Raw genomic sequence first — 246,921 nt, 5'->3', positions numbered from 1 at the left:
ACCGGATATTCTAACTGAAAATATAATATTTAAGTAAATATTATCTAGTACAGCCTCATAGGACGTTGTGAAGTTGTGTTTATTTTAAACAAACGTGAAATATGAAATCTATATATATCTTTGAATGGAAAGCTTTTCATATAAATGTGACACAAAAGTGTATCCTCTTTTTTATAGAATTGAATAAATTCTATGTTTTTTTATTAGTATGGATAAAATCCAGCCCTAAGCACTTTACAAGTTTTTAGGTCTCTGATTCAAAACTGTTTAATACCTTACTATCTGGTTAAAATAAATACATAAGTACTTTAAAATAGAATGTAATTACACAAATACGACGATTAACTTACTTAATTTAAAAATGATCAGAGGAGCGATATGCGAGGTAAATCTTTAGTACGACACCTGGGGAGGCCTATTTGCCTTTGTAACTTATATTGGTTTACGCTACTGTAGTTTTGTACTTGATTGCGTGATTCAGAAATTGACCTTCGGATCTTAATTGGCATTAACTCCCTTGACAATATATTTGTGATCTATCAACGTTAATAACACAACAATTTACATAAGCTGTTTTAGACAATAATGAAAATGTTACTGTAAAATTCCATCGTCGAATAACTTATTTTGAAATACATTGGTTCTTTAAAAAGAAAATAAGACACGTTTGGATTTTCAATAATTATTATTTTTACATGTATAAGGAGAATATTGTTATTCAATAGGGACTTATGGCAACAGCAATTTCCTATTAACGGTAATCACATCCAATAACAGTAATGGTGTCCAATTTCATTAATGACATTAGAATTTTTGTTTATTGCAATCTATCAGCGTTGCCGCGACTACATCGTTTTGTAATAAATAGTACATGCTCTGTGCTCTGTAGATTTATGGGGAAATACGTTTAGATTTTATTGGTAATAATTCATTACGACCATCATAAGTGCTACTTAACTAACCTTTTAGTTTGATATGTCATATCACGGTTAACTTAAGTTTAAATTCAATGTTTAAACTTAATTTATCTGTTGTGATTTTAATAGTACTGTGTGGTGTACAGAGGACTATACAGAGTTACAAATACCCATCCCTATAACACCTTCTCTCGAGTTTATCAATGAGAATAAAAGAATGGCAGATATTTTAGTAAATATTTTTAATAACTGTTATTATATGCGATGTAAACTATTTTGTACGTATAGTTTTAAATTAGATCTATTCTATTAGGATCACCATCAGCTCACTATATGTCCCCACCGAGGGGCTCAGAGCCTACCCTAAGTTAGGGGTGACTAGGGCATAGTCAGCCACGCTGGCCCAGTGCGGATTGGCTAGGATGCTATGGTGTTATTTATAAACAAATAAAATAAATGTTTATGACAGTGGACCCTCAAGGTTAGATACGAACATTTAACATTTTAGAGTAGTGCTGAGACCACTGTCACCGAACATGCTACGAAGAGTTCTATCAACAGTTCTACGATGTGATATTGATAACACTATGCATAGTGCTACGAAAAATGCCACAATAAGGATTACAAATAGTGCCATGAAAATACATTGTAAAAAAAATTATGCATACAGCCTTCGATCCGTCTCTATCAATAGCCATCTCCTAACGGAGGTCGGCTATCAGCCTACAATAACGTTACATATATTTAAATGGTATCTGTAATGTAAAAGCAAGTGTCCTATGCATATTTACATGTAAATAATAAATCGTTTTAGTATAACTTATTTTAATGGACATAAAAACTGTGTTGAACAGCAAATGGATACGTACAGGCGCTCGCAACGCACTCCCTTTTAAAGCACTTAGGTATCCATTATAAATTATAGCGGTTGCTTTATAAAATGTATTGCTAAGTTTTATTGACGTTTACAAATGTGGCGCCATCTAGGTCTCTAACCTGGTATTATGTATGTGAATGCATATATACTTAAGTTTACGATATATTAACAACATACTTATATAATTAGTGTCATACGGTTTCTAAGTAGATAGTGTATTGATAACTAATCTATATATCTATATATATAAAAGAAAGTCGTGTTAGTTACACTATTTATAACTCAAGATCGGTCGAACTGATTTAGCTGAAAATTGATGGGGAGGTAGCTTAGAATTAGGAGACGGACATAGGAACTTTTTTTTATCTTGTGTGCATTTTTTTATTCCGCGCGGACGAAGTCGCGGGTAAAAGCTAGTGATAAATATTTAATAAGAAGCCAACTCTTCGAATTTATTAACCGCTGCTAACTGATATGTTTATGCTTTAATTTTTATTAATTACTAGCTATCGTCCGCGATTCCGTCCGCACGCTGTTAAAAAAACTTAATAGGGGTATGAAAAATAGATAGTAGCTGATTCTAAGACCCACTGAATTTGCACATAAAATTTCATAAAAATCGGTCAAGCCGTTAACCGCCAACTAACATTGGTATTGTAACACATTGTAACACGAGAATTTTATATATAAGATAAGATTTTATCAAAATAAATAATTGTTCATTTTTTTTACTTTCTAAATGAAGTCAAGCAAGAAGAGAAACAGGATACTTTTTATATACAACATTTTGATGAATCAAAACAATTTGTAATGTGTTAATATTTATTGCGCTATTATTTTTCTTCTTTTGACCAAAAGAATAAAATAAATTCGATGTTCTTTTCATGAGTATATAATATAAAAGGCTATATTTATTTATAACGTTTATAACCCTGCTTTAAAAATCAAGTCATTCGACAGTTTGTGAAATAATGTCGATTAGGTCTTAAAACAGTAATTAAATTTCAAAATTTGAAATTGTAATATGTAAATAGCTGTCCTAATTATAATCCATCCACACGTCAAACATCGTTATAAAATATGTCTAAACGATTTCCGCGGTGTCACAAGATTTTAATGAAAGTTTAGAGTCAAAGACCGCGTGTCAACGAACTGAGCTAGGCAAAGCAATTAGCATAAATGCATTTTCTATTTTTATTAAAGAATATAACTCATATAACATACTCGACTAACAGTCATGTGATCACTTATATCTTATATATGCTAAGGGTATCTATTACGAGTAGTTAGCCCCAGAGAGAGACATTAACGTATACTAATTTAGAAGCTTTAAAATTATGCTAAAATACTTTAAGGTGAGAAAAATGTTATATGGACAATTATAATGTATCGTATCGTAATATATAAATGTACTGTTTCTTACATTTTTACGTAATCGTTTCGAAAACGTAGTAACGTGATATAAGATTCTACTTTATTAATATACTAGCTTGAGCCCCCAAATCCATTTGCGCGGAATTACTAAAAAAATGTAACCTTTGTGTTCTTCCATATTATGTTCTATATCATTGCAAAATTTCATCAAAACCCATTGAGCCGTTCCGGAGATACCTTCAAACAAACATCCATCTAAACCTTCGCATTTATAATTTTAGTAAGATTAACAATATTGTACTGTAATGACGCTTGACTTTTTTGGTGATTTTAATTACACAGACGTATAAAATTTAAATTAGTACAATAAAAAAAATATTCGTAGAAAGTTTTGTTTTGTTTGCTGTAGGGGTAACAGCTCTATTTATTTTAATGTGAAAATTAAATGTACCGAGAAACCGTTATATGTTAATGTTACGATTCATGTTATTTCTTTTTAAATTAACAATGTTTTAATGTATGTTAAAGTTGAGTTGATGAGTAAGTTAAAAATATTTGTGTTTTAGTCTGATTCAGTTATAATATTAAGAAAACATATCCTAACATAGGATCCTATCGGTTTTCGATATGTGGTCTATGAATCTAACTCTTGATTCCTCAAGACTTCCGTCTTAGACATAATCAATAATCACGCTGATTGATCAATTATAATACTAGCTGTCGCCGTAGACTCCGTCTGCGCGGAGTTAAAAAAAACGTAATAAGTAGCCTATATGTTCTTTCAGACTACGTTCTACATCTGAGCCTTTCATCAAGATCCGTTGACCCGTTCCGGACATGCCTTAATAAAAAATCCATCCTTCCATCTAAACTTTCGCATTTATAATATTAGTAAGATCACTCGCTAAAATGTACTAAAAGCTTCTTATCGAGTTGCGTTAAGTAGTGTGCTTAGATATATTTATGGCCTATACACGAAGCGAAATTATATTATCTTCACAAAATGTTGAAATCCTCCGCCGAGAATACCTTCGTGCATGTTATTATTACTCCCTTATTTTCTCAGATTAAGACTAAGAAAAAGAAATTTCTTGATAAAAAAAAATGATAAAGCAGAAGCAGTGCAATAACATCGAATTAATGTATCTGAACACATGATTACTTAAGATGTAATTAACACGACAATATGATTCTATATCTGTCTAGAAATATTCAAAAGTTCACAATACAACATACAATTTTGCTTTTTACTTACAACAAATGTAAAATACAATAATTTTATTATAAATTAACATTCTAAAAAATAAAACATGGCTTTAAATTTTTTCATAGAAAGACTGTTGCACCATTTTTAATTTCATACTGCAATAAAATCTTTTCTTTCCTTTGTTATCTACTACAGTTTCCAGGAAACAATTATTATGTACATTTTCCTTTTTCCAGTAGCGGGGGCTTAGCAGAAAGCAATAATATCGCATTAATTTGTCATTTTTATCTTGGCTGTTTGCTAAAGCATAATCGTTTGCTATCACTCACAAATCATTATTGGGTCATATCAGCTCGTCATGGGAGGGACTGGACATTGAATCGATATCATTTGATTTTTTTCTGGTCAGTAAAAATTGTGCAATAACCAAATTCTATAAACATAGCTTATTTATTATGTCTAATCGATAACTGGCAATGAAGACTTTTTTCTGTTTTGTTGAAATATTAACAGATTTATGTCAACTATTTATCGCCCATTGATCGATATTGGACCATAATTTATAATTAGCGAGTTAATTATTATTTTTGATATCTTTTTTAAATACGGGTATAAAATTTTCGCTTCACGTAATATATAAATGTACTATTTCTTGTACCATTCCAATTAAGTTCTTATGTAGTACTAGAATATAGTTTACGACAATAATTAAATAACAGTGTTCAAACTTTCGACCACGTGATCGGATGATTCGTGCCCCAAAAAACGAAATAAGAAATAAAATTTAAGAACCATTTCCAAGGTAGCCAAAGTTTATTAATGTATCTAATTTTTTTTGTTATTATTGGTTTACTTTAATAATTTACTTTGAATAATATAGGTGATCTCACAGTTAAGATCGTTTGAGAATCAACTTTTGTTAACAAAAATAAGCCATACAAGGTCATACACAGCTTGAACAAGAAATGATGTAAAGTCCTCAGCTGGAAATATAAATTAATGTTACCGATACAATTTTCGATGACTGATACAACAACTGATTGAGCAAATATATTATTTTAATGATTAACAATATGGTTACGAGTAGAATAAAGGTTATAATAACGGTTAAATTTACGTCGATAAGTTACTCTAGCCGAGTCTATTATTGCATATTTTTCATTGAAAACTTTTAATAAGTGACATAAAGAATCCATAACTGTAACTTCAACATCATATTACATCCATCAAAATACTTATTTATAACTTTTTTCTACGCTCAAACAAAAATGAACAATCATCTAGTACATGATTCGTTTACGATTAATTAAACGAACGTCAAGCAGTCTTATAAAATTATGGTTACGTGTGAAATTGAGATGTCATTCTTGAAGATGTACGATAAACAACGTGAAAGATTAATATTTGCATGTATATAGGGACATGTAGTATCGCTCAGATCGTAGCGGCTTCGTAGCTACGCGCTACAGCACCTACGCAGCGAGGACACAGCGACCAAGCCACTATATAACCGCGCGAAACACCCCCTAGCTCTCATTTGCTTTCAAAAACCATCAAGGGGTAACACGGAAGTAAGAGCTCGACTAGTACAGTAGACCGTTACAGTGATTTCACGAAGCTACTTTAAAATACCGCACTTGATTGTCGAAGTGTTTTGTTGAGGTGAGTTTTTTTACTTTTTCTTTTATGTTAATAATTTTTAATTTTTTTATTTTTAAATAAATAAAAATAAAATAATTTATTTTTTATTTTTAACATTATAAATATTTTTTGGAATATGTAACTTAGAAATGACATTTTGCGAATCCGCTTTTAGTTAAATTCGTAAAATTTAAGATCGTTTTTAATTCGATCTGTTGATTGACAAAGTTAAAAGAAGATTTTTTTCTTTTTACTTTTTATTATGAGATTTAAATTTTTCAGATTGTTGCTTTATTATTTAAAAACAGTTTACAATTGTTACTGTAAAATCTTTATTATAGAGCTATATCACTATCCACGATAGAGTACGATTGCAAAAACAGCTTGAACTAAAATTAAACAATAACTATTATAACCCTATGAATACATTAATAAATCAGCAGTCAAAACAATATCACGAGCCGACCGGCGAATCAAAATGTTATTGTAATATGAATTCGATTTGAATAGATTTTAAAAACTTATGTTTTATATACTTGAATCATAATTAAAATTGTCAATTTTGTGTACAAAATTTTAATAAAAACAGAATTGATATGCAACAATACTAAAACCGCTTTGGAAACTTGATACAGCATAAAATAAAGTTTAATATAGCCCGTGTCGCATAAAACGAGTACCTTTATGAGAAAACTTGTTATGATTATGTAAATTTTTCAAAGATTTCCTCTGTCTTTGAAGTTGAAATTACGGATACAGTTTAGTAGTAATACTGAAAATATTAATAAAACAAAATTATTTGTAATTTTCACATATGTAATACTTTCTTGACGACAAAAGCATAGAACCCTCTTATCGTAACGATGTATAAAATCACCAAAAACACATATTACGGATAATTCGTTGAAAGGGAAAATTTAAAAATTGAATTTATTTTTATAAGATTTCTACCAACCGCGCGAAGCCGAAGTGTCTTAATGCCCTTAATGAAAATACTTATTGACGTTATCCTGTTACTGGAGAAAAGAGGAAAAATAAAATATCATGAATATATTTTGTAATCGCTAAGCGATGTGGAAAATGTAAAAAAGAACATACTTATTTTTTCATTTATGTGTTAAATATTTTATGACATGTTCACAATGATAAAGTACATTACTTTCTATTCAAGTTACATAATTCAACATTCTCCGACTTTTAATATTAATTAGCTAATATTGAAATTTATTTTTTTTGCGCATCAATGCGAAAAAACACAATAGTTTGCTGTTGTTCGTTTAATAGTCGAATAAGTTCGTAATTTCAAAGCAAATAAGCTTGAAGCACTTTCGGTAAAGGATTTTATTTACAGCAGTAAAAAAAGATATTCGTGTCATGTATATCTTATATATATATTAAAAAAAATTAAGTTCTTTCTATATAAGAAAGGTTTTTTCTATTAAACCTTTTTTGGTGGACAAATTTTGTGAATGGGATTACGGGATATAAATTCAATTATGTTTACTCTACACTAGCCAACCCTTAAACCACTTCCCTTATGGCAGTTTGAGAGCGCGTCGTTAAAAGCTTACGGATAGGGTTTATGCATCGTGATCGACTTTTAAGTAGGACGAGACGTAAACTCGTTACTTTATGTCATCATTCAACTTAAACGATTAAGCATATTAATAATACGTCGTCTAAGATTTGCCGGTTGAATTAATTCGGGCAAGGTAAAATTAAAGGAAATTATGTATATAGATTTCACTGTGATGTGCTTGTGCTAACAAATTACGAAACACTTTCGTTATAATATTATTGTTGTAATCGACTTTATCATTAAAGTTACAATACTGTGTGCGTTTATTTAGGGTCAAAATATTAATAAATGGCTGCAGAATATTTAAAATTATAAACTAGCAGTTACAATAAGCTATTATCAATATTTTATGTCATCATTTGTTATGAATCCTCGTTTAAAATATGGTGCATTTGTCTGAATTCATCACTATCATAAGGATGGAAGGCATTGGGGAAGGCCTATGTCCAGTATTTTTTTTTACCGTTTCTCCTGCTGCTATTGCTCTTGCAGCATCCTTGTTATCTAACATGATCTATCGTTAAATAGAGTTAATCATAGTTTTTTTTTTTGTTTTTTTTTTCCATTTCAAAATTTTTTAATGAGTGGTGCCAATCAAACGCTAATCGACTATAGTTACGTGAGTGGCCAACAGCACATGGTAAGCCTTTATAACAAAGGACCAGTATTGTGTAGGATCAGGCCTATGTCCAGTAGTGGGCAGACAAGGGCAGATAATGATGATGATGATGATGATGATAATAAGAATGTTATCATGCAGTCAGCAGCATCAAAAGAATAGGGTTAATAATAAATAAAATCTTCCAAACCCAACTATTTGTGAAAATGACATCAAAACTTATAAGGTCCAGTGTGTGCTGCGATATAAATCCCGTGAGTATCGCTACGTTAGATATTTCCTTTTCGTTTATTATATCATCACTTCACAATACATACCTGACTCTGACTTCGCGCAGATAGAAATGTAGTAGATAGTCTGCCACAGGCAAACTAGTTTAATGATAACCAATGGCGCCCTTAGTATACTTTTAGTATGCAAAAAAATTAAGGGCCTGCTTAAGTTTCCTCTGCGTGTAATAGTTAATCTCAAAATACTACAATAACAACAATTTATCACTATATTTGTTGAAAAACCTCTAATTTGGTGGATTTGATGGAGGAGGTGATGTATAAAGAAGGTTAAATATTCTCTTTTTGTGCGTCTCCTCCTTCGTCGATTGAGGGTAGGCAACGCATCTGCAATTGCGAATGTCTATGGGCAGCGGTCGCTTCGCCATTTCGGCGAATTCATGTGGCCGCTTGCTCGTTTGCCACCTTGTAATATAAAAAAAAATATTCCCAAACTAAACAATCCATTTAATTCTTATGACTGAAAAACCGATACAAGACTTTGTTTATACGTACTGTCTAAGAATAAACAATTCCAACATGAATAAACGAATTTAGTCTTTGTAGATTTTCATTATTGCTTTGTTAGTGGTGTACTAATTGCGGTTTATTGGTTTTGTATAGTCGACAAACAATTGAATATTTTAACAAGGTTAAATTTAAACGCGAAGCCATGATTATACAACATATTAATTACACCTTGTGTATTCCTTTATCACAACGTTAAATTGTGATATTTTAAAGTTACGATTTGTTACAGCTTTTAAGATTGTATTAAATTTAATTTAATTTGAATTTCATAAACTCCCTGGATGAGTACCGTTTAAATAAATCATAAATCATTAAAAAATAAAAGTAATAAGTAGTGGTTATATCTAAAATTTAATAACCAAATAAGGGATTTAGATAACTTGGCAGTTATATACAAACTAGAATGATCCCCTAACAAGGGTAGATTTCGCTAAAACTTTTATTAAATTTAAATCCGTACAACTCTACCGATTAAAGTTTCATTTTCAATTAAATGCGTATAATATGTTGGTAATTGGACAAGAAAATTTAAACACAATGTTTAAACAATATTAACCATGTAAATAGAAATAGAAATAAGCCACCTTGATAGGTCCAAATTGTTAACACAAACATGCTTTTGTTTCAATAATAATCATTATAACCTTATTTTACACTACCATCTGACCTCAATCTTCATTCTTACATCCACAATCATTCCCTTCCTTGTAAATTTGTACTTAAAGTTATAGACATAAGGCATAATTACTGTACTGTCTATTGTCCGTTAATAAGATGAGTTGGCTCTTTGTTGTTTTCTATTATAAAAATGTAATTAAAAATATGTCACAAGTGACTTCACCGAGATACAGCAAGTACCTGACACATCGGTTTCGTTCAAAGAGATTAAAATAGAAAAACAAATCATTTATACGTCATTTAATGTCGATCGCAGATGCCTTCCCTTCTGATTAACAATGCTATGTACACGGCTTATTATACGTTCTATTGTAACAAAGCTTTTTGCCGAGTCGACCATTCAACTAATGAGTCCACTGTTAGAAAGCATTGAAAGATTGTCAGGATTTTTTTCTTACTTTTACAGGTTCCCCTTTAAATTATTTTAAAACAAACGTCGTGCTAGCATACGTTATTAAAAACGGTAGTTAAAATCTTTGATCATGCAATACTGGTGAAACGGTTTAAAAACGTCACTGTTCGCAGAACAATATTTTTTTTCTGGAGTCGGTGTCGGCCAACAATAATCAGTAATTAAACTGTATACTGAAAATTTTACTGAATTATTACTAATACCACTGGCGTAATTTCAACTGAGCAGATTGCTCTAAACTATTTTTAAAGTAACTTTATAAATAAATTTAAATAGAAATTATTTAGTTTCTTATATATTACAGAAAACTTTAATAATTAATTAGGATGTGACGGGTTCTAGTTAATTACAACGCTTAAGGCATCACCGTTTGCAGCACGTCGGTTAAATGTCGTTCACGTTTCAGCACAGGAAATTAATAATCACTTTGTATGTTAACCAACTAACAAGCTAACTCTAACTCAAATATTAAAAACTAAAAATTATCTAGAAGCCAAAGATATTACGCAGAAGAATGTTTCTGCTAAACATTAAAAACAAATTCATAAAACCGCAAACCTTGCAATTTTCAAAAACTTACAAATATTTATCATTATCACTTTAACATGGGTTGATAAATATGTCGAAATAGAATAAAAAAAAATATAAGTCCAAAATTATTTTTGTACTTATAAAAATAAATGTAATCCCCATAAACATAGATAAGTTTACGTAAGTAAATATGTATAAAATGTAATTGTAATATGTATGTATGTAGTAGAGGGATTGTCGATTATCAAGTGAAACACTTAAAAATTGTAATAAAACTTTATTCTCGTCGTTAGCGTCCTTATTTCTTACACCTCGTTCGCCGGAAGATCTTCCCCTATCCGTCTCGCTCACACACCCGTTTTGTTCCATTTCACACAAATAATTTAATCATCTTACTTTCCATTCCCACATTCGGCCTTCCTGCACTCATGTCTGTCCTCAGACATGCTCTATTAACAAACCTTATACAAAATTAAATCTTAATTAATACACTCTTATCACATTACGGTAACAAAAAGAAATACTAAACAATACAATCATGAAACTTAAACTATACCTTAAACAATAAATTCTGTAGTAATAAACAAAAACATCTTATCAAACTCTATTCTTAACTTAAAACAAAACCTTTGGCCAACAAAAATAAATTCACCATGACAATCAATGAAGAAAACTGCAACAGAGATTTTAATAATTAAATAATAGAAAAAATACCTTAGTAATATTCTAATTCTCCAATTCCTCTGGACCACTCTGTTCTGGCCATCTCTTCATTTGGTCTGCAGAACTTGATGTCCTTATGGGCCCCTCAGCCGCACTATCTGCCTTCTCCACATGATAACGATCATTGCGGTTACATTTAACTACTTTATATGGACCTAGATATTTGGGTTTGAGTTTAAGACCTGGGCCAAACTGCGTTCGTTTAATAGCGACCAAATCCCCTTCAGCATATTTGATACTTTCCTTCCTATTTTTATTAAAATGTTTTCTATTTTCATCTTGAATTTTTAATATTTGTTCTTTAGCTTGCATCCTTAGGTTCTCTCTGCTTTCATTAAATTCTGATATAATTTCCTCTTGTAATAAACTTAAGATTTCTACATCTTCTCTGTTTCTCATCTTTGTACCCATCAGTAATTCAAAGGGTGTTGTATTTATTCCTCTTTGGAAAGTGCTATTCAATGCTCGCTGCACCCTACTCACATGTTTATACCACACAGATGGGTTTTCGACACATAACTTGGTTAGAATAGGTATAATGATTCTATGGACTCTCTCCACCTGACCATTTCCGCGTGGTACGCCTGTTGTAATTTTCACATGCAAAATATTTTCCTCTTCACAATAACTTTGAAAATCTCTACTTGTAAATGCCGTTCCTCTATCTGTAATGATTCTGCGAGGATTACCAAAAGCTTGTTGATGTATTTGAAGTCTTTTTAATGTTTCACTACTTGATGTTGTCTTCGTGGGAAATAACCATACAAATTTGGTGAATGCGTCTATCACGGTGAGTATATAATTATACTGCTTTTTTGATTCTGTTAATGGTCCAACATGATCTATATGTAATGTATCAAATGGAATACTATCCTTTTCAATAGGATTCAAAAATCCTTCCTGTTTTCCTTCTTTTCTGTGCGCTAACAAACAGGGAATACAACTCAGCATAAATTCATCAATTTTCTTATCTATATCTCTGATATAATAGTCCCTACTTAATAATTCTTTCATCTTTGTTTTACCAAAATGACCATTACTATGCACCCTGTTAATTATTTCTTTTTCCATTGATCTCGGTATAACTAATTGTTTCTGATTTCCCTTGTACAATACTCCATTTTCTATCCAAAAATCATCATATTGTTTTTCATTTAAAATGGTTTTTATAGCCTTCAATCCTTCATCATTTTCTTGCGCCTGTATTATACCATCTTTTAATGATGTAATAACTGCCACTGATCTGCTTAATGCATCTGTATGCTTCATTTTGTAACCCGCCCTGTGTTCAACTTCAAAATCATACTCATTGAGCATCATTACCCATCTAGCAACTTTGGCAGTCAAATCTTTTTTCTTTAAGGTCATTTCAAACGCTTGGCAATCTGTAACTATTTTAAAATGAATTCCATAAAGATAATGTCTAAACTTCTTTATTCCTTCTATTATTGCTAAAGCTTCCAACTCATAACTTGAATACCTGCTTTGAATATCATTAGTCTTTCGGCTCATATAATGGACTGGATGTAATCCTGAATTTGGGTGATACTGCATAAGTATTGCGGCCAATGCTACACTTGATGCATCAGTATGTAGTTCAGTCTTTAACTTTGGATCAAATATTTTTATAACTGGTTTACTAGCCAACTTACTCTTCAATGTTTCAAAAGCTATTCTTTCATTATCTTGAAATAAAAATTCCTTATCCTTTCTCAGCAAATCTGTTAATGGTTTAGCAATTGCAGCATAATTTTCTATGTATTTTCTAAAATATCCGGTTAATCCAATAAAAGTATGCAACTGTTTGAGGTTCCTTGGCTCTGGATATTTCGTCACAGCATCCACTTTCTCCAAGCTAGGTCTCACTTCTCCGTTATTAATCACATGTCCTAAATATTCAATTTCCCGCTGTAGTAAGTTTGCTTTTCTCCAGTTCAGCTCTAATCCATATCGTGAAGCAACTTCCAAAACTTGATTTAGTCTATACAAGGCCTGCTCCTCATCAATAGCTGGAATGATAATATCGTCTATAAAAATCATCAAAATACCTTGAGCCATCAACTCTCTGAAGACTATGCTTACAAATCTCATAAATGTTTTTGGACATATTGACAAACCAAAGGGAGCGCGCATAAATTCATACTGTCCTTGATGTGTTACAAATGATGTGTATTGAATTGACTCCTCGCTGACCTTTAAATGAAAGAATCCATTTTTTAAATCCAAAACACTGAATACTCTGGCATCTTGTAATTTGTCAATGAGATCATCTATCACAGGCAATGGAAATTCATCCTTAACTATTTTCTTATTTAGTAAACGATAATCCACACAAACCCTACTTTCTCCATTCTTCTTTTTGACCAATACTAGAGGACTAGCATATTCTGAAAAACTCACCCGTATGATTCCTGCCTGCAACCATTCTTTAATCTGTTTTTCCACAACCTGCTGTTCCAACAAGGACAATCGTCGAGGCCTTTGTGCAACTGGTATGCTGTCTTTCAATACTATCTTGAGTTTGATAGGTGCTTCTTCAGTTTGTAGTGGTTTGTACTCTCTGACAAGCCGTGCAACTTCATCTTTCACCCTGGAATCCTTAATGTGATCTAAAACAACATCAGAACACCCTACAAAACTATCAATTTTACCTATCCAATCATAGCTTTCTGGCAAAAATGTTACAACACCTTCATTCATTAACATGGTTACTGAGCTTAAGAATTCTTGGCCAATTATTACATCGTAAGGCATAACCTTATTAATTACTACATGGAATACAATATTTTCATAACATCGGCTGTCAATTTTAAGATTTACAAATGTTTTACCTGCCGATCGTACTTGGGATTGACCCAATCCAGATAAAATTAAATTATCATCACAAATTTGCAATTTTAACTTTGTAAACAAAGACATCGATATCAAATTTACATCGCTACCTGAATCTATTAATGCGTTGACACTTATATCGTTTAAATATACAACTTTAATTGGCTTTTTATTACACAAAATACTATTGTTTACAACCGCGTTAACTTCATGGTTCAAGGTCACAATCGAACTGTCAGTGTCACTTTGTTTTGTTGGAATGTCAAATGAATTCGGCACTCCGACGCCTCGGTTGCCATCTTGAAATTCGCCTCGTGCGCTGTCATTGGTCGTCATCGTTCCGAACATAGCCGAAAGTCGATTATTACTGCTTTCGCCCGACGCCGACGCCGAAACCGCCATCTTATCGCCCTGAATTGAACTTGTGTTTGCGCCGTTTTGCATCTTGCAATTCGGTCTAATATGGCCGTATTGGTTACAACCAAAACATTTCAGACCGTTTTTGCATGCACTAGCCACATGATCAATGCTTCCACAATTATAGCACCGCCTTTTCGTCGGAACAAACTGCTGCTGATGACTTACACGATCTTTTCTTACTTCTTTTGACTTGCTTTTAATTTTTTCGTAAATAGTTAAATTTTCTTTTAATGCGCTATATGTTGTCACACCATACAATACACTTTTATTATACTCAAAATCTTCGATTCCGTCCACGATGTACTGTATAGCCACGTAATCCGGAAATTTAGCTCTTTTTCCTAATTCTTTCATTGTTAACATGTAATGATAAAGGGATTCATCTTTGCGTTTCTTTCGGCTAGCCATTATTTCGTGCATTTCTTTAATGTTCACAGTATCAGGAAATTCCTTACATACGGCATTTTTTAAATCTTCAAACGTTTTATAAGTTTTTTCTGACCGTAGCCATAACTCCGCGGTACCTGTTAGAGTTCTGCGAGCGACAATAAGTGTTTGCTGCGGACTCCATCCAAATATTTCAGCATTGTCCTCGATGTCTTGTGCCCATTTGTTAGATGAATAAATTTTGTCATCCCCGCTGAATTTCGAAATGTTGAACGTACCGTCTATCAGGCTGACTGGCGTTCCTGCTCCCTTTTCTTGCATCTTGATGTTTTATTGTTTTTGCAATGGCTGCGCCGCGTCGCGTCGTCTGCGCCAACCGTTGCTCACCGTCGTAAAATATTTTAAAGTTATCGTCGTCCACACGTCGTATTCACTTGATTAATCGAGATCCCGGACGAGCCCCCAAAAATTGTAGTAGAGGGATTGTCGATTATCAAGTGAAACACTTAAAAATTGTAATAAAACTTTATTCTCGTCGTTAGCGTCCTTATTTCTTACACCTCGTTCGCCGGAAGATCTTCCCCTATCCGTCTCGCTCACACACCCGTTTTGTTCCATTTCACACAAATAATTTAATCATCTTACTTTCCATTCCCACATGTATGTAGTAGTTAGTAAATAATATGTAAAGTGACTTTAACGAATGTTCGGTATGTCTGATCACGTTATTGTAATTTACACCGAAGTCATTTTAATAACGATACAAATTAAATTTAAAATATTTCAACGTAACTTTTGATAAATCAATATAAAATATATAAATATATAGTAATATAAAAATTGCGTTAGCGTTCGGTTAAGGGAATATAACCGTGAAAATTCCACTGCCAACTTGTCGTCTCTATTTTTATAAATAGAATAAAACGTATCTTACTATAATATTATAAATGCGAATGTTTAGATGGATGGATGGATGGATGTTTGTTTGAAGGTATCTCCGGAACGGCTCAATGGATCTTGGTGAAATTTGGTACAGATGTAGAACATAGTCTGGAAGAACACATAGGTTACTTTTGCGTTTTTTTTTATTCTGCGCGGAGGCAGTCGCGGGCGACAGCTATTATGTTTTATATATGTGTTTCTATAATGGTAACTGACAGTTATGGAAAAAAATATTATATTCTCAGACAAAAAACTATGAAGTGTTAGTTTTTTTAATAATTTATATTTATTTTTACACGAGATAACATTGCCAACATTTTCTTAATGGAAGTGCAAGCGGTTCTGTTTAATGTTACTACAAGTTCGCTATTTATGTACAATAATAAGCTTGAAGACTTGTACATATGTAGTGATGAATAATCACAATGTAAATTATACACAGACATTTTCTGGAAAACAAATAACTTGCTTGGGTATTAATTTTATGTGTTCAGTCATTTGTAAATGTAGCCTGGAGGGTCTTGTGTATTATCTTTTGAGACGTCAGTTACAGTAGCTGACAGCTTATTTCTAACTATTTAGTTATTGTACCATGTATCAAAGCAATCAAATATATAATGAACGCAGGTGCTAGCGGCTTTACCTTAACCATATCAAATGCTAACAACAATAATACCGATGACTCAAATAACCTACTATAGATTCAATGTAAAAAGAGGCGTGTCGAATTACAATTTCATCATCATAATAAAAGAAAGCAAGAATTAAGGGAGCCAACCGAATATTTGTTTTATAGGGCAGATCTAAGGCATCAACCATGAACTCAGGCGCCATTTACAACACCCTATTCATTCTCCTCGTCAGCTACGCTTTCTTCCTAGCGACTGCGAGCGCCGTGCCACTGGTGAGTTTTGATTTCCATCTAACGCTTTTCTAATAAATATCTCGCCCTATTTACATACATCTGTGCATACAAACTTGTTGGACATGTACGTCTCTATTATCTATTCTATTTGCATTATTCAGGGACGACTCTTTCCATTACTACCATTCACATCTGGACAGGGGTTTTTCATTTATAAGCAAATAAACTACATTTCGGCTTTTGTGTATTAGGGTTACTCTATTAGTTGTTTTGGAAATGGTAAATACGTCACTAAGCTTATTAAATTATTCAAACTTTCGTGAGACATTATCGTTTTTGGTCGTAATTTTATGCTATAGGTATTATAATTCGCAGGAATCCGAGGACGAGCAGTCTGAGAACGCTCTAGTAAGTCGACCGGAAGCGGTGGATGTGGCCGACATGTCCACGCCCTGGGACCCCATCACCGCGGCTGCACTGCGCAAACTGCTAATGCAACTCGACGCTGAAGAAAGGTTGGTCTCGTCAAAATCGGGTCATGCATTTTTGTTACATGTATATTATGATAGACATATTTATTTACTCTACACCCTAAATTATGCCTCAGCTCGATTTATTTAGAAACCTTAATCAAACGACGACGTACGTTGTTCATTATTTTACATACTAATACCCCGCCTGCTATTCAATTTTTTTAAATAAATGAAAACGTAAACTACATATCGTTTCCTTCGCTTATAAAATTTTAATTTACTTTTTTAAGTATTAATTTAATTTAAAGAAGAGAAATCTTAAACTTTGATACTTTGAACTTTGAGAGATAATTTATTCCATGTTCTAAAAGTATTTTAATTTATACAAGCGCGATAGCTCAAAGTCTTCCTGTATTCCTGGAAAATAATAATGATAAACACGACAAGAATAAATAAATAATCCATATAAACCACTAAGGATTAAAAAGGTAATTTTATTAATAAGCTATTAAAATTGAACTTATCAATAAAAATTAACGACCAATCAACGTTGTACGAACCCAACATTCGAAAATAGATACTTAGAAATGTATTTTTTTAGGAACCTATCATTTTGGTTCTTAATTCACTTTTTCTTTGTGGCAGCGCTTAACCATAGATATCTTGAATCCTCTATCCATCGTACCCATTTCACTTATCTATTTTATTTGTACCTTTAGACTAGCTCGGGTGGGACGTTCCTGGCCTCAAAATGAAAGCCGGGGCTGGGGACTGCGCGCTGTGGACGGGCGACTGGCGAGGCAATGGCGCGCCGACAAGAGGCAGGTCCGCTTCCGCCAGTGCTACTTCAATCCAATCTCCTGCTTCCGCAAGTAAACACCGCAAGCTACCCTTCGCCCGCCACTGATTGACTATCGCTATTCATTGTTGTAATTACGATATAAATATAGAAATTGTTCATAGAATCGAAATATTTTCCTCAAAACCCCCATCCCGATTATGTTTTTATATTATTTATCTATCAATTAGTAAAAAAAATCTGCAGTAAATGTGTTTTTATCTCTTAAAATTTTTATGTATTTGTGAGTAATTATTATAAAAACCATTAGCATTAATTGATATGAATAAAATTTAATTATAAATAAATTAAACTAAAAGTTTGTTTAATTTGTCTGTTTAATTATCTCGTTCTAGTAAATGTATATAATTATTTATATTTGAGGCCAGATTAACAGCAAACGTGTTTAAAAAGGTGTTTCAAACTCGACGTGTGTTTCATCTTCCCAAGCATATAACTGTTTAAATAAATATATTGCATTTAATTTATTTTATTTATTTATTTGAGAAGTATTAAAGGTGCAGAACAGCTAGTATCTAAAGATAAAGTGTAAAACGGTTATACACTCAGAACTATTAATTGCAAATATTTCGCGTGTATCTCAACTTTCCCAAATATTTGAATCGGTTTAGAATGTCCGTGTGACAATGATAATGTTGAAATGCAATAAGTAAACTGAAGCATTGTGCTTTGTAATATCAGACTTTGCTATAATGAAACTCAAACATTATAAATTGATCAGCCATCGATCTGATCTAATCAGAGTAAATACTCACTGCAAACAAATACTTTCTCTAAGTGTAAGAAATAAGTTTTAAATTTTTATTTTTACATATAAAAGTTTTGAGTCTGCATCGTAAATAAAAGACGCTTTATTTTATCTCTTTGCTTTCTTTACATATCGTAGTATAAGGCTCAGCGTGTTGCTTTAAAAACAAACACAAGCAAAATTATCAGAGAGTGAAATTCCTTGAACATAACATAAAAGCTAAGCCAAGGTGAGGCCGGACGAGAAAGTTTGAATAAAATTGATAAGTCTAGTGCACTTTTAAAAATATTTGTTACTCTGTAGTGGTATATTAAATTCGTATTTAATATTATCAACTAACATTTAGAGTAACAGTTTTCTAACTTAAATAAGCATAAAATATGCAAGTCCTGTGACATTATAAGAAATATTTAAAATGAAAATTTGATAATTAGAAAATATAATAATATAACGTAAAAAGAAATAGCATACAGTTTAATGTTTAGCCTAGGATCTAATTAAAAAAACTCACTTTACAATTTAAAGGCAATTTAAAAGGAAATTTCCATTAGCGTAAGCTTGGAGCGCCGTTGCAACCTCCACTGCGATAGGCAAATACGACGTACGTTTGCTACGAAACAAATATCCGTTCGCTTGATACATCAATGTAAAGTATTTTCCAATTCCACGTCGAACTGTTCACAGTGTTTATTCACACTAATTAAACTTCAATATGGAGTTAATTAACATCTCTTCACTGTACATTTTGAGTCAATGTTTCTTATCAGCATATTTGAAATCTATATATATAAAAGAAAGTCGTGTTAGTTACAATATTTATAACTCAAGAACGGCTGAATCGATTTGACTGAAAATTGGTGGGCAGGTAGCTTAGAACCAGGAAACGGACATAGGATAATTTTTACCCCGTTTTCTATTTTTCATTCCGCGCGGACGGAGTCGCGGGTAAAAGCTAGTAGGATATAATGGCAATATCTATATTCTTTAGGAATGTCGATTTTGAATCAAAATATACATAAATATGTAATTTGTTCATTTAGTTTGTTACGAGTAGATATCGTAATAGAGCCCTAGGTATGATATAAAAAAACAAACCGTTCTGTATAATGTTACAAAACATAATCAACACAAAATAAAGTATGAGGATGACGTTCAAATGTGAAACATAAATATTATGGAAAAGTTTTGTATATTATGGGCGCCGTTTAAGCTTCGGTTTTAATACTTAACTGGTATATAGAAATCATCCACCCGCGGCGACGGCAATAGAATATTAAACGAATTCACTAAAATACGCATTAGAAGTAACTCGAATCGGGCATTTATTTCATAGATTATACAGGTTTGTGTCTGGTTTGTTTTGTTATTACAGAAATTATAAATTAACCTTAAACAATAACAATCAACCAAACAATCCCCTAATAAATACAATTCTTACCCTTAATTCTATTTTATATTTTTTATTAAAGTTTTAAACTTTCACATTTCAATTTTTATATTTCTAACAATAATAGTAATTATTAGTATAATATGGTATTATCTGTGTACAAAATATACTTTTCTTCTACTTACTAACGATAAATAATATCAAAGCGATTAGATAAAATATTAATATAGATATAGATTAGAATATTATAGAAAAAGGATCGTCTCTGAATGGACTTACTTGAACGAATAAATCACAATTGCTTCCTTGTGTGTGTTCACGTGTATCGTTTTCCTCCCTTTGAACGAGCTAACCTAATTGCTTTGACCGATCCGATAAATAAGTTGTTTATGAACACAGACTTTGACTTTTACGTTATTCGAATATTTTGTGGGATAGAAAAAAAAGTTTCTACATTTAAATTTTATTGTGTACCAGTAACAATAATAATTAAATTTAATTCTGACAGTATCCAAATCCGTTATACGCTTTTTAATAATTAATGATGTTTTTCTCATCATTATCTAGACCTAATTTTATCTTAACATAAATAAATATAAAACGTAAATGTTTGTAATAAATATTGCATGTAATTTCAAAAATTTGACATAAACGACGCACTTAATGTCTGTCAGAAAAAACATGATTCCAAATTTAAAATAACCGTGATATTATTTAATATTTTTCCATCCGGAAAAGGGTCGAAATTTGTTAAACTCATGGGATTAAATACCAGTCAACCTTCACTGATAATTTCATATAAATTTTCCACGCAACCTCCGTCAATTTTTTTTAAAATTTCACACCGGAAAAAATAACAAAACATTTTCTTTAGTTTAATCCTTAACTAGTGTGTTAACACTATCATCTAACTCTTGTCCGAGACTATATTTGCAGATTTATTGAGTAATTACGTAAAACAAAACAGGAAAAACACATCTATCCCACGAAATCTTACATTTTTTCCGCATAGCTAATACGGATTTAGACATTGCATTTATCATTCCTCACAAGCTCGCAATGGAACGGATTCATAATTTATATAAATGCACGTATAAAATTATAATTCCGTCAGTTGAGTAAAAATAAAGCCAAAACGACGTGACACAGCCTTTTATTACCTTTGGCAACGGTAACGGACGACGGCAGTAATATTACTGTCCCAACATAATATTACTTTAACTTAAAACGGACATTAACATTGTGACCTTTAATGGAGTAGGAAGTGAAAATTAAACAAAAGGGGACAGATAATTAATATTTAACATGATAACAATAAGGATTATAATTTAACGACTGACTTCATTTATAAGGAATGAGAAATAAAGAAACCTTGGATGAAGCAACTCTAATATTTTAATTAAAAATAAAATTGCTTCACTACGATCGCTTCAGAAATGTGGTCGAAAAATGGTACGTGCTAACTGACTAAATGCCACACCCAATCAATTTAACTTTTAAAATCCTCTAATCATGAAGTATAAATGTAGCTATCTAAGTAAAAAATGATGATTAATAACTTAAAAAAAAATAAGTTGCCAAAAAGCAGCCAATCTATAACCACTGCCAGAAAACCTTGAAAGGCGTAAACGTAATTTCCGAATACCACTAAAGTTATCAAAGTCGTGACTAAACATTTTATTGTTGTAAACTATTTGCTCTTAACTACAAAACTGTTTTGTTTAGTCAAAAACTCCGTAAAGTCGGGTACGCTTTGGTTTCACAATCACTTGAATATTTTGACGACAATGACTAGGCCAAGATATTTAAGAAGATTTAAGTCACTTGGTTAAAAAGTATTCACTTCAGTAAACTCTCTCAAAATATGTCTATTACTATTAATAATCATTTCTTAAGTTTTAATTCAAATCTTTAAGTTATGAATACCTAATACTGAATGACTTGACAGACCCTAGTGCTTATATGGGGGAGTTGCAGTTTAGTATCATTATCCCTCGTATTAAAAGTAGAGTTCGAAGGTACGCTCTTTCTCAACTATTTTACTGTTAGGCTCTCATTTCGATCGCAAGAATGATTGAATTATCACGTATAATAATCACTCATATTTTAGTGCCTGAAATCGAGCTGATTTCCAATAAAAGATGAAATGACTAAGTTATGATTTGATCTTCTACATAGTAAGGAAAATAGATAAATAATATCGAGCTAGAGAACAAGTCTTTCAATTTATTGGTACATATACAAAGCAATTTGCGCAATCAAGTGATATTCAGATGTTATAAATTCAGTTCTAAATAAAAGAATAAATAAGGGCAATCAAGGTGAACGTGGAATGATAGGTGAAGGTCTTGTTATTTACAATTTACGTATAAAATAAGTGCTGAGCTTTATTGGAATTTTCCTAATAAATTACAGTAATTTGTTTTCATAAAGAATGCCTTGACAAGAATACCTTGAATATAATCATTATCAACCCACTAACAACGTGCCGGTAAAGGGGCAACATTCATTGAAAACATTTTTATAGCCTAATTAAGAATATAAAAATTCTGCCCTAGGGCCACATCAGTCGGCTTCTTTATTACATAAACTTTCTTTATACAACACTTTCCAATGTGTGCAAATCAATTAGTTCCTTTTATCCGCAATATAGGAAGTGTTTTTATATTTCCGTTACACATTTTACCGAATAGTGGTGGGTAGTATGTAATTTTATTATGCGGCGGTGACCGCTTATTTTATTTCACGTTTAGAAACAATTACAATAAACATTAAAAAATGTCTATGTGTGTTCATGGCAAAAATGTATTATAACATGTTTTAAAACCTTTATCAATTTTTACATTACACATGTCACATGTAAGGTCTAGCGTCACTCACGACTTTGTCAGCGCATAAATAAAAATCGGTCTAGCCGTTCCTGAGATTATGCGGAATAAATACGAACTTGCGGAAAGACCGGCTTACAGACAAACATTTTAAAAATTGTCTTAATGTTATCAGCTACGGAAATACATCATGAGTACGAAATGTGATTTTTTTTATACATTCCAATTTTGTCAATATGTATAGATGGAAAAGTTACACACGTGACTGCATTGATTCCTCGTGTTAATTAAAAGTTACATATTCAGTTCCATCGCAATGAAACTCTAAAATAGAATGAAGCCCAGTAATACTTCTAAACGGTTTTATGTTGTCAAAAGTTTTAATGGCCAGTTAAATTCCTCACATATTTTAACAGTGCCATTAATAACATTTTAATAACATTGATATGTGTTCTGATTTCTATGACTTCAAAATATGTGTACTGATCATAATCATGAATAATAATGCAATCAAAGCTAAGAGAAATCTAATTACATAGTGTTTTAAAAAAATAATTTGAACCCTTTTAAAACATTTCGAGTTTTGAAGTGAGTAATGGCAGCACCCGATATTTTTTTACTGTTGCAAACTGGCAAACCCATGCAAACCGGAAGTCGGATTGAATAGAATTAAAATCAAATCAAAGTTGTAGTTGATTTGTTTTGCCGCTCTAAAGAAATGAGAAACTTAAGTTAACATTAATGTGGTATAATTTCGTATAGATTTCTAAAATTGTTCTGCCAAAATGGGAGATGAAATATTGCAAGAAACTGAATGTACCCAAACTCAAACACAGAAATCGCAAGTAGATTGGAGCCAGCCTAACACTCCATCTTTTATACCTGTAATTTGGGGCCGGCTTTATTCAACACGAGTGTCCTTAAATGAAAGAAACTGTTGGAAAGACACCTGTTTAGATAATCCTCCATACTACGGTAAGAATTCTACTTTTTAATAAAAATGATTGCCGTAACAACTTATTAATCTACCTTCAAACTTTATTAACTAACATTTGGAACTAATATTTCATAAAATTTTTCTTTAGATTTAATACAGCCTGAATTTTCCCTTGGACGGTCTTTTACCTGCACGTTTGTTATGAGGAAAGAAATAATTAATGAAAGTATAGTCAAAAGTGTTAGTAAACAACATTTTATCATTAAGAGAAACTTATCGTAAGTATTTTTGTAAAGATAAGTTCATTCTTAAACACCAGGTAATTTACCACTATTTTATTTAATTTTGTATTTAAAGTAGTGGTATATAAATAGCAAAAGTATCTGTAGACATTTTGGTTGTTTTAATTTGATTTCTAATGTTGTACTGAGCTTTATTTTAAACATTACCTAAATGTATAAAATGTTACTCTCAACTTATCTGTTCTTATTGTAAGTATAAAGATAAAATGGTAGGTCAAACTAAAACAAAATATGTTTTCAGGGAGCCATTAAGCCCAGCTATTATAACAGACTTGTCTTTTAATGGTACCTTTATCAATGGTAAAGCTATTGGTAAAGGTTTAAGCAGAGTCCTAGATGACAATGATAGAATATCAGTAACTCATCCTAATGCTAAAAGTATGTATACTTCTGACCAAACATCTAAACATATTCTTAATCTACATTTATTTTAAAACATGACAGATTATATGTAAGAGATTAAACTTATAAAAGGTAATATGTATGTCTTGTATGTTACTACACATACTGCTTTAAGAAACAAATAAAAGTATAATTTGTGGAAGGCATTGGGAAATACCTATGCCCAGCTGTGGGCAGATAAAGGCTGTTGATGATGATAATTTGTACTTAATAAAACTATCAATTAATGTTTGTTGTTATTAACAAAACATAACAATAATTAAATTGAATTTAATTTCAGTATTCATTTATAAAGACTTATTGAAGAATGAACAAGATAAAGTTCCTAAGGAAATATCTAAAAAGTATTATATATCTAGAATATTAGGACAAGGGGCTTGTGGTCTGGTCAAATTAGTGTATGACAAAACAAAATGCACAAAGCATGCAATGAAGATAATTAAAAAATGCAGACTAACAAATGGAGAAGTGAACAATTTGACTGACCCACAGAGAATTATGAATGAGGTTAATATCATGAAAGCTTTAAGGCATGTAAGTATCTCACTAAAAACTAAGACACTACTAAACTTTTTGTACATTTATTCTAGAAGTTGACAGAGTATTAAAAATTATACTACTGTTTGAAGTTATATCTTTTCAGACTATTTCAAGTTTATATATTTTCTTAATTTATACTTCATTCATACTTCACTTATTTTAAGGCCGGCAACACATCTGCACTTCCTCTGGTATTGCAAATGTCCATGGGCGTTGTTGAATAAGTTGGCATTACCAATGCTTGTTTGCCTCCTTATCTTATAAAAAAAAGTTTTATGTATACATGTTTTTCATTGCTAAAGTTTATGTGTAATTTTACAGCCTTGCATTGTATCAACAGAAGAAGTTTTTGACACAAGCGATACTGTATATATTATCTTAGAGCTCATGCAGGGCGGAGAACTGTTTGACCGAATCTCCAAATATGGGCAACTGTCGGAACAGTTAACAAAGTTCTATTTCCGACAAATGGTGGTTGCTGTAAAATACTTACACTCTCAAGGCATCACTCACAGAGACCTTAAAGTAAATATCAAGTTTCTATTAAAATAATAAGAAATCGGAGCACCTTATACCTTAAATATCTCTGCATGCAAAGCTTTTTTTCCTTTATATTTTCTCTTTTCCAAATGTATTAATACAATATTATGTTTCTAATACAGCCTGAGAATGTGCTATTAGAGAGTAAAGATGAAGAAACATTGGTAAAAATAACAGACTTTGGACTCAGCAAATATGTAGGCGAAGATAGCTTTATGAAAACTATGTGTGGAACACCTTTGTATTTGGCACCAGAAGTGTTGCGAGCAAACGGACAGAATTGTTATGGACCTGATGTTGATGTATGGAGCTTGGGAGTTATATTTTTTGTTTGGTAATATATTTTTTAGCATACTCACATAAATTTATGATTTCAAAGTTTGTAGAAAAATGTGAAATAATTATTTGAAAATAGTAGGTTTAGTTTACATACAGTTTGGATATATTTTGTTCGGTATAGGTAACATATTGTTTTATTTCAGTCTTGTTGGTTACTTGCCATTCTCTACTGATTACAAAGAGTTATCATTGATGGATCAGATTTTACGAGGCCAGTACAGATATTCAAACAAACATTGGAGCAAGATAAGTTTGCCGGCCAAACTGCTCATGAAGAGAATGCTGACAGTAAATGTCAAAAATAGAATCACCCTCGACCAAATACTTAACCACACCTGGATGCAGGTAAAAAAAATCCAATGTGTTTTCCATCATTTTCATTTCTAACCTTCTTGTTTTAGTTTAGTTTAAGTTTAACCATAGAAATATTTTTTTATGTTTATATTGTAGTTGAATCCTGACATTGTTAATTACAAATGCATTATTTTATTAGAAACTAGCTTTTACCCGCGACTCCGTCCGCGCGGAATAAAAAAATAGAAAACGGGGTAAAAATTATCCTATGTCCGTTTCCTGGTTCTAAGCTACCTGCCCACCAATTTTCAGTCAAATCGATTCAGCCGTTCAGAGTTATAAATAGTGTAACTAACACGACTTTCTTTTATACATATAAGATAGATATCTAATAACCATGAATCATTAAATCATTTTGCTATTTTATAGGATTCAATTACTCTAATGAAAATAGAAAGGCTCTTAATGCAAGCTGCTCAAGTGAGAGACTTCGATCAATTAACATTATCATCACAGAATTCTGATGAAGAAAATAACAATTCTGACAAAGTGACAGTTCTTAAGGTAGCTGTTGCCGGAAAGAGAGGATTGAGTGACAATTGTACACCGTGTGAACCTATTGCAAAGAGACTAAGAATTGATGCATGTGCTATGACTAGGATTCAAAAAGATGATATAAGCACAACCAACAGTTGTTCTTCAACAGATTAAAAATGACACAGTATTAACGATTGCAGATTATTGTTTAAGTGCTATTTGTAGATTAAGTGATTTTATAAATTACTTTTATCCCACCGTTCTCAGTTTGTGACTAATGTGAAATAAGTGTGTGTTAGTGAATGTGCTCATGATAAATTGGTACGGAGAGATGAAGAAGCAGAACTGTGAGTGCCAATTTTATTATTTTTTTGTCATTTGATAATTGTAAATGTTACCACCGACAATAATTTTTATTACTAAATGTTATGTTTAATTATTTAATTTTTAATAAATTTGAATGACTTAATGTAAGAAACTTGTGCCACCGTTTTTTATGTTGATAAATGTCATTAATGACTGATATTGTTTTATGTGAATGTTGATTAAATATAAATGATTCCTATAAAGAAGACTATTTTAGATTTTATATTTGCTGTTGGTAATTTCGGTCTTTGTGTGCCTTTGATACAAAAAAAAACATTTTTTTAGAATGATAGGTTAATTTATGACCACATATGTGATTTGTTTTACCAGAATTGTTACAATATTAGTGACTATTTCATATAAATCCATGACAAAACTTGCTACATTGTTACATTGGTATAAAAATCTTTGTTTTTTTTTAATTAAACTTCAAAATTGTGTTCAAATTCAATCAATATGATTGTTAGGGATACATACGTTTTTAAATTAGTATTATAGCATTGTATGCTATTTACCTCATTGTACTTTGTGATACATAATGTAGTTTTGCTGTTAAAGTTAAATTAAGCTTTTTTTTCATTAAGTTCAATATGCTTGTTTGAAAAATATAAAACAAGCATTAGTAGAAAACAAAAATTAAACAATAATTTGAAGAAAAAAAAAGTGAATTAAAGTTAGATTTTTTTTTGTTTTGTCTATACATGTGATTTATATTGACTATAGATAATTGACTAAATTCGAGCTGGAACTGTATTTGGTGTCTTCATCATGTGTTTGTTTTGTAAAATTCAATACAGAACATGCTTGTCAGAGAAATAAAACAACTATTTGCAAAATAAATTATATTGTGTATTTTCATTTTCATATCCTTTCTAAATATGATATTATTTACAAAATGAAACGCCCATTGATGATAATTTAAACAATTCAGTCTTTGACAATCAAAAATTGCATTAAAATAAACCTCCTTTACGGACTGATTTATAATTGATTTAAATATATTAAGTCAACGTTACAATAAAAAAAATATTCAATAGAAATGTCTGTATTAATTACATTAAAATCAAAAGTATATTGAAAATTAAAATCGATTAACAAATAAATAAATAGGATATAAAATTTATTTATCAACAAGTGCATGAGGTCTAATATGGGCGATAACAAGAAAAACTTCTAATCTGTACTTAGAAATGACAGTTGCATTATATTTGTTATAGTGTCCGGCATTTAATTTGGCACGTCGGGAACAAGATTACTCTATTGTACGATGTGCCAACTTAAACACTGGCTACCTTGTAATATAAGTGCTAATAATGACCCAGAAATACTATACCAGAAAAAAGAATCTAAAATATAACAGCTTTTGATGTATGAAAGATTAATATTTTGAATAAATTATTTAAGTAGTAGGCACATAGGCATTTATAATCTTTTAATGTTACAGAAAAATCTTAGTTGTATTTGTATTGTACACTATCACTCCGTTGCCTGCACACGGGACCCACTCATTGTCTAAATACATGCTATGCATTAGGAATCAGTCTTTCTATTGCATTTCGCAATCAAATTACTATATAATTGTTACAATAAACCCACATAGTGGTTTGAATTCCTAACAATATTAATTTGACTGAGGAACATATTCGATAGTGAAAGTTAACCTCGCACAAAACTACATAACCTTTAACTAGACTGATGTAAATTTAATGTGATATATTTATTCACCGGCTACATTTTCTTCGTGGGTTTGACTGCTAGAAGCTTCGCTGGTGTGAGCTTCCGCTTCTACAATTAAAAAAAATCATTATGATAATTATACTAAAAAAAAATAGTAATATAAATTCCCCAGTTGTGAGTTTTTAGCCCAATGGTGATGAGTAAGAGCCATGCACTTTAAGCACAAGTTGAAACTCACCGCCTACTACTGACTATACTATTTTTGCTGACACTGAAACAATGTGAAGTTGACATAAAAGGAAATATTACGAGCCGATGACATTTTTAAAACTACAACTAAGGGCCCATACACACACAGACTTATTTTCAACTAAACAACGCTACTACAAGCAATGTAGCGGACGTATCTTAGGAATATCGGTCGCTTAGTGGAAATGGGTTTTAATAACTGGTCAAAACTAAAGTCGTATGAGCCCCAAATTTGTAGTTTTTTTTTTTAAACTATATACATCTTACCTGCAATAGCTCTGTCGACCTTCTGCTTATCTCTGACGATGTACTTGGTTGTGATGAGGAAGAACGCGCCTCCGATGACCTCCACGAAGCATGTGAGGAAGAGCGCGTACTGCAGCGCGCGGAACTGCACGCTCATGCTCGGCGACTCCATGTCTCCAGAACCCAATGATCTTTTCAAACTCTCTGATATCTGAAACAAATATTACACATAACAGTGACACCCTACGGAGATATTGAAATATTAATTTTTTAATTTGTAATATAACCTCTAATTATCTTAAATTTTGGATATGACATACATATTTGATATAGTTTTGATTAATAACAATGTATAAATAATGCTTTTAACAAATACAATAATTTTGTACCCCTATTTACGGTAAAAATAATCTTATAATAATATCTCACTGTACTGTACAGTATATAACTATTCAGTATATATATTTTGCTAACTAATTATAGTTAATGTTGTCTTACCACTCCAATTAAATAGGGACTACCGGCATCCCCCAACATATGTGATATAAGGATTTGGAATGCTTCCGCCGTCGATCGCCGCGGTGGAATAACGATGTACTGTGAATATAAAGAATTATTACATTATTTTCACTCTGGAGGAGCAATATGCCTAATTTGTCATAATATATTTTTTGCTTTTGGATTTTAATTTACTGCAACTAAACGCTAGATAATGTTTGAGTTTATTACTCTCAAAATAGATACTTTTAAAACTAATTTAAAAAAAGCGCCATCTATATCTTATATGTAGCATTAAAACAATAACTAGGATACTAAAATGCTTAAAAATCTTATGTTTTCGTACGCTTATCAACAGATGTCGCTATTTAAAAAAAAAGAAATCAGTCACTGCTTAACACAAATAATTTAAAATTATTCCAACGAGATACGATATCACTACTTCAATTTATAGATAAATATTTTATATCCGATTACTTGAAACGTACTCATGAGTGACTGATTTCGTGATATTTAATGAAAGCGAAACAAGCATGCTATAGAATATGGTAAAGAATAAATAGCGAATATCATGCACTAATAGCTAATGCCACCACATTACCAACAAATACTAGAAATGTAATGCATAGCTTTCAAGTGTTTTAAATTATATCATCAATATCAAAAATAACAATATAATAAAAAAATAAACAACACATTGGACATTTTTACATGAAAGTTATTAAACAAAAGCACAGATCAGTAATGGACCCAGTCTTGTAATTTGAAAAACAGCATTGAAAGTATAAAAATTAAAAAAAACTAAACCATGAATCCCCCTGGATCCACCAACAAGCATAGATATTGAGACATATTTTAAAACACACAGAAAATCTCTCGCGGTTCTTACCAGCGACATATCGGCAACTATAGCCCAGTTGAGATTCAAAGCGACTTCGCCAATGAACATGAAGACGAACGGCGCGTAGAAATAGTACTGCGTGAGGAGCATGCCCAGCGCCATCGCCGGCGCGGACACCAGCAGCCCGCCGCCGCAGATGAACGGGTGAGCGCGCGGGAACCGCTTCAGCAGCGCCGCGCCCAGCCACGCGCCCAGCGGCACTCCCGCCAGACCAGACGCCATCGTGATCCCGCCGAACACCAGCGACACCCTTCACATCCCGCGTGCAACGTGACCCGGTACAGCGCGCGATACTAGCGCCCCCCGCGCGCTCTCACATCCAACTCATCACTCGATAAGTTCTCGAGTTATCAACGTCATCGTGCACGTAACGTGAATGAATCATTGGATGTAAGTTGCGCCCACTTAAATATATACTTATAAATAAACTATCCTAGTTTAGCAATGATCGTAGTTACATGCTACACGTCTAGCATATAGTTCAGGCATGATTATATGATGTGCGAAGCATTCCCCTATCAGTACAATCATGAGTACGGTGGCTCCCATTGGAATAACTTTAGTCCGGTAGGTGGGAGTGGGAGCGCTCACCAGGACGACGTCGGCGACGATGGACCAGGTGAGGTTGAGCGTGAACATGCCGAGGAACATTAGTAGGTATGTGGGGGCGACGTGCGCGGAGACGGCGATGAGCGCCAGGTAGACGAGCGGCGCGGAGGCCAGCAGCGCCAGCCCGCACACGAGCGGGTCGCAGTGCGGCACGCGCGCGCGCAGTCGCTGCGCCAGCGCCGCGCCCGCCGGCACGCCGCACGCGCCCGCCAACATACCCACTATGCCGAACTTGAACGACACGCTGCGCACGCGCACACGCATACAACCGCTCTTTTATTCAAATTATAACAACAACATGCACACTTTTATTGTGTCTTTGAGGGTAGGATTCTTGTTTCATTTTCCTTTAGTTAGGACTGCACCAACATCAACATATTCTCTAACTACGGTATTATCTTTACTATGTTTGTTAGACAAAATATTCAGATTATAATATTGTTTGCGGTAAAATGCTTCGTACTTTCATTTTATCAGGAAAGCAAAAACAATAACTATCTTATTATACCTCAAATAGTTATATTGCAATAACATTTTCTTCGAACATATCAGCGCTTAACTTGAAGTGTATATGGGGAATCGCTGTATGTCTAATTCGGAGCTTAAAACAATCTCATGTGGAATCATTATATCTGTAGTACCCTCTATGTTATGCTACTATTACATTGTGTGTTTCTGCTGGTTTCCACTGCCGAGTCATTCGTATTGTTACCTCTATTTTTTTTCCAAATAGAATCAGAGATATGACAATATTTGTCAATACTAATATTACTGCAGTCGGAAACATCAATTACATTGTGTGTACGTGTGTGAGTACTGACCTCTCCTTGGAGATAGCGACGCCGGGCTGCAGGTTAAGTCCGAGATATATGAAGAGTGGTCCCCACCACGCCAGCGCGCCCGTTACGAACGCCACGCACGTGAACGCAAGCGTCGACAGCATGAACGAAGGACTGAAGATAAAGAGTCAACATTTATTACAAGCTGTGCCCCGGGTTTTATTTGCAAAGCTATTTATCCTTAACGAAACCTCCTTTAATGTTGACCACGTAACATTACGGAACTGTAAAAAAGGGGAAGCTTATTTCCCACATATCACCTTTTTCTAAAGAAATCAATACAGCGAAATGGACAGTTCGTCGCAATTACCGTTTGTTTTCTTAGTGCTCGATTCCATATAAACTTTACGTACTTTTGTGTAATGTTTAATGTCTTCTGATTTTACCTAAGTTACATTATGATGATAGTTGAACCGTTAGAACAGCTATTAAAATGTACCATTTCATGAGGTAATATTGTAAAATATATATCAAAATAAAAAAATATAATAGCATATTGCTTGAGCAAAATCATTTACAATATTAATGTCAATAACATTCCACTACCTCATGAATTGATAGTCTTTGTTAGGGTGCGGTCAGCAAGGGTCGATAGGGGTGAAGTAAAATTCTGCCCCTAACTTATGTTAAATTGCTACATCATGGCAGTAAATTACATTTTGATATAATAAAACGAAAATTTATAACTAAATGTCACTCTTATTGAGGAAGTTTTTCAATGTCAGAATAATAATTCCACGTTTGCGGTAAATTATAAATTAAATGTTATTCCTTATTCACATACTATACCTTATGTATTGTATTGTACATATATACATGTTGTAAATAAATAATTTCCTGTTTATAGTTTTAACTCACCTGCCTTCTTAGGTTAAAACTGAGGATTTTATATAATAAAATTGTAAATTATCAAGTCGTTTAAGCTACATTGTTCATAATCAGACAAAATAAAAGTAGTTCATGTTTCACGTAAACGAATCATCGCGAGCAACGCGAAATACTTTCCAAACGAAAAAGAATCTGTAAACGCCACAAATAAAAATGACGACCTATTGTGCTCTATGGCACTCCTAGCACTGTACAAAATCGATGGGGCCGTTTAGGCTACAGAGGGCCCAGCAAAAACAATGATCCCGTAAGTAGAGTAATGATGCACAATAAATCATACTCACTTCTTAACAAGCGCGCGAAGATCATCACCGTACGACGTCGGTTTCATGGTACTCTCTTCAGCCTGTCCTCTCTCCGGGTCTTGCATCACGAAGGCGACGAGGATCACCGCGACCGCGCCTAGTACTGGTGTCACGCGCAGCCCCCAGCGCCAGTCGCCCGCGATCGCACCCGCCACGGACCCCACTATGTACCCGAAACCACTGGAAATATATACATGTACGTTGTAGAAAAATTCGTCTGACTGTAATGCCTTAAAACTAGTCAAATCGAGGCTAAAGGAAGACACAATTAAACGTATGTTACAAATACCTTTTTCCAAAAGATATTGTCAACAATAGAAACTTTTTGGTTTCCAATTATATGGCAATCTTTATTTGAACTAAGCAAAAAATATTATTTACCTTCCAACAGGAATGGCGAAGTAAAAGAATGCCAGCATCTTGGAGCGCACATTCCCGACGAAGAGGTCGCTGATAATGGTGGGAGCGATGGTGGAGTACGACGCTTCGCCGATGCCCACCAGCCCGCGGAACACGGCGAACCAATAATAGTTCTGGCAGGAAAAAAATAGTTGTCTTTCAGACATCTGTTATAGTTCTCTTGGAAATTAATAAATTATAATAGAAATTTAAGTAAGATTTGTGAAAAAGGTTGCTAGACTTCAAAAAAATAGTTTATGACTGTCCAAATACTGGAAAATCTCCGAAGTTTCTGCTTATGCGTCATTCTAAGACCATTCAGTTATAATAAATCTAATTGCACAATTTACTACATAAGGTAAGTTGTTTAATGTTATCCGAACATGCGTTCTGACGCGCATTATATAGTAATTGCTTTGCTATCAATTTGATAATTGTATCCAAGTTTATGAATTGTATGATAAGTCAAAATATCAAGTATAGTACTAGACGCTGTGACTCATATCATCTAAATACGGATGCGGTTGTATATTTACATTTGATCTCAGAGACCTAAGACGCCATTTACAATGCCAAATATTATCTAAACCAATGCTAGCTAGTGCACTATTATTCGAAGAATACAATAGTGTTTCATTGATATTTTAAGAGTTTCTTAACAGCGTCGACAATTACGCGAAGCAACATAATCAATTTCTCCTTTTTCTGATTTAAATCACTGCACATTCACGCTCTTTGGTGGATTGCCAAGTTTTTACAAAAAAAAAACGCTTCTACTAGTAGAGTTATGGTAATGAAATAAAAAAAAATGCATTTGCCCTGGCTTGTTGCGAAGAACGCTTCTTCCTGACGTGCCAACTCAACCGCATAATACTATATTAACTAGTCTACTTAACTAATTTTATTAAAAACCTTTTATTGCAAACCTTACCGTTACATAAGAACCAGCAAACGTGGTCATTGTCCAAAGCGCGACGCCGGCCGCCATGATCTTCCGCCTCGAGTACCGGTCGCCTAGGTAACCGAACATGGGTGCGAACACCATGTAGGCGATGACGAACACCGTCTGTAGCAGTCCCGCCCAATCATCGCCGATGTTGAACTCGCTCTTAACATCGGCAAGCACACCTGACAAACAAATATAATTCATGAACTTGCATTAGAGTGACGGATCTAGGGGGCTAATGGCTTGCAAGGAGCTCATGCTCAAATAACGGAATGTATTTTTTAAAACTTATTTGACATCATGGATACATCATGGATCATTGCATACTCGCTTAGTATGATACAAAACGTATGTAATAATTATCATTTATAATTCCAGATATCTAGTATACTTAAACGATAAAAGTCAAAAGTCTATGCTGTCCTAAAATTATCCTGCGACCAAAGATTCGATTTACGCGTTGATGATATCTTTAAGTCGTAACATTTCCACAGGATGTTTACCTTCACAGCTTGTATCTGATAAATCCGCTCTTAAAATCGCAATTAATCATTTTAATATCGCAATCAGGAAGTCAGCTACCGATATCACTTTTTTAAAACGTATTTTTGCATATAAAGGTGGCCTCATACCCAATGCGCCTTGCTTTAATTAAAAAAAAGAACCAGACTGATGGATGAAATAGTACCATCTATTGGCTGCATTTCAAAACACAGATTTTAATTTTAATAATTTAAACTAAACTGTAATATAATAAATGCGAATGTGATTGATGGATGGATGAAATGTATCTCGAGAACGGCTCAACGGATCTCGTGTAAATTTGGCATAGATGATAAACATAATCTGGAAAAACACAGGCTACTAATTAAGTTTTTTTTTAATTTGGCGCGGGCGATACTGCGGTCGACAGCCGGTTTGTAATAATTGATATACAACGCGCCTATTGATATCCTAACTCAGATTGGATTCAGAAACGTAAAAACTTGAACCTGAATATAGGAAATGCATAAGGATAAATTAAACTCATTAAATAAGAGTGACGTTAAATATTTTTGCGACAATTTAGGTATAAAATATGCTACAGAAATATTAACGTTGTATTATCTATATATATAAAAGAAAGTTGTGTTAGTTACACCATTTATAACTCAAGAACAGCTGAATCGATTTGACTGAAAATTGGTGGGCAGGTAGCTTAGAACCAGGAATAGGACATAGGATAATTTTTACCCCGTTTTCTTTTTCTTTTTTTTATTCCGCGCAGACGGAGTCGCGGGTAAAAGCTAGTTCAATATATATTATACTTATTAAACAAAAAATAACTACGTGTATTTTTTACAATTCCGGTTTCGATCGCTACTTTTAGCGAACGTCAGACCTTTTTAATGACCTTATAATGACCTTGTGAAGGCTGAATATCTATATCTGAAGTATATTTTCTATTGTTTTAATCAATATCGCGGTTTATACACAAAGCTATATGTAGCATAAAATAATTCAAGGTCCTACTATCTAAATATTCGAGAGACCGAGTGTGTTTTAACAAAACTTTAATTAAATACGTGTCTTAATTAAATCCGGTATAAAATATATATATTTTAAAAACAAAAGAATACACAAGCCTAAAATAACTTCTTAAAACATACAGTTTAAGTGAACTGACCGGTGTCGTAAGTTCCACTAAACACATAATAATAAATAAATAATGATTGTCAGGACATATTAATAGGAGGTATAAAAACGATGCAAAAGGTCAATTTGCAATCAAATCATTTTAATAAAGGAGACGTGTTCGTATCTTAATAATTTATTCAACGAAAATTTAATAAAAATAAAAAAAAATACATGCTAGCTGGTAATTTTTATATAGCAATCATAACGTTTATCTGTTATCAATGTTGATATTCACAGTTACCTTATATATCAGTGTTATTATGTAAATAAGTATTTGCAAACAGAACAAGACGACATGAGGGTGCGGTTCGCACCTACATATGAGGTAGATAAGATTACAGTGTACAAAACTGAAACTTTGCAGATAGTTGTGAAATATTTCGCGAAGCTTTCAACAAGTGCTATGTCTCACTAGTAAAATACTTAACAATAACTAACATATTATCAATTTTAAACTTATGTGAAACGAACCAAAATAATAGTAGTACAAATGTTTATTTCGGCAGTGTTTGGATCAACCGTCGAGATGTTTCTAAAACATCCAAACTTATAGTGGATATTAAATGTTATTGTATAACAATACCACTGCAAAATTATATAGTAATCTACCCTAAGATTATACAAACAGCGACCGTTCATCGTTTACTCTGTTATATTTGTTCATATAACACGGCAGCGTTTTGACAGTAAAATAAATCATTCCTTTATACACGTCCCCTACTGTTTGGCGAGGCATTGTGCCCCACCGGTGCCGTGTCGTGTCGACGTAAATGCTTTTGTTATATTTCGTCTTCAACAAAAAGCTTTGTGTTATAATCAACAAAATCTTATTTATCAAAGACCGTGTTATCTTTAATACATAATTATAATTTTAAGTAGCAAACCTTAGACTTTACCTAGGGGAAATAAAAACAAAGATGGAACAAAATTATATTGAAAATATACAACTATTCCAAATAAGAACTTTGAAAATATCATTGATACTATAACCGAAAATACAGTTATAGAAATTCATAACAGTAAACAGTAACTGTTAGTTGACTAATTTTTTTTATATAAAAGCGTATTGTTGATGCTTGTAGTGAAAGTGAAAATCTATTATGAAGAATATTTGAAGCATTCACCTGTGCGCATGAACACAGTGCAGATAGAAAGCTATACTCAGGAATGAAATACCTGATTAACTTTCTTACGTTCAAGCAACACTACAGAATTCTCACTTGAAAGCAAAGTTTACTGTCCCACTTTATTTACAAATATTAACAAAACCTTATCAAGTAGAGTGTTCTGATATCGAACCGGTTGGAAACTTTCGCAATCTGTGTTATTTGTATAGTATAAGTACATCTCTACTCAACCGTTACTGGTACAGATAAGAAAAATTAACTAGTGATTATTTCAAAAATCAATAATAATGTAACATTACACTTATTAGAAAATATTGAAAACAATAATCATCTTCCTGGCCTTAACCCACTCACGTGGGGTCGGTGCACAAGATTTTATAAGCCTTAAAGATTTGGCTTCAATTTTTTACGGCCTGTCAACAACCCTATTTGGGAATGAAAATAAAAATATTAAAAACAATATGACAGAATATTTTTTTATGAAAAAATATTATTATAGAAACACGTTGTTCCTTAGATTGACTGATGACATTCTCAGACAAAATACTAATCGGATGACGCTTTGCTCTTTAAAATCGGTAAGTTTAGACTACAGGTCACAAATCAATAGAACTGACATAAAATGTACCTAATCGTCCTCTCAGTCGGGTGTCAGTATTATGTAGGTACTGTACTTGCACTGACTGTGTGTATTTTAATGACTTGTAACCAATGTCGATAAAATTAATTAACCATTTTTTATTATTAACAATGTGTTGAACGGAAACGATATGCAAATTTTTAGGGGCACCTGTATAAGGGTCTATTTATAACATACCAGCTTAATAACTTGTGAAAATATCTATAAGATAAACTATTTCTATATTTACATTTTAGTTTCGGGGTTTTATAAAAGTTAAACATGGGTAGGTAAAATTGTTAGATTGAGAAATGTCCGTAAATGATCCACGCTGAAAACTTTAGTTACTGCTCGCGAGTGTATTTAGACGGCAACAGATCCACCGTCATTCAACACATCGAAAAACACACAACTAATCAATATTCCGAGAGATTTCGCAATTATTTTGACTAAAGATAACGGGAGATGATTTCATGTTTAAAATTTAAATAGATAATGTGGGTTTATACGTAGTTCATTTCGATCAGTCTAGTGACCTTCAAAGCACATCATGTGACGTTATCAGGCATCGCGCGTGGCGTGACGCTGGCGCCAGACGCTGCGGCGCTACGTCACACCGCCCTCGCCTTGTCACCGCTGCCCGGATGTTTATTTCGGCTCACGTTATCGAGTCTACTGACTCATTTATTGCTCAATAAACTAAGATTTCATCAGCTCGACACTATTAAGAAAAATACAATGAATTTTAGTGTATATTGTTATTAAATGATAATGATGGTGTAATAGTGGCAAACACCATGAAATAGGAAAGCGGTTAGGAAATGGGTGTGCCGTATGGGGGCAGCACCTTACTACTACGACAGCAAACAACTGACGACAGCACGCCGTAGGTCGTGTTCGCATCACGCCATGCGCGCCGACCAATCAGTGCGCGCGACTCCATGCGGCCGTTGCGCTTGCGCGCCCAGCGGCCCGTGACATAGCGTGCCAACGCGATTTCTTCTTTCTCACGTGTGTAACCCACGAAAAACAATTTATTTTTAAATCTTGCATAACGACAGACTAATTATCGCAAATATTTCAAACCGTTCTACCAGTGTATGCTGATGACACAAACAAAGAATAGATTTGGCGTGCAAGACAGTGACCTAGTCTGCCGAAATATTTGAACTGTTGAAGTCTACGATGTCTTATTGGAGTTAGGTTCTACTTAGTTAAATTGTTCGTTGTGATATTCAGTCCAAATACAGATTTCATTAATGGCTCGTCGCTAAATCTTAATTATGTGGCGTTTTTTACACCACGATATAGATATCTACGTAATATCCTGAAATTAAATTGTTACCCTTTCCATACTAATGTCCCAAGCCGAGAACACGCCGTTCCACACGGAATCTCTGCCACAAAAACAAAATCCGGCTGAGCTTACAATAGTCGATGGTGTGGAAAAAAAACAATACTGTTGCCGCCTAATAGTCGGGTGTCCACGAAAATCGACTAAAAATACGAAATAAGTTCTAATCAAGGTACATGATGGTAAGAACTGACTTTTCTACAAAAACTAGACCCAATCTAATCTGAATCAAGTCAAAATGTATCAAGAAAATTAAAAAAAATAGGAAATTTAAAAGGGATTCTTAAGGGAATTGTAAACAGTAAAACATTAGTGGGGCAAACATCTATTAACCCTCGTAACCGTTTACGAGGCGAAGGAACAAGGGGTCGAAAAGCATTCAACTCGCCGCATGTGGCCTGTAATGGGATTTCCGAAGCGACAGCGCAATTCTTCGATGAAAAATGTTTCATAATACTATCGCCTTTTCATTTCCGATGGGAAGAATTTCATTTTATTGCTAATAGAATTTCGTTGTCAATGCAATACAATAAAAAGCAAATTTGGTACATCACAGCACTGAAATTTTATTAAAAAAGGTAATACGCGCTTTGGCAACAGCAATATTTCCAACTACTTACAAGTTCATGTTTATTATTTTTGGTAAAAATTTTAGCAGACAAAAAGTATAAATAACCAAATAGGAATAACAGTAGGCCCCCATCGTTGCTATCGGTGGGGTTTAAGTCGTGGCCCATAACACAATCAATTAAAAATTAAACCTAAACAATACATAATACAAATAATAGACAATTTGCGGACACCAGATAATGACGCAAGCTCCCATTTTTTATATCTATGACGGAAAACTATTCTTATCACAATATTGTCAGTTTTTTTTAAACGGTTCTACGTGTTATAATATTTAAGATGCGAGTTTTTATATACATAAGTGACAACGTCTTTTTACAAATGTAAATTAGCTTCTTGTCATTTGTAAATTATATATCAACTAAATAAAACTAACTACCGCTTTTTTAATTGATAAAAAATACAATTATTAAACTATGGTACATACATTGAGGGTCTTCAACATTGAAATGTAGCAAAAGAAATTAGTCGTTCTCTAACAACTACCAATTAACATACTAACAATACATTAGCAGTTGTTACTCGCATACGAATGCTTTAGTAATTGTGAAATAAATGATCTAGTGTGAACTATTTGTATTTTACATTAGGCCAAGGTAAGTCTTCGACGTATTGTCGTTTGAAATAACAACGTTGAATAAATCTTACTCGCATGCGACAAAAATGACGCATTTGGGATTCGAATCGATTACCCGAAAAGGAACGATAAGGGTTTTTAAGTTCAAGAGGATAGTGCTACTTATATGAAAACCAATAGCGATCCAACTTTCTATCGTCCTTCAGTCGCCATCCCCTATTATAATTTTTCCTAACATATTTAATATTACTTATTCCACCGTTACAAATTTCGCTTACACAATCGTAGACAGGAAATTAATTAGAACACTAAGACATTATGTAACTGAAAGCTGTAATAAGCGGCTAATACCTGGAACCCGACTCCGCCTGCCTCTACGTATCTGCTTTCAAAGTGTAACAAAACTTCTAGGAAATAGTGTACGTGACAAAGGTGCATAGTTTTATAAAAATACGCGGAATACTTTGATTAAAGTTGAGCGGCAAGAATAAAATTAATACGATTGTAATATTTAGTAGGGTCAAGAAAGAGCAACAGCTTAACCTTGTGAATTAATCGCTGCGTCTTCAAGCTTGCAACATCTGGCATTACCTAGATTTTGTTTTGTTTATCATTCACTATATTTTAATAAAGTTACCTAACTGCGTCTAACTGTGGGTTTTTGAGACCAAAATCCCCGCTTAAAACATTTTGTTATCTCTGTTTTAACCGAAGATAATGACAGGGATGATGATATATTTTATAAAGAGGTTTCAGGAACCAACGGTAAGTGTTTGATAACCATAAATTTCAAATTGCGGAAGTATCAAGAGTTAAGGTAATTCCTGCTGACTGTACGAGACTAGGTTGAGTCCCTAGTGTTAGTTGCAGCGTTTAAAAAGTTGTGATCGATGAATAACTAGGTAAAGTACTAGTTTTGCATAAGGCCATGTGGATCAATGCGGAAGGAAAATATTATTAAAGTAACTTTACTGAGCGGGAAACCTTAAAAAACAAGGAATATATTGTGTAATATGGAGCAAAGTTATAGTCGATGCAACTTTTTTCCTTAGTATGAAAAAAGAGACAGGCATTAACGTTTGCGTGCTAATTGATGCGTAGTTCCTTAGTTCGGATTTCAGCCAAGGTAAAAAGTGTAACAATATACATGTGATAATATGCGATATTCGATATATGGTAGCATCAATAAATGGTGCGTATTCATACTTTTAAAAAGAATAAAAATTAAGAAAAAAAAATAACATAGCTTATAAATTATAATTACATCTTCCGTTTATTTAAAATATCAAACAAATATGTGGCAAGATTTTAAAGCAGATAAGATCTATTCATAGTCTACATATACTTTTAAAATTTAAAAGACACACACAAAATAGTTATCTGTTTTTTGTATCTATTCAAATAAACGTCCGATAAATATAAAAGTAAATACGTTAAAACCCTTTTGAAATCGAATGAAAATAGTTTACGACTGTGAGCAACCAAGTAGAAGCTTACGTTTACGATGCTCTTAAAAAACTGCTTCCGGAGAGGAATATTAAGACGAAATAAAAAATCGGTAACCCGTCGTGCATGGCGTGTGATAACTAGGGAGTGAAAAATAAACATTCCAATGCAAAGGGGCTCCTATTTATTAAGTTCTTTTTTGCTTAATGTAAAATGGGGAATATTTTTATTAATCCTTAAAAATATCTTAAATTGAAGATTAGCACTCACACCGCCTGCAAAATAAAATTAAACCGCGGTAAAGTAATGCCACAAATTTTGTAGCACAACATTTTTGGTTTAATTTTTTTTAAAGTAAATTTTTTTATTGAAAAGCTAGCGCTTGACCACGATCCCTCCCGATGAAGTGATGATGCGGTCTAAAGATGGTACGCGCTAGCTTTTACTCATATTGACCATAAAAATTTGTATGTTTATTTGTAATTGTAATTTAATTCATAGTATATTTTCCAATAAAGTTGCGATTATATTTTAAGCAAAGCAGTAACGATATGATTTGAATATTAAAAAATATCGTTTCTGCTCCACTTGTGCCCAATCATACCACAAAACCAGTGATGCATTTTGCCGCTCTTTGAATATTTTTTGTGGGCCGCTCACTCATCCGTTTACAAAAGAACTGTTGCCTGTCTTGCCAGATAAAGCCCATTTATAATGACGGCAACTTGAATCTATATTTGTATACACAATATGTCAAACTTTCCAACTTAATAAGACCATAACATGTAGAAAAACTGTCACGTCGTTTATCCTATTAGGGTTTAATGATATTAATAATCTCAACCATTTTTCCTAATGACTATCGAGGTCTTCATCATGTCAATCTTACTAATATTGTAATGCGAATGTTTGGATGGATGGATGGATGTTTGTTTGAAGGTAACTCCGAAACGGTTCACCAGATCTTGATGAAATTTGGAATAAATGTAGAGCATAGTCTGGAAGAACACAAAGGCTACTAATAAAGTTATTTTTTTAATTCCGCGCGGACGTAGTCGCGAGCGACAGCTAGTACCAATGTATTTAAGAGCCGGACCATAAAGACTTTTTGTTTACCGGTTTTCAAATTGCAAACTACTAAATTAGTCACGATTCATTTCTGGTTTTAATTAGTTACGATTCAACTGACACCACAATATGGTCTTTGAGGTAGCGGGCCTATTGAAATATGGAAATTAGCATAGACGCGGGCAACTCTTTATTAGTTAACCGCGTTAGCTACATAATATACCATGATATCATAGAGAATGAATTAACGGAACTTTGATAGAAAAAAAATCCGATATATTTGGGCGTGCGTGGTCGGATTGATTAAGGACTGACTTGCAAAAACTCCTATGTGATTAACTGTAATTTTGAGATTAGAATGACATGTAGCGAAGTAAGTGGAAAACGCCCAATGTTCAAAATAATTTTTAAATTAAAAAAAATAGAGTAATTTTGATAGATCTTCAGAGGTAGTTAACATTTATAAACTGTATAAGTTGCATTTCTTAATCTTATTTGCCAATTACATATTATATATCAATTATTTTGAAATGGAAGAAGACAATGAATTCTATCATTGAACCTAGATATCGAGCGCAAAAAATTTAAATATCACAGTCATTATGAACAAATAAACTTAGACAATTTGAATTATTTACCTTGAATCGGATAAAGTGTTTTATATGCTGTTCCGATTTGCTGTTTTTTTGCTAGCTACATGAGATATGTGACAATAAACGAAGCTACTATGAAAAACAAAGTTTTATCTTAAAATGTTAAAAGAGCTATATAAAAACAGAGTTTTAGCATTAAAGTAAAATTAATATTGTCTTGTACTTTTTTATAAGCACAGGTGATAATGAAGCGCTTAAGCGAATTTTTTATTTTATTAAGTATCTGAATGAATTTTCTAAAGCAGTTTTGATTTCAAAGTACAGTCTACAGAAATGCGGATCTAGATTGTATCTTAAAGAATTAAAGAAAAAAATTACCGACCTCGAATTCGATCAGAGTCATACCGTACCTATTATCATTGCCCTCAATTACGATTTTAAAATCGTGTTTTTAAATGTTACATGACGAAATGAGTTACAAAACGAACGTGATCCAAACTTGCAAAGTACTATTTTTTTTTTAATTTGTCAGCAAAGGGAAAATGCATTCTTCGTTGGTTTCTGAGACCAAAATATCAGTATAAAAGTATCAGAAACATTAATGCAGAGAAACAATGAATTTTGTACACATTACCGCTAGGTGTCGTGATCGTGACGTGTAACATCAAAAGCGTGGATTTGAAAAGAAAAATAGAAAGTTGCATAGTCGTCTGAAACCATCCTTTGGTTACGGGTGCATCAACCTCAGTTATGGAACAGTGGCTGCTCAGACAAACATATGTAGGTATAATTAACGTGGATTCACTGCCACTTGAACTGATATGAGTTTATTATTATCAATACTTATGTCCGTATAAACTAAACGACGCGCTTCGCGACTGCAAGTTTCATACAGTGAATTTTACGTAATGTTAAATTCGTTCACAGAAATTTAGGCTATATTATGAAGGTCGTGTTTTAGTTGTTGGTGCATTCTAATTTCATAGATTTTATGCAAACGTAAACATATATTTTGATAAAAAATATATATATGATCAAATATGCAGATAATATATTAATTAATAAAGTTAACATATGTAGTTTTTTGCCTTCAAACTTCCTAGTTTTTTGTATTCAAACTTCCTTTCCTTCCTTACTTTCATTTTAAGGTATAAAATCTTACTTTAAAATGTCGAATATTATATCATATTGTTATAACAGTTTTGAAATCTTATCTATTGTGAAACATGACGCACGAAAGATTACTGTCTTTCAAAACTTTTTAATCTTCAAAGAAATGCATAATTGTAAATAACCAGGAATCCGGTACTGATTATTCTTTTAAAATCATTTATCTCCTACAACAATACGCTAACATACATAATAACAGGAAAAACCATGACGTAAGACTTCAAGAAAAAAACAATGTTTTTATGCTTAAACTCATTACTAGATGCAAGGTTCAGTTCAAAAAAGTTTATAGTATGACTAGGCTAACATTAAAACTTTTACTATTTTACTTTAACAATTTAAAAACATTGTTATTAAATAAAAGTATTAGTAAATGATGGCATGGCTTGTATTTATAAATAAATGAAGACCAAAGAGCGCTAGTTAAGAAGTCAACATGACCTTGTGGAGTTCAAATCTGGTGCATAATGTTGACGTCAACCAAATGATATTGATAGCAACACACTATATTCTGTTACCTCGGGCAATCTCTATCTCTGTTATATAATATGGAAGCATTTAAATGTTATGCCATTTGACATATAGGTACACACGGAATATTTTTACGAAAAGAAACTTTTTAATACACATTTACACACTCCTGTTGTAGATATAACAAATACAAAACCTGTAGCCAAACCTTAGCCGTAAGACTATAAACTATTTCCGACTGCAATCTATCTCTGTTCTTATTTTAATCCAGATCCATTTAGGCGTTCTGGATAACTCCAACGTAATGATAACAACCATCTATCCAAACATCTATACAAAATTTCACATTTATACAATATTAGTAATATGTACGGTAACATCGCTATGATACTACTTGTACAGATTAGCGAATGCTATATAAGGTTGGCTGAGCACCTTTAGTGGTGGAAGTAATCCATTCCGAGTGCAGTCTCGATGGCCACTCGTGTTAGCAGCAACATCGGTTTTACGGCGCAATGCATCGCAGCCGACCATCATATCAAAGAATTTACAGTTCTAAATTAAATACATCATTGAAATCAGCTATCATAAGATTGATCTACAACATGCGCTATGATTGCTTCGAAATACCTTCTCATTTAAATTGGTGAAGTATGTATCTTAACAAAACGCTACGACTTATACACAAACCTACATGTATTGCGGAATCAACAATTATTACAATCAGGTTAGCTCTTCAAAGAATCCCAACAGATTTTTCCTTGATAATCTCTGGTAGCGTTATACTTAGCATTCTACTTAGTTTACCTTTTATATGATTTTGTGTATTATATAATCGTTCAACATCCCTTATAAGTCAGTTACAGACACGAGTAAGGTTGCAATCACTGTATGACATCACCAGGTCAATCGGTATTATAAACATCAGCAGTACCCAGAATCTTATAGTACAAGATCATACCTAAGAAGAGAGCACTTGAATCAATTCATATGAATACTGAGAACCTTTATTGTTATTCTTATAACTAAGTTAAGATTAAATTATTGGGGATAATATTTTGAAAGAGATATACAGTCTGTCTTGTAAACGGTATAAATCATAGCAAAACAAAACTGATATGGACGATTTTTTGATAGCGACAGATAACCTTCGTTTATGTTGATAAGTATGAGTAGTTGATGTAAATAAATGTTAGAAAAGCAAAATAAGATAGTCGAAGCGACGATAGCCTACTTTTTCAAGAACTTGCAGTCGTGGATTTCAAGCCTGACAAGGTTTCCTTAATGAAACTAAGAGAAAACTGAACAACGCAAAAAATAGTATAATCTCATTTTATAATTCTGCACTATAATAATCTCTTAGTTGCTATAAAATAAAGTTGTGGACTTTATAACATGTAGTAAAGTCTTATTAAAGTTCTAAAGTTGACCCTCCTCTTTAATAGTTGACGGGAACTTGATTGCTGTAAATCTTGACATGAAGCATTAATGATATCATAGCCACAAACTATATTATCATACTCGTAACCTTCCGATTGAGTGCAGTTAATAAGGTAAATCAAACTCAATTAACATACGCCTCGGGTTCTCAACTTTCTTAGGTTAACAACTACTGTAGTAAAGTCTACATGGAAAAATAACGATGTATAAGATTATCTGTTGTTAAATAAATAATATAAACAGCTAGATTTATAGCAAAGGTAATTAGGGTATACTAAATAATTTTAATCCGCCTGCTAGAAATAGGTACTTCCTAATTTTTTGTTGCGTTAAAAACGTGGAAGGTAAAAGCTTCGGCTATTAATACACTTCAACCTAATCTTTGCGTACAAAAATAATATCCCATACTTACGCCAGCAAATAAAAATAAACATCGATGCAAAACAACATCAATAACTCGATCTAAATCAACAAAACTTTTAAACAAATCGTCTTTATTTTCGACCACACACATACTTATCTCTAAATTAACAATAACATTTTATCGGTAAGAGAGATTTAAGATCGGTAAGAAAAATTCCTTATCCATACACTTATCAATCACGTGTTACGTAATGACTTTTTGTTTTACTAACGATACACATAAAAGGCACCCATAAGCGAGATATGTGAACGTTCAGTGGAGTCGTGATTACATTGAAAGCAGATAAAAGTGTCTCGTTCAAGTGGTCCGGGAAAGCATTATCGATAAGTGGACATTTTTAGATGCGCACACACAAATAGATAATGTTACACTCTGTCTGGAACATTAATGGTGTTGTTTTTTTAATTATTTTTATAGATGGATAAAACTGCGGACATTTAAGAATTCTCTTTTAATTAAAATTGGATTCGTAATCATTTAGCATTACAAATTATCGGACTTTTTTTTCAGTTGAAATCAAAATTTCTGAACTAAATTTTTATTTTTAAATTAGAAAAGATAATGTAGAGTTTTTGTTAAACGCATAACTCAAATAGTAACTAAGTTAAAATAATATCAATAATATGATTTAAGTATCATGGGTTATGCTTCCCATATTTTATTTATTGTAGGCAATATGCCCGCACCCTTAATAATTCATTTGACAATATGGGGCCAGCGGGAACCCTTTTTATAGTCCCCTATTCGTTTTGTCGTATTCATAGTGACGTAATGGTTTTTTTAATCATTATAAGCGTTAGACCCAGTTGGTGTAGTTGTTTGAATGGTCGCATTTGGCACTGTCAATCAATCATGTTCTAAATTCAAATCCCAAACGGTAAATACGGGGTGTGATCTATTTTACTTAAATATCATGTTTATATTATTTTTTTTTATTTATCTACAAATGTTGGTTCAAAGTTTTTCCGTTATGATTGTTACATCTTTTAGTGTCAAGAATAATCTGTTAACTTCTATTTTATCGTAACGTATACGTAATTAAAGAATCATATTGACATTATTTATTACTTCAATAAAACATTAACCCCGACAAGTATTCTGAAACAAAGACAACTAATAACTGGAGATAACTTGTCACCCGTGACTCCGTCCGCGCGGAATTAAAAAAAAACTAGTAGTCTATGTGTTTTTTCCGACTATGTTCTACATCTATGCCAAATTCCATCGAAAGACGTTGAGCCGATTTAGTAATACCTAATAACAATCATCGATCTAAACTTTCGTATTTATAATATTAGAAGATTTAAATAACTACTTTATCACAAAATTTTATACAATGACCATAGTTTTGACCCGATTTTTCACTAATAAAAATATCTACATAACTTGAAGAATAAATAGGCCGTATGCTTACGTAGACCATTTTAAAAAGTTTCAAGTGCGCACTCAAATATTTTACGTAAGTCACGTACGGGGTACATGACACAGCATTCTGTTGTCCTAAAACCAAGGGTCATTAAACAGTTTGAAATAGTTGCCGCTATACAAATTCTTGTTACGTTTTTATACTAGTCACGTAGTGAGCTCTGCTATTAGACTTTGGATGAAGAAGTTATAATGAATGAGTTTATACAATAAACATTCACATGCTAAATAACATAAGATTTAGATCTATAGAATGGTTTCTCCGACTTGTTTTTTATGTATATTTCTCTTGAGTAGTTTTATATTCCAAAGTTCAGATGTAACGTAAGAGTGAATTGTTCAATGATTTGGATTTTATTTATTGAGTGATATTAATAAGATGGACCTTTGATATCTCGCCAAATTAAAGCATTGCCAAATAAATTCTAATATTGTTGACATTCAATTATTATATAAAAGTGTTCCTTTACGGAACAAGCGATGACCATGTTAAAACAACATTATAAGAAGTTATTTTATGCTATATGTCAACTAAAGGACTCGCTTAATAGGTAACTAACTTACGAGTCCGTTCGGCGTTTAATCTGAAGTGATACAGCGACATCTATATTCGTTCGTTTGCATATCAATGATTCATGCTCCCTGACCTAGGCATACGACAATCACAATGACATGTATGTTAGATGCGATGATAGTGATACTATCACTCCTACGTAATCTTCTTCTTACGAATATAGATACGCCTCGTTACAATTGGTATGAAGTGTACATATATGTCTATAATATGTGTGAAATATATGCAAGAAAGTTGAGTATGCTGCGATTAATTCTGACTATAATTTCTAGAATATTTATATTACAAAATGAGTAATTTCCAAAGATAGCAATAAAATAAGTTCAGAATTAACAATCCATAAAAACTTATATGACAAATGTCTAAACTTACTAATACACTTAGAACCAAAATTATCAGAAGCACTTTGGCAACGATCTCTACTCATTTAAGGCTACGATGAACAAAAACCTGCTTAAGAGCGATAAAAAATACATTCTCAGAATATTCACACACCCAATTCTAAAAGCGTTCCTTAAAAAACTATAAAGGTGTCCCTTATTTGAATATATGTTGCCACTACACAAAAAACATACAGACAAAATGATACTTTTGGAAGCCGGTTAAAAACTGTCGAAAGCTGCAAAACCAACTGGGGTTGTAATCTTAATTTAAACATACGATTATCTCATATGTTTGTTTTGCATGTCGCTTCAGCAGCTGCGTTTGCTTTGAACGTGCAAGATATTAATTAAGATAAGCACAATTTAAGGACACTATACTACCAACCATAATTTGATCGGCCCTCAGGGAAATTTAAAGAACAAATTAAACATGATATTAATGAATTATTACCTTCAGATAAGGGGATGAAATGTGAGATAAAATATTGTTAAGAGCATAGTTTGGCAGGCAATAAAAATGTAATAGTACAAGAATTCCGAATCTTAAAAGTGACGATATTGTAACCGCAATGAACAAATTAAGCTATCAATCTTTTTCGTACGTAAACATAGAGTGGATAAATATAACATAAGCTGTTGCCCGCGAATCCTTCCGCGCAGTATTAAAAAAAAACTTAATAAGTAGCCTATATATTCTTCCAGCCTATGTTCTACATCTGTGCCAATTTCATCAAGATCAGGTGAACCGTTCTGGAGATACCTTCTAACAAACATCCATCCATTCATTGAAACTTTCGCATTTATAATATTAGTAAGATACAAGGAGTAATCCAGATTAGTGTACAAATGGCATCTTATCTTGTAGTTTCTAATGGTTATTGACCAAATCTAGCTGCTACTATTGTGTACCATAAAAACAAGAATATGGCGTAACATTTTTCACAATAAGCAAGGCTATCTGTTAGTAGTTTTTTCTTTTTTATATTAAATTGAACGAATTACAACAAGCATTGCTTTCGTTAAAAGGTTAATTCGATCTTGTAATGAAATGCGTTTCGTTATTCATGAATGTTTCTGCACCAGTGCTATCACAGCAGTTCGCTCGCAATTGAACTGGCTGTAAATATACTTTCACTTCGTTTCATGTCATAAATAAACTGTTTTTTTATTTCGCTTTTCTTTATTACCGGATTGACTCAGGAGGATGGTGCTATTCGCAAGTATGCATGGTTTTCTTTACGTTTGTGGCTTTGTACATCAATTCAATAGTGGCGAACGACGGGTCTTCTAATTTGTATTATTCATCTGAAGGTCAACAAATGATGTTATTTATTGTTGTTTTATTTTGAAGCAAAAGAGTTAGATAAGTTTCATATTTAGTTTGTTTCATCGAAACCACCATTGGAAATATAATTCAATTTATTCACGAAGCGATCACCTCAACACAAAGCATTTACATATTCCAAGGGGCGCAGGCGCATTGTATTTGTGAGAAAGAAGCGAACCCACGCGCGTGAGTTGACACTAGAGATTAGCTCTCTGATTACGTGACATCGACCCTTCCTGGGTGTTCATTCATTACTAGGGATTTATTTAATGTGGATACATTTTTGCCGTGGGTCGTATTGTATGATACTAAGATTCTTAATCGATACAGTAGATGGTATACAAATACGGTACTACTAACCTATAACTTCAATTACCAGTTCGAGGTATCCTGGATTTTTCTTTTTCTTTTAAAAAGACGCGAATTTTATGAATCTAATTAGGGGTATTTTAATTTCAAATACAACTTTTTTTTAAATATAAAACAGCTAGAATAACTTGCTTTCATAATGTTTAAAAGTAATATGAATTTGAATGTAACATAATACATATTCAGTACTTAAATGAAATTTATAAACACATTACAAGAGTGCAAATATGTCCGCTGTGCGTCGAGAGGGTTTTGTGTTATGAAAGCGATTAATTTTACCATACAATTGTTCCCTCGTTGTGTTTGTAATGTAAAGTTTAAAGACTTTAAACTGCACTCCCATTTAAGTAGATTATATTATTTTATAACAATAACAAAGTTATACGACTTATTTTACTACTGTCACTTTTTATAAGATAAGAGGGCAAAGGAGCAATGGAACACCGAGGTGTTCAACAACGGCTATGGGCATCTACAATACCAGAGGAACCGCAGATTCGTTGCGTTGCCGGCCTTTAAATTATAAGGCGCTGCCGGACTTTACCAAACCTTGTTTAAAATCGTAGGTAAGGGTAATTTATAAACATTTTTTCTTGTGTATCGAAATATAAATCTGATATTAAGCATGTAATAAAGGACTATATCATCAATTAAATTTTAATTAATATAGATAGTTGACCATTATCCCATCATAAAAATGATAATTGGTGAAACACAATTCATATTTTTTAATTGATACAAAAATTCCAATCAAACCTTTAGTCATTCCGTATCGGTTATAAACTTACGTTCACACATCTAACATACGTTAATTCTGAAATAAAACTTGATTAAGGCAATAAACTAATTGGTGAAGAGGCGTAGTGTTTATTGGTCACCTGGTGAAACACCATTTGATTCAATTACAGCACCGAGGCGGTCGGAACAAACGATAATGGAAAGGACACGTCTTACCGCCCACTTACTTCGAAGCGACAATTTGAAACGTTTAAACTTTACTACGTTTTTTATTCAGCATTCCATTCTTTATTATACCTCAGCGTGGCGTGAGAGACTCGTGAAGTTAACAGACGTATTACTACGTATTGTAATTGTGTTATACGAACATCATATGTGTATATGAACACACGCAAAAGGTAATGCCGCATTATTTACTTACATAATAAGTTTTGTTACTCTTTAAAATGTAAGCCCACATTAATTTCACTTTATGAATTCTTACTAATATATTTCTCACTTCTAACTAATTGTAGGTACTGCGAAAGTTTGGATTATGGTTATTTGGACGTTTGTTACTATAGTCGTCTAGAAAAGCGCATAGGCTACTAACAGTTAGTTTCTGAGACCAAAATTTCTGTCTAAAACTTATCGTCATCCCTGTCATTATCGAGACAAAAATTTTTGACATAACAGAGAACAATATGTTGAGTTGTTGGTCTCACAAAACCCACGATTAGTCACTTACTTTTTTAATTCTTTTGTTATTATAAGGTAATAAGATAGTTTTATAACATAAAATAAACGAACGCTGCGTTATGATGGCAAGTCAAACACATTGAAAAATCAAATTTTACCCGTATTATATGTACATACAGTCAATATTTTTTCGTAATGCACAATGTAAATTAAGTTAAATAATGCGCGACCTTCAGCCCTCGGCGTTAACCTAACGTAAGTCAACGACATCACTTTGTCAGTTGAGATTTCGAAATGCACTTTTTTATACAACATTATTGCTTTCAAAACTGACGCAACAAAAAGGATACCACGGGTAATCTGATTTAATCCTGATATGTAGTCAGGAAATTACTCAAACTTGACGACACACTTTGCTTTAAGATTATGAGATTTGTAGACATAGGCGTGCGCGACTGTTGCGTAATAACAAATTATGATGCGTGAATGACGTTAAAATAATGTTATCACCGACACTTTTTACGCGTTTAAAGAAGTTAGTCCTTTTATTACAATACCACAGAGATTTCTAATTTAAATACAGTCGTACCTGGTTAAGCGATAGTTCAAGTGATAGCGATATTTTTTTCCCTTGCAAAGGTTTCCCTCCAGTCGAGATTCTCGCTTATGGAGGTCGTCCGTCGCTATCGGACAGACACGCTTATAGAGGATTCTCGGTTTACCAAGTTCAACTGTATATTAATTTTTAGTATTCGCGTTTCGTATGCTTACGCTTTAACGCGCTATGTTTTCGCGTGTATTAAGATAATAAATCAATAGGTATATAATTTCTATTTCTACTCACGCTTAAGAACATGGATAGAATACTTTTTGTGTTAATAATAAGATCTTATATCTTCAACGATTGCATTGAATACCTTTGCCATAAGTTTGCATTATCCTGCATTTACCATTTTGGAAAGTCATGATTTAATTTAAAATAGATCATGCCTATTTTTATAAATTAAATCATGACTTTCCAAAAAATTTTTACATTAGCAGTTGAAAATATTATACAATATTATGCATAATTTGGTTTTTGATAAAAATTAAAAAAAATGATATGGTAAAATTGATGTGCAAATTGCCTTAATTGCCTTGAAACAAATTTGACAAAAGTAATTTATGATGTATTCATTACTGTTGTCCTTCATTTAAAACATAATGCAAAAGTTTCAATATGCATGGATAATGTTAATTATTTCTTTGAACCTTTATAAAAAGTTAAATATAATTAATAACCATAATAGTATGGTGTATTTCAATGTGATTTTTATCCACAATGCATTTAAAGTTAACTTTTGAATGTTCATATTTTTTAATTACATGAAGCAGCAGTCTCATGTAACATATTTGACTGGTTGTTTTTGACTGATGACTATGAAGGTAAATTATTAAAGTTTGTTACTCTATTCTAAAAACATTGGCATCCATCTTATTTTACTTGAAATAACTGAGATAACAATATGTCTTGTATGGGTGTTTTGTCAATAGAAATCTGTGGTTATCATGCATCATTTACTAATACTATGCTTGATGAGTAAAATTTTTAATTTATCATCAGGTGCATATTCAGAATACTGCAGTAATTAATAGCATTTGATTTGTTTTTTAGATAGACATTAATAGGAGTTAAACTTAGCATTCATCTCAATATCAAGATATATCCTAAAATTCTAATAAGAATATTTTAGTTTAATCTACTTAAAATGTCTATGAAATTATAATTTAAAATAATTTTATATTAAATGTGTGATTTACATTCCATTATTGATAATTTGAAGTTATATAGAAACCAAGGTTTACATGTAACTATAACTAAGAAGTACTCACCTGCTATAGTAAATCTGTCCATGTAGTTGATGAGATTGACGAAACATAATATTCCGACAGTCATGTATTCTCTGAATGTGACATCTCCTAGATTTTCTCTCCTTCTTGCTTGCTTCTCTTGCAGCAAAGCTGTCGCAGAATCATTATCACTTCCATTAACCAATTGCTGATTTGATGTGTTTGGGGTTATACCACTCTGGTCCATGATGCAAGCACTTTGACCCAACAATCTTCAAGTTTCCTACTGACGGTTTTTAAGTTCAAAATATTTTGAAACTATTTTATAATTTAGCAATGCCCAAAAAGTGTATATGAACTCACAGAGTGTCAATATTAAAAAAATAAATACATCACAAATCTAAAATAACATGAAATCCGTTTTCTTCCTCACGACTTTGTAAGCGGGCTCATATTCATGCGATACGTTATATTCACTCTAAAAATTCACGGCGAAGTGACAACTCACAACTCAGCTCACCAGTCACTGTCAAAAAACTGTCAAACCGACGAGAACAAGGCACAAGCACAAGGCAAGGTTGTAATGTCAAAGAATATATTTATTTTGAAAAGGCATTTCGACCTAATATTACTGTTATTCTTACAGACTTCTTTTACATAAATTAAAATCAGTATTGAAGTCTAATTATTATAAGTAGTATATATGAATAATTTTATTGTCTAAATTATTTTTACAATTTCAATCATTTTGTCATATTGAATTTGAAATTGATAAGCCGCTTCAGAGCAGACTTTCATTCTGTCAATAATTGCGGTGTTTTGCTTGTGTCCCGTTAATAACTTGGAATTTACATAATTTTATTGTTTCTTTTAATAAATTAGACGTGCGAATCATAAACTTAGAAAATAAAGATTTTCCTTACTATTAAACTAAGATTAAGTCCAAAAATGTCTAAGTTATTTTGTTGCCTTATTTTGATAAGCTTATCTGGTAACTTAGCAAAAAAATTTACAGATGAAGATAAACCATCATGGGCAAAAAAAGATATTCGGGATTTTAGCGATGCAGACATGGAACGGTAAGAGGAAAACTAATTTCGTGGTATGCATTTTTGATGTTTTTTAACACCTCATATTTTTCAGCCTTTTTGATCAATGGGAAGAAGATGAAGAACCTCTTCCAGAGGACGAGTTGCCTGAGCATCTCCGCAAGCCCCCTTCAATAGATCTTACTAAAATGGACATGAGTAATCCTGAATCGGTCCTCCAAGCAACAAAGAAAGGGCAGACTGTAATGATGTTTGTTTCGGTTGCTAACAAACCATCAAAAGCACGAACTGAAGAACTTACAAAAATATGGCAAACAAGCCTTTGGAGCAACCATATACAAGCTGAAAGGTTAGTTTGTTATCATCATACCTTGTCCTTAACCCCTTCTATATGACATTGTCACATCAGCTTGCTACAATTACTATATATTAGGTCCTTACATATGAAATTGGCGTTTTGTATGGGAGGAACAAAAAGTCGAATATTTTTTAATATAATATATTTAATTAATCAAAGTATGAACCATTATTTTCTATGCACTTTTGCCATCTCATAGGTAGTTCATTGATCCCTTTACTAAAAAAACCAGTCGGACGGGAATCAATAAAATCTTTGAAGACGATTTGGACTGCCCCATCGGAGTTGAATTTTTTCCCTTGCAAGAAGTTATCCAAATTTCGAAAAAAATGGTAATCTGTTGGAGCAAGGTCCGGGGAGTACGGAGGATGTCTTAGACTTTCCAATTGAAGCTATTCTAATTTAGTAGCCGTCTGTTTCGCAGTGTGTGGTCTAGCGTTGTCGTGAAGCAGCAGTGGCGTGGAGCGATTGACCAGCCTAGGTTGTTTAGCCGCTAGCTTTTCCATCATGGTTTGCAATTGCTGACAATAGACATCAGCCGTAATAGTCTGGCCAGATTTGAGAAAACTGTAATGAACAATACCGGCACTAGTCCACCAAACGCTTACAAGTAACTTTTTTGGGGTTAATTTTCGCTTGGGGCAGGATTTGGCTGGCTGGCCAGGATCCAACCATTGCGCTGAGCGCTTCCGATTATCGTAAAGAACCCATTTTTCATCACAGGTAATGATTCGGTTTAAAATACCTTCATTATTGTGCCGGTTTAGTAATGTAACGCAACAGTCGACGCGCGTTTGCCGGTTTGCTTCAGTCAATTCGTGAGGTACCCACCTTTCAAGCTTTTTAATCTTCCCAATTTGCTTCAAGTGAATTAAAACAGTTTTATCACTAACATCGCAGCCTGCAGCTAACTCGGACGTGGTTTGCGATGGATCCGCTTCCACAATAGCCTTCAACTCTTCATTATCAACTTGAGTCTCAGGCCGTCCACGGGGCTCGTTCTGCAGATCGAAATTTCCAGAACGAAAACGTTGGAACCAAAAACGAACTGTGTTTTCTTTTGCAACACGACCGCCATACACATCATTCACCCTTCGAGTCGTTTCCGCAGCACTAGTGCCACGGCGGAACTCGTACTCGTAAATAATGCGATATTTTAAGTTTTCCATTTTGTAAAATGAGTGACGCAAACAGAAAAAAACAGAAGAAAAAAAACAAATGAATGACGGTCATCGAACCACAAATACATGAGTCTATAGCTGTACAAATTTGAATTTGGAATTCCTTACCAAAGAGGAGAAATTCGTGATTAAAGTGGCCAGTACGAAAAACGCCAATTTCATATGTAAGGACCTAATATTTTATGGTGATTTAAAATTTAACTAGTTACATGAAATCCTACATTTTGCCTTTACCTTTATTGAAACTTACAGGTGGCATTACCACATACATGGCAAAACTGTTTCTGTAATTAAGGATCAATTTTTCATATTCAAATACTATTTTTTTTTTTCAGATACCTTATTGATGATGACCGAGCCATATTCATGTTTAAAGATGGGTCACAAGCATGGACCGCAAAAGAATACCTGCTGGAACAGGATGAGCTGAAGGAAGTCCAACTAGAAAGTCAGACATATCCTGGGAAAAATCCTGATGTGAGAAATAAAGCTGTCAGAGATGAATTGTAATCTTCTTGGTAAAATTTTTATTACACCTTACACAAATGCTCTTACACATAACATTTTTGTGTATTTTGCATGTTATGAAATAGTCTTGAAACTGGTATAATATAGATAAAAATTGTAAAACTTCAAAATAAAGTATGATTTTAACTGTAAGGTGTCTTTGTGATAACCTTTATAATTGTAAACTTAACTTTATTTATCTGCATATTGTTTGCATTGCATTTAGTCAATACTTTCTTTTAAGGAGTTTGTTATTAGTTTAATAATGGAGAAGGGTTTTAAATTATATGTTTGTATATGTGTTCTATTAATATAAGTTTCTAATTTATATTTTCCAAGATCTGTTAATTTATAGTAATTTAACTAACTATAAAATAAAAATATTTCAAATTTATATCAATAGTTCTTTTGTAAGTGTTTAATAGTCAAGAAATAAACATAATTTTTTGTATGAAATAAATCATCCATAATAAATCAAAATATTTTACTTATACTAATTTTTATACCATATTTATTAAATGTATAAAAGAAAAATAAATGAGTATATTGTGAAAATGAGTTTTATTCAAAATAAACTTTGTTATCTTTAATCATAGTGTGAATATTTAGAGACCCAGTATTAAAAGGCATCAGTGGCACGGAAATGTTCTTCATCAATTGTGGAATAAATGTGACCTTCACCACACATCCATTCCAGAATATTCCTGTAATTTTGGACAAGTGAATTGCTTGCAAACATAAACATAAAAATTACAAGTATTAAAATAACCTAGAGTAAACAAAATTAAGTAAATTTTTAACAAAATTGGTATAGGATTAACTTGGAAGACATATGGATAAATTCTCACAGTGTAACTTACTCAAACTCCATTTGTGACATACAATCTTTCAGTGTGACATACATATCTTGCTTGCTTATTCCCTGCTCTAGAGTTGAGGCTCGGATCAAATTGAACACCATCATTTGTCTTGGATTCAAGCCATTCACTGAAGTGCTGTCAGCCATGCCAACCATGGAATTGGCCGGCATTGCTGCTGATGATGTAGTGTTACCATTTACCTTAATCTATAAATAACAATAGACATTTAGGGCCTTACCATAAAAACTTAGACCATGTTCCAAATACATTTTAGCTTAACAACCCTTTTAAACTGTGACTTGAGCAGCAGGTGTGAATTTTTGATACACCATGGCTATTGAAACATTATTCTGTATAGGCTTGCGAAATGCAATCTTGATCTCTCTCTATAATAATGAAGTACTTTTACCAGAAACATTGTGGTGATAAATATTTATGGTGAAACCATGTTGACATCAATGTATCAAAAAATCAAAGTAGTCATAGAGTTCAAACACATGTTTAACTAAACAGTTTGTAACTATATTCTTTAAGGTAATACTCAGTATTTGCACTATACAAATGATCTAAAGAAATAGAATCTCTTGATTATACACTGCAAATGGAAATATTACCAATACCCTAGTGGAAAAGTCAGCCCAACAAGTAATCCAAGAGGTAAAAGAAAAAGTATAAAAAAAGTTAAAATATAAACTATACCTTCTTTGAATCTGCTTCCATCTTTAGTCTATTATTAATACACTGCAAGTAATGAAATGTGATAGCATTGACATCTGTTATAGGCATTATTTTAAATGCCATCAATACTTTCTTTCCTTTATTTGTTTTAACATTTCCATATATCTGAACATAATCATTTACTTGCACTTTTGGAGTTGATTTATCCTGTAAACAGAACACAATAGGCATAAATTAGAAGAAAACCAGTGTGATAGATACCATGTAACATTTTTATGTCTACAAGCAATCTTATAGAAAACTTTTAAGAAACGGCTTAACTCACGTTTGATCGTCCGGTGACGGCACCGACTAGTTTCGGACCCAACGGGGGTCCATCTTCAGGGCGAGTGTTTAATTCAGTGCGAGACGCGACGCGACCGCGAAGTCTTCGGATTAAACACTTGCCCTGAAGATGGACCCCCGATGGGTCCAAAACTAGTCGGTGCCGTCACCGGACGATCAAACGTGAGTTAAGCCGTTTCTTAATTCATTAATTATGATGTCTCACGAAAGTTTAAACAATTTAACTTTCTCTTGCTTGATTATTAACAATTAGCCACAATAACAACAGCCATTATAAATGGTAAGTCTGTGACACTTGATATGTCACAAGGTGTCTTCCTCCACAGCTTCTTCTTTCTTTCTACTTACATCTTCCTCCATAGCTTCTTGGTCCAGCCAAAATACAGCTCTCATTCTTCCTGTTATATCTTGTATTGTATATGTTATTTTTGTACTCTGCATCCTGATGTTTCTGACTCGAGCAACGATGGACACTATCATAATTTCTGTCCCCCATATTGTAATATCACCGTCACCAGAATGAAGTGCTTGCCTGATAACTATTGGTGCAGTTCTTGATGTTCTTCTACTCTATAAATTACAATGATTACTTGTATTACACTGTGAGAACTTAAAGATACAGTATTTGTCAGTGAATGATGTATATGCATTCCTATGCATAAAGTATTTGTTTAATTGTACATACTGTTTTTTGTGGTTGGTTTGGTGTATTCGCGTTTCCAAATTGATTGGTTGAATTAAAAAATCCACCTCCCACAACAGATTGATCTGTAAAGATAAGTCTATCAAAAACAGGCAATACATTAAGCTACAATTTTTCAGTTATGAAACCTTTTTTGGGTAAAAATGCTAATTGGTAAACTGCTGGGGTACTTTAGAATGTCAAAACCTTTCTCCTCCAAATCGGGTCAGATAAATACATATTTACGACATCGAATAATTTACAAAGAATTTATAGTTACCGTTCCACATATTTTCTTATTAGCAAACAAATAGTGCAAGTTAAACCAATACTGCAAACACTTTTTTAACCTGAAAAGCTAAAAATACCGAAAGTCTTTTAGTTTGTAATTAATAATTTAGGTACACTAGAAAACTTACAAGTTTTAACAAGTCGGTTGCAAATTAAACCAAAAACAACCATCAAATCAAAATATTGAAATGTCAAATTTCGCGGGAAGCATGGTCAAAGATTATTGACGTGTTCCAACAACTTTTTTTTATAAATTTTCCATAATTAGAATGGACTTTGGCTAAAAATATAATTTAATTCTTTTTAATTAAAAGTATCGTATAACAATTTTTTAATTATTTGCTGCTGAAGATTTATAAATAAAACCATAATAAATTGTAAATTGATTTTAAAATGAGTAGATTTTCTTTTGAACCAATAGTGTAATCATTACTAACATCCTATGAAATTATGAAAATGGAATAATGTAGGAATAAAATTGAAAAGAAGTTACAATTACTTACTATTTATTTACAATAAAAAAAAAACTTTAAAATTCATAGTTTTACAAAACACTTCTATGGAAAATATGCGGAAACTGGTGTTGCCCTATATGTTGCACTCGAAGATTTCTTTTCTTTATAAACCACTTTTGGCAATTCTACGTTTTTATTCTCCTTCCCTTTCTGACTTCTTGAAGAGGCTGCGTCAGATCTACCTGTACCTGTACAAAATAAAAATTCATATTAAACTTTCGATAGCAAAGGCTAGTAATATGATGTTAGAAAACAATATTAACTTTTAGATTTTTCTGTTAGTTGATCTTTCGTTGCAGGTTGCAGATATTTCGGATCTAATCCTGATTTTCTAGATCTTTCTTGTGGAATTTCAACTTGAGGACTGTTGTCTAGACTCGAACTGAAAATAGTTAAACATAATTTTGTTAATCAATAATAAAATAAAAATGGAGATAAATATGTCACAAAGATAACTCAAATTCAATCTTCAAACAATTACTCCACTTACAACAATAACTTTGACTTAGCATGAAAAAAAAAAACAGTTTTGTAAGACAAGGAAATAAAAACAAGTAAAGACATACGAAAAGTATTTGTTATCTCTGTTTATCTTAATGGGTCCCAACTTACTTTCTTGATGTTGCATAAAAATTAATTGTCTCATCTGACTCTTGTAATTTATTACTTCCTTGATTGTTTCTTTGTACAAAATATGGAGTTGAACTACTTGATTGAACTACAAAATTTTGCCTGTCAGAGTTTGGTAGTTGATCTTCTATCTTCTTATGCAGCCACTGTATAACTAAAAATATATATATATTATTAAAAAAAATAGGTACTACATCTAGTGTCATTGACTCGCTTGGAGAGTACATTTTTATTCAACAAAATAGTAGTGAAAAATAAATACAATGATTCACAGATTTTGTGAAATATGAGGGTACAAAATACAATTTAAAAATATTTACATACCCATATTGTTATTTTTAATAGTTTCCTCTCTATCTTTCAATGTTTGTGTGGTATTTTCACATTTTTCTTTAAGTTTTTCTAATTCATTTTTCATTTCAGTGATACCATCTTTTGTGCATTCAATTTCCGATTTTAAATCATGAATTTCTTTTGTGTAACTCTCTATAACTTTTTCTTGTTCTAATGCGATTGCTGTCCTACATAAAAGCTATAATAGAATAAATCACTATTAATGTTTTACCTATATTACCATATAAAATACATAATAAATGTTTTTTTAATATGTTTAGTTTAGATGGATCGTTGGATATGTGTTAGAAGATATCTCCAGAACGGCATAATATTAATGAAGTTCGTTACAGATGTAGAACATAGTCTGGTAACACATAGGTTCATACAACACATGGAGTCGGGGGGTGACAAGTAGTTATAAATAAATACATTTTTGAATTAATGCTTATTACCTTTTCTTTTACCTCAATTAGTTCATTATTTTGTTTTGATATAATTTGATTTGCTTTTAAAAGTTGCTCTGCTGTTGAATGCGCAGCATCATTGTTCTTATTTGCCAGAGATTCACTTAATGATAATCTCTTTTCTAAACTTTCCTGTGAAAAATGTTTTATAAATTTGTAGAATATATTGTCTAAAATATTTGTTTTTAAGAAATATTTATTAGTCATGAAAGTCTCATTCTACCCTTGTTTGAATTTATTTCTATTTATTTGTTAGAAATTAGTACTACAATCTTTGTTACTGGTTTTATTTACCTTTTCTTTTTTTGCCATTGCAACAGCATCATTCAACTCCTTTATACTGTCACTACTCTCTTTGTTTACCTTAAAATATTAATAACAAAATATAGTTAAATACTTATAACTTTACTATTACAAGATAATCTCTGGAAGTTAGTTATAATTAACTGCATTTAACACACTGATGTATATAAAAGAAGACAAGCAGATTAAAACACTTAGTCAATATAACAATGGACATTGTTATAAAATGAAATGTGTGTGGCAACACTACCAGATACCTTTTCCAAATAGGAACATTGTGATTGCAACTGATTAATTTGTCTATCTTTTTCATTTATTTCACGCTCCAAAGTAACATTTTTGGCTCTTAGAGTTGCAACTTCTATATGAGTTTTTTGCACTTCATTTTCTATAAAATTGATTCGTTGATTTCTATCACTAAAACGAAAAAAATAAACAGGATAAATTTAGATTTCACATAAATGAAAAATACTATCTCATTACCACTAAATGTCATAGTTGCACTTGGTTAACAACATTACCACAGTTTTTTTTAAACTTCAAAAATAATTTAAAATCTTTATATGCACCTCAATTGGTTTTCTAACTGAATTATAGTATCGCGAAGTTGTTTACAAAGTACATTTAAATCATCAATTTGCTTATCTTTCTTGCTTAAATTTTCTTGAGAATTCGCCAATAGTGTTTTTGTATTGAGATCAGATGTTTTTTGCCATTGTATCTTCTCCTAAAAGAAAAAGTAATTTATTAAATATTATAAGTCACTAGCCCAACATGAGAAACCAAATAAATTAAATGTTAATTGCTAGATTTTTCAGGGTACAAACTATTGTTGGTGTCCTCGGAATATTGTTCTGAAGTTTTATTAAAATGTGTGCAGTAGTTTAGGTATATATTGAGGTGAAACATGTAAACATTAATTTTATATTAATGAGCAAAACTAAATATATCAATAACTATTAATAAAGTTACCTGAGTCAATCTATCTTTCTCTTGTTTCAGAGATTCATAAAACTCAGTCTCTCGTCGTAACTTATCTTCTTCCATCTTTGACACTGTATGTGTTAAGTCATGAATCTTTCCTTCCATTTTAAGTATTTTGTCATTCAAAATTGCTTCCGTACTGGTTGATGAACTTTTAACAGCAGCTAAATTTTTCTAATGAATAATATTTTTATATTATTAACTAAACCCTACAAATTAATTTTGTTTATTCAAATTAAGTAGCATTCATTATTATGCGTATATTCAAGTATAAAAAAAAAATTATACCTTTAAATTAGATATAGTTTCAGCCATATGTTGTTTTATGTCAGAATCAGTTGCTGGCCCAGTACTTAATGATAAATGGACCAATCTTTTGAATTCATTGTGTTCAACGATCTCAAAGTTATATTTGATGGGGTTCAACTGATGAATAATTAAAAACCTAGAAAATACAAATGCAGAATTTAAGAACATGTAAAGAAAATGTTTGTTATAATTGAAAATTATATTTTCATACACTAACATGTTATTGGAAGCACATTGTTGCAATAACCTGACGATTTGAGACGGAAAATTGTCGAAGTCTATCAGAAGGCCTTGCTGTTTTTTCAAGTCTTCATAGTCACATCTTGTTATACAAATTTTGAATAAAAAACACGGATCTTCGTCATCTGATAAAGTCAAAATCTAAAACAAATAAAAAGGTAAACCCGTTATTTTGTTAATTTTAAAACGTTTTGAAATTAAACAAATTCAATAAAACGTACCAAACTATCGTTTTCAAACAACTTGTCAATAGTAATAATAACATCTTTTTTACAATCTTCAAAACCACGCTTGTATGTTACATAGTATTTGCCTTTGTAGAAATTCTTACAAACCATGTTTTTGTTTCACACTTTTATGTAAAAATGTAATGTAAGTAAGAAAATATTTAAGAAATAACAGCTTAATGTATTTTATTTTGACACATAATTCAAAAATTCAAATTGACAGATTGACAATGAATAATGGCCAATCTGGACCAGTGTTGTCAATGAAAATTTTAAGACCGAAGAAACTATTGGACTAAGTTCTGCTTTCTGTAGATTTTAAAACCTATAGAAATTGGATTTAATTTGTTGCTTAAAATCAAACAGACTTTTAAATGAAAAAAATATTATAAAACTTTCTAAAAGACTGTAAACGACCTTTTTGTTATGACAGTAGATAACAAAACGACTTTAACTAAATTTTCTTTGAATGTAATCTATAGTCAGAGGGCCGAAGGGGAAAGGGAATAGGTGAATCTGTTTAGTTGATTTTATGTGAATCATTTCATAGTAAATAATATTTGTAAAAAGATATACATATTTTTTTTTTGGTTTTCCAAACGCTAAGTGAAAATTTTTGTGATAAAATGTTTTCAAAAAAGTTTCTTATTCGCTATTTACGAAACAGACATGAGTAATTGTTTTTAAGAATATAGTTTTCGTGTAGAAGTAGAAGTGTTATTAAAAATGCCATTCAACTTTTTATGTTGTGTGAGGCCCGGAGTTGAAGATGTCGTGGAGTTGGATTACTCTCATCAATCCTTAACAGATGTTCCCAACGACGTGTTTGTATATGAGAGGACATTAGAAACTTTGCTCTGCCAAAGTAATCGTATCACAGAGTTACCGCGCCAGCTTTTTATGTGCCATGGTTTAAAGTATTTAGACCTTAGTGATAATGAGTTACAAGTGATTCCTACAGCAATATCTTCTTTGGTGAATTTACAGCATTTAAACATCAGTAGAAATACCTTGGCCTCAATACCTGATAACATGAAAGCATTGAAATATCTTATGTTCCTCGACCTCAGTGTCAACCCTCTGGAAAAACTTCCTGATGCCATAACAAACCTCATAGCGTTAAAAGAACTGTACCTTAATGATACATATCTCGAATATCTTCCTGGAAATTTTGGAAGATTAGCAAACCTTAATATATTGGAGTTGAGAGACAATTATCTTATGATTTTGCCTAAATCTCTGTCACGTTCTACTGAACTCTTGCGATTGGATATAGGACAAAATGAGTTTCAGCAATTCCCTGAGGTTATTGGAAGATTTATCAAGTTAAGAGAGCTGTGGATTGATAGTAACAGCTTCACAACAATACCATCCATAATTAAGCCATTGGAAAATTTGATTCACTTAGAAGCTAGCAATAATATGATTGAAGAACTTGCACCAGAAATTGGTAACTGTGTACAGTTATTAGATCTAAGTTTATCTATCAACAGTTTGACACAGTTGCCTGACACCATTGGGCAGCTAAGTAATCTGACATCTTTGAAACTTGACAACAATAGGTTGTATTGTTTACCAGATAGTATAGGTCAGTTAAAGAACCTAGAGGAATTAATGCTCATGTGTAATTACTTAGATAAAATACCATCATCAATTGGACTTTTAAGAAAACTGCAATATTTAAATGTTGATGATAATATGTTGAAAGCGATCCCTCCAGAAATTGGGAGTTGTACAAAGCTGTCTGTGTTATCTTTACGAGCAAATAAATTATCAAAAATCCCTCCAGAAATTGGGCATTTGTCCTCTCTAAGAGTATTAAATTTAGTGAGAAATTCTCTAAGCTGTCTTCCCCAGTCCTTATTAAATTGTGATAATTTAGTGGCTCTTTGGCTCTCTGAAAATCAAAGCAAACCTTTAGTGCCTATGCATTCTGAAGTTGATCCTCATACATATGAACAAGTCCTAACTTGTTTCCTATTCCCACAAGTGCCTTTAACACCCATTGAATTAAAGAATGATCATGAAAAACCTGAAAACACAGAGACACAATCAACTGTAAGACATATTAGTTTTGTGGATATGAAGGCTACAGCTAAGGCTCCAGAGAAACCTGGACAGCTGCGAAGGGCACCTACTCCTTATCCTAAAGAATTGCGTGCAATGGCTAAACATGCAAGAAATATACATAAAGATGGAACTCAAGATATAACACCTCCAATGCAAAATGCTGTTCATATAAAAGCGGCAAAGATAACTCCAACTTTACAACAAAGATTTGCATCAGACAACAAAAAGGAGAGCAATAATATCTCAACTATGGAAAATGGTGGAAACATTAAGGAAACTTTTAAAACAGCATCAATATATGATAACCTACCTCCTGAAAATGCTTATGACAGACCATTAGATTTGACATATGAACAAGATAAAACATATAAAAGTGTTGATCATGCACTATATGTTGATAACAATAGTACCACAAATATTGAATATGAAGCTGAAAATGGAGAACCATACACACAAAGACATTACAGTAACAAACATGATAAATATCAACAACAAGAAATTGAAAAACCAAACAATTGTAAGCAATCCAATTCGTATGCAGATCACTTAGAATTAAAAAGTTATCATCAAGCAAATGATTTAAGTTACAGGAATAACATTGATGAAACTCAAAATCATTTTCAAAGGCTAAGTCTTAGTTCTCAAGACAGACATTCAAATGAGGAAACTATTTTGGCACCACATTATAATGAAACTCCTTATAATGCACGAGTTGAGAATGTACCTACTTTTGATCCTTCATATCATAGACAAGAACATGTTATGTGCCACAATATACCAGCAAGCAATTATCATGACAATATCTATGAACATGATGCTTATTCTTGTAGCAAGGAGAAGATATATGGTCAACGAAACTACAATGCCTATGGTTATCATAGCCATGGAGGCCATGACTTACCTCCTGGCCCCAGGGTACATACAGTAAGTCAAGTAGTCAGTTCAACAACAATGCCAAATTTGAGTAACTATAACAATGTGTATGTGCAACCAACAGCTGAAAATCATCATTTCTCTGGACCGTTACATCAATCAACAACTCCAAATGCTAATGTATATGGAATGGCATCAAGTCCTACTTATATTCCATCTCAATCGCCTGAATTGTATTCGCCTACTGGCCACACAAATGCAACAAACCCATACAGAATGACAAATACTCCATTAGTAACGGATGATGGTAGCTTCAGTCACGTCCAATCTCCAACGAGTCAGAATGCATATGAATTATATGATGCAGGACCAGCCACTCATTCTCCGAATGTTGTGAGCCATCGTCATAGCCCAAGTGGAGCATCTGAGAGTATGTATATGAGGGGACAACCTCCTCCGTATCACATTGCTGCACCTTACACTAAACATGCTCAGTACTTTAACGGAACGGGTGGATAGTGATGTCTGCATTTTGCAGAGAACTGCAAACACTGTATGTGTGAACAATGTTTATGTAAATATTGTCTGTGTGAATTAAACTATTACCATCACTAACTATTTATTTATCTATTAAATAGTTCTTGTTTTATATGTTTATAACTGTAACTATTTTCTGGATGTGCAATTTAAATGTGATATGTATTATGTAATAATGTTGAAATAATGTATATTTAAGGTGCTAAGAAGAGGATTATGCAGGAACATTTTTACAGAGGATACCTTTTTGAGAATGGTTAACAAAGAAATAAAAAGGATTATATTTTTAATTGTTTCGTAGGTACTGTAATAGTACAAATGTAACAACTATGTTGTTCCATACTTAATGTTCATGAGTAGTTTCTTGTATGTTAACTTCTTATTACTAATTAGGAATAATCATCTGAATACAATATGTATAAATATAAATGTATATTAAGTAAAAAAAAGATTATTACGCAAAAAATTAATAGCAAAAATATTACATCTGATGGAAAATGTAGTTGTAGTTAATGTTTTTATGGAACAAATTATAATTAAATTGAAAAACAAATACACACTTTAGCTAGTTGTTTGTATCAAATGTAAAAATGTGCACCGTTAAGGCATTCCCTTAACAAATATTAAAATAATTGGCAAACTTATTAATTTAAAAAAAAATATTGAAATAATTTTGATTTAATAATGAATTTTGTAAAATTGTGGTTGATGGTTTAAATTCAAAAATTTGTATAGCTCTCTATTAGATTACATAGACGTAAAACATAGTATGTCAACATACTTTTAATAGTTCATATATAGTTGAATCTATAAACCTTAGGAAATGGCTGGGATAATAAAACAGTTATCTATGTGGCCTACATTTGATTATATAGAAACAAATATAAATAAAAAGTATATAATGATTTAAATTTTTAAACTCAATTGACCTATAATTTTCATGTACCCGTAGTAATGGGAATGGTTTCTATGTTGATCATTTATCTCAAAGGGACTGACAGGACTGTGCCAAATGGAAACTTGTGACTAGTGCACAGTAGTAAATGTGTATGTGTGAAAAACGGTTGGTTATTGTTAAACCAATAGAGTGCTTAACATTATCAAAATGTTAATACATTAAATTTTATTCGTAAGAGTTAACTTTGTTGTCCAACTGTGGGGTAAATTTTTGTAACTGGTTCACCACGAACGAAGATGACTGTGTATATGCGTCAAAATTTATAAGTACCCTGTGGACTAGGACTTAATCTCTTTGTATTATTTTGTATTTTTATATTCTGGCTTTGTCTTCAAGTTCCTCGTTTGTGTGCTATTGTTACTCATATGAGATCATTGTGAAACAATAATATGCAGCTACTTACGTTTTAAATTGGTCTTGTTTCGTATGCGAGTTCGCATCCTCGAAACGTTGACATAAAAACATCTGGTTGTCTCAAATTTTATAGAGGCGAAGAGAGAGAAACGATTATCTTATGTGTATTTTTTTTGGACTATGTGAGCTCGCGGTTAGAAAACATTAACCTTCATATGTATGTAAATTATATTACTATTGGTTAATTCAATGCATTGAATGCAAATGAGAGTAAGAAATAAAATAGTACTTTAATGTAATAATATATTCTCTGTTAATGCAACATTGAAGTGTCCATATGATTCAAATTTGTATTTTTTTAACATTTTTAAACCAATATCATTCCTTTTAGTTATGAAATGATAAATACATTTTTTAAGGATATCTATTCCATATACTATCTTATAGTTTATATATGTTGAAAAATAGTATTAAAACTGAAAAAAAAAACATTAAAAAAATTAACATTGTTAAAAGAAATTTAAATATGTATAAGTATAAAAAGGTATTTGGCATAAAGATGCTATTTAAATGATTTAAGATTTTTTAAAAGAAGAAATAAATGGTATTGTAATTTTATATATTTGCACAAAATGTTTAAACGTTTTTAAAATTGATGTTTATAATCTTTACATTACTAATACTGTATAACACTGCTTTTTTATTGTTTAATTTTTACGCGTATATCTGTGATGCACTTTTAAGGTTTATATAAACCTATGTATGTATTTTTCAATCACTGTCTTACTTAAAAACTGAATTACTAACTTTTATGTATATGTATTTTATTCAACACACTGAAACTTACGCTCAATAACTTTTTTTATGTATAAATAATGCTCGCTTAAAAGTACTTATTAGTTGACGATATCTTTGTATTTTCATTTGTTCTAGTCAAAGATTGACGATGGAAGCCATTTGTAAGCAAGATATTTATTATACAGGGACCATTTCAATCGTAAGCGCTGTAAATTTGCTATAATCATCTGGAGTTGATAGATTCGAATCAGTCACGTCACGTCAAAAGATACATGTTCACTCTAAGAACGTACTGGTTGCTATCAAACTGTCGTGGTTCTGAAGAATTCCATTGATTTTTCTTATATTTTACTTTGTTGACTTATTCCGATGCTACGTCCGTGTTCCGTCATGCTACGTTGACGTGGTTGATCGACGGTGACGTGACTGATGTATGTTATGGACCCCAACCTATGTGAGTTATGATTATATGTCATCGCTCATTAGACCAGTCTGCCACGGCTATGAAGTGGGGCCGAGCCTTACGCCTTCGTCACTACCGTTATGGTGTGGTTCCCTCGTTGACGTCGCGTGGTCGTCGAGTCGAGGTGGTGCTAAGTTGGTCTAATGATTGATGAGCTAATAATTGAAAAGGCCAACGTCACATTATGTATGTGTGGCTAGAACTATTTGTTGAAATTTTGTAAACATTTATCCATTGTAACATAGATGTGAATACAGTTAACCTTATAAATAAGTCGTTTACAACTTGATATGAATCTTCTTTAAAATATTATAAGACGTATATACTGATGAGAAAATTAACTGAATGTAACTCCACAATGTGGATTTGTAAGTAATCTTAGTAACCACAGTAGTTTGTATGTGTATAAAAGTCTCTTTTATTTTTTTAAGATACATTATTTTAAGTAAATTTAAATTTGCCAGAAATTTAAAACATTTCGTTGCTATAAAGTTTAATAATTATATTTATCTCTAATTATAATACAAAAATACCAAAACGCTACATTTAATGAAGACTGACGCCTAATAAAACATATCATTTGAGTATTTTCTTGTCATTAAAGCTTACAAATTTGTGGCGATTTCAAATAATTAACATCTATTTTTATATCGATCTACTTTCTATTTATTTCTTGTATTACATTTGCGGTTTACGCGTTTCGTTTTTAACTAATACTGGTATTTCTGAATCATTACAGGGTCCGCTATCTCAGTAATTAAGTAAATTGATGTAAGATATTTATCAAATGCGTTTGTTTCTCGTTCATTTGTTCTAAACATTTCAATTATCTAATCTTGTTCCGAATTTTAAATATGATGAAAGCAAATACTTACGTTGTAGCCGCAATCTTTGTTAACTGGTGACGAATGACTATTATGTAACTACTCTACAATCCTTGTCGCATTTTAATGCATACCTTTTAAAAACATATTTTCTACTAAATCATTTATTAATCAATCCATATATAAAGGTACATAAACTGTATTGAAACTAAGTATCGTGCCATAATCCTTATTCAAATACATAGGTTTTTTGGGCAAATCATAAAGATTTCGTCTCAATAAACGAGCATCAATAACTTTTTAATATTAATTTAATTTATAATAATAAAATGGCAGCAATTTTTTTATATTTTTTGTATACTAAATTATGTATGAAATGTTTTTTATCTTTGTAATTACAAATAACATGTACATACACAATACGGAGTAGAGATGTAGTAAAATTTATTCACAATAAGGCAGAAGGCCTAAGAATATTGTAGACAGGACCTTACTTTCAGTATTGAATTGTTTTATTGCGTTAAAAAAATTAAGTGAGTAGCGGTTGTTCTACGGAGGGTCTCAAATTATTTCACGTGCGTTCGAATACATTTTGTCAATTTTAAGTTTTTGTAAAGCTTTAACCTTCATGTATACTTTATAACATGTATCTTTCGCATTCTCAATACTTATTTTAAGTAATAACTTAATTATTCCTAATTTAAAAAGCTATTTTTCTTTAGATTAAGTTTATAGCTGTAAATATTATTCGAGAATTATGTGGTCAATTTTATATGTTATGCTTTTAATTTATGTTATTTTAAAATTCGGAAGTTTGATATTAATTGATGTACACTGTGAACATACAATGATCAAGTAGGATTGCAATAAAGTTATTGAAATCCAATTAAATTATTTTTTCACGATTTTGATATCAAATAGACTCATCATCTCTCTGGCCTTATTTCACTCACGAGGGATCAAAAGACCAGGGTTCCAATTCCTTTCTCCTTTTATACCATAATTTCGGTATACCCTACTTAACTTATCGTTTTGTTGCTGGGCTGGAAGAGTAGTAGTGAACACATTGTCACGCATCACGCAGATGATAACCGTTTTCTTCATAAATTTAAGTGAATTAAATAGCAAAGCTTTTACACGAAAATGTTAAAACAGTCGACCAGGGAAAAGTAACAACATTCGATAATTAGAAAATAGTGCGCTGCAATATATAGCAGCTCAAACAACAGCCAATTTCGATAGTTACGTTAGCATGAGGATATAGAGATATCTGTGCAACTGTTTTGAGTTGGAGTGATAATTCTAGTTAACACGATAAGGCATGGTTTTTCTAATAAGTAGCTAAATAGGTCTAATGAATTTGGGTCAGCTACTTAGTCTGAATAAAATATTGACAATGCCTGCCATTTCCAATTATCGCAAGGGTTTCAACATGTGAGAGTGTTCTAAACACAAGAACTCTCTCTCTCTCTTCTCTTCTAATCAACAGAACAAAAAATTATTGTTCAATTTAAATTTAGATCACTCCGTATGAATCGTATTGAAAGTCATAAAGTAGTTATATGATATTCCGCTATACATTTTTTTTAGTTAAGTAGGTCAGGCGTAGCGGAAATTAGTTCACCAGTTTTAGGTCAATACACAACCAATGGCTACCTGTTTTCGCGCAAGCAACAAGTTGAAATCGTCTGCATATTTAAAATGCGTATGCCTATAATGTATACGAATCATTTATCCAGAAATTGAAAAAATATATGTGCCTGTACATAAATATTCGTTGTATTCTAATTACAAAGTGTAATAATAAGTTTTATTACCAACTATTGTCTCGTCAGCGCGGTATTAAAATGTTTACTATTCGTAGGAGCCATCGCTATAAAGAACATTTTAATATTTTGTCTTGATTGACTTAGTTTACTTTAATAACTTAACGTTGTTTCATACACATTCCAGAAACATTTAATTTTTTATCTCTATTATGCATTTCCCACAAACCAAATAATATAATACGCCCGTATAAATAATCGATATATTGCGCGCGCAGATCAGTCGACATCCTATGCCCACTCAGACTTGAAACTGAACAACTGAAAACATCGTCAGCTGGTTAAAATAAAAAGGTACGTAGTAGTTTTAATTTTTTCAATTTCATATTATAAAAAAATATCTGTAATTTTAAATAAGATGTAAAGAATTATAAAGCTTAAAATAACGCAGTCATATAGACCTTTAGAAAATAATCTATTTGGATTCCAAATTTACTTTGACCTTTTAAGATATCAAAAACTATCTAACTCTACGATTTTATCTGGTTTAAATTCAATAAAATTAGATTTTGATGTCCTAGCTTTATGAGTTAATGATAAAAGTGCACATCCATCAGATGACAATGTATTTCCGACCAGCCAACATGAACCAACGATTATATTGTCTGCCTTTGCATTCCTCATACGATATTATATTTTTTTCTAATCTTGTAGAGCTCCTGAACATCTTGTAATACTATTTTAGTTTCCCGAAATCATAATGTACAATGCAAAAATAAATATAACATTTTATTACCCGGTATATATAATCTTGAATTTATAAAATCCCTAAATTTTAAAATTTTCCTTTCAAAAGATCGACCAGTAAAGATATTGAGAGACCTGTGAGCATTTCATGATTAATTAATGTCTAATATGTATTTTATTAAAAATTATTAACAGGTGAACCATTTTGCCTCTACAATAAAGTGTATCAGACAGAATGCCGGGAGCAAGGCACAAAATTTTGGGGCATGTGCTCTCTGGCTTTTGCCATAAAATGAATCGACGTAAATCAATTCATGGAGATTCTTTAGACACGCCGCTGAATCGTTGTCTCACTACTTTTGATATCACTTTGTTAGGTAAGCAAGACAGCTATCTTTAAATATTTCAGTTAAGGAATGTCAGTACAAAATTAACCCAATTGCAATATAAAAAATTCCAGGGGTGGGACACATGGTCGGTGCTGGTATTTATGTGTTAACGGGGACAGTTGCGCGGCACATGGCAGGCCCGGCGACAGCCCTGAGTTTCTTATTCGCTGGCATCACGTCAACCCTCGCGGCTCTGTGCTACGCTGAATTCGGCACTAGAATACCCCGCGCTGGAAGTGCATACGCCTACACTTATGTCAGCATTGGAGAGTTTTGGGCTTTTATAATAGGATGGAACATCGTTCTTGAGTACATGATAGGTAAGATCTTAACTTCTTTAGCTTATCATTTACACTTCATCAGCTTAAGAGTGAGTGTGCTTCTTTTCTCCTTCTTTGAATTTCTTTCGACTTAAAGATCTGAGACACGGTTGTTTGTGATGTCCATCTGCGTAACACACATCTGTTTTATTTTTAAGTTCAAAAATGATTTGAATACCTGTTAATAAATTCTGTTAATTATAAATTAATTATCTTGTTCTAGGTGCTGCTTCGGTAGCGAGGGCATGGTCAGGATATTTGGACGAAATGGTAGGCGGAGCGATTAGCAACGCCACTATTTCAGTAACAGGAGAATTACACGAAACCCTTCTGAGTCGATATCCTGATGTTTTAGCTTTCGTCATTTGTATAGTTGCATCACTTATATTGGCAGTCGGTGTTAAAACCTCTGCATACATAAATAATGGTCTGACAATCTTGAATCTTCTCGTGATAACACTAGTTATATTTCTTGGGTTTTACTATGCCGATATCAGTAACTGGTCTGAGAAAAACGGAGGTTTTATGCCGTACGGCTTTAGTGGCGTACTAGCTGGCGCTGCGACTTGCTTTTATGCATTTGTTGGTTTCGATAGCATTTCTGCGTCCAGTGAAGAGGCAAAGGATCCGTCGCGATCGATTCCGATCGCAACTATTATGTCGATGGGTTTGGTCGCTGTGGGATATATTCTTGTTGCTATAGCTTTGACACTTATGGTACCTTATCAAACTATTAACCCTGACGCTGCTCTACCGGCTGCTTTGGGTGCTGTTCACGCCGAGTGGGCTAAGTATGCGGTGGCAGTTGGAGCGGTGTGTGGGATGACGACTACATTGCTAGGATCGTTGTTTTCTTTGCCCCGCTGCTTGTATGCTATGTCTGTTGACGGCTTGTTGTTTGGTTTCCTCAGCGATATGAGCAACAATAAGTCTCAAATTCCGATATCTAATCTCATTATATCTGGCTTTTCTTCCGCACTAATAGCTTTGTTGTTCGATTTGGAAAAATTGGTCGAGTTTATGTCGATAGGAACTTTGTTAGCGTACACTATTGTAAGTGCCGCTGTGATCATCCTCCGCTACCGGCCGACTCCGACGATAGAAGACAAAAGTTTTTGCGTGCCGCAATTAGACTCGCCGTGTGATCGAGAGGATAGCTCCGCGACGGGTACTCCCGGAACTGATAATGGATCTTCATCTTCTGAGGTCAGCTAATTTCATAAATATTTATCTCCCGCACATTGATAAAAAAAATAGGTGTGATAAATGAGAAATCAATCTCGAGATTCGTATTTTTTTTTTGTTTCATAGAGCACGGTCAGTTGGGTTTATTGTTTGTGTAATAGACTATTTTATGTATTCAGATGTTCGAGGCGCTGACAGTGGGTCGCTTGCGTGCTCAGTACGCGTGGCTGGAGCCGCTGGCGGGAGGGCGCGCACCTGGCAGCGCGGTCACCGCCTGCGTCTACGTCTTTACTATCGCCGCCGCCGCGCTCTGTGTACACAATCATTTCCTAGCCGAGCCCGCAGGGCTGTGGGCGATACTACCCGATGTTGTGCTCAGCTGTATTATTATCGCTTGTAAGTACTTTATAGCGAAGGGGAATTAACATTAATTCTTGGTGAAGATTTCTTCACGATTAATTTAAAGGTTTACCATATACTTACTATGTATTTTTGACAATTGTAGGTCTGGTGGTGATCTGGGCGCACCAGCAGAGCCCCGCGCGGCTGCCGTTCCGTGTGCCCTGGGTGCCGCTGTTGCCCGCCGCCAGCGTTCTGCTTAATGTCGAGCTCATGGTCAACCTCAAGGGTCTCACCTGGGCACGCTTCGCTATTTGGATGACTTTCGGTGAACTATTTATTTGTGTAAAATTTTGTTCTATCATATCTCCAACTTTTTACACTTACAAAATGAAAAAGCAATCGGCAAATGCCCTTGCTTGCTTTCCATTTTTTCTATGGTGTTTCATAGAGTAAATACGTGTGTTGTAGGTCTTCTCCTGTACTTCCTGTACGGCATCCACCACAGCAAGCTGGGTGAGGGCGTGGGGCTGCTGTCTCGGTCGGGCAGCGGGGGCGGCGGCGGCAGCGCACGCGGGTGGGGCGCCGTCGACAAGACCAGTGCCATCGCGCGCCGCGTCGGCCGCCTCGCGCGCGGCTCCAAGGGCGACGACCGTAAGCCCATCATCTGCGACGACGAACTCGCCAGGCGGGATCCGTGATTTTAAATTATATCACCGTTATACGGTCATTTCTACATCAATTCAGTTTGCACATGTTCGGTGTCTGTGACAAAGCTTTCGACAAACCCAATTCTATATCGTAACAACATACTAACGTTAAATTCAATACATAGTGGTCATTCAAGAATTTTACATTAACATTAGGAATGTTGTAATTTCGTGGAATTGTGAAGTAAAAGTTTTTCGGGAAACATTGTAATTTACGAGTTTCAGTTTTAAATGTGCCATTTTATTCAACGACCATTGTTTATAATATTTATTTACAAAAACTGTCGACACACAAAAAGCAAGCGTTCATCGGGTTATGTACAGATTAACATTATTTATTGCGTAATTTGTTAAATGAGGAAAATGCTTATTTGTTATAAAGTTATAATTTATGTCTGATATGTTTATTGATGTTGAATGTTAAAAAATATTTATGAAATTTTTATTTTCTATATAATTGTAGTAGGCGTAATTTTTTGATATTATAATATAGAGTTACTTTGTGGTATCTTTCAAATTACTGCCCATATTATTACAACGGATTTTATTGACATTGTTACGATACCAATGTAAACTGAACGAAAGTTCACTAAACAGTAAATCTGCCAAAAAAAACTGTTTCTATAGCCACTGTAGTTCAATGTTAAAAACGTGTTCAAATAATATATGTATTGTGAAATAAATCGTAAAAAAATATTTAAAAGGCACAAATATTTAACAGCACAAATCTTCGTTGGTGTTATTTTACATAGATTAGCTTTAAACTTTTTCATTGATAGTCTGAACTTACGCGGTAGATGTCACACTGAGCGATAAATCTAATTCTGGGTGGACATAAGTCAAACTATGACAGTTCATTAGCGCCAATCTAGTAAATGTGGGAAATTTTCACAAGATTTTTGTCGTCTGTATCCGTCTTGCATTTTTTCGTTTATGGTATTTTCGATGCCTAAGTAGGTTTTATATATTTTGTGACAGCACTAACCGCGATAGCAGCGCCTCTCTCACCGGGCCAAATATCCTTGTTTGATTACATATTCTGTATATTATACCAAAAATTGCCATGTATGCATCTATTAATAATGCTTTTTTGTATTTAAGGAACAAAAATTATTTATTTATACATTTGTATGTAATATTTAGTAATTAAGTATAGCTTTTTGAAGCTTTAGTATTGTTTTAGTTATGCATAGTAAGGGTGTTTATACAGTGAAAATCCACGTTTATACAAGTAGTTTAAGACTCACCTATATTTCGTATTCCATGACATAGATATTGGTGTTATTTATATAAAAAAATGCCTATTAGGGTTTGCTTTTTTTGTTCTAATTAAATAATTATTTAAAAGAAAAAAACAATTGTTTCTTACCTTTATTTATTTTAATTCCATAAATTACAAGTTTCTATAGCATCTATAAGTTTTTGTTTTTTGTCACAAAATGACAATTTGAAATTCTACATTTAACCTTTACAAGGCTTTAAATTCTTAATTTAAACCAAATAACTATTGTAATGAGAAATACTGATTGATTGTTTACTTTTAGTATGGTTTAACACAACACAAATTCACATAAAACATAACAAATTAAATTAAATAAAATTATTTATTGCTTACTAATTGTGAATGTACACTGCCAAAGTAACTGCTTAAACAAATAATTTTATACAAATTAATGTGCAGTGAAAACGCACCTTAATATTATACATGTATCGCTTACTTATTGTATTAAATAATAAATTAAATTGCAAATTCCCAGATTATATTCTCAATGTTTCCATTTTGTCAAATAAATATAATTGAGCGTTTCTAATTATTCCATATTTATCTTGGAATGTTTAATATAAATTATAACGAAAACCATTATCTATAAATATAGTCTAACCAAGAATATAAAATCCTGGCCTGGGAAGTTTCAATCGGCTTAATTACATCATTTTTCAATGTGCGCAAAGAAATTAGTTCCATATTTTTCCGCAATATGGCCGAGGGTTTTATATTTCTGGTCAAACTATAAATGTTATTACAAACCAGTTATTTTAGTTTATATTTATTAGATGTTAGTGTTGTATATTTAAATGTTGGTGTAAATAAGCAAATATATATAAAAAACCAAAGCATTGTTTATTTCAATTCCTTTTTAATTAAACGTATAAATCCAACAAGTAAACAACAACAGAAGGGATTTTGTACTATTTGTAAAAAAAAAGGTTACATACACACTTTAAGTATATTATTTAATGACAGTAGTCCATATACATATCACAAATTATATAAATTATACTAAAATACGTCAATAATTGTGCTAAATTGATACTAATGTACCGTCAAATCGGTTGTTGTCAAACGCATTCACAACAACATGAGACTTGCGTATGCGTTAAATATAACAGAAAAAAACTATATCCATCAGAAAGTTAGCCTTTGTTTCGAGTAATCTCAGAAACGACTGGACTTATTTTGAGAGGTTTTTTAATGGAAGGTAGCTGATGTTTGCGGAATTAACAGCTATGTGATAATAATTTAGATCATTCTATTCTGATCTTATGTTCATATATATTTTTCAGTGAGATTGTAGCAGCGGATGACGTATTACAACTATTATACTAAAATACAGTGGTTTTCAACCTAGGGGGTCACAAACCCCTTGACGATTAAGAGCCATAAGTAGTATTAAATAATGCAGCCGAGGTTTTTTCGTCATCTACCAAACCATTAAGAAGTCAGTAGACAGATTAGTGAAGTTTTTATTTTTGACCGTTTAGGGGGTCGCGATTTTACCTCGGGGGTCCTGTCATTATTACTGTTATGTTTGATGGACGTATCAGTCTTATCTAACCCTGGAGATCTGCCAGGCGGAGGCCGGCAGCCGCTGCAGGCGGGTGATGGTGGACCTTCCCCACTGCAGCCAGAGGAAGCCGGCTATCAGGCATATCACTGTCTCTATGTAGAACCCGTCAATACTTACAACACATGCACCACCGCTGGCTTTGCATTCCTGGGAATGAACAAATAAATAATTAACAGACATAAACATTGTAAAAATTACATAAAAGGTTGAGTTATCATTTTCTGTCTTTTGTTGATTTTTTGTGCCAATTCTTGCAACTGAATACTCGAATAAAATAGTAAAATTTAGTATAAAATGATATGCAAGCTGAAGCATAGATCCTAAACCGTGTACATTGTAAATTCAATACACTTACATCTACTTCTAAAGCGGATGAACATGTGTTATCACTGAGAGCAGGCGAACATGTCTTGAAGGTCAAATGGTCTATGGCCCATAAAGCGAGGGTGTTGGGCCAGTTGGTGCCCAGGTTGGACACAGTGTTAAGAAGTGTCATGTATGTCCCGCCCACAGCCGGGTCTGACACTTTAGCGAAAAATGCCATCACTGCTACAAACATACAGTACAGGCACGTCTGAAAACAAAGAAAACAATTTTAAATATCTATGATAGACTATTTCAAATACTTCTTACATCTTTAATAATTGAATGTACCGGTGTACTAACCTGGTGGAATATATAAAGACACAATAGTATGAATAGATACGAGTATGAAGGTCCGGAATTGCCCAACAAGCTGGGTGTGATGGCCACCAGTGCGGCTGCCAGTGGACCGACCAGCAAACGCAGTGGGAACGCTCGCAACCACAACGACAATGGCGCCGGACCCGTTGTGTACTTTGATAGAATCTGCAAACCATATCTTTTATGCATAAAGTATTTTGTACTCTGCAAAAGTTATGTATTTTTTTTATATTACAAGGTGGCAAACGAGCAAGCGACCATATGAATTCACCGAAATGGCAAAGCGACCGCTGCCCATAGACATTCGCAATTGCAGATGCGTTGCCTACCCTCAATCTACGAAGGAGGAGACGCACAAAAAGAGAATATTTAACCTTCCTATGCATCTCCTCCTCCATCAAATCCACCTCCCCTTCCCATCCTTTCCTTATAAGAAAAGGGGTGGGAAGGGAAACAGGACTAAAATTAGGCATCAGGCACAACACTCATCAGACGAAACGCGGAATTACTTCCACTTGACGCCTGTGTTCTATATGGTTGTGGTATGTCACCGGGCGAGCCGACCAATTCGTGCAACTGATGTTGTTGCTGGAGTCAATTCAGACATTTTTATTAGAATGAAAAAATGTTTTATATAAATAAAAAGAATACCTTAATTAAATACAATAATATAATTTCATTAAACATTTTTCTTTTTTTTTAATTTCTATCTTAGACTATGGTTTTTTGTCATCAGTTCATACTAAAACTTGTAGCGGGCAAATGCTAATAATAAATAAATAAAATAATCGCATGGTAAAAATAAAAGTGTGTACTTACCACTGGCATAATAATTTGTACTGGGACAAGAGGCACAGCGAGAAGTGCGAGGTCCTCGCGCGGCACACCCGCCTCCACCAGCTTCAGACCTGACACCGCATCACTGGCACAGAAACCCAACTGAAATAGAAATATTAAATTGATGTAATTTGTGTATTGTTTTGTTCAATGTACCTTCAGTATTCAAGTACTTTCAGTGGAATACTGCAAACGGATGTGAATGAACTTTGTCTAATATAAGTTAATTCATTTGAAAATTCACAGTAAGGATTGACTTAATATCTTACTAATATTATCAATGCGAATTTTTGTATGTATGGATGGATGGATGTTTATTAGAAGACCAGAATGGGTGCATGGATCGAAATTTAATATGGAATTGATGTAGAACACAGTCTGGAAAAACATATAGGCTACATATGATCCCTGAAATGTGAACGGTGGCCACAGGATATGTTTGGTTTACTCAATGACTCTGCAATAGTTCAACACATGTTAGTAAAATTTGGCACTTATAGAACATAGTCTCGAGTAAAACGTGAGATACATTTCATCTTTTTTTTTAATTCAGCACAGACGTAAGGAATAAATAAAATACAATATGTTGACAATTTAAATAATTCAAATGATGAGGTTTTAATATAATAGATCAAATAATTGGGTTTGAAATTTAATATTAAAAGATTTAGAAAACATCTTACCTTTGCTGTAAAAAGAACTAAAGCAAGTGTCCTCACTGCTGGTAGTTTTACAATAGTTATCAACTGTTTGTATGCATTTACAATATCTTTTATTCCCTTTACTTGACTCTCTTGAGGGTTATTAATAGTATCATTATTTTCATGTTTAAACAGAGCCACTACCGTTGTAGTTATAATAAATACCCATCCCCAAAATAATAGGAAACTAGATAATGTAACAAGGCCAGTATCTTCAGGGACAGTTCTCAGATATTTGTTGCAAAAATATGGGGATTCAAGTGCCAAGAATAAAACATAACCAAGAAAGAAACCAGCCGTTTGACCGACAGTATTACAAGTTGAAGCGTGTCCAACATTGCATCTGAAAATAAGACATTTGAAAATATATTTATTGCCTATTAGCTATCTTCCAATTAATTTTTCAAGACTCATAGTATGTCTGCAGTTGTTTTAACATAATAAATTTTGAAGTGTGCCAGTGATTACATTAACTTATGTAACTTGTTTGCTTTCTTCTACTTAAAAAAAATTCTACAAAAAATTAATCTAAAAGTGGTGCTAAAAAAACCTGTCTCAAAGTTTGGATTCCGACTTGACACACTGATCACATTTTTTTTTTAAATAAACTTTTTGTAAGGTTTTAAAAATATACCTTTTCAACATAGTAAGTGCCCATCCATCAACTGCAATATCCTGTGTTGCAGCCAAGAAGTTCAGAAATAGGAAAGATATAGTTAGTATCATCATTGATGGAGCTTGCTCTTCAGAGCCCAACCAATCTGAGATACTGCTTGACATTATAATCATGACAATGCCGATTAGATATTGTACTGGCACCAGCCATGTTTTACGTCTTCCAAATTCAGGCCAAAATAATGCATCTACTATTGGAGCCCATAGTAATTTTACACTAAATGGCCAATTGACAAAGCTGAATTCTGCCTGTAAAACATAAATGTTTAGTTACTTTAAGTCCACTAAATATAAATTTTTATAGAAGATAAAAAAAAATTACTTGTTGTGTGTATGTTATTCCTCTATTTTGAAGTAACATAGGAATAGCACCAGCCAATCCTAACGGAATCCCTTGAAGAGTGTAAAGGAATAATAAAACGGCAATATTAATTTCATCGCCTTTTATGTTACTATTTCCCCCGCTAAAATTTACGTCGCCGTTCTCAATTAAATCTTCCTTCTCAACAGAACGCTTGCGTTTGGTTACTGACATAATGAAGGTGTACAGTGCCTGTAAATATTTAAGAAATATTTTAATGTTTCTACGCCAACCTCAATAATACACGTCAGTAAATTATTTCCTATTTAACATTAGTTTTCTCTGCACCTTAATTTTCACTTTTACTGAGTCAACTGCTTTAAGAAATGAATGTCTTTAGACTTATAAAGTTAACTATGTTGTTTGTACGACATTCCTGATTAATAATATTTAATTTTGCTTTATAAATATTTTAAATTCTTATTCAAGAGTTGCGCAAAATTAACAGCACAGCACACGAAGACAGAAACAAATCGTCATTGTCAATGTCAAAATCAAATTGGTAAAGACGTCAGACTTCCCAATAAATTGACTTTTACTTTGCGATCCATCAATAATTAAAAATACAGTCGAATTGATAACCTCCTTCTTTTTGAAGTCGGCTAAAAAGAAGAAGAAGAAGACTTTTACTTGACCTTACTCTTTTACAATGATTGTTACAATGTTTTGGTCATTAGCATTTAAGAAAAAAAAATACTTTTAAATAATTTGTATATATTTTTTAATTTGGAAAAAATATTTTAGTACGTGAATATAAAAATAATTTAAAATGAAAAAATAAAAGTTGTAAATTATAAAATTTATTTGCGTAGTAAATTAAAAGGTGGATTGAAACGATATTCAATGTTGTCACTTTGACTTTGACTTTAATATGACATCTTTCAAAAAATATTATATTGTTTCTTTCGATCTCAGATTAAGAATTAGATCTTATTTCGGCAATTTTATAAAGCTGTGATCCTACTAATAACTTAAAAACTTAAACATAAATATTACAAGTTCTTAGATCTACGTTTTACCTTTCATCTCTAGATTTTCGGTTGCAATTTTTGGATCAATATTGATCATGTTAGAATGACTCGTTTGTGTTTTCTTAAATGTTTACTTGATTCGCATGCGCCTATTAATTTACCTCATAACGTTGAAATACTTGTAGGCCGTAGTAAAATTACAAAAATTAAAGATCAGTCTTGTTCACGTCAACAACGTAAGTGAATTATAGCTATTATATCTGCTGTACCTAGATAAAATGGTTCAATATTTTTTTTAACTAAATATTTTTTAATTTCCAGTAAGCCTCAAAGCTAATTGTGATGACTGTATTGTTGAGGTTAAGCAAATCGGAATAAATCCATCGGGCTTAGATGGCTTTTCATTAAAACAAAATTGCTTGTATAAGGTTGGTCATGAAAGTAGAATTGAAATTTTATTGAATAATTACATACATTCGATAGAATTCCAACCACCACCTGATAATTTTAGTCCAATTAAGAGGAATAAAAGGAAAATAGAAGATGAGGAGATTACAGTTAAAAAGAAAAAGTGTAACAAAACTCCTGACAAAGACAGCGTTTTAAGTATAAAAGAAGCCATGGAAGATTTATGGGAGTCAATTGATGAAGGTGAATTGTACATATATACATCAAAAGGTGTAAAATCTAGTAAGAAAATAGCTGCATTTGATATGGATGGAACTTTGATTAAAACAAAATCTGGAAAAGTGCATCCTGTTGATACCAATGACTGGCAGCTTGCTTTCCCTGTTGTTCCAACAAAATTAAAGGAACAACTGGAGAATGGGTATAAAGTTGTTATATTAAGCAACCAAGCTCCTATAGGAAAAGGCAGAGTAAAAATAGAAGATTTTAAGAAGAAAATTGAAAATTTAGTAGCCAAAATAAATATTCCAATTCAAGTTTATATAGCTACTGGTAAAGGATTTTATAGGAAACCTACACCAGGAATGTGGCAAACTCTCATTGAAAAGGTTTGTTTAGTTTTCTTATTTGATTTAAAACACAAAAATTATTGCTAATTACATATACAATTGAACTTGGTAAAGAGAAAAATTTCTTCAAGTGAGAATCATACTTCGGTCCTAAGAGGCTACTTCCACTGGCGAGAAAAATATTGCAATCCATTGGACTTGTGGTGATGCAGATTAGACTGTATTTTGAATGTAACTGATAAATAAATTCATCTTAATATAAATATAAAGCTATGTATAAATTAGAATTGATCACTTAATAATAACATTAAGTGATTCAATCACTATTCTTATTTCTAACACATAAATATTTATTTACTACTAGCTTTTACCCGCGACTCCGTCCGCGCGGAATAAAAAATAGAAAACGGGGTTAAAATTATCCTATGTCCGTTTCCTGGTTCTAAGCTACCTGCCCACCAATTTTCAGTCAAATCGATTCAGCCGATCTTGAGTTATAAATAGTGTAATAACACAACTTTCTTTTATATATATAGATTTTAGCTGTCAAGTAATCTGAAGAGTCAAAGGAATATGTAACCATAATGAAATGCCAATGTTTTTTATTTTATATTACAGAAAAATGATGGGTTATCAGTAGATATGGATTCCTGTTTTTACTGTGGTGATGCAGCAGGAAGGGTGGCAAATTGGGCGCCGGGTAAAAAGAAAGATCACTCCATGGCGGATAAGTTGTTGGCAGAAAATCTTGGCCTTACATTTTATACTCCGGAGCAATTCTTCCTTGGACATTCTATAGCTAATGTACCTATGGCCAAGCCAGAATTTATACCCACTGAAGTAAAAACGGAACCTTTTAATGATAACCTTATTAGTGACGATAAAGAGGTGAGTTTTTGGTTAACACATTCAATGCTACCATGATTTTTTCTTATGAAATAAACTCATAAGTTTTTGTTCGTTCGTGTCCTTGGCATTGAATATATTAAGAATAATTATCCTAGATATTATTAATTACAGTTGCTTTAGTTTAAAATGTATTTATTATGTTTCAATATAATCGTCCTATGTCTTATTAAAGTTTTTAGCTTGATGAAATAATATTTTGTTGTGACAGTATAAATAGATTTTATCAACTAAAAAGAGCTGTTATAGACTTGAAATTTAAAAGTTATTACAAATTATTTAATTCAATTATGGATTAAAATGTGAATAACAGGATAATTTCTTACAATGTTGTTTAATTACTGAATTTATTTGCAGATTCTTGTTTTAGTAGGATATCCCGGTAGTGGCAAGTCTTTTCTTGCTAAACAAATAGAAAAAAAGTCATCATATAAATATGTAACTGTGTGCAGAGATACACTAGGATCCTGGCAGAAATGTGCCGCTGAAGCGACCAGGTTGTTGCAGGTATATTTATTAAACTTTATTCTTAATACGAGCAGAAGACCTAAATCAAATAAAACCGTACCTTTTTAATTTTAAGAATTTTATATAGGACTAGTTGTCGCCCGCGACTCTGTCCGGGCGGAATTAAAAAAAAAACAAAGTTAAGGAATTTAAAAACAATGTAGTAAGCCTATGTGTTCTTCCAGACTATATTCTACATCTGTGCCAAATTTCCTAAAATACCTTCAAACAAACAAACATCCATCCATCCAAACATTCGCATTTATAATATAAGTAAGATTTAATATCTTCAGGCATATTTACTATCAAAATTGTTTAGTTGAATGAAGAGTAGAGTAAATTGAATAGTATTATATTTATAGTTGATCTTTACATCAGTTGCTACTATTTACATTGTTTTTTTTAATATTCACATTACAGCAAGGTAAAAGTGTTATAGTAGACAGTACTAATCCTGACATAGAATCTAGATCCCGTTGGACTTCACTTGCCAAAGACATGAAAGTGGTCTGCCGATGTGCTAAGATGGCCACTACTAAAGCACATGCGCAGCATAACAACAAGTTCAGAGAGCTTATGAGGATCAATCACTTGCCCGTCAATGATATTGTCTTTAATACATACAAGTAAGTGTTAAAAATATTTAACACCTTCACTGCTACAGACTTTTTTTGCTAGTTCAATTTACAGACAAACCTGGATGCGTGAAAACTCTATAAGTAACTATTGTTTAGACAGAAACCTCTATAAGAAAAAAATCGCTTATTCAAACCTTTTTTACCTTTTTGTTACCTTTTTTGGAACTTAGTTAAATAATAATTGTGGGTGTCTCTCACTTGCATTGTTTTCTTTTGAGCTAAAAATAAATAACTTCACATTTATTTACCCCTTCAATGAGTAAATTATTTGAATTTTGCATACAAATACTTGATTTAAATTGTATTTCCTGTTATAATTATTCAGTATTTCCTTATGTTATCTTTAATCACATTGAGATAGAAAACTGTTATTTTGTTTTTTCAATTTAATTAAAATTGTATTTTATATTTTTTAGAAATAAATATAAAGAGCCAACAACCAACGAAGGATTCAAAGATGTCATCGAAGTTAAATTTAATCCCAGTTTCGACGATGAGAAATCCGAAAGATTATATAAAATGTATCTCCTAGAAAAATAAAATTATGAAATGTATTAAAACATGGAATTGAGTAAAATAAAACAATAATTTATTCAGCAGTATTTTTTATTGCAAACAGACATTTAATGACGTAGACTAATACTACTTTTAGGCCGAACGTAATTCTTAGTAACACAACTTGTCTAACGTGACTTTCCACTGTTGAAAAACATGGACAAAACAAATAGAGAAAATTTGTTTCTGTACATGTTATAAAGCAGTGAAAACCTAGGAAATGACGCGCACAACTAATTGCATAATTAGTTGATTATAAAAACGAGAACAATACTCTACGTCCCGATCATGTGTCGTCTAATTCGCGTTCAATTGACGGTCATCTTACTTCCTATAAGCTAAACGTTAGCATAGTTTCATAGTTCACAATGAGAATCGTCAATGGACTTCACTTATGAAGGATGTATACAAACACATTACCATCTCTCTTCTTCTTTCTAAAAAAAAGTGAGATAAAAATACTTTTGTTTGTTTCGAGTGATAACTCATTGTAACATTGACTGACCTTAAAACCTAAAGCTAAATATCACATAATTGATCAGTTATTTATAAATACAACTTTTGTTTTTATCATATAAAACTTAAGGCAGCTACATTAATGGTTAACTAGTTTTTATTCATCAATTTGTTTTATTGAATTAATTCACGCGTATCCTACGTTACACTCAATAGGTAGCAATATAAAGTACTAGTTGACACCTTATGAATTAGCTTTCAACAACTGTTATCGCCAATACTTAATATAGGAGGCCACGTAAAGTGCTAGATAAATATGCATTAGCTACTTAATTAGTAGTAAACAATACAATACGAGAACTGCTGAAATTATTCAGTGTAAATGTATTCAGTGATAATGTAACTAATATACTAACGCCAAGTGCTCCCTATACACAACGAAAGGACGGATTAATATAAAATATAGTCCGGTCGCGGAGCAGGAAGAATTTCGTACATTGAACTCGCATTACCTGTCTCTGTCGCTCCCGCGTAAATACAATGAGTCTCGCTCGCACAGAAAGAAAGGCCGCCGTCCTCAGGGATTCTAAACCTTTAGTTTGTTTGTTTGCATAATAAAAATTTTATGGGCTCCGTTAGAAGGATTACCGAAAAGGTTAATTATTGGTTAGTTCGAAATGAACAATCGAAACGAATATTTGAAAGACGGAAGTGCAGGCATTCATCTATTTTATTGCCGGCTTTCCGATAATTAATTTTTGGTTTTAAAATATTATGCAAATGAATTCTTCACTTCTCGAAATTGAACAATAGAGCAAAGTAACAGTTACTCCGAAACAGAGGAATCAGATTCTGTTTTTTGATTTTTTATTATTAGATACTTGTCTAGATTTTTATTTTTACTTGTATTATTAAATCTAAATAAATGATTTATATAGTAATAACTATATTTTATAAGTTGGTAAATTTTCTTTCACTTTCAAATAATTCATGTAAACCGCACTTAATACAAAGACGTTTGGAACCTCTGTCAGTAGATAAAGAGGTCATTGTACGAAATTCTTCCTGCTCCGCGACCGGACTATAGCAACCTAAAAGAATAACTTCACAAATATTTGCATGGCTTCAAGCCTCAAATATGTAAAGAATTATAAATTTTATTGTTTTGCTTATTCGATACTGATTATAGCTATGGCAAGCGATATTTCTATTTAAGAATTGTAAAATGTAAGCTTTTAAAGCTTAGAAAATTATTAATCATAAATACATAATATGATATAACTGAAGTCCATTATAAGTTAAATGTATAATGAATTATTATAGTATTCGGAACGGAATAATTTGCAACACTTTTGTACTTAATACGAGTTTTTTACTGATCGTAATTTGAAAAGTTATGAAAATTACCTGAAATTCTTACATTATAAATGGCGCAGAAATATGTTAAGTGCAGCAATAAAAGCATAATAATAACATTTATAGAATTCTTTATGCTCATTTTTATAACATTTGCAAGTACACTCACTCGGAACCCCTTTATCAGATCTTAAGATGCTATTTTAAATACAGATTCTTCAACGATTGTACGTTATATTTTGTAATGTTCGTAATTTAAAAGTACACACCGTCATCCGAAAGCGAAGTAAAAAATAGGGTCGCTCTGCTTTTGCTTTAGTTCAGATACACCTTCGGGGCAGCGTGCTAGAGGCGAAGCTAAGTCATGATGATGTAAGATTACGACTTCCGACTTCATTATTTTTAGACACATTTACTGTATACTTGTAGTGGCTTGTCTTCCATCACAGGGCGTGATGATGACAATAGCTGGCTCCTGGCATTCGGCGTCAGGGTCCAGCTCGTCTTCACCCGCTTCTATCAGATTGTCTAGACTCGTGTCCGAGTCCTCGTCTTGTCATCTGCAATTTTATTTGGAAATAATTTGAAAACCATAAAAGAACTGATGAAAACCAGGGTTATCGGAAAATATTGATATTATGAAAATTTTATTGTATTTCTTTATATAATTTTGATTTTTTTTAAATCACGCCTATTTATAAATACCCTAAATTTTGTACAAAGATCGGCGTCTTCTAATCTAGCTTACGATTCAGTACCTAATCTATTTCTACAATATAATACTTACTCAAAAGAAATTGTGAACAACAGCAGATAATGCCTATAATAATTCAATAATTGTAATCTAAACATGTAAAAGTGAAGTTCTAGCAATATATCATCTGATCATAATGTATCATGAGTTACATTTATCATAAATTGGAGACGATAAAACCTTCAAAGCAAGGATATGGAAACTATTTAAAATTTAACAACACACAGAGATGGATTTGGTGACCGATTTTGTCTACGATTGACAAATGGAATAGTGTCCGCGCAATAACTTAAAAATGCGTAACATTTTTTTGAAAAAGTCTCCCATATAACCTAAAATTATACAAGAACATATTTCGTAAGATATTGTTCGGACACATTAGAGCGAGACTAATGATGTTACCTGGCGATGTATACGGTATCGATGTGTGCGAGAGTACCGGTGAGGGGACGCTTGCGTCGCTCCAGAGTGCTGCGTGCTTGACGCACCGCGAGGTCGCCGCACCAGCGCTCACAACGTGCGTATATTACCACACCTGTTAATATTAACACAAAATGAGACTAAGTTCCTTTATATGTTTTGATTTATAGTTTTGAACCACATAAGAACTATGTAGAATTGGTTCGTAAATTAAGATAAATTGTATAAAAAATGCAGGGCAAAACGAATATTACGTATATCCAAAAATACCTGCTCCAGCGAAAAGAATGATGGCTGGCCAAGAGTCAAGCAGTAATGGTGTGAGGAACAACAACGCCATCGTCATTGTTACTGGACCTTCGAGACCTTGGATCTTCTTTGTACCCAATTTGTGTGATGGCTGCCATATACAAATTAATGTTCCACACAACCACACTGAAAATAAATTATATGATAATTATAAACATTAGTAGAGTTTGAGTCAGTGCTAGATGAAACAGTATCTAACTAATTAGTTCAGCGTAATCGACTCGCCTAGCGAATTCAAGAAAGACTTCTTAAAAGGCGTAGTGGCATGGAACATATTTAAGTAGTGCAGTTAATTAATTATTGGTAGGAATTACTAGGTATTCCAGTGAGGAACATAGGCAGCCTTAGAGCCTCGTTACAAAAGGCAACCGCTAGGAACGCGTTGGCGAGGACCTGCACTACCGCACCCGCCGCCGCCCACCGCGCGCCCTGGACACACGGCGGCGGCGGACTGCTCGCTTCTGGGATCGCTGTTACCACCTGAAAAAGTGTTACAAATTGGTAAAAAAAAAAACACGATTTAAAGAGTCAAGATCATTAGAGTCGAGAAGTTCCGAGAATTGTTAATGTTTACATGGATGGTTGGATGGATGGATGGATGTTTGTTAGAAGATAACTCCGGAAAGGGTCAACAGCTCTTGACGAAATTTGGCACGGGTGTAGAACATAGTCTAGAAGAAGACATATGCTACTATATTAAGTTGTTTTTAAATTCCACGCGGAGGAGTCTATAGAGGAGTAAATGTTAAATCACAGTAAATAGAATGGTCGAAACCACGTTCACCAAGCAGTAGGATTAAGTAATAAGATTAAGGAGGACAAATACTTTTGTGTAAATTAGTGCATTCACCTGTATGGTATCTTTGTATTCTTTAACAACAGCATCAATATCCGTAGAATCATCACCAGACGATATATCCGGTTCGCTCGCTTCCATATCGGATGGACAGTCGATATCTTCTTCAACAGCCATTGGTATTCTACCGTTGTTACCACTCGAAGATTGCTCCAAGTCCTCGGTTGGACAACCTGCGTATTCATCAAGGAGAAGGCACTCTCGTTCTTCAGTCTCTATATACATATAGAACACATTGTCAGCTTTAGTATCTCAGGTATGTTTACTACTATGCTTGTTGCATGCTTTAAAGTCTTTACCTTTTGTAACTTTAGATTTGATACTCTCTAAAGTCTTTGTGTGACGAATAGCCGAGGGGATGAACCAAAGGCCGCGTTTTGACTTCACAGAGGCCGATTTAACGACTCTCGATGACCCTTCAGTCCCGAGTCGTTTGTATTCTATGTCTGAAAATATGTATTTATTACATCGTCTACTGAACAAACCATAGAACATAGAAGTCTGTGCATGTCGTCCTAGGAGGGTGGTACAATCATATGGTTTCTGATTTGTATCTATAATTGTTTCAATATAAATAACACAGTTATTTTTTAATTCTGAAGGGAGATAAACAGCGATAACTACTGAAAATTATTAGGCGACAGTAAAAATATATAATTCTTATTTCAAAACTTACTTCCTGCTTCCATTTGTTCCTTCGTGGGCACGCATCTCATTATCATGAAGTGAAACGCTTGTATTGTAATCCCGAATAAGTGGCTGGCATTCATCAAAGTTATCATGTGTGATAATGGACACGCAAATGCCAGTATTGCCGCCAAACTTCCTGTAATTGTTTTATTAAAATTATTGAATCAGTAAAGATTGAGAAAGCGATAGTTGAGATATTCTAATACCCTTGCCATGAGATTAATACTACTTACCTGCAGTAAACACAGCAAGCACTGGACTTCCAGTCGTAGTACTCTCGTAGGTCATTGACCTGGTGAGAACCTTCCACTCGGGGGACGCGAGCAGCACGAGTAGTGAGAAGAGCAATGGGCAGAGCTCGGTGAGCGCGAGGCACACGCCCGCGACCGTGATACCGGCCAGCACGGGGCACACCCAGCCTGCAGAGCGCGCCTCTAGGAGGGTCGTCACAGGTAATGCCGCGTCTATGCTGTTTCTGAAATGTTTTGTATCTCATTTGTAACCGTGAAATTCCAATGCCTCATCACTACATGATTTAATCTCTGACTGTGGAAACCTACAGTAACTGACAACATGGACCGCGTCTAGGTTATATCTTTTTGCAGTCAATTTACTCACGGATTCTTTCAGCAGCCGTTTCTTTTTTTAACGATGTACTTTTAAAATATTATCATATACAACTAATTACGAAGCTATCATAACCTGATATTTTTTGAATAGTGTTTTTTCCGTGGCAGAAAAAAAATCACTGTTACAAATTGTATTACTTACCCCTTTAGCATATTCGTATACAAAAAGCAAAGGCTGGAAAGTATTATTGTGGGTAGGCCAATAAGAAGAAATAAGTTCTTTTTAAGGACGTTGTTTTGCATCGGTGGCAGACCGACGCTGAATGCATACGATATTGGCGCCCCCGCGGCGAATAACTGAAACGTTCAATATTGATTTTTTAAAACCTTTTTCTTTAACTAACAAAGATGAAATCAGAACTTAGTTGTTTAAATATAAAATGATTACCTCATATATAGTAATTGGTATTGGTATTTTGATGCTTGCTATATCCAAATTGATTAAACCAAAGATCGCGAAACACTGGCTGAATAAATACAGCAGCATAAGCAGCATGAATGTAAACATCATACTCTCCTGAAAACAAAGAAATTAGGGAACTTTTAGAAGACGATATAAAAACATGCGATAGTTTTGAAGTAATAAGTATCAATTATGTGGTCAAGATTTCAGGAGTACGCTGGATGGAGGCGGCAGATTACAGACCGATCATTAGGGCGGTCATTGAGGGAGACCTACGTCAGCAATTGCAGACCTTAGGTTGAAGTAGTAAGAAAGTACGTACCTCAAGGCCACACATGAACATCGCACACACCACCATAACAACAGTGACTCCTATAACATCTGGCCACGGCTCCCCCAGGGCTCTCGTTTCGTAGCCGAATAACCAGCGCCTCGTCCGGCCACCGGTCACATGGTCGGCAGTTGCGCTGAGGATCCTCGCGCAGACCGCCACCGCCACTAAGTGCGATAGGAAGCACATCCACATCGCCATGAAGTCAGCGAACGAACGCATGTTCCTCTCACGACGGCCTCGAGCCGTTTTGGGTGGTGGAAGTATTTCGGCTAGCTTCCGTAAATCCTTACATGTCAATGCTGGAAATAGATTTTATGTGATAGTTAGATTAATCTAATTACTCTGCTAATCGCTGATCATAAGTAGTATAGGTACAGTTGGAAGCTATTTTCTAATGCATCTTAAGATAGGAAGAATGGTCATGCAACTTTTTCAGTTAACAACCGCATATAGTCATCTTGATCACAAGAATAATGAATTCAATTTGAAATTACTTCAATTTGAAGACCACATAAGCTGTAAGAATCTTTGAGGAAAATCAGCACTGAAGTATTATAGAGTGACGATAAATTAAACTCCCTCCTTTCCTAGGTCTTTATTATTTCAGTTAGATTTAATGTCGAATTATTGATACTAACTGGCGAAAGTGGCGAATACGGCCAGTAACATTACAGCGGGTACTGCACAATAACTGCTGTTGGCGGCTGCTAGCGGGGCCAGCAGCAGCGCGGCCAGCGTCCAGCGTGCGCCGCATGCCTCGCTGCCACCCAGCGCACCCAGCACTCTGGTCACACCAGACCGCTTCTCACCTGCTTCGCTCATACTGTTTGCTGCTCACACCTAAACAACATCTAATTACTACTGGATTGGGACATCAATCAGGACAAGTGACAATAGGAGCGGTGCTCCAAAAACCAAGGGATGACAAAATCAAATTATTTCGTCGTCCGTCAACAATCAATTGTTCAAGGGGTTGTAAATTGATAAGAAGTCAAGTGAACTAAGATCTGTCAGTTTTTTTTTCTTTTCGTCGCCCGTCAATCAATTTAGCATTATCAGATAATTAGCAATATAGTATGGTTTTACTTTTTGGCATGAAGGAAATATTTCTCGGTAGCTAAATGATACATTTTGTTTTCTCAATAAAAACAAAAGCATCAGTTAGTCATTAATCTTCTATATGTATGAATATATTTCAAAACTTACCATAACTTTAAGCTTAAAAAAACTTTATTCACATCCACCATTACAATTCACTGACCTTCTTATTATTTTTCATCCATTTTTCAATTTCCTTTTGAAGTTATCCTAAATATTAACTGAATAATCGGAAAATTTGTGGTTCTACTGCGCCCGCCGGTAAATAAGGTCGATTTTCAATGTTTATGCGACAAACCCGAGAAGGATAGAGCTATATTCGTGTTTCTCTCTCGTTTTCATCAAAATCGATACGGATAGTCGTTAGGGTGTCTCCAAATTTTAAAGAATATAAGAAAGAATTATTATTAACCGGTGAAAATGTAATTTTCTATGTTCATATAAATTAAAAAATAAGATCGAATAAGTAGCAGTAAAGTGAAGACTAAGGGATTGCTTTGATTTTGTTTTCTTGATTTTGACTTCAAACATTGTCTTAAGTTCACAACATCAATATAATTTTGATATTCCCGTCAGTTTGGTCACCGTACTATTCTATTTACTATGGCTTCGGAGTTAAAGCGACATTGATCGTCATCACCTTGTATGTCTCAGCACAATCGTTCACTGTAATTTCATACTGTATGCTTAAATGTTTTACTTTTTATACTATTTTAGATATTATTTCATAGCCGATCATATCCCTAACATAGTTGTTTAATATTTTCGCGACACCTACTGATTTAAAATAGCCTGTTAAGTCCGAACAAAAACAATCTTACTAATATTACAATTAAAGATTAAATGTAAGGATGGATGGATTGATGTTTGTTAGAAGATATTTCCAGAACGGTTTAATGGATCTCGCTGAAATTTGGCACAGACGTAGAACATAGTCTGGAACTTACTAGAGTACACCTACTATACTCTTTGGTCTGGAAAAACACATGCGCTACTGATTAAGTTTTTCTTAAATCCACGCGGACTGAGTCGCGGGCTACAGCTAGTTATAGTATATATTATAAGTCATTATAGTTATATAATAAGTTTAGAAAGATATCGTCTATATATATTATGCAAAATCTTTCATTGTAGTTTTTCCTTCTTTGTTTTTATCAAAAAATGGCTAGGAATAATTCGTCATAATTTCGGGATGTTTCGAGAAGTATGCGTAGGGTAAGAGAATTAATACGTGAATACGGAATTGCTCATACTAAATAGTACTGTTAATCTAATTATCATCGTGACTCAATCTTCAAGCAGCAGTTCGCGGAAAGATTGCTCTGACGGCGTAGACTCCTAATATCAAGTTACAGATGTACTCTTCTCTGATTAAATGTCGTCACTACAAACTGGAACATACTTGTAGTTCAAAAACCTTATATGGAGTAATGACTTCATGTTTATTTGTTTTTATGTCCATTTGCCATATTTTAGATTAATTCACGTTTATGATAGATCAACGGATTGGAACAAAATGTTTTTAAAAGTAGAGTGATTAGGCACTTACTAAGCTAATAGTTAGGTAAAAATTATAAGCAAGCATCATTTGAACATTTTAAAAGCGTGATTTTCCCGTCGCATAGCGAAGCGGCGGGCGTTACGTATCTGAATGTGCATTCAAATATAGTGCAAATATAATTTCTATTTGTAAATGTTTATACATTATTCGTAACAAAATTAAAAGCGTTAAAAAGCGGTAGTGAGTGGAAATTCCTTGAACAAACGGAAGAGATAAGCAATTGGTGTTTGTTTACATATTCCGAATGCAAGGAGACTACACTAAAGTCATAGGTTATCATTTAATGTCTTCATAATATTATGCTGTACTCTCGTTTACTGATAAGAGTAAGTAGTCTGTTTGCGTCTGTTTTATGTTTTACTTGAACTAATATTTCTGAGACAGAAGGAATAAAAGATTATTTTATTCTTATGTCTTGAGGTACAATGTAGATAACACCTACACGTTTCTATTAAAGGCGATGTCTTGAAGACAGTTGTAATATTTTATTCTCTTTACATTATTTTGAAACGCTCTACGATGACAAAAGATGTTATCTTCAACTGTCTCGTTGTAGAAACACTATTGTTGCGAATAATGAAATGATAGAAGCGTATATAAAAAGTATAAAACCATGAGTTTTTAGTGTAAAACATATTTTTATCTGTATATTTTTCAAAGAGAATAAGAAGGATGGTAATATGTTATTTACACGTGTTTCGGGAGTAAACGGTAAAAAAAAATTGTTCTAGTTATTTTACTAAAGTATTATTAAAACTTTCAACTGTCCTGAATTCTGCTTATTTCAGACTAGCTTTGGACTTCGTCCTCGTATGTATTCTTCCAGACTATGATCTACATCTATGCCAAATACATTAAGCCATTCTAGACCAATACATCCAAACATTCGCATTTATAATATTGGTAAGATATAATAAGGGTAAGATAAAAAATAAAATAATTTTAAATTAAGAATAAAAAGTAAAGCACTTGAAGGTTACTTGTTCGGGTATTAAAGTTAATTTCCTTTGGAGAACAGTGAGTATAACATGTTTATGGGGTTAAATTGTTTTAATTACGACTGTTAAGAGAGTTTTCCGCTCTGTAATTTAATTAGTACTGGGTAAAACCACCTTTTAAGAGTTATATTTGTTAGGAAAAAAAACCCTAGTAGAAGAAAGCGTGTGGGTGGGTCCTTTATAAGCAGCGGGAACGTTAGAGAATCCAGACATTTGACGGAATCGCTTAGCATAGAGTACACGTCAAAAGAGCGTCTAAAAATTCGCGGGAAAATAAGTGCAAACGAAAATCGTTCGTGATCTGTGAAAATGAAGTTCAATAATTTATGTATACTATTTATTGTGCTTGTTTGTTTGGTTTCTTTTAATTATTCACATCCAGCACCGAGTGAAAGCATTGATTATGTGAGTATTTTTACTTTTTAATTTGCACAATTTTAATCGAATCATACATCGCAAACTCCCGCCATAAGTGCTAAGCTCTGTGAACGATTATTCTAATATCATTAAAGATTATAGAGTATTTATATATACAAAAATTCTGAACTTTAAACTTCTATTATATTTCATTTAAGAAATACAATACTTCACGGACTTTTCATTATTTATAACTGCAATTATCTATTTAATTTTGAGATCCCTACTTGATAAAAATAACTTGGAATATTAACTCAGATTTTGTTTAAAATTACTTGCAGTTATGACCAATATGCATTTAACTAGTCTGGTCGATATATTCTAGTTATTACTAGATGATATATTAACGATACGCGTTGAATTGGGGATGTAGATTTCTATAGTTGGTGCATGATAAACCATTTGTGGGTTCAAAATAAACTACCGAGATAGAAAATCAAACTTATAGCTTGCTACCCTAAAGCTAAACAATGTAACCTAAGTTCAAAAGCTAGAAAAGCTAAATTGGTTCGTTTAACTAATAATTAAGAACCAGATGTTATGAAGACATTTTCATTCCCGGCAAATTCACATTACAAAATAAGGGAAAGAGTACTAGAATTTAGCCACTTTAATAATATGGTATTTGTATTCCAGCTGGAAGCGCTGCGGCGTATGAAACAGGTGCCACAGTGGCACTGCTTGAGGTATCGTCGTTTTGAGCTGCACAGCCCCTGCAGCCGCTGGTGGATCATGAGGCGACACTGACAAAGGCAGCGCTACGTGCACCGACCATGGCGAATGTTGGCTAGGAACTACTGATATTTGCATTATCTATTGTGATATTAAAGATAAATATTAGTTCTTAGTTGTTATATGAAATAATTAAATAAAATATTTTATGCACAAATATAGGATTTCGTCTATTATGTAATAAAGTATTTCGTATTTAAATCATTCTTGTAAAAATGATAAAATTAAAATGTTAATTTGAACTTGTTAATTTTTAGATTAGTGATAAAGTCTAATTAAATGTAATAAGTATCTTGTTATTTCGTATTTCATGTTTTAATAGTTAAATTAGAAGATATTATTTCTTATAATAATAGTAATTTACTATTAAAAGTACAATTTATGTTTTCTAAAATTAAATAAAAACTTAAATATTGCAAAAAATTGTGGTTAATTTTTTAACATTTTACTTTATGGAGGAATAAAATCAAGAATAGAGAATAGAAAATGACACTAGGCTCAAACCTATACGTGAGTCGTTTATAATTAGTTTAGTATGAATTGTCTTAAGAATGAGTAGTGGAGATTCGAAGTTCTCTTCGTCAGGTACTACTAGGAGATCTATTAGACATGCGACATTCTGTAACCGTAATTTGTTAAATCACTACTAGTGTTACAGATAGTTAAGACACATTATCTGGCCAGATTTTTTCCGGTAAGACTATCAAGTAACCTTATTATGACGTTATCAGGAAACATCTTGAAGTCCAGTATGAAAAACTACAGAAAAGATAAGGTATATCCTTTACGCCAAACAAACAAACTTGTGTTGTATTTATTATTGTGTTTTATTGGAAATTCATATTTATTTCTTTAAAAATTACTTAAAAATCGTGGAAAATATTCTTATAACAAAGTAATGCAACAAAAGTTTTATGTTATTAACACACCAAATAATTTCTGCTAAAGTATGCTCAATAGAATTAAAGCGTTACAAATGTACTCAAATGAAAAATAAATTAAAAGTAAGACGCATTTAACTGACGCAGTTACTTATTAATTCAGGAGAAACAACAATTTTGATAAGCTAAATCTTAATATGTGTTTGTTTACATAAAATTCTGTGCTCTGGTCTGTTGAAAAAATGTTTTTTCAAATCTTATCGCTCGCCTGCCAGTTTGTGTCGTCTCCAGACTTTTGCCAGTACTTGTCGCATTCATTTGTTCAATTCCATTTTTGTTTTTATTTTTAACTATCCAAAAATTGCCAGCGAAGCGTACAGTGAAGTAGAATATAAGTTCAACGAAGCTGAGTAGACTTGCACCAACGAATAGTCCCGTTGTGCCTCCAACTGACACTAGGAAATATAAATTTTATGTTATGGTGAGTCCTCACTATCACAATATCTGTAATCTGTATAACAATATTTCCATCCCTTTCATACTCTTTGAAAATGATCGAGAGAACAAAAATGTCTGTTACGACTATTGAAATTGACGGTAAGCTTTATTTTTGTCTCTGTTATTTTGAATTTATTTGGAACAGACGAATAATCAAATATTGTTTCTTTACAATAATGTTGATAACAATTGTATCTCATTTCTTACCCACTAGATCCAGTCGGCTTCTTACCACGTTTCTCTTAAATCTTTCCGTGGGTAAATATGCAAGTACTATCTCGACAAACGCTTTTTTCTCTTTGCTTTTATGGCTGAAAAACACATGAATATAAAATTAATTAAACCAATTAAAAAACAAAATTACAGTTGATAGAATTGGGGGATAATTTAATTAATTTAATTTAAATAATAAAATAATAAAAAATCTCAATATTAAGTTGTTTTGCGATTTTTAATTAAATTTTGTGCCTAACCGTAGACAACCCTCATTGATATGCGCATAAGCCAGCTTTACATTAAAGAAAATAAGTAACGTATTTTATATACTGGACTATAACACCAAACTTGAATAATAATAGCGTATGTCGTATGCAAACTTTGCTTACAAACTCTGTATAATTTTCCATTTTACTTTATGCTTCTCTCAGAGCAAGTAAACAATTTAAGTGCTTTAGAGCGAAGCGACAAAACAGAATGTATTTACTTAGGTGCAGGAACAATATCTTCTGATTTAATACTATTTATAGCAACTATAAGGTACAATTTATGTTGTTTTATGCTAAGGAGTTATTTGAGGTTAAAAGTATTAATTTCATCATTCATCATCATCATCATCATCATCATCAGCTCACTATACGTCCCCACCGAGGGGCTCGGAGCCTACCCCAATTTAGGGGTGATTAGGCCATAGTCAACCACGCTGGCCCAATGCGGATTGGTTTTCATCATTCAACTTTACGATAAATATTGGTGTCAATCCGTTGCAGATTGAACTTCTATCCACAATCGGACGGAATTTTAGTAAATATAGTTTTCGCTAGATTAACAGGAGAGTAATGATATTCACAGATAATGTACTTACTCAAGTCTGTTGTATTGTAACCTCCTGTAGCCTTAATGGCTTGAACGATTTCAAAGATTGAGATGTCATTCATTTCATATTCTTGTTCGGAGTGTCATAGTGGTATTAGTATGGTGGTTACTTAAATTAATTACTAGTTTTTAATTCTGTGACGTACTAGACGTTTATGCAAGACGTCTGTTGACTTAGGTAATCCAACGTGTAATGTTGTAACTTACGAACTAATGACATCTTTGATGATAGTTATCTCAGTTTCGTCGCAAGAAGGCAAACAGTGGCAGGTCATGCCGCGACGGTGTAGCGCCCATTGCGGTTTAAGCGCTGTTAGATCGCCCTCATGTGTATGCAGACACAACATGCCTGTTATGTTGCAATGCTCTGGTACGCCTGCAATATCAGTCATGTTCGAATTTACTATGTACTACTGCCTATATACTGTTCAGATCTCTAGGTTTCCAGATCCTACTCTATGTACGGATAATTTGTAAACCAAATTATTTACTAGTGTCCAGCATGAAGTGATCGTTGCAGTGACAGATGCGCTGCTGCGCGCGCTTGCGGCAAAGAACCGTACAGGCGCTGTACGAATAGTGCGGGTAGAGGCCGTCGTTCTCGGAATGGATGCGGCAAGCGCGCTGCTCCGGATTCGTCTCTACCACCAATGGGTCGTTCTCGATGTTTCTTACTGTCAGTTGACGCCTAGTAAGTTCCAAAATTCTTTGAGTCTATCAATTCATTTGATTTCATAGACAAACGTAGTCATTGGATAATACAAAAATGGAAAAAAGACTACTGGTAAAACAAGGTCAAGGTGGAAAAAGGCAACTGTTTTTTTTCGACTGACTACAGAATTTTTCAAAATGCAATCGCTTGTGATTGCATTTTGAGTGAGATTTTCTTAAAGGAACATAAATGAAACTAAAGAAAACAAAAAAATAAGGATCGATTGCTAAATTCTTACCGATAACCGTGTCCAAGTTTAATTTTCAATGTCGAATATTTTGACGATGTGATGGTGGGTACTTCATCTTCTCCCAAAGTGTATATCTTAAAAAATACTTTTGTAATCTATTTTATGATACACACAATCTAAATATTCGTAAGAAAAACTAATTCTTACCATGGAAGGCAATAAAACATCAAACTTAAGTACTCCGCGTTTTTGTTTCATGTTCACAACCATTTTATATGGATTGGGTTTTCTGAAATGAATCTTTACTTAGTAAACGCGAAAAAGCTACGAGACATTACAATCCAATTATGTTTAATAAATTACTATTTTCAATAAATCAACTTTAGTTTCGTGAATTGCCTCATAGTCTTTAGATGTGCGAAAGTCTCTAGAATGTAGTTTAACTTCTTCCTAAGAAAATATAGTGAACGGTCTTACTTAGTCTGTATTGAATTGATAATATAGCAAGTCCCCATATCCGTGTCTATCGGTTGAAAGTACTGGCAGCAATTGAAGTTCTGGTCATTGTAGGAACAGTTACTCAATGTCTGCCGACATCCACTTCTCACCAGTTTCGCATAGTAACTGTAGTTTGAAGTTTGACAGAAGGGGTCCGGATTGTTATTTTTATAACAGACATCGATTAGTCGGTAACAAGAACCACGGAAGTATGCAACATCTTTCAGCGCATCTTCAAGATCTAAAAGATGGTTAGGCGTCCAGATCCTAAAATAATAAAATTGTGCGAACAATGCGTATTGTATATGAAAGACCGAACTTTCTTAATTTTGTAATGGATGATTATATTTTTTACCAAGTATATTAAAATTCAAACATACTTTTGAAGCTTGGTACGTTTCCTCAAGATCAAATTAACTAATTTGTAATTCATATTTTGGGTTCAATATTAGGTATTGCGTGACAAGGATTTAGCAATTTATTATTGACACAAATTTTGAGGGTAATTACGAATATGTATCACTAACGTGTCAGAAACGTTGTAGATCATAAGTTTGTTATTCGCTTCGCAGATGGCCACTGCTGGCAACTTGGTGTCCCAATCTGTGTACGTTGTCTCCACACCAAAACTGATGGGATTCGTAACGAAGGCATCCCACGCCGCTATTATCAATAACGCTGATCCATACCAGGAAAGGATCACCAGTATCATCCATAGGAACCTGTTATTATTTTTTTATTCTTATGATCAAGCGTGGTTTTAGATCCGAAGTCGTAAAGTTATATGTAATATTACTTGCTTACCTTTCAGACCAATGTCTGGTATTATCAGCTATAAAATGAACCCCTGCAAAAGTGCAACTTGTGCAGTAATCTTTAACGAGGGATTTGCACGAAGTTTTTGTCATATTGACCCAAACAATACGGATACTGAAGGTAAAATGTCATGTTTAATGCATTTTGTAGCATTTAGTTGTTGTGCAAGTTTAAATATTTTATTAGGTGCATTGTGAATATTGTGTAATGTCGTGACCAACTTAAACAAGGTTAGATGGATGATAAAATAATGTACAAAATTATACATTAACACGACATATATTTTTTTTATTATTCTATTTGTACAAAATTTCTACGATATACCTATATTTACAACTAACTTTATATTTATTTTTATTTTAACATTTAATATGTCTGCTAAAACAAATAATAAAATCGTTGCTCAAAATTACTTTAGTACACAAGTATATGTACATTATAATCTAAATTTTTATGATTATTTGGTTACAATTACAATACTTAAATTAATTTATAGATACTGCAATAAATCGGTATTAGATAGAGGTATATCGTAATTTTGTTGACTTGTGATCTGTGGTTGTGATGTTTTGTGGTTACGCTGGCGGTGATAGGTTGGCGGTGGTAAGCCGCGTTGCCGCGGGATAAAGCCGGCGTGCGTCAGGATGTTGTATATCTCTCTACGCGAAACCGTGTCTGCTTCACGTTGGAATACCTATAAAAAAATAAAGTATATATAAATACATATTATACAACAATTTTAATTCTTTCATATTTATAATGTTTATAGAAATAGCATGTAAAACCATAAGGCTACGTCTAGCAGTGGACGGTCACGCTCTGATGATGTCAATGTAAAAAGAGTTCTATGGTTAAATCTTGAAGATTCAAAGCGTGTAAGATAATTTAACACTTCTGTTACTTTGACAAGAAGTGATTTAGGATTCGATGTACAAAAATATTGTAACCCATTATTTCTGTTGTTTTGCCAGTGGAATCTAACATTAATAATTTAGAAGGCGTACATGTAATACCTATAACGCGTATGCGTTTATACCTAAAATGTCCGTCATGGTAATCATTGCAGAACATTACACAATGCATCAATTTGTAAGACCTTCTGAAGAGTGCTGTCGAAATATCTAACATCCACATCTTGTTTTTATTTAATTATATTGCGATAACAACGTTAAATTATTTTCCGATGCCCTTGAATTGGAATTTGAATTTGAATTGAATTGATTGTGGAAGGCATAGAATGCCCAGCAGTGGGCAGATAAAGGCTGTTGATGCCCTTGAATTGTGCACATGTTGACAAATTCTGAAGATATAATTTAAAATATTTTATATTTAAAATTAAATTATTAAATATATATGTGAATTATACTTTGATTAATTGATATTATATATAATAGTATTATAATTAAACTAATGTTTTTCTTAAATAAATAAATAACTAATAAATACTTTCAACTTTAGTTTTTGTAAATTTATTTCATTTTTCTAAAATTATTTCATTGAAATTATACTCTGTAACCCTAACGTTACATGCATTTGCAGTTGATTAGGTACTTACTGGTTTTTCTCCTTCATGCAGTACGCTAGTCAGGGGTAATATCTCCTGAAGGTGTGGATTACGCAGCGCTGGGCTCCGCAGGTCCTCTGGCAGTTGTTCCTCTTCCAGTCGAACCTGGACCACAGCAGGGTGCGGGGGCGGGAAGCAGCTGGCTAGGTACGTGCAGCTTAGCAAAAACGCTATTGCGATCTTCATTTTGATTTCTGATGAAGATGGATTATTATTATTATTTTATAGGAGAAGGGGGCAAACGAGCAGCGGATCGCCTAAAATTTGATCCGGCGCCTATGGGATTTCGCTACGACATAGGAACCGCTGGTGCGTTGCCAGCCTTTAAGGTACATATCGATTTTGATTAATAAAAAGTACTATTGATATTATATGCAGGTATATATACTGGGTTTTTGTATGGTGGTGGAATCTTAAAGATACACTGCTACTTTGGTGGAAAAGGGTTATGTTGTGCTTGAGCTACTAGATCCGCCTCGGTGTTCCTCGGTGTTCCTAGTGCGACATCTAGGTATACTGGGAATATGTGGCAAACGGTTCCCACCAAAAATCGGCGTAATGATATTAGGAACTATGCTTTTGATCACTAATATGGATTAAATTATAGTCTAGGTTATTCGTGAGAAACGCGTTTTCGCGCGAGCTCAATAGCTTATCATAACATAACATAACTAACATACTAATATAACTGAACAAACCAACAAATTCTCCTTCTTTATAATATTCTACTTTATGTATTGAGAAACGTGTAACTTAACCGCAAGGCATCCGACAACTTTAACCGCTAAGCTATGAGGTTAAGTGTATTGTTTACATAAATATTACTATTGTATACTATAAACACATTACAGATAGTTGAAATAGCAAAACCGGTTGCGTTTGATGCTTCAAATTAAGTAAGAAGAAAAATAGTCTCTAAACACCTATTGACCCAGTTTGCGACCGCGGCGGATACGTTCATATTCATTGGACATTTCGATACTATCTCAAAGGCCACACGCAACTACGTAAATTGGTATCATTAGAATCATAAGCCGGTCAAAGTTAGAATTTGGTAGCTTGTTTATTTAATGAAATTGCATCATTGAGATAGACGGAAATACAAATAAAACTGCATCTAGATTCAGTCCTACATTATTTTTCTTCAATGCCTTATATTAAAGTTTAAGAATTAACGAATAAATCGGATAGTTTAACGATGTAAATAACTGGATTTACGTTTATTTCTTAATTTAAATGCCACCGAAGCAGCTGCTTTCGATAAGTTTAGTGCGTACTGTTCATATTAAAGTGCAATGTTTAATCTTCATAAACACAAAAGACCTTAAACATACATAAACGATGACGAAGCAAAAACAAATGCGTACGTTCACCGATATCTCAGTATAATGGCCAAGGTCGCGATGTCCGAGCAAATTTTGCTTTCAAATTCACTATCAAAATATCACCTTCGAGAATATTCTCACAGATGTCGAGATGAGATATTACTGTGTCGGATTTTACGAAACAACGGTCATGTGAACGGCGGTTAACAAAGGTTTAAAGGAATAGAGGCAAATATAACAAAAATTATACGTTTATCCGATCGATGGTTACAAAGGATAAATACACGAGTTTAAAAAAAACCGAGTGACTGTACCTGTAAGCTGTAAGGCACCCTAGGAGAAAATGTAGTTAAAAAAACCTTACGCTACAGGCGTTGGATTTCCAATATATGCAATCCTACATACATAAAAACATATCTGAGAAATACAATATCGTCCTGTCTGTCAGGCGTTGTTACATTGTTTAAATTGCAATTAAAATCTATTTATATTTCAACTCTATCTTTATGTAATACATTTCATTACATTTCCACGGGTGGTTTACTTTCAAACCCGACATGCCAGCAAAGAGATTGCAGGAAGCTTGATATTAACAAATAGATAACTATCAAGAGAGGAAAACAAAATATTATACAAGAATCTAACTAAACGAAACCTAATATAAAAGGAGTTAATAATATAATATAGACTTACAAAGACGTCTGAAAACAAATAATTAAACAACAAAAAGAAAGTATCCACCCTTGTGAAGCGGAAACGCACCGCTAATCTTACTGATAATGTAAATACGAATGTTTGGATGTATGTATGTATGGATGGATGGATGTTTTTATACAAGGTATCTCCAACGAGCGGCTGGATAGATCTCAATGAAATTTAGCATTGATGTAGAACATAGCCAGGAAGAACTCATGGGCTACTAATTAAATTTTGTAAATGTGAATGTGAAATTATTGTACTTGAAATAGATGTTATGACAATAGATATAAGATAGATTTTTACTAGCAAAATATAGGCATTGGAATGGAATAAATAAATTTTATTTTATTCTATTTTAATTATTTATAATGAGTTTAATAATATACTAAATAAACCTAAATAATATTTTGGGTATTTTTATTAATTTAGAAAATTATACGTACCGCATACGCCGTAACATTATGGTACCCTAGATACTACACATCTTAAAAATATTATTAAATATAATTGCAACATTAATCCAACTATGTACTAAACATACGAGTATAATGAATTATGTATAATAAAAAATAACTTAAATGTGACATGAACTGTATTTTGTTATTTAAAACGTACAGAAGTTTAGAGCACTTACTTTATAATATCAAAATAAAACACGACACTTCACTTAGCACTTAAACTTGTTCAAGTTATATAATTAAGTTGAATTTAATCAGTGTGTTGGTTGTGAGCGCGGATGGCTTGTGTCTGAAGGAAAGCGGCGAGAGAACGTGCCTCCACCACTGCTACTTGTTGCAATCCTGAACCTGCAAGCTTTACTCTAAAATAACTTTAATATAGCAAAATTATTCAAATCTGTTTCTAAAGATGATGCATCCGTAATATATTAATCATGATGTTGCAAATATCTCACCCTAAACTGGTAATTTTTGGTCAGGAAACAGAAAGTACGAGTGCATTTGTAAAAAGAAAATATCTTTAGTAAAAAAGTTGATAATGCGTTAATAATGACATATTAAAAAGTTTGAAGTTAATTTCATAAATAGTGCTTTGTGTGAAATAGTTTGTTCGACGTTTAGTCGTAATCATTGGCCATTTCGATGTTTCGTGTCCATGATAGTTTTTCAAGCGTAATTAGACCTAGATTACTGATAAATTCCAACATTAAATTCGTGTTTGGAATAGGTCAAAACATAATCGAAGTTTAATATATCATGTATTAATTTTCGAACAAAGCTACTATTGAAAGCTGGTTGATGATTTTTGAAGTATGATTTATCAAACTGAACGAGCTTTGTTAATTTAAAATTTATTATAATACTACGTTCAAACGAACAAAACCCTAATTGTTGACAAAGAACTAAACAAACGAAGTTCAAAGAAGACAAAAATCTTCTATCTTGCTACTAATTTTGATAGTTGCAGTATCGCTGTTCCATTGATTAGTAAATTCTTATTCCTCAGCAGTGTATTTCTCACGGAGTCTCACTTTTATTATGAACTCACGAGTATTATCGACTGAATTAATTAATAGTATACGATATATTTTACCAAATCGTAAACTCACACGCTAATTTACTAAAGGTCTATTATAAATGCATATTTGTGAAAGAATCATGTGACATTGTTGCATCATAAAATGCCATACATTATTGTCTTCTAATGCAGATGAGTTTGCGTAAAACCACGTGATGCCGCTCTTGAGACGGTAGAGAAAGGAAGCTAGTAATATGCTTGACTACGATAGTATATAGATATATTGTCCGTACATTAATGCATTAATGCAATATTGCATCAAGCAATTTGACTATTTTACAATTTCAGACTAAAACACTACGAAATATACGATGACACGGTTTTCGCACCACAATTATTATACAAATTACTTTATTTTATTGTTTGCTCTAAATGTTTCACAATGAGGTCAAAGTTCAGTGGCTCAATGTTCGACATTAAATCGTACGATTGGAGTTCAATTCTCAGCTTTATTTAAGACTTATTTTTTGATTTTTTGTTTATTGCGTACTTATAATCTTTTTTTCTTTTAATAATAATGTTTTGTGGCGTTTGTAGATACAATTTCCTATCTAGTTGTACCATAAACTATTTTCTTTACTTTATTCTCTTATAGTTGTTATCTATGTACCTAAATAATTATCATTACCAAGGTTTAATAATTAATTGCTTGCATTGCCTTGATATACTTGGAGGCCATTACTGTTGTTACGTGTTTAAGTCGAAAGTGATAATTATGTAATAAAAAGTGATCGTAATTACTGACTCATTATTTAAGTATATAGTAAAGTAAATAATGTTGGAGATATTATTGTAGAAATTGTATGGATAACACATTATTGTTGACTATAGAAATAAGGTTATTTAGAATCAATAAGTCACATCACAAAGTCGATCAATCACAACAATTAACCTCCAATGGAGTGTTGATCTTATCGAGTAATGGAATATTTAAAAACAATCGTTTAAGCACACTTCTAGTTTCAAAATGTAAACGAAACACAACACTAGTTTAATACATTTAGTGCACACATTGGTGAATATCGATAGTAAAATGCAATCGAATTCACATCCCTCGCCGTTCGTATCAACTTACCGCCGAGACAAGAGAAGGCTTGCGAAACAGACCGATCTTGAAATTTTGAAAGAGAGCGTTAAGACGGTAGGCAGAGATTATTGCGCGGAGTCGTCTATCAGTGGTTTGAAACATTTGGTTAACGATAATACATCATTCTTGGAAAGGTATGTGCCGGTTTGAAATTTGAAACCTTTTTATTCAACGCAATCTTGGTACCTGCTCAAGTCCAGTTTGGGTTGCGTATTAGGGTTACATTACACCATCAAAGAATGATTACATAATGTTATGTTTATTTTATTATGTATAAATTTTTTAATAAACATATAATTTATAGCTGAATCATTTAAAAAAATATTTTTTTACAACCCTTCTACAAAAAGACCACATAAAGTTCTGAATAAAACTTCAATGAAACTTTCATAGGGGTAGAGGTGAATATTGTTTTTTTTTAGTTAAATAATGCTTTTGTTTTTTTTATTTTCCACAGAGTAATATGGATAATAACGATGATAAGTGCTTTAATCTGCTCTGTTTCGCTGGTGTACTTAACGTTCAGGAAGTACTACCGCGCGCCGCTGGTGACCACACAGATGCCGGCGGGCGTATCCGTCAGCAAAATCATATTCCCTGCAGTCGGCATCTGTTCTAATAATCGAATTAGTAAACGAGCGATCACCGAACTGGCGCGGAAGCTGTAAGTCAAATGTTATAAAAAAAGATTAAATTCTGTTTGGTGGGTACATGGCCAGGAACATTCATGATTGCTTTTGTGATAACAAAAACAGAAATTGTAGAAATTAACCATAAATGAAATTTTGTTACAAATGATGAAGATGTTCAATAAAATAATTAAAAAGTAATTTTAAATTTTCATATAAAATGTTATTGAAATCATAAATTAGTTGATTTTTTCAATATCTTTTATTAATATTTAATTTAAAACAGTATACTAATATTTTTGTTTTGTGACTCAAAAGTGTTAAAGAAGAACGCAATAAGATGTACGACGAAGAAGGAATGCTGTCGCTACTAGTGGGTCTTGGTATGTTGTACAACATAGACCCTATGGATGATGAAGTGGTCAAGCCTATGCAACTGCACCGCGCGCTCGGCGTCTACGATGTCAATGAACTTATGAGGAACGTAAGTAAAGGTTCACATTCACTGGCTCCGATAATTACATAAGTGGTCCTAGTTAGTGCACCGATGACGTCACGTCTTACGATAGCCCTCGGCTAAGTGTAGATAACTGGAACATCTACAGATACCACAAATTATTTTCCTTAAATAAAATATCTTATTTAACTCTCCTTGTAATTTATTAGTTAAAATTGCTTATTCTGTTTAATTTGGGATAGACGTCTTTTTTGTTTTCGTAAGTCGGCACTTACTTTTACAATAGATGATTTTCATTCATCTTTTGAATGGGAAGACGTCATTTAAAATTGTTGTGTGTTTCAAAATATATCGACGTTATTAAATCTACATCAAATATTCAGAAAATAGGAAATGTATTTCAAGGTTTTCTTGTATCGTATGATGTAAGAATCTTCTAGGCCTGTGACCATTTGCAACTTTATAATGTGACCAACAAACTTTGACCGAGTTAATTCAGATTGTTGTGAACTTAATGTTACATAAACGCAAGTGGAATTTTTCTCAAGTCTTACCGATCCGGTATCGAGAGACTTATGTAGTTGATACTAAAATGTAACATTAAATAATGCTTATTTCGAAAACGTATATTCAGATCGGTTAAATATCAATAAACATATTACATGTTCAAACACTTTGTTAATTCAGTGAATAATAAATATTTATGTTATGTCTTTTATGTGGCTATTTTCGAGACGTTTTTTTTTTCTTAATACTAAGGCTCAAGTTGTATTAGGTAACATATTTAACAAGTTTATTAAAACAAAATCAAGAATTATCAATAATCATATAATTGAACAGAGTTTTAGCGAAGAACTTTTACCAGCATTTTAAAAACCAACATTTTCTACGCTTTAAATAAGTACTTACTTTATAATTGTTAGCATTTTATATTTTATTTCATCCTAGTTAACACCCCGATGCGAAGATCTCCTACTACGCTGTGCGTGGAATGATGAGCCTAAGAATTGCTCCAAGCTGTTCGACTTCCGACTGACAATGAACGGATACTGTTGTACTTTTAATTATTTAAGGAGATCTGACGGCATGTTTAAAGAGTAAGTATATTTTTATACAAATACAAATACAAATACAAATATACTTTATTGTGCACTATCATGGAGTTACAAAAAAGAATGTACAACAGGATTTTCACAAAAGGCGGTCTTATCGCTAAGCAGCGATCTCTGCCAGACAACCTTTGGGTAGAAATTAAGCTAAGTAAACCAAATCGGTAGGGTGCACACGAACAGTGATAAGAAATAAAAATAAAAACAATAGAAATATTAATAAGAGAAAATAAAATAATACAATATTTCAGCAATATATAGCCAAATTAGAGCTGCAGATAGTGATCTTTGACATGTTTTTTAAACGATTCAATACTTTTACTGCATCTAATAGAGAGAGGTAAGGAGTTCCATAGTTTCACAGCGTAAACCGTGAACGATTTTGAGTAGAAAGAAGAGGTGTGTGAAGGAGTAAGAAGAGAAAAGTTTGTACTAGAACGCAAGGTGTGGTCATGAGTGAGATATGTAAACTTAAAACGTTCTTTCAAATAATGTGGAGCAAGTTTATAATGCTGTTACTGGCTGTAAAGACACGAAGAACAGAACATACTTGTGAGCTTAATATCGAAATTCGTACAAAAACATTGTTATTTCGGTTTTTTAGAGTTTAACAGAAATAACAATATGCTTTTATACAAATACTAGCTGTCGCCCGCGACTACGTCGCGCAGAATTAGGAAGAAAATTTATAAGTAACCTATGTATTCTTCCAGACTATGTTCTATATCTGTACCAAATTTCATCAAGATCCGTTCGGCTGTTCCGGAGATACCTTCAAACATCCATCCATGCATCCAGCCATCCATCTAAACATTCGCATTTATAAGATTAGTAAGATTTCGGTAGTGCAAATTGTATAAGCAGTATATACTTTCAGCACAACCGAAATAAGTCGTAGCATTGACATGTATAAATACGGCAACAAATCGAGTTTTGATTTCGATCAAGGATTGAAAATTTTGATGCGACTCAATGGAAGTGATGACTTCTACTACAATCGTCCTTTACAAGGTGCACAAGTATGTATTTTACAACAATATCCCAGAATTTTCACTTCCGAAACACGCGTATACTTACCTGTTTTTTGTTCCAGTTGCAGTTTTCTGATGCATACGATTTCCCAGATGCACCCAGTGGAAGTTTTTCAATGCAAATCATTAGTCCAAATGTGCAGGTTTTTATTATTTTATTATATATATCGTTTACTTTCAATAATTTTTGTAACATTGTACACATTGATTTAAATAAAAAAAAAACATTTTTTTTCCGTAGATGACCGTACTAGTGACTGCAAGCTTCACCGAAGCCTCACGTGACATCCAGCACGTCCCAGTCAAGTTACGTCAATGCCTCTTCTACGATGAATCCCAGTACCTCTCCTTCTACACTCACAGTGACTGTATGCTTAAATGTCGGATGTCCTTTCTACTCGCTAACTGTAATTGCACACCTTTTAATATGCCCAAAATGCTAAACACGAGGACTTGCGATATGAGAGACGTGCCTTGCCTTAGAATTTATAATGGTAAGATGATTGAGAATTAGTGTAATTATTGCCCGACTGATAAGATATTTACACATCATAACTTGATTGAAGTCTTAACAGTAATAAGATGTACTATCCGAATATAAACTTCTGTATTATCCTATGAAAAATGTATATATTTGTGTACTCCACACTGTACTCTAAAAACATTTGGTATTAGTAGAGTATTAATCACTCTGAAGTGTTTAATATAGAAATGTTATTTAATATGTTTAAATGTAAGTAAATTTATTGCAGCACAATCAATCACAGTCCGCCCGAATGTCTATCAAATACCATTCGAGTTGGAAATGAACATCGTCGATGGAGGTATCAATTGCCCGATGTGTTATCCAACTTGTTCTAAAACTGCATACAATTATGACTTTACGAATGTTAGAATTTATCCAGACTACTTGAACAGTGTTCCGGATAATGACAGAGTTGATTGGCTGTAAGTAAAATTTGTTAATTTATTTTAAAGAGGACATTTCCATCTAAAATATTTGAAACGGTGAATAAATTATAGTATTACAATATACAACGTTAATATGATGTTTTTTTAAATAAAATAACTGTCTATATTTATATGGTAAATAAATCAAATACAATTGTAATCACACTACTCAATCAAATTTAGTTTATAAAAAATTATCGACGTATCTCGAAATTCTTAAAAGTGTAGGTAGCAATTGGGCATTCGTTTTTGAAGGCGACTTTTTCAATCTTCGATTTAGGGCTACCGACTTCACGGAGCCATGTCTTCATTTCTCTGGCTGCATTTTTAGGACCTTGTAGTTGTCCGACGACCGTCCCTTGAGCAGTATTCTTCACCCAACCTTTGAGACCTAATCCAGCGGCTTTTCTTTGCGTATGCTTCCTAAAGTATACACCTTGGACCTTACCAAATACTTCATAGTCCACTGAAACTAAACCTTGTTTATCACTGTCATTGGACATTTTGATAAATTATTTTATAAACTATAAAAATTTTGTATTAAAGTCAAATGTTTTTTGACATTATATTAGTGTTTGTTTTAAAAACAAATTTGAAGTGCTTAGCAACCAGTAACTAGGGGGACATAGATCAATGAAAGCAAGTTTATTAGTGTCACTAGCACTTTTCTATACTGTAGTTACTAATAAGCCTTAATAACGTAATTAGTTGAAGATCTCATGTTATTATGAACGGGTTTTACTTCTTTACAATAGATTCGTATGTTATACCTTCAAACTATAGAACTGTTACCGCAGCGTTGGAAGTTAAACAACTAAAGTTTCAATGAATAGTGTTAGAACATGTTCGTTCTGTTCTATAGAGTAAGTTAAACAACGTTTGTTTCAGTCGAGGTGCGAATTTCACCGGAACCTCCATTGTGCACGTGAAATATGGCAGGGAAGTAGCCGACTGCTACGGGCAAAATGTTATTATGAAATGGTTTGACTTGATCAGTACGTATTATATATAAATTACTGTCTGAGAAGTAGAACTGTGTTGAAATCAATACAAAAATAAGTAAAAGATGTGTGGAGTAAGGCTTGTGTGTCTGTCTTTTGTAAGATCGTGGTATTTAAATGATATGTAATACTATGAAATTAAATTTAATATATTTGCTTAGGTAACATCGGCTCAACGTGTGGCTTTGTCACCGGCTTCAGCTTTGTCTCAGCGATGGAGTTTGTATACTTCTTTACTGTCAAATTGTGGCGGGAAATAAAGAAGCGTCGGCGGGAAAAGAACATGGCGGCGTTGGGGTCGTCTCGACACGATACCATAAAGAGATATCCTTCCTTGTATTGGAATGAATTGGTTGGACCATCGAGGTGGAAATACGATAGTAAGATGTTCAGACAATGAAGATTAAAACCAGCAGTGAAAATGAAGAAAAGCGGTGACAGTGTGACAGTTGTAGTATTTTTGCCTTAAATCGTGTTTTAAAGCTTGTTTATTAAAGCAAAGATAAATAATTTTTTAAACGTATTGATGTTAATAATTAATTTATTTTATTTGTTGAGCTAAGTGGAAATGGCTTTAAATTACTTTTATATTATTCTTTAACGTTCAAAAAGTGTAATGATAACGTTATCTTTGTATCATAGATGATAAAAACAAAATAATTGGCACTCAAAAACATATTTAAAGCAACAACAATAGAAACAGATGTACGTTCTCACAAATACAATTATGATTTATTCGATAAACACAAAATTCTAACAAAATTTGTTCATATTTTATTCAGGTATAATTTGCTTTGATTTGAATCATTTTCAATAAATATAAGAAAAAACTATGTTTTTATTTCCATTTACAATTCTCTAGCGTGACTTAATACGTTAAAAAATGTATCGGGAAACGTACAAAAGCTATTTTGAGATTTGGTGGAATGTTATAAAAAGTTTGCCTGAAACTACATCTATACACGGCTTTCGATTCATAGGAGATAATAATAGACATTGGACTGAGAGGTAAAAATAATGCCAAACTTTATTTTTAATTTAAAAATTACACTATCTGTGTTATGTATTTATTTTTTTCTTTACATTGTGACGAATTTTCGTTAAATTATACTTTTAATTTTCTATTCATAAATTTTTAATAGCTTTATCATTATTTACTACAATTTAATAAGGTTAATGTAATCAGGTACAAGGTAGCCGAATATGAAATAAATTTTGTTGAAATAAATGTATTTTTTTAGGATTTTCTGGTTAATATTCGTAACTCTATGTTGGTATGGTTCGTCTCAATTGATAGCGGCGCAGTACAACGCTTACCAGAATTATCCCATATCTTTCGTAGTTGAAACAACGTACAAAGACTGGGATACATATTTCCCTTCGATTGCGATATGCGAAAATGATAATATGAGGCGTATTGAAGCGGTTGCTGACAGGTAACTATTGAAACTTGGCTCTCGGCATTTTATTTTCCTAAAATTGAACGTTGAATCGAATTGCCTAAGTCATCACTTAATTAGAGTTTTTAAAAATATGTCTACTTATTACTTTTTATTTGTTTTTTAATTTTTCAGGTTATTTGGAGAAGATCATGACTTTAATATAGAAGAAGTTATGAAAGAGTTGACGTATTATAAGGGTTTTACGTATTTTGTTTCCGAATTTTGTTCTGAAGAGAATGCTCTACTAGACTGTGACAAATGGAATCTCACTTATTATGCGAACGTGGTATGTTAATAGCTTTTTTATAGTGTTATTGCATTTAATTTTCCTTTTTGCATAATAAGGCGTCTATTAAAAAGTTCTAACGATATTTGAGAACGTTCCATATCTAATATATTTATTGCGCCTTGCAAAATGGTATATGCAGATTTATATTAGCGCAATATTGAGTGAAGATTTTGAATCTTGTTTGAAACACCCTGTGAATCTTTTAGGTCCGAAGTCCTTGCGAAGAAATGCTGAAGAATTGCTCTTGGAATAATGTCCAGTTCCCTTGTTGCGAGGTCTTTAACCCGATAAACACCGAATTTGGAGTTTGTTACATCGCTAACTCAATACAAGTCAGGTCAGCCGATGGAATTTAGCATTTCAAAGCATTATTAGTAGTAATTAAGATTAAACCTTTTTTATTTGGCAAAAGCGACCAAAGTTACATATGGTCATTAAAAACAACAGGTCGAGGAGTTCTCAACTGATGTTATTGTGCCAGCAAAATTGAACGTGACTAGAGAATAGGTGAATCATAAGTACTTATAATTAATAAAATTATTATTTTTTATTTCAGACAAAAGCGACCAAAGGTTTCTATGATCAGTAATAAAACAACAGGCCCAGGAGTTCTCAACTTTAATGTGATGGTGCCAGCTAAATTGTACGTGACTAATGAGGAAGAGGTTCCATCTCTAACTATTATTGGTTTAGATGCATTACAGATTGAACCAGAAACATTTTATAGGTATAAACATCATAAAATAATTGCGTAATTTGCTGCTTAAACGATTAATGATAGGAAAGTAATTTATTTCATTTTCTAAATTCAAAGATTATTAGATAGCGCATTTGATTTCACCATATTATAACTTAAGAATTATTTTTGGTCCTGTACAGTAAAAAATTTACTAAACCCTTTTTTATATTTTATTGCAAAAGCGGAGTATTATTTTAGCAGATCAGAGAAAGTGCTTTTAAGCTTACTACGTTTTCTTTTAGGCGAATTATTTCCATAAGAAATATTGAAAACGACGCCGGCGCTCGTTTCATAGCGCCTGAGAAAAGGAAATGTCGTTATGTGGACGAGAACTTTTTGGATGTCTATCCTTTATACTCATATACTGCGTGTACTGTACAGTGCAGGAAAAATGCACAACTCAAGACTTGTAACTGCACTAGCTTTTACATGCTTAACGTAAAGGAGGAAATGAAATGCGACATAAACGGTCTCATTTGCTTGAATGATCACGCTACTGATCTTTCTGTGAGTATAGTAAGCATTTACTACTTATAAACAGTAGTTAGAATACATTAATAGTAATCATCGAAGTTTATTAATATCTGTCGGACGCGACTTCATACGAAATTAAAAAAAAACGTAGTAAGTAGTCTACGTGTTTTTCTAGACTATGTTTTACATCTGTGTCAAATTTTAAGATCAAGATCCGTTGAGCCGTTCCGGAGATACGTTCAAACAAATAACCGTCCAACTAAATATTCGCATTTGGTAATTAGTAAAATAGGTATTTTACGTAATTATTGTTATATTATTTAATGTACTCACAAAAAATAACATGCTGTCACGTCGTGACTACCTACATCACGTAATATAATACATATAAATGTTGTCTTAACAGGCACTAAAGGCCAAATGGTCCAATCGTCCTGGTCTAGATTGCGACTGCTTGCCGTCTTGTACCGAAGCCGAAATATCTATAGTCAAGGACTTCAAAACTACAACAAGTGACAGCTACGCATCTGTGCAGATCGAATTGGCATCGTTACCAAGCGAGCGCTACAGGAGAAACGTCGTACGCGGCTTTCTTGACTTAGTAGGTATGAGGATTATTTTACTCTACGTTCTTGCTTATAACAATATGGGATATGCAATTTAATAATTTTAATTAATATTACGATGATTATAGGTTGCGGTAGGTATGAAACATCACATTATATTTTTTCTTTCTTAAAAATTATTGTAACAATTCAAATATTTTTTACAGTATCAACTGGTGGGACTGGAGGTTTGTTTCTCGGCGTCAGCATTCTTAGCTTCGTTGAACTATTATATATTTTATTGATTCGTCCATTTTTCGACATTTACACCAGGTTGAACGATGATCCTTGGTACAAAAGATCTGGTACACGACATTTCGGTGATAACAATTTTAAACGCAAACTTTTCAATCGAAAGAAAAGTAGCAAAATAACAAAGAAACGAGAAAATTTATTTCATCACAGACGATTTTAGTGTATTGACGGAAATGAATAGCAATAACTTTCAGAGAATTAAGTAGGTACACTTGGGTAAAGTGTTCACAGAGACCCATTTAAAGTTATTCCGAAATGCCTCTTTCCCTTTTGTAAATGTATGTTTGTGGGTTAATTGATTCGGAATTCAAACCTTTTTAAATTCATTGTATGTTCATACAAAATATTGATACGCCATTAAAACAAAAAAAAAACTTTATTTCACACAATATCTCTCAACTATTTCGTCAAAAACGCTCATAACAGTACCCTTATAATCTTGATTCGTCGCCATCATTTTAATAATAAATGCACCTTTATTTTTTGATAGTATTTGATTGAAATTTTCAGTATCACCGAATGTTTTCGTAGTGAGACTATCATTTAGCCAAAACTGTGGTATGAGACAGGCGCTTACCACTAAACCCCATAACCTTTGTTCCTCTGCAGATGCTAAAAACATTTCTTTCCTCAAAACATCGTTTATTTGTATTCCTTTTTCAAAAAGTATTCGCTTTAATTGTTCATAGTAGTAATTTAAAAAGAAATAAACTTTATTTTCACGATAACTTGGATCTAAATTACAATAAAGAAGAAGCATTACATCTCCCGCAGGTTCTTGATATCTAACAGCTTGGAAATCAACTAAAACGCAATCATCCGGTTCGGAATTAGGTACGTCTTTATAACGGAATAGAATGTTATTGTTCCATAAATCTCTGTGGCAGATTACACATCGCTGATTTGTTGAATCACTAAGTTTTAAAGCCGCCTGCCAAACTTCTCTCCACTGTTTATCAATCTTATCCATCATCTCTTTATCATTGTTGTACTTGGAATATTTTTTAACAGCTTCCAAAGCTCCTGTCATGCATTGATAATACCATGGATCTGATATTTTGTATCCACCTCGATTTAAATAATTTTCAAATTCTTCGTTAATTCGATATTTCCTCATAAGCGATTTGCTTTTTCTTTCTTCGTAAATAATGGAGGAAGCATGAAAACGTGCCAATGTGTTAAGAGCTTGTAATGTATGTTCTTTGTCGAATCTTTCAAATTTATTTTTAGTTTGATATCCTTTTGTATTCAAATCGTCGAACACCATTGCTTCGGGGAGAGCTCTTATTAACGACGCACTCCAAGGTTTCATACCTAAAAGTATAAAAAGTTATTACATCACCGCATAAATTTCATAAGTATTAGGTTACTACTCGTATTAAAAATACAAAATAAAGCGCTTACCTGATATTTCAAGCTGTCGTTTAATAACGTTGTAAAAAAATAATTCTTTATCAAATAATTTCAACTCCTTCACCATATTTGCTTTAGCTTCATTTGTTGTCGATATTGCCTTGATAAAGAAAGAAAGCAATTTTCTCTCTTCCTTAACAAGCAGTTGCACTTTTAATTTCCAATAATCCGATAAAAATCCTAACATTTTATCACTTGCGTTATGAATTACGTAATTTTCTATAATTGCATTTGTATTTAATAAATAACTTTTAACGATTAATTTAACGTCTTTTTCTGTAATAGTTTTTACTGTCGACGATGTTTTTAAAATTTCCGTATCCATTTTATTTTAATTGATAAATATAATTATGATTATTTTAACTATGTCTGTTTAGTTGTCACAGTCTGCACTACACATTTGTTCTTTCCGTTGTGAACATAACACAAAGATTTTAATAACGTTTACTTAATTCAAAGTATGATTAAAATTTTTATCTATATGTAAATACATAGGAGTTGATACTTTATGTTTTGATTGTTCATTCTTCTCAAACATCTATGAATTCAAACATTTGATTCTTGGTTAATTGAAACTACATGGTTTTTGGTTCGATATTTCCCTGGTTTATTTCGAGGGTTTATTTATTTCATGTTCACGGACTAAAAATGGTATGTACAAAAATTTATAGAATTAAGCGTGTGAGTTTTCAGCGTTAAATTTAGTAGGTAAAGAAAAACAAAATGTCGTCCTTCGTTTTTTTAAAAAAACAACAATAATAAAGGCAATGTATCAACTAAGCCGTAAGTAACGTGTTCTTTTGTATATAAGATTACTTAAGTTCGGCATACTTTTCAAATTAATTGTTGTTTGTCATTTTTATTTGCCGTGTTAATTTTATGCAAAATAAGGTCGCAGAAAAGGCAATGTGATTATGCAAAGCGTTTATCTCAATCATAAAACAAGTTGTTGTCGTTGGTTGAAATTTAAACATGACATTTTCCATTGTCTACTACATTGAAAGATAATATGCTATTACACAAAACAAATATTTTATTTGATAACAATGTAAGTAATTAACAATGTTAACTCGTAGAGATATTTTCCACAAACTATTTGTCTAAGAACATGTGATATGACGACTTGTATTTGATCCAAACGGGAAAAGATTTAAATAACAGATCACTGACTATTTATAAATAATACCTAATAAGTTTTTGTGTTTTTTATCTGATCGGTATAAGAAGAAATAGTAAAGATTATTCATTCTCACCAGAGATTATATAATTCAAAGTCTGTAATGAATCTTCTAATTAAAAAATCACATTTAACCTACTGATCCTCGCTAATCGCTATTTCGTTACTCATTTCTAAACGCCAGTGTTTCGTAATTGATTAACATAAAGGAAAAAACCAGTAAAATTTAATTATTATTAACTCATTTTTACACACTGAAAATACCAATTTTTAATGTTACAAATTTAAGTCTAAGCATAACAAAAATAAGTCGTTTTATATAAATATCAAGTAGACAGAAAAATGTATCGATCAGATATTTCATCTAGTAGTTCTATGACTCGGTTACGATATCCTTCGTCTAGTTTAGCCAAATATATGAATTCTTCACTTCTTGACACCACGTTCACTTTCTCACAACTTTCTGGATTCTCAAACGTCATTTCCCTCATTTCATCGCTCATGGCTATGATAGGCACTATCAATGCCGCTTGTGTAATACCAAACACTATACTTTGCTGATACGATTTTACTAAAGTTTTCTTATCAACAATATTCAAAACATCAATACCTTCGAATCGTAATTCATCAGTTAACATAGAATAATATAAATCAATCAATTGATCAGTATGTTGATCCCTAAAACTTCTAGTAGTATTAAAATAAATAAAAGACGACAGATCGAGCATAGGAGAACAGTACAGTACGGTTTGATAGTCAACAATCAATGAATGGATTTCTCCATTGTCGAGTTTCTTAAAGAAAATATTATTCGACCAAAGATCACGATGTATTATTACATTACGGCTCTCAGATCTAGGCTTCATTAAGTTTGTAGCGCAATCGAATAACATCGGTATGACCACTTCTACGTATTTCATATAATCGGTCTGTGCTCTATATTTTGAGTAAGTTTTTAGAAAATCAACGACTGCTCTGGCTCCGGCGTCACGCCAAGACTGACCTTTCTCAGGTTCACTAAGATATTCGCTAAAATCCTCCCAAATACTATATTTTCTATTCAATTCTTTGGATTTCCTTTCTTCGTATATTATTGACTGTGCGTGAAATTTTGCCATCGCGTTTATTACAGATACCAGTTGATCGTAATTCATCGTGCTCCGATGGTACGGCATTTGGTAACCGAACTCGGTTACATCTTCGAACACGAATAAATCATTCCTAATGTACAACAGTTTCGGCCGCCATTTCCTCGATCCTGGAAAATTAAATCAATTAAAATCTTATTACATTGTTGGAAAAAGTAAAAAACTAAAAGTCATAAACTGCTGAATTATCCTACCTTCTCCATCTTTGAAATTATTGAATAGTTTGCTCAGCATAATATATTCCTTTTGAAAAAACATCAACTCTTGGATATATTTAGCTTTCCATTTGTTATGCCTTGGTATACATTTTATAAAAAGTTTCAAATCTTTTTCGATTCCATTTGAATTTAAGGTTATGACCAAACGAAGATGATCTCCGAGATATCCTACTAGTTTGTCTGAATAATCTTCTGTATACCATTTTACAACAGTCGAAGATCCGTTATGTTTGACTATTGATTCTATTTCACTTTGGTTCAGTAGTTCCATGTTTTATGATCGTTCTACTGTCTTGTATATCACCGAGCGAACTCATATTGAGTACTGATAAAATATTACCTGATTTTAAGTTAAATACGAAGTTAAATATTGTAATAGTGATATCCAACGGAGGGATTTATTATTTATATCACTCGTATGTTTATTTATCAATATTTAGTTTAGTGATATCTTAAGTTAACGATACATTATTGTTAAATTATGGTAGGTTTTTTAATCCAATCGCATCATACAAAAAATCGAAACAAAACACTTCTAAATTATAAAGAATCTAAACGTATTTAATAAATATTGACTAGCTTTTTCTTGCGACGTAGCCTGTTTGCTCTTCCGGACTATATACATCTATGCAAATTTTTTCATCCATATCTGTTGAGCCGTTCTGGAGATACCTTCTGACAAACATCTATCCATCCAAACATACGCATTTATATTAGTAATATGAAATATACTTGCTTATGAAAGCCAAGAGAAAAGAAAAGATGATATGAACATAAATCTTAAGTCATTTAACGATAAATAAGGGGCACACTTAGTGACCACAAACAGTATACTATGTGAGTCAGTTTACGTGTTTGCTATTCAACTGAGTTTTTGAAGAAAAATAATAAAATAAAATACAATTTTTTATGTCATTTATTCAAATATAGTTTGTGAGTCATGTAGATCCAGGAAAGGTTCGTTTAATATTTTCTTTAATCTTTTTTCCTTCACTTCTTCGTAATTTGGAGTCCACAGTTCGGCTATTTTTGGAGATGTGGATATGTCTAATTTTTTGTCGATTTCCTCGTCATCGCTGGAGGCAGCGTCTACATCCATTTCTTCGACTTCTTCCTCTTCTTCGGCGGCTTCTTCGGATTCTTTCTGACCAGATATATGTTCCAGAATCGGCGTACATAGTAAACTCATTGGTGGCATCATATGAGGAGCGGCCGATAGAAACTGAAACATCATTTATATGCAAAATTACCATATTTAAAAGCTTTAATTAAATTTTATTCGACCATATCCTAGCAAAGGCTCAGTTGAAATAGTTTCAAGACGTACAATTAGATTTTAAATACGTTAACTCTATTTTAAAATTGACCAAAAATTCAATGAAATTATGAAATTAACTTTGGAATGTCCTTTGTTAATATACGAACAGTTAAGTAATGTTTTTAAAGTTATTTATGATAAAGCAAAAATTTTGAAGAATTCTATTCCAAAAAAACGGGTAATGCAGCCGTGGATAAATAAAAAAATCAAATTTATGATAGATAGGAGGGATGAATTATTCAGAAGGTGGAAATCTAATCCCAAAAAAAGTACTTATAGATTAGAGTATACAAAACATAGAAATCAGACTAATAAACTAATAAATAAAGCTAAAAATAAATATAGAAAACAGGAATTAAAGGACTGTAATGGGGATATAAGAAAGGTATGGGAGGTTATTAATTGCTGGTTGGGAAACAAACAAACGAGTCTTGACGATGTTGTTATTAAATATTTGGGTAAGACAAATAGCTTAAATAACATTTGTACAAAATTTTCAGAAACCTTTTCGAAAGAAATTGTAAATATAAAACATAAATGTAATGTCAAGTTACTCAATCGTGAGTTCTATATAAAACCAAGTGATACGACTTTTTACTTTAGAAATATTACCGCAAACGAAATTAAAACGATTATCGCGCGCCTTAGCAGTAAAAAGTCGCCTGGCTTGGATGGAATAAGACCTCAAGACCTATTACTTATTAAAGATAAATTAAGTCCATTATTGGCAAAATTTGTAAATTTAAGTATCAGAACAGGCTTATACCCAGACATTTTAAAAAAGGCTATTATCCGTCCAATTTATAAACAAGGAGATCATTGTGACTATTCCAACTACAGACCGATTGCAATATTGCCAGCTATAAATAAGATTGCTGAGAAGGCTATAGTGCTAAGATTAAGTCATTTTCTTGAAAAGAACAGCATAATTACAGACAAACAACACGGATTTCGAAAATCGCGTAGCACGTCGTCGGCCCTCGCGCGTTTTACAGACGACATTAATGAAAGCCTAGATAGTAGAATGTATGTAGTCCTTTTATTTATAGATTTTAAGAAAGCCTTCGACACTCTGGATCATGAGCAGCTGCTCACTGCTATGGACGAGTGCGGAATTCGAGGGCCAGTCAGTCGATGGTTTAAAGAGTATTTGAACAACAGAACATTATGTACAAAGATAAAAGATACTATCGGGGAGGAGGAAATTATAAGCTCTGGAGTTCCTACTGGATCGGTGTTTGCCCCCTTGGGTTACATCATGCACGTAAACAGCATGGTGAATGTAATTAAACACTGCAAGACCTATATGTATGCTGATGATACGTGCATGATGTACGCAGACCGGGATATTACAGTGATCGAGAGTAAAATGCAAGCGGATTTGATTAATGTCATTAAATGGTCTCACGATAACGGAATTATACTAAATATACAAAAGACAAAATGTATGTTGCTCCAATCGCCATATATAAATAAGCCTAGAGTATCCATAAACATTATAGGTCACTCGTACGAGTGCTTGCATAAAACAAAAAACATATGTAATTGTAGCTGTAAACCAATTGAATTTGTTGATAAATATAAATATTTAGGGTTAACTATTGATACCACATTTAATTGGAATTTGCATATAGAATTAGTGTGTAATAAATTAAGATGTATTTTATATAAATTCGTATATCTTAAAAATGTAGTTGATAAATGCACTTTACGTATGCTGTACCATGCTCTTGCCGACTCAGTAATTAGCTACGGTCTATCTGCTTATGGACGCACATTCCGAACTTACATAGATAGAATACAACATATACAATTAAGATTTGTTAAACTATTAGTTGACAAAGAAAGTAGAAAGAAATGTAAACAGAGTGGTGATTACAATGTATTGTTTAAACTCAGTGGTATTCTACCAGTTATAGAAAAAATCAAATATTTGTTGGCAACTGAGCAAGGTAGTAAAAACTACTTTCTCGTTAAAAAGTATGTGTATGGTAGTCTAAGAAAGTCAGCTCGTAATATTTTTGACGAACCATGTGCACAAAACTATTATGGAGAACGGACGCGTAGATATCTAGTGCCGCGATTATTTAATGCATATGCCCTCCAAGAAGATAGCCTGAGAAAAGGCAGCGATAAGAAAAAATTCAAAACGCAGTTACTAGATACATACGCTACCGAGTAAGTAACTGTTTAACTTGTATAGATTAATTTATATTTTTATTTTAAATTGTAGTGTCTCTTTTGTAGTAATAATTTAATTAATAATTAAGTAATTTGTAGTATTAATTTTGTAGTAATTTGTAATATTAGTGTATCGTAAGCATTTTGGGTGCAGTTTTTCGCCAATAAACTGCTCTTGCAGTTTGGCGAAATTATTGTAGTGTAATTAATTTTGATGTACTGCATAATAAAAAAAAAAAATAAAAAAAAAAAAAAAAAAAAAAAAAAAAAAAATAACGGCTATGTCTAGAATTTGACGTTTGTATTTTTACAAAAATTTAATAAATTATTTGAGAAACAATTTAAGCTTTGGACAGTAAATAATACCTGTGCAATAACGTTCCTGCCTAGACTGAGCAAGTCATCAGGCTGCAGCTGCGCAGGCCGCGCGGCGAGCACCTCCGACACGCGGTGCTCGGCGAGCAGTGCGCCGAACTTGCTCGCCGGCATGTTGCGACGAGATATCGCCTCCAATCTACCATCATCTGACTGCGCTGGTTCTAAGCAGTAGATTTCCTGTAAAAAACGATAAGAAAGCACCCCACTGTCAACGACAAAAAATGTCACGAGATTTTTTTGTACTGTAATTGTCATGTCATGTTTTTTGACATTTTTTAAGTCTAATTTGGTTTTATAGATATTCTGAGAGAACCAACCGCGATAGTAGTGCTTCTCTCAATCTTTCAGATATCCTTGTTTTACTATAATATTCAAGGACGCGTCAAGTATCACTGATCGTTACATGAAAGAGAAAGAGTATATCTAAAAGAAAGTAAGAGAGACGAGGAAGAGAGAGAGAGCGAGTGTGAGAAAGTTTGTTAATAATAATTCGCTGTTTCATATGCAAGATATAGTAAATAAGTTAATTTTCTAGGTTATATAAGAGTTACTTTTACTTAATATTCTTCCTTGACTGTGTTTAAAACAAAAAAAAATATCTTACGGAGTTATTCCTCATGACGTAAAGCCTGACATGGTCTTTAGCGGCCGCAGCGAAGGTGCACTGCCTGAAGACACCAGAGCGAGGGTCCAGCAGCTGTTTGTGTACCATCAGAGGAGTAGAACTGTGCGGCGTGAAGATGTACACTGAAATAAATTTACTTCATCACAGGTTTCTTCTAAGGACCTCAGAATTACTCTAATCTTCTAAAGACAATTTATTCATACGAAGGCTTATTTTCTTTTTGTCCCCGAATTTTTTTTAAGGTTTTTTTGATGATTGGTTTTTTATTCACTTTTCTTACTATTTTTGAGAAAAACTTGATACAAAACCAATCTCCTTTTACTGTTCTAGTCTAATTTATGCTTTATTTAGCATTTAATACTTCAGAGGGTTTATCACGAATATTTTTAACGTATATAACGTAATATTTGTACCGATAGGGACGCTTTACAAATCTATATATATAAAAGAAAGTCGTGTTAGTTACACTATTTATAACTCAAGATTGGTCGAACTGATTTAGCTGAAAATTGATGGGGAGGTAGCTTAGAACTAGGAGACGGACATAGGAACTTTTTTATCTTGTAAAAGCTAGTTTAATATAAATTTTACTGATGACGTTAGGCATTTCTTTTGCTTATTTTGTTTAATTCATTATCTAACATGACTAGATATATATACAAATATATCCAGGGTTCTTACCATCATTGTTAACAGTGGTGATGGCCATCTTGTTGGAGGCGGGGTCAGCAGCGAGGCAGGTGGGGTGCAGCTGAACATACCACTTCACTGTCAGAGACAGTAGACTCCATACGGCCAGGCAATGCTCCGTCGTACATACCAACTGCAATATCGTATACTTTGTTAGTATTTTTTTTTAGTTTATTTTTTACGAGTCAAGTCCGTCCGCGAGGAATTAAAAAATAATTAGTAGCCTATGTATTCTTCCAGACTATGTTCTACATCTATGCCAAATTTCAGCGAGTTTCGTTTAGCCGTTCTGCAGATACATTCTAACAAACATCCATCCATCCATACACACACATCCAAACATTCACGTTTATAATATTGGTAAGATGTACTTTGTAAGTTAAATTAGTTTGTCCTCTATGTGTTTCTAAACCATTTGAATGATTTTCATAATACTTTAATAGGTTCTTCATACAAAATAAAATACTATTAATGATTTATCAAATTTCATGAAAGTTTTTGTTTGATGTCACAAAACGACCCTGAGTTCATCAGTAACCATTTTCTGAGATTACAATCTCTTTATAAAATATATCGTTCTTTTCATTATCTTTTACAAAAGAGATACCAATGTTTTCAACAGGGATTTAACCAGGGTCTTAGAAACCAATGGTAAATGCATGCAACATTTGATTCTGAAAATTACTTACATAGTGCGCAGCATCATTGCTTCCAAACTGAACTTGAACACCTTTAGGTCGTAATGCGGGATGTGTTAATGTTGATCGTAAACTGCACAAATGCGAGTCCCACAGAGTCAGCTTGCAGCCGAACCACGCGGCGATTAAAGACCCGTCCTGTGATATCGCCACACCACCCATACTGAACTCATCATTTCTCTCGATACCCTCATTGATCATTCCTCCATCAAACAAAGAGTACTCTTTATGTATATTCAATATCCTCCCGATTATATCATCCTTTTTGCCTACTTTTGTCAAATAAGGCATAGTTTCAACACTTCCTTTATCCACTTTTTCTCCAATTTTAAAATTATTCAATATACTATTTGATAGAAATTGTGAAGTCCCCAATGAATAATAGCAAGCGGTCACACAACTCCATGTTATTATCTTCTTATGTGGCAGTATAGTTGACTCTCTCTTCCAGATTCTTATTTTCTGATCTGTGCCCGCTGATACGCAAAAGTGACCCCTAAAGTTAATAGCTAAAGATACAACATTGCATCCACCGTGTGACAGATTGACGCAAGTGTTGAGTTTGAAAGGCGATGGGTTTTTTTTCTGTGCCAACCAGAATTTTAGTTTCTCTTCAGGGTATGTGATGCCATCATTCCTGTACTCGGAAGTGACGAGCCAAGTACCATTTCCACTGACAGTCACACAGGTGATCTCTGTCTCCAGTGGAAGTAGATTCTTTCTCTCCGATGGTGTACTATTCATTTCTGTTATATCAATCTGTTGGAAAAGGTAAAATTGGTGTATTTCTTCTATAATGAAACAGATTATGTAGATATTTCTATTGTTCAGTTATTCATTTTGACATACTGTGGATTATTTTACTAAAATTGATCATAAAAGGTTTTTAAGATAAAAATAATTGTCAAGTCTTTGTCTATACTAAAAGGTACCTTATAACCTTGTTAATATTCAAGTCAACGTATACTTACATTATAAAGAACCTTATCTGATGTTGTGGAGTACAACTGTAAATGACCAGTCCTGCCACTCATAAGCAACGCATCTAATGGCCGGTGATAGACCAGTGCTGTGTTGATAGCTCGAGCAACAGGTGATAGTCCCCCACATTCCAATAAAGTCGACAGCACACGAAATTGTGCACTTGCTATCACAACCGCTGCAACAAAATATAACTGACTAACAAATGATAGGAGCGTCGGTGGCTCAGGAGTTAAGCACTTGATTTGCAATCTGCAGGTCCTGGGTTCGAATCCCGCCATGTACCAATGTGTTTTTCGAGTTTCGATTTACATATGTGCATGTATCCGACGTTCTTACGGTGAAGGAAAACATTGTGATGCAACCTGCACATGTCTGAGAAGAAATACAAAGATATGTGTGAAGTCAACTAACATGCACTGAGCCACCATGGTTGACTATGGCCTGTCACCCCAACTTGGGGTAGGTTCAGAGCCCCTCAATAGGGATGTTTAGTGAGCTGATGATGACAGTATCTATCAGCTAACTACATACTTTTTAAGATTAGTATAGATGCCTAATAAATTTTTGTAAACTCAAATATAACTTACAATTGTTAGTCAAAGTGACTGCAACATGGGAGCTATTTGCTGTAATAAATCTTATCATGCCTGGCAATCGAGGTATAAAGATTTTCTCATTTGCTTTGTTCGCCAAATGGCCTAATGTCCACTTCACTAAAACTTTTTCCATTCCACCGGACATTAAGTAATTACCTGAAAAGACAAAACAATAGTAATACATAATCAACTACTAATTCAATTATTGTTTATTAAAAATACTACTATGAAAAAATGACTGATCCTAACATTTTTCTATGTTTTTCATATTGGGATAAGTATGAAAAGTTTCATTTTTAGTAAATATAAAAATTTATGTACTTTTTTTATTTATGTTTCTCTTCTTCATAAACTATTAAATTCACAAATAATCATTAAAGCGACTGTCAAGTTCACAAGCACATTCTTGAAATTTAAATATGAATATAGGTATCAACAAATATCTAAGTATAAAAATATATTATTACCTTGTACTGAAAAACACACCGCAAGTGGTGGAAGAAAATGCCAATGTAAAACTTCTCTAGCAACATTCCTGTAGTCATATAAGTTCCCTCTGAATATAGTAACACGTCCAAATGCATCAGTTATTGCAATAGCATTATCATTATGATGAGCCGCAACTGATAATATTCTAAATTTGTTGTGATTTACAATTCTGGAAAAATGAATGGATTGTTTCATTATTTTCTTACAGTACAACAAGCAATTTCTTGTTGTTTTTTTACCAAAAATTATTCTTACTCAGTTTTCACATGTGGCTGATATAAATTCTGTATGTAAACTCTTGCTGTGCCGTTTACAATAGCTGCAAATCTATCACCATAGCACCAGCCAACAGCGACTCTAACAATATTGTAATAAAATGGACTGGTGTCCACATATTCATGAATTAAACTTCCAGTCTTCACTGAGTAGGTGGCAAGGTAAAGATTTTTATTAGGTCTTAATGCTGTGATAAAACATTCATTACTATCAAGTAAATCAAATGTCATAATTTTCATTTCTTCTGGAAGTTGAAGATTCTGAAAAAGATTTAATGTTTTATTAATTAATTAAAATAAAATTAATATTGTTTTAATAAAATGAACTTTACCATCCTTGAATTAAAGAATATAATGGTAATTTAAAAATTATTTCACCTGTCCTGCAGACACTCCGGACAAGAATTTAGTCTAATGTAAATTTCGTAAAATGTCTATTCACTATTGCTGTATTCATAGATAAAATTGTGCAGTACACTTATACTTACAATTTCCCTAAGCACTGCTCCATTCTCCCAAGTCCAAATTGTAACGCAGCCAGAGTCAGAACATCCATACAAATTGTATTCTTCATTTTCGGGGAATTGTACGGCCACTAGTTCTGTAATAGAGGTTTCAGTTTCTAGAGTACGGGAACAGTCCCCTGTTTGTATATTATAAACCCTTACTATATTTTCTACAATCACCAGTACAGACCTGAAAATTTTAATCAACATTAGCACGTTTTATGGACAAACATTAAAATACTCCAAGAATTGTTTATTTTATGTTTACTTACTCGCCATCTGGTGCAAATACGGGCCGACGCTCTATAATACTTCTGCCGGCTTTTCTACTGAATACATAATTGTTATCTGGATTATCATCGTTATTTGGCTTCACCCCCATTATTAAATATAATGAAAATATTAGCACATTGAAAACTTAAATATTTGAAAATGTGACACATAACCTAAACTTCTCCCCACTTCACCTAAAACAAGGCAAAGATTAGGTTTGGTTAACTTTTCTGGCAGTAGGTAGATAAAATAAACCCGAGATTTCAATAGTCGAAAATTTTAACAAAAAATATTCTTCATACTCATAGTCTGAGCTTATTGATGGATAAGTGGAGATAATGCTACAAAAAATGTTGGCAGGAAATCCAAACTAAAATGAGTTAATCATGTAAATGTCAACAACGAATTGTCAAATTTTTAATGTCGTTTCTGTCATTGGTCTCATTGCATATTGTGGTTATAAAAGTTACTTTAAAAAATATTATAAATTATAACTTAAAATCGTGACTTTTGGTGATTTTACAAAATTAAATTGCTTTACACTTTACAAGCCATGGCTGACCAAGCCGAAGTTCAGTTGCAAGTGCGTTTTGTAACAAAACAGGAACAGTGGGTGTAACTTTTATCAATCCGGCGTGTTTGTTTTCACATTACACGTGCATAGTGAACAATTTCTTTAATTTACAGATATGCAGTACCAGATAGTCCATACGCAATTCAAAGTAATGTTCAGTCACCGGAACTAAATAATTTGCTAAATGCAATTTTAAAAGAAACCAAACCTTTGATTCAGAAAGTGGTTGAATTTGATTTTTTGGTATGTGGCGAACTACTGTGTACATCTATAGCAGAACATTTGCAAGAAAAGGGGATTTCAACAGAAGATACTTTAGAGATCGAATATCTTGAAAGATTTCCGGCTCCCAAACCTCAAGAATGTTTAATGCATGATGACTGGGTATCATCAGTCCATACTCATGGCAGTTGGTATGTAGATATATTTCATTGAAAAAAAGTATTTTAACAGGTGCTTGTAGAATGTTCAAATATTTATTAATTTCAGGATTCTCTCAGGCTGTTATGATAATAGCATCCACATTTGGACTACAAAAGGTCAACATAAGCTGGCGATTCCCGGACACACCTCACCAGTTAAGGGTGTTTCATGGGTATCAATTGATGGTGACCAGGCCAGTTTTGCAAGGTACATTTCATTTGAAATATTAAATGAAAGTACAAAATATAGATTTATTAAGTTTAATTTCTGTGAATTTTATAATAATTCAAGTCTATTGTAGAGTGTTACTTAGCATAGTGCAAATAACATATTGATAGAATAATTTAAGAGTTTTACTATTTATTGCATGCAACTCTGTCTAAACTCAATTAAAAAACTTGATACACCTGATGTTCTTCCAGGCTATTTTGTACATTTGTGTCAAGATCTTTTGAGCCGTTAAAGAGATACCTTGTAACTAACATCCGTCCATCCATCTAAACTTTTGCATTTATAGTATTAATAAGATTATCTTCTTTCAACAATAAAAAGTACAAATCAAACAAAATTAATGATCATGTAGATGAGCAAGAGAGTTTATTAAATGAGTATAAATGTTATATTTTATCTTATATATATAAAAGAAAGTTGTGTTAGTTACACCATTTATAACTCAAGAACGGCTGAATCGATTTGACTGAAAATTGGTGGGCAGGTAGCTTAGAACCAGGAATAGGACATAGGATATTTTTTACCCCGTTTTCTTTTTTTTTTTTTTTTATTCCGCGCGGACGGAGTCGCGGGTAAAAGCTAGTTTTTAATAAAAAGTGTTGCCGCTAGATCTGTTGTCCAGATTAAGGAATTCCATATTCTCTGTCTGCAGCTTTGCATTAATATTGCTGGTTCATTTTTAATTTATTTGAGAGCATGAATATGTTTCAGTTGCTCACACGACCAGTCAGCAATGCTATGGGTGTGGAATGTGGCACGCAATTCTGTTGATTGTGTAGTCACTTGCCGAGGTCATGATAAAGGAGTAGAGTGTATTGCAGTGGCAGTTGATGCAAAACACTTTGCTACTGGCAGTTGGGACAATAATATATGTTTATGGAGTGCCAGTAAGTCAGAATATTTTTAATCTACATTTAATTTAGTGATATATTTTTAGGGTAAAATGGCATAAAATGTTACTTTCAGGTTTAACAGATGAAGACAATGTGCCTGCGAAAAAGAGGAGTAAACCAGAACAAGGAAATTCCAGGGTAAGAAAATCCAGTAGTCCACACATCTTAAGTAGATTAGATATGAAGTGTTTCTTTACTATTCGCAGGATTTTAATAGACTATAGGTCTTCAGAGATCGACAACTTTATAATTGTCTAAATAAGATTTACATTTTAATTTATTAAACTGATTCCAGTTTGCACACTGTTATGTTTATGCAAGTATTTAGACAGTGAAAATTCACAGTTATAATCTCAATCATTATTCCATTTATCCAATAGACACCAAAGTCAACACTGAAAGGCCACAGAGAAGCGGTATCTGCGGTCAAGTGGGTGGACTACAACACACTACTGTCTAGCAGCTGGGACCATCTGCTGAAGTTGTGGGACTGTGAACTTGTGGGAATTAAACAAGAAATTGCTGGTATGTATTTTAAAATTATGTTAAAACTACTTTGGTGTTTTCTATGAATAATTAAATTAATTTATTTACAGTACCATAAGATTTCCAAGACTAAATGCCAATGCCAATGCAACACAATATTTTAGCTACAATAGCTTAGTACAGTTCTTTTTTTTTTTTAGTTCAGAAACACATTTGCTGTTTTGGACATACGTTTTATTTTGACATTCAGTAAAAAAAATATCGATTAAATAATAATTGAACAATCGATAATGATTTTTGTAGAAGGTAAAAATATTTTCCTTGACTGTGAAAAGATTAGCTTATAAAAGTATAGAGAAATTTATGTAAGAATAAATATTTGTTATTATTTATAAGTCTATGGCAATAAAAATACTATCTTAATGTTGTATTAAATTTAAATTTTAGGTAACAAAGCATTCTTTGACGCTGATTGGTCGCCGCTGAACAACAGCATCGTTACAGCTTCCGCTGACCGACATGTCAGAATTTATGATCCAAGATCCACAGGTAAATATTTTATTCTAAATAATTACATTAAGAAATGTAAATAGTATATACTTTCAATGGATTATGACATATATTTATGTACATAAAAAACATCACTTATGAGTTTCCATTGTTACATGTTAGTGTTAAAAAATTAAACTATTTTATGTGTTTCTATATCTGAATATAATTTGTATTTTAGAAAGTATTGTGAAAACAACGTTTACATCACACTCTGGCTGGGTGCAGTCGGTGCGCTGGTCCACCACCAGGGACACACTCTTCCTCTCCGCAGGATATGATGGACAGGTCAAACTCTGGGAGACTAGGAGGTTAGTGTAACACTAAGATACTCTTTAAGTAAATATTATCCTAAACCAGAGGTAACAAATTTTTACATATAAATATGCCCTTTTTTAAAGTAATATTTATGAATATAGCTTTGTAATTAATTTTGACTTTGTGATTATTGTAAAAATTGCTTTGAAATCATTTTCGTTTGCATCTCATATGCCTTAGTGATGTTTTTAAAAGGCAATTTATTTATATTTCAGTCCAAGAACACCGCTGTATGATTTAACAGGTCATGAAGACAAAGTGCTCTGTTGTGACTGGTCTAACCCAGCGCTTCTTGTCAGCGGCTCCTGTGATAATACTGTTAGGATATTCAAAGCGAAACATGCAACGGCATCTGCATGATTTCAGATCAAGTGCTAAGTGACCAAGGAACTATCGCAGTTGAAATTTTATACACATGTTTTTTTTTTTTTTTTCAAAGACAATTAGTGTGATGACATTATGTATTACAAGTGTCACTTCAGGTGATGAAAGATGAAATTATTGTGAAGTGTTAGACATTGATTGTATGAGGTGTGGAAAATTTTGGTGTTTTCCAAATATGTGTCACTTGTTGTTGTTTATTTTTCCATTCCTTGCGGAAATCTGTAATTTCTATTTTAGAAGATTTTTTCAATTACATACTTCTTTGGAAATTAATTTGTGAAGTTTTTTTTTTATATTTCATGATTATATTTTTTTATAAGTCTTCAATTAAATTACAATTAGCAAAAAAGAAAAGTCTTGACTTTTAAGTGCTTGACGGCGTATCCGCCAAAGTCAAATGACTGGTTGACTTTTTCAGCCAAGCGAAGCGTCACTGTCGATGGTTGTGAGGGCGGCCATTGAACAGTCTTGTTCGAGACGGCGCCCGCGCACCACGCTTGCGACGAATCGCTTAGCATCTAATTAACAAATAAAATCTACCGCTTAATTAAGTTGATGTCGCGTTGGTTAGACACTACAGTGTTCATTCCACTGTGTATTTTTGGTTACTTGACCCTTATTAAACAACTGCGATTGCAACAAGGACTCGTGATCTGTTCACGCCCACCTGCCGACATACCCGCTTTTATACTCGCACAATATGATTTCTGATGAAGGCCCTCCTGCCCCTTCATGCTCTTTTTAAGAGAATAGTGTAAGCAATTCTTAACAAACGTAAGGTGAAGTAAAGACCATTTATGTACGTTCACAAGAATAGATTCGATGCAGTTGTAATGTCGGATTACATTCAGTTGGTTTTGTTTAGGTAGTTTCTAAATGAAAAGACAGCATTTGGTTTTGCTTGTTTTATTTCAATCATTTGCTCTTACAAAATATGTTCAATGCAAAGGAACATGACTCGTCACAATAAAACATGCTTCTTAGTACCATTTTGTTTTTATTTATATATTATTTTAGTTTTTCCATTCAGCATAACTATAAATAATGCGGGTCACGTAAAATGCTCATAGCACTATATAGAAACTTGCAAACACTTTGTAACAAAATAGATACATAACTTTCTTCTATGTGTTTCTCTGAGAGAAATGCTTTACACTATTATCATAGTTATGCCAAACCCCACATCATAACACAACGAAGCAACATGTCCCTTAAAAATATTTCTTTCTTACCAACAATTTCAATTCATTTTTTTTTTACATTTTATGAAGTTTTATGTTTTTGCATTTCGTATTCCTAGGCTACCTAACTAAATTTTTATCTATTCTAATCTAAGATCTAGACTAGTCTGCCGGGTAGAACGCCACCCTATAATAATACACATTGGACAAACAATCGTATCGACACTTCCGACAGTTTTTTTTTCAATTAATTTTCTTTCTTTACACTTATTCAACTACATAACAAAAGAGGTGAAAGCAAACTCGTCCAACTGAAACTTATCGCAAGAATGTGTTGACACTAATTCTCTTAGTTTTGCTTAGGAGGTAGGGCGGGGAGGCGCAGGCGCGGGCGCGTTCGCGGGGCGCGGCTTCAGTCCATTCAAATTAAATTATTTAATAAACTAACAAAGGAAACTATTCTAGAGCCGGCGACGGCGCGCACGCCCCGAGCCCCCGCCGAATATATTATTCTACTTCTCTATTCTATGTATCTTAGCATCGAAACATTTTTTTTTACTATTCTAACCTATCTATGTTATACCTAAGACCTATATCTAGCCATCGATACTTCATCATCCCAAATTCTTCCAAATTCACTTCCAAAACGACCTGAACGATCACTTATAACATATGACTTAATTTAAAACATTTACTTAACACTTCAACTCATCGACATGATTTTTAATTTAGAATTAATTTGGTTTTAATGAATCGGTTTCCCAATATGCATTTTGTGCTCTCGATCTGCCAGGATATATCTCGCTTTGCATTTCGCAAGGCATGTCCTCCGTACAGGACGCATATCAGACATGTCAAGAATGTCGAAGTGAGTTTTACTAGGAACATCTACAACTTTATTTTCGATTTAAATTTTAAAATCATGTGTGAAAATGCAACGATTTGACAGCCACATTATCTCATCATTAAGTTGTTACTACAAAATAGTTTTACCATTTACCCTACTTTGTTACGAACACGGTAAGTTTCTCTATCACCAGTAAAAATATCTTGTAAAGCACTCGCAGCGGCAATACGTATGTATCCCGCATCTGTTACCGAACGAAGCCGAAGGCACTACGATCAAATCAACTTTATTGCTCACAATGGAAGGAAAGCATTAGAAAAATAATATTTCGCCGCATCTCGCCATGACGGTGACGTCACTTACACGCTACGCTACGGGACTCGACTCGCTATCTACGCTACGAATTGCTTCAAATCAATCACTTTCAATACATTTCACATTTACTCGGTAATTAAGGGAAATTTGTATCGACTTTGGAATGAAAATAATTCTTTTACACTAATATAAATTTAAGACAAAATAGTTTGGTATATTTCTATGGATGTTTACGAACGATCGTTAGAGTATAGGAGCACATTTACACATTTTGTATATAATATTATGTATATTTGTAAAATAATAATTGGAATTTATAATATTTTGACATCGATCGTAAACAAAAATATTAGCGGAAATATCTACCGGAAGACTGCTTTGACAGGAAGCCACAGTGTACACGTATGTTGAACACTAAACGATCAAGTCACCTAACTAAGCACCAAACGTGGTCGTCGATGCGTTACACAAAGTAGGAAATTGTTACAAGATGTAAAGGCGGTTTTGTGTACAGTATACTAAATTTGGCTCGATTAAGAATTATACGAATGTAAAATTGATCTACAGGATGTTTTTTCGAATGCAATTCTAACAAAAATCTCACTTAAAGATATCATCGGCGAGAGTCGCAAGGGTTACTGGCTGTCCGCAAACACTTTCTTAATAAATGACGCCTTTACATTAAAATAAACATCCTTTTTTATATTAGGATTGAAATTTGTTTTGTAAAAGTAAGCAGCTACGCTGTATAAAAGTAAAGTAAATTCATTTATAGTAAAGTTTCAGCATATTTCTGATGTAAAAAGAAACATAAACAGATCTACTAGATTGTTCAAAATTCTACGTTTTCATCCAAAACCTGCTATAAGCTAATCTCAGTTCCTGTATTTTAATTTAATCGGTCCACAGCTTTTGAATAAAGTCAGTTAAAATATAGTAAATATATCAAACATTTACCTAGTCTTCAGTCCCTGAGTTGTATAAATATTTTCCTACATCTTACTCGACTTTAATGATTTGTATACTTTGGTTCTGATGAATTCTCGACGTGCCAAAATAGAATTAAACAGTTGCGATATAGCGGGTCCCATCCGTACCCATCAACAATGTGTATACATGTATACATATCCATGTATAATTTATACATATATATTCAATATAAAAATATCAAATTTCATATAAAGTCATAAAGTGTACCCAAAACCTACGTGATGGTACAAAATGTGCTCAATTATGCCAAAATTGGCGTTCACTGTTCGGATTTCAAATCCCTCACAACTCATAATGTGGAAATCAATCGTGGAATTTTGTTTTGTTCGAAGTTCTCTACTGGAATGTGCCGACCGCCTAAACATAACAACTACGCTTTTGATTCAGTACATGATTCTCAAAAAAGTATCACTTTAATTATTCACGTATTTCGAAAATGAGTTTCGTCGTACAAAAATTCGTAAAATGTATAAATAGACGTTAAATACAACGGCTTATTGCTAGTTGTGAGCGCGTCGTCCGCGTCGCTGGCCACCGGCCATTAGCCAATGGCCGCGCGGCGAGTCTTGCACGCGAGACGTCTTACTCGGCCTCTTTAAGGGCTGCAATTCATGTCGATTCTATTTTTTTTTAACAATTAAACACGGATCAAGAAATAACTTATTGGAAGTTTACGGTATACAATTCAGTCTGACGGGTTTGGCAACGACGTTATCGATTAGGAATTTTTATTTTTCAGTAAATATTTATAGACAACATAAATCATGAAAAAGCATTTAATATTTAAAACGACTAAGCGACATGGCTAAGCTACGCATACAAGGGAGTTGTGAGCTTGTGAGAATGCGTAAAAACTTTGCGTGTTTATCGTCGAGCAGATAGTAATATGTTTTTTTTTAATTTTTTCGTAACTCCTGCGGCTGGGGTACTCCGGCACGTGGAATCCGAAATATTTAACCCCCAAAAAATAATAAATACTAATAATGAGATGGTTCAATTCAATTAGGTACCCGCGATCCTTGGAAGACTGTACCGGTGACCAATTTTTAACGTAGGTAATACTGTTCATCAATGAAGAACCCTTTCAAAACAAATGAGCACCATGCCAAACTTCTTTGGACGTACAAACATTCAGTTCCATCCATAACACAACGTCGTGGCTCAAATATCGACCGTCGCTAACACGTTTCGCGACCAAATTCATTATGTTTATAATCTGCCGTTTTAACTATAACGCGACAAAACCAACTTTGTGTATTTTTAAAATACATATATCTCAACAGAAGATTCTAAATCTTCTTAATAAATTTTACGCACAAGATCTAATCGGTATGTTTATCTTTCCTAACCATAACACACATAAGTCGTTTCTTTTACCTTTACAATTTCATTGGTATAAACTTTTTAACATGATATGACCATTTCAAAATATCTTTCCATGTCTACCGCTTCTGATATTGCTCATCCTACTCCTGAAATATGTCAGGAAACTATATCATTATAAAAACTTTACATTCCAATACATTCATCATATAAAACGCATTCCTTTTTACAAGATTAGGAATTAAGATTGCACGGTTTGTTCTACATTATAAAAACGTGATGTGTTCATTATGCGATTGAAGAATCCCCGTTATCTTACAATATATGACACTGAATCAAAAATAAAAATGTATATTCCCGTTCGAGGACAAGTTTAAATTTAAAAATTCAATCGAGAAATTATACTATGCTAAAATAAATACCTAACTATCTTAAATAATCTTGTCAACGTGTTCAAAACCTGCGCCTAAAATCTTAAATTTATTTTTTCCATAAAACAATAATAAAATTAAAATGTCAAAACACATTTAAAATTGCAGCTATAATCTATACATCAAATCCTCTCCTCGAACCGTCAAAAGACCTCATCAAAACATCACAGCGCATGCGCGGGGCCGACGCGGGGTCGGCGAGAAAATAAATAGTGAACAGGCGACGAGAGACCGGGCGGAGCTTTCGATGAAGTCTACAACGGCCGCAAATTAAAACTAAAACAAATTAACATCGTAAAAAGTCACAGTTGCTTTGATTTTTGGCTCGTGTACAGCATGGGTAGTGGCGTGCGCCTCCGCGGCCTCTACTTGGCCGGGTAGGGCTGGTACGCCTCGTCCGGCGACGCCGCAGTCGACGCCTGCTCGCTCTCCATCGGCATCTGGATGATGGGCGGCGTCGGGCCCGCGAAGAACTGGTACGGCGGCGACGGGAAGTACTGAAACACGACCGCACCAGGCTTACACTCTCCGCCTCTCCCGACTCGAAACTCGAAAGCGACAAACATTGTTTAACAGTGATTATGGCAAAGCAATGGGACAATAGTTCGTTTGCAGTAAAGAGCGTTTAACTTTGCTATTTAATATGAGAACTCACGTATAATTCATTTTCCGGCCTTAGGCTGTCCCAGTTTACCTGGAAAAGGAAAAGAATTCAGTCGTTTTGTTCAATTTTTATTGTGACTGAATATTCCTCCTCTGTCGGTATCGACATGAGCTGTTTGTCTGCGTACTCCTTTATGTAACTTACCGACGTTATACTAGGTAGAATTTCTTCTCCTATAGTAAACCGGACATGTAACTTAATTTTCATGATTATCATTATATGACTTATATATATATTTATCTTTCTTTTGTGATTGCCATTCAATAATTTGTTAAATAAACACCCTATTTAGGTGTAGTAAATGTTGTAACTACTCACGTATTGGCTGGGCACGGAGTCGATGGGCAGGTGCGCGGGGTGCGCGGCGTGCGCGGGATGCGCGGGGTGCGCTGCGTGCGCGGGGTGCGTGGGGTGTGCGGCGTGTGCGGGGTGCGCGTGGGGGTGCGCGGGCGGCAGCAGCGCGGCGTAGGGGAGCCAGGCGGCGGGATGCGGGTGATGCAGTTGCGGGTGGTAGGCGAGGCCGTAGACGCCGGCGCCGCGGTACACGCCGCCGCACTCCGCCGCGCCGCCCGCCGCCACGCCGCCCGCGTACACGCCGCTCACGCTCATCGCCTGGAACCACACCGTCTGCTCAACGTCTCCACGCGTCCTTAATCACTGACAATCACACTACCACTACCACAGATCGCACCAAGTTTACACACTTTATACAGGGTACTCTTCAACCGGAACGCACATAACGACGGAAGATTACATTTAACTCGGGCCAAAGTTTGAATATATATGAACGTGTGATGTAACGTCGTGCTTCATGTTTGTAATCTTGCGTTGTACATACACAATCCCTACACCCTTTATACAGTGCGTACAATGACTGTGATATTTCACAAAATCAGTGATTAGAAAGACTCATGCCAATTCAAAATCCTCGATTTGCATCAGATCAGTCTGTAGTGAAATAAACAAACAAAATTATACTTAAAAAGAATGAAAATAATATACTTCATAAGGTACGCTTCGGTTCATTCCTAAAATAATAAAAAAAAAAATTATATATATTAAAAACACTGAAAAAAAAACAAAATCACAAAATACGTAAAATTAATTTTAAAATATAAACAAAAAAAAAACACAAAAGAAATGAATACATATGGGAGTCGACAAAACCTGATCGGCATATCGAATGAAATAACACTGACATTACTCGTATTTCTAAATTAATAAATTAATCATTTACCTAAACATCCCATTTTACTCCCTTATCAAACAACCAATAATATGAACCTCACCACCGTCACCGGAAAATCGTGAACTGCACCTTTTTGCAATTTAACTAGACAAATTCTAAATAATCAATGATACCTAATAGTGCATATGCCCATGAAGAACCCTTTACAAATTTCTGAAATATAACACTTCATTTTGTGAATGAAAACGTTTAATGTCCTATTTGGCTTTGCAGAGCCGAATCTAACGGTTAGGAAGACTGTTAGATTGCTTCGTTTGTTTCACTTACCATCGCAAAATTATGTGTAAAAATGTATGTACATTTATACATTCTAGTGTTCCAATAAAGGTACATGTCTAGCTCCTTATTTAATTAAGCTAATTCGTACTAAACTGCTAGTAAGTAAGCAAAGCTCTATTCCTATTTACTTTGTATATGTGTTCTTCTATGTATAAATATTGAATATAGTAGTACCTGAGTAATGGATTCATTGTTGTCTCGCCACATTCGGCCGTTGTTGTCGTTCTGCTTGTAGAGCGACTTCTTCTTGCTGCCGCCGTCGGCGAACTTCACAAGCAGCGGTTCCTTAGCCCCCGGTATCGAGTTGCCATTAAACATCTGAAAATTAAACAACTTTTTACTTTTAACTGGTAATAAATACTGAAATAAAAGAAAAGACCAATCGCTCTTTTATAACTCACTAGCTTTTACCCGCGACTCTGTCCGCGCAGAATAAAAAATAGAAAACGGGGTAAAAACTATCCTATGTCCGTTTCCTGGTTCTAAGCTACCCGCCCACCAATTTTCAGTCAAATCGATTCAGCCGTTCTTGAGTTATGAATAGTGTAACTAACACGACTTTCTTTTATATATATAGATATATAGACAATAAGTTGCTACTTCTATACTTTATAATTAGGTTCCCCAAATTTTAATTCAACTTTTCATGTAATGTGTACGGTAGAATTAAAATTTGGTAGCACTTTGTCTTGCCAATTTCTCTGAAACATGTTTAAACTTATTCTCGTTTACCTGAATGATCTGCTCGCACTTTTCACGCGATTCCATCCTGGCGAAACCGACGCCCTTGCTGTGGCCGTGCGTGTCGCGAAGTATGCGCGTCGACACCACTTGCCCGAACTTGGCCAAAAGTTGGTCCACGTCGTTCTCTTTGAAGTGCGGTGGCAGGTTGGCCATGTAAAGATTGGTCGGGTCCTGCTCCTGTTGCTGCGAATGCATCACAACGCACAGATCAAGTACACGCTCGACAGTTATAATTCGATGATATTTGAATTTAAATTTGGAATTCGAATTTGAAATTTACGTGTGTTTAAGAAAATAAGTGTCTTTAAAATGGAATTACATCTGTGTGTGAAAGTATGAAATGTTTTTTTTTTCTAGATTTTGAGGACGTTACAGAAGTAAACTTCAAATCAAAAAGCTATGTTTATTATTTAGTATCACCTTAACGCTTTAACAAAGGAATGAAAGGCTGTCTCATATTACGTGTATTAATATTGTTATTAGCTCAAAGCCCGCATAGATAATCTAGACACTGAAGCCAACTCGGACAGTTTGTAAATCAGCGGTTAGGATCTAATACGCTATAATATATTAAGTATTATATTTAGTTATGTTATCAACGATATTGGAATATATCAGCATATAGAGATTATGAAGCTGGTTAATTCGCATACACACTATTTAATATTGAAAGCATAGAAATACCCAGAGCCCAGTAGCGATAGTACATTGTTATGACGCTAAAGCAAACGATATAGAAGACGACAGGATGGACATGTCTCAAGTAAGTTAGGTAAGCGTTATGTCGGCGCCGAGCGAACCACTGACAGGATAGCGAATACTTACAACCAACTAGTCTCTTGTCACACGGACGTACGCGCAAACTATCAGTTGTCGCGGTACCCCAAACACAAACTGACGGATCGATTATAAAAATTGATGCGTGTGTTCTGGCGTTACAACTGGACCTACGGAATCTAATCAAGATACGCCTGCACTAGGCTGTAGAATATATCAAGAAATCTTTATATTTTATCATGAATGAGAAGTATTTACAATGTAGATTTTTTTATATATTTTTGTTGATTCTAGCACTAATTATAGAATATTGTTTATGTTTGTTTTGAGTTCCAAATATTACGGCCACATTATTAAAAGTATATTATAAACTAGAGCTATATGTAATGGTAGACGGAATATAGGAATGGATTGGGATATCACAAATGTGTAATTTTAAGAAATTTTTATTTAAATATTAGAAGGAATATTAAAAAGTATCAAATATCTGTCATTTTTGTATACGTGTTTAGTTCCATGGTATAGAAATCTTGCATTTTATACCCAACGAAATATTGTTATTTACTTGGCAAAAATTATGTCGTAGTATTTTCAATTGGAATACATACGTTATAAAGTTGTCATTCCTCTCAAACAGTTGATGACAGCGCATATGTATAAGAATGTATTCTGTAATGTTGGTACCAATATAGTTGGATGAGAGCGGGTTAGGATGAGGCGGTTAGTCATAATAGTATTACTTGCATGCACAACGTACACGGTTCAGTCTACGCAGGAACCAGATACCCACTTTAGCCATCTGGGCCTGAACACCTTTCGCTTGTAATCCTTTTACCGCCGCCTCCGCCGACGCGATCGTTTCGAAATCTACAAAACCATAACCTGCGAAGATAAAAGTTAAAACATTTTATAATGAAATGACCTTAATATGGTCGTCAAATTTAAAATGACATGCTTATAATAGAGGACATCTAATAATTTTAAACATATAACAAAAATCTATGTAACTATTGACACAAAGATACCTACTTGCCTACACAAAGTAGCAGGATGACAGTATGAACGCGAAAGTATCGCATCGAACACATCGATTGATGCGTGTGCCATCTTTGTAAAGTTAAATTTAGAAAGTTATCTGTGCTTTGGTGCATAAAGTGTGTGGATGACGCTACGAAAACAATACGTGAAATCAACATATTATGATATATATTTTATGAAAAAGGTAAACATGAATAAATCGAATCTAGAATCGTGCATATATTGGAAAAAATTCTCACCATAGATGGATTATTTTAATGAAGATATATGGTATTCTAGAAAATATTAATATCAGTTACGAATTAAGTCTTTCAATGCAAAATATATTCAAATGGTAACAATTTTGATATCATATACTATACGTTACATACATACGTGAATCTATGCACTGATAAGGTAGGTTCAACTAGAAGTAACATATATTATGTAGATACAGGAAATATACAATAACTATGATAGTGTAAGAAAGGGATAGAGTACGTACGAATGTTGTTTACCTTTACATTTATTTGTATTTTTATCCAATATTGCCTTTGTTGAAATTATATTGCCGTACCTGAAAATGAGAATAGAGCTTTAAGAAGTTGGCAAATAAACGAGCACAATATGTAATGTACTACACGACTCATTGAACGTGTTTTATTTACAAAAAACAATGTTATTATTTAAGAGCTCCCAGGTCTTTCTCTAACGCTTTTCCAATTACTGAAGATAACTGTTAGATGTATACACTAGGAGTCTTAAAGTGCATGCTTTGGTCAGCGAAAGAAATTACTGGACCAGCTGTCTCAGTGCAAAGTAAGATGTAATTGCATCCTTAAAATTTTTACAAATCATTAAAATATGTAACTTATGTAACTTAGACTATGTAACTTACATCTGGCACATCTGGACGAGGTCCTTATCGGTGGTGTTCTGGCCGAGGCCGCGTATGTAGAGGTTGGTGCGGCTGAGCTGGTCGCCGGGCGCGCCCGTGGACGCCGAGCTGGCGGGCGGCGGTCCCGTGCTGAGGCTGGTCGAGCGTGTGCCGCCCGCCGAGCCTGTGTTGGACGACGACGAAGACGCCGTATTGGCCGGTGATGCCGCGGTGGGCACCCGCGTGCCCCCGCCCCCGCATCCACCGCTCATAGCCCCCGTGTACTGAAATGCGACAAATTGATACTTGTAGATTTATATCAACAGTTTGTTATAAATAATTGTTTGCAAAATTTTAAGTAACAAGTGATATAAGTTTTATAATTTCATCAAATGTTGTTTTTTTTCGATAATGATAATCTGCTTTGCTTTCTTTTAATGTATGTTATCTATGTGTTTTGACTATAAAACTAAAAAAAATTAATCAAACTTGAACAAAACTTTTACGACTATACTTCTCTCTTTCACTACCCATACTCGTATAGATTTACTCCTTTTATTTGTGGGTCGGACATGTTTACAAGTGAAATTAACCAGAGCGGTAATGTGAACAGGCATTAAGTTTCACTGCAATAAAGACATTAAAAGGACGTCTTTCATATTTTTTGTTCGGCATTTGGCCGACAGTCGAGAGAAATGACATGTTCTGCAAATAACAAGTGGGTTATTGTTTTGACGTTTATTTATTTAACATTGTGGTTTAATTATAATTTTTTTAAATAACTTAAATGTGTACGAAGTAGTCACGCAAATTTACGCTAAGCATATTATGGCGTGTTCATTCTCTACAAGATCTTTTATGTTCTAGCTTATTCAGGTAGATAACGTACGGTATCCCTATTTTAACATGCCATAACAAGTGGGTATACTTACTAGTTCTGCAAGTATAATAAACACGATATTATATTAAATATTTAATTAAAGATTTGTTACAAGTATAATCTAGTTCAAACTTGTTTTATAAATCCATAAAATCAGATCAAGTGTATCGACGAGTTCAATTTATAGCAATGCTAAGCGCTTCCGTCCACGGGAACCGACTTCATTGAAACTAACTGGTGAGACGTGTGAGACGCTACGCCATTAGTTATTTAGCCCGGTAATGAATAGGGTCGGGTAATGAGCGCATGCCGATTCAGAGCACGCTCGGTGCAGGCTTGCCTTATAAGACGTCATTTCCACTAGAAGCCTAGACCTGCGTGAGTGGGTGCGACGCGACTGCTGCCGACGACTGGCGCGACTATTTCTACGAGCAAGAGGCCGCGCCATATACGCATGTACCATTTTTACTGATGTCTTCAAAAATTCAGGAAAAAGTTTTTTTATAAATTCTTTGAACTTTTCTAATTAGGGTTTTAACAGATAGAGGTAATCGCGGTGTAAAGTATTGCTACTAGAAACTCGACAACGGCGACTGACTGCGTACGACTAGTCGCTTAGTGGAAAAGTAGTTTAAATGAGTCTCTTTCGATCGCAGTCTGTTGTGGGCAACGGTATGACCAGCACGTGGTTAGCTCCACCTTTAAGGATCGACAGTTAGTTCCGACTAACGAGTCGATCGTAGGTTGAATCGAGAATTGGCCTTCGTCCGGTAAACAACATAAATACGGATTAAAAAAAAACAACACTAGATTCCTGCAAAATAATAAAAAAGCTTACCTTAACAACACTAACATGTTTATGTAGTAAGCATTTAAAAAATACGAAAAGCCAAAGTTGAGGAAGTTTAATATGCTTTTTGTAGGTAGGTATTTCTAGTCTACTTAATCTTGTTGTCTTTGATGTTAATGACCTTAATTAAAATATAATATAATAAATACTCCAGAATGTATTAAAGGTTTCATAAACATCATTATTTATTTTCATTCCTCAGAGACAGTCGAGCAAATACGTGCAAATTTAATAACTTCAATGAAATAAACTTTGATGTAGATATATTAAGAAATACGAACTCTACAAACAATATCTGTCGCGACTGCAAAGGAATTCGAATAATGTAAAGTGTAAACGATCAATGTGCCAGTCTATTCGAGTGCGTAATAGAAAATACGGGAAACTACGTCTAGTACTTTAGTGTGTGTAAAATGTGAGAAGAATTTATATGTGTCTTTAAGGAGTAGTAAACATGTAGCATCATTTACTATTTGTTTCCAATGCTGAAAGGCTCGTACAAAAACATATTGACATCCCACTCATACTCTTAGCAAAAACAGTGATTAAACTACGTTTTCGTACCGTTGTTTTGGCAGTGGAAATCCACGATTATACTTAATTAACATAATACGTTCGTTAGCACTATGTCGTTGACACATACACGTGGTAGTAAGTTGATAAACAACAAAACGTAAGTTATATTTTTTTGCTACTAAAGTTCGCTGGACGAATAATGGTTTATATACAAGGTAGATAAACAGATTGGTATTCTAGTAATGTCATGTACGTGGGAATATATGTTAAAATAAGTTAGTAATAATGTAAAAAAACTTGACTGATTTATACCCTATGACACTCCGTTTTGGTTTACATTTCATAATGGAATATACTAGCAAAAACAGAGAAAACCTCATTCAATGAAGCGAAAAAAAACACGTGTTTTGACGGAAATTTTAAAAGCTCCGCTTTTTCATCTAACTTTTCTAATGTATTAAGGTGATTTTTTTTCTGTTAATTTAAAAAAGCTTTCCGTTTTGTACAGCTTGTACTCATTTGTTTCGTTGTGCGTATATTTAGAAAGGATTTATGTAAACGTAATTTTCGTTCAGCCTAAGTTGTTGAGTACATTAACAGTATTTCAGTCGCAGCTAAAGTAAATAATAGCTGTAATGTCAACGTTTAAACGTGACGTGGAAACGTTCTTAATTAAAAATCGAGCATTTATTTATTATACCTTTAATTCTAAATTCAGTAGTACGAATATTTGCGATAAGCGCCTTCGTATCGTCATCGTCATTGTCGCCCTGTCGCCCGCGACTCTGTTCGCGCAGAATTAAAAATGTATCGATTTCACAAGATAGGTACATATTTATTTCATAACAAAAATATGCCATAATTTATTAAAGTACAGGAAAAATGGATTTATTCAAAAATCAAATATGATTAATGAAAAAATAAATAAACAAATTGTTTTATACCGCCATCTTTCGACGATTTAACTTTGTAAGAAATAATAGCATTTGAGAATCGTAGCGCATTGAATTACCAGGAACAGAATACTTTAAAATAAGGTGTTTCATGGACGGAGAGTTTAATTGAATAATTTGATTAATTGTAGCGAAGCCCGCCGCTCGGATCACTATTAACAACTTACAAGGCGACTGTTAAATGGGACTTTACAAGACTACTATTTGTAATTACAAATTAGGAACAATCTAGCTCTAATTGCATGATTTTTGAACTTTATACATATAAAGTTAAGCGAAACTTAAGCACTAATAAATAGCAAATTGTATTTATTCGTTTATTTACTAAGACAGTTAATTTTAGGGTGTAAAATGATTCGTTTGTAATAAAATAAGGCGTACTACAGACTAATTATTCTGTTTAAGTTTCCTTCACTCAAGTTGGTCGCCAAAAGGGTCGGCATAAATCCGAAATACAACCTAGAATGTATTGCTACAATAACATTTTTTTTTAATAATATATTTTCTGACTTGCTAATGCAACCCTTTTCCGGATAAACGGACTTCATATATCAGCGTTTATTCTATTATAATATTTATTTTTGATGACACAAGATATAAATTTACTATACACGAGAGCTTTTTAAACGTCACTAGCTATAATTTCATTCTTTGATATGACGTTCGTTTACATGTACGATTTATCAAATTAATGTGGCTGTACACTAGAAATTGGGTGGATTATTACTCGAGTCGACGTGTCCTGTGGGAGGCGGATCTGGACGGGCCGCGGTATATTGCCTCTGCGGCTTCAACATTTCCGCCCGAGATTGAGTTGCAATTGGACTGTTAAAGTTTAAGCAAACACTTTCCAAGTAGCGGAGTAAAGCTTTGCAAATATACGCTATATAACTTTGTAACTAGAACTTTTGATAGATATTGCGGTAGTGAGATAAATAGGTTGCTACGTCGCTACAGATTTTTGTATGTTTAGGTATTTAACTTACTAGTTTGTAACAGTAACTTTTATGTAAAAGTGGGTTTGTATCTTTTTTCGAATGATACTGGCCATGAATAGAGAGTTATTAAAATATTCTTTTTTATTTAGTTTATAAAAAGTTTATAATTATATATAAATCAAAATAATAGTAATTACTAGCTTATGCCCGCGACTTCGTTGGCGCGGAATTAAAATAAAAAACATCATTAGTACCCGAGCCAAGCCAAGCTATGTTTATCTATGTCAAATTTCAGCAAGATCCGTTGAGCCGTTCTAGAGATAACTTTTAACAAACATTCATACAAACTTCGGAACTTTTTTCGAACAATACATCAGCGTCGTATACAAAGATATCTTGCTGTATTGACCTAACAATTTGCCTAACCTTGGGTATTTAAAATCAAGAATAATAATAATAAGGAAAAAAATATTGTAATTCTAAATAAATGCCAGTGCTATATAAAATAGCTATAGACAATGTCGACTCTCATTCTCGTCACAATGGTTATGAAAGCCTCGTTCATCGGCGCAGCCTCCCAGTTTCATCAAGGCGAAGCTTCGACAGACGTCAAGTTGACGTGTGACGGCGGGAAATGAAAACAGTTCGCAAGGACGCAATCACTGTAACACCGAACATTCACAACTTGTAACCGTGAAATCCCACTGCTGTGATACTTTTTGACGGATTTTGTTGTCTCTGTTTTTTTCAACCAGAAATAAGAGATGTCAATATGAATTTATACAATGCTTCGACAATAGAAACCGACACGTAAACCACGAGTTTGCGATGGAATATGTTCGATATTCACTTTGATGTGGCGATGTTTCTCGGCTGATTAATTATTATGATTTTAAATGCGTTGGTTTTTATAAATTGGTTTCATTTTCATTCATTCAGGTTATATAAAGATGACCTTTGTATGTCATCAAACAATGCATTAATTTAAGTCATAATGCTGTGTAATTGAGGACAATTTAAAAATTTTCAGATTTGTGGTGATATTCCTAGTATATTTTTACATTTCAGGCACAGATTTTGAGATACGTAAATATGCCTTTAGATATCTGGCTTCCAACATAACCGCCATCTTTAAAATGGAATTTGCAATAGCATACGCTGATATTAATAAGAGTAGGATGGGGAGAAGGTAGGAGGTAGCGAGTGGTCTGGTCGTTGAGTGGCCTCCGACGTTTTCAAGTGCCTTTTATTATCGCTAACGTCGGTCGAGTCTATGAAATTATAACGAATTTCAGACATCGTTAGGTTCTATACTTGAAGCTGATGATATTAAAACAATTTTAAGCAAGTGCCATCCAAGTAAAAATGATTAAAATTATGAATACTCGTGAGATATTAAACACAAAATAAATTCCGACTAAGTTAACGTGTGGACTACACGGTTGGTGTGTAATCCGACTAGTTTCAGACAAATTAAAGTACTGAGCTTAACACTTATAAATTCTAACTATGGAAATAAATACTTGAGCTTTTTAATTATACCATAAGTATTTATATCCAATTGAACCATATTGAAATCAGAATTCTCGGGGTAAATCTTACTCTAATTCTTTTACAATAAGACCATAATTCAATTAATTAGAGAGAAATTGGCCAGTTGCTTTGATGATTTCGTCAGTACATTGCATTCAGTCTATGTGAATACAAGTAATAGCGTCGAGGATTCGGCTATTCACGTGCCTGACTCGCGAAATGAAACATAAATCCTATTCAATCTATTTAAATTGAGCGAGAGTTCCATTTGTTTTATCGTCGATTCAATCAGCATCGCTGTATCGCATCAACATTTACGCCTTTAGCACACAAATGGGAAAGCGATCCGGAAACTAAGTGAATTTAATATGAAACTGAAACTAATTCTTCTTCTTCCGCGACTTAATATACAGGGTGGCCACGCAAATTCTAATATAGTTTCAAATGTTTGACAATATGTATATATATGTCGAAAACAATGGTTATATGGGGCAAACTATTTTTTTTCTTTTAAATAGTATAAGGTGGAAAACGAGCAAGCGGCTACCTTAATTCGCGAAAATATTAAAGTGACCTCTGCCCACAGACATACCTACTGCTTTGATCGTGCGAGGAAGGGACGCATTGACAGAGGATACTTTCCCTTGCTCTGCGTCTCCTACTTAGCCATATTATTCCACTTCAAAAAGGGTGGGGACCAAAATTGGGGCTCCTGACCACACGTATACGTTTGGTATTAACTATATGTGTCTCACGATGCTAAGTTTCGGTTTCGGTTCGTTTTCGCGACTGTGTGTTACAAGCGTTACCGCGTCTTTGAAGAGCAAGCGAGCTAGGGGTGGCTGTTCTTATATCTCGATACTAAAGCCACTTCGAAATGGACCTTTTATATAAACGTAATAGGCGCGACATGCTCTAAATTGTGAACGCTCAATCAATAACTCTCACTGTACTCAGAATAGGTTAATCGCTAGTTAAACAGCAATTAAAGGTCAATAATTGGAAAATATATTTACCTATTGGTTCATCAGCTACAATTTTGTGTATGTTTAAACTTCATTCTAAACAGCGTTAGGTGACATTAAAATAAATCACACATCCCTAGCATACATCTGTTTACTCGATCATCTGTTCAATGGTATCCAAGTTGAATGCGTCCGCTATAAATGAATAGACAGCATTCATGTTTCACGATCATATCTATTCGCACGATCGTATGGTATGGCGTTTTACGTTATTGTTTTCATAAATTCAAAGCCCGTGAAGGCCTCGTATCTATAAATGTTTGAAAATTTTCAATTAAACGGTACATAGGGAAATCAAATAAAAATTGAAAGAAAAAAATTGTCAGACGTGACGTCTAAAATAAAAAGGTAAAAAGAACGTTTCTGATAAACTTTAAATTAATAAGAGTAGTACATTTACTAATAGTTGCATTAGCAAAATGTTCAACTGGTTAGTAGACATGGAAGACATGATTTTCAAGTCTAACATAATTCATCGAGTAATCCAAAACATAAGTTTAAAATAGGGCGGGACTAACGAGTATTGTTTAAAACTGCCGTCATTTTCAACTCTATGTAATGTTTTAATTAAATACGAGTAAGTCTATATTATGTGTTTATATGTTCGAATACGTTCCACAGTGGAGCATCGGCGTGCTACCATTATAACAGGATATTGGAGCATATTCCACAAGTATTGCAATGCCATTCTCAGGAACTACATAAAAAAAACTTACACTATATTATAGTTATGTTTTGTTTTAAACATTATACAATAATGTTATTTTCTTTATTGAAACGGAGGAAAGCAGAACAAGTATGTACTGCTTTCCTCTAGTACTATATAGCTCTGCATCGAATTTCGGTTTGGTTTTTTCACTTGTCATCGTAAGACCATAATTTTTGGCAAAGAAGAAAGAAGCCATAGGTATTACCGAATCTATTTTACTTTTTTAAAAATTAGTCTTAAATTGAACATTTTAATTTTGATAGAGAGTAGTTTCTAAATATTTCGAATTGTTAAAAACATATCCACATTTACAATTGTGTTGTATTATAAGATTTTTTGTATGAATTACGAGCACATTACGCGAGGACATCAAACAGATGACAAGCTGATATCCTCCCCTAATGGACAAAGGTCAGATGTTACAGGAAAAAATGGTGACCGACGAGCAAATTCAAACACAGGCAGCTGCGGCCCGCGTCTCTCCGACATTAACATAATTCCACAAAAAAAAATCCATCCACCCTCGCTACAAAATACCCTTTATCCCTGCTACATCAAGTCTCGATCAACAGACAATGTTGAACCAGTTTATGTTGCAATTTAATATTTATGTCCTACTACTTGCCTTCCGCGACTCCGTTCCCGAGGAATAAAAAAACCTAATTAGTAGCCTATGTGTTCTTCCAGACTATGTCAAATTTTAGCGAGATCCGTTATACGGTTCTGGAGATACCTTAACCATACATTTAAACATTCGCATTAGTAAGACTAAATGTAAAAAAAATTAAAAGCTACTCTACATTAAAAAAAAAATACCCGCCATAGAAGCAAGATTTTTCTTTCATTAATTTGCATTGGACGTAAGGAGGTTACAAATGATAAACTGTTTATATAATCTATATATCGATGAGTCCTGTGTAATAAGGGCTAAAGAAAAAATTTATAATTTTTTCTGTTTAAGTAAAAGGGCCTATGCGGCCTATTTTCATATATGGTTGAAACTTTCGAGAGCCTCTCCTATAAAGTTGTCAATTTGCACATTGGCATAGGAGCCATCGATACCAGATGGATTGTGTGAGATTAGATTAAAAAGATAGTAGTATGCATGCATGTAGTAGATAACACATGTATAGTCGAATTCAATAGAAAAGTAAAAATGATAGCAAACCTTTTTAAACAATTTTTCGAAAAGGTTGACCTATTAAAAACAGATATGTATCATCAATTTAAACATTGAAACCTTCAAAAACCACAGACAATAAACGTCATTGTCAGTAAGTAAACTGTGTAAATGTAATTTCTTATTACCATTGAATTCAACCATACTTAATATTAGCATTTCGTTGATAAGTTAAAAAAGATTTCATCGTTCAACGCGTCTCATGCTTTATTGGGCGAATCTGTAGGAATAAGCTGTCAAATTTAATTGTCAGTGGAAGTAAATGCAGCATGAAATTCTGTTAGCATTAGTTGACGTTACGCGGTATATCGGCCGCCTCATTTCACGAGGGGTTGGGGTCCTTCAACTTCCGCCAGAACAGAAATAAATCTAATACTTCGGATGACAGATATCAGCAAGCCTTGTTTATTTATACTTTCACCCCGCTCTAGGGTCCTGCATGTGGGATGTGCCCCAATGCACCGAAAATAAACTATAATGCTTAACACAATAAACATGTAAGAGATGGTTACATTCCAATTTTAGAACCGGGTCTTCCGGATATTTTAGTAGAAAAATTTGTCCTCCGTTCGAAAATGACAAAAGCTATCGCTTCATTACTCGTCAAATGTAATAGAAGGTAAGCCTATAGCTATCAATTTCGAAGACACAATTTATTAATCCAAAATTGTAAGCACTCATCCGTAACCAAGAACGGATGGTAAGCGGATATAAACCAATTGTTGATAATAATAATAGATCCTTCACATCAGATGATAATTTCTAATATTACTTAGTTTAATTTTAAGTATTTTCAGGACGTGCTTAAATCTTGAAGATTAACTAATAGCGAATAACTTTTTATTAAGAATTTAATTCAGTTTATAACTATAAATACAAGCAATAACTACAATCAGTTATCCGAAAGTAAATATGTGAACCATTAATTTATGGATGTTTTAGTTAATTACATAGTCCCCCAGTTAATAATATAACTGAAACATCTAATATTTCACCGACTTATCGTTATCCGGTTAGTTTGACAGTGAAAAAACACCTTTTGAACGGATCGCACCGAAATAAATGAGGTAATTTTGTTTACATTTTTTTTCTACTTCGTAACGCATACATTTAAATATATCAACATAATCTTTTTAAATGTGTATCGCAAGAAAAAGTACATACAAAGTTAATGTAGGTGGGCTTGTACGAATTTCAAATGAAATATGTAAAATACATTCTCACTTGTTTTAACACAATCCAAATTATTGGAAAGAAAAACAAGAAAACTTTACACCTTACTAATTTTCAATCGCACAGAAATGAAAATCACAGGACACTTTAACGAAATTTCTAAGCAAAAAATAATAATAATTGTATACCACCAGTGACAAGTGAATCCTGTTTATACGATTTTGGGACGGACCACCCAAATATACAACTAGAAACTATCGTGCTTGCATTATAACAATGGAATGTGTGAATATTTTAGAACCAAACTCATAAATAATACTTAAATCTGAATCTTATAAAAAATATAGCCCTGTCTGCATACTTAACAGTTGATTGTCGTTCCGTGGTGACGTAAAAAACATTGGTCCCCTCATCGGAAAAAAATGTGGTCCATTTAGGGCCGCCACGTTCGAGAGAGCTTGCGATGAATCTAACAAGCAACGCAGTTGTGACAGCCCTGACAGCTGACGTATGCCACGTCGTTAATCAACCACTCGGAGTCCTGTCTACAACTTACGCATCTTATCGATTCTATGCTACCATTGATAAACATTTTTTATTATTTATTTTACGTATTACGTAATAATAATAGATGAACGAAGTTTAAAAATAGCGTTGCACTTGAATAATCGCAAAATACGCGCTAATCTTGGGGCTGCGGAAGACCAAGTCCTTACAACTAACACCGAGTTCCTCAGACTAGGATCACTAAGTTATTTTTATAGATTTTTACTTATTATTTTCGTCGACACTAATTATTTTCATGGTCATGAGCTTCAATACCGTAAAATATGACAAATGTATCTAATTATTCGATGTTCATTTGATTTGGATTTTAATTCACTATAGCTAAAGTTAGTTGTTCATATAGTACATAGTTTATGTCGCAGTACATTTAACTATGTACGTTGTCGAATGTTTAAAGTTCCTTAGTTGGTATTATGCATTGTTTACACAACGGAGTATCGCAGCGGCGCAGTCGCGGCTTCCGTGGAGCGCCGCCTAACCTAAACAAAATAAACTTTTCAAATTGATAGCTTTTAACAGCGCTTTTATGACTGCTAAGGGTCATTGGGTATTTATTTCGTTTTTATGACTTTCATTGTTATATGTCAAAAGATTGCCAGTAAATTTTTTGTTGCGGTTTGTTGATGTTTGGCTTTTTTTACTAGATTGTCTTTTAAAGACTCTGAATTTGGATTTTATCAGATTTATTTACAAAGAACTTCAGATTTCAGTAGTAAAGTTAACTAATAAAGTTTAAATCTGTCTCTACTCTTTATACGTAGCACATAAACAACGAAAGGTAATGACAGCTTTTCAAATTACAGTCTGCCTGTGCGATAAAGTTTTTATTGTCATTTTAACACCCTAACGAAAGTTTAATTGCATTAATCAATACAAAGCGTAAGGGCCACTCGAAACACGCCACGTTTCTGCGAACTTTATTTTCAATCATAAACGTAAATATATTTTTTATTTACTAGGCATGATTATTAACGCTAACGGCTACTAAGATACCGATATAGTTTTTAAATACTTTATTAAATTAAAGTTTAAAAAAAAGATATAAAGGAAAATTTATAAAAAATTTATCTTTCGTTTTTCTCAGTCGGTTACTCGTTGGATCGTGAAGGACGGCTCGTAACATAGTTGCAAACAGTAAAAAACCTCAGAATCGAAGTTCGTAAAATTCTTTAAAATACACCGCATAGCTGTTCTAAAGAAAATACCTCATTCACGGTGGCTCGGTACATTTTCTCCCGAGTCTTCTATCTTTTTTTCTTTGTTATACGCAAGAATCTTAGCACTTTAATAGAATACTCTCAAACGGTTCCGTACTTGTAAAACTTATGTATAATGTAACATTTATTTTATAAATACTGGTTTGAAATATCTCTCACTTTTTTATTATCATGATCTGTCAAAACAAAAGGCTCGCGTCTTATTTATTCCTTCATTCTGATTGTTGTACATGATATATTGGTTACCTTTGAAATTAGCGGCAGACGTATATGCAAGAGGTTTTAGTTCATTATATGTATTACGTTTATTAAGGTTAATTTAGATGTATAATTAATATTTCGAATAAACATGGGAAAAAGTAAACAGAACAAAAAAAATTTGGAGTAAGTTAAACTTCTTCTACAAGATTTATTTATTTCCTTAATCACTTATAATACGCAAGGGACAGTAAAAGTGGCTTCCCGTACATCCCCATGCTGTAACATTTTTTTTTTATATTCCAAACCATAAAAAAAGATTTAAATATACACATCGAACACCCTTCATTTCGGTGGGTCATAAAAACAAAGAACGCGGAACCCTAAAGCTCGAACATCGAGATAAATTCTGTAGCAGAGACGCTGTAATAAAACACGTACAACTACGAGGAGGTACATTTTATTTCAGTAAGCGATAAGGACTCGAGGAATTCCTTTTACGAAGTCCTCGTGAGGGGGTGTTGCAAGGGTTTGTGCGACATCTGGTTTGTGTCTTGCCCCTTGAACTAAATCTATCGCATTTCGAAAACATTGGCCACTTATATTATTTGCACCCTACCAATATTCATAGTTCGATGATTAAGTCGCAATGAACGAAGTGCGGCTAAGGAATACATTTTCGAATACATATGAAAGCCGAAACTTTCTTCTTTCATCCAACAATCACCATCAAATCCATGAAACAATGAAATAACAATATGCTTTTGGACCAGCTATTTAGCAGTGGAATCTCACGGTTATATTTGTTTAGACTATACTCGTAGTATAGCAACTGAATTAATAGTTGATACGAAAGATTGATAATGAGGTCTTCAATCTTATTCCTCAATGGTAATACTCGTAATCCATCAACATTTATTCTTTCTTTTTGACATTGTATGTATTTATACATTTCAAATATAATAAACATATTTTTCGAAATGACCTACTAAGCTATAGGATTAAATAAAGAATAGAAAAATACAATAACTTGACTCATTTCGCAAATGCCGGATAGTCCGTTGCATTAACTTTAATCGATTTTTAATGGTTTTAGGTTTAGGTTAGGACCTAGACTAATAATAGGTTGTAATTTTTTGCATATTGAAATCAGAGGTTAATGATAGGAGTTGCAAAATTCCGAGTAGTTTTTAATAAGAAAATAAATAACGTCCTGTGCATTCACTATCAGTTAAATCAGTTTGTAAAGTAAGTTAATATTCCAAAAACTTGAGCTCAGTGAAAAAAAACACAACAAACTTCCTCTACTTTTAAAAATAGTCTGATCACTAAATGCATATCTTTATAAAAAAAGTTATTTTAACCAGACAGTCTCGTGTTTTCTGAATAGAAGCAACCAGTGCTCGCGCTCCCACAAAACTGTTTATCGTCGATCGACCGCTACGAACGGCGCCTAAAAAATCTGTAATAACAGAGTACGCCTCGTCTACGTTCAACCCGAATATATACACCGAGTTAAAAGCGAAGAGTATTAAACCAATCTGAAACTTGTACATTAACTAGTTTTATGCAAATCACGCTTCAGTGCCCTGTTTAAGTGGCACAAGAAAACATTAATCATATAACAATGTAGGCTGTATTATGCATAACGAGCCGAGGATGCGTGGTGCGATGTAGAGGGGGGCAAGAAATTGATGGAGCCGTGTCAACGCGCTCAATTCACAGTTAATTATGTTTAATAATAGCTCATATCTGAAATCTTTGAATTCAATATTCTATGCCGTAAATTACATGAGTTATTTACGATATGACATCGCCCTTTTCAATGTACATTGATTACTTCCTCTCTCTTCTATGGCTATATTCTGATGGCCCCTATGTTAGTAATCGTAACCTACTATTTTAACATTTGCAAAATGATATCAACGACGTGTATAATACTGGAAATGTAATGAAATTCGATATTTCCATAAAGAATTCCCTTTTATTTTTCGAGAAAAGGCTCGGCGTATGTCAACCAATACAGCGTTACTTTCCATCGGTCATAAATCCATTGGTAAACTTTCCTCATTAGATTGAGAAGCGGCGCCGAACTCTGTGATTGATTCTATTTATTGTGGATATATAACTTGAGATTTCTTCCTAATAAATGTTTGGAAATGGATCTCTGTATCGTGACTTTTATATTACAATATAGCATATAAACTAGAAAATAAATTACTTATTTTCATAAGTACATTAATAAATGAATACTTCGATCGGATAAATGATAAATTTTAAACATTACGATAATCAGTTTAAAACATTAGAAACATAAGTAATAACTGAAATAAGAAGAAATGAGCGGTATTCGTAGTTTCTTAGAAAGTCTTAATAAAGTTAATGAAAATATTTTATACAATGATAAACTTAAGAGAAATTTGGTCAATCACTTAAATAATAAAAGTAACTATTCAGTACATATAGCGATATAGTTTATATTGTACTGTTTTTGCAAACTATAGCTGGTAGACACAAAAACCGCCTGGTATTAATAATATTTATGTACACTTGAACGTTTGCCAAACTACAATACATGAGTTGTAAAAATTGCTTCCTATAAAACTAACCAGACAAGTATAACTCATATTCATCCATTAAGAATATAAAGAAGCAATTATATTACACAAATTTTCTGTGTATCAAGATTTAGAATCTATGAGAATCATGACACCACTTTTTATATAAAAAAAACTAACTGTACAACATAATTTTTTACAAAAAAAAATGTGACCGACTTCAAAACAAAACATTCTCCAATGTACTAAAACGTAACATAATAATTTTGTTAATAACTTCGAAAAAGAGTTTCTTTCTTGTTATTTTTTTTATTTACAATTATTGTTATTTTATACTCTATGGTGGACTCAGATACTAAGTTGGACCTGGCAGATATCGACTCTATACATGTGTAGATTAATGAAAATCCTTATGTATTACTTATATTCTCTGCTTACCTCCAAACGTTTAGACTTTAGATGACGTCATCACACCAAATCGTATATAATATAGTAGAAGGTGCCATGGTTAATAATTCTAGTTAATAGCTGTAACCATTGTATGACGCTTTGTCCGAATGCAAGTTGGCAAGGTCTATAAGAGGTCACAGTAAATAGAATTGCAGATGCTAATGGAATCGGATTAGCAACGCTCACTGAGTGCCACAGTGTATGTCTTACCACTTAGCCTACTATAATGTATGTACAATATATAGTGACAATTTGGTAATTGTTAGAGACAAAAATCAACACTGTGCCGGTGTATCGGCGCAGCACTAGACATGTCAAATATCAACGCTTACGTCGCCTCACTACAGCTATCTGTCACTTGGTTTTGGGAACTTTAGCGCGCAATACGCTCGAGATGATCTTGACTAATAATTCTCTAAAAGTAATAAATCCTTAAAATAAATAATTTTACTATTAACTATTACACTATTTTATTTGGCGTAAAAGTTATCGATCAACAGCTTCATAGGCGAAAAGGGAGAAATTCATTTTTATTCAGTTGCTATTGCAGTAAGTCTTTTCCTAAGGATGTCGATAAGACAATTGTTCAGTTTTTTTTTTTGGTATTGAAGAGGGAGGTGAGAGATTAACAAACACATTTGTTTCACGGTCATTGCCTTCAGAGTACGAAAGAGCTTAACATGTGGAGACCTATATAGGAAGGAAGTGAATTTTACCTGGTGGGGGGTGTAGCTAGGCGCCGCGTAGGTCTGCGGCTGGGGCGGCGGGTAGCGGCAGGGCTGCGCGTACGCCGCGCCCCACTGCTGCCCGCCGCGGTATTGCGCGCCCGCGCTCGCCATGCGCGCCGCGCTCTCCCCCGCGCCCCCGCCCCCACCCGCACCCGCTACAGTCACCGCGCCCGCGCCCTCTACGCTCGCCGAACGGCAACCGCCGCTGCTCTGTAATAAAAAAAAAAACTATTAAAACTGCACACAAAACAACATCAAATCAGCAGTAATACAGTATAATAATTAGCACTAAGTCGATTTATTTTTTTACCCTTTTAGCCTCCAGTCAGTATGACATAAAAGCTGTCATTTTACTGATTTACTCTTTTCCGTACTATAAAATCATTTCTTCGAAAACGATCTCGATGATAAAACTGTGTCTCAATAACGTTTGTTAATATTCCAGACTAAGTTTCTTCTTTGTCAGGGCATATGTAACTTAATATATTAGTTTCCAAACTGAAACCTAAGTCAACAAACTACCTAAACCGCATCAAAATCCGTTCACTAGTTTCTCGCTGGAGACAAATACAAAACGTATGATGAACACATTTAAATATGGACATGGATGACCACTTTACAAATCTAACATTTCATGTAAATGGAAATAATATAAATCCAAAAGTTACAAAGAATTCAAATAAGGTAATAAAATAAAATTTATTGTTTCCTACACAGAATACCGTACAGTGAGCAATGCATCCTTGCAAATATCCTTTAGAAACTCGCGAGAAACATACAACGAATGCGCTTGGGCTCAGCCAAATGACCTTTTTAATGCGTCTATTGCGTCATATTCTGACGCAGAAGCATATAATACACTTTCCCAGTCTGCAAAGCCATACTTTCATAGGATTTCTATTAGTTTTCTTAATTGTCCTACTTGATATTGGTTCATATTAACTGCGCAAATCAATAAACATTAAGTAAAGAGTAATTTTTTCTTCATTGTGTCTGATGCGTTGAGAAGTGAAACGGATGACGTATGATGAATGACATTATCTTTAGTAAATAAGGACATTGTGGTAAAAGGAAACAGATAAGTTGTTAATCGGACTTACAAAACTTTCACTCTAATTAGTTTCTTACGCACAGAAATCTCTTTGAAATTAAATATTTTGGATTACTTCCTGTGTTAGGTCAGTCAAACATTTAATAGCTTGACAAATTAAAACTACATTAGTTTGACCATATTGCAACTTAACACAAGAGAGGATTGTAGTTTGTAGTCAATTTTTTTATAATAAAATTTAGCCCTCACGACAGGACTTGTATTAATAATATTGGTTGCACTTATTATTCTGACGGAGCTCGCTCACCGAAAATAAGATTTATAGCTGTAATAACAATGTATAATTTTCACCCGGCGACCCCCATATTCGGACTTAATTATTTGAGTCACGGAATTCGAAAAACCGCCCCGGAAAGCCTCCGGGATCAAAGCTACGCTATCGTTTTTTTTCTTCCGAGTAAATAACGTTCTTATCTTTTATAACTATATTTAGCACTGAAAAAAAAAAATAGGTGAGCAGTGCGGTAAAGCGATAAGCCTTCAATCCGCTTAGAGTGCGTGGGCGTACAGGCCGGGGAATTAGGGTAAAATATATATTCTTAATGATCGCAACTGGTGGCGGTCCCTCCTTGCTTACCGTGGTGGCCAACTAATACGTTTTTTCAACGAATTGTGACGTTTACAAAAATCAAAAAGTACACGAAACCCGCTTGTTTTTTGTCGTAAATTTTAACAAGGCGAAGATTATGTTTTTAAAAAAAAAAATTCTACTTTTTGTAGAAGATTTTTTGAAATGAGATTAGGCCGAAGAGGGTAACAGCTGACATTATTTCTGTTCGAAGAACAGTGAGTTAAGTGCGTGCGTGACGAAAGAAATCGGATAATATTTGATTAATGGTTTTTTGAACATTAAATCTATGAGTGTTATTAATAGATTCTTAACTTTTTATTCTATCTTTAAAAGTATTTCAAATATAATTATTTTATAGTGGTAGTTCAATTTTGTAAATTTTGCTTAAAATAAACGTAAGTGTTAAAGTAAATAATGCATACATCTAAACAATGTTAACAAAAGAGTACAAAAACAAAGGTCATTGTTACAATTTAACAAAGTATAATGATTGTCCGAATTGTGGGCAGTCATTGCAAGCCCGACGCGACACAACGGGCGGGACGGAACCAACCGGTGTCAGTATGGGTGATTAAGCCAATTATCTCTAATTGTGCTGATAAGTGTAATGAGGGAATGTTTTCCCAGATGGGGGATTCAACGTGTCTCCCGTAGGTTACCTTATTTAGTCACAACTGGACGCGGCTGCTTAGCTATTTGTCACGTTTTAGTTGGTTGAAGTATAAAACATTAAAATCTTAGAATTTTTCTTTGCATGAGATTTAAACTATGAGTTTTAAAAAGTTTCATACCTCAGTATGAGGAGGGTCCAGCATTCTTAATTTCATAGTTACGATTTACAACCCATTATGGATTTTGAGTTGTGACGTCAAAGTTCACAGATAGACATAAAAGAAAATAAAAATACTGTCCCATGTATTAATAGCCTGTTACTTAGCGGTTGTTGGGAGGCGTGAAGTCCTTCGTAGAGGACGAGGCGTCGCAATGTCGCGTTGGCAGCGTCACGTCGCCGTCGCTTGCAGATAATCCCCCCCTGTCCCCGCAACGCCCCGACGAGTCCTTTATGGCCCTTACAGTACTCATGAATCATGTTGTACGACTTTGTCTTTGTATGCTTCCTTTATGAGTTATTTATAGAACGCTTGGTGTTAATACTTTATGTCTAAGGCATATTCTTTTAATGATTTTATGGTTTTGGTTCCGAAACTTCATTGATTACACTATTTTCACTACAACATAGTAGTCATTTTTTGTCATCACTTTGAATAAAAACTTTAAAACTCCTTATAGTTCGTTTAAATTAACAATGAGCGCTTCAATTATCGCGATATGACTTAAATCATTTTTTTATATTTTATTGGCACGGCCTTTTACATTCTTATTTGAAACCTATTGTATAATAGTTAACTCCGATTCTTCAAGGGCGGCCAATAAGAAGTAATAAAAACTGCTTCGACTGACTACCACTCTATCGTAAGAGCAACAAGGTTGGAATAAATTGAAGACTTACTTACTACGTACCAATTTAACACTTATGTAGTCTTTCTTTATTGCACAGTTCATCCTTTTTTTTTGTCCTCTGTATTACTATTATATTGTGATTTGTGCCCGTTAGCTTTTTGCTTCTAAATTATTAAGCCATTATGATAAGTCGCTATACAATTTTCTGGTTGGTTACGGGTATTTTTATAAATCGCCATTTTGCGATTGCCCGAAAGATTTTAAAATCGTCAATTTGATACATTTAAACTAAGCTCCAAAAACACTGAATTTCAATTAATTAACAGTGCTTTTTTATTTCTTACAGATTCATTCCATTTTACTCTAATCCATCCTGTTTCAAAATGTTGATTTTGTTGTTTAAGCAATTAAAATCTCAAATATCAAAGCGAGTTTTGGGGGTTAGAAGGTCAGATTTCGCAAATTAGAAGGCGCCTCAAACATTTCATCCAGTCGCAACCATGCCCCCTCCCTTAACCCCTCCCCGAATGATTGCCGGCAGGTCACAGGCGGCCACAAACAAAGCCGCGATGACAGGAACAGTTATCTTCCCGGAATTCCGAATGCCGCTCCTGAATTGTTGTCCTATCAACGATGTGACTAATTCGCTGCGCAACCGACAATTATCAATATTGTATACGTCACCAGAAAATATTTACAGCATAATTTTAGAACAATATAGTAATTTACAATATTCTAAGTCTCATTTTTAATTGAAATATTTGCAGACATAAAAATGCAATGAACTATTACGGTGATAATTCGAAAACCCAACTCGAATACTAAGAAATCGAAAAGAGCTTAACACAAACTCTATGGTTCAGGTTCTATGACAACAACATGTATCTTTTTATATAGAGTTTATAAATAAAGTTATGTGAATTTTCACTATATACAAAGTGAAATGACATCCTACAATAATGACTTGCACGGACGGTCTTCTCGTGCGACTTTCCATTTGTACGTAGACCAATTATACACCCGCACGCTTTCACCTTATTTGATATTTTTTCTCAATAAAACAATAAAAGTTTATTTGTGCAATCAAATTAATCGTAGCTATTGTGCAAGCCATTCAACAAACTAAAACGCTTTCATGTTTTTGTTTTATTTTTTGTTTTGTGGAATGATGTCTTTGTCTGGATATTTAGGACTTTTTCATTTAGATTTCTTTCTACACAGTAGACCGTTTCAAGAATTTGAATAATGTTGTAATCATCTAGAATGTTATGTAAAACATTAAATAAAACAATCGCTTAGGCTTACAAGACTAGGTCAGATATAATCTGAATCGCATTCAGTCTGCGGACATGCCCCTATGTCGCCGCTGTCGCAGTTGGCACATACTTTGGCTGTGTTTGATAAATGGCGTCGTTCATTGCCTACATAATAAGTACACAATGAACCTGCTCGAATGTATCCGAGATGTTATTGTAAAATGTGCACGGAGCACCGTGACCGCATGATTACTGTATAAAGCTCAACCTACGAGGTGGGATAGCAATAGGTTATTCAGCAGTTTTTGCTCCTGTCGTCGGCACATTTGTATGCGATTCGGTACGGCGGTGCCGCCGCCGGCTAGATTAGCGGCTCTATCGCTACATGTACTGTAATTAAAGTTTTTGAGTCATTCTGCACTATCATCACATAGTGCGAGGTTCATTTAAACTATACTATAGCCTGTGACGAAGTTACGTAGGCGATGATTACGGATATTTATCGACTATCTTCTTTTACGTCAACGCGTACATGATCATAAAAGTTTTAATTTGTAAGATATTAATACAAGACCTGAGATATATTTGACTCACATTCGTAGCTCTTAAGTATTTATTATTTATTGTATATACAGCCCTTTTGCCCTAGTTTTAAAAATTTTACTGCTTTTTAAATTGTAAATGGATATTGTTATTGTATATGATTTTAGTTGAAAATTTTAAATGTACATAGATATCTAGTTGTAATATTTTATGGTTTATTTATATTTAGTAATTTATGTTTTTAAATAGAGCTAAGACACGAATGTGATATTAATTTAAGTTTTATGTATATTGTTTTTAAAATTATAAATAAAGAAAATAAAGAAATCCGCACCCCAGGTCCCTGACCTTGCCTATGTTAGGGGAACGAGAGGGCGGCATAGCACCGCCCATAAAAAAAAACATATTAATACACCGAAATTACTACTTGTGTATTAAAATTCTATTTTCCTTCTTGGTTTATTGAACGCAAACTTCTAATTAAAATGTTTCTGCATTCTTTTCTGATAGTTTTGCAGAAAGCAACTGTCAAGTACGTGCGCAGTGAGGCCGATGCAGTGCAAGAGTGGCACACGCGTGACGTAGCGTCGCGCACGCACACACGAGCGGTGCGCGGCGCAGTGCGATGCGGCGCGGCTATGTGTGTCATCTCCGGCGGCGGAGGAATGCGGCCGCGTCCTTCGCACGGCGGCGCGCCGATTCATTTGCACACAAGCGCACACGCCGTGCCACACCAACACATGTTTTATAGCTTCCCAATTTATCATTTAGATATCAACATTTGGTTTTATAGCTTTTGTCGATCCGATCGTTTACTGCCCTGTTGTATATCGCTCACAAGCTGCCCAGTTGTTTTGCTTCGTATGTTCGCACTTTCTTACGTTTCATTAGCAAATTTCAATGTTTTCAAAGTTGTTTTTTTTTTTAATTTTTGAATATGGACACATTTATCTTTTATAACGATCACTGTTAAAGTGACATGGGTAAAATCTTTAGCCATATAACTCCAAAATTCACTGATATGGAAAACATTCAATTATTATAAGATTGGGAATTCAACACAAGACCACGAGTGACACAGTAAATTGAAACAACTTTTAAATTACAGGGTTATTTGTAATACTTGACTTGAAGGTCGTTGCATCCACGCTTATACTGAGGTTGACCTTGATAGTTCAAAAACGGGAATAAAATCGTTTTCATTAAGAATGATTTACAGGCTAATTTAACGCATGATGTCTTCGAGTCATTGCCATTTGAGATTTAAGAGAATACGGTAAATGAAGCGAGGCGAATTGTATTATCATCAATATAAGGGAGGTCGTTGAACTGTGCAGTCTCGTGTGATCTATGTATGGTGGCGTAGCGGCGCGGGCGATGTTTCCGTAGAGAGCGGGACGTCTCTACCATCGTATGCAAAGTACATTGCGGCGCGGTAATGAGATTTATTTCGCGACCGTGTTCTGGAAGCGGCGACAGAAACGAGTCCGGCGATCATTTAAATGGGAATGTTACATTGCTCGCAGCAATAAAAATTCCGCCTATGTACTTCACACGTTCAGTTATACGAGTGAGTACGTGAGTAGCGTTAGTTAATGTGCATATAAAGTTCAAATTTTTTGAATAGAATAAGAATAGTTTTTATAGTGCATATAACCGGGAACTTCTCAACTTAAATTTTTTTTATGAGTCTAGCTAGACGTATAATTTTTAAACCTTTATTAGTGTGGGAAGTGTCTGTCGCTATTTCTGAGAGAGACGACGAAAGCGAATTTCGGTGTTAAATTTGTCAGTTTTCTACATATTTTATAGATCTACGAATTAAGGACTATGGACAATATAATCTATATTGGGCATACCTTAACAATATGCGCTTATTTTTAATTTATTTGCATCCTAATAATGTATTATATTACTTTTTATAAAAAGCATTCATAAGTTTCATAAATCTCTGCGAAATGCACAGTTTCGTTTAAATAAATCGTAGCGGATTATAAGCCATCTCTCAGAAAATTTATACATATATTCGTCTTTTTATTCAACAAGGCAAATGTCCTTAAATTGCAACAAGTTTTACATTCACCTTCCGCATATTTTGACGTAATGTGGTTCTGCATGCGTGTGATCTTTAAAACATTTATTCCAATATCGTATAACCATTAAAGCTTGAGAATGAATAAAACGGATAAAAAAATATTAACATTCTTTTGTTTGTTAATTTTTGTACTTATGTGCTCAATAAAATGAATTATATTTTTGGTTTTTAAAAATTGTTTATGTTAATTATGTAGGGACCAATATACAAGTACATATTGCCGTTCTATCGTCCAATTGTTGGGCTCCAAACCTGTCGTTAATTTCAGTCTCTTAAGAAAAATCAGGGATAATAATAGAGTTGTTTACAGCAGTGAAAATTTCGATTAAAAAGAATATCGTCAATGATTTGTCAGTGAAGTTATTCCAGTCGATCGAAATCATGCAGTGCATGATTTCTAGTATGGGCTTAAATTTTTTCAGTTGTAATCCAGCGCTGATTAAACCGCTGGACTAGAATAATGTAAAAAACAACTGCAATGAAGTTATGTTTGTTAAGTACATGTGCTAAATTTCATAATTGTTTTTGTTGTTTTCTAAGTGTGCAGTCGGCCTACACGTGCTCTGCCCACTTTATTATAGATTTTGCAATCTGTTAAGATAGTCACGCTAGCAATTAGTCATGTACAAGACATTGCCCTCATGATCTTACAGATATGTGCTCCTTGGTATGACTTCGCATGTGCAAGATACGTGAATCATCGGTCATTAACTGTAAATGTGTTTACGAAATAGTTTTACAATCGATGAAATACATAGGTGTGTGTGTACAAGTTACTTGAGATATGATTTATTATAATTATAACGAAAGAAGTAATATAAAAAAAACAACAATTTCTACTTTAGCTAATAAAGAAAATAATCATTTGAATTTGCGACTTTATTTGTACGAAACAAACTATAGCATCAAGTTATAATACATATACAATAAAACCAATAAAATTCTAAATATGTCACATTTGAACCTACATGATTTAAAAAATATTGTTACGAATTGGCTTAATCAACTAGAATATGATGAAGTAGAAATGTTACTTAACGCACCATAACAGACACATTCAGAAACAAAATAGACCAAAATACTCACACTACTAGTTCCACGCATACACTTTCATGCACTTGCAGTTTAAACGCACACAACACAACACAACAAACACGCGCGCATTAACACTTAAAAGCAAACACACATGCAATGTATTAGTCTAAGTCACAACGAAATGTAACAGAATAAAAATGTATAAAATTTCATATGTTATGGAAGAACGGGGCATCCTGACACAAGTATGTACTTACTTAAAAGGGTGCCTCAACCTAAAATTTGTTTGTAATAATTGTGTTTTGAAATAAATAAAATTTATTATTATTATTATTATTTAGTCCGAATTCGATATGTTTTCATTCGCAACAAGAAAGAAATCCGTTCAAAATCCTGCAAATATATTTGACGTATATTTAACACGAACTTTCTACCTATTAGAACCTTGTATTATTAAAGCCTAAGACAGTAGCTGAACTTCACAAAACGGATATGTAGATGTTGGTGGGCGTTATTAAACACCTCGGTTTTCACGTTTGCCCCCTTATCCTATATAAAAAACGGATAAAATTGCTGCTCTAGATTTGGAAACCAAGTTCAATAAAATGACCCAACTTTAAATCAAGTAATTTAAGTTGTAATAACAAGGTATCTATTTCCGATAAATGTCGCAAACAACAGTGCTGTTGAACAATTAATTTATGTTTTAGTGGGCGGTGCAGCGCGCGGCCTCTACTGGTCTGTTTCTGATTAGGTTTATAACTTCGCTCATTTGTTTTTGGAACATTTAAGCTCGTAAACAATTAATGTTTTTTTTTGTGACTGAGTAGTTTGTCTGACACTGTTTGCCTTGAAGAGGCATTTACAGGTTAAGAAGAATTTACAATTGACAACAGATCTTTGAAGCAAAGTTGTTGAATGTATTTAGAAAAGGAAAAAAAACAGTAGATGCTCATTTTTACACTCGTACGTATGTTGCAGTCCTTATTATATAGTCTAAAATAATGTTCATATTTTAGGGCGTCATTATTTATTCAAAACTCGATGCACAATACGAGGTTAAAACAATCGTGTAGAGATTAGTCATTTGATATAGGGTCATACATTACTTGCAGTATTCGTCAATTGTTCGTATACGCCAGCAAAGGTCTCGAACAGAAAGGAAGCGATGTAATCCCCAGCAATTGGGATTACGAACGCACTAAAAGCGTTACAATAGATAACATTTGCAGGGTCACATCACAATGGACGGAATAACAATAGCTATGTAAGCTGAAATGTGACGCATATAGTTATCGATTTCTAATCATACGCCCCCGCCTCGCTTTCTGTCGGACGATTGTGGCTGTCATACTTTGTTGCCATATGTAGGATAATTTTCGTCATGTTTTATGTATGAGGGTTAGACTCGTAAGTTCAGATTGAATGTGAATAAAATTCACAATACTACGGGTAAAGCATGCTTGTCAACAGCAGATGTGAAATGCTTTATTTTAACACATTGCATGCAGCAAACGTAATATTACGTTTGTGACAGTCTGATAGTAGTGGCTTAATTTTGTAGTACCTTCATGTATATTTTCTCGATTTTTGACAGTGGGTTAATGTGTAATGTTCTAAGGATATGATTCGATAATCAGATTGGAAAACACACACGCGACAAACATAACTTTTCTGATATCATTCGGGTATTTAGGTGTATAATATTTATAAGGCGTAATACTAAAACATGATTCTTTAGATTGTTAAAGGTAAATAAGATTTGAAACGGCTTTATAACATCTACGTTAATTTTCATTTATGATTTAACACTTTCTTCGGGCAATAATAAATCAATTCTCGCAAAAATACTTTATGTTTAAAACTTATAAATGTATTTATTAAACACATACCACATATGAAGCATCTCTTTGCAGTTACTCGATCGGTCTGACGTTGATCGATTCTAAATATAGATAGTAAACAAGACTGAACACAGTTAAGTGTTTGTCGGAATTTAACAGGTTTGTTATTGGTACATTTGGTAATGTTTCCGCACATCTATTGTTCAATAGGTAACATTATAGATACGAATACTGTTACCATGAATATCTCGGTTCTAATTTTAATAACTCTAAAATTCTTAAGTTATGGATGTATCTAGGATGGAACTATTAGTTTAGGATCCCAATGTTTTTTAAAACAAATTCCTGTAACCACAACATTTGGTTGGCAATCCACAGGAGCTTTGATGAAAACTCAATCCAAGGAACTTTAACTAAATTGAGATCGCGCTATTAAGGTTAATAGACTTAACAGGTTAACTCGTGATAAACGAAATATAGTTTGAAAGATACTCAAATAAATTAAATATATTTTATAACTATGTAGGTAATCATATCCGCTTTTGAGATAATATATTGGAACATGTTTTACTATCATTAAATGGTTACGTAAACATCGCCTTAGTGTAGATATTTCATACATAATACTAAGGGATGCCTTAAGTTTCTATTTAACGACTATGAGTATCATTAATTAAATATAAGCTTATTTTTTAATTCAAAGCATCTCTTTCGTTTTAAAAAAAAATATAAGTATATTTGATGTTAATCCCGTTTACCGTTTCTGATTGGAACGGTATTTGTTAAGCAAATATAAGCGGATTTGAACGACGGCGACGAGTTTAAATTATGTGTTATTGGAAATGAATGGCGGGGGGTCCGTTTGGGCGAGCGAACACGCGACGTATTGCTGTATGTGTGTACATATTTGTATTGCTGCTAAAGTAAGTTTGTTTTAAGCAAATGCGATACGAGACCAACATACAAAATGATTCTCTAATTTCTAATTAATGTTGATGATTTGAAAGTAACCAACGAAAAAGAAGAAAAATTTCGTTCCTATACTATAAAAGGCGAAAATAATTTTATTAGATTTACATAGGTCAAGTAAAGCAACCGTTAATTACGTTCGGAGTTTACATAAATAACAACAATGAAATTAAGTTTATTCAAAGCACTTTAGGTAAGAGTCTGTTGCGTGCTTTTACATTTCGATAACAACCTGTAGGGGTAAATCAGACTAGACGGGGGTTTAGGGCGGGGGTGACGGGGCGGAGGAGGAAAGGGCCCTTGATTGATGACGTGGGGGTGCATTATGCAGCCGCCATTGTCCAAACACTCGCCAGTCGCCACGCAACTGGACGCACACGACCAACGGTCAATCGTTGCAACGCGTTTATCAAATAGACTCTATAAAAATATACGAGATAGCTGATTTGACGATATGTCATGTCTATGAGAGTTATTTATTCAACTTCTAGTAGCTGTTTTGTTTACCTACACTATTCATATCTTATTAAATCCTCAATCTAGTTGTATAAATAACACTCAAAAGTGCTAGACTGTGCTAAATAAAATAACGATTTTGAAAAGGTTTTAGATCTTTTCATGTAATGTTTATTCATAGGAGACAGCGCATTCTTGCATTGAATGGTTTTTCTCTGCAATTGAACCACCATGTAGATAAATTGTCGTCGATTTATTGATTAATCATTGTGTCATTCGATCGTCAGTCGTCAGAGCGAACTGGTCGCGACATTATTCAATTAAAATTCTTTTTTTGTAATGCAATTGAGACGTTATTGAATTTAAAACCGGATTTCCAATTATCTCGCGCGTTAATAGCATTGCTGTTTAATCGATAATACCAAATTAAACGGCATTGTTTCACGCGCCGCCGTTCTACGAATAAAATTATTTAGTATGACATCCCATTCATGCAAAAATTTATTATTATGCATTGAACCAACAAACCGAGATTGATTCTTTTAATGTATATGTATAAAAGCAAAATTAAAACACTTCATAAACCAAATTAAATCCGTTATGACAAACACTATGAACTGATATTTGAGGTCTAGCTGATATGAGGTAAATTACAAAATTTTACAAACGTAACGTATGATAGAAGTGCATAAAAACGCACGCAATATTACCAACAAGAAAGTAATTTGTCAAAACAAAAGGTACATATGATTGAAACAACAAACGTTTTTCAAACAAAAGAGGTACAATTATTGGTCCTTGAAAACAAGAGCGACGAACAAACAGTAACAAATGAACTGTAAGATGTATTTCTCTGGAGGCCGAAGTAACGTCACCAAACAACTCGGAAAATAACTACGTTCCCTGAGGCGGGCTCACTCAATCAGCTGCGATTCAGGATTTCGAAGTTCGTTTACGAAACCGGGATGAGCGGAGGCAAATAAGGCAAAGCGAGGGAAGTGCTTGTTTTAATCGTTTTGTATGCTACGTTACCTCACGCCTCCAGCAGTGCTGCCTTTGACATTGTATTTAACGTATGCTGGGTTTAAAATTAAAAATAAAACACATAAACTGTCAGTTAAGTATGATCGAATCACGATAAATAACAAATTTTAAAACAATCAAACATCAATTATTATAATAATAAAACAATTGAAATTATCTAACTTTTTTTGATGATGAAATATAGGAAATAAAAAAAAATTACTAAAATACTGGCCGTTTAGACAGGTTGTAATAAAAAAAAACATAATTCAAAACAGGCCCGGTCGCGATCATATATTAAGATGAATTTAAATACAGAACAATGGATTTGAATTGCAAATGGTGAAACCGACATTCCAATCATACGGGTATTTAGATCGCAATACGCCATTCCTTCCCGAATACGATGACACGGTTCCAATTAGACCGGGCGATAGCGAATATTAAACTACAGAATCTATTACACCACTGCTGTTGATCTTCGATTTATTTAGGCGATCAGTTATTTAGTTTAAAACGGTTCAAGTTTACTTGGTCAATATTACCCATGGTTGGGTGTCGAAAATAAGCGTTCATTATCTTAATACATCTTAATTTATTTAAAATCAGATAATGAATGTTAATTTCAGAAGAACTACTAGCACTCAAATAATTTCTTCTGTTGCACTTAGTATTTTAGATTCGAAACTTTAGATAAAACCTTCTGAAAAAAACATTCTTAGACTAAATTTAACGAAGACAATTCTAGAATGATTTCAATATAAAGTAATATTAAGCCCGCAGTATAATTTATCCATTTATCTCCCTACATAGTTTAAAGCCGTAAGTCAACACTAATCTCATTGGTGCAATCTGGGCAGATGTTATTCGAATTATGGGAGCGAGCAGTTGCGGAATCATTTACCGCAACATTGTAAGTTAACTCGGTAACTTAAGAACTATCATATCATTTTGATTTAAAATGTACTAGCGTTTTATTTGTCTTAATAAATGTAAAATTAAAGATTTATTGCAACAAAGAAATATCGACGAAAACTAAATTGAGATAATGGAAAAGTCTCCTACAAAAATAATTTTCCGTCATTGTAATGTTTTCGACCTTGGGATATTCCACAATAGTTCTAGACAGAATTCGTATAAGTGCTGAATTTATTTATATAATCTACTTAAACACAGCAATAATTTATCCAATCAAGACACAGCCAAAACAGTAAGAAAGTGTTGGCACTTCAGCAGAAATAAATGTTGCCATACAAATATTTTTCTCAAAGAAATATCGCTGTATTTGGTAGAATTTTCGTCTAGACAGACTTAACACATTAAATACTGTGGAAGTTTCTTTCGGGCATGAGTATATTGTATATTATTTCTGCGCCAGTTAATAAATCAAGAACAATACTGGTCTTTTCTGTTTCTTTATTCTCTACACGAATACGCATTTAAAAATGCTGTGAATATTTAAAGTTTCTTTTAATACTTATTCAATACATAAAATCTGGTACCTTCAATCAATACAGTTCAAAAATATATTATCAATAACCAGTCTATGCTATTCTAGAATTTAAGGCAAATAGAATCTACTTTTATTGTTTTATTTTAGGTGATTTCGGCCGCAGACTAACCTATATAGTAAAATCATTCATCAATTTGCATAGCGCTTTGAATACTCCTTTTATTCTGCACTATTTTAACTCTTAAGTTCATTAGCTCCAAAAGAGGTTGATTTTTAATAATTCGGTTCTTTCACATGCATTGAGAGATGGTTGAGCTAAAGATGACATCAAAAATGTCATATACTATTCTGTAAATACAACGTGTTTTTTTATTGCATTGTCATTGTTTTGTAAAAATGTTAAAGACTTCTGTTAATAATAACGCAATTTATGATGATAACGAAATATATTTTTCGCAAGTATTAATTTTAAGTTATTCACAGTCTACACAAAAATATATTTTGTCGCCGTGTATATATGTATTTTAAATGCATTTGCATATGAAACGTGTAAGTCAATACAAAAGATGGCAGGTGTAATATAAAAGCCAGCTTTAGACACACGGTACAGCCATTTAGGTGGCAAATATTTATGCAATTTTCCTTCGCTGTGACGTCGATACGTGGAACATGTGCGATGAATGTGTTCAAAGACAATACAAGCTATTTAGTAAACTAATAGTATTGTAAGTAATATCCTTAACCTATAAGAAATTAGTACCAAGTATTAAACAAGTACAGATTCTGTATAAAATTAACGATCATTAGAATAATGGTAATCTCATATTGGTTTTATCCATGTAAATTGTTTGTATGTATAGGCAGAGCGGAATTTAAAAAAAAAACTAAGTAGCCTGTGTTCTTCGAGACTATGTTCTAAACGTATCCCTAATTGTTCTGGAGATAACTTCTAACGAACATGCAACCGAATATCCAAACTTTCGCATTTATAACATTAGTAAGATATTTATATATTCAAATAAGATTTTGAAAATAAATTTAATTAAAAAAAGTGACACAAAAAGTGATTAACTGACTAAATATTAAAGAATATTAATTTATTTTTGCATTGCCAGCTTCTTAAATATCTTAATATTTACTTAATAAATTTAATATTTAATAATAAGAAAACAATTAAGTTTATTATTGAACATGCACGATAGTTACACGGATGTGGTTAAATCATGATATTTCTAAAGAAGTGAAGCGGTGACTTCTGCGAAATTACTGCGCGGTGTAATAGGAAGTGTACATTACAGTAATCAAACAAGACAAGTCTGAAAGATTAAACTAAACATAACAAAGGAAAATACAGTTTATCACTCTTTATTATAACGCTTGAAATTTGTTTTTAATTAGTAGTTTTTTTTTTAATTAAAATATTGTTTGTAACACAAAGAAATAATTTTTCCAATTAATAAAAGTCTTGGACTTGATCTCAAAAGAATGAGATAAAACTTCGTATATTTTCTTTCATTTCCGTTTTAATCTCTTAAACCTAGACCGAAGCTAGACATTTGAAAATGTGTGCAATACCTACAATTTGTTAAGCCATTGAACTTTTAAGGAAGGTAACGACTAGACAGGAGGGTTCGAAGCTTGAGTTGTCTAGAAATAAGTTCGACTAATCGTTGGTTTCTGAAAACAAAATCTCTGTATAAAATGTATCGTCATCCCTGTCATTATCTTTGACAAAACAGAGATAACAATAAAGTTTAAACATGAATCTCTTTCTCAGAAACCTACGATAAAAGGCGTTTTGACAAAGTCTTAACATAATTTTAGGACTTTCGAAGTTTGCAATACCTACCGCCGCAGGCCGCAGACTGAAATCTGAACTGTTGCAGACGAAATGCATTAATATGTAATTGAATGAGGTATTGTGTTGCAGTTGGGCCCAGTTTGGGCGGGAGCGGCCTCGGAGCGGTCGTCGCACCCGCCCCCGCCCCCGACCCTATAAATACATCGTCACAAGACAAATGCATTCCGCATTAAACATATTTTTAACCTATAACATTTAAGGAGTAATGAACGACACTGATTCATCTTGACGCCTCGCAGACGTAAAATTTTCATTCTTCCGACACGTTCCGGAAAGGAATTTCCATATTTAATTTGGAAACTATAATTTCTTAAGTAATTATGCCACATTTATCTTAAGTAAACAACAATTTAATTCCAGTACAATATTTACTCTACACAATTATTATTTTTTCAATTGATAATATTCTGCATTTTCCGATATCTTTCAATTCTAAATGTTTCCAATGAATTATTTGTTCCTTTTATAAAAGACCCTTGTGTCTACTAATGAGATATACAATAGACCGAGTGGAGAGCGATCCGCGATACCTTATTGAGTCCAAGCACGCTTCCATCTAAATCAATCCAATTAATTAAGCGCTCGAGTTTAAAAGGAAAAATAAGCCGGAGAAAGGAAAACAATTAATTCATCCATTTCCCGCAATTAACAAGGGACTGACACGAATTACTGAAGCATCTGTGGGCAATCAGTGCCGGCCTACACCGCGGCCCCGGAAACCGCGCTTCCTCGCCCCCCGCCGGCCGTAATCGTCTTGCGCCATTGCCCCGACATCCTTTGTTGTCTTCCAAATTCAAACAGTAAATAAAATACATCGCGAATTTCTTATTTTGCCTCATCTCTCTTGTACTATTCAATAAGGTGAAGTACCCGGTTTTTGATTTGGCTTCGCGCACAAGCGTACTCTTCTGCCTGACGTGCCACATCAAATATCGGGTTCTAAATTTTAAATTTCACGGTGGTATTTAAACATCAGTACTATAATTGATTGAGGAATTGTTAGACACTTACCGACAAATTAGAAACGGCCGCAACGCGTAGATATCGTTGATTAATCAAATTTCTTACACATTTCTATCAGAGGCTTCTTAGGCTAGAGGCTTCTGGTAGTAATTGTAGACAATTACTACGTATTTTTATTATATTTTACTTCTAATACTATATTCGTAAGTATAGTTTTATATTGCTATCGAGAGTTACGTCTCCGTGAACGTATTTCCATTTAAGATCGATTCTTATTACGCTAGTCAATTAACTATATTGGGTTAATATACCCTAACGGTTACCTTTTACCCGAACATTACTTCGCGATATCATCATGACTGGGCGTTTAAGCAGCGATAGCGAGAGATTTTGATGTAAAAGTCTTTGTAAGCGTTCAATAGATAGGCTTTTAAAGTTTTAATGTTCAACGTGACAGTACCTATAATAAAAAGAATCGCTCAATTTCAAAGAAATCTACGAAGTACAGTTGCGCACACCATACATATGGCTATGGTAAATTACAAACCTTATATCGATGGAGAGTTTGTTTTAATGTTTTTGCAGTTGATTGTACTTGACAGTGTATCGAGGAAAGTCGCGTACCGCGAAACCGTTTTTGCCGTCAAGCCTGTGTACAAACAATTGTTTAATTGTCACAGGAATTCCAAACACTGTAGCCGACTAAAGAAAATATTTCCACCCTCATACCTTTTATGAAAAGCTACGGGGTTTTTAAGAACTTTTAAATTAATTGTAGAAATTTACAATGATTGGATTACCGGTAAAAATAAAACTTCTATGGATGAAATAAATGAATAAGTAAGCTACAACATTACATTGTTTTAATTTGATAAAGGTAACATATGAAATTATGCAATGTATTCTGATTTCGTAATAGCGAGAATTGAAAGCTGAATAAATAAATAAATATTAAACTGTAAACGAAAAACCAGAGAGATAATCGAAACTCAGAGCAGATGTTGCGTACGGCACACCGACAATGTTGGGATAAACCGAGCGATGGTTTGTGTCGGACAATTTGTTTAATTTTCAACAGCGCGGGACGTACTTTTAGCACGTACTGAAATCTGGTTAAACATGTGAATGCCGCTTATGGATATGCACTACACAAATATAATATTTATACTTGTTTTACATAATTTTATTGACTGACAACAGTTGTGAAATATTTTTTACAGATGTATAATGCATTTTTCAATATGACTGATATTGACCAGTGAGGATTTGTATTCTTTCCACGAATATCATGTAGTCAGTGAAAAATAATCACAAACGTATGTGAACTTACTTTTGTTCTTTTGTGTTTTAGAAATTGAATCCTGAAATAAATCCGTAGCAAAGAGTAACAAAAACGGTGTTTCAGTACGACACTGAATACATTATTTATGTTACTAAAAACGTCTACGTGAATTTTGTATTTATTTGAGTAGTATTTATTTTGTTATTGAAAGATTTATGTTCGCCGGCTGTTCGGAGATTATTTCTTGCGAATTCGCAGCAAGCGGTGTCATTTCGTCTGAATATTCATTAAAGGCTGTGTTAATACTCCATCTGCTTAGTCAGCATTCGTATTCGCATTTTTGAATACTACGATTACTAGAGAAATAAATTCGAAAATGCGTTATCATTTTTAAAAACATATAATGATGCTAGAATTTAAATGGTGATAGAAATCGTTTAACAACTTTATAATTTGACGTAGGTACATTCTTTGTATACTAATTCTGGTGTCGGTGTTTATTATTATTATTTATTATTTTATTTGATAATATTTTTAAGTTGGTCTAAAGTTTAAAATCTAGTTGATATTTAAGAATAAATGTGTAGAAAATAATATATATACAGCATAAAACAAACACTATTGTAATTGCCGTACACTGATTGTGACGCTCTATTTCAAACAAAGTTATGTTAATGTAACTGCATGCTCGTATATTATCATAACCTTTGCAGCTAATAGCCATTATGAACATCACATTAGCAGTATGTGCCAGACAGTAGGGAAGAATTTCAGAATAACTTGTTATAACAAAAATATATACTTAGTCTATTTATTTTTGTTAAATATTTACTTTACTTAAAGGAGTATTTGCAAGCGATTAGGAACGAAAAACAAACACCGCATTAACTTTGAAACGTTGGGATTAGTTCACAGTACCGCTCTTTAGCTAGCGCTGAAACAAAACTTAAATCGTCTGGCTAAGGCCGGAAGAAAACTGTGGCGGAAACCGTAGTCCATTTTAAGTAAAATATTAAGAGCTCTAGGATTTGTTCCTGTACTACCGCTTTAATATTAGACGAAGCGGTCGAGGTTACGTCCGCTTCTTAATTGAGAAGTGATGCTTCGCGAAGCGCTAAGGGCAGTTTAAAAATATTAAATCGGCCCGCGGCTCGTCTCCCTGTCGGACTAAACGTTTATTGCGAGGTCCAATGTTAACGTCCATAAATTTAACGCTTACAATGGACCTATAAAACGCTGCTATAATTCTATATCCCGTTGTTTTTACGGATTTGGAAGAAATATTTATATTGCAATCGTTCAAGTTGAGGCGCGATATTGATTTTTGTGAACCTAGTATTCTGTGTTCGGTGGGCGTGAGTTCTACAGTCCAATGCTTCTAATTTCCGCGCGGATGCCGGCACAATCATCTGACGCAATTAATATGTCTGGATCCGCTTCGGACCCCTTTTCGGCACCATTAAAATAAAAGCTACATCGCTGGAAGGGTTTCAATTTACAAATGCGTTGTTTTGTTTATCATTCCCTCGTATATAGTGCTATCTTGTCATGGGTAACTCAAAGCAAATCAGTGATCCGGTTCGCAGTTCAGCTCAATTTGTACCTGCATTGAATTATGGCTTGCGTTTCAAGCTGCGAACTATGAGTTACCAGGCAGCTCGCGGCTCACATAATTTTGATGTTGAGCCGCAGCTCAAAGGTTCAAGTCTATTGACCTGTCTAGGTATTATTTGACAATTTTATTATGTCATCAGATTATTTACAATGTACCAGGAAAAATAGGACGTTTTAATTGTTCAGGTAATTTGAAAATCACAACTACAATTAGATAAATGTATGTGAATGTTTAGTAAACATCTGTTTAAAAAAAAACTACAACTCTGATAGGTAATAATTTTTTTAGTCTTTAAAAAAAATAGTGAATCTTTAATTCCAGTTTGACTTCTTTTTCGTTAGTGAAGCATTGTGTAGTACATACCTATATAATACCGATAGAATTGAGGTCTACGAGATAACACTAAGTAAGGCAGTTCATTTTCACTTCTCTACAACAGTACGTAAGCACATACAATCTGTATAAAACAAACAGCATCATGAATACAATGTAACGTAACGTTTGAATAAGTAAATTGTGTACGAGGTCGACGCAACGCGTAAGTAGATTGAAGCCGAACAGTTAGTTTGATGAAAAGGCGGAATAGGTACCGCTGTTCATTACGCCCCTTGCAATATAAGACATCGTAAATCTTTACGCGGGAGACGCACACGAAGGAAGGCGCCAAAACGAAGAGATTGGCGGGAAATCGTGACGGAATAATCACGTTATTAAAAATTATCGCAACTCACACAATTATAACTGTGGTCATTAACGGCGAATAATTGTAGTTTTTAATTTAATTGCGATAAAAAGCAGTTATTTTTAATTAACTAACTTTAACACTATAACAGATATACATGTAGGTTATTTGAATATTATTCGTAACTTTTGTCTATGAGAAAATTAAAAAAAATATCATACCCAATAAGTCGTTTTACTCGTTGTTTGTTCGATGACCCGATGTTGCCTCTCGGTACGTACCTGCAAAAGATAAGCAGGAAAATGTATATCAAAGATAATTTAATATATCAATTTTAAATAATTGTTTTATTGATGTTAAATTGTCGATAAAACGTATATATAACCAAATTTTCTCTAATATTTTTTGTGTTTTAAATAGTTTTAAAATTATGTTAACTTAAATAAAAAATTGTATTTAAATAATAAATCTCATAATTTTTCGAGTTTGTATAAATTAAATTAAACAATATCAAAATTTCAAATGATTACAATCTGACACATAAATTATGTCTACAGAATTACTAAGTTATCGCAATCTTCAAGTTTAATAAAAGCAAGGAAGTAAAATAAATTTTCATACAACCAAAATGGATTTACAAATTGTTATTGCTCCCTCGTTATAAAAAACCCGTGCAATCTTTCCTTAAATCTTTGTGCAATTTGCATAATTAAAAGTTTGTAAGCATGCTTACAATTTGGTTTGTAATAAACCGTTTAGTCATGTTTATGATAAAGGATTAAATAAATACAAGAATTTTGACGTTTTTGTGTCATAATTTTTAGATTGTTTGGTTTTTCAATGTTTAATGGTATTGTTTGCTATGCGAGGGGAGACGGCGGGTCGCGGGGCGCACGGAACATTACGTTTTATTAGTCTGGTCATTGGCCATTTCAAAACATGATTTATGTTCCAACGATAAACTTTATTTAACGTCCACTGTTTTACAACTTTATTCATGTCTACGAGAATTCGCTTAGCATTTATTTTACTTCTAACTTTATACGATACGATTTTCAGTCGATTAAAAATGATGTTTTTCAAAAAATTATATCATATATATAGAGATCAGATCGATAAATGAATATTGTTATCAGTCTACGTCGGTAAAGAAGCCGTTGGGCGTTTTTTTAATATTTTGCTTTTAATACCCGCATAAGCTCAGCGATTTTCATCTTCAATTGTTATTAAATATATCTTTAGCAAAGCTATTCTTAAACCTAGGCCTTCTACATTCGTAATTATAAATTAGAGTGAAATAAATTAAATTACTCAAGAACATTTCCGATATTAAACATTTTACAAAACATATAATTTATCAACCAGTTTCGGTGGCCACACAAAACTAATATGTATATAAATCTGATTTACTTTGTGCTTAAACATTAAAATGTCATATTTATCACTCGTAATAAATATGCAACGGTGAAAACCAATCTAAAAATAGCACCGTTTGGAAAGTGTGTGCCTAACGGTCGTCTATATTTGCTTTGAACACTCGCCGGCCGCCCAAATACATATTAATATTTCCCCAATTATGAATCTTACACAGTTATACCAACACTCATTATTGTAATATAATCTTTCCGCCTGCTAATTAGTGCTGTTTCTACTATTATAATAGAAGAAAAACTAAATTAAATGCAACAGATACGGTTGCAGTTAGATAAATGTATACTCGTATATATTTTTAAGTGATTAAAACGTACTAGTAATTTTCTCTTCACATTATAGTAGTACAAATTCTAAACTACATCATAATTTTGGAGTATGGTTGATCATTTTATAATATATAGAATGTTTTTGTTAGTATGTTGGAAATTGATCATTATATGTGCAAGGCTCATTAATCTTACATTACGCAGTAGTACATGTAAGTGAGCTAATGCCAGTTTCTCACCAGGACAGAACAGTGAGGAGGAGTAGGCACAGTACTGTTTTGTCTCGGCGGCAGTAGCAGTACTGCATGGCCTGGCGGTTCTATCCTCGTGTGAAACTGGCACAAGTGTGATGCGCTCACATAGTTGAGCGATGACAATACTGCGTACTTAATGTCTCAATCGTAATCGTGACCGCATACTGTTCGCATAAGGACACCTCGCCTTCGACTCGCACCTTTCAAGAACTCACAAAGCGTGTATGCTAATATCGTATTTGCAATTAAAATCGACACCCACCAGGGGGCTATTGTCCCTCGTACTGAAATGAGAGCCGACAAATATTTTAATATCAACCACTCGAGATTTGTTAATTAATTTTCCTAAACACGCCGTACGTTATTTTCATATAGAATTCGTCTCTGATAAGACACACCTGGAAGATATGCTTAGTTTTTAAATTTGAAATATCGTGAGATTTTTTTTTATTTTAAAATCAAATCAAAATAAATACGCTAATAAAACAGAGTGGTGATCCATTATCGTGAATATTCAAATCTCACTTTGATCTTCAGCGATATAATGTCGATATATCAAGTCAAGTTTGAATAGTGAAAGGCCGTTAAAATATATTTCCGGAACTGAATCGACTCGCTCGCCGAATTCCAAACGAATCAGAATTGAATAGTATGATTATGAAAACACTCCGCCGTCAAACTTTTCCTCAGCGACTGATACTAATTGAACGAATTTTCAAAGTAAAAGTTGAACAAGCGGCAATCTTTCCGACATGGAAAGTTAGGGAGGATTTGAGGGGAGGGCCGAGCAGCGAACATCACTAGAAGAATGTAATAAGGCGCAGGTGGCGCGACTTCTTTATTGGATTTCGCGCGTTCCAACTCGACGTGTTTGATGGCCAGAGGATTCTTGCCGAACTCTTTCAACGGCTATTTATTCACGGTGAAAACGATCCCAAATCTGAAGCCAAAAGCTTCATCTAAGTGAAAATTTTCAAACTTACCGGGTACATCTAATAAGTTAACAAACGACCAAAAACACTCAGAACTATTTTTATCGCGGATTATCTTGTTAATTTATCTTTACTCTAAATTTTAAAATCGTAGACATGCGTTACAATCAAAGGCAATGCAGCTGAAACTTTGCACAACGTGTTGTAGGATCGTGATCTTAATGTCTTTAACACTTAATAAAAAAATAACTGTAATATCAAGTCTGGCATTAAGACTATAAATCACCAATAACCAATTCCAGACGGTCGTTAATATGAAGGACAAACGATTTCACAAGCGACGGTGTAAAAAAACGCACCGATTCAGTGTCACGAGGTCAGACCGAAAGGTTTCTTAGTGAAACGGCGAGACACGGCTGAAAGGAAAAGTATAGGCCGCGGCGGCGGCGGCGGCGAGCGTGCAGCGCGCTCGTGTCATTGACACATGCAAATCCGAACGACGTTTCGGCGCACGGTCATCGAACCCTCCATTCAATGACTGTCGAAAGTTATCCGCGTACGCCCGTAGGCCGTACGCCAGTAGCCTTCGTGGAGGACGCGTATTTTAGCACGCAAATCTCGTATTTACAATCGGCCACGATCCACGGCAACTTACCTTGCGTCTTGGAGACGCTTTGAGAATTGTTTATGTGTGCGTCATTAGTTTCTTATGGCATTGTTTAATTGTAAACAGAATTAACATTTAACTCTTTAGCATAAGGACGATTATTCCTTGTTGTACTGTAGCAGACGCGACGGGTGCACGAGGTGTGTCTGGCCATTGTATTATTAGCATTGCGAATTTCGTCAAGTGTCCTATGCTAGACGCCTTTAGCAAATACAAATGGACAGTATGCAAATGTCTCTTGTCTGCCGATATGGTATGCACAGATATAACAGATTGTACGGTTTTAGAATAAATGAGATAATTTCAAACCCAGATGAAGAAAAAACAAAAAGAAAAACAACATCTGATAGGGTATATCATCTAATTCGTTTGCGATTCATCTTTTTGTATGTATCATTAAAAAGCGAAGTCATATCTATTTAGATAACTGCAAAATATTGCCTTTACAAATTCCTACATTCACAATTTAAATGAATTTGTAAATTTTACGATAACGGGTTATATATTTTACGGATACACATGTGACGCGACAATGTTTCAAGGTTGAATATAAATGTAAAAGAGTTTGTTATGCTTTACACTGATGTATACTAAACCGATCCTTTGCCCATAGAATTAGAAATTCGACTTTTTTACAGTATAAATAGTACTAATTAAACAACGTTTGTGATTTTCTTCGGCTACGTATCAATCTTGAGAACCTTGTAACTGAAATGTTTGTAGAAAAACTTTTTTTTATCACTCTAATTCTCTTTGTAAATACCGAATAACAATATAATTTTGTACAGGTGTTGATAGCAATGGAAACTAACAGTTAACTTGTAAATTATGTGAACAGAATATTTAGATTAGTACGATGAACTATTACGTAGACATCAATAAACAATAGTTCCTTGTTTGATAGCACAAGTAAGATAGAGAGATGGTAATTTTTCGCAGCCGGATGCCGCGTTACTTTCAACTGCGCGGAATGCGGACAGTGACCAGCGACCAGCCTCCGTAGTCGCCGCGCCCTCGCCTCGCCTCGCCTCGCGCCGTCTCCACTCTGTACTCAACATTTACAACGTAAACTAAAACTAGACATTTTGTAAACAAACTGAGCAAGCCGCGAGGTTTCACTACCGTAGGTAATACCTATACTAGAAATACTTTAAAGAAAATCTATGGTTTAGACGATTATGTGCGCGATCGAGATAATAATGAGCAGTATTTGATAGTATGGTCAATGAAATTAGTTAATTAATTTAACGTTAGTTCCAAATTTATTTGAAGCTAGAAAAATTAAAAAAATAAACATACAAAGGTATCGAAGAGTTTGCTTATATCTACATTTCTGTTTCGGCAACAGAATCACATTTCTCTTAAGTTTCCAAAAAAAAAAAAACTTTTTGAATTCCATTCTATATTAATTTTTGGTTTACGATTAATCCGAAATCATAATGGTTTATTGTTTCTCGGGAACACTGCTGTACTCGTGTAAGATCCTATAATTATGAGTAATTTAAAACGTAAACCTTCTTTTTATTTTGTAATTCGCACGCAATATGTTCTCATCAAAATTTAACTTCTTTTTTTTAATATAACTACCGATGCCGTGTCGCTGCTAGAACTACAGAATACCTTATCAAGTTTATTTTTAAATTCTATTTGCCTTTAAACAACAGTTTTGCCATGATTTTTACAATGTCTTCCTTAATTTTTTACCGTGTGCTAGATAAATATACTCATTGTTAGCTCTTTACCATCGTTATCACGTGCCACCTGCATATTGCAAACTGTATGCTGACGTCATCTCAGCGACAGAATGTTGGCTTTAGAGATAACGAGAATTTGCTAACATTTTAATCAGACTTTTCCTTTTCATTTAAGGTCATTTTTAATAAACCCGACAAAAACTGTCGCAATTACCCTAGAATAGGAGTTCCAATTGTAATCTTTTCTAAAAATAAATTATTCCCATTGCTGCTGGTCAAAATCTAAAACACTAACCATATCCATATTCCTTGATGGAATTTATATTATATATGCGTATTTATATTTATTGTTGACAATTGTTTTTGATATAATTTCATTAATAGGTCACATAAAATTTATTCTCAACATATGGTATTGTTATCGCTTCATTTATTTATTAAATTGTATTCCTGAATGTATAACTTATCGTATACGACTTTAAATTCCAACTCGCATCTTATTAAACGTCTTTATATTTATGTATTCACTATATAACTATACGGTTGATATAAAGTTGAGAAGGTATTATACGATAGTAATAAATACGCTCAGCAGGTGTGTTCCATTTAAATCCGTTTTTTGTACAGCCGCAAATAATGTAAGACTCGATTGTAAGGTACACGCGTCTCGGCTCGGTATTTTTTCTTCTAAAACATCCATTAATTTTTTTCTCAACGAGTATGTTAATGCAAGACGTATAAATCAAATGAAGGTCCCAGAACGTGTTGTTCCTTTATGATTCTCAGTAAAAGGCTCCGTGTGAGGTTTGTGAAAATTATGTTACGATTACATTATATGTCTATTTTCGCGACATTCTTATGACTTGAATGTATGAATCATTGTAGTAGCTTTGTTTAACCGTAAATATGAACTGGAATACTATTATTGTTGATTATTTAGTCATTTAATAAACGTTACTATGTAATTGCGGTTTAATTAAACTGTAAAAAATTAGTTGTGTATATAGTTTTAAATTATAACCGTAACCACAAATCATTACGTTATTTTTTTATTTGAAAGTAAGCTATTACAAGTTTTAGTTTCCGGGAATGGAATAACGGTTATTATGCAGTTGTTAATTATTGTAGGCGTAATGAAAGTTTATTACGTTTGGTTCCTGTTCGAATCGGAGCGTGTCGGAGAATCACAGCCCGAAAGATATTCGCAGAGTTTTTGTCAGTCTGCTCTCGTGTGGGCAGACACCAGGCAGGAGCTTTGACGTATACGACGCGACGCGAAGCGATTTTGTTTTGTTGATTTTTTTTATAAACATACTAAGACCTCACTTCTAACGAATACAATTTTTGTTATAATGTTTTTTGCTGGTGATTTTTCTTGGAATAGGTCAACGATAATTTAAAATAAATAAGCTTTTAATTCAAAGTATTCATGTTGATGATTTAAAATAAATAAGTTGAAATGACAAAACTATTAACAAACCGGGAAGTCGGAGTAAAATTCAAAACGGGGTTCTTAGCCAGAGTAAAAATATCATTTACAAAAAAGATCGAGTCGGACGTTGCGCGGGTATGAGCCTTTCCAGCTTTATTTTATGCCAGATGTTTCCTTTGATTTTTTTTATTTGCATTGTTCAGACAAAGACGAAGAGACTCGGTCGTCATTTCAGTACGTACCATTGTATTTAGGTTTGTAGAAAGAGTTAAGCTCATACTTTATAGTTATTTGCTTACATTTCGCAAACAATCATAATTGTTACAAACGGTCGCAAAAGGCAAGTAAACTGCATGTTTAAATATGCAAAGATTGACGTTTTTTTCTTTTTATTTAGTTATTCTGAGCATGTTTCTTGCATTCTTGGCCGACATTCGAATTCAAATAGCCTCTAGAGCGCGTATGTTTTGTAGAAAGCTGTTACAACTACGTCCATTCCACAAGTTGTACTGAGAACTGTGCATTTAACGGCACTAGGTTTACTCCAGTGTGCATTCTAAACGCGCCAACGGTCCCACAAATTACAATGAATCAGTGCCATTATTTTGTCCGAAATCTGGTTCATTCTAGCCATTGCTTATAGATAGTTCTACTAATGTGGGTTTATGAGGTTATACACACAGTTATTCCTCGAACTTGACAGAACATGCGTCTGAGCGATAACCACCTAAGTCGAATTAGGGAAAATCAGGGTATGTACTACGGAAGTATGCAACACAAAGTAAATTGTATATAAAGTATTTTACGAGTATTAGTCGAACAATGTACAGAAGCAGTAATTGATAATTATCTTAGTGATATAATTTTAAGAACTTAAATAAAAGACTAGATTTGAATTACATATTTTCGGATGTAAACGGGATGGTGGCGCATGACAGCGCATGTCGAGGTACTGCAGTATTTGTCCAAATTTACCTTATACTTTTTTGAACAAGCGACTAATACCGTTCGATAGATTTTTTTTGTCGAAAAATCAATTGTCAACTACATCTTAATCTTTTGCACATTTCCGTGTACCACATCGAGAAGTAATTATAACGGCCCTTACGTTATGAATGGTGAGGTGAGGATGTGCGTGTGCGCAGGGCCTCTAGTAGTGTTCCGTTACTTTGCGGTCATCAGTCTCAAGCCGGGCCCCGGAGGCGATACGCCGGAACCGCGGCCGTATACGGCACATGACGAACGCGCGTGTCCCGCATGCTGCACGAGTCCAATACTTACCGCAAATAGGGCTGTTCCTTGCTCTACCCGGAAATATGTACCTACGGCAATATTGTACTGCATTGCATGTATAAATAGATGATCATAAAAACAGTGCTTGTTGGTTACTAGAAACTTTAAACAATATATTTTAGTTTATTTTGACGAGAATATCCATACTTCTACAAATTGATATCATCTTCTTAATTCGTTTTTTATGACTTGTACAAGTTCTCAAACGTTAGTTTTTGCATATTTAAAGATATAAAATAAGTCTGATCAATTTTGTTTAGTGTAAAATTGATACATCGTCGTCGCAAAGTCGTAGTAAAATCAATATAACTGGCGTCAGACGGCTCGTCCTCGTCATCATTAATTTTATGGCCACTAATCTCCGTAAGCTTATTAACACACTGACACGTGTACGAAAGTATATTCTCGGAATTCTCGGGAATACAGAAGTCATCGATCTGTTGACTTCATACTTTGACTTTTAAGAGACAGGACCTGTCAAGCGGGCGTATTCCCCTCTGTCAAATTAAAACTAACAATAAATATTAAACTTGCTTGTGTGCTTGTATGATTTTTGAGTCAGTAAGTATTCATTAAGACGTTTTAATTTTGTGTGTCAGCGATGTGGCAGTGGCATTATATTAAGTACAACGGCGGCTCTTTGCCCAATCCATTTCTCAATAGTCAAAGACTTCAGACGACCGTGTGTCATCCATTGGCAACTTTCGAATGATGCGAATTGCGTGCACCGAACATAGACGTAGCAATGTAAACAACGTCGCGTCGCTTACACGAGTCTGCATCGTGATACGCCATTTTGTTTTTCGCGAACACTTAAATTAGCACTGACCGGTATCTGTTTGAGTTTAAAACCACAACGTTCTATAATGAAGTTATTTATGTCATAATTAATTTAAAACGGGTTAAAACATTTTCAAACTTTTTTGTTTACCGATACTCCGATTTCTGTTGCTTTATTAAAATATTATGAAAAATACTGGTGAAAAGTAGACGTAATAAGCAACAAATAACAATAAATCCAGACTTTATCTTTAATACGCTCGAATGAAACCGAATGAAACGTTCCACATCAAAATCAGTCAAGTCACAATATAATAAAAATCATATAACCGAACATTTTACTATATCCGCGAAAAACATATTCTTATCAGGCTTGTGAAGCCGGTTTTTAATTCAAATTAAATTAGAATTAACTGCATTCCGCATTTAGTATTCGTGCGTTGTAAACTTATAGAGTTCTGTAGACATTGAGCTGTATCCGCGGTTTGTTCATTGCATCGCAACGTGCGGGCCGCATATTAATGTCATTGTAACCACGGAACTTGATACCTAACATGTGGCACATTTTTTCACTTAAATCATAATAAATCTTGTATACAAAAAACTTAAAGAGGCAAATGCATATGACGTACTATATGCCAATGTATTGATATCCCTTTGAAAATATGTAGAGAGAATTATAATAATTTTAGAGTTAATTTCCCAAAAACATACAAGTATGTAAAAACTATGAATATCATAAATTAGGATGTCTAAACCAATTACCAATGCAAAATAGATTTACCAATTTTAACAGAAAACAGATTATGATAGTAAAGATACTATCGTAAACTATAAAGGAAATTATTTCATTTCTCACGTTCGCATTCACAATGCTGATATCGATCAATGAAAAGATAAAAGCAATTGTTATATAATTGTTGATAGTTAATACATAAAAAAACTATTTGATTGAGGGAATAAGTTGACAATGGCCGCTTCAATCAGTTGAAACAGCTGTTGCATTTACTTCACAAAGCCCGCATGCTTGGCTCTCTGACTATGAAAGATAACTTTTTAATTTCGCCTAATGATAGTTTCACAGAAGGACACAAGTGATTTAGTAGAGTATAACGCCGATACAGGACAGTACTTTTTTTAACACGAAGTGTGTGTTTACAATAGCAGTACTGCATTGTCTACTGTTCTGTACTCGTGTGAAACTATTGTGCGTCCCTCTCGAGGGAATAGATAAAAAATAATCATACAGTAGTGAACGTTCAACAAAAGACTTAATTAATAATAATTGAGTGTAATTAGTTGTAATAATGCCGTATCTCCTCAGATTTAACTACTTAACGTTCATTGATTAAACATTAGATAAATTTATATGTATAGGTAAGCGCTGAGCAATGTGTATTCTTAGAACAATATTTATGTTGGCAGATTTTATTTAAGTAAAATTGATATTTCTGCTAAGTTATTTTAAAGCTATGTTATTAATATTATAGATGCGAAAGTTTAGATGGATGGATGTTTGTTTAAATTTATCTCCGGAACGGCACAATGCATCCTGATGAAACTTAGTACATGTAGAAGTCTAGAAGCACAGATAGACTACTTATTAAGTTTTTTTAATTACCTGCGGGCGGAATCGCCGGGACAAGCTTGTATTTTCATAAACTATTTAAGTTAAAAGAATTAAGTAATAATCACACATTCATAATGTATGTTCTAAATTGATATATGTACAAAATGTTTTTAAAATAATTAATGAAAATCGACCGTCCGTGGACACCGCTATTCGTAGAGATTGGATCGTGTGAATGTTTTTGTAAAGTAAAACTGTTACATACAACTAGCTAGTATTTTTTCATCATTAAATTAATTATTTAAAAATTATACTGAATGTTTAAAGTAATGTTACCATATTAAAAGTATTTATCTTAATTTCTACATTATTAAACATTAATTTTTGTACATTACGCGTTCCTAAACCATTCAAGTTGATATGAATTGAATGTTCTTAAAATTCCTGTTTATTTTTGACAGTCCATTTTAGTTAAGCACAAAATTAATAAATTAGTTTTTAAAATTCGTATCTTTCATTATATTAATTGTAGTTAACAATTCGTGAAGTGTGAAAATAAAAACATTTAAAGTGATTAATTCATAAAGCCATGCGAAGAGCTTTTAAATCAGCTTAAAAGATTTTAATGAGGTCTATTGCATACGCCGCGCTTGAATTTTTCAATGTACAGTTACGAAGAGTTTTACATTTGTGTCGGCCCTTCTAAGATACTTTTTTAATTTTAGGAAAAACTTACTTTTTTTATATCTCAATAAAATTATATAAGACTATTCTAAAGTTAACTGTAGTGTTTACTTAATTTTAATTGTTATTTAGTCGTCTTCAAATTTAGTTTAAACTATGCCATGCACATAGCGTAGTGATTGCAATTAAGTTTAACGAGTTCAGATAACGAACGGAAGACTTTGAACCCTGGTTCTTTCTATTAATAATTTATAACTATCATATTTTCTATATTTAAATTTATGACGATAAACACATTAAATGGATGAGATAATGCAACAATGGACTGACAATACTTATTGTGACAAGATCATTACTTTCTCAGTAATGGCTAGGAAGTAGAAAATTTGTATTTAAAATTGTTTTAATTTGTAATCCTACTAGTACTTATGCCCTCTGTGGATCTTCACCTTTACTTTCGTATGGACATAAATATTGATTTAAAGCATCTAATGTTATTATTTTAATGCTATTGGAATGTTATATCGAGTCTTTGCAGTCGGTAGCATTGCAACCAGAGTCCGCCGCTGCGACGGCGACATCTCGAATAACGCAATATTCACGGACCGGTAATTGCCTCGCCTTGCGGTGGTCTGATCTTCCGAGAAAATCATTATATTCAACACCTCGCCAATGAAATATTGCTTGGTAGGAAAACATTTCTCAATCATACCTAGTCAATGTTTACGACTGATATTAAGTTTTATTATATTAATCAGTTATCCAAAGATAATTAATTTCTATCAAATAAATCTAGATATTCCGATGGATATAAAAGTTCTCATGAGATTAATAAATTTCATATTAATTAACATTTCGAAACCATTTAATCCGAACTTTAGTATTTCAATAAACGACAATAAGATTGTTTATCATTAATTAACATAAAGTTAGTTTTATGTAAAATGTTTTTAGTCGTATTTTTGCGGCAAACTATTCTTAAGCGATTTGTAAACCGTAATGTAATCCCCTAGTTGTTCATTACATAGTTCCCCTAGCACGAAAAACATAATTTATACTGTCTAGACACGATAGGTGATATATTAGGTATTGCAGCGATGTCGAAATGTAACAACTTGTAAAACTATACGTTTGTAGGCAAGTTCCCGATTGCGGAGAAATGTTCCGTGCATGTATACTGCAGTCCAAAATTGCAGTTGATCGGAATGCCCGAATATGCTAAACTACGATTACATAGTTTCAATATTGAATTGCAGACTAGATTGTCAGACAGACAGTTACAATCATTGTTTTTGTAAATAACGATTTTAGACGTTAAAGTTTAGAGACGGCTAGATAAATATATTATTGGGACATACATGGTTACCTATTTATTAATTCAAATGTAATGTTTGTAATGAAAATCAGTAGAAAATTTAATAAATTATTTTCAGAATTAATCAATTATATAAACAGACAAAACGTATATAATAAAAGAGAAGTAATAACATTCAATTACATTCACAATAACTAATAATACAAGAATTACAAGTCTTTACATTTGAAACAACCATCTGACCTTTGTTAATAAAACATTTCATTGGTTTTATTTAACCTTTATTGACATCTTAATAAAAAAGGGTTACGATGGGCGTTCTTAATGCCTTTTATTATTTGCCAGCAGTACATTAAGATGAAAAGATAATAGTAGGTGTAAATTTATAGACACTTAGAATTATGTACCTTTTTTTAATCGATTAAGATCTACAATTAAATTTAAACAACATACGGTAACTAAAGGAAGTAATTCACATTCCTGATTTAATATAAAATGCAAAAATAAAAAAGCTACTTGATAATTTAGTAGGTACTCATAACTTTTAGAATAGTGTTTTTAAATAAAAGGCTACCAAATTAAAAGGTCTTGTACTCGTATTAGGAAGTAATGTAGATTATAATTTGTATAAGTCAGTATAAGTAAGTATAAGAAGAGATTCTTACTTGTGAGACGTCGAGACGATTTCTATTGTATAAAATAAATATATCTAATAGAAATGTTACACTCACGTTGCATTAGATAACATTTGTCACAAACCTAGCAGACTTCTCTCGCTTCTTCCACATCCATACATCCTCATACATCTAAGTTGTTTCTGTGTACCAATAGATATATTGTATTGCGGTGTGTTTTAACTATACGAACACCATACATGAAATATTTACGAGCATTCAGCAGAAGGCGACATATTGCCGTTAGCTCAAATCTCATTTGTTTGCAGCCGCGTCGCGTCAAGTTGCTCGGTTTAGGCAAGTTTCAAGAGCGGATATGTAAACAGCAGCCAATTTCCCTAATTAAGTACTCAGAGAGTGTAGCCGGCGTTCTGTTTGAGATGTGAGTGCGCCACTGCCACTATGTTTGTTTCACACGAGGACAGAACAGTAGGCAAGTGCAGCACTGCTATCGTTTGACAGCTAAACTAACGAAATTAACATTCTATTAGCATTATCGCGATTATTCGACAAAATTGGAATTAATACGTGACAAGCACGTGACATATCGAAAGTTATCGTCAATTCCGTACTTTTTGACTGTTGCTTTGATTTTCTCTTAGTCTACGGCAATACTGTTCTGACAATAAATGTGGTGTTCAAACAATACCAGTACTGCACGGTCCTACTACAGTGCATCACTGTTATGCCTTCGTGTGAAACTAGCATAATGACTGATGAGCTTTCCCCGTCCGCGTGTGTACCGGTGACATGTGCGCCGCAAGCCGCAACGGTGAAATGTGTAGAGGATTGCCATTAACAAGCTAACATCGGAAACATCGAAATGTCATCGACAGTTTTAAATAAGTATATTATAGTAAATAAATAAAATCGCTTTTTTCATTGAACGGAATTTAAACGATTGATTAAGGTGACAAGATACAGTATTTTTGTGTCTTAAAGTTTAAATTTTAATAAAAACTCATCATTCCATATCTTACCATATAATGAGTATGTATGTCAATAATGTTTTTTAGTAATTCCATATAAACGAATAATGTATTAAGTAACGAGTTATTATGACAATTTTCAAATGTTACAAAGAAGCGCAAAAAGAGGTTGTGTTACTATTTTAAATCGTTGGATTAATGCAAAGCGTTGTAATGCAATAAAAAAGCGAAGTGTGGTGCAGCGGCGCGGCCGGCGCGTGCGCGCGCGCAGCCCTGTGCAAGGTCAATGGCACGCGCCGCGCTCCCGCTCGCACACCGGAATTCCATATTTAAATCTCGTCCGCAGAAAAATGGCGGTCGGCTTCATTCCGCGCCCGTGTGTACGGAGAATTAATAAAACATACCTCTTTGCATTTTTTTTCTTTATCGTTTTTTCCGAGTATCGTTAAGAACATTGTAACAGACCTCTCATGTTTTTCCAGCGCCTTTGGCTATTTGCATGCAAAAAGTATAACTAACGTGTTCTTGCGTGACATTCTATAATTGGAGAAGTCAACTATATATCTTTTTAAATGTTCTTCTAAAGACGGACATGTGACCGAATTTTTTATCACCACCTGTATATTTCGATTTGAGGTCATATCAAAATTTGGACGATAAACTGAAATGTAGCTATTGCCAATGAAGCATACAAATTACCTATCACTAATCTAGAGTTCATATTTATAGTCCAAATTCAAATTATAGTAGTTCATTTCCTTAAACTTGTTTTAAGACAATAAAAAGTAGACACGTTGCGAAACTACTTTAAAATAAATTTAGCGTTGAATTTGCTACGTTGCTACGCTGATAGGATCCGTGCGTACAATAGCAGTCACAATTAACTCCGTATGAGTTGCAAGTCACCGGCAATCGAACGAGGGGGCGAGGGGACAACGGTGGGGATAATGCTCTAAAAAACTTATACTGTAAAGAGCTTGCCGTGTCATCACTTCATTTGGAACTTAATTACTGGTATATAGGTATTTGAATACATCAGTTTCTTATTTCTTAACATGTGAAAAAGTAACACTAACATGTCTATGACTACCGAATTAAATAAACAAATAACCTAAACTGTACACTTAATAATAATAACATGTAGCAAAATGTTATGTAAATACACTTGATACAATTTTGCCAATAGAAAATGTAGTAAATAATCAATTGTGGTAACGCCCTTCATTATAAACTACTCGACATGTATTGGGTAGGCGTAAACAAATGTTTCAAAATACAAAAACAGAGAGCGAAATGTCTGCAAACAAAAATAAACCCTCCGGCTAGTGACGCGTCAAGAGCCGAAAAGGCAAAAAGGGCTAAAGAACAGTCACTCAAATTGAACGAACGAGCACTGTGGCGAAATTAATTAATGTCCCTGCTATCCCCTCTGTCCCCTCGTAACCAGGAATGTTTCAAAGCGCCGATCGTGGTAGGGAATGAGTGCAAGTCATCGGCGGCAGAGCGGCGAGCGGCGAGCGGCGAGACGCATTGCTGGATTTACAGCGCAATAAATTGTTAGCGGGAACCGAGGAACCTTATCTGCTAACAGCTCGAATGAACTGTCGCGCCGTAGAGCAAGAAATAACACAGTAAAGGTTATAAACGTGGTAATTGCGGAGCTGTAACTATTTAGCGCGGCTCGAATTCACTTAGAGGCTACGTAGCGATACGAAAGCGAGATGATATAGTGAGTGTACTGAGAAAATTATTTGTAACTGCTCTGTAGAGATCGTATTTACGAGAGCAAAAAATAATACATGTGCTTATTGTGTATGGGCGCTATGTTGTATCTGTAGGGCTTGAATGGCAAAAGTGAGTAAATCATACCGAGATGATTTTACCTACAAGGATAATATACTACCAGCCATAAAACGTCAGTTCAATATCATTTGAAGGTTGATGAATAAATGTAGTTGCACTACACGTGTCATAAGCAGAGCTAAGTTCATATAAATGTTAATATTAAATATATGCATACAATCATCAAGATAATATGGGAATATAAGTTGAACAGTTTGCATTATGAACGTCGCCAACAATAGAGGCATTCGTTAAGGCCACCGGAGCGCGTCGCTCGAGCCAATGAGCGGATGTTGGTCACAGTATATTTACGATATCCGTTCAAATTAATTACTGTTATCGAATTCTATCAATAAATCCTTTTAACGAAGAAGAAATCGAACTATTATAGTTCTGGTTCAGACATTGAATTCAAGCAAAAATAACTTAATACCTACAAAAATATATATGTAACTTAATACCTAATAAATATACATACTACCTGTATATGTTTCCACATTTAAGCTGTCATAACATAAACTATTTTCCAAAAGGTCCATCATTCAATCATTCAAAGTTGCTAAGCATATTTCTCAAGGACTCTTATTCAATATTTTCAATTCACTATCGTCTCCATTATGACATTAAAATAAGTTTATGGTAAATCAAGAAAAGTCATCAAGTTATTAAAAACACAACAATTTTGTTTTGAAAATTGAACATTTCAATTAGAATTTTAGTATGCTCGAATATTTAGGAAGTGTCTCTATACAATTAGTGCATGGTTGTGACACTTCTGGTTAATTTTAGATTCTATCCAATTATGTGTATGGTAATAACACTTTTAGTTAGTAGGATGTCGTGTCGTGTGAGCGCTGGCTCGACGCGGACGTCTCGTCGGGCGTTGCGCGAACCAACACCGGAGATGAGCCGGGGCCCGAGGCCCGGGGCGCTCGCGTTAATTCCATCCGTACGGCCGCATCCGTGCTGATTAATAAACTGCACACCCACTGCTCTGCTGCCATTTTACTCGGGGTTTATTTTATACCAGAATGTGTCCGTAGTTTGCGATTTCGTCCTCGTGGAGAATAAAGAGGCTTATTTATTTTATGTAAATAAAGATTAATTTTTGTATACTTATTCCCTGTCCTTTCTAAAACAACTGAATGCATTTGGATGCCAGAGACCAAGATCACAACTTTCTGGAAATAAATAATTCAGTTTTTTTTTACGTAAAAGAATTATTTACTTTAATACAAGACAAAATTTATGACCGCCAATAATCAGAAAAGTGAACAAAAAAATGTGATATACGTATTAAAATAAATCCATAAAAACAAACACTACACACGATGCGAAAGTGGTAAAATAATAAAGTTTATTTTTCTTAAAGCTGCAAGAGTTGCAATTTATTTTTCAATTTATTTAGTCTTAGATGCTCTGAAGGAATTATTGTATTACGAAAATGAAAAGGTCGAGACAGTCTCTAGGGCAGGCAGCGAGGCGGCAACCAATCACAACTTGCCCGTTACGTCTCGACTTTAAATACAAGCCTTAATTGAACTGCTTCCGTTGTCATATCAATGTCACCGAATCCGTGGATGCCGTTTGGTTAAATTATTAAAACTCGTCAAATAGCATAACGAACAACGATTCACAAAATACGTTTTATATTTCGGAAGTTTGCAAAGGGTACTTCATAAACAGCTGCACTGTCATCAGTGCCCGCCAGCTCTCGACTCTTGTATTTAACTAGATCTGTACAATTTGATTCGCAAATTACAAACGAGCGACGATTTGCCGATCACATATACATTTTACGGTAACATTAGCCGCAGCCATCGTATCTACTCTTTAAAAGATAAAACGCTATATCCATTAAGATACTGAGAGAATACACTCTATTTATTGCTCGTGTCGAACCTCTTTCAACATAAAACTCTTTGCGTGCAATTATATAGCATCTCTAAATTCGAAAGATTAGTAGAATGACTTTTATTGTTTTCTTGTTGTATTTATAACTAGCGGTCGCCTTCGACTTCGTTAGCGCAGAATTAAAAAAAAAGCCTATAACATGCCCGCATGCATCAGCTACCTTCACGTTCAAGTCCAGTCACAATCGGTCTAGCCGTTCCGGAAATTACCCGGAACAAACGCAACCTTTAAAACAGACATATAGACAGAAAAACAGATAAAAATTTTAAAAACTGGTTTTTCGTTATCAACAAGGTAAATACATCACTTGTATGTACAAAATATGTTTTTTTTTCGATATACAGATCGATGTACAAACATTGCAACTTTATTAATATGTATAGATTAAGAGCGCATAACGAAAATATAGTCAATAATTAGTATTCAGAAATTTTTTCATCGTAAGTTTTTTACTTTCGTCATATATTTGATCGAACAATTTCAAGTACATTGTTGTAGAAATCAGACCACAGCGGTAAAGTAAATAATTTTAATTATACCTAGGTTACTCTTAAATTATCAAAATGCGCGAACATTACAGAACAAAGGTATTTCAACGAAGTTTCTTAATGTTTTCTGTTCGAGAGAATCTGAAACACGCACTCGGAAGTCGAGGCAAAGCGATAATTCTTCAGGGCCATTTCAAAATATCTTCTCGGTTCGAGTTAAATAACGTGTAAGAACAAAGAGTTTGCAATTTACAATGTTACTTGCTTAACGTTTAAGTGTTAGCCGCAAGAGAAATGTTTCACGTCCGTATTGTTATTACATAGTTAGGCAACTTTCAATACTTATTAGGCCATTAAAATGTTACAAAATTATTCCCACTTAATTTAATGAAGATAACTCTTGAACTTTATCTTAAAAATATTAACTTTTTACAGCTATCTCATTCAATTAAGTTTTTGTAAAGAGGTCACTTGATCTATTTTTAATGATTTTAATGATTCCAGACCAAGTGCTTTTATACGATCTTAAGTTATATACATATTTTATACTGATTTAACTATTTCTAATACTTTCTTACTTAATAAAAATGTTATGTTCATTTAAATAATATATTGAAAACAAACAAACGTATCCAAATTTTTTTAATACCAAAATTATTTTTGTCATACATTGTAAAATGGAAAATAATAAAATTTTAAAACTCACTTTGCTAGAAACGCATAAACTTAGATTAAGGATGTCGTAAAATGTAAGAGCTTCGGCCTGTTTACTGTCAAACATGAAGACAAATAAAATTTCAATAGCGAGAGCGCAAACGTTCACGGAAGTAAAAGATATTTTGGAGGGAGTCGCTCGCCTTTAGTAGGAAATGAGTGTCCGTGCCCCGGCGGGATATTGTCCCTCACAATCACGATCCGACTAAATCTCCCCGCTTTTCAGACTTAAAATGATGGAACAGATTTATCCTTACAAGTGTATTACATGTAAATTGTCCCGATGCTGATACTTTAGTACTAATTATCTATATTGTATGTTGAAAACGGAAATCACGCATAAAAGGTAAATTAACATAAAAAAGTGGGCTTAATTCTGAACGTTTACGTAGATTTTCTTTACTACGCAGAAAAGTGATAATTGTCGCAAAACAAAATCTCTCTTTAAGATAAAATTACTTACGCTTTTTTTAAAAAAAAAAAACATTGCAATTAAATTACGAAATTATGTAGGTTATTTCGATTTTAATGAATTAACATTTACGACGAAAATTAGCAAAGCAAAGTTGTGTAAATTATGTTCAAACATTAGTATTATCTGTATGTTCACAGCGTGGTTTTAGTGCGGATTAGCTTGTATGTTAATTAACACAAGTGTAGTGATATATGAATAATGCAACCACGTGGGGAAAAAAACTAGAAGATGGCTTATTTAAATGTTAAAATATGTAACTTATAATTAAGAGAAGATGTTTTTTAAAACATGTAAAATTAGTTATTAATATTCAGGATGCGAATAGTTAAATTGGATAAATAAAGTAGTTTTTTTATATGAATTGTAAATATGACAAGCTTTGAATTGATCACCATAATATGGTTGGCTAATATTATTAGGTGAAAATTAAATTTACATCACAAACAATAAAAGTTGCTAGTCCGGTAATATTATGACGTCAGTAATTTGTTTTGAAAACATAAACGAATAAATGAATTAAAATTATGTACATTTCACTTAAACATTTTTGATTCAAAAAGAATTTACATTTTAATATATTAAAATGGTAAGAGCCAATAAAACTGATAGAGGCGAGGCGAAACACAACATTGACGAACGGGAAACATAAAGTATCGTAAAGTATCCAATGATTGTAGTTCCCCAAAAGGTCCGGCGGGGTCGGTATATCCGCCGAGCCGGCGAGCGCTTCCGATTGAATTAATCTCGGGAAGCGACTACCAGTAGAGTCTGTAGGTACAGTAAGGTTTGTCAGCTGTATTCTATTTTTGAAGTGAAAATCGTTTGCACGTCTTGTACGCTTTGTAACTATATAGGTAAGAAAAAATCGTGACAATCGTGTATTTCTCCGAAACAATAGTAGGAGATACAGTGCAGGTAACCTTCAGTTTTACCTATTTTATTCGATTAAAACAATAATAGCGTCTTAATTGTTTATTTGTAAGACGAGGTGGAGTTTAAGTTCGCTCCGCGATGCCAGGATACTTGTTTGTAACTGGAATACCGCGAGCGACGGTGACTGTACTTACTACCTATACTCGTGATAAAAATTTACATATCGTATTGCGCGGGTTGCTTCCGAAATCGAGTACCTACACACCTAAACACGAATCACTTTAATCAGAGGATACCCGCCCGTAGCCAATAAAACGTGTTCCTTGATATAACATTCCAAACAAAGTACCGGTCCATTGTTTTCAGACAGATTGTTTGAAACTTGACACAGCACGTTGTTGTTGTTATTTAAAAAGTTTTTAGAAACATATAGGAATTATTTATCATACATCTAAAAACTTAAATAGTTTTAAGGACTATATATACTATTCTATATATAATACTAGCTTTTACCCGCGACTCCGTCCGCGCGGAATAAAAAAAATAGAAAACGGGGTAAAAATTATCCTATGTCCGTTTCCTGGTTCTAAGCTACCTGCCCACCAATTTTCAGTCAAATCGATTTAGCCGTTCTTGAGTTATAAATAGTGTAACTAACACAACTTTATTTTATATATATAGATATACTACCATAGAATTACAGTACAATTCTGAAAAATAACATATAAAATATAAGTCAGCGTAGCGTTTAAACCCTTCAATGGAAGAGATAAGACTGCTTTACAAGACTTTACGAGCATGGATAAGATACTCAAAAATATTATAAGTTAAGCTTATTTTTAAGACGTACCTTTTTCAATAAACCCTTCGTATATAAAACCTTTTGTGAGTTCTTGTCCTAAAGACCTTGAGCTTTGTACGACGTGTGTTAGATATAAATAGACGCTAAAAATAGAATACAGTCGTTCTTGCACTTGTGAGTTATAGTATGATGTATTTTTGCAATTTATTTTTCCAACTATTAACAAAGTTCATTGTACGTGCTCATTTCGAGTTGTGCACATACGACGTTAATTATACAAAATTAACGAGGTACCTACATGTAAGCACCCGTCTAATTAGACCGCACAAAAATAAGCGAAACACACTCTATAAAAGACACCTTTTTATATAATTTAGAACTTTGTCTTTAGTCCTTACAGCATGTAGAAATAAGATGAGGATCGAGTGACTTTGAAAAGATGTTTTACTATGAAGTCACATTTTAAGGGAGGGAGAAGAAAAATACATATGGCATAGGAAAAGAAAGAGAACGTGAGCATAAATTATAATTATTAAATCAACAATACTTTATGCAAAGGTTCCTGATATACTTTCCTTTCCACGGCAAATATTTTTTACACAGTTTTATACAAACTCAATGCTCACAATAAAGATTGTAGTTACCAAAATCAAACAAAAAAGTCTGTCACTGGTAAAATTTTCCGTGTCCTTCATTTAGAGACTGAGGGGCGAGCATCGATCGTTCGAAATTGACAGTGACGTGTCCAAATCAAACGACAATTAAGTATTTGAATGACTCGATAAATCGTGTCGGAGATATTTATAGAGCATCGTATTGTAGAGTCAGGAATCGCTATGGCAGTACAAAGAGGCAATTGACGATGCATAGACGATGATAGCTTCACGACGGCTGTGGACACGATCAATGTAAATATGATCGGACTGGTCAACGTATAACGGCTGTTTGCGGTCACACTTTGGTGAGGCGTGGTTGAGAAAAATACATCATACAGAATGTTATGAACGTATTTTACACGTTTAATTATAGGTATGTATGTAAACACACTTATAACATGACTAGCTGTCGCCCGCGACTCCATCTGCGCGGAATTAAAAAAACCTTTATAATTAGCCTATGTGTTCTAGAATATGTTCTACAACCGTGCCAAACTTCATCAAGATCCGTTGAGCCGTTTTGGGAGATACCTTTAAACAAACATCCATCTAAACATTCGCATTTATAATATTAGTAAGATAGCAAGAAATATCCTTCAAATTCCAAAAAAATCAAATTATACTGAAACTTTGTTGTCATTTCATAATGTATCAAAAAAAAAAACAAAATCGTAGTTCATTTTTTTATCCTTTTAAATTAAAATAACATTGTAAACAGTCAACCGCAACCGCAGTCCTGTTTGGTAAATGTCCAAGGCACGTCGCGTCGAGACCACGGAGAGGCCAGATGGCCGGCGTTGAATGAGCCACTAACGAGATCTCTCCTTTAGAGGCCGATGACATACGATTAATAACTTCAGGATAGTATTAGAAAATTTTATAAATGCTGATACGTAATTTTAAATACGCAATATTGAAATACATCACACTTGTAGGTACTCGTGCAATTTCATACGGATTAAAATTATTTATTGCAATCACGCTTTCGAACTGTTTGCCCGTCAAGCATATTGAACAAACAACTCATTAACACGCGATGTTATTAAACCATGGATTTCGACTACTGTTGTTCTGAAAATTATTTCTAATGTATGTAAATATAGATTATTAAAGTAGACAATTTAAATACGGACTTCACAATTAACTGACAGTTTTTTTTCCTTGTCTTAATCTAAACAAATGAAGTTCGTAAGTAGTCGGTGACACACAATAAAATACACTGTTATAACAAATACACAGTAATTTAATTCGGCTTGAAAGTTTGTAAATTATCGGGCTGATAAAGGTCCTAATTTATCCTTTAACTTAATTTTGCAAGCTTTAATTTTGTCGTACATGATACGATGTCAATTTCACGTCACGTAAGTGTTCAAACTTACTCCCATAGAACGATAGCGACGTAGGACGGATAGCGGTTCCCTTGTACAACCGGGATGCGCCCAATTCTCGCCAATAAACGACCCAGAGATATATCGACCTCAGTATAGGCTCATCGTTCACACGACTAACACCTCTATACCTGTGGGATTAAGGTACAAAACCGTGTAATGCAACCAGATGCTTATCGCATTCATAAATTATACGCTATTGAATTGACCAGCGTACTCGGTTCCGTGGTGCTTGGCGCTCATTCCTGACTTTAATACAGCCTCATTAAATGAGACATTGTCTTTTAAATTACACCGTTAAAAGTAAAATTTATATTTATCTTAAATTACACAATTCTTTTCATCACCATCGTTCTTTGTTAAGTCGTAAGTCAATTAAAGACGCGACGTCAGACTTCCAACTACACATAGATCAAACAGATGTGTGCAAAAACACATGAGAAGTGGATGAAACCTGTACCTACTACCCCACTCTATATGAGGTGGGGACTTGTATGGTACTAATGTTTCATAATCTATGTGAAGTCGGCACAAAGTAAATGATCTTCCAAATCAAATCATTGGTCACATTTTTTGTGATCATGTTGTCATTCTTCTCTTAGCCATCGTTTATTCCAACAATGCATTATTTCATATACGTATTAAAAAAAATCTGATCGAAAAATATTCAAGTTTTTTTATATATCAGAGGATGTTGTGATGAAGCAGAGGCATTTTCTCTTAGCGTCTACGTAATGCAACAGTGACGACATCGCGTAGCTACGTGACCTCAGAGCAGCCGCATGATTCACTGACGCTCCCCCCACGCCTCTCGGCTCGCATTCCTGCCTCCGCCGCATAGGTAATAGCGAATGCCATTCCGCAATAAATTCGTAAGGCCCATGCCTATAATTCACCCCACACCCTCACCTGAACTCAACTTGCAACTTCCAAAAGTAATTAAACTTTACAACTTATTTGTGTTCACTTTAAATGTCTTAATAAAAAGTTGAAGTATTTATTCTGCTTTCACAAATCGGCGTAGCTAAAATGTAAAATTACATAGAAATGGTTACCATTCATATGTGCTGTGTCTCATTGACAGCGCCAATTGCGAAGATATTCCGTATTAAAATTACTATGCGCCGGCGCATCAACTTTCGCATGCCGTAGCTGGAATCGATCACGGACCGTTTCGTTCGGACCTTTCTCTGCGCTGATTCATACTCCACAACATTAATAAATAACAGTCAGGGGGAACGCCACTTTGAATATTGTACTTCTAACATTCTTAACAATCTGTAATTTATCAACTATGTAAGCATTTTTTTAATGCTAACTCCATAAAGGTTTCTATATAAAAAGTTTTAATACACTTTTAAAAGTCTAATTTTTATTAGAGTCTCAACAGTTTAACGGTTTAGTGGCCATTTCCATAAATGGAAACGTCGGCGCGGCGCTGGCGCCTGAATTCCCTATAGCGCCTACTAATGACAGGATGGAAAGACCATTTTGACGAGGTTTACGCATGATAATATGTTCCAGGCTAGATTACCATTTATTTAGCATCTCTAAAAATAGTGTCAATGGTACTGGTCTGTACTGTACTTGAAAAGTAATTTCAAAGGTTAGTCCGTTATTTGTTATTTTTTTAAATTTAAATAATTAAGAAACATTGAAACAATAAGAAATTCATTTCGACATGTTAATTTGCGACAATATTGTCGCTCCAAGATTTAGCCGTGCTTTATCGTCTCTTTCGAAAAACGTTGCATTCCTTGCAGAAATACTTCTAAAGCGAACTTCTCGCCTTTGGAGGTTGTCCGTCGGGACCAGTCAAGAACTCTTGAATATCCAGGTTCGACTGTATTTTAAAAATCTATTTATCATATTGTAACATATATTATCGTAAAACTATACCCGTCAATGACTCACGGTTTGATTAAGACGTGAGAGGAGAACTATCGCGAGCGCGTTCAAACAATCTTCTCTCTCAAAGTATACTGCGAGGTGTCTGGCAAAGGCTATCGCATTGCAGTCAATAAGGACGGCGATCGGTTACTGGGCAAATGTTTACGCCATGAGATGCGAGTCGAGAGTGCGCCGCGGTCAACAAGAATACAGCGTCCATTCCGCTTCATCGCCCGCACCGCCACTTATATACACATATGCCCTATGTATATCGCACTGAGCGATATTACCAACTACGCTACGGATATTAGAAACGCTCCGTTGTTTTTATTATGCTCGCAGAAAATGGGAAAACCGTTTAATGAGTCATCGTTGATAAATGGATGTTTTATTTGTTTATAGATTAATGAGTCAGTTATACCTTTACTGCAACGTCATTATACTTTGTGATAGGTAAATGTACAAGCGACTACATCAACATAATTAAGATAAATAATAAAATAGACGCCCCGTTACAATCTTTAGCAGGGGTGTTTTATCAATTTGCTTCAGTGTAAGTGAGAATGGACTAAATCGTTTACGTTCGGTCTAAGCGGGCCGGCAGTGATTGCCTCGTGTCGGGATAATGCGGGCCGCAGCCGACAAACGTTATGAACCCCCTTGATTTAATTGAAGATTCCTCGAGCGGTTCGCATGCACCACCACAGTCTATGTTTACCCGGGAGACATTATGAGCAAGCTTCCTTTATAATAAATACTTTATGTGTATGTATGCATATCGTACAGTATTATAACGCATTTTCTACATTAATCTTATGAAGAGAAAAAGGCTGTTCAAGAAAAAACGAAGAAATTCACTAACCTCTACAATTTGTCAGGATATAACCCGTGGTATATTGTACCTATTTGATTTTCGCCATTTTGACGCTGACTTTTGCAGTTGATAGATGTGGTGAAGATTCAAACTAATAATAAAGATATATAATTAACTGCCAGAAACATCAATAGGCGCGTTTAAGTCAGTAAAAGTAACGAAGTAAAAGATGTATTTTCCAACCATAAACCCCTATCCCAACGTATAGATATATTTGAGAAAATTAATAAAAACTATTTTAAAAAATCTTTTACAAATTCTTATTCTTTAGTTAGTAAAATGAAAGCAGGCAAGAGAAATAATATTAGAAAAAACAGTCGGGTTCTTCAAAAAAATTTAATATACACCTAAAAAAACGTTAACTCACTGTTTACTTCGTTCCTCATTGTTTCAGTCGCATGAATCAATACGTACCTGTAACAAAAGTATTCAATTTAGTAAAGTTTTATTTGTAATACAGTAGGTATAGGTACTTGAAAGAGTTTGCATTTAACTTTCGATGGCAGCGTGTAAGAGTGTTAAGCTTTAAAATCTCTTAGCGGAAATATCAACAGCAGAGACTTACGGACTTCCAAAGTTGAGTGCAAATTCGTTGGCTTTAAACTTAGGCTGCCAGACAGGGGAACGGAAAGTAAGGAACTTAGGATTGCTTAATTACTTAACAGATTTCTATAGAACCTCCTTCTCGTCTCGTCTGATGACATAATTGATTTTAATCATTATAAGAAACATCTTTAAAAAATATTGAAAACATACTTCTGCGAAATATTAATTAAGAAATTGGATATTGCTAGTTTTGTTTCAAAACTTGACAAAACAACGCTAAAACACATAAAAAAAAAACAATTTGGGTAGCTTTTCTGTTAAACCAATTCTATTTTTAAGCAAAAGAAAACAAGCAAATTAAAAATAACTTCGGTGTAAACACAATGCGCACAAAAATAAACAAACGGTTAGTAAACAAAATAACAAGTGAGTCACTAATATTAGTACCTAACTACTAATATATTTACATATGTTTAACATTTACTACGGAGTTAGTTATTTGATAGAATGCTTTTAAAAAGGGCAAATAATTTAGGGAACGAGAAATTTTCACAGTGTTCAATTTTTTTTGAGTCATTAATTTTTCAAATTTTGCTGTTAAATAATATTCAAATACGTATATTTAAAAAATATAACTAAGCATTATTATGCACTTATGAAAACTATTCTATATATTACTACTCTTTTAATTACAACTCAGGTGAAAACTAAACATCCTAATATTATAAGTTATTTCTTTTTATATTCAAATTATAATAAATCGATACGACTAATTGAATTTTCAAAGGTCAGTACAAAGAGATCAAATCTAATTAGGAGACGCCAGTCGTCCTTTGAAACAATTTTTATCTTCATACACTTTGGCTTTCACAAAGATGCGATAAAGTTAACTTGTTACTTCTGTAAACAATATTATAATCACCAGTAAGTATTATATTGAATATTTATTTTAAAATGAATATTTCAATACTAATATTTACGTGAAAGAAATTTGTTTTTGTAAGTAAAAGATTTATTTACTAGATACGTTGGTTAAATAATGAATGTTATTTCTATTGAAAATTGAGATTTTTGTTATTTCTTTTGTTATTTTTGATCAATTTAGTTACCCATTAAGATGATGAAATCTCAAAGAGCAAGAGCCAAATTTAAAATGACCACTATAAAATATTACGACACTTAACTGTTTAAAATGATGAAAATAATAAAGGGTACGTCACTTGAATTGCTGTAATTTGACCTTTTCCATTTCCCTGGACAATAAAAGATAAGCGCGAATGTCCTTAAGCGATTTAGTAGACGAAATATTACCAATTCAAGTCTAATGTCTCCAAATAAATGTATCGAGTAAGTTATTTCTGTTGGATTAAATAAAAACATATAAAAATTATTGGTAGGATCAGATGAAGCATGTCCGATCGGTTATAGGGTTTGTTATTAAAATTTCACAGTTTTTTTTTTTGTAATAATTTTCATTTTCGGCTTCAATCATCTTTTCTTTTTCTTTTTTTTTTTTATAAGAGAAGGGGGCAAACGAGCAGCGGGAACACCAAGGTGTTCATCGACGCCCATGGACATCTGCAATACCAATACAGGTTTTATTTGAATTATAAAAAATAACTAAGTTACAAATATCTCTGCACGAATATTTGTGACGATCACCATCGTATCGTCGTCGCGAAATTTTATATTGTTCAGCGAACCTTATCGGGCGTAATCTACACCAAAAATCTCATCCCAATTTTGTCATAATTAACGATGACATAGAGGCCACTGCCCTCGTAGCAAATATTACATAGATATTGGATCGGACATAAAAGTGTTTTGTAAATATATATGCGTGTACTAGGTACAGCTATGACAGGACAATGTCGCTAATGACAGTGACACAAGACGGGGCGTTATCTACGCGACATCCACGGAGCGCGTGATGAGGGGCTAAGTGCGAGTGTGAGCGCCTCTTGATAGCCCTATCTCTACTTACATAGCTCTGTTATAATATACATACCTATGAACTTCGTAATGACTTAAGATGTATTGTCATTTTGACTATAGCTTAAAAAATATAGCTCAAGCAATTCGATAACATGTCTATTTTATAATATTATGTTACTCTTTCGTTGAAGTGTTATACGTAAAGAATAAAAATTAGTTATACACCTTAGCTTGTCATATCTTACTGGTATGCTGTATGTATAGTATCCGGCAATTTTTGGCACGTCCGGAACAAGAGTTCTCTTCTGCCTTATTTGCTAACTCAAGCGCCAAGAGCTGTATTACTGATTAACTTTAAGGCCTGTTTCACAATGTTCGTAGATTATTTGGAGATTGCAAAAGGCCAACAATGACTTACTTAGACATTGTGAAACAGGCGCTAAATTTAACTAAGCTTAATGATAAAAATGAAACAAAAAATTACTTAATTATTTTATCGCTTGCAAAAATAAAGAGTAAATGTGTAAAAGAAATAATTACAGTATATTAAATATGTGTAATTCCATTGTATAAACACTTTAATGAATAATTATGCTTATCGTAGAGTCCATCGTGCGCGTTTTGCATTTCAACTAACGATTGTCGGAAGTGTGGATAATAATATTTTTATAGCTTTTAAATGTGACAGTACTTGAATAAGAGTGAAGTACCATTTGTTTGGCAGTGTACGATGTTGCTTCATACAGTAGTAAAATTCTAATGAGGTTTGAACGATGAATTATAAGCTACTAAAAGTAGTTATGAGTATGATAACTCAGATCGATGTTCGATAAACTTCTGAGTACCTTTATTATAATTTTATTTCAAAATCTTGGAAAGTTATCCCACAGTTTCATACAAATTACAATCCCACATACGTGAATTAGTCGATGGAGGCACATTTTAAAAACGTAAACCCTCGAATAGTGACATCTTAATGTCGATTAATTTAGTATACAAAAATTATAATGAATAATTGTTTTAATTTGTCAAGATTTGTTGTACAAAAGCGGTATATTTTGTGATGACCTTTTGGGGAAGCATATATTCACAGTAGTCATCCCTTGACTTACGATAACTAAGACGAGTAGTCAATATTAATTTTTTAGGTGCTTGAGATTATAATTGATGACTGAGGACACAATGACAATTGCCCAAGTCCTTTCTCCATCATGAAATTTTATAAAATGTTTAAATGGAGGAAAACAACGGCAAAGATTCCCACAAAGAGCACTAAAGTGCACTTTATTGGTCGTAAAACACCGTCCACCGTGCCACCATTACTTATGAACTTAGCAACCGATGTAATTTTACATTGAAAATGTCATGCAACTAGATTTGCAATTTAAATTGATCCTTGAGGCTAAACGTTGCTATAAATAGCATTAGACCCAGACTAAATATATAGTACATCATCTCGGCTAACATAGAATGCCTTTACTTTGCAATATTATTACTGAAATGTTACTCTTTCTTAAAATGAACAGTGGTAGACACCCGCAATAACAATTTTTGCAAATTTTGGGCCGATCGATGCAATACCATGACCACATAGAAGGCAGGCGTGAAGTGCAAGCAATTCAGTGTTACGTCGTCAGTGCGTGCCGGAGGCCTAATTTTTGTTCACGTAGGAAGAGGATTTATCCTCTTCCTGTGCGTTACCTCCTCTGTCAATTAAAGGTAAGCAACTCATCCGCAATTGCGGATATCTATGGCCAGTGATCGCTTCGCTATTTCGGCGTATTCAAGTGACCGCTTGCTCGTTTGCCACTTTATGATTTAAAAAAATGATGAACAAGTAGATATTAAAGATACATTTTAATCCTTATCAAAAGATTTGATTAACGATGTATACTCGTAGTTTAAAATTACAGGTGAGTGAAACAAATTCTCGGTATTCCAGATATAAAACATTTCATTTCATCAAAGGCGGCATACCAAAACCAAAACAACTCGAGTAGTTATTTAAATGAACGTTTAATAAAGCAATTACACGACCATCGGTAAGAAATAAACAAGACTTCGAGATATGGTAGCTAATAATAAACATGTGGTGTTGGAAACGATCACGAGGCGGGACCTTGATGCCGACACGCTGTACGCTGCAGTTTAAGATAACAGACACATCGCAAAAACGAAAATGAAATGATAAAAATGCAAAAGATAAAATATCAGGAAATGCAATGAAACCGGATTTTGTTAACAATTACATACAAAATATACAGGATATAAAACCCCTTAAAGATAAGCAACCTACGGAAGACAATGAAGAACACGAAAACATTTTATACGGATAAAAATTAAGAGACTTTAGTGAAATCTATTCCCTCTATTATGGTAAATAGAGAACATTGTAGACGTAACTATAGAGTCCTTTGACTTTGTGTTGCGTTGATTTAATTATATAGTTCTTTGAAGTTGCAAATCTCAAATTAACTGTTTGTATCTTTTCATACAGAAGAAAAATAAACAAATTGAAGTACTAACGGAAGAAAAAAAATGTGAGGTTAAATAAGATAATTATTTACTACTTTGAGAGGACAAAGTTGAATTGATTATGAAATCCTATAATTATATATTTACTAGTTTTTCTGTACCTAAAACTATATTATTTTAACAAATAGGCGACACTCGACGATTCTGTAACACCGTAACCACTCTATTTTATGGCAAACTAGCTTTTACCCGCGACTCCGTCCGCGCGGAATAAAAAATAGAAAACGGGGTAAAAATTATCCTATGTCCGTTTCCTGGTTCTAAGCTACCTGCCCACCAATTTTCAGTCAAATCTATTCAGCCGTTCTTGAGTTATAAATAGTGTAACTAACACGACTTTCTTTTATATATATAGATACTAGCTTTTACCCGCGACTCCGTCCGCGCGGAATAAAAAAAAAAAAAAGTAAACGGGGTAAAAATTATCCTATGTCCTATTCCTGGTTCTAAGCTACCTGCTCACCAATTTTCAGTCAAATCGATTCAGCCGTTCTTGAGTTATAAATGGTGTAACTAACACGACTTTCTTTTATATATATAGATAGATAAATGAATTTTGAATTTTGAAAGCATATTTATATGATGTACAAATAAAATGTTACCATTATGTGCACAGATATAAATAATCATACGAGTATCAGGTAGATGTAGATTACCCTAGAAAAGAAAATTATAACAGTTTCTAAATAATGTTTTTAAAATGCAACAAAAATAAAACCAGCTAAGTAACCAAACAACAGCATATTATCTGCACAACTCACGAAGCGACTTTTATTTTATCGCGAATTCTAATAAATGTCTATGATAACGATTAACAAAGTGTTACGTGGTATTTTTATGACGTCAATTATATCACTGGTATTACTTAAAAGCCATATAATACAACTTTACATTGTATTTGAAAAGAAATATGTAAACGTAAACTATTTGAAGCCTAATAAATGGCAGTACCTCTAATGACACAAACCAATTTCTTATTTTCTCCTGCACAATTTATAGTACTAGAAAAAAATAAATGACAAAAGATGTAACAGCCATGAAAAGTTCAATGATCATGTATTTAGATGACTTTGTAAAAATTTTGCGTAGGCAAAGTTATGGACGGAATACGAATTGATATTAAGCCAAAAAAAAAAGAAGAAAATGTAATCCTATTCATGTAATAAGAACATTCAGACTTCCCGCAGTGACTCAACTAGGTTAAGGTTATGTACGCTAACTTAATTTAAAATTTTGTGGGAATAAGTGATAAAGCATGTAGAACAAATGTTCTATTGGATTAAGTACGTAACAAATACTTTAAAAGCAAATGCTGGTATTTCTTCACATGGTGTAGACATCAGACTCGTTTTAGTGTCCATCATGTTTTGACAGAATCATTAATAAATTCGGTCACTAGTTTACACCCAATACTGTTAGCGTCTAAACAACAATACCGAAGTGATAATCCGTGGTAACGTCTAGTGAAGACTGTGCTGAATGTTTCATAGAAACGTTAACATTCAGCGCATCAACAAAGCACACGCGGTTGAGAGCTACGCTACATGGTTTATACGGCTGGTTTGTGAAGCATTTTAATAACAAAATGTTGCTCGGACTAGTGCAGGCGGCGCAAAAGATTTTAATTATGCCGGCCGGCCGAGGAAGCCTTATGTAAAGACCTAAGCTGTACATAAAAAGCAGTCGAGTTACGTCACTCTACATACAGTTGGCGATGAAATAAGACGTCTATAGGATACGGGGAGCGACGAAGCAGCGATCAATCTGAGATCTAATAGCACTGTCTGACCTAGACGGCGCCGCCGCGGCCGACGTCCCCCTGCTTTCGCCTACACCCCCCCCCCCGCACCCGACACAGGCTATATCAGCATTTATTTAGGGCTGTGCTCATATACTAATCCTTTACAAGCTGGAATACTCTATACGAATATATAAATACAAGCTTACTTTAGTCTAGCTACTATTGTACTAATTGTAACCATTCAGAACCAAATGATTATAGCATTTGGTTTCTTCTACACTGTAACTTTTTGAATAAGATAAGAAATATTAAATAACTTGTATACTATCGTATTTCTTTATACAACTGTATTTAGATAATTGTCGATAAGAGTGTCGCAGTTCAGTTTTTTTAATAGTTTTAAAATTGGTACCAATGTTAAGGTCAAACATGTTTATTATTTAATCTAATTTCATAAATATACACATGCAAGAGACCAGAAAAGAAAAATATAAAATGTCAACTTTTCAAGAAGCCATTTATTTATTTGAGTACTGTGTATATGATAGGTTAAATAATAATCAAGAGTTATAATATAGGTAAAGTATGAGGACATTGTCAGCCCTTGGAATGGATTAACGCTGTACCGACTCATTAGACTGGCCATTTTACCCTCGCGGAGCACAGCGTGTGCATTACTATACGCTTACAACTGGTACGTTACTTGTATTTACATCGTGCGATTTTTCTTCCTTTAACACTTTACAGTGTTTATATATCTGAAAATCGAACTAAACTTATCGCACATTTGTGCAAATTGTATGTTTAATTATATTTTAAATTGTTTTTACTATAGTTGCTTGACAACACAAAACATGAGCCAAATAATGATCAAGACTAAGCCAAAAAATCACGTGATTTTTTTATTTTTGTTAATACTTTTTATGATTTTTTAGGGACAGAATAATTGATATGGTAGTCTTCGTTTAAATTATATGAAATAAACGTGATAAAATTTGCGTGAATTACGCTTACATGGAAATAGCAGTCTCGCGGCTAATCGCACTAGTGGAAATAGGTTGTTTTTGTGACGTAGTTATCGTACGAGCGAGCGTGGCCACGACGCGTGGGCGGCGGCCATTCCATCTCGTTACTCTTTATTAGTATTTTATTGACTATTTTCACAGATCGCAGAGCAATGCTTGTTTCATTTTATGTAATACGTGGAGCCGATTAAGGAAACTATTCCCCTTTTCCAGCACATCTCGGCTAACGTTATGTTTGTCGCAAGACATATAAAATCAATATAAAGCCTATTATCCGAACTATTTCAATTATATTGTTTTCATATAAAAATATATGCGCATTGCGATAAATGACCTTGATTTCATGAGTTTTACTACCCACTTATTATAATAGTACCATTGGTTGATTTATTACTTCGATATAATTTTTGTATTCTTATAGTAAAAGAAGGTTAAGGAAAAAGCATCTTTAGACGTATCGGTACCATTTTTTATTGAAAAAATTACTATCTTACTTAATATTGTAAATGCGAATGTTTAGATGGATGGATGGATGTATGGATGTTTGTTTGAAGGTATCGTCGGAACGGCTCAACGGATCTTGATGAAATTTGAACAGATGTAGAATATAGTCTGGAAGAACACATAGGCTACTTATTAAGTTTTTTTAATTCCATGCGGACGGACGGGCGACAGCTAGTTGTTCAATACGCGAAAAGCAAACGGTACTTATTAAATTTCATAAATTGTGACATAAATTTTATTTCGCTTAAAAATGAAGCCGAATTCTTAAATTCACAAAATGTTTTACGCGAGTATGACAACGCTCATTTTTTCTCCTGCAGTTTAGAACTTCGTTTTCTTGCAAAAAGCTAATGTAATTAAATAATTCTTCACAGTGATTGTGCAAATTTCATTTCCTATTAAAGTTGTTAACAACCGCTATCGTGAAAAAAGTAATAGTAAATTAATTTGATAAATTTAAGACATAGACAAATCTGTGATTTTTACAAAAGCAAGATTGCTTCTAGTCTTTCCTAAACTTAAAAGAAATCTGAAATTTTCTTTGTAAGAATTAGAAGTTTTATAATGTCGGAAATCGTTCTAATAATAAAGTAACTACGTTCTAGTTTTGAAATTTATGAAATCAAAAGATTTCAACGTATTTTTTATTAGAAGAGGGCCTCTGATATTTACAAACTTTGTACTGAGAAAATTCCAACCGCTTGCTTAACATTAAACTAATTTGCGGTTACACATAGCAAGCCTTAATATAACTTCCGTTAAACTTTTCACCCTAAATCCATCGAAATATATTAGAAATACGTCTAAAAGTCGACTTATTCAAATTTCGTGGTTCTTAACTGTCGATTTCATTTAAGAAAATTTTATGGTTAATATTTATTTTTCGATTTGAGGAAAAGTGTTGGACCATGCTTTTCTTAATTTATTTTTAACTAACGACCTGCCTCGACTTTTCTCGGGTGGAAAAGGACATACATGTACTTCTTAATGTTTTATCTACAATAGAAGTAGTGTAAGTGTGTGTTCAAACAATAGCAGTACAGTACTGACTTCTACCAGACTTCTGTCCTCGTGTGAAACAACGGAGGCTGCGCGTGCGCCGAAACTGTGACAGTGGTGGTGTTGAGGCAGGTCAGCGCCGGCCGGACTGCATTCCGAGCACCACACTAAATATAGCCGCAGAGTGAACGAACGAGGCGAAACTGCGACGCGCCGACCGCACCGCCACCATTAGGGCTGGGACTTTCAGTAAATGCAAATTTAATTAAGTGGCATAATTAATTATTTCTGGATTTGTACCGTAACATATTGAATGTTAGTAGTACTACACTTAATGAATTTTTGTGTTCATTTACAAGCAAATCAGATTAAGTAATAAAAAGAAATGAAACATACACTTTGACATATATAGTTTAACAAGTCATAAATCAGATCCTATGCATGATTTTACTTTTAAATTAATAATAGTATGCTTTTTTAAATTCTTGATGTGGGAAAAGACCTCTTCAACTAGTTTGTAACAGGGTTGTTACTAAGCCATCGTCAACAATTTAAATTATAAGCTACTTGGAATTTAAGCCTTTGAGAATTACGAACACAAGTGGGCGTTGGACTTAACCTTCTGCACTATCAAATCCAACTAACATAATGTTTAATAATAAGATTTAAAACTAATCTCACACTTCGTGCAACATATACTAAGTAAAATGTTTTTAATTAACTAAATAGTAACGGTGATTTAGACTTCACAGAAAAAAATAATATTTACTTATTTTTTTATATTTATATTTAGTACGCCAGAAAAATTAATTTCTTTAATAGTAAAATCCCTTACTTTTTCTTTAAGCAACAGATGTAACAACATATTTATGTAGAGGTCGCAGTTCAACACTATTTTTTTTTTGAGTTAAAAACGTAACCATGAAAAAGACAAACTATGATTTAGTTTGATGCTCATTTGGTATCGGACTTTAATTAAAACTTATTGAAAATTAAAAAAATTTAAACAATTAGATAATATTGTACGACGTACGTGTTAACATTATTTTATTTCTAGGTTATTTTATTATTCTTCTTTGTTAGAATGTGTATTTAAAAATCCATTATTTCTAATGACATTAAATATCATTTATTAATTAGTACGTTATCAGCTGATTGATAACATAACTATCAAACCGTGTTACCTACATTTATATAAACTACGAGTACTTTTGCTTTTATTTGTCACTAGCTGTCGCCCGCGACTCCGTCCGCGCGGAATTAAAAACCTAATAAGTAGCCTATGTATGTGTTCTTCCAGACTATGTTCTACATTTGTGTAAATCAATTTCATCCGATCCGGAGATACCTTCAAACAAACATCCATCCATCCATTTATCCATCCAAACATTCGCTTTTATAATATTAGTAAGATTTGATTTTTTTTTCATATTATGTAAAACAAATGTTAATACAAGATTTACCAGATAGTAAAAATTTATGATAGTAATTTTTAAAAAAAAAACAGAACTGTCATATAAATAAAATATTAAAAAAAATAGATATAGAAATCAGGAGTAAAGTTTGCAAACGGAAAATTTTATTTGCAACACCGAGTTGTTTGGATGCAGCAAAAATTTTAAATTGTCTACATCCGCCGCGGGCACTAATTAACAATTAAATATCTGCCACAGACACACATATATTTCATAATGTATTTTATTTAAATTTTTTTACTACAGACTCGTTTAATGGTCCCTTAGGGTAGACTATAGAAGACCTTAGTGTGTGCGGTTATTAGATCCGTAGTCCTAAACTTCACCGCAGTAGCTATGATGGAGGTCTTAACTTTAATAGCACGACGAATTTCGTAAATCAAAAACTGACTAAACTCGACTAAGAACTAACTTTGTTATTGTTTTTTCGGTTTATAGTATTAAAAAGCCAAACCCTTTTTTTAAATATACAAATGCGTAAATAAAGTACAAGCAATAAGGAATGAAACATAAATTGAGTGGTCCACTTTATAAGTCTTAGGTACTCAATTACTTAAAAAACAATTGAAATTTCAATAAAATAATTGAATACAATTTTAAACATAGCATACAGTAGTGTATTGTCCGTCTGTGCGTGTGTTATAATGTTAGTGTAGTGACGAGATGACCGCTGGGTGCAGACATGGCCGAGCTGTTTGCTTATCGGACACATAATGCGCTAACCGTACATGATAACGGAACAATGAGTGTAAGCGCAGATACCTACCACATTAGTGTGCACTCAGATACGCTTATCTCAGTGTCAATACTCTTTTGTAGATACGCCACTCTATTTGCCTTTAATGCCCAACATTCCAATATATTGAAAAACATCCCAACAATTCTCTGACCCATTAGTCACGTTTTTTTATCGTTTACTGCAGATTGACTATTATTATCTACCACTTAAATGCATGTTTTGTTATTTTTTACTACTGGAGGTTTAAATAACTTAGATTATCGTAAAAGATTCTTTTAAATTACCCATTTTACAAGCCAGTTACAAAACTAAATGACGACTTAGTTTGTTATGTAATAATAAGCCGGCAATTCTGGCAATTGGTTACCACATCTCATCATCTAAACACGATTAATTAAATTTTTTTCAATAGATCTTGCGTTTTTTAAGTCTTTAAGAAAGTGAATCGATACTATTATTTATAATGATGTGTAAACAAAATACATACAACTCCAGTTTATTTTATACAATATATTATAGCAATGATAAACAACAATCTTACTTATAAATACGAAGTTTAGAGGAATGGATGGATGTTTAAAGGCATAGAGCATAGTCTGGAAGAACAAACACATTGACTACTGATTTGATATTTCTAAATTCTTATATAATTAATAGTAGAGTTCGGCTAGCGATTTTTTATAGCATAAGAACAATTGTATTAAAGGTGATGTCCATTTTTTTATTACAATACCATTGTTTCCTATATAAAAACGACCATTGTGATAAAATTAAATGTAAAAGTCGTCCAAAATAATAGGAAACATGATTCAATAGATTAGAACGCGCGGAATGTTTGTCGGAGATTTTGTCGGTGGACATTATTTTTATCTTTACAAGATAATATTCCCATTATCGTTATGTTAATGAAAATTAAACAAACATTTGACCTTTGCCCGGTTCACGAGAATAACATATTAAAAGTAAAACAGTTTAAATTACATTCAATTACTCTAATAGGTATTTAAACTAATTATACTGAAAATATACTTGTAACTTTTTGAGACGAATAGTCTGTGGTTTGCCTTATTGGCTTGAATAATTATTAAGACAGTGTTTATCTAAGAATAATTATGTACAAGTACAGGAATAATTTAAATAAATAATTTGCATGCGGCCATTAAGAAAAACAATGACAAATTACGAAAGCAACGGAAAAGTAAGAAGTCTGTTACTTAGCTTACTGACAATATTTTGATTGATTAATATAACCTAATTTTTTTTTCCGGGAAATCAATCTGGTTTTTGTAGATTGGAAAGTTGATCAATTAACTACTGTGCTGTCCTACCGTCAAAATTAATGTTTAAATGTCTTTTTAAAATGTATTTTATATCTTTGAAATGTAGGGTGTTGTAAAGTATACATAGAGATTAAGTTAGAGTCTGTTGTGAATACATTTAAAATTGTGTAACTATTATCGTCTAATGAAGATTACAATAAATTAATGCTTTTTCGCTACCTAAAATACTTTACATGATTCGCATTGGAATAAATTGCAGTTTATGTCAAAGACTTCATTGTTATTTGAGAAAGACACACAACACCGATAACGACGTTCCTACGGAATAATACGCCGGAATAAATGTCTTAATGCAGTAGAGTGTAGAAAGCTTTCAATGTATCACGTCACGGTTATCAACTATCAACGCAGCCGAATTATCAGTGCGACCTTCGCAAGAGCAGATTGATAAGAGATAAAATACTTTAGAGAACCACATTATCAAACTTAGCAAAACTTTCTTTCGTTTATAAATTTAGTTTATGGTTTCTTCAAATCGTAGTATTTGTACTTCATACTGTAATGAAACCTAGGACTGGGTGACGACCGACGTCCGACGGCAGAAAAGTTCCGTGTATCGCGAGTCGGCGTCACCGCCGGCGGAAGTCAGCCGGCTCGGCTAACGAACACACGGCGCCCTGAACAATCGCCGCTCCGCAGCAATTGCCGATTGTGTCCACATGATACTAAACGGGTGTGTTTTGATTGTAAAATTCACGTTCATTCTCCGACGCAATTTCCAATGCATAACATGAAACTATTTGTCACCGATGGCCTGCGTACCCGCAGCGGTAAGCCGACACTGTTTATCAACACGCTCATCGGATGCCTCGTGACACTTGAAAATTGTACGAAGCCCCTCGGTCGTAAGCGAGCCAGCGTCGCCGACGACGGACGCTAGGAAGATTCGCGAGCGACTCGAAATAGACACGCAGTGGCAATGCGATGCGAGTGCGTGCACCGCAACCCGCACTGGCCGCACTCACCGTGCGCTCGCTGGCGGCTGGCGACAGGCAGCACGCTGCAATCAGCTGGGCCGACACCGCGGTCGTCGCACACTCGTTGAGCTGGCGGCTCGCGCAGAATCCTCCGCACTGGTGACGGTGCACTGCACGCGGCTCCGGCTCAGGCTGCGATCTCGCTACTCGCGAAGCACACACACACGGTTCGCGAACGAATGCGTCAAGCGGAGCCAAGTTGCATCACGGCTCTCGCGTACGGACGGCGAGAGTGTCGGCGAGCGACTGAGGATCGCCGCGCGCGCGGGGGCCGACGGTGCCCGCGCCGCCCCTCACCGCCCACTTCCTCCGATGAATGACAATAATGGAAGACGTTCAACTCGCCCGCAAACCGAATAATATGAATCATTGCATTAGGGTGCAGCCCCGCCCGAGTCCGGCCCGCGGGACCTAGCTCCGCATCGTACAATTCTTACTTAGGTCCAGGTTCGCCGCTACAAGTGCACATGTCGACCGACGCGTAGGCGTTTTATTTGGCGACGGTCGTAATTACAAGTTTTATTATCAAAACATTATCCTCGCTTGACGCACGTAGAGAGCGTGGAGCAACGCACCGTGCAGATAATTCGCTTGGCGGTCGGACGTAGGGCGTAGGTGGTGCTCGCAATTAGCAGGTTCTGGTGGCAGACTGCGGCGACGGCGACGGTGGCGGCGGCCGGTGGCGAGGCGCTCGCATCGCATCGGCGCTAATCTTATCTCCGCTAATCTAATCCGGCGCGACGGCCTCTCTCGTGTTTTCTTTCAATTGTGTCCACTCGAGGTAAATTAGAGGTTCTCACCCGGGAGTTCACAGTAGTTAAACCTACTTGGAGGAAATTCATTTTGCGGCGGAGACAAAGCTGCGCGCTCGTATATTCTCGCAGTACTTGCTTGCATTGTGTCGTATATATTAATGTATTATTTAGGGTATGTCGTAAATCGAGAGGAGATCGTGCGCAAGGGCCGCGTTGCTAGGCGGGCACGATGACCGACGCGCGACGCGACGCCTCGCGAAGAATCGGCCATTACAGCCGGTCCGCGGGCGGCTGTCGCGATGTGGCGAGCTTTATTTTATTTTGTCGGATCCTTAAAGTTCATCTCGTCTAGACCGGTTCACCCACGCCCACGGCCCGCACAGATTTCTGCATCTTGCAACCGACCCGCCATACGAGTTACTTTATTTCCCTTTTTATTCTTTTGCACTACACCGCGATATCGGTCCCGGCATGCGTTAATAGGAAAATGATATGCGTAAAACCATTTAAGGGATATTCCGCGTACTGATTCCCTAGGGATAGAGATAATCGTTAATATTATTTTTTCAGATGTTACTTATATTGAACAACGATTCTTTCAATTATATTTATTTAAATGATGTTCATCTCCACAGTAAGTCTTTGTTTAAGTGTCAGGAATGTAATAAAAAAGGTTTTAAAAATGTAATAAATTATAGCACTATGTACTAAACTTATTTTCGCAATCATCAAGTATCTATATTGTGAGTTGCTTGTCTTTCTTATTAAATCACTGATTAATAACAACTTTTAATTAATAAACGTCACACTATATCGTATTACTTTACAGGTAACTTTCTTTAGACCAATTTTTCTAACTACCCGAAAAGTAACAGATTAAATATTTTATTAGTACATTACTAAGAACAAAATAGAAATACATTGATGTATAAAATTAAAATTAAAATTCAATTAATTATTAAATTAAAAAAGTATAAATTATCTGAATTTTAAATTTGATTTTTGGCAACATTGTAATGTTTTTGTATAATGTAGGTACATACTTCTGTACTTTGTTATCCTATAACGACGTCGTGATGTTGTTGACTGGAAAGAAAATGGATATTCTTCTGGTGTATTTATGACTGTAACTATTGCAAAACTTTACAAATAACTTACAAGAATATCTAAAGTGGAATGTAGATGGTGTAAGATTTTTACAATGTATCATGTAAAATATTATTTTACATATACCTGACCGTCTGTGTTTTAAACTGTATACTTTTGTGGAAATAAACTTTTTAATTGTGAGTTGTAAATTTTTTGAACGTATTTTTGAAGTCACCATAATACGGGTGAAGAATAATTACGGATCACGTGAGGTTTGTGTTTATTTAAGTACGAGCAAAATATATAAATATTTGCAATAAATCTGTAACAAGCTGTCATAATTAAATTTTAGACCGCACCATTATCAGCTAATCGTGCAGTAAAATAAGAAAAACTATCATAATAGTAAAGTTATGGTTTTCTTTTCAGTATAAATGGCGAAAGGCAGTTCAACTGTTCAGTTAAAACTAAAGGTGTGTAGCGGGCTTTAATAACTTCTCATTCAGGAGCGTGACACGTGTTGCGGTTACGACAATGGTGTTTGCTGGCTGTGACACTTGGTGGCTTGTGGTGACATCTTTTGTAATTCTGTTTACACAAACTGATTTCATGGTAGGTAATGTTTTTAAGTTGTTTAAATCTTACATTATTTCGTGGAATATGATTTTTGTTTTATTCATACTTATTTATTTAGAGCTGTTTTATCTGTCGTACTGTAAACTTCAATATGGATAAAAATTTCTTCTTTCTCAACATAATTATGTAGAGCCAGTTAAATTTAATTCAAGTTAATGATACTTGGTTGTTCTATAACTACTAAAAGATTATATTTACTGTCTTCAAGGATATGTTCAAATGGTTTACGCTATAGATTTTCATATCATGCTCGCAATACTTTCATGTCTCGGAGACAAACAAATGTTTCGGTAGCCATTCTGTGATTAAACAAATTCCCAGTTGGCAGACAAGCGAGAGTTCCGCGGTACTACTGGGTACATAAAAGACGTCGATTGCTTTTGCAGGTAAAGCGACAAAGTAACCCATTATAATGTATGTTTTTAATTTTTAAGAAATAGGACCTGTCAAGCGCGTATTTTCGTCTGTCAAAAAAAAAACAAATAAATTATAAACTTTCCTAATTATGTGCTCGTTTTGTGTGTATACATTTTTGAATCAGTATGCCTTCGTAATGACGTTTCAATTTTATGTATGATTGCCATCTTTACCTCAGCGATTGGGAATAGTAACAGAATTTATAGAGCACTAGCGGTCGACCACCACTTCGTCAGTGAGGAATAAAAATATGGTCTAAGTTATTACCGCATACATAGAGTAAAACCCGTCATTATTACTCGGAACAAACGCGGATTTGCGGACAGAAAGAAAAATAAGACAGATAAAAATTTTAAAAAATTGCTTTTGCACTATGTTCACAAAATATGAATTTTTATATTAGGTATACATCCAGACACTCCAATTTTATTAATTCTATATACTATGGCGGCTCTTTGCCTAGTCCATTTCTCTATAGTCAAAGTAATACATACAAGAATAGCTCGCTTTGTCAACTGAGAACGAATAACGTCGCGTCTGGGGTTAAATATATAATGCCTTTGTGCTTATGTTGTGTTTAACGTAAACGCTTACGTTTGTAAGGACACAGGTGGAATTTAGTGCGGAATGATGCAAAATTATTATACACAGATGAATAATTTGTAATTAATAATTACTACATTTAATAAATGAAAAACTTAATCATCAAATTGGCTACTGTATTTTTCTTAAGATTTTAAAAAGTATAGTGGTTTTTTCTGGCAGTTCTGTTTTTGTAGCATTTAAATACAATTTTTTTCCATTCCATATTACGAGAAAAGGAATACGAAACGTAGTACAAATATTTGGTATCTGTGGTTACGATATACAATATTTATTCATTACTCATATTTAGATATATGTTGCATTATGTTATGTCATTTATCACTGCGGAAAGCGAGGGCTAGCATGTCGTTGACATAACGTTCATTTCTCAAACCTTATTTACTAAACTCTACATTATATTTTCAAATGATGGTTTAACAAAACTGCCATAAAAGGTTCAAACATGATGCACCTTCAAAGCCTATTAATAAAACTATAAATCTTAAAGTCTAGGTATCCGAACTCCAGCGATATTGCATGGCTGATTATAAGAAAAATGAACTAAATTTCCGTTGAGGGCGATAACAAAACCACGAAATTGGATTTCGCGATATAATCAGGACTTGGTAGTGACAGGGGAGACGACCGTTGGCAGTTGCCGGGTTTAGTACTCCCGTGTAACCTCCACCAATCTAGTAAAAAACCTTGTTTGTATGATTATTATTAATACTTGGATAACTTAACCAATGGTCAGTTTATTGTGACAGTATTTTTAAGAACGCAAAGTTTTGATTCGTGCAACGTAACATATGTTAATAAATAAAAAAAACAAACAAGGAAACATTATAAGATACAGCATTATCTTTTTAAATTAATAAAAATGCACTGTTTTAATTTATATCTACATTAAAATTATGTTTTGTATAGAAATGTATACATATCATTAAATTAAATAAATTTATATGTACATTTTCTTTTTGATTTAAGCTAAATATTTTTACAAACGAAATCACTTACAAGTTATTTAACCAAAAAATTCTAAGAAACCGTTTGTGTAAGCTTAGGTACTCTTCGTTAAAGAACTTCAGTTGTTGTTAACCACTTTTGTTGACAAAACATAAATAATAATCAGTTATCAATGTATATTTACAAATAGATATGACATCCATTACCTTATCTTGTATTGTCAATTATTACAACATTAGTAGAGGTAATTAATACTGGTAAAGAAGTAGAGTTAACAAGAAATAGACTGGTGTAATCGTGGAATTACACTTCAGAACTAAGAGTATACATTTGAAAAAATATAGTTGTCTCTGTTTAATTCAAAGAGAATATGTGTTTTTATACAAGTATGTCGATAATAGAACTCTACGCTAAGTTTTAGGAATTTTAATTAATTTTCATCGAAGAAAAGTTTCTTTTCAAAACTTATGCAAAGATTTTCTTATTCTAATGTTAAGGAACTCGAAGAATAGTGCATTCTTAATAACACCCACACCACTACCTCACCAAGACTTTAGCAAACACTCCTTGAGCTAAAACGGAAACGCCTTATGTTTTTCTAAGAACCAATCGCTTCATAATGTTCCTTTGAAATCTTTATGAGAATAGATATTATTTTTTTTATAATTATGATATTTTTAACATAACTTTAAAGAATTTATAGTAGTATATAAGAAAAATGTGTTTGTTTGCATTAAATAGACTCCGAAACTACTGAATCGATATGAAAACGTCTTTCACTATTGATGAGTTAAAATATCCCGGACTGACATTTGCTATATTTATTACGAGATTTTTTTAAATTCCGTGTGAAGTCGCATGCAACTGCTAGATAAAAATAAATGAATAAATAATAGTTACCCCTTTGTATGTAAGTATTGATCAGTACATTCAATTTCTACTGTCCTATATTATGGTAAAGGCTTAATTCATAAATGCAAAGATACTCGTGAAGTGACTACAGCTTAATGTATTATAGACATCGGCAATGAGTTAAAAAATTCAGATCGGTTGTCTACCTCAAACATTCTTAACAAACTTGTACGTAAAATTTTAACAGAAGGGAATAAGTTGTGCTGGTAGGTATACATAGGGTGTGCAGGACTTGTAACGTTTTGAGTTATTGGAGTCGTTATTCTAAATCCGTGGGTATTTGTCAAGTGGCGTTGTTTCGTGTGATACACGCGACGGCGCGTATCGCTCATGAATATGTATGATCTTCATCCACGTGCCCGCTCCACTAAATATAAAATATTACAGACTCATTTCTAGATGTCCTGTCTTCGTATGGTACGATTTTATATCGTTATAGTGTTAATTAAAATTTTTGATGAACGGTTTGTAGACAACCGCACGTGCAAATGTCCCATTTCATTAAATTATAAACCAATTTTATTAATTACTAAAATTTATTTAAAATACTATACATTAAAAATAACATACTATAGTAATAAAATAAAATACTATAGTATTTATACTTTTTTAATCTATAGATTTTGTTCCAAAGCGAAAATAATATTTTTATAAGAAATATTAAATATTAATAATAATATTTTATAAGAAGTATCTTTAATTCTTGTTAAAGTTTCACTTGCTTTTTCCTACATTATAATTAGGAATAGGTGCCTGTCGGTTTTGGATTATTGTTAAGTTACCTCTTTTAGATTATACGAGAATTCCTTCCTCAGTTTCGTACATAAGTATTGCATTGGTTGGTCGTAACCCATACCAATAACATAAGTTAAATTGTCATCTTCAGATTACGTCAAATTAATTTGATTGCTTATGTTAATATTGTTTTTATGTAAACAAACCTTTTTTCAAACTTTTACCTATCGTAAAGTGAAAATATTTATCTGGTTTTTAAAAATCAACATAGAAATAGTCTCAAAAATATTGATACATGCATATATTCCAATAAGTCATTGTAAATCTGCTTAAATAAACATTGCTTAAAAATGCGATCAAATTCTTCAATAACAGGTAAAATGAACCCATTCCTAATTCCTTACATAAAAGGTCCGACATCTATTAATCTTTTCGAGCGGATAGAGTCGAGTTCAGCAAAGGTTCGGCTCAGGAGCACGATCAATGCACAGCTATTTCATTTTATAACAGAAATGTATATTTTAATCTTTTCTTAGGTATCATTTTAACTACCTAATCTAGAATTATAAATACACCTGTATTCTTATCAATTTTTTAGTTTAAACTACGAACTAATGAAACATATTTTTTGTTTTACTATGTTAAATTCATAGTCTAACCGGGATGTCACTGCCTAAAAATAAAAAAAATATATTATCATCCCTCTCATACTCCTGGAGAGAAACTGAAATAGCAATACGTGTTTGTACGGCTGTGGAAACTGGTATGATGAAAAAGATTTGTTTTCCTTGATTGCCTTTGGATATCATAGATAGTTAACGAAAAGTATTCCCCGTTTGGCAGTTATATTTATTATCTGTACTTAATAACTACAATAAAAGCTCGATTTCTAAATAAAAACTTTTACATGACGGTTATTTGTTACGTGGTAGTCAGTAAAATAACGCCCACACTGTAATAATAGTTGTGTAATGAATTGTAGCAAAACAAAAAAAAAAAAACAATTTTTGTATTAAAACAAAGGAATTGAAGAGAATTTTTATTTAATTTATAATCTTAGCGAGTGATTGTAATAATTTTTTTTTTTTTATCTTGGCTGTAAGTCTCAAATTTAAACACGAAACAAAAGAAAAACATTAATTTGTTTGTAACATTGGTAATTATTGGGCTTTGTCCAATATGACAAAGCGAAAGTGTATGTTTGAAGGCCCTAATCTACTAACTAGCACTAAGAACTAACATTCATATTTAATATTTTTGTTTTATAAGAGCAAAATAAGTTAATCTTACCCCTAATTATCTAATAGCAAAAAAAAACAATAACATTATATTTATAATTTAGTTAATACAAATTATTAACTAGCATAAAGTAAACAATCCGTAGTAAGTACTGAATGCGCACATCTGTTTCTAGATAAAACACAATACGATATCGTATTGCCTGGCGCGTCTTTATCTGCGCAGTAATACGCATCGATACAAGGCGATGTGTGCCAATCATGCGTAGATGACGATTGCAATTGTGACTAGAATCTAGATGTAATAACTTACAGTCGCACTCAGTTAATAATTATTTTTTTATAAGGGAAGGGGACAAACGAGCGGCGCTAACTGACACCCATGGACATCTGCAAAACTAGAGGAACTGCAGATGGGTTGCCGGCCTTTGACTAAGAGATATACACATTTAAATATTTTACGCAAATTAAATAAATCCGTAAATTAATTAAATATGAAACTAACATTACGCATACGAACGCATACGATGTACATGAGATGTCACACATGTGTGGATGCTATATCATATACAGTGTTGCTATGTTTAACGTCGCCTGAATTTATGAGTTGCGATAGATAAATTGCTATAAAATTCTTTGACACTCTGTATATTTCATATTATAAGTGGTAATCGAGCAAGCCAACTGAATTCACCGAAAGAGCGAAGCTGCCACTGCCCACAGACATCCTGTTGTCCATCCGTAATTACATTTGCGTTGCCTATCTTTAATAGTGTAGCAGTCGTTTTGATTTGCAACGTATAACGATATAGTGATGGCACTACGATGCCGTACAACCGGAGTAGTATCTCTCTAGCACTGAAGCAACTCGCAATCTATGCGGCGCGGTAAAAAGAAAGACATCAGAAGTGCGATGCAGTTTTCTCGGAACACTCGTTACGGCCATCGCAGCGGTACTTGGACGAGCTAAAAACGGTAACACACAGCGGCGAAAGCGAACTGCGCGCGAAGCGAATCACATATCCTAAGCACTGAGTCAAACTAAAGCAGACTTTACTCTTTATAACAATTACTTGCTAGTGATGAACTCGTTTGCAAAATTATTCGTCGAAATGAAACAAATCCATATCAGCGTCGTATTAAGCCTTTTTTGCTTCTATTCCGGTTCGCTTTCACGGTTGTGTGCCACAGGTGTAATGCGGAACATCTACAGTTGCACGTTAATACACGAATAGCTCAGTACATCGCGCTATGGATGTTAGCATTAGCTTAAATTGGATATCATAAATTAAGGCTTTACGACCCTCTGTAGACGACTAGCGAATTGCCCGGCTACTTGTTTATTTTCTCATTTTCAACTTTAAGCTTTACTATGGGAACTGTCAAAATTTTATTCATAACTTAATAATAAATGTAATTAAGCACTCGGTTTTTAAAATAAATTATAAATATTTCAATACATTTTTACTTATTAGAACCCAGATATCGTGAATGATGTATTTATTTGTGATTCGTGCTTACTTCTATATTTCAACTGCTTGAAACTTTTTATTTTTTATGCTCTTATGTTATCTGTTTTTCTACACAAATCGGATTTTAAATTATATAGGCTCTGACGTACCCATTAGTTACCTTACCAATCCTGTGACTTTAAATCTCAGCCGTGCATTAACTAATTGTTGTCTTCGAAAATGTAACTAAAATCATCCCTTGGAAATTGCTTAGTCTTAGGTATTACAAAAGATAAATACTTATATTCAGTCTCGGTCTTAAATATGTTGGTTAAAGTGCGTTTATTTAGTTAAACGTAGATAGGAGCGTTTCTCAATTACTAAAGCGGTCGTTATAAATCACTACAATGAGCTGCATGCGAGGGCCGCGGGGGTCTGCGGCGAGGGGAGTGGGGCACTGGACGCATCGTGGCGGAAAACTTTAATGTTTTAACCGAGTGCTCTTAGATTTCTTGCTAGTGTTATCCGAGCAATGAATGTGCAATCCGGATTACAGGCTAACTGTATTATGCGGTTATGGCGCACGATATAACATGCATGGGGATTGTAATCCTACTACTTTTTTATGCCAAATAACAAACGGGATTTCATTTGCTTGAAAGTATGGTTTTAACATCAAATTCGAACTTTGCTAAAATATATGCTGATCTTTGATAAACAAATTCTGATAATTCTATATCAAGTTGACCACAAAATCCTAGAATCGATTTTTAAAGGCTGAATATGAAATTGTAAAGATATGTGCAATCAATTATTTTAGAGGACAGTAATTAACGTCTAGTGCATTGAATAAACTGCCGTAACGCAGTTTTTGATTAATAATTTAGTGAAGAAGTATTAAAAATAATTTAAGCAAATCCATCTAATCAATCTTAAAGTTTTCTTTAACACGCAACCGAGCACGAATGTCGAACAGAACTTGATAATATAATGTTTACTGGATGCTACACTCAGATTAATCCGGAGTACCAGAGGCGCGGCCGCTAAGCGACGGCGCAGAAGCGAGTACAAATTTTAATCAGGACTACGTCGGGTTTGCATGATCAAAACACGATCGCAACAGAATGTTAGATTTGCTTGATTACACCTTCCCATTTGCAAGTAATGTTCGCTTTTTAAATTGCAAATACACAAAGGCTTCAATTTTTACAAACTTTTTTATAGAAACATCTATAATCTTACTAATGTTATAAATGCGAATGTTTATATGGATAAATGAATGGATGTTTGTTAGAAGTTTTCTTCAAAACGGCTCAACGAATCTCGATGAAATTTGGTATAAATATATCGATAGATATCGGTATTCGATATCATAATATCGAAGAGAACATAGGCTACTAAATTAAGTTTTTTTTAGTTCCGCGCGGAGGAAGTCGCGCGCGTCTGCTAGTAAAGTAATAAATTGGAGAAAAGAGTGAAAATTTAACCCAAAAACAATCAACTAACCTTACTTCTGAGGAGGTTATTATTAATTTTCATTTAAATATATCTACATCATCATCAGCTCACTACACGTTCCCACTGAGGGGCTCGAAGGGACCTTCCCTAAGTCTGGGTTGACTAGGCCATAATCAACCACGCTGGCCTAGTACGGGTTGGTTGACTTCACATATATCTTTTTTGTTCTCAAATATGTGCAGGTTACAGCATAATGTTTTCCTTAGCCGTTAGAACGTCAAATAAATGTACATCACATCATACCTCAAATATAATTATGACCCCACAACATAGCAACTGTGATTTATCCACTATAGAATATATAAAAAAGCTTCAGTTTTATCTAAATTATATCTTTATGCCAATTTAACGTATAATTTAGGCGTGAAATAGCGGCTCAAGTTCGTGTATTATTTTAAAATAAACATACATTTACTATTTAATTTACTACTCTGAAGCAATATATTTGATTTAAAAGATAAGCAATAAAGGCTAAGCTTTCTTTATAGACTCACACCTTCACGGTGAAGCGTACGTGAAAAAACTTGATTTAGAATTAATTAAGCAATTTTATAGATTCGCTACGTGGCTACTTAACGTCTTTTCGCAGCATGCAACATTAGCATTGTAAATGTTTGAAGATAGGCATTCACGATTCTTCGAAGTAGGTGCCTAGAGAGGCGGCGGCGGCGGCAGCGGCGAGCGGTGACGTGTTACTATACTACGATTTGTTACGCTATGTAAATGATCTCGCATAATTAATATACGACTTCTACCATTTGCATTTTGCTCTGAATGTATAAGTTTATCAGTCGCCAGTTATAAATATCGCACGTACACGTAAAACTTTTACATTCTAAACTTAATGTGACACCTTCTCGTTCTAATAAATGAAATGAAAAAGGCAGCATTCAATTCTGTTAAAGAAGAAATAAAGCAATAATTTTGAGTCTCATATTGATACTTTATCTGTGATATAAGATACAGAGGGCTTAAAAAGAAAATAGCGAGAACGTATTCGTTACGTATCGAGAAAATTTGTATTAGATATGTGCAGCACCCCTATCGACTGACTGACATATCTCATAAAAATTTTTACAATGTCGCTACTAAAACTTCTTCGCATATTTTTGTACTAGGCATAGCATTCAATCAATATTAATTCGACGTGATTCAGTAATTCGATATGATTAAATATTATAAAGTACTGACTAGCTAGTTTAACAAAATTTATAAAAGTTCTTGTTTTCCAAGTGTCCACTTAATAATGAAAACTATTGACGAATTAAATTATTCAAAGCATTAGTAGTAGTCCTCTAACTTTATATAAATTATGAGAGCCCTTTTGTATAGTAGTTGCATAGTTGCGTGAGCGACGTCTTGATATCTGCGGTCAGTCAACCGGCTCCCAGGCCGTTACGTCAGCGCCGCACGCCGCACGCCGTACCGCACGCCGCAATTAGATCACTGGCGATCGCGACTCACAATGCCTAGACCAGACTATCACTGATAGATATTAAGAACCGTTAAAGCTCACTTTTTGCCTCGCGCGAGGCATTCCACGCATGCCTTTCGACAGCTATGAGAAACGATCGCTGCATTTGTAAATACTAGATCAAAGCGTCTATAGCTTTACATGTCCACGCATTTGTATAACACACGAGCATGTGTCTTCGGTTTACTCTGAAACGGTTTTAATTAAATTAAGAAATTTTAAGACACAGAAAACAATGTTCTACATAATGGAATTATAAATTTATGTAATTGAACAGTAATCTACTGAATGAAATAGAAGTTATTCGATTGCATTAACGAGGCAAATCTAAAATGCAATTTAAAGTTTGCCACAAACAACTCTCTGCACATTCCCTTTGGTTAGTCGGAAATCTCTTGCTTTAGTTTTGTGGTTAGTACATTTTGAATTCTACTTCTTTGTTGATAGCATTCGTAAAACTCAGGTCTAATTGGCTTTGCGTTTGGAATGCTGAACTGTAAGTAAACACCGATTGGAAATTCTGCGCGGCCATTTTGTTAACAATTACACTAATGAATCATTCTTTTTCGACCAGTTAATGAAGTAAGAGACATTTTTAAACATCGAATACGAAATGAAAACAACAGAATATAACAGTAACTGTTTTAATTAAATTATATAATCTTGTAGTTGGCAATTCTAATAAATAGAATAATTTAATTATTTTTTTATTTCCAGGAAGATAAAAATAAGCTGAATTTTCACATTATAAATATCATTAATGTATTTACGTAGAAATGTTTTAATAAATCCGTTCCCTTTTGCGTGGGTGTAATATCTGCTATATCGAATTTGGATCGGCATTGAAGTGGCTGAGATGACTTCAAAGCGGTCGTATAGCCATACTTCAGCTTCAGGCCTTACCTCAAGGATCATCACTAGATTGAGCTTCGCTCTACCATACGGTCAAACAAACTCCATTACATTTTATAAAATATTCCTAGCTTTTAATGATAGACAAAATTTTAATTCGAAAATGAAAGTTATAACGTATTTCGTACTATAAAATCTTGTAATTGTCTACACTTTATCGCATGTCATACTGATTACATTTAAATCCAAAAAATAATAGAACTTACTAAAAAGATTGGTAATGACAAGAATTATTTATTAGCTAAAATCGTTCGAGAATTGAGTAATATTAAAAATGGTTTTCTAATAAATAAAACCTAAATTAAATAAAATATAAGCTAGTTTACATAATGAAGAAACATTTAAATGAATTACTTATAAAGCTAATTCTATAGCTAGTCTACAAGTAAACCTAGAATGGGAGTTGAATTTGCAAAATCACAATTTATCCTCGTAATGTCTTACTTTAATCCTATACTTGTCGTTTATTTTCTCAGAAGCTAAACTAGACTAAGCTATCTGATTGACCTTTAGCATTAAGGTAAACAGCTATTGTTAGCGTGTACAACTTCTTTGGAATAAAACTAAGATTACAATTATGGGAAACATTAATTTAAGTTTAACTATATTAAGTTTATAACATTGAAAGATATTGAATAAATATTTTTTTTTTTTTTTGGAAAAAGTGACTGAAATTGAAATTTAACAGACAAAGAAAGTTTTATGTTACAACTATTATAGTAGTTTCTTTTTAGTCGTTCTCTAACACGATAACAAATTTTTAATTTCCACTCACTGCATTTTTTCCATAAAGATTTTGAGAAGTTTTAAAACGTATACCAGCAAATGAAATATTTGTTTTCAAACACTTCATTTTTATACGTAATCATATCTAAAATTTTATATATGAAATTCATATGCCACAATGTTAGTTACCATACTCCTATGAAACGGCTTGACCGATTTTAATGAAATTTTATATGCAAATTCAGTAGATCTGAGAATCGTGTACTAAAATACCTTTAATTTTTTTAACTGCACGCGGACGGATTCGAGGGCGACAGCTAGTATTTTATAAATTCAAAGATATTTTACGTAACATAAATCTCGTGTCTCGGAGAAACTGTGACACATTAATATCAACACTATCTCGCTGTCAGATAGAAAACAAGTTGAATCAAAATCATATTTATCTAGAAAATGCGATACAGGCCTACTGTGATACCGATAACAAATAAATTATATAATGAAAATTTTCTGGTAACAAATGTAACAGAGTTATTGTCCAGCAGTGGAATGATACAAGCTCTGATCACTTGTGAATCTTTATCACGTACATTCTACAACTAAAATAGTTTAACACAAGCATAGCATATGGAAAACAAACAAATGATTTCCATGTATACTAGACATAATTTCAATGTTAAATCTAATATTATAAATGAGAATGTTTGGATGGATGGATGTTTGTTTGAAGGTATCTCCTGAACGGATCTCCATGAAATTTGCATAGATGTATATCATAGTCTGGAAGAACACATAGGCTACTTATTATGTTTTTTTTTTTAATTCCACGCGGACGGAGTCGCGGGCGACAACTAGTTAAAAATAAATTGAATTAAAATTCCACTTATTGTTATAGAAACTTATTCGCTTCATCATCGTTTATGATAAAGCGTGTAAACTTAAAAGCTAATTTTATATTTTATTATATTAACGACTTTTCTGCAAAACATGTCTTGCAAAATAATTTCGCTATCAAGATATGTTGCATACATTTAATATTTAGGGCACTACGTGTACCGTCGGAGCATTACGACATGCATTTTAATATAACAAACAAGGCGGAATAAAAGATAATGCAAGGCTAGTCGAGCGCAGACCGCGAGTAATCCCAGTTTCAAATACAGACATCAAAAGAGTGCAAAGGCGAGATATGTTCTTTACAGACTCACTCACACATGCTTATATTTACTTCACATATAAAGTAATACACGACATGTTAAATATCCTAGACACAATAATCTGGCCTTCAATTCTATTTAATAGTGTCATAATAGCAGGCAACTGACTAATCATTTTGATACTTGTGCTATAGTTAGATGCTAGATCAAGTGTAGTAAGTATTAAAACGCAATAATGTTTGCGGGATTAAATAGTGGGGGTCACTGTTCAGGCTTTGTAGTCTTGGACAATGGCCGTCGCCACTATGTGGAGAAGAAGTGAGTTCGGAACGGAACTTGAAAAACTTTAATGGTATTTCCATCGGCATTTCTTCGCATCGAGCGATATAATTAAAAAAGTTTCGTAGCCGAGCAAACTCGTACGTGTTACCCGTATTATTAATCTGTGAATGGGCTTTTATGCAACAAGTTTGGTTACTTAAAATAGATTTTATCAATACAAATATTTTATATGTAATAATACAGCTTTTTTTCTTTATTAAAAACCACACACAGAATTAGCTATTGTCAAAGCAAAAAGAGAAAAAAATGTGTATGTTCGAACTATTATTTATCTAAATGCTAAAAGCATTTTTTTCCAAACAACAACATTTATTAGTTAACTACTATTAAAATGATTTAATATTAGCGAACTAAGGAAAAAATAAAAATCTCCCTTAAACTCTGTGATCAAATTTCAAAGGGGCCACATCAATTGATGCAACCTTTGCATTGAAATTTTAATAAAAGTCGGTTGTGTAGTGTCATTGAACTGCCACAAGTATCATGGCGGTCTTCGCGCCAGATCATTTTACTTGTGGGAAAAAAATAAAGTGAACTTGGTCTCAATAGACCACTTATAACTCATATTGATTACTTGTTACATTTCACGGCGCCCTTATCTTTATTAATTATTTTTTATACTTTTTGTAAACCTGTCACCAATCTTTCAATTGTATTGTTATTGTAATAAAATTGATCTATATGATGAGAGAACAGAGCTTAATCAGCAATACAAACTTAAGCAAGGAAATAAAGCCCGCTACACACATTCAGTTTTAACTCCACAGTCAAATTGTGCAGTTAAATCAACGTGTGTAAGCAAAATTTGATCTGAAGGTGTGTAGCGGGCTTAAGATATGTATACTGAAATCATTAGTCAGATGCTAATTTTAAGGTTAAAGCCTTGCTAAAGCTTGTTCTCGATCGACTTGTTCAGTGCATGTACTAATCTTGTGTTTGCGGAACGTTCTTTGAGATATTCTTCATATTTGCGATAGGGCTCGGCGGCTGTGACGCGGGATCGATTGTCTAATGAGTCATGGCGGACACGAGACTGCACTTGGCGGACTCCGCCTCCGGTGATGGATGACAAATCGCTTTTAGATCCTACACGCCGGTGTTTTTGTCGGCGGCCCGCACCCGCGCCGCCTAGCGTTTAATATTTTACCCTCCGTTTTTAATATTTTTTCGCACTTTTTAAATGCGAGAACGATGCGCCTGAAGTTTTTGAATTTTTTTTAACAGTGCTCTTTATCGTTGACGCAGTTTCTTTAATGAAGTGTTTAGTTTTTGCTGTATTCGAACTTTTTTTAAAGAAATTAATAGTCCGTACTCTGCACTTCTGAAATCTAAAATTAACCAATTAGTTATGGTAATGTTCTATTATAGAAATAAAATCTCAGTTACCTGTTTTTGGGAAAAAACTATATAACAACAAAATAATGATTCAAAACAACGTAGTATTTATTACGAACGTTAATGAGAACGTCACAAAAGTGTCACAATGCACTCAGAGGCCGACACATCGTCAACATGTCGATCGAGCGAGCTCCGTGAATCATTTGACATCTCCGTGAAAACATTGTATTTTCCTGTTTGCCCCAGAGATTGAAAACCATTGAAAATTACATCGCTGTGGACGCTAATGCACATTTTTCAGGAACAGCGACAAATAGCTTCTAACACTTTCCTCTCAAAGCAATTTTCCGCCCCTACATGGTATTTAAAAAAACAACTTGATTTATGTTCATCAATGATGTAGATAACTCTTAAACTAAAATTATAAGATGATTATATTCAATATGCCTTCGGTTATATTTGATGTAATTAATAATCACTTATTATTAAGATAGTAAAGAATAAAATTAAATAATATTTACCTCCCCAATCATTAAAACAGTAAAGCCAAGTACAATTTGTTTTAAATATTAATTAATACTAGCTGTCGCCCGTGACTCTTTCCGTTTTTATGTTCTACATCTGTGCGAAATTTCATCACCCGTTGAGCCGTTCCGGAGATACCTTCAAACTAACATCCATTCATCCATCCATCCCTCTAAATATTCGCATTTATAATATTAGTAACATTTTATATAAATAAATGTTTCCAAGCGCATTTTAACGGTTCTCAAATTATAATAAAATATAATTACAACGACTTTCGTTTTCATAAAGATCAGAATATTATATTGCGAACATTAAACGTTTCAAAAATAGATTTCTTCAAATGTTTTGTGTTTTCATCTGCGTGAGCTCGGCGGGAATAAAGACCCGCTTACGTGTGCAAATAGAATTTGTGTTGGTGTACAAGTTAAGGGTTTAAAGCGACGAGATAATGTCTTTTTTACAAAACATGGGAACCTTTTGAATGTGACAATTTATTTTAAATGCACGTAAAATATATCCTAAATCGATTTACTAAAGAAAAGTTTAAGTAACAAATAAATAGCATAAATGAAATAAAACCGTTTAATTACAAATTCACTTACATTATAAAGATAAAATAACCTACGTAATTTGTTATCTATACATAATCTTACAATTTTTATAAATGCGAATGTTTAGATGGATGGATGGATGTTTGAAGGTATCTCCGGACCGGCTCAACGGACCGTGATGAAATTTGTCACGGAATATGTAGAACATAGTTTGGAAGAACACATAGACTATATATTAATTTTTTTATGCCGCGCGGACAGAGTTGCTGGCGACAGCTAGTACATAATGAAATTGGAGTATCCTTAAGTAATAAAAATACAGAAAATATGCATGTTTCGTAAACATAATGAAGTTACATCTCTCATAACATACATCCAATTTCCAAAATGTTTAGTTTTTAAAATTTTTGTTTGTCGGTCTATCTGTCTGTCTGTCTGTAAGTCCATTTTTGTTTTGAATAATCTCTGAAAGGACTGGACCGATTTTGACGGGACTTTGACGGGAAGGTAGTTGATGTATATATAGCGGACACATAGGCTCCTTTTTTTCGCTGACTAAGTCGCTGGCGATAGCTACTTTTCAGATAAAAACGTTCAAACAAAAGCATGTTTTTTATATCCTATCAGTCAATGGTCCTGCGTCACGTGTAGGACATCGTAAACAAGAATCGCTTATCGGTCGTGGCTTGCGACGTGAAACGGCGTGCGGCGGGCGAGACGCCGCGCACAATGCACCCACCGCAATGCCACTCGCAAGGACTTTCCTTCCTACACTGGACGCGGATGTAGCATAAAGTGAGCGTAATTTCTTGTTCAACTCGACCCGCTTCATATGTCACGGAATCTTACTTCATTTTTTTCTCTTGTTACAAACTAGCAAAAAGTTTTTAATCTCAGCCTCGTGTAACTTGAAGAATGAACGTTATTTAGAGTTTTATATTGAGTTTTCTATTGTAAGATAAGAGAATTAGTTAGTAAAAGTTAAAATGGTGATAATGTTGAGATCTTCAAGCGGACTAATTTAAATATGACAAAATGACGTCATTATTTTCGGTTATTGATGCAAATTGTTGTCTTGTATCAATAATTTTGAAAGAAATATTAAATAAAGGGACCAATTTCGAAATACCGCATCGACAAACCATCAGTTAGTTCGAGGTATTTCAGGAATCCAGTTAGTATACACTGCAAACATTTCCGAACAAGTATGGAATTCAATAAAAGGGCTGCGAATAGAAAGCGGGATTTCTATTCTCTGAAGTGAAGATTATACGTAGCTAAAAAATAAAGGAGAAAACTACAAGATCGTGTAAAAGAGGGTATCTCTTAGCCGTAACTTTTGTTCGAGGAGGAGCGAATTGCTCGCGACCGACAAGACGAAAACAAAATACAATAAAAAACGTATAACGTGTTTTGTTCTCCACTATCTACATTTATTTTTCTTTTATTTTTAGGGCTGCACAAATGTCTATAAGTAAACCGTACAGAGTTTTTGTTCTTTGTACACTGTCAGGGGAATTAATCTTCTACGTTAAAATGTCGCATTTGTTCGTACTCTGTGAAATAAGTTGACAATGGAAGGTATAGGATAAAAAATAATTAAAAAGTACATTTTCCATTAAACACACAACGAAACCTAGACTAAGTATAAGTTATTGTTAAGTTCTTTTATCAGTTATTTCTGAGTCACTGTAAGGATCCCTTTTGAATACTGGAGATTAAAATTTTGACTTATTATTACTGTAATTTTATATCACGAATGAACAAGACACGGAAATGTTTCACTACAATTCTACCGAGATTGCACACTACACTCCTTGTGTAAGACACCTAAAAATAACCCTAATTTGAGTTTTTTTTATTCTTGGCTATAATTAGGGCACGTGTTTAGGTAAATGATATATTCAAAAGACATAATATATCGTTGTCGCTTTATTACATGCTTAATAACTAAGTATTCATAGTTATTATTTATTTTGTTACATCTATCGATTAAATGTTTATTATTTAAGATAGATTAAATAATATTTTTCCAAAAAAAAATAAACTTTGAATTCTACGACACCATTAAAAATCTTTGTGTAAATTTTACCAAATTTTAAAATCGTAACTTAAGAGTCACAAAATCCGTCTTTGACTGTTAGAATATATCTGCCGTTAACTCGGAAGCGGATCAAAAGTGAAAAGAAAAGCTTTTCAAAAACTTTCACAACTCGATTTCGTACGAGCCAGTGGGATCCATCAATGGTATCGTTTTAAGGCGGTAATCGTTTGCTAGCACCCCTCTGTGTCAAAAAAGTAGCGAATAAATCGTAATTTGATCTTCAGAAGCAATCCCTAACGATGAGTGTTAATGTTAACTATATTTTTCCAAATATGATTCAGGACTGCCGATTCTATTTAGGGGAACTTATTACACAGTTTTTTAGGACTAAGTTATCATCTATAATATATGATTTAAAAATGTGATGATATAATTTACTAAAGTCTATTTTAAATATGTGTCCTGTCATCAAGATATACAGTATTTTATCATCTTAAAAATAATAATACGATTTTAAAACTTTATACGCACAGATACTTGTATAGTAAACATTTTGTAGGTATTTGATGTTACATCCGGAGAAGAGGTTCGGCATTATTTCCACTTGAAACTAGTTAGAAATATTATTTTAGTTATGCATCACTAGAAGTTATACCTCACGGTTGACATAAACCTATGCGGTTCTACATTACAGTAACAATCTCAACTACGTTTTTCTGCTATATGTTACTACACATAAACATAAAAAAATGAGTTCTTTCATTTTAACAGTAAGATACTCCACGGGTGTGTAATTGGAATTAAAGACAATACGTATCATGTCGTAAATGGACTGGTTTAAAATTGAAGAAATAAGAACAAATAATAAAATTGTATAATAAGTCGAATCTCTTAATAAAATATAGATATATATAATAGAATTAAGCTATAGATTTTTTTATTATTACACTGTAGTACGATTTTTTTTATAGTGGTAAAATTTGCTGAAAATATTTAGTAGGCGTTGTGATGATCACATTAAACTATTATCATTTTTGATGTGTGCTCACATAATAATTTGAGTTTCTTAAATTAATATTTAACTGTATATCTCTTGAAGGATTTTATATCGAATAAACGTCTCGTTTCATATAAACGTTGTTAAATTTTATAAGATAAAGCGCTCCTATTTATAACACGTAATACTTGTACGCTCGAGATTGAAATACACTTATCTCAGAATCGATGCGAGCACCTCTCAACTCGGATGACGTTTTACATGCAGCCTTATTCAACCTTCGCAGCTATTGTACCACGTACAATATGAACCATATCAAAAGCTGAAAGATAGAACGCGCTCTGCAAAAATACTCGCCGAGATTGACCCAACAACAAAGAAAATGTTACATTCTGAACTTAATCTTTATGCGCTTTTCAAATACGTTACTCTATTTTGAATGTTATTCGCTAAAAATATCTATGTACTGGATAGTTTATGCTCACTTTAACCGATGTATTTGCAATGTCTATTGCAGTGTACAAAAAATATTGTCTATATTTTCACTTTAAATATTTAGTCAAAATGTGAAGCAGATTATTTTACAATTGAAGTTTAAATTTCATTAATTAACTTGAAAATAATAAATACTGACGACTGAGTTTTAGATGCAATGCTATTATTTTTTTAAGAGTCGATAAAAACTTTGACAATAACGCGTTCTGAAAGTACGAGAGACTTCACAAAGTACTCGGCACATCTAAGTATGCAGCCACCGTTCTGAACATTTAAAAAGCAGTTATTGCAATATTCCAACACTTTTATTTAATGCTATTTCAGTTGTGGATTCAATTTACATACTAATTAATTTAATTTGTTTCTGCAAATCTTTTGTCTTAATGTGAAAAAATGTTTACTGTGTTAACAGATATAGGTTTCAGAACCTATCAAAGTTTTGTCATGCAGAACAAACTTACATTTTTTATAATAATTATTAAACAGTAATTTGCATAAAAGATAAAAATTACATTGAACTGAAAATCCTAGTTAATTAGATATTTCTTAAGAATATTTCTCAAAAATAAATGACTGTAGGGACTATTAATAAAGGAAACAAATGCGGTATTATTTATTATCGGTGATGATAGCGTGCGTCAGCGTTTACCATGGAACATACAAGTGCACAATGGTACATACACGCGCTGGGATCCTTGACCCTGGCACTGGGTCGCCGACGAGACGCGCGCCCTCGCCGGCGCCTTTCGCAAACAAATATAAATAACCATACGGCAAATCATTTCCATTACACACATCAAGTTTTTGTTATTCAATCTTCAGATATGTCTATTTCTTTTACGTAATAACGACTTCACACAGTCTTGTGGTGAGATTCATAACGCTCCGTATTCGGATGTTCTTCCATCTCCTATATCAATTTTAAAGTACTGTTATAGCGCTAGGTATTGAAATCATGATATCGGTTCTGTCTTAGACAGATAGAATGATTACATCAAAAGATATTAATGTGCAATGAAAAAGACAAAACAATTAGGCCTCCCGTAAAGTATGATCAAAGTAGAGGAATCTTTTGGTTAAGCGCAGCTGGTAACAGTGCATTCGAACGTGCACGTTTAAATAGTTTTACTATAGATACGTATTTAATTTAAAATAGGTGATGCAATTTTAAAACGCCTTAAATTTTTCATATAAATCTCCGCCACGCCGTCTAATATGGAATTGAAAATGGAATACGGTGTACGCTGGCCCTACAGCTCTCATAATATTTCACTATGCCGAAACGACTATTCTTTTCATCGTGCTGGCATTTTACCAAGCGACTTTTTATTCAACTACAAAGCTATGGTAAGATTGGTCGGGGCGCAATCAATGCTCCCCAGAAGGCAGATCGGAGCCTCAGAGCCTCTTTATTTTATTTTCAGTCCGCATTATAGCCGGCCAGTTTTTAAACGTTCCTCGAAGTTGAATTACTAGCTCGAGTTATATTAAAATTTTATATTTCAAATAGGAACGTAGATTTTTATAAGAATATTTAAGAAAAGGTAAAAAGAGTGGCTCTTAAGAATGTGGTTTCTCCGGCGGAAGAAATTTCTTACGTCGGAATTCCTTTGCCAATAATTGCACTTTAGATTAAAATCTGCCATAGTATAGTTCCTTGTAAATCATTCTTATCATGAATAAATAATTATTAATTATTTTTCTTTAAGCGGAATATGAATATTTAATACATAACTTAACGGAAAAGAATTTATAGCGCCACGGAATTGATCCGATCTTGAAAACTCATTTCAGTCTAACATCACACATTCATATAAAACATAGTTTTGAACATAAACAGTAATTAACAAGAAAGCGCGATGTTATCATTTAAATGGTTTGGCTTGAGTATGAAAGATGGTCGCCTCAAATCTATTTTTCTGTTTCCGTTTTGATAACTGGCAATTCATTCAGCGCGGTGTCAAGGGATCGGGCCCTGTCAACGGAGTTCGAACACTTTTAAATTGCTTCTCTCCTTGTTTTTACTTTTTTTCTCATTTTAAGGGCTTACGCCAAAGCCATTAAACATCTTTTATTGCTCGAATAAAACCTTTTTTCAAAACTCGCGTTAAAGGTTGATACACTTAATGTTATTCAAATTTAACATAATTATCCAACTTCAATTCTATTGTTAAATCAGAATTACTATTTTAATCTTTGCCCTTTAATTCACAAAATAAACAACGATGTTACAAGTCAGAAATACAAAACCACGGCAAACTGATCCTCTTATTTTAATGGCGTTAATTCTCCGAAAGAAAAGACACTACCCCATTCGTAGTTGGTCCCTGGTGTAGATTTAGTACAAGAAATCTACGGAGGCTGCACATAATGTATGTTACATATTAAATTCTATTTTGTATTATGTAAAAATATATTTCTTCTACTTGAGATTGCAGTGCTCTTACTGACGCGTATAATATTAAATATCGGGTTGTCATAACATTCGAGATACGGCTTAAATTTTGCGAAATAACACAAAGAACCAGACGCCCTATTGAGTGTGAAATGTTAAACAGTTTTATTAAATTATACGAGCACAATGCAATTGTTGCGAATTAATTTGCTCTCGCTAATGCACTTACGACTTAAGGCTGTCGTGTTTAAATTCAATTTGCAATCTGTGCAGGCTTCAGTTTCAACGTAAACTATCCGATATGAAACGTACAAACGGAACATAGGACACAATAGAGTATTTAGTGAGATCTCGTTAAACAGCGCTGGAGGCAGGTGCCCCCTCCGCTTCCCTCGCGGCCGCCTGCCTTCCCCTCGGCCCCCAACAGCCCGCTCTACGCCCACATTTCGCAAAGGTTAAGGGCAAGCTGTTGATGCGCTCGTGTTGTACTTATTCGATTTCAGTGGATCGGGTGTTTATGACATCACGATTTGTAATTCGCTCACAGTTCAGTGGGTTGAAAATTAAGTAGGAAAATTGAATTATTTTCAAAAGATCATTGAACACGATTTCTAATTCGATGTAAAAAGTTATCAAGTTAGCAGTATTCCTCAATATTTTTTCAAAACAATTTTTAATTTAGAAACTTAAGAAATGGTGGAAGAATTTTAATGGAAATAACTTTGATAATAACTATTTTCATAACAGGTGTACGAATCTTAATCGCTAAGTGTGAGAAACAAAATCTTCATCAGGAAGTTGAACAAAACAGGCCAGAGACGGAAAGTACTCGTGAAGTAATTTCAAAAACAAACAAGCGCCCTTGAGCTGAGAGCTCGAGAGCCGCCGACACGATTACCGCTCCTTTTACTACTTTCACACATTTTGTAATTAATTTCTCCGGCGCTACGTTCACAGCTCGCTATGAATTTAAATATTAATTTATAGCAGATATAGCAATTGTCACCGACAATACGATATATAATCCTATGTTAAAGAGAACTTCATACTTATATTATAAATGCGAATGTTAGATGGATGGATGAACGGATCTTGACAAAATTTGGCACAGATGTAGAACATAGTCTGGAAAAACACATAGGCTACTTATTATGTTTTTTAATGGAGGGAGTCGCGGGCGACAGCTAGTATAAAATAAATGTTAATAAAATTAATTTATATAACACTTGGTCATTGCATCACGCGTGAACGGATAGTACAACTTCGTTAGTTCGTTTTTAATGTGTTTCTTAATGTCAGGAGAATAATATTATGAAAGAAAATTAGAAAATACAAAACATTTAAATTCGATATTCATAGTTAAGTCAGGATAACGTCTGTCGTGTCAGATAGTTTTTTTATAATTTAAAGAAAGGGCGATTTTAGAGACAGTTGAAACAGACATACATACCCCTTAGGGCGAGGGGTGGTAGGGCCGCACCAAATGCAAATCCGTAATATCTACCAACGAGTATAACAGTAGTTTACGGTTGTGAGTTATATACCTACCTTACAATAGATATATGGTAACAAAATTGCAAATTGTAAAAGTTATGTTAGTGTTGTCTACCTAAATTACACACGAAAGGATCTCAAGCAGGCTGCTATAAAATAGAAGAGATGAATGTTAATACAAAAATTGTATAAACGTAGTGTACCCGGCGCCAAAGATATGTTATTTACTCGAAACCTACTTTCTTTTGGGCTTTTCTTCCGAGAAAAGCGTTTTAATTATTCGAATTACGCATGTGTGAAGTCATGCACGAAGGGAACGTAGGCCGTAGTCAAATTGTTAGCACTACCCTCGATTTTCTGCCCATTGAACGAACGGAACACGTACGCTAAATTTAATTCACGCATTTCTAAGAATTTAATGCTAATAACGCTTCTGTTTTACGAACTTAAATGTACGAACATAATTCTTCTTTAAGCGCAATTTTCTTTTCGTGAAGTTATAATTTATGAAAAATAAAAGTTCCGACAAAAATGGTTGTAATCTAAATCCGAGAGTAAAATATAAATTTCTCCTATCACGTTAATTTGTGCAAGTTGTACTAATTATAGTGCACT

The 246,921-nt window shown here is 33.5% G+C and overlaps 20 protein-coding genes and 1 long non-coding RNA gene across 25 annotated transcripts; 9 read left to right on the top strand and 12 right to left on the bottom strand.

The window, feature by feature from the left end:
* The first annotated feature begins 5,873 nt into the window (after window positions 1-5,873).
* Window positions 5,874-18,261, top strand: LOC106717876 (allatostatin). Its single transcript, XM_014511809.2, has 4 exons — window positions 5,874-6,037; window positions 16,736-16,843; window positions 17,180-17,319; window positions 17,997-18,261. The coding sequence occupies exons 2-4, from the start codon at window positions 16,757-16,759 to the stop codon at window positions 18,151-18,153; spliced, it is 384 nt and encodes a 127-aa protein (XP_014367295.2). The 5' UTR covers window positions 5,874-6,037; window positions 16,736-16,756; the 3' UTR covers window positions 18,154-18,261.
* Window positions 18,262-23,763: 5,502 nt separating this feature from the next.
* LOC106717857 (ovarian-specific serine/threonine-protein kinase Lok) lies at window positions 23,764-27,473 on the top strand. The gene is made up of 8 exons (XM_014511787.2): window positions 23,764-24,074; window positions 24,185-24,314; window positions 24,580-24,716; window positions 25,021-25,274; window positions 25,602-25,805; window positions 25,943-26,154; window positions 26,303-26,504; window positions 26,883-27,473. The coding sequence occupies exons 1-8, from the start codon at window positions 23,885-23,887 to the stop codon at window positions 27,162-27,164; spliced, it is 1,611 nt and encodes a 536-aa protein (XP_014367273.2). The 5' UTR covers window positions 23,764-23,884; the 3' UTR covers window positions 27,165-27,473.
* Window positions 27,474-28,491: 1,018 nt separating this feature from the next.
* Window positions 28,492-55,368, bottom strand: LOC106717950 (protein spinster). Of its 3 annotated transcripts, XM_045680804.1 has the most exons (10): window positions 54,876-55,368; window positions 34,899-35,095; window positions 33,950-34,101; window positions 33,548-33,748; window positions 32,358-32,489; window positions 30,916-31,177; window positions 30,027-30,125; window positions 29,550-29,739; window positions 29,272-29,304; window positions 29,072-29,141 (listed from the first exon to the last, which is right to left on the bottom strand). In XM_045680804.1, exons 1-9 carry the CDS (start codon window positions 55,078-55,080, stop codon window positions 29,285-29,287), a joined length of 1,458 nt encoding a protein of 485 aa, XP_045536760.1. In that variant the 5' UTR covers window positions 55,081-55,368; the 3' UTR covers window positions 29,072-29,141; window positions 29,272-29,284. The 3 variants fall into 3 exon arrangements, with proteins under 3 accessions (XP_045536759.1, XP_045536758.1, XP_045536760.1); XM_045680803.1 differs by lacking the exons at window positions 29,272-29,304; window positions 30,916-31,177 and adding an exon at window positions 31,519-31,780 and having other exon boundaries at window positions 28,492-29,141; window positions 54,876-55,366; XM_045680802.1 differs by lacking the exon at window positions 29,272-29,304 and having other exon boundaries at window positions 28,492-29,141; window positions 54,876-55,365.
* A 281-nt stretch (window positions 55,369-55,649) lies between these two features.
* On the top strand, window positions 55,650-57,995 carry LOC106717868 (LDLR chaperone boca). Its single transcript, XM_014511800.2, has 3 exons — window positions 55,650-55,912; window positions 55,977-56,231; window positions 57,757-57,995. Exons 1-3 carry the CDS (start codon window positions 55,782-55,784, stop codon window positions 57,929-57,931), a joined length of 561 nt encoding a protein of 186 aa, XP_014367286.2. The 5' UTR covers window positions 55,650-55,781; the 3' UTR covers window positions 57,932-57,995.
* Window positions 57,996-58,482: 487 nt separating this feature from the next.
* On the bottom strand, window positions 58,483-60,946 carry LOC106717820 (replication protein A 32 kDa subunit). The gene is made up of 6 exons (XM_014511742.2): window positions 60,774-60,946; window positions 60,497-60,579; window positions 60,160-60,381; window positions 59,488-59,673; window positions 58,789-58,994; window positions 58,483-58,632 (listed from the first exon to the last, which is right to left on the bottom strand). The coding sequence occupies exons 1-6, from the start codon at window positions 60,781-60,783 to the stop codon at window positions 58,548-58,550; spliced, it is 792 nt and encodes a 263-aa protein (XP_014367228.2). The 5' UTR covers window positions 60,784-60,946; the 3' UTR covers window positions 58,483-58,547.
* A 395-nt stretch (window positions 60,947-61,341) lies between these two features.
* LOC106717821 (spindle assembly abnormal protein 6 homolog) lies at window positions 61,342-64,951 on the bottom strand. The gene is made up of 12 exons (XM_045680567.1): window positions 64,787-64,951; window positions 64,543-64,706; window positions 64,305-64,461; window positions 64,005-64,190; window positions 63,602-63,759; window positions 63,290-63,449; window positions 63,024-63,092; window positions 62,718-62,861; window positions 62,254-62,461; window positions 61,912-62,083; window positions 61,563-61,681; window positions 61,342-61,487 (listed from the first exon to the last, which is right to left on the bottom strand). The coding sequence occupies exons 1-12, from the start codon at window positions 64,901-64,903 to the stop codon at window positions 61,342-61,344; spliced, it is 1,800 nt and encodes a 599-aa protein (XP_045536523.1). The 5' UTR covers window positions 64,904-64,951.
* A 473-nt stretch (window positions 64,952-65,424) lies between these two features.
* Window positions 65,425-68,518, top strand: LOC106717810 (protein lap1). The gene has a single exon (XM_014511733.2). The coding sequence runs from the start codon at window positions 65,519-65,521 to the stop codon at window positions 68,252-68,254; it is 2,736 nt and encodes a 911-aa protein (XP_014367219.2). The 5' UTR covers window positions 65,425-65,518; the 3' UTR covers window positions 68,255-68,518.
* A 5,131-nt stretch (window positions 68,519-73,649) lies between these two features.
* On the top strand, window positions 73,650-77,372 carry LOC106717840 (cationic amino acid transporter 4). Its single transcript, XM_014511767.2, has 7 exons — window positions 73,650-73,789; window positions 74,378-74,559; window positions 74,643-74,891; window positions 75,115-76,097; window positions 76,256-76,472; window positions 76,582-76,743; window positions 76,887-77,372. Exons 2-7 carry the CDS (start codon window positions 74,418-74,420, stop codon window positions 77,114-77,116), a joined length of 1,983 nt encoding a protein of 660 aa, XP_014367253.1. The 5' UTR covers window positions 73,650-73,789; window positions 74,378-74,417; the 3' UTR covers window positions 77,117-77,372.
* Window positions 77,373-79,927: 2,555 nt separating this feature from the next.
* LOC106717823 (acetyl-coenzyme A transporter 1) lies at window positions 79,928-83,687 on the bottom strand. The gene is made up of 8 exons (XM_014511744.2): window positions 83,521-83,687; window positions 83,194-83,424; window positions 82,831-83,120; window positions 82,179-82,539; window positions 81,478-81,597; window positions 80,641-80,823; window positions 80,330-80,548; window positions 79,928-80,121 (listed from the first exon to the last, which is right to left on the bottom strand). Exons 2-8 carry the CDS (start codon window positions 83,404-83,406, stop codon window positions 79,954-79,956), a joined length of 1,554 nt encoding a protein of 517 aa, XP_014367230.2. The 5' UTR covers window positions 83,407-83,424; window positions 83,521-83,687; the 3' UTR covers window positions 79,928-79,953.
* Window positions 83,688-84,192: 505 nt separating this feature from the next.
* Window positions 84,193-87,771, top strand: LOC106717833 (uncharacterized protein F21D5.5). Its single transcript, XM_014511757.2, has 6 exons — window positions 84,193-84,439; window positions 84,525-85,219; window positions 85,799-86,068; window positions 86,444-86,593; window positions 87,014-87,219; window positions 87,648-87,771. Exons 1-6 carry the CDS (start codon window positions 84,307-84,309, stop codon window positions 87,769-87,771), a joined length of 1,578 nt encoding a protein of 525 aa, XP_014367243.2. The 5' UTR covers window positions 84,193-84,306.
* Window positions 87,772-89,630: 1,859 nt separating this feature from the next.
* On the bottom strand, window positions 89,631-98,719 carry LOC106717838. Of its 3 annotated transcripts, none has more exons than XM_045680514.1 (13): window positions 98,677-98,719; window positions 94,632-94,833; window positions 93,982-94,292; window positions 93,645-93,773; window positions 93,399-93,553; window positions 92,861-93,102; window positions 92,614-92,763; window positions 92,237-92,383; window positions 91,932-92,152; window positions 91,396-91,561; window positions 91,043-91,207; window positions 90,755-90,887; window positions 89,631-90,158 (listed from the first exon to the last, which is right to left on the bottom strand). In XM_045680514.1, the coding sequence occupies exons 2-13, from the start codon at window positions 94,813-94,815 to the stop codon at window positions 90,155-90,157; spliced, it is 2,007 nt and encodes a 668-aa protein (XP_045536470.1). In that variant the 5' UTR covers window positions 94,816-94,833; window positions 98,677-98,719; the 3' UTR covers window positions 89,631-90,154. The 3 variants fall into 3 exon arrangements, with proteins under 3 accessions (XP_045536470.1, XP_045536471.1, XP_045536469.1); XM_045680515.1 differs by lacking the exon at window positions 98,677-98,719 and adding an exon at window positions 95,200-95,403 and having other exon boundaries at window positions 90,792-90,887; XM_045680513.1 differs by lacking the exon at window positions 98,677-98,719 and adding an exon at window positions 95,200-95,402.
* Window positions 98,720-99,887: 1,168 nt separating this feature from the next.
* On the bottom strand, window positions 99,888-103,599 carry LOC106717706 (sodium channel protein Nach). Its single transcript, XM_045680698.1, has 8 exons — window positions 103,162-103,599; window positions 102,650-102,937; window positions 102,380-102,461; window positions 102,221-102,327; window positions 101,762-101,958; window positions 101,478-101,646; window positions 100,386-100,489; window positions 99,888-100,135 (listed from the first exon to the last, which is right to left on the bottom strand). Exons 1-8 carry the CDS (start codon window positions 103,380-103,382, stop codon window positions 99,888-99,890), a joined length of 1,416 nt encoding a protein of 471 aa, XP_045536654.1. The 5' UTR covers window positions 103,383-103,599.
* Window positions 103,600-103,873: 274 nt separating this feature from the next.
* On the bottom strand, window positions 103,874-107,840 carry LOC106717874. The gene is made up of 3 exons (XM_014511807.2): window positions 107,709-107,840; window positions 105,042-105,244; window positions 103,874-104,180 (listed from the first exon to the last, which is right to left on the bottom strand). Exons 2-3 carry the CDS (start codon window positions 105,234-105,236, stop codon window positions 103,977-103,979), a joined length of 399 nt encoding a protein of 132 aa, XP_014367293.2. The 5' UTR covers window positions 105,237-105,244; window positions 107,709-107,840; the 3' UTR covers window positions 103,874-103,976.
* Window positions 107,841-109,680: 1,840 nt separating this feature from the next.
* LOC106717707 (sodium channel protein Nach) lies at window positions 109,681-115,304 on the top strand. Its single transcript, XM_014511622.2, has 10 exons — window positions 109,681-109,831; window positions 110,155-110,361; window positions 110,645-110,810; window positions 111,732-111,880; window positions 112,770-112,911; window positions 112,986-113,066; window positions 113,165-113,417; window positions 113,676-113,871; window positions 114,763-114,869; window positions 115,037-115,304. The coding sequence occupies exons 2-10, from the start codon at window positions 110,174-110,176 to the stop codon at window positions 115,273-115,275; spliced, it is 1,521 nt and encodes a 506-aa protein (XP_014367108.2). The 5' UTR covers window positions 109,681-109,831; window positions 110,155-110,173; the 3' UTR covers window positions 115,276-115,304.
* A 454-nt stretch (window positions 115,305-115,758) lies between these two features.
* On the top strand, window positions 115,759-118,839 carry LOC106717708 (sodium channel protein Nach). The gene is made up of 8 exons (XM_045680697.1): window positions 115,759-115,772; window positions 116,117-116,311; window positions 116,450-116,603; window positions 116,813-116,943; window positions 117,163-117,333; window positions 117,588-117,852; window positions 118,226-118,424; window positions 118,592-118,839. The coding sequence occupies exons 1-8, from the start codon at window positions 115,759-115,761 to the stop codon at window positions 118,837-118,839; spliced, it is 1,377 nt and encodes a 458-aa protein (XP_045536653.1).
* A 216-nt stretch (window positions 118,840-119,055) lies between these two features.
* Window positions 119,056-120,417, bottom strand: LOC106717709. Its single transcript, XM_014511624.2, has 2 exons — window positions 120,084-120,417; window positions 119,056-119,993 (listed from the first exon to the last, which is right to left on the bottom strand). The coding sequence occupies exons 1-2, from the start codon at window positions 120,415-120,417 to the stop codon at window positions 119,056-119,058; spliced, it is 1,272 nt and encodes a 423-aa protein (XP_014367110.2).
* A 1,178-nt stretch (window positions 120,418-121,595) lies between these two features.
* On the bottom strand, window positions 121,596-122,987 carry LOC123721587. Its single transcript, XM_045680696.1, has 2 exons — window positions 122,612-122,987; window positions 121,596-122,527 (listed from the first exon to the last, which is right to left on the bottom strand). Exons 1-2 carry the CDS (start codon window positions 122,904-122,906, stop codon window positions 121,596-121,598), a joined length of 1,227 nt encoding a protein of 408 aa, XP_045536652.1. The 5' UTR covers window positions 122,907-122,987.
* A 564-nt stretch (window positions 122,988-123,551) lies between these two features.
* Window positions 123,552-131,837, bottom strand: LOC106717711 (WD repeat-containing protein 75). The gene is made up of 11 exons (XM_045680797.1): window positions 131,648-131,837; window positions 131,358-131,565; window positions 130,850-131,130; window positions 130,573-130,763; window positions 130,097-130,261; window positions 129,497-129,684; window positions 128,517-129,284; window positions 127,819-127,960; window positions 127,117-127,259; window positions 126,501-126,689; window positions 123,552-123,857 (listed from the first exon to the last, which is right to left on the bottom strand). Exons 1-11 carry the CDS (start codon window positions 131,755-131,757, stop codon window positions 123,552-123,554), a joined length of 2,691 nt encoding a protein of 896 aa, XP_045536753.1. The 5' UTR covers window positions 131,758-131,837.
* Window positions 131,838-132,085: 248 nt separating this feature from the next.
* LOC106717837 (ribosome biogenesis protein WDR12 homolog) lies at window positions 132,086-135,551 on the top strand. Its single transcript, XM_045680627.1, has 9 exons — window positions 132,086-132,257; window positions 132,336-132,635; window positions 132,712-132,852; window positions 133,588-133,763; window positions 133,843-133,907; window positions 134,150-134,294; window positions 134,703-134,804; window positions 134,986-135,115; window positions 135,338-135,551. The coding sequence occupies exons 1-9, from the start codon at window positions 132,202-132,204 to the stop codon at window positions 135,480-135,482; spliced, it is 1,260 nt and encodes a 419-aa protein (XP_045536583.1). The 5' UTR covers window positions 132,086-132,201; the 3' UTR covers window positions 135,483-135,551.
* A 972-nt stretch (window positions 135,552-136,523) lies between these two features.
* On the bottom strand, window positions 136,524-161,786 carry LOC106717910 (protein alan shepard). The gene is made up of 9 exons (XM_045680738.1): window positions 161,664-161,786; window positions 146,222-146,484; window positions 145,842-145,900; window positions 145,064-145,188; window positions 143,518-143,712; window positions 142,960-143,103; window positions 141,576-141,869; window positions 141,249-141,287; window positions 136,524-141,090 (listed from the first exon to the last, which is right to left on the bottom strand). Exons 1-9 carry the CDS (start codon window positions 161,784-161,786, stop codon window positions 140,959-140,961), a joined length of 1,374 nt encoding a protein of 457 aa, XP_045536694.1. The 3' UTR covers window positions 136,524-140,958.
* Window positions 161,787-161,808: 22 nt separating this feature from the next.
* LOC106717911 lies at window positions 161,809-222,182 on the bottom strand. The gene is made up of 3 exons (XR_001357358.2): window positions 221,540-222,182; window positions 182,117-182,176; window positions 161,809-161,885 (listed from the first exon to the last, which is right to left on the bottom strand). It is a non-coding gene; the product is annotated as an uncharacterized LOC106717911 (long non-coding RNA).
* Between the last annotated feature and the right edge of the window lie 24,739 nt (window positions 222,183-246,921).

This window comes from Papilio machaon, chromosome 13, assembly GCF_912999745.1.
Source record: "Papilio machaon chromosome 13, ilPapMach1.1, whole genome shotgun sequence".
In the NCBI taxonomy this organism is placed as follows: domain Eukaryota; kingdom Metazoa; phylum Arthropoda; class Insecta; order Lepidoptera; family Papilionidae; genus Papilio; species Papilio machaon.
The sequence above is the reverse complement of the archived record's forward strand: the minus strand, read 5'-3'. Positions and strand labels throughout refer to the sequence as shown.

Excerpts from the sequence above, each read along its gene's own strand:
- LOC106717868 (XM_014511800.2), top strand. The coding sequence starts at position 55,782 with ATGTCTAAGTTATTTTGTTGCCTTATTTTGATAAGCTTATCTGGTAAC. Across the intron at positions 55,913-55,976 it reads AGCGATGCAGACATGGAACG|CCTTTTTGATCAATGGGAAG; the intron begins GTAAGAGGAAAA and ends CATATTTTTCAG. Across the intron at positions 56,232-57,756 it reads AACCATATACAAGCTGAAAG|ATACCTTATTGATGATGACC; the intron begins GTTAGTTTGTTA and ends TTTTTTTTTCAG.
- LOC106717838 (XM_045680514.1), bottom strand. The coding sequence starts at position 94,815 with ATGAGCGAAGCAGGTGAGAAGCGGTCTGGTGTGACCAGAGTGCTGGGT. Across the intron at positions 91,562-91,931 it reads AATACAAAGATACCATACAG|GTGGTAACAGCGATCCCAGA; the intron begins GTGAATGCACTA and ends ACACTTTTTCAG. Across the intron at positions 91,208-91,395 it reads GTTCCTCACTGGAATACCTA|TGTGGTTGTGTGGAACATTA; the intron begins GTAATTCCTACC and ends ATTTATTTTCAG.
- LOC106717840 (XM_014511767.2), top strand. The coding sequence starts at position 74,418 with ATGCCGGGAGCAAGGCACAAAATTTTGGGGCATGTGCTCTCTGGCTTT. Across the intron at positions 74,560-74,642 it reads TTTTGATATCACTTTGTTAG|GGGTGGGACACATGGTCGGT; the intron begins GTAAGCAAGACA and ends AAAAAATTCCAG. Across the intron at positions 76,098-76,255 it reads ATGGATCTTCATCTTCTGAG|ATGTTCGAGGCGCTGACAGT; the intron begins GTCAGCTAATTT and ends TTATGTATTCAG.
- LOC106717910 (XM_045680738.1), bottom strand. The coding sequence starts at position 161,786 with ATGGCGAGCGCGGGCGCGCAATACCGCGGCGGGCAGCAGTGGGGCGCG. Across the intron at positions 143,104-143,517 it reads AGTGCGAGCAGATCATTCAG|ATGTTTAATGGCAACTCGAT; the intron begins GTAAACGAGAAT and ends TTTAATTTTCAG. Across the intron at positions 141,288-141,575 it reads ACTCCGTGCCCAGCCAATAC|GTAAACTGGGACAGCCTAAG; the intron begins GTGAGTAGTTAC and ends TTCCTTTTCCAG.
- LOC106717711 (XM_045680797.1), bottom strand. The coding sequence starts at position 131,757 with ATGGGGGTGAAGCCAAATAACGATGATAATCCAGATAACAATTATGTA. Across the intron at positions 129,285-129,496 it reads CAGATAAGGTTCTTTATAAT|ATTGATATAACAGAAATGAA; the intron begins GTAAGTATACGT and ends CTTTTCCAACAG. Across the intron at positions 126,690-127,116 it reads ACGTCATGAGGAATAACTCC|GAAATCTACTGCTTAGAACC; the intron begins GTAAGATATTTT and ends CGTTTTTTACAG.
- LOC106717707 (XM_014511622.2), top strand. The coding sequence starts at position 110,174 with ATGATAAGTGCTTTAATCTGCTCTGTTTCGCTGGTGTACTTAACGTTC. Across the intron at positions 112,912-112,985 it reads GTCCTTTACAAGGTGCACAA|TTGCAGTTTTCTGATGCATA; the intron begins GTATGTATTTTA and ends TTTTTGTTCCAG. Across the intron at positions 114,870-115,036 it reads GAAATGGTTTGACTTGATCA|GTAACATCGGCTCAACGTGT; the intron begins GTACGTATTATA and ends ATATTTGCTTAG.
- LOC106717821 (XM_045680567.1), bottom strand. The coding sequence starts at position 64,903 with ATGGTTTGTAAGAATTTCTACAAAGGCAAATACTATGTAACATACAAG. Across the intron at positions 62,462-62,717 it reads TAATTGAGGTAAAAGAAAAG|CTTTTATGTAGGACAGCAAT; the intron begins GTAATAAGCATT and ends ATTCTATTATAG. Across the intron at positions 62,084-62,253 it reads TATTAAAAATAACAATATGG|TTATACAGTGGCTGCATAAG; the intron begins GTATGTAAATAT and ends ATATATTTTTAG.
- LOC106717708 (XM_045680697.1), top strand. Across the intron at positions 116,312-116,449 it reads ATTGAAGCGGTTGCTGACAG|GTTATTTGGAGAAGATCATG; the intron begins GTAACTATTGAA and ends TTAATTTTTCAG. Across the intron at positions 116,944-117,162 it reads GCTAACTCAATACAAGTCAG|ACAAAAGCGACCAAAGGTTT; the intron begins GTCAGCCGATGG and ends TTTTTATTTCAG.
- LOC106717706 (XM_045680698.1), bottom strand. The coding sequence starts at position 103,382 with ATGATACTGGTGATCCTTTCCTGGTATGGATCAGCGTTATTGATAATA. Across the intron at positions 102,938-103,161 it reads CGTAATTACCCTCAAAATTT|GATCTGGACGCCTAACCATC; the intron begins GTGTCAATAATA and ends TTATTATTTTAG. Across the intron at positions 100,136-100,385 it reads AAGCCGACTGGATCTAGTGG|TGTCAGTTGGAGGCACAACG; the intron begins GTAAGAAATGAG and ends TATATTTCCTAG.
- LOC106717810 (XM_014511733.2), top strand. The coding sequence starts at position 65,519 with ATGCCATTCAACTTTTTATGTTGTGTGAGGCCCGGAGTTGAAGATGTC.
- LOC106717857 (XM_014511787.2), top strand. The coding sequence starts at position 23,885 with ATGGGAGATGAAATATTGCAAGAAACTGAATGTACCCAAACTCAAACA. Across the intron at positions 25,275-25,601 it reads TCATGAAAGCTTTAAGGCAT|CCTTGCATTGTATCAACAGA; the intron begins GTAAGTATCTCA and ends GTAATTTTACAG. Across the intron at positions 25,806-25,942 it reads TCACTCACAGAGACCTTAAA|CCTGAGAATGTGCTATTAGA; the intron begins GTAAATATCAAG and ends TTTCTAATACAG.
- LOC106717820 (XM_014511742.2), bottom strand. Across the intron at positions 60,382-60,496 it reads CAAACCAACCACAAAAAACA|AGTAGAAGAACATCAAGAAC; the intron begins GTATGTACAATT and ends TGTAATTTATAG. Across the intron at positions 59,674-60,159 it reads AAGAAGCTATGGAGGAAGAT|GATAAATCAACTCCAAAAGT; the intron begins GTAAGTAGAAAG and ends TTCTGTTTACAG.
- LOC106717950 (XM_045680803.1), bottom strand. The coding sequence starts at position 55,080 with ATGGACCAGAGTGGTATAACCCCAAACACATCAAATCAGCAATTGGTT. Across the intron at positions 35,096-54,875 it reads GGACAGATTTACTATAGCAG|GTGTGCTTGCCGATGTTAAG; the intron begins GTGAGTACTTCT and ends TTTGTTTGTCAG. Across the intron at positions 32,490-33,547 it reads CTTCGCGCGCTTGTTAAGAA|TCCTTCGTTCATGCTGTCGA; the intron begins GTGAGTATGATT and ends CTTTATCTTCAG.
- LOC123721587 (XM_045680696.1), bottom strand. The coding sequence starts at position 122,906 with ATGGAACTACTGAACCAAAGTGAAATAGAATCAATAGTCAAACATAAC. Across the intron at positions 122,528-122,611 it reads TAATTTCAAAGATGGAGAAG|GATCGAGGAAATGGCGGCCG; the intron begins GTAGGATAATTC and ends TTAATTTTCCAG.
- LOC106717833 (XM_014511757.2), top strand. The coding sequence starts at position 84,307 with ATGACTCGTTTGTGTTTTCTTAAATGTTTACTTGATTCGCATGCGCCT. Across the intron at positions 85,220-85,798 it reads GGCAAACTCTCATTGAAAAG|AAAAATGATGGGTTATCAGT; the intron begins GTTTGTTTAGTT and ends TTTATATTACAG. Across the intron at positions 86,594-87,013 it reads AAGCGACCAGGTTGTTGCAG|CAAGGTAAAAGTGTTATAGT; the intron begins GTATATTTATTA and ends TTCACATTACAG.
- LOC106717823 (XM_014511744.2), bottom strand. The coding sequence starts at position 83,406 with ATGTCAGTAACCAAACGCAAGCGTTCTGTTGAGAAGGAAGATTTAATT. Across the intron at positions 83,121-83,193 it reads GAATAACATACACACAACAA|GCAGAATTCAGCTTTGTCAA; the intron begins GTAATTTTTTTT and ends TATGTTTTACAG. Across the intron at positions 82,540-82,830 it reads GCACTTACTATGTTGAAAAG|ATGCAATGTTGGACACGCTT; the intron begins GTATATTTTTAA and ends TCTTATTTTCAG.
- LOC106717837 (XM_045680627.1), top strand. The coding sequence starts at position 132,202 with ATGGCTGACCAAGCCGAAGTTCAGTTGCAAGTGCGTTTTGTAACAAAA. Across the intron at positions 133,764-133,842 it reads TATATGTTTATGGAGTGCCA|GTTTAACAGATGAAGACAAT; the intron begins GTAAGTCAGAAT and ends TGTTACTTTCAG. Across the intron at positions 134,805-134,985 it reads TTATGATCCAAGATCCACAG|AAAGTATTGTGAAAACAACG; the intron begins GTAAATATTTTA and ends TTTGTATTTTAG.
- LOC106717709 (XM_014511624.2), bottom strand. The coding sequence starts at position 120,417 with ATGGATACGGAAATTTTAAAAACATCGTCGACAGTAAAAACTATTACA. Across the intron at positions 119,994-120,083 it reads ACGACAGCTTGAAATATCAG|GTATGAAACCTTGGAGTGCG; the intron begins GTAAGCGCTTTA and ends TTATACTTTTAG.
- LOC106717876 (XM_014511809.2), top strand. The coding sequence starts at position 16,757 with ATGAACTCAGGCGCCATTTACAACACCCTATTCATTCTCCTCGTCAGC. Across the intron at positions 16,844-17,179 it reads CTGCGAGCGCCGTGCCACTG|GAATCCGAGGACGAGCAGTC; the intron begins GTGAGTTTTGAT and ends TATAATTCGCAG. Across the intron at positions 17,320-17,996 it reads CAACTCGACGCTGAAGAAAG|ACTAGCTCGGGTGGGACGTT; the intron begins GTTGGTCTCGTC and ends TTGTACCTTTAG.
- LOC106717874 (XM_014511807.2), bottom strand. The coding sequence starts at position 105,236 with ATGAAGATCGCAATAGCGTTTTTGCTAAGCTGCACGTACCTAGCCAGC. Across the intron at positions 104,181-105,041 it reads TGCATGAAGGAGAAAAACCA|GTATTCCAACGTGAAGCAGA; the intron begins GTAAGTACCTAA and ends ATTTTTTTATAG.